We start from the raw sequence: 288358 nt of genomic DNA, 5'->3' as shown, positions 1-288358 counted from the left end.
GAAAATATCATATTATAATATCTACTATAATTGTATGCACCGTTCAGCTGGGTGGAGAAAGTATTTTTATGTACAGGGCAGGAAATCATTCATTCATTCAGGCAATTAATAAATACTCACCAGTAACTACAATGCAAAATGCTGAGCCCTGGGGATTCAGAGATGATAAAACACCGTTTCTACCTTACCGTATGGTGGAGATGCAGATATGACAATAAATGCCCATGATAAGGAATTTCTGGTGTCTGATAAAAGTCCACCTGGGCCTGTGGGGCTGTGAGCTGCTGAGGGCTCGGAGGGGCTGGGAAATGCTCACCAAGGAGGTGAGCTGTGAGGCAGATGCAGGCAGGCATGAGCACACGTCACCCCGGAGGCCTCTTCAAGGCTCCCCCTGAGCTCATTGCTTGGTCTAACTTATTGGGTGGTGGGTCAATACCCAGGAAGCTCCAAGAGCCTTTATGAGATACAGTGTAAATGATTCAGAGGAAGCCAGTGGTGTTTCATGTGAGTTTTGGAAGGTGGGGATCAGTGTGATGGAAAAAGGGGAGGTGGAGGCTGCAGATGGGAGACAATTAGAGACCAGAGTGTTACCAGAGATGGGTCCTTGGCTCCTGTGAGGAAGAACTCAAGAACAGACACAAAAGGCAGCTGAGCACTAGGAGTTTAGAGAAAGGAGAACATACAGACCTGTGAGGTGGTGAGGGCGGATCAGAGGAAGTAGCACTGAGGAAACAATAAGGGCCTTTGTTATGTAAAGGGAGATGAACATTCACTAAGTGGAATCAGGTTTCAGAGGGAACAGGTAAGGTCTTCTTGGGGTTTGGACTTGCTCTACCCTCACATCCAGGGGAGTTTTGGTTTTATTTGGTTCATACTGGGATTGTCATGGTACAGGTAGGTGCAGTTTTTACCGTTAATGAGGGCCTGATTTGGGGGTGAGGTTTAGGTCAACTTCTCCATGTTGGAACCAGACATTTTCAGCTGGTCTGTTATCGATACCCTCACTGCCCTCATCCCACAAGAACAGCTCACACGGAAATGTGCAGAATGTAAGCACTGGACAGACATCCCCTACCCCTGCCTGCTTACGTGTGCTATCAACCTACTCTAATGGGAGGAGTAGTGGGTGTAAGGTAATAAACCCCCTGGGAGTGTGGAAGTCCGAAATTGGGTGGGACAATGACAGGAAAAGACCCATCTGACTGTGATTATGGGCAACACATCGGATTAGTCTAGACTCTGCCACCACTATCTGGAGGCAGAGGATGAGTCACAATCTTTTGAGGCCTATTTTCTCAGCTGACTTCCACTGGTTGACTTCCATGGTCCTCTCTCAAAATTCCCATGTTGAAGTACTAACCCTCAAATCCATAGAGTTAGGATCTCCAGAATGTGACCATATTTGGAGATAGGATCTCTAAAGAGATGATTAACTTTATGTAAGCTCATTAGGATGGGCCTTAGGTAATGGGACTGGTGTCTTATAAGAGGTAAATGTGAACACAGGCATGGACAGTGGAAGCTGGTACGAACACACAGGGGGAAGATGGCATCTACAAGCCAAGGAAAGGGGCCTGGGGTGGCGCCTCCCTCACAGCCCTCAGGAAGAGCCAACCATCATTGTCAACACCTTGATCTGGGCATTTGACCCCAGAACTGTGAAAGAACAAGCCTGCTGCTCGAGCTGCCCAGTCTGTGGTACTTGGTTATGGCAGCCCTAGGGAACTGGCCCACAGTGTCATTGTGAGGACTGAATAGTTTACACAATGACCAAAGCATGTGATAATATTCAAAGTGTAGTGGCTCATATGGTCAGTAACAATACAATTGGCTTTACTTCAAATGAAAACAAACTCCAACTTATTTGCATAATTGAATTATAAGGCTATCAAGACTGATTTCTCTAGTTAACTCAATGCCAGAGGACCCTTTGTTTCCATTCTGATGCTGAAATCTTTTAAACATGACTCATCCATCCTTATACTATTAAAACTGAACATTTTTTTTATTTACAGGCCCAAGTGCCTCTTTAATTCTAAGAGATTAAAGCTGAATGTGTACTGCTTCAAAAAAGAAGTTTTGTTTGGGTTTTAATAAGTCAGTTGTCAATGTTTTCTAATGATTTCCTTTTTTTTCCACAATGAAGTGTTGACAACTCCAGCTACCTTCAGGGTTCTAGACAATTGAACAAATCTAATGTGGCAACATTCTTTACTTTCCATGAACACATTAAGCAAAATAGAGTGTTACATAACTGCCCTACATTGTAAGGACTCAAACTTGTTACTGTAACTTTAATTATAATAAAAAATACAAATTACTATCATTTTCTCCATTTACTTTGGACCAGCTGCCTCTGAACAATTAACAAACAGATCATGTTAAAGTAATTAGTTACAAGAAATACCAGGCTCCAAACAGAAAACAGAATAAATTGAATTCTGTTTACAATCATCCAGACTGTACTTCTCAGTTGTGTTTATGAGAGCTGGCACCAAACAGTAAACTGTGCTTTACCATCGCCCTGATCTGAAATTTCCAATTAACTTCTAAGAGTGAAATTTATTTAGCTTCTTTCTCTCCCTTGGGAAGAAGGTTATAAAACACAGAACAAATGAACTATCTCCATTGGTAGAGGACCCTTACTGGTGTGTGGATTAAAATGCCATTCCTCCCAAAATAATCAAACAGATCACAGAAACACACAGAACTCCTAACAGAAAGAACCCAAGAAAGACAACACCAAGACACATAATAATTAAAATGGCAAAGATCAAGGACAAGGAAAGAGTTTTAAAGGCAGCTAGAGAGAAAAAGGTCACCTATAAAGGAAAACACATCAGGCTATCATCAGACTTCTTGACAGAAACCTTACAGGCCAGAAGAGAATGACATGATATATTTAATGCAATGAAACAGAAGGGCCTTGAACCAAGGATACTGTATCCAGCATGATTATCATTTAAATATGATGGAGGGATTAAACAATTTTAAGACAAGCAAAAGTTGAGGGAATTTGCGTCCCACAAACCACCTCTACAGGGCATCTTACAGGGACTGCTCTAGATGGGAGCACTCCTAAAAAGAGCACAGGACAAAACACCCAACATATGAGGAATGGAGGAGGAGGAATAAGAAGGGAGAGAAGAAAAGAATCTCCAGACAGTGTATAAAACAGCTCAATAAGAGAGCTAAGTTAGGCAGTAAGATACTAAAGAGGCTAACCTTGAACCTTTGGTAACCACAAATCTAAAGCCTGCAATGGCAATAAGTTCATATCTTTCAATAGTCACCATAAATGTAAACGGACTGAAGGCACCAATCAAAAGACACAGAGTAATAGAATGGATAAAAAAGCAAGACCCATCTATATTCTGCTTACAAGAAACTCACCTGAAACCCAAAGACATGCACAGACTAAAAGTCAAGAGATGGAAACACATATTTCAGGCAAACAACAGAGAGAAGAAAGCAGGGATTGCAGTGCTAATATCAGACAAAATAGACTTCAAAACTAACAAAGTAACAAGAGATAAAGAAGGGCACTACATAATGATAAAGAGCTCAGTCCAACAAGAGGATATAACCATTCTAAATATATATGCACCCAACACAGGAGCACCAGCATATGTGAAACAAATACTAACAGAACTAAAGGGGGAAATAGACTGCAGTGCATTCATTTTAGGAGACTTCAACACGCCACTCACCCCAAAGGATAGATCCACCAGGCAGAAAATAAGTAAGGACATGGAGGCACTGAACACCACAATAGAACAGATGGACTTAATAGACATCTATAGAACTCTACATCTAAAAGCAACAGGATATACATTCTTCTCAAGTGCACATGGAACATTCTCCAGAATAGACCACATACTAGCCCACAAAAAGAGCCTCAGTAAATTCCAAACTATTGAAATTCTACCAACCAACTTTTCAGACCACAAAGGTATAAAACTAGAAATAAATTCTACAAAGAAAACAAAAAGGCTCACAAACACATGTAGGCTTAACAACATGCTCCTAAATAATCAATGGATCAATGAACAAATTAAAACAGAGATCAAGGAATATATAGAAACAAATAACAACAACAACACTAAGCCCTAACTTCCGTGGGACACAGCGAAAGCAGTCTTAAGAGAAAAGTATATAGTGATCCAGGCACACTTGAAGAAGGAAGAACAATCCCAAATGAATAGTCTAACATCACAATTATCAAAACTGGAAAAAGAAGAACAAATGAGGCCTAAAGTCAGCAGAAGGAGGGACATAATAAAGATCAGAGAAGAAATAAACAAAATTGAGAAGATTAAAACAATAGCAAAAATCAATAAAAACAAGAGCTGGTTCTTTGAGAAAATAAACAAAATAAATAAGCCTCTAGCCAAACTTATTAAGAGAAAAAGAGAATCAACACAAATCAACAGAATCAGAAATGAGAATGGAAAAATCACGACAGACTCCACAGAAATACAAAGAATTATTAAAGACTACTATGAAAACCTATATGCCAATAAGCTGGAAAACCTAGAAGAAATGGACAACTTCCTAGAAAAATACAACCTCCCAAGACTGACCAAGGAAGAAACACAAAAGTTAAACAAACCAATTACGAACAAAGAAATTGAAACGGTAATCAAAAAAACTACCCAAGAACAAAACCCCCGGGCCGGACAGATTTACCTCGGAATTTTATCAGACGCACAGAGAAGACATAATACCCATTCTCCTTAAAGTTTTCCAAAAAATAGAAGAGGAGGGAATACTCCCAAACTCATTCTATGAAGCCAACATCACCCTAATACCAAACCAGGCAAAGACCCCGCCAAAAATGAAAATTACAGACCGGTATCACTGATGAATGTACATGCAAAAATACTCAATAAAATATTAGCAAACCAAATTCAAATATATATCAAAAGGATCATACACCATGACCAAGTGGGATTCATCCCAGGGATTCAAGGATGGTACAACATTCAAAAATCCATCAACATCATCCACCACATCAACAAAAAGGACAAAAACCACATGATCATCTCCATAGATGCTGAAAAAGCATTTGACAAAATTCAACATTCATTCATGATAAAAACTCTCAGCAATATGGGTATAGAGGGCAAGTACCACAACATAATAAAGGCCATATATGATAAACGCACAGCCAACATTATACTGAAGAGCGAGAAGTTGAAAGCTTTTCCTCTGAGATCGGGAACCAGACAGGGATTCCCACTCTCCCCACTGCTATTTAACATAGTACTGGAGGTCCTAGCCATGGAAATCAGACAAAACAAAGAAATACAAGGAATCCAGATTGGTAAAGAAGAAGTTAAACTCTCACTATTTGCAGATGACATGATATTGTACATAAGAAACCCTAAAGAGTTCACCCCAAAACTAGTAGAACTGATATTGGAATTCAGCAAAGTTGCAGGATACAAAATTAGCACACAGAAATCTGTAGCTTTCCTACACACTAACAATGAGCCAATAGAAAGAGAAATCAGGAAAACAATTCCATTCACAACTGCATCAAAAAGAATAAAATATCTAGGAATAAACCTAACCAAAGATGTGAAAGACCTATACCCTGAAAACTACAAGTCACTCTTAAGAGAAATTAAAGGGGACACTAACAAATGGAAACTCATCCCATGTTCGTGGCTAGGAAGAATTAATATCGTCAAAATGGCCATCCTGCCCAAAGCAATATACAGATTTGATGCAATCCCTATCAAATTATCATCAACATTCTTCAACGAACTGGAACAAATAGTTCAAAAATTCATATGGAAACACCAAAGACCCCAAATAACCAAAGCAATCCTGAGAAAGAAGAATAAAGTAGGGGGGATCTCACTCTCCAACTTCAAGCTCTACTACAAAGCCATAGTCATCAAGACAATTTGGTACTGGCACAAGAACAGAGCCACAGACCAGTGGAACAGATTAGAGACTCCAGACATTAACCCAAACATATATGGTCAATTAATATTTGATATAGGAGCCATGGATATATAATGGTGAAATGACAGTCTCTTCAACAGATGGTGCTGGCAAAACTGGACAGCTACATGTAGGAGAATGAAACTGGACCACTGTCTAACCCCATACACAAAAGTAAATTCAAAATGGATCAAAGACCTGAATGTAAGTCATGAAACCATAAAACTCTTAGAAAAAAACATAGGCAAAAACCTCTTAGACATAAACATTAGTGACCTCTTCTTGAACATATCTCCCCAGGCAAGAAAACAAAATCAAAAATGAACAAGTGGGACTATATCAAGCTGAAAAGCTTCTGTACAGCAAAGGACACCATCAATAGAACAAAAAGGTACCCTACAGTATGGGAGAATATATTTGTAAATGACAGATCTGATAAAGGCTTGACATGCAAAATATATAAAGAACTCACCCACCTCAACAAACAAAAAACAAATAATCCAATTTAAAAATGGGCAGAGGAACTGAACAGACGGTTCTCCAAAAAAGAGATACAGATGGCCAACAGACACATGAAAAGATGCTCCACATCGCTAATTATCAGAGAAATGCAAATTTAAACCACAATGAGGTATCACCTCACACCATCCAAAAGACAAACAACAACAAATGTTGGCGAGGTTGTGAAGAAAGGGGAAGCCTCCTACACTGCTGGTGGGAATGTAAATTAGTTCAACCATTGTGGAAAGCAGTATGGAGGTTTCTCAAAATGCTCAAAATAGACTTACCATTCAACCCAGGAATTCCACTCCTAGGAATTTACCCTAAGAATGCAGCACTAAAGCTTGAAAAAGACAGATGCACCCCTATGTTTATCGCAGCACTATTTACAATAGCCAAGAATTGGAAGCAACCTAAGTGTCCATCAGTAGATGAATGGATAAAGAAGAGGTGGTACATATACACAATGGAATATTATTCAGCCATCAGAAGAAAACAAATCCTACCATTTGCAACAACTTGGATGGAGCTAGAGGGTATTATGCTCAGTGAAATAAGCAAAGCGGAGAAAGAGAAATACCAAATGATTTCACTCATCTGTGGAGTATAAGAACAAAGGAAAAACTGAAGGAACAAAACAGCAGCAGAATCACAGAACCGAAAAATGGACTAACAGGTAACGAAGGGAAAGGGACTGGGGAGGATGGGTGGATAGGGAGGGATAAGGGGGGGGGAAGGGGGATATTATGATTAGCATGCATAGTGGGGGGGTGGGGGAAAGGGGAGGGAGGGCTGTACAACACAGAGAAGACAAGTAGTGATTACACAACATTTTGCTATGCTGATGGACAGTGACTGTAAGGGGGTTTGTGGGGGGGACCTGGTATAGGGGAGAGCCTAGTAAACATAATATTCTTCATGTAATTGTAGATTGATGATAAAAAATGAAAGAAAGGGGGGATTACTCCCTGATAGGATAAAACTAACTGCAAATCACCAATTAATGCATGCTTTACATATCCTTAATTTTTATCATTTAAAGGGTGTCAGATGATCAGCTATGGAAGTACATTTTTCTGATAATATTCCTTTTTCTTAAAAAAAATAAAAAAAGGCAGTTCCTGTGTGGTGATCTCCAATAGGTTCTTCACAATGGTATAAAGGGCATATCAAAGTGTGGGCAGGGGGTTTGTTTGTTTTTATACAGAGGATCAAAGCCTACTTCGGCTACCCAGAAAATGAATTAAGATACGATATGAAGAACTTCCAACATCAACATTCTCTGGAAGAGTCATTCCAGAAGATGATCATCAAAAAACTTCAACAAAGATCCTGGTCCTGTTGCAGTTGTAGCTGCATTCATCCCACCGGTTCCTGGACTTGCCATTGGAATGAACAAGGAGATATCTAAGCTGGCCTGTGCATACAGTAAAACAACTAATTTGACTGGATCTATACTATTGGAACTCAACCAAGAATTAGGAGAAGTGCAAGTTGCAGCGCCCCAAAATCGTGCGACTATAGACTATCTAGTGTTAAAAGAACATATGAGATGTGAACAGTTCCCAGGAATGTGTTGTTTTAATGTCTGATTTTTCTAAAACTATTCAAATTCAGTTAGACAATATCCATCATATCATTGATAAGTTTTCACAAATGCCTAGGGTGCCTAACTGGTTTTTTTGGTTTCACTGGATATGGCTGGTAATTGTAGGCCTGCTTTTGTTATGTAGCTATATTCCTATTATGTTAATGTGTGTATGCAATTTAATTAGTAGTTTAAAACCTATACATGCTTATGTTACTCTACAAGAAGATATGACAAAGAAATAATCAATCTTCCCATGTTTCCTTCCATCTGCTACTTCTATAGCTTTTCTTCTTCCTTCCTAATTACAACCGTTTAGTAGAATTCGTGCCTCATATCGAAATTACCGAGTATCATAATTCTTCCAAGTGGTAAAGATACCTCAAGACAAATGCTGGGCATAGAAGCCACAGGGAATAAATCTGCAAAGAAGTAAAAAGCTAACCTTTTCAAAGAATATTTCTTCTCTCTCAGTTACCAACTTTACATTTCCCTGTATGGCTCCAAAAGATGACTGATTAGCCAGAGACGGGTAAGATTCCTCAAGGGAGGAACAACCTAAGACAGGCACAGTCGCACGGGGGCCATCAGGTGAGAAATTGGGGATCAACAGAGGTGAGGCTTAGAACCTCACCACTACCACCCTGTTTTGAGAGAAATCTGCATCCGTGGATGTTTTGTTGCCCTTGTCTAGCTTGGAGTAATACTTAGTCTATAGGCACACACCTGATCATCTACATTTGCCCTCTTACAGCTCTAAATTATGTTTTCTACCTTTATCTTGCATCTACCTACCACTTCAGCATTTTATTAATAACAATAATAATAATAATAATGATGATGATAATAAGGGAGAAATGTGGGATTCACATTTAAATCAAGTATAAAAATCAAACGAATAATCATATTTGACCTGATTGTTTATAGTTCATGATGCGTGATCAAAACTGAGAGTTTCTGTGATATGACTGCCCTTGCATTGTTCACCATGTAAGAACTTATTCACTATGTATGAACTTGTTCACCATGTAAGAATTTGTTCATTATGCTTCAGAAGATTGGAGACTGTTGAGAATTAGGCTTGGGGTTGATTAATGATTGTGCATTGAGTCCCCTATACAGAATTTAGTTGTTGTTAACAACCATTTGATCAATAAATATGAGAGATGCCCTCTCAAAAAAAAATTATAATAAATAAAAAATAAAATAAATTAAATAATATATTACAATTTTTAAAAAAGTCTCACCTTAACATCCAAGAATTACATCAACAGTATTTAGACAACTGCTTTGAAAAACTATGCCCCAACAAAAACCACCATGGAATTTTACACAATAGCTCTACTCATAAAGGCTAAAAACTTAACAAAATCAGGATGTGTTTCAGCAGATGAATGCTTTGGCAAATTGGGGTACATCCATTACATTTCACTACAACTTGTACAGTGAAATGTACAGTGATTTGCCCAGTGAAGCTGGTGCCTTGATCACTGGAGGTTACAAGTCTACCCCACGTGAGAAGTGGTTTCCAACAGCTTCTTTGGGATTATGAAGGCATCGGCCTTGGGCCAGCAGAAGGCTTCATTCTTCCCTGTGGGGTTGGAATGCATCGCCCTCCCAGTACACAACATGGAGGGTTCACCAACCTGGAAGCTCTCCAAAATCCATATTTTGAGACACTGGTATGATGTATTATTAACTCCCTTTTTATCCCCTCCCCTTTCTCTGGAGAATGGAGGGGTGAGACTGAAAATCTCAACTCTCTAATCATTGCTTGGGCTTTCTGCCTGTCAGACACCCAGCAGAACCCACCCACAACCACCTACTTAGAACAAAAGATGCCTCTATTACTCAGGAAATCCCCAGAGCTTTAGGAGCCCAGTGTCAGGATTGAGGCACAGACCAACATACGTGTTTTCTACTGTACTTCCATGTTCATGGTAGCATATCCCAGGGAGAGGGTTGGAAAGTTGTGTTTCCACTATCCCAGGAGGAGGATTTAAAACAGAAACTAAATTGAGTTATACAAAAAATATAACGTATAACGTGTGACCCCAAGATGTACAGACTGAGATTCCAAATAAAAGGCCGATTTAGCTATAATGACAAGTATCAGCTTCCACGGCTATTTGAGGGTCTGACAGGCTGTGTCTCTAACTGTCCGTTTGCAGCTCTGGGTGGGGAGTGAAGGCCCCTCCCCCAGGGTGATGGAAAGAGCCTTGTGCTCAGAGGAGAAGCCTGTCTTTTTTAAAATTCCACATTAAATAATGTGAACATTAATAAAATACTAAGAATAGACTTAGGTGCAATACTTGTGCATTGAAAATTATAAAATTGATAATTTAAAAACTAAGAAACATTTAATACATGTAAAGTCTACTCATGTTGATGGAAAGACTTAAATACTGTTAAGGTGGCAATGACACAAATGCAACCTACAGAGTCAACGGGATTTCTTTGAAAATTCACAGGCTTTACTGTACCAGCTGAGCCTGACATGTGGAATTTCAAGAGAACCCAAAGAGCACTTGCAAAGATTCTTGAAAAAGAAAATCAAAGCTGAAAGCTCATGGCCCCCAAGATCTAATCTTAGTACAAAGTAACAGTAAATAAAACACTGACACGGGCATAAACATACACAGCTGGCCCGTGGACAGCAGGGGTGTGAACTGCCCAGGTCCACTTGAGGGGATTTTTTTCCACAAGTATATAGAAGAAATGTTTAAAGGCTTACCACAATTTGAAACATTTGCTTTTTTCTAGCTTACCTTACTGTTAGAATACAGCACAAAACATGTATAATGTACAAAATATGTGATAATGGACTTTATATTATTGGTAAGTCTTTCAGTCAAAATAGGCAATCAGAATTAGGGTAATACTTAAGTTTGGGGGAGTGAGATATTTTATGTGGATTCTGACTCTGTGGGATGTCAGCTACACAAAACCCCATGTTGTCAAAGGTCAACTGTATGTATAGATCAACAAAACTGAGTGGAAAGCCCAGAAGTGACCCCAACCATCTACAGTCAATTGCTTTCTAACAATAGTGGACAACATTAAATTAGGGAAAGAATGGTCTTTTCAGCAAACGGTGCTGTGAAAATGACTGTCCATGTATGGAGGAATGAAACTGAACTCTTAACTCTTGTCACATACAAAAATTGACTAAAAAAAAAGGGCTTACATAATAGGTAAAAGTATAGACTCTAGAAGAAAACATGAGGATAAACGTTCAGGACCTTGGATTTAGCCATGGTTTCTCAGATCTGACACCAAAGGACAAGCAACGGAAGAAAGCATTAATTAGAGTTCCCCCAAATTAAAAACTTTTCTGCATCAAAAGTCACCAACCAGAACTGAAAAACAGCCACAGAATGGAAGAAAATATCTCCACATTGTACATCTGACAAGAGCCTGTAACCCAGAAAACACCACAAACTTGTACAAGGCAACAAGACAACACCCAAATGTTTACAGCGGATGAAAAATTCCAAGCAAGACATACAAACGTTCAACAAGCACATGAACACAGCAGTACTTGCTATGGAAATGCAAATTAAACCACAGTGACCACCCCCTGCAAGCACACAGCAATGCCGTCCTCAGGAAAATTCAAAATCACATGTTGCCAAGGATGCAGAGGAATTGGAGCCCCTAACCTTTACTTGTGGAAATATAAAACATGCAGCTTGTGTACAACAGCTTGGCATTTCCTCATAATATATAATACAATTATCTAATTGTGGGTGAACACCCACTCCTAGATAAATACCCCAAAGAAATGAAAAAACTGTTCAAACAGAAACTGGCCCATGAGTTCTTGGCAGCACTGCTCACCGCAGCAAAAAGGTAGAAACAACTCAAATGCACTTAACGGGGTGAACGGATGAACAAAACAGGGTTGACCCATAAACTGCATTATTCTGCCAAATATAGAAATAAAGAAAAATGGTCCAAGGCTGCTTTGAAAATGGTGTGTGGGTACCATTTGCAACAACATGGATGGAGCTGGAGGACATTATGCTCAGTGAAATAAGTCAGTCTGAGAAAGACAAATGCCAAATGATTTCCCTCATTTACGGAGTATAACAATGAAGCAAAACTGAAGGGACAAAATAGCAGCAGACTCGGAGACTCCGAGAATGACCTAGTGGTTACCAAAGGGGAGGGGTGTGGGAGGGCGGGTGGGGAGGGAGGGAGAATGGGATTGAGGGGTATTATGTTTAGTACACATGGTGTGGGGGTCACGGGGAGAACAATGTAGCACAGAGAAGGCACATAGTGGATCTGTGGCGTCTTACTACACTGATGGACAGTGACTACATTGGGGTGTGGGTGGGAACTTGATAATATGGGTAAATGTAGTAACCACATTGGTTTTTCATGCCTTCATAAGAGTGTATAACAATCATGCCTTAATAAAAATTAATTGATTAATTAATTAAAACAGTGTGGGGAGGCATCCCCAGAAACTCGAGCACAGAATTAACATATGATTAGCAATTCCATTTCTGGGCATTTGCTCAAATGACATGAAAGCAGGGACTTAGATATTTGCACACCCATGTTCACAGCTGCATGATTCACAACAGCCAAAAGGTGGACACGACCTGGGTGTCCAGAGACACATGAAAAAAATGTGGTCTCTACACAACAAAGTAAACAAGGAGTCCTAGGACATGCTACACAGATGGACCCTAAAACCATTATGCTCAGTGAAATGCACCCCTCAAAGAAGAACAAATATTATGTGATCCCACTTATGTGAGGTCCTGGAAAGCCCAACTGAGGTAAAGTCTCGGGAACAGTTCCAGAAAAAGGAAACTGCCTCAGGATAGAAAGATATGTACACACAGCTGGGGCGCGTGGTGACAGCTGCGGTGGGTCTGTGCACTGGATTATCATGTGGAGACCCTAAAACTTCCCTCACTTGGGGTCAGGTGGTGGTTCCCTGGGAATGTGTCCCTGTTTGGGGTAGGCGCTCCAGCATTTTGTGTGAAGTGGCAACTGTGGTAAAGTGAGGCGCTGGGGAATTCAGTATAAAGAGAATTTGTACTGACATTGCAAGTTTTCTGTATGCTTGAAATTGCTGGAAATTAACTTACTTTGCAGAACAACCGTGAGAAAAGCATCACACCGCATCAACAGGGGCCAAGCCCTCCCCATCCAGTTCACCCAAAGGGGCTGCTACTCACCTTACAGGGGTCCAGGGGTCATTAGAGGATCCCCTGTAGCCACTGGGCGTTGGGCACTGGGATGACCTGCTGTACAAACAGTGGGATTTTAGAATTCCAGTTTCCCACACCACTCCACCAAAGACCTTATTAAAACTAAAAATGAATTCAATAAACTTCTAAGATACGAAACCAACATAAAAAAAGTCGGTTGCTTGTATTCACTAATAACCAACCATCAGAGAGATTAAGAAAGCAATGCCCTTTAAAACTGCATCATAAAGTATAAAGTGTTGTGGGTAAAATTGCAGTATTTCCAGAATCTCTTGCCTGGCCTCAGAGCATCTCCTTATCAGTAGGTGTTTCCAAGGGGTGGAGAGAAGTAGTCCGTCTCTATATCAACAGGTAATTACAAGGGTGAGGGAGGGCACATCTGGACTGGAGAAGTTGGGTGGGGCCGCTTCTTCTGCAGCCAGGTTGTGAGAGACACTGGCGAGCAGAAGTGTATGGCTGCTAGTAAGTAATGAACTGGTTTCTCCCACTTTATTTCTCCCTTTGACTGATTTCAGTTCAAAGGTACTTTGCCCCAGAAATTTCCCCTGGAGTTACAAGTACCTAAAAAGAAACTTAACCAAGGACGAGGGAGGCCTGAGCTCTGAAAACTGTGGACGCTGCGGACGTGGACGGGAAGAGTTAGATTATGACAAGTCTCCTCCGCTCACAGCAACGTGCAGAATCCGTGCCACCCCCACCGAAATTCCATCGCACTTCTCACAGAGGCAGACACCTTACAGGCTGGATGGAACCCCACAGGACCCCATCCCCACAACCATCCTTGGAAAGCAGAGCTGGGGCGTCGCACCCAGACTTCCCACTACACTGCGGTGCCGCAGCAACTGAGACCCCGCGTGGCGCCGAAGCAGACACGGGTGTGGAAACAGGCACCGGGCGCCCTCAGCACCCCCAAACCCGCTCTGCCCGAGGAGCCGACCACGAAGCCCCGGTCCCAGGCCGTGGGTAGGGGCCGCCCTTGGGGAGCCAGGCTGGGTCAGTGCCTCAATGCGCCCTGGGGGTCTTCCAGGCGGCCCCTTCCCCGGGAACCCTTCCCAGGAAACCGCTTGATGTGCTCGGCGCACAGCAAGAGCTGCGCCCCCGGTAAGGGGGCCGCCTCAGCAGCCAAGTTCCCTGACCCCACTCCCGTCTCAGAGCCTCGTTAGGAAGGACGCCTGGAGCCGGAGGGCGTCCCGCAGGTGCGGCCAATCCACCCGCCGCACGGGGCCCGGGGCGCGCGGCGCGGAGACACAGGCTCCCGGGGACGCGCTCTGTGCCGCGCACCCGCCTCGGCCCCGCGGTGCCCCGGCCCGAACTCACCCGCGCCCCGAACTCGTCCCGAGCACCGCCCGCCACGCCTGCAGCCCGAAATCACCCGCGCCCGCCGCAGCCCTAAACTCCGCGAAGACCCCGTTCCCCGCTGCCGACCTTTCCTCCCCCGGCCCCTGTAGGGGAGCGCTTGGCAGGCAGTGCACGGGGAGCCTCTCCTCACCTTTCTGTCCCGCGGCTCCCAAGGAAACCGAGCTGTCACTGCGGACGCGGCCGGCGGGGTCCCGGGGCCGCAGCGAAGCCCAAGGAATCCCGGTTCCCGTTAGGAGAGCGGCAAAGTCCCGGGGCCTGACCGCGCGTGCGCTGCGCGTTTCCAAACTAGGGGCAGAGGCGCCGCCTCGTGGTTAAACGGATGAACCACAAATCTTTGTTCAAACTCCCGATGGGCAGGACTGTTCGGTGTCTTCTCCAATTCGTTGGAGACCATACGGAATGAAAGGAAGGTAGACACAGGCTGTACAGCTTACACCAAAACTCACTCAGAACCGTCCATAGACAAATTTTAGAGGTAAAATTATAAAAATTTCTGTTAAAAGCTAGAAAACCTACACAATCTTGCTGATGACTTTTAACAGTCAACACCAAAAGTCTATCCACAAAAGAAAAATAACTAATCACGTGGGCTTTATATAATTAAAATTTTCTACTCTAACAGACCTTGTTCGGAGAACCCAAAGACAAGACTGAAACTGGGAGAAAATATTTACAAAATACGTATTTGATAAAGGATTTGTACTCAAGATATACAGAAATCCATAAAACAAAAAAGAACCATTAAAAAACATTTTACCTTTAGAAAAAGATTTTCACCTTAGGATCCAAGAAGTGCACCTCCCATATTTAGACAACTGCTTTGAAACACTATCCCAACCACAACCATCATGCAATTTTATGCAGCAGCACAATGGCTAAAAACTTAGAGATGTCAGAATGTTCTCCGGTAGATGAATGGATACGCAAACTGTGGTACACCCACGGGAAGGGGAGCAGACTATGCCTCTTTGGCACAGGATTATGTTCTGCTGATTAACTATTTTTAAAAGCAGAGGATAATCTCTGAAAATTAAAAAGCTGCCCTGTTATGAGGAGCATTTGCTTTTATGCAGTAAATCCACATGTGTAAGGGTGCCTCCCTCTGTACTGGGAATGGAAGGATAACCAAATCTCTAGAAACTTTCATCAGTGGAGTTTGGCCTCGGCTCAAATTTGCATGACAACCATGCACTTGTGTTTATCCTATTTTGCCTGATAACCTCCCAGTGACCTAACTTCCCTCCTTCCCTAACACCTTTCTGGTTTTTAGCTGAAGATAGCTTTTAAGGTGGTAACGGGTCATTTTGGGGAGCTACTCAGTGTTCCTGGGTATCCCCCATGCACACGGGAAGTATACATATCATTACATTTCTGTCTGCTTTTCTCCTGTTGAGCATTCTTTATTGTGGGCAGGCGGAGGAGCTGCTCAGGGAGGAACAGAGAAGGGCAGGGGGGATATTCTGCCTCCCTTACACAGGAATGGGAACTATTCAGCAACAGAAAGGAAGGAACTGCCAACCCGTGCAGAGACGTGGGTGAATCTGCTTGCATGATGCTAAGTGACAGGAGCCAACCTGAAGAGGCCACACACTGTGGGACCCTGTGTACATGACGCTCTGGACAAGGCACAGCTACGGAGGTGGTAAACGGGTCATGGTGGGGAGTCTGGAGTGTCCCATGGGACCCTCCAGTGAGGGACACTGGCCACTATGTGTTTGTCTAAACCCATAGATCCTTAGAGCCCAACAATTAAATCATAATCTATTCAAATTAAGTCAGTTAGGATGTGAGAGTGTCCAAGGGTGGAATACAAAATTTAACAAAGAATCTAACTGTATTAGAAATGTCTGGGGGAAAGCTCACTGTTGGTGGTGAGACCTAAGGAAACTGGGAAATGAACAGAATCTGTAGACTAAAGGGAAAATGTACTGTACACAGATAGCGGACTGTGTTTTATCAGCTATTTCGATGCAGGTCCTTGCTGACGACCCTGAAAACACTACATCTGTAATCTGGGATGAGCAGTGGATTAAGTAAGTGACAGATAGTCGGAGCCAGGTTTCTCCCTGTTGGAGGCGGAAGTTACAGGTAAGCAAGGGGAGAAGGTTACAAGATCTATGCGATCATGGATCAGGCTGGAGACCTGCAGCTTGGTGTGGATGTGGGAAGCTCCACACACAAATCTTTATAGCTAGGCGCGTGAACATTGTGAAAGACGGACACTGCTGGAGCCGTGTCAGAACGTAGGTGGAGCGGCAGCTGGCGAGAAGCCGCCTCACCCACCTTTGTCTGAACTGGGCCAAAACGTTTGGAATGCACAAAACAGCCATCGTTTGAGTGGCCAGCAGGAGGACAGGCATCTGATGACAAGTGTGATGGATGTGGACTTCCACAAGATAGGCTCAGTGGCCAATATTTAACACAGAGTAGATCGGCTTGTTAAGAAACCTATAGAAAGTTATTTTCTGTTTTTAGTTCATTTAACTGCCCGCCTTCCTTTTTCTGATAGAACCCCTTGCTTTCACCCTACAACTGGGAACACTATTTGGGTACCTACCTGAATCTGTGCTCTCCAAACTGAAATTATGTAATCCCAACTAAACTCTAGGTTGCCTCTCTGCAGGTGTTTCTTTTCAGATTGGCAACACAGACTGTGACTCAAACACACACACACACACACATTCCCCTGCGTCATCCACTGAGCACATGCAGCTCCCACAGATACCCTAACCCGTACCCTGACCCTACCACCCCTCCCAAACCCGCACCCTAACCCTGACCCCTAGAATTCCCTCCCCGCCGCCCTGGTGACGGTAGCTCCGCCGGCGCCCGCAGTCCAGGAGCCCGGCGAAGAGCACGGGGCTGAGGGTGAGGGAGCCGCAGGAGGAAGGCAGGAGTTGTCCTGAGTCCAGGCGCTGTGGGCGGGGAGGCGGCACAGCGACAGGACGGGGAATGGCCCGCCGGCGACCGGCGGGCGACGGGGGCTGGGAGCGAGCCGAGCCCCTCCCGGGGGGCCGGCAGGTAACGGAGCCCCGCGCGGCGCGGGGACGGACCGGAAGGGAGCCCCCGGGGGGAGGCTGCAGGGCACAAGGGACAGACATGCAGACAGCAACGGGCGGCTGACCCGGCTACGAGCTGCTGCGCCTCAGCACAGAGGCAGGACGCGCCAGGAGCAGAGCGAACCGTGCGCCTGTGAACACAGGAATCTACGGAGAGCCACGGCCACCGGCGAACCTGCGCGGGCAGAGACGGACAGAGGCGGGGAATCACGGACAGAGGCGGAAATTGACGGAGACGGAGATTGGCGAGGAGAGGCGGGGGATGACGAAGACTGACGGAAAGACACGGAGAAGGGCGGAGAGAGATGGGGAATGACGGACAGGGGCGAAAATTGACGGAGAGAGGCGGAGATTGACGGGGAGAGGCGAGGGACGACGAAGACTGACGGAAAGACACGGAGAATGGCGGAGAGAGACGGGGAATGACGGACAGGGGCGAAAATTGACGGAGAGAGGCGGAGATTGACGGGGAGAGCCGAGGAGTGACGAAGACTGACGGAAAGAGACGGAGAATAGCGAAGAAAGACGGGGAATGACGGACAGGGACGGAAACTGCCGGAGAGAGGCGGAGATTGACGGGGAGAGGCGAGGGACGACGAAGACTGACGGAAAGACACGGAGAATGGCGGAGAGAGACGGGGAATGACGGACAGGGGCGAAAATTGACGGAGAGAAATGGAGATTGACAGGGAGAGCCGAGGAATGACGAAGACTGACGGAAAGAGACGGAGAATAGCGAAGAGACTGGGAATGACGGACAGGGACGGAAACTGACGGAAAGAGGCGGAGATTGACGGGGAGAGGCGAGGGACGACGAAGACTGACGGAAAAAGACGGAGAATGGCGGAGAGAAATGGGAAGTAACGGAAAAAGATGGAGAAGGGTTGGCGGCTCACTAGAGACCTGACGTGCAGGTTCGCGCTCGTCCACTCACAGGCCCGCAAGCGCATCTCGACCCCACAGGCGTGGCTCCGGGGACCTGATGCCTCCCGAGCGTGGGTCGGGGCGCCATGTCCTCGCCCCTCAAACTTTGCGCCCGAGCCTGACATTAGGGTACCGTCATTCTCCAGAGCGAGCAAGGAGCAATTTCTGCTTATGGTGCTGCTGACATTTAACCGTCTAACCTGCTGACCGTGTCTAGTGGCTCCGTTTAGCGGCATGAGCACTTTCCGTGTTTTGCACCCACCGCCAGCCCCGCACTCTCCATCCCCCAAACCCGACTCTGCAAGATCATGCCCCGCCCCGCCCCGCCAAACCCTCCGTGTTCTGCAAGGCAGCCCCAGGTGCGCAGTCCCTGCAGCGGCTGCACAAACGGTGTGCACACGCTCTGCAGTGAGGACCAAGCAGAAGAGGAGCAGGCGGAGGCGGCCCGGTGCCCCAGCTGGTGCCCCCAGCTCCAGGCATAGATTGGCCCTTCCTTTCGGCTCTGCATGGTTCCCTGCTTCTCCAAGTGTCCGTGGCCCCTCCAGCACATTCACGCCTTGCTTAAGCTACTCGAGAGCCCTGTCTTTGCAGTTACACCACAACACCGGAGGGTGCACCCCAGTGTGCTCTTACCGGTCCTCCAGGGAATGGCAACAAAGTGCTCGGAGCCTGGGTGCTCTAGTCCCAGCCTTGCCGGAGTCTGGCCTCCACCCATCACACACGGGCAAATATAGAGGGAGGATAATGGGGGGACTCAATGAGATGACCCTCTGTAGGCCCAGGAACACCCGAGGGTCCCACAGGGAGCACAGAGGCACCCACACTTCTCCCTGCAAGCCCTTAGAAAGCCCCATCCTGCCAATGCCTCCAGTTCACGCTTTAGTGAGGCACTGATTTCCTATGTTTGTGGTACTTTGTAACACCAACTCCTAGATGCTAATGCAGGCTTTATCTGTCAGTCCTGTTAGGGAGGAATTCAGATGCAAGGAAGTCAGAGTATGAGGTGAGGAAGGAATTCATTAAAACCTGAGTATCAGGGAATGACAGCTGCCTTGCAGGCAGCAGAGAGTAAGAAAGAACGGAGACATAAAGGGGAGCTCATTGAACTGCTGCTCAGCATATGGAACATCCCCTGCTAACTCCTGAAGCCTGTGCCACCTGGCATCCAGTGTCTGCTTGGATCTGCATGGACCCAAAAAATCATGACTCCTGTTTTGCCAGTGTCCTGGAAAACTGGATTTCCAGAGTAATGAACATTGGAGTCCATAGTAGTATGTAGCTCACAGGGCCCAAGACTGCACATGCATCCAGGTGATCCCGTTGTGGAGGAGCCTTGCAGCTGCTGGCCAGAGCCTGTTTCCATTTTTCTGCTGGTGTCTACACTGCACTTCCCAGCCCATCCCCACCAACAGGGTGGGCACCATGTCTCTAGGTTTCCTATGAGGAAGTGGGTGGGCTTGATGAGGGCCTCTGCCAGCCCAGGTCTTAGGATGAAGGATGCAGTTCTCACATGGTCACGCTGGCAGCCCTATACCCCCTGCTGGCCGGAACCCTCCAGCCTGGAGGAAGAAGGAAAAACAAGATGGATGCAGCGGGACTCTGAGACCCACCTGCACCAGGCGCTCGTCTGGAGGGAGTGGTCCTTGACCTCTCAGCCCCTCCTGTGCTGGCACGCTCTGTTGCAGTAGCAGCCTTTGGCCCTAAAAAGAAAGGTGCTTTGCAACCTGTCTCCAACTGTAACAGAAAATAAGGCTTGATTGAACCTGCAGTTCTGAAACCAGAGCCCACACTGAAAATGACTCTCAGATGATCATCAGATAATGTTGCTTAAAAACAGCGATAACTTTAGGAGGACCTCAAGGAGTTCAGCTCCCCAATTCCTGCCTTCTGCTCTGAGAAGTTTCCTTGACAACCGTAACAGGCCTGGGCTCCCTTTCCTTGACAACCATCTTTATCAATTGTTCAAGCTTTCCGGCTTCAAACACTCCTGCTTCGGCCTTGCTGAGCCTAAAGTGACAGTGCTGTCATTTTGTCCAGCGACTGATTCTTCTATACCTGTAATTATTGATGCCATAATGCCATTAATGACAAGATTCCATAAGATACTTTCTGAGGTAACTACTCTGGACTCAGCGCTAGGTCCCTTTTGCTGAAAGGGTGGCCTAAGTGCTTTCATGAGCCTCAAGGTAGAAAGTCAGTTTCTGACTGAGCCAGCCTTGATCCCTCCCATCAAAGGTGCTGCCAGGGTCTTCATTCTGCCCCCACCCCCATCCCACACAGTTGCTGGCAGTGCCAGTCAATATAGGGCCCTGGTCATCTCCTAAAATAAAGGGTGATTTTCTGGACCCCAAAAAGATATTCACCCAGAACATGTGAATGGGATCTTATTTGCGAAAAGGGTGTTTGCAGATGGGATTAACTGCAAAATCTGAGGTGAGGTCATCCTAGGTGAGGGTGGCCAGTAATCTAGTGACTGGTACCCTTATAGGAGTCAGAAAAGGAGAGACCCAGAGAGGAGAAACCATGTGGACACAGAGGCAGAGACGAGAGGGATGTGGCCACACTCACAGGACCACCTGGAGCCCCCCAGGAGCTGGAAGCCAGAAGGAGCCTCCCCTGGAGCCGGCAGAGGGAGCGTGGCCCTGCCCACACCTCGAGTTAGGACGTGTGGTCTCTAGAACTGAAAGAAGATAAATCCCTGCTGTTAGAAGCCATCTGGTTTATGTAATGTGTTATTGCAGACATGAAAACATAGCCAGGGAAACAGCATGCCCTCCTCTGTGCTCTGATGCAGCAAAAAGATAACATAAAATGCTGAGACTTGAGGACTGTGAATGGACGATGCCTAAGATCTGTTGGTGACCTATTGTTGCCCTTCTAAAAGGCTATCATTATGTCAAAATAAACATCAACAAAAATTCTCAGCAAACATTGTATGTTCATGCTTGATAAGGGATTCTTAGCTAACTAATGGTGTTGATTCCTTCGGGATGAATGTGATGAAGTTGGTGCAGTCACACATGCCTTTATCTCAGGTGATAAAAAGGACATTTAAGCACAAGCAACACTAGACAAAGGAGGTCACAGTGAACTGAGAAGCTCTGCACATTGGAAACAAGCCGCTCAGTGGGAAGTAGACCCGCAGGAGACGCGGGGAGCCCAGGCAGCCTACCTGTAATGTGGACAAAGGATCAGAGAGACATTTCTCCAATGAGAAGCACAGTTGGCCAACAGACGTATGAAAAGGTGCTAACACCTGTCATCATGACAGAAAAGCAAACCAAAACCATGTGAGATGCTGTCTTCCACCCAGTAGGATAACCACTATCAAAAACCAAAAGACAAGTGTAGGTTGAAAAACTGGAGGCCGTGTGCACTGCTGGCAGGAATGTAAAATGGTGCAGCTGCTGTGGAAGACAGTACGGGAAATCCTCAAAACACTGAACATACATACAATTACCATCATCGCCCAGCAATGAGACTTCTGGGTACATGTCCAAAAGAACTGGAAGCGGGATCTCAGAGACATCTACACAGCCGTGTTCACTGCAGCATTATTCACAGTGGTGGCCAAGCGGTGCAAGCAACACAAGTGCCCGCTGGCAAATGGGCAAAGGAAACACGGCCCAACCACAGTGGAACACTGTTCAGCCTTAAAGAAAGAAATTCCGTCACATGTCAGAACATGAGGACATGATGCTGAGTGTAACAAGCTGGACACAGAGAGACAAGTCCTGTATGATTCCAGTCATAGGGGATACCTGCCATCATCAAAATCATGGAAACAAAAGCAGGGGCCGGTTGCCAGGGTCTGGGGAGGGGAGTGGGGAGTCGTTCCATAGGGGCAGAGTTCAGCTCTACAACATGACAATGCTCTGGAGATCTGTTCCCCAACAGTGGGATACAGTCATTGGTCCTAAAATGTGCTTAAATACTGTTGGGAGGGTACATTTTGTGTTCCATGCTTTTTACCACAATTAAAAATACTCTTTCTTTATGGCCAAATTCACACTGTACTTTTTCTTCCTAGTAAATGTGGAAACAAACCTTACTGTAAAGTGGCTTTACTGTCTGGGGCAGAAGCTCTAAGGATTTCAGAGGAAAGGTCTGTGGATTTTGCTGAACACCAGCACCTGGAGTGGGGAGAGCAGGACACGTGGAAGGTGTACCCAGAGAGTGTCTTTGCCAGGAGCCCACTGCCATGTGTGATCCAGCCCCAAATCAAGGCAAATGCAGGAGAGGGGCTTGGCTGAGTTGGAGGGAACCCGACCTGGAAGAGATGCTAAAAACCCTGAAATGAACCAGCTGCTTGACATGGGTGACCCCCGGCTCTGCACACCAGCAGGCCCCCACCAGGCTCTGATGAGCCTGCAATGGCCCCAACTCGCACAGAGGTGTACCAACGGCCCAGAGCTCTTCCCACTGTTCACCGCACCAGAGTTGCTCCCCAAATCAAGGCCTCAGACCTGGGACAGAGGGACAACGCGGGGATGTGGGGCTGCAGATGGGGACTGGAGTGGGACACATGCCTCCCCAACCCCAGGTCAGGCAACCAGGGGGATTAAAGCCTGACCAAAAGACAAAGCCACACTCCCCAAACAAGCTGCTGAGGCACATGAGCCCCCCATGAAAACACGGCCTGTGAGCACAGGGCCCCATGAGCAGAGGGTCCCCCATAAGAACAGAGGCCCATAGGCAGGACTCCCCATGAGCACAGGACCCCCATGGGCACGGGGGGAACAGAGGGTGAATGGAGGGAAGGGGGAGGGGAGGGAAAGGGGACTAGGTGGGGTGAAGGTGGGAGCTGATGGGCCTAAGTGGAGGGGGCAGAGAAGCAGGTGGTGGTTGGGCAGGAGTGGTTGACCTCAGCTGACCCCAGAACTCCTGCAGCCACAGTGAGACAAGGCCCCAGAGAGGTGTGGAGACCTCAACCCACTGGCAACCCCAAAGACCTGTCTGGTCTGGGGGGCTCAGCAGGCATGGGGGGCACAGTGACAGGGCTAGTTGTCCCACGGACATCCCAGGGAGCAGACTGGGATGGGGGCGGGAAACAGCCAGCCTGGCTCCTGGTGCCCTGGGTCAGTGCGCTCCTACCCTGAGAATCCACGCCCACCCACTGTGGGGCCACCACCAGGGCAGGTCCAGGGCCACTCAGCACTAGGAGGACCGGACACCTGAGGAAAGGCCTGGCCACAAGGGGTCCGTCCTGCTCAGAGACATTCCTCCTAAAACATTCCTTGTATTTTAAAGATTTAAAGCAATTTTCTAGTTCCTCCTTTTCACAGAAAACGAAGATTCTTAATGTGGTTTAATCATGAATAATTCATAAAATTAAATACATTCACTAAAAAATAAACTACAAAATAAAAAAAGGAAAAGTAGATATTTATTGAGAGGGAAAGGAGAACCATCTCCCACGTTAGAGTTCTGGTGTTGAATATTCAGTGCGATTTGATTTAATTGCTGTTACTCTGTAACACCCTTACCTTTGAAAATTCTTTGGGTGTGCTTCCCTGTTCTACCTAAATTAGCTGATAAATCACACAAACCAATAACCAAGGGCCTTGGTTGTTTTAGGAGTAAAGCCTTTAAAAATGGTAAAATTCTTCTGATACTGTTTTTGTGTGTGATACTTTTACTAAGAAAAAAAGTCATTATGCGTGTGCCTTGCACATTTATGTAAAATATAGTTGACATTGCTGGTCTTATTCATCCTTATTGAAAAGGAAAAAAGAGATTATTGTAGCTTCGGCTCACTTTGAGAGTATCTGTCCACTTTTTCTCAAAATACTTCCTCATACTGTGGCCACCTCTGCCTGTATCAGAATCATCTTGATTAAATGCTTCACAGTTGTCAAAAACAAGCCTGACATCGACAGCAAAGGCTTCCAGGTTTGGATACCTGAAAGAAAACACATGATTTAGAGGTTCTTTCGTAGGGTGGCTTTGTTTTGTAAACACATGAAATGAGAATAAAAGGTAAAATAAAAAGTAAAACTTAAAAGGTAAGAGAAAAAAAAGATAATTGCATTTAAGCAGAAATAAAACACCTTATATCCTCTTACAAATGGAACATTTTAAAACTTCCATGTGTTCTGGACTATAAAGGATATAGACAGGTTAAATGGAAAAAACAGATTTCTCAGAAGATCAAGATATATTTCAACTAACTAGCATTTCTCCCCCCATCCAATTTCCGGTTTGACTTGAATCACAATTCCATCCCAGGACTCATCCCACTTGACTAGTTTAACTTTTCTGACCAACTGTAGCACTTGTAGTACCCTATGACCCACATTCAAAACAACTTAGTTTCATTAGAAATGTCAATGCCTCCTATGCACGATACACCTTACAGCTGCCCTGGAGCCTTCACGTAGATCCCAGGACAGGCCACTCTGTGTTAAATCTTCCCCATTTCCTCTTTCTCTTCTCTTTTCAACCGTGCTCTTTTCTCAAGCAATGGATTATGATGATCCCAACAACAAAAACAGAGAAACACTACGAGGATCTGCCCTTCCATTGGAAGCATTGTGGCGTCTGTGCTTTTTTGGGGTGATAAACCTGATTCTCTTTCTCTGTAAGAGCACAGAGAAGACAGATTGGTGAATGCACCTGCCTAAGCTTTTTGGTAAAAAAGGACTGCCTTGTTTCAAGCCAACTCAAGCCAAATCAATACATTTTGAAGGAGGCCTTTTGGATATCCAAATTTAAATTAATTCTAATCTATGATGTATGATAAGCTGAACACTAATTTACCTTTTAGAAATACCCATGAAATACACACTGGAGCTCTGAGACCTGGTAAAAGTGGAACTATTTCTTTCATCAAATACCTTGTATAGTCTTTTTCACTCTCTCATTATGATATATGCAATAATAAGAGAATTAAGTCAGTACTTACGTAACCTCACCCGTTTTCCTATTCTTCTGGGAATTATTTTTATTCAGGTGACATTCACATAACATAAAAGTGGCCATTTTAAGGTAGATAATTCAGTGGCACTTAGTATATTCCACACATTCTACTACCACCACCTCTATTTAGTTTCAAAACATTGCCATTACCCTAAAGTGAAACCTCATGCCCAATCCATTAAACAGTTACTCTCCATTCCTCCCTATCCTAGTCCCTGGAAACAACTAATCTGTTTTTCTGTCTCTATGGATTAACTTATTCTGGGTATTTCATAAAAATAGAATCATACAACATATGAGAATAGTTTTTATAAAATATTTTAATGTTGCTTTGAGAAATATTTCGCTCTTTAGTCTTCCTTACTACAAGAAATGGTTAATGATTAATGTCAGGGAGACTGGAATCCAGGAAAGGATTCTCGGTGAGATTCTTGGTGCGGTGAGTGCGGTGCTCACGCCTCTGCCATCCCTTCACAGGACAGGGTAGCTGATGGAACCCAGACTCATTAAACTAGGCACCTCCTCCCCTCTGTTCTATAAGTTTCTGATTTAAATATTTGAGATACTGTAGTGAGTTCTGTTTCCAGCTCATTAGTTTGGGCTTACTCGAACAACCTGAAGTTAGAGGAGCTTGAATCCACTGAATTTTGCCTCCGACACAGCTGGCGTCATGAACGGGATCATACAGAACTGCTCCCCTCCGCCTGCCTCCCTCTGCTATGTTCCTCCTCCATTCACCAGGACTCATTCTCAAAAGGGAGCTCCAATTTTTGATAATGTCTAAGCTCTGTTTTAATGTTTGAACCTGTGTGTTTTGGGGATTCTGAGGCTGAAGTTCATCCTCCACCAGGGACTGGAGAATCGCAGAAGATAAAGTCAAGAGTTGATTTAAACACTGGTAAAGTCTTCCTGAGTAAGTCTGTCCTGGCCCTGTGCTGCCCACCTAAACATCTGAGTAAAAGAACTAGTTCCTATCCAGACACCAGCCTCTGCTGTTTGGTTCACATTAGAAACAATATTTTAACAGTCTTAGATGTTTTCTGAATTTTAATTTTTTAAAAAGTAAATAGAATCTTTTGAAAGACTGGCATTTCAGCCTACAAACAAATAACTTAGTCATTTGGTCAATTTATTGAATCCTTTGATACATAGGAGAAGAATATTGGTCATCAATGAATTAAATTCTACTCAACACTTCTAAATTGAATATAGATTATAGAACACGGTCATTTTCTCCCAAGGAATACCCAGGAGGGATCAAATAATACAATGTTAAATAATGCTTTTAAAAAACACAGTAAGAATGTACTCAAAATACATTTTATGGTTATTTTTCATGTAAATTTCCTTTTTTCTCCAGAATTACTGGTGAATTTGCCTGCACTTATGGGCACAAGCTACATTAACCAAAAGCAGTATATAGGAATAAGGGGAGCGGGGAGAGTGGAGCAGAGGCCCATGCAGCTCCACGGCTCCTGGCCATTCTCCCGTGAAATGCTTCATGTGGGTTTGTTCTGTAAACAAACAGCCTCATTCCTTCCTGTGGTTCCACATGAGTCCAGTATCCAGAACCAACTAAAGCCCACTGACAGTGGTCACTCCCTGGCAGGAGTCTGAAGTGGTTTTAACAAAAATTATTAACTGTGACCAGGAAGCCATTTTACCCTTCAGATAGGATCACAAAGACGATATGGTAGGGACAGGGGCAAATAATAGTTTTCTTCTACTTTTAACAAATGCCTTTTTTGTAATCTATGATTCATTGTAAAGCTTTCATTATTTAAAATTTCCAACGATCTATAATAATCTGAAAATATTATGAAATCCATTTTTGTGAAATGCACATGAAATGGTATTGATATCCCAACGATGCACAATATAAGCCCCAGCTTACATGTCACTTAGTCACTTTGGGAGGGTTCCCTGATACTTTTCCTTAACTCCCAGGCTAGGTTTGGTGGCCTTCCAATGCCACAACAGCTTTATTACACTATTTCTAATTACTGATATAATCTTAATTGACTCATCTTCCATATCATACTACCTTTACCACACATATATATCCTGTCTAAAGGCAGGGCTTGTAATTAATGTATCCTTGGCTCACTGTAAGAGTACTGAGCACATAACAAACATTCAATAAACACTGAACAGAAATGATGTACTTAGTGTCCACTAATTAATTTCTCTCTAATTGTGGAAAAATCCATAGGCTTCTTAATAACTTTGGTATAACCAGGAACAAAGTTCAAATTTACAGGAAGATGAAAAGGCCATGCATCCTCATGATTTTCTATTTTGGTAAGGATCATACTAGAGAAAATAATGTTTGAAATCAGTATCGATGCTTTAGAGTTATCTCTCTTTAGTAAAAGTTTAGCTTTTATTCTCTTTCAAGTAAATAATGCAAATTTAATTCATAAAAAGACAAAAGAATACATTTACTTACAGTACAGAGTTTACATTACAGAGGAGAATTCTTATTTACACAAACTGTCAAAACGTCACCTGTAATATGGTGAAAGGTTTCTAAACAAATATAGTGGGATGTTATAAACATACAGGACAGGGGAACAGAAATAATACCTGCACAGGTCCTTAAAGTCATCTCATTTCGCTTTCTTAGCACAAGTAAAGCTTGGTTCTGATGAGTTACCAGAAGTGTTTTCCTCTATTTTTCTTTTTGTCTGGTCTTTGCTTAGATGAGTTTCCATTTCATTAAGGTTGGTACTAGAGAAAATAATGTTTCAGATCAACATCCATGCTTCAGAGTTATCCATCCTTTGAAAAAGTTTAGCTTTCATTCTCTTTCAAGTAAAGACAATGCAAAGTAATTCATGGAAAAGATGAAAGAATACATTTACTTATAGCACAGAGTTGACATTACATAAGAAAATTCCTATTTACACAAACGGTCAAAAAGTCACCTCTAGTACAGTGGAACCTTTCTAAACAAATACAAGGGGATGTTGTGAACATATAGGACAGGGGAACAGAAATAATACCGGCAAAAAGTCACGTACTCAGCCTCCTCTTGTTTCGGTTCCTTAACAGAGGTACAACTGGGTTGTTTTGACAAATGACCCAAATTGTTTTCCTCCGTTGTTCCTTTTCTCTGCTCTTTGCTTAGATGTGGTTCATATACCAATACCAATGAAACGGGATACTCCTATTTACTGATGTCTGCCACTTGATGCACTACTTAAAGCCATAAAAGCTACACCACTGGCCATAAGGACATCTAAAAGGCACAGTATGAAAATAAGATAAGCACTACCAGTAGCTTAGTTTGATCATCTCATTTCATTTCAAAATTCAAAAATCAAAGTTGTAACGTCTAATCAATTCTTTTTAGTACCCACAAAGGGATATTTCTAATATCACTTCTAAAATTTAGCTATAAAACACGAACCTATTTCATATTCTCTCATCAACCTAACTGAAAATTCCTATTTTATTCAATGGCAGTTTGGCATCAGGAAAGATGGGAGAATATGGGTCATAATTGTACCTGATTGTACAGTTATCCAACTTTCATTTTGACATCAGTAACACAAATTTTCGGACAGCAGCCTTCAATAAGGCTTACACAATTCAATTAAAAACCCTGGGGATAGATCATACTTATAGACAGACAAGCAGATGTATGCAATGCACTGTGCTGTAAAGCCATGCAGCAGTATGTAATATGACAGGAGCAGTGCTACACTTTATGCATTGCTATGACAACCACATCACAACCAAATCACAATGCGGTGTTAGATGTACAAAAATAAACATACCCATACCATATCTAGTCTATGCCTCTCCACCTCCTGGTAGAAAGAGTTGGCACAACATTATGAAACAGAAATCACATAGTCATGAAACCAATTTTTAACCCCCAAAAGACACCAATACCAAAGCAAGGCAATAACTGCAAGATGAAGGGAAAACTTAAGGGGGAATCATAATGGAAATTTTTAAGAATATATTTTCAAGATTCTCCCCAAATTAAGATTTAATAAAAATCATAAAATGTACATTCAACAACTGTTTAACTTTATGTCTACAGACCTGATGCTTCAGAAGAACAGCTTGTTGTCTTCTGATTTCTTTCTCCTAAAAAATAAAAAGCTTTTAATATATAATTTCAGGGAAGATTTAGAACATGTTACAAGTATTGCAAGTTCCTTTTCTGAGGTTCTATAGTTGTCCATTAGGTCGAACTATATAAAGTTGCTTTCATGCAGTTCTACCTAACACATAAAAACTGTATGACAATATCAAGGATCTTTATTCAGCAGCCATTTAAACTTAAAATTCAAGGACCTCATGCCACATTTCAATAGCACATTTACTGAACCAACTGACCTAGATTGTCAGAGCATGTCAGATACAAATGTTGAATAAACTGGGTAGGAAATTCTACAAATTACCCAGTTTATTCAACAAATATATTTCAAGAAGTGAAAACACTGTGAGAAGACTAAAGGGGCCTTAAAGGATGTATCAAACATGCCCAATGTTTGGATCTTACCTAGATTTTGATTCAAATAGACAAACTGTTCAGGAAATTCTGAGACTTAAGAATTTAAACAATGAAAATTTTCAACAATGTCTGATATGATGATATCAATAAATTATCATTTTAAAGTATGATAATGGCATTGTGATACTTTTATAGAAAACAAGAATTCTTATCTTTTAGATATATTTACAGATGAAGTACCATGTCTAAGATTTGCTTCAACAAATTATAAAAGGAGTAGTAGATGGGAATATATGTAAAACAGTATTGTTCATATGATAATTTCTAAAGCTGATGATAGGTACATGATGTACATTATTTTGCCTACTTTTGTGATATTTCAGATTTCCCACTATAAGTCTCCTCATGGAAACACATACACCAGGCATAACGCTAGTGTACTACAGGAATAAGCCTGCTTAGTACATAGGTAATAATCAAGAGCTGGTTGTCCTCCATAAGGAAATCAAAACAAATATACTGTTATGTGACCTTATTTAGAGTCCCAAGTAGTATGTCCAGACATAGGAAAAGCATTCTTTCAAAATAACCTTTCTAAAACAATTTTTAAATTACCTTATACTTCTTTTTTGAGAGAGAATTCCTTTGGTGTGAAGGTTAAGAAAAAAATTTTAATGTCTTTTTCCTTAAAAGAACCTTAGAGCAGGATTCAGCCTGAACCACTCTGTGCACTTCTGCAGCCAGAGCCAGCAGTCCTGACCGCCCTTTATGCTGTGGAGCCAGGCTCGGAATCATGGCATACGATGACCTCACACAATGGGTGCCATGGACACAAGCACTACTCCTGCCCCCATCACGGATGACAGTTACACCCCACAGTCCAAGCACCGTGCTCTGTCCGAGGCATTTTGAATGTATTGTTTACTTTAATCTTCATAATCATTTGAACTAGTAAGGTGGGTTTCACTGTCCCTATACTACCATTGAGGGAACCACAGGCCCACTGAGGTTAAATCATTTCCTGAGGTGCACTGGCAATAAGGAACAGCAATGTGTGATTTGAACACAGGACTGTCTCTCTCTAAAACCTGGGGTCTTCGCCACTACATGTACTTCACTGCTATTACAAAGACATTTTTATACTTGATACTGATCATGACATTCAGGATGAAAGCATAGTCAAGATGATGTTACGACAGGGTAATGGAAAAAACCAATGCACATAACTCAGTGTCTACATGTCAAAAAAAAATATCTATACTAAATCATTTCAGTGATTCCCATTTTAAATATTAATCCTGAGGAGAATTTTGGCTGAGATTTCAAATGAAGTCAGTAGGAACAGCAATTGTACTAACTGCACTTTTACACCATAAAATACTAAGAAGGAATCCGGCAAAACAGTTTTATGTTCACCAGCATGGGGAGCTTTTGATTGAATTTCAAGGGTTCAATCAATTAAGCTTTTTTTAATCCAGTTATGATTTTTGCATAGCTATATTTTACTCAGCTGGGAAAATATACCTGTGTCAAAAAAGGAACAGATTATCTTGGGGTCCAAAATTCACCTGACAAATGACATCATTTACATTTTGGCTTTAGGCATTTATAAATAAATACTTTCTAAGGGCGATTCATGTTTCAGGCTATCTTCTGACTCCAGGATTTCATAAAATGAGAAATGGATTGTTAGGAAAATCTGAAGCTGGTATTAAAAGTTTCATTCACTGAACAGTCAAAACAATTTGGGTGAGGAAAAAAAGAAGAATTTTTCTCAATAAACTTTTCCTTAGAAAAAGCAAATACAATTTATATCATTTGATTCCTATGCTTTTTTGTCATTCAGAAATTATGCATAAAAAGGAGTTTATTCTTTTTTCTTAATTTCCAAGACTAAGATAGTAAATGGTTCCTGAAAATAATCTTTCTTAAGATTTAAAAGAAACAGAGAAAAAAGATCACTAAGAAGACTGAGACGGTGACAGATCAAGCCTTTTATACCATTATAATTCTCCTTTCTACAGCTACTAATTTAAATCTTTAGCAGTAACACATTCATTTCTATACATACTGTGGTGAGAGAGAAGGAAAAAAAGGTTTATGGAAACACATACATCAGTGTAAAGCTAGTGTATTACAGGCATAAGCCTACTTAGTGCATAGGTAATAATCAGGAGCTGGTTGTCCTCCATAAGGAAATCAAAACAAATACACTGTTATGTGACCTTACAGTCCTAAGTAGTATGTCCGGACATAGGAAAAGCAGCCTTTCAAAATAATCTTTCTAAAACAATTTTTAAATTACCTTATTTTTTGAGAGAGAATTCCTTTGGTGTGAAGGTTAAGAAAAAAATTTTAATGTCTTTTTCCTTAAAAGAAACTTAGAGCAGGATTCAGCCTGAACCACTCTGTGCACTTCTGCAGCCAGAGCCAGCAGTCCTGACCGCCCTTTATGCTGTGGAGCCAGGCTTGGAATCATGGCATACGATGACCTCACACAATGGGTGCCATGGACACAAGCACTGCTCTTGCCCCCATCACGGATGACAGTCACACCCCACAGTCCAAGCACCGTGCTCTGTCCGAGGCATTTTGAATGTGTTGTTTACTTTAATCTTCATAATCATTTGAACTAGTAAGGTGGGTTTCACTGTCCCTATACTACCATTGAGGGAACCACAGGCCCACTGAGGTTAAATCATTTCCTGAGGTGCACTGGCAATAAGGAGCAGAAATGTGTGATTTGAACACAGGACTGTTTCTCTCTAAAACCTGGGGTCTTAGCCACTACATGTACTTCACTGCTATTGCAAAGACACTTTTATACTTGATACTGATCACAATATTCAGGATGAAAGCATAGTCAAGATGATGTTATGATAGGGTTATGGAAAAAACCAATGCACATACTCAGTGTCTACATGTCAAAAAAATATCTATACTAAATCATTTCAGTGATTCCCATTTTAAATATTAATCCTGAGGAGAGAATTCTGGCTGAGATTTCAAATGAAGTCAGTAGGAACAGCAGTTTTACTAACTGCATTTTTATACCATAAAACAGTAAGAAGGGGAGGGTGGATGGGAAGGGAGGAATAAGGGTGGGGGAAAAAAAGGGGGCCTTACGATTAGCATGTATACTGTGGGGGGGTGGCATGGGGAGGGCTGTGCAAAACAGAAGATACGTAGTGATTCTACACCATCTTACTATGCTGATGGACAGTGACTGCAATGGGGTGGAGGGGGGCCTTGGTGAATGGGGGTGCCTGGTAAACATAATGTTTTTCATGTAATTGTAGATTAATGACAACAAAATTTTTAAAAAGTGTAAAAGGGAGGCAGAGGAGGAGGTCAGGGAGCTCTGTGACTTGAGGAGAACTTGTCCAGCCTTCTTTAGTGGTGTTGGGAAAGGGCCATAAGCTAAGGAATGCAGGCAGCCTCTAGAAGCTGGAAAAGATAAGAAAATGGATTTTCTCTTAAAGTTTCCAGAAAATAGGACAGTCTCTTGACACCTTACTTTTTTTTCTGAGTACGACTTGCGTTGGACTTCTAACCTACAGAACTGTAAGATAATAAATTTGTGTTGATGTAAGTAAAAAAACATTGCAATTAATTAATTTGGGGTGCACCATAAAGTGTCTTTCATATTACTAATTAACTAACTGAACCAACCACTGTTAGTGAGCTTCTACTATGTGCCAGCAGAGCAACCACACAGATCCATTCCCAGCCTTCCAGAAGCTTGCAGGCAGGCAGGCAGGTGGACACCAAACACACAGTCCAATAACTAACTGTTCAGAGTTACGGCACATCATGACAAGAGCTGTGAAGGAAGTATGCTAGAAAAGCCTGCAGCAGCAGGGGAGATGGTAAGAGCCCTAGAACATTCTGAGTACCAACAGATTCCTGGGAAGTCCAGATTCCTAACAATGCTCTGGAGGCAGCCTCCTGAAGTGAGGTGTCAGTTATCACGCTTTTAAAGTTAAGTTATTGTCACCCTTGGTTTGTCTAAGGAGAACATTGTTTCCACAAGTCTAGGAAGGCTAGGTATGGATTTTTATACTGGGGACCAGACAGGGTGATATTTGGCAATTTTCAGGGAGGTGATGGACTTGGGGGAAGTGCTCTTTACCTTAGATGTATGATGTGGGAGGTGGGAACGTAGGCCTGAGGGGCATTAGAGGTGCCTCCTTTCTCTTCCTGTTTTTCTTCCCTAGTGAGCGTGTATGCACTTTGCAAACTTGACAAGGAGTCAGTTAACAGGTGAGAATTGCTCTACAGATCACAGTCTTAGTGCCCGAAGAGCCAGCCAGAAGCCCTGTCCATTTCCTGCCTGCCCTTCCAGGCCCTGAGAGGAGGAGGTGTCTGCAGTATGTTGTTGGAATGGGGTGGGTGGAGACGTTGTCTCCTTCACATTGGACTGGAAGCCAGGGGTTCCCTACAGAACTCCTTCCACCTGGCTTTGCCTGTACTAGGAGTGCAGGGGAGCTTATGCCAAAACCTGCTCATGTGCTCATCCCTGCCACCAGCCCTCCTGTAGAGGCAGATGGAAGAAAGGTGTAAATTGTAGGGAGGGGAGGGACTTTCACAACAGCAACAACGTTTCAGTAATGTTGGCACAGCACTCAACCACTCACAAGTACATTCACACCTGCTATCTGTCTGGCTCTCAGCTGATCCCCAGCCTTAGATTCTGCTTTCCATTTCTTTAGACACATGCCCTTTGAGATGTCCAGGCCTTTTCTAGACCACGGTCCCCGAGGAAGGCTGAACTCTTTACGCATGTAAATTCCAATCTCTGCAAGCCCTCCCACTTCTGTGAAACTTCTATCAAACACACTTCTGAAAGAGTCGAGGCAGGCAGGGGCTGCAGAGAACATCCAGTCCAACTTAGTCACTAGCCCAAAGAAGAAAAGGGACTGACCGAAGGCCACACAGCCTGTCAGGAACCTAGCAGGGCTCAGGCACCTGAGGGCCGACACGCACGCGTACACTGCCCCCATGCTCCCAATGCCTTACAGAGCTGCGCACTTCGCCCTCCTGGGGCTTCTCACAGGCACACCGTGGGTGCTCGAAGTCGGGGTGTTTGGGAGTGTAACCTGTCACCCTTACTGAGGGGAATGGGGTGGGAGGAGCTCGCCATTCTCAGGGATCCTGTAGGGGATTCTTTTACAAAATAAAGACTCTAGTATGAACAATGGTTTTGCACACAGGAGGTGACTCAGTCCTGGGACTGAGGGACTGGCACACGCGCGGGCTTCCCTAGCAGCAGGCACCTGTAAACACAGCACCCAGCCTTCCAAACCCTGATCGCGCGACCCCCTCTGAACACTGCTCAGCCCCCACCGCACCTACCCCTCTCCCCCTCCTCCTCCACCCCTCCGGATGGTTCTCCAAAGGTGGGCTGAGGTCTTGTCTGTTTGCTAAAGAGTTAAGATTCTTACTTCTTAACGTCCTGGGTGTTAAAACGCAATCTTATCTTTAAGATGGGATCCTTCCTGCCTTTTACTATATTGTTCATGGCTTACTTGCCATACTAATTGCCCAGGTTGTACATTACTTGATTAGGGGCTGGAGGAGGAAAAGCAGCATCTGGGCAAAGTTAAACATAAACGGAGCCTTCTAGCACACACTAAAGTAAATTTCACAATAGCCTCATTTAATTGACACAATGAAGACAATGGGCTGTGCTGAGGTATTTTCTTATCTGGGGGATATCCTTCAAACATTCCAGGTCAGGTTACTCTTGGCTTTTTAGTTTTAACTAATCTTCACTGAAGAATGCTTAGACTCCCACTTTAATATCCTACTTTAGAGAATTCATGTGACTCTGACTTTGCTTAATTGTTTAATACGGAGTTCTGGCGGGGGTCTTTTTCCAGAGGCCCCCACCCTACTCTGACTACCCACGGTCCCTGTCTCAGAATCTCTGTAGCTAATCATAAATTACTCAGCTGCAGATTACAAACCGAAAAGACACAAAGATGAATTGCTAAATACAAGAAATTGCACTGTCAGTCCCCAAATCAAAGTAAAGAAACTTGATTCACAAATTAAAAATACGGGAGGTACGTCATGAAAAAAATTTTAATTCTAAAGGCGCTGCCTCCGGGCAGCCTCTCCCCGGCCGCCCCGCCGCAGGTCACACTTGAACCTCAGCCCGCCCGGCCCTCGCCCTCGAGGCCCCCGCCGAGAAAATCCACTCACGGCAAAACGCCCACCGGCCGCCCTGTCTGCGCGGCCCGGCGCGGCCCCTCCGCCTGCGGCCCCAGGTCGGCGGCGTGGCCCCGGGCCGGGCGGACGCGCGTCGCGAAGCGGAGAGCAGCCGCCCTCACCACCCGGGCACGGACGGGGGAGCAGCGGCTCCGGCGGGCCCCCATCCCCCCTCCACGGCGAACTTCGCCGGCCGCTCGGACGTCCGCCCCGGGCGCACCCGCTCCGCTCCCTCCCTTCCCGGGCGGCCCCTCCAACGGAGCGCGCCGACTTCCGGCCCCCAGCCGGGCCCCGCGCTGCCCGCCGAGCCACTCGAACGGCCGCTCCCTCAGGAGGAGGCAGGGGTCCCCACGCCCCGTCCGGGTCCGGCCGTGCCCCGCGGCCACGTACCTTCCGCCCGCAGAGCCGTCGCTGTCGCCTTCACCCCTGAAGCGGGGCCCGCTCCGGTCCCTCCACCGCAGATCCGTGGGAGCGGGAGCCGCTTCTCGGCCGAGGTCTCTGAAGTCCGAGTGGGCCAGCGGCTCCCAGTCCGGGCCGATCGCCGCCCTCCGCGGGAGCGCCGAGAAGGGGCGAGTGCGGAGCCGGGAGCCCAGCCGGCGCGGGGAGGCGACCCGAGGCTGGGGGCGAGGTCGGTGCCGCCCCCGCAGGCGCGCCGGGAGGAAGGTGCAGCCAAGCAGAGCGCGGGCCCAGAACTTCGCGGGTCCATCCACATCTGGTCTCCGCTGCCCGCTGCGCGGACGGGACGCCGGCCCGAAGCACGGAGAGCGTAGCAGATGACGGTTCTCCTGGCGGCACTCAAGATACTACTGACGTGAGTAAGGCGGCGGCAGCGCCTGCAGCTACTACGCAGCCGCAGGACTTACGCACTCTGCGCCCAGTGGCTGCCCGCCCCCGACTGACGGCCCTCGCGGCCAATGAGCATGCGGTGCAGCGGCGCAGGCCTCCAGGTGTGTCTTTCCCCTCCTGCTACCCTGGCCACCCCTGCCCTCCAGGACCCACCGGGACCTGGGGACCCCTGTGCATCAGGCGCTCAGATGCCTCCTGCCAGGGGCTGCGTGTCCCTATTTGGGGTAGAGGCCAAGAGCATTTTGTGTGAAGTATTAGATATGGTAAAGTGGGACGCTGGAGAATTTGGTGTAAAGAGTATTTGTACTGACACTGCAAGTTTTCTGTATGCTTGAAATTACTGGAAAGTAAATTACTTTGCAAAACAACCATGTCAGTTATGCACCAGAAAAGCAGAGCAGCCATCACACCGGCTCACAGAGGCCAAGCCCACCCTGGTCTAGTTGACCCGAAGTGGGGCACTACTCACCTTGCAGGAGTTTAGGTGTGACTAGGAGGCACCTGAGAGGATTCCTCTGTAGCCACTGGGCCTTAGGCGTTGGGACGACCTGGAGTAGAAACTGGGATTTTTTAATTCCAATTTCCACACCACTCCACCAAACACCTGTTAGAACTAAAAATGAATTCAATAAACTTGCAACATAGCCAAAAGCCTATCCACAAAAGAAAAATAATCATGTGGGCTTTATAGGATTAAAATTTCTATTCTGAAAGACCTTGTTCAGAGAACCCAAACACAAGAAAAACTGGGAGAAAATATTTTCAAAATGCATATTTGATAAAGGATTTGTATTCCAAACATACAAAAATCCATAAAACAAAAAGGAACTGGCCTCAGAGCTATTGGCGTGGGGCTTGGAGGTTCTTCTCTGGACCCCACTCCTGACACCAAGTAAGGTTAACCTTAAAATAAAGCTGTCTGTTATTTTAGCAGTAAAATGGTTTTTTTCAGAAGCACATAAGTACAACCCAGGACATGCAAGCTATGGCAAAACCACAGGCACTTTCAGAGAACAGAGCAGAGGAGGCTCTCTTATAGAGGAAGGGGAAATGTTCTAAGCAAAAAACCCTTGGAGGAAACTGTCATGGCTGCTCATTGGCTGAGTTGCAACCATCTCTTAAGGGCTGAGCTGTTGTGGGGGAGGCAGAAAATCTTCCCTCTTCCTACTTGGTAATAAATGAGCCAAAATACTATGAGTTGTAAGGTGTCCTTCTCTTCCTTCCGGTGAGGTCTGCATTGACCAGAAGGGGTGGGCGGAGAGGTCTTCCTGCAAACCTCCCCTCTGCTTGTCAGTGAGGCTTCCCATTATCAGTTTTCACAATGGACAAATTTTAAATGAAAAGCTATAAAAATTCTACAGGAAAATAGGAAAATCTATAAACCACCTTGGGTTTGGTGATGAGTTTTAACATAAACACCGGAATCCTAGCCACAAAAGAAAAATATTAATGTGGATTTTATAAAATTAAATTTTTCTACTCCATCAACAACTACCTTCTTCAGAGAACCTGAGAGAAAATATTTGGAAAACATGTATCTAATAAAGGATTTGTACTCAAAATATATAAAGACCTTTAATACAAACAATTAAAAATGGCTAAAGATCTACACAGACACCTCCTGCAAGATATACTGATAGTGAATAAACATATAAACATATGCTTAACATCAGATATCACTATGGAAAATACAAATTAAAACAATGACATAACACTGCACTTATTAGAACTGCTGAAATCCAAAAACATGGTAACAACAATTGCTGGGGGCTGAAGAATAACAAGAACCTTCCTTCATTGCTGGTGGAATGCATGTACAGCCACTTTAGGAAACAGCCTGGCTGGGTCTTTCCAAGCGAGTCTCACCTTAGGACCCAACAATCAATCGCACATCCAGCATTTAGCGAACTGCTTTAAAAAACTGTATCTAAACAAAATTCAGGATGCCATTATGCACAGAAGCTCTATTCACAATGGCTAAAAATGTAAAGAAATCAGAATGAATAGATAAGCAAATTGGGGTACATCCAGGTGAAGAATTCACTGTGTGATTATTTTCATTGGTGTGTTCCCAGAACCTAGCCTAATATCAAGCACATAGAAGACTGTCAACAAATACTTAGGGAGTGAATGAGCAAATGTCCACATGGTTCCAAGGACCAAGGAAAAGGTGATCACCAAGTCTCTCTGCAGGGGGTCCTTAACATGCCAAGGACCCTTTGGCAGTCTGTTGAAGCTGGCAGACCCCTTCTCAAGAGTATTTTTAAATATATAGTATGACAGGGGGAACTAATTATATCGAATACAGACAGAAGATACTAGTTATATTAAAATATATTGAGATCAAACATGCCTCTATGGCATAAGCTGGGCTTGTCAAGTCACAGGCATCGCTGTATGGCCTGGCTGGGCCAGTTCACTGGCAACACCCCCAAGTGACAACATCTGCAGGCTTTTTGTTCAGTTTCTCAGACAGGAATCCTCCAAATTCCTGTCTAGGATGCCACCGTTCTCAGAGGGAAGTGGCAGAAAGAGGCCAGAGAAGTTCCCAGGGCAGTGAGTCAGTTTTCACATCACCCACTAGTTCCCATGTGGTGTCATCACCCTTAGCCATGCCCACTGTCCCCCAAGTCATGGGCTTTCTGTTCAGCCCCTTTGGTCTGCACCAGGGTAAGAAGGGCACAGTTGTCCAAGTGAACACACACATGGGCTGTGGGGCCCACCTGTTTCTTAAAAAGATTTCCAACCTGGGTGCTGTATCACCTGCACTCCTACTGTGAAAGATATTTGTGCCTCAGTCCCCGAGCCTTTCTGGGGGCCAGAGGTACAAATCAGCCCGCTTTCAGACTTCTCACTTCACTACTCTGGCTTAGAATTCAGCCTGACATACTCATTAGTAGTGCCTCTGTTCACTGTCTCAAACATCCCGAATAGAGCCCAAAAATGAGGCATTTTTGGTATCTACTATAGTGCCTGGTACATAGTTCCTTGAGATGGTAACTTCTGCTGTTACTAATAATGATTTGAAGTGATGCTCCCACCAGATCTCAGTGGATTACCTGATGTGGTGAGCTGGACGTGAGCTTAGAACTGAAAAGTCCATTTCTTTTTTACACTCTGGAATCCATTTAGGTTTTATGCTTTGTTTTAGAAACAAAATTAACTCCCATCTAGTTTTTTTAGGATCTCAACAGAATGTAGGGCTCCCTGGAATAAAGTCACCAAAGTCAGTGGCAGTACTGACCAGTTTAGGCTGGAAAGCAGAAGAGAAATTAGGCACAATTTCATTTTGAACAGGAAAAAAGTGATATTTAAAGCAAAAACAAAACAAAGCATTTCAGAGCAAGGTAGAATAAATCTCAGGCATAGATGGCTTTTTCCATTCCTCAGTGAGCTCTGGGTGGAGCCTGAGCTGAGCAGCCTGCCAACACAGGGCCTTGGGAAGATGGGTGAGGCATCTCAGCAGAGAGGAGGGGGCCCCAGTGATGCTCAAGGTAAAACATCCTATGTGAGAAATCCTCTATAGTGGAAACAGCACACAAATTCACAGGAAAACCTTTGTTAGGGAGAAAACCAAGAATGGGCCTTGTGTTAGTTTTTCTGAGTCATTAACCCACTGCCAGACAGAAGAATGGCTCACAGTTATGTGCCAGACCCTGGGCTACACCCTGGTCATGTGGGATGTGACACGCAGTCCCTGCTCCAAGTAGCTCAGACTACAGACAAGGAGAGACACATGGCGGTGACAGCACTCCGTACTGTGGAAAGGCATGCTGTGTAAGTTGGGAAGGGTAACCTCAGTACAAAGGGCCCCAAGCCCTGTCGCTAGCCACAATAGACAGCATTTCCCGTATTGCAGAATAGTGCAGGAGTTTGCAAGGCAGTCCTCTTGTGGCTCTAACTATTCCCATGGCCTTTGGGATCCTTTACATCCAGTCAACAGGTAGAAGGAAGAGGAAACTGGAGGGTGGCACAGGGAGATTTTTTGGGCCAGGTTTGGAAGTGGTGCCCACAAGCCATTTGTCAGTTAGTCACATTGGACCCACATAATGCAGTACCTGGGCAGCCACTTCCGGGTAACAATTCTACAGGGTGAAGGGGGAGAATTAGTCTTTTCTGAACAGCCAGGTGTTCATGGGACTTATACATGGAGGAGGCATGTGAGGGGAGCTCAGAAGAGAGAGATAACCCAATTGTGCATGTGTGTGTATGTGTGTGTGTGTGTGTGTGTGTGTGTGTGTGTGTGTGTGTTTCTGGGGTGAGGGATAGATCTTAGCAACAGCACCATGGAATAATTGATATTTTAACCAAGTTTTACAAGAGAAATAGTATTTAAGTCATGAAGGGCATTTGGAGAAGACAGTTTAAATAGAAGGAACAGTATGTGCAAAGGTACTGGAGAATTCATTCCATCATCTATACAACAAATCCTATAAAAGTGTCCTTGAAGTACCAGAAATCATTCAAATGCTAGGAATGCTGCTGTCCACGGAACAAACAAGGTCAACTCTCCTCACCCCATATTCTAGTGGGAAGAGCAAACCACACAGAAGCAACTAAGTACACAACTCCAAACATTAAGTACCATGTTGTGTGGGAGAACCACATGTCTGTAAGTAGGGCTGGAGCAAAGGGTGTAAGTTGAAAGTGTGGAAAAAGGAAGCTAGAAATTGTCTTGCCAATGGGTTTCAGACCCAGGCACAAGTTTGCTGTGGATTCAATGTGACCAAAGAAATTGATAGCAAACGTTCTTGGGGTGAAAGGGTTATACCAAACTTACTTTCAGGTGGCAGGTCAGTCACTAAAATCCCATTCACTTAGAGTGAGTCTGCATGCAGCAAGCCACTCTCTGCCTCTGGGACCCTCTGTCCACCCAGCCATCATCTGGGCCTCTCTGCACAGTTGTCCCACACAGCCATCCTCTGGGCCTCTGTCCTCAGCGCTGCCACGACTCCAGCCGCTGTCCTGCTCTCCTGCAGCCTTGCAGCCCTGCCACCATGTCATGCCCAGAGCACTAGGCGGAGCTCTTTTTATAGAGTCAACAGCAATATATTGCCCACAGGTGTGCAGTGAGCTAGTCAGCCAGGGCCCAGTGAGAATCCTGGCCACAGGAACTCTTATTTTATCCACAGAAATGATGAGGCTGGAGAGGATGGAGATGGCCAGCCAGGAGGCAGCCTTCATGCATTAACGGGCACCAGCAAGAGGAGATGGGTGGAGCTGTGAGTTGTGGAAAGGTCCCTGGCTTGTGACTGAGATTCCAGGTGTGGCTGCAGGGAACCTGATTAAAGCCTGTCTCAGTAGCCTGGGTATAAAATAGGAACCTTGGCTGGAGGGGTGGAAATGTTGAGCAGGTGAAGTGCACGCTGGGGTCAGGCCACAGGAACTAAGGTGACCCTGCCCCTCCTTCCAGGTTTCAGGCAGAAAATGGGCAGAATGTGTTTCCCTGAGCCAGTCCAGTCCTTTTACTTTGTGTACATTTTTACTTTTAAAATTATGTATATATATTCTCACAGAAAAATCTAAAAAATTAAAATTTTACCCTGTGTTATTAGACAGTAGTGGGTGCAGAAGAGCATATGTATGTGTCTGTGTGTATGTAGATTTACATCTATATTTCTTTCTATGTGCACAGATATATTTTGAAAACTGAGTTCAACTTGTATGTAACCAAGCTTCCCCCACTGCCTCTGTGCCATTCCCCACTGCAGATGCTCTCCTCTCTCCACCTGTACCCCGATCCTTGCAGCAGGTGGAAACTCTGTGTGGAAGGAATACTGATGTAAGGAATACTGATCCCCTGATTGACTAGTTCCTTTTGGCAAAATGAATTTTCCTGGCCTACACTTATCAGATGCTACTTACGTAGGTCAGCGGCTAAAAATACAAAATGCTTACTGGAGATGTAAGTTAGGAGAGGGACTCTGCCTCAGAGCAGCTGCCAACGCCACATGTTTGAAATGACAGGCTCTGGACTGAGCCCAGCCGGAGTGGTTCTGTGGGGAAGGAGCAGAGCCACTGTGGGCCTTTCGCACACCCACTCCCCAAACAAGGCCTGTGCTCAACGGGAGCTGCTCCGTAACTTGCAGCTGGGGCCACCCATCTGCTAATGCCCTGCGGCCAAGTAGAACTGGTGACTTTTGAGTGAACCCGCGAAAGTGCAGACAGGGTGCTTGCTGGCTCCCCAATGAGAGCACAGGGGTATGAGTCATGCTGCAGGTGGAGACCCACCGTGATACACAGCCTACACCTTCCTATGAATTTTATCAGTGTTTTCCCCCCGTGATTTTTAAGTCCTCTACTCCATTTCTGGCTCTGTTCAGTGTCCAGGTGCAGCTGCTGACGTTTTCCTCAGCCAGTTCCCATGTTTCCTTACCAGATGCTTGGTGAGGATGAGGGGCCGCAGCCACAGAGGAGCTGGCTGCTTTTCTGCTCACACGCTCGGTGGGCCTGTTTCCAGGGCTATGAAGTGCAGCCCTTGTTATTGGCTTTAAGCTCTAACCTTCTATAATGTTTCTGTGCACACTCTCCCACACCTAAGTCGTTCTCTGCTTTATTAATGTAAGGTTGCCCCCCAGTGTCCAAAAAGGTTATGTGCATATTGGCGAAAAGGTTTCCTTTAGAAATTCAGGAAGTCTGGCAGAAAATGTGTCTATCACCAAAAGGAAGATCGTTTAGAGCAGTGCTTCTCAAACTTCACCGTGTGTGTGAATAAACCTTGTGGTCTTAAAATGCAGACATGGATTGAGTAGGTAAGGAGTGCAGCCCACTCAGGAGAGAGTATTTCACGTAAGTTCCCAGGTGACTCCAATACTGCTGACTCGGGAATAATGTGAGGATATGATGCCTGGAGTCACAGCAGTCCCTCATGAACATGAGAGGGTCTCACTTGGGAACATGCAGAGATTGGTGGAGTGAAGAGGTGCAAAGGACCTGGACTCCTGATGGCATTGCTGAGCTGCTGAATTGACTAGCCCTGTACCCTGGACTTACAGTTGTACAAGACAACATGGGTTCTCATTGTTTAAGCCCATAGTCAAGAAGATGCTGTTTTTTTGAGGCTGAAAGCATCCTGACTGATAACAGTGGATAAACTGGTGTCTCAATCAGGCTGGAATTGGTCCTTGACTCCACCACGGTTATTGTGTCTTCTTCAAGGCTGTTTCCTCATCTATGACATGGAGATAAGGAGAATGGCTATCTCTTGGGTTGTCATGAGACTTACACGAGCTGATGGGTATAATGTCCAGCACAGAGCTTGGCATGTAATAATGAGGAACTATTATTATTATTAATTTTTTAAATCAAATGTACATCACAGTAGTTCAACAGTCCCCTGCCTCCTTCCCCTGTCTCTGCCTACTCTCCTACCGCTTGGTAACCACTAGTCACTTCTCAGTGTCTATGAGTCTAGTGCTGTTTTGTTCCTTCTGTTTTGCATTGTTTTTATATTCCACAAATAAGTGAAATCATATGGTATTTGTCTTTCTCCACCTGGCTTATTTCATCAAGCATAATGCCCTCTAGACCCATCCATGTTGTTGCAAATGGCAGGATTTCTTTTCTTTTTATGGCTGAATAATATTACATTGTGTATATGTACCACCTCTTCTGTATCCATTCATCTATTGATGGCCACATATATTGCTTCCATATCTTGGCTATTGCAAAACAGTGCCATGATAAACATAGGGATTATATCTTCTTGAATCAGGGATTTTGTTTTCTTTGGGTAAATTCCTAGTAGTGGAATTACTGGGTCGAATGATATTTATATTTTTAGATTTTTGAGGAACCTCCATATTTCTGGCCACAGTAGTTGCACCAATTTTCAGTCCCACCAACAGTGTAGCAGGACTCCTATTCCTCAACACCCTTTCCAGCATCTGTTATTTCTTGTCTTTTGGATAGTGGCCATTCTAACTGGTGTGAGGTGATATCTTACTGAAGTTTCAATTTGCATTTCCCTGATGATTAGCTATGTGTCTGCTGGCCATTTGTATTTCTTCTTTGGAGAAGTATCTATTGTTGTAGTTTGAAAGGGATTGCATTGAATATATAAATTGCTTTGTGCAAGATAGTCATTCTGACAATATTAATTCTTCCTATCCATGAGCATGGGATAGATTTCCATTTTTTGGTGCCTTATTTAATTTCTCTCATGAGTGTCCTGTAGTTTCAGAGAATAGGTCTTTTATCTCCTTGGTTAGGTTTGTTCCTAGGTATTTTATTCTTCTTGATGCAATTGTAAATGGAGTTGTTCTCCTGATTTCTTCCTGCTAGTTCATTGTTAGTATATAGGAGTGCAACAGATTTCTGTGTATTAATTTTGTATCCTGTGACTTTGTTGAATTCAGTTATTAGTTCTAGTAGTTTTGGATTTCTTAGGATTTTCTATGAATTACATCATGTCATCTACAAATATTGAGAGTTTAACTTCTTCTTTACCAGTATGGATGCATTTTATCTCTTTATGTTATCTGATTGTCATGGCTAGGACCTCCAGTACTACGTTGAATAAAAATGGTGAGAGTGGGCATCCTTATCTGTTCCTGATCTTAGAGAAGAAGCTTTCAGCTTTTCGCTATTTGCCTGTGTATCTGTCACACATGGCCTTTATTATGTTGAGGTACGTATCCTCTATATCCATTTTATTGAGTTTTTATTATGAATAGATGTTTAATTTTGTCAAATGCTTTTTCAGCATCTATTGAAGTGATCATGTGATTTTAATCCTTCTTTTTTTTTATGTGTATGATACTGATAGATTTACAAATATTTTACCATCCTTGCATCCCTGGAATAAATTCCACTTTTTCATGATGGATGACCTTTCTCATGTATTCTTGTATTCAATTTGCTAATATTTTGTGGGGTATTTTTGCATCTATGTTCATCAGGGATATTGGTTTGTAATTTTCTTTTTTTGTGGTGTCTTTGGTTTTGGTATTAGAGTGATACTGACCTTATAGAATTACTTCAGAAGTATTCACTCCTCTTCTACTTTTTGGGATGATTTAAGGATGGGAACTAGTTCTTCTTTAAATGTTCTTGAATTCAGCTATGAAGCTGCATGGACTTGGAATTTTGTTTTGGGGGAGTTTTTTGATTACCAGTTCAATTTTGTCAATGGTAACTGGTCTATTCAGATTTTTGTTTCTTCAGGGGTCAGTCTTGGAAGGTTGTATTTTTCTAGGAAGTTGTCCATTTCTTCTAAGTCATCCAATTTATTGGCATATAATCTTTGATAATATTCTCTAAAAATTTGTGTCCTGTGCTATCCACTGTGATTATTCCTTCTTCATTTCTGATTCTGTTTATGTGTGTACATTCTTTTCTTGATAAATCTGGCTAGGGGTTTATTTATTGTTTATTTTCTCAAAGAACCAGCTCCTGATTTCATTGATATCTTCCTATTGTTTTATTCTTCTCTATTTTATTTATTTCTTCTCTGTTCTTTATTATGTCCTTCCTTCTACTGACTCTGGGTTTCATTTGTTTTCTTTTTCTAGTTTCTTTAATTTTGATTTTAGACTGTTTATTTGGAATTGTTCTTGTTTCTTAAGGTAAGCCTATAGTGCTGTGTACTTTCCTCTTAGAACTGCCTTTGCCACATCCCACAGATTCTGAGTTGTTCTGGTTTTTTTGTTTTTTTATTTTTTCATTTGTCTCCATGTATTGCTTGATTTCTGTTTTGATTTGTTCATTGATCTATTGATTATGTAAAAGCATACTGTTTAGCCTCCATGTGTTTGTAAATCTTTGTTTTCTTTGTGTAATTTATTTCTAGTTTCATACCATTGTGGTCTGAGAAGTTGCTTGATACAATTTCAATCTTTCTGATTATTGAGACCCTTTTTGTGGCTTAGTATGTGATCTATTCTGGAGAGTGTTCCATGTACATGGGAGAAAACTGTGTATCCTGCTGCTTTTGGGTGGAGTGTTCTACAGATATCTGTGAAGTCCATTTGATCTACTGAATTGTTCAATGCCTCTGTTTCCTTATTTATTTTCTGTCCGTTTGATCTGTCTGTTGATGTGTTAAAGTTTCCTAAAATGAATGTGTTGCAATCTACTTCCTCCTTTAATTCTGTTAGTATTTGTTTTACATATTTAGGTGCTCCTATGTTGGGTGCATAGATATTTATAATGGTTATATCCTCTTGTTGGACTGCCATAATTATCATTATGTAATGTTACCTTCTTTGTTTGAAATCGATTTTGTCTGATATAAGTGATGCTAAGGTTCTTGTTCACAGAGTTGAAGACTGAACTTCGTGAACAAGCAAGGTAGGGGATTTACAAAGAAAGTTTTATTCAAGATAAGAGAACTCCCCATAGGTGCAGGGAGGGGGGCAAGACTCGGTATCTAGGGTTTTATGCTTGTTGCAGTGGGAGTTTCCTATAGGTCCAGCCAGAATGCTAGTTATGTTTTGACCTACTTCTATTGTAAACTAATGGACCTACGTGTCTGTGGTCAGTAAGTTGTTCCATATCACTGGGTCCCTGTGGGGGGTACATTGTTACATTGTTTAAATCCCAAGTACCCTGTTCTTTCTGTTTATTCCTGAAGCCTCAGTAAGACTTTGTCATTTTCCAGGGCCAACACTGTATTCTAACTGGGCAGGAGTTACTCCCTGCTGCCTCCCTATCTCATAAGTACTTTTTTATCCCTATTATTTGCATGTAATATCTTTTTCCATCTCTTCACTTTTAGTCTGTGTATGTCTTTAGGTCTGAAATGAGTCTCTTGTAGGCAGCATATGGATGAGTCTTGTTTCCTTATCCATTCTGCCATTCTATGTCCTTTAATTGGTGCATTTAGTCCATTTCTATTTAAGGTGATTATTGATAGATATGTACTTATTGCCATTTTATTGAATGTTTTCTGCTGTCTTTTAATATATCCTCTCTGTTCCTTTTTTTCCTCTCTTATATTCTTCTCTTGTTATTGATAGTTTTCTTTAGTGTTGTAATTGGACTTCTCTCTCTTTTTAAAATTTATTTATTTCTGTGTATATTTATCATAGTTTTGTGATTAACAAAGGTTCAAGGGTAGCTTCTCTACTATATAATAGTCTTAGATTGCTGATTACTCCATTTCAAACACAATCTAAAGGTAATTTTTTTCCTTTCTTCTTCCTTCTCCACATTTTTCATATTAGACATCACAATCTCTGTTTTTTTGTGTATCCCTTGATGGATTTTGTGTATAGTTGATTTTGCTTCTTTTGTTTGTTTTAATTTTGTATTTGTTTGGCAATGAGTCATTTTACTACCTTTACTTTGGGTTTATTTTCAGGTGAAAGCTATTTAGCTTTAGGGTTATTTTCATTTACAGCAATTTCTTTAACATATTGTGTAAGACTGGCTAAGTGGTGGCAAATTCCTTCAACTTTTGTTTATCTGGAAATTGTTTAATCCCTGCTTCAAATTTAAATGATAATCTCTCCAGGTAGAGGATTCTTGGTTGGAGGTCCTTCTGTTTCAGCACATTAAATATGTCATGCCACTCCCTTCTGGCCTGTAGAGTTTCTGTTGAGAAGTCTGCTGATAGACTGATGGGATTTCCTTTATAAGTAATCTTTTTTCTCTCTCTGGGTGCTTTGAACACATTCTCCTGTTCTTGATCTTTGCCATTTTAATTATTATGTGTCTTGGTGTTGTCTTGCTGGGGTTCCTTTTGTTAGGTGATCTCTGTGCTTCCATGACATGAGTGTGTCTATTTCCTTCCCCAGACTGGGAAAGTTTTCAAAAATTATTTTCTAAAAGAGACTTTCTATCCCTTTGTCTTTCTCTTCTCATTCTGGTGCCCCTATTATGTGAATATTGTTTCATTTGGATTGGTCACATAGCTCTCTTATCATTCTTTCATTCCTAGAGATCTTTTTTTCTCTCTGTTCCTCAGCTTTTGCTTTCCTTTTCTCTAATTTCTATGTCATTTACCATCTCCTCTACATGATCTAATCTACTTTTAAATCCCTCCATTGTATGTTTAATTTCAGATACCATATTTCTCAGCTCTGAGTGGCTCTTTTTCAGGTTTTTTAAATCTCATTGTTGAAGTCCTCCCTGAGATCTTGAATACTTTTCTGTAAATCTGTGAGCATGTTTATGACTTTAATTTTGAAATCTTTATCAACAAGATTGATGATCTCTGTTTCATTTAGAACCTCTTTCTGGGGTTCTGTCTTGTGGATTTTTTGGATCAAATTCCTCTGCCTGCTCATTTTGTCAGGGATTCTGTGTTTCTTCCTTTGTATTAGATGTCTCTGCTACGCTTTCTGGACTAAAGAATAATAGCTTTATAAAGAAGTTGTGCTATGGTGCCCAGAAGCTCAAGATTCTTTACTCTCAGGTGCCTGGTTCTATTTCTTGGGGTACTCAGTTGTTGGCATGCCATGGGTGGGGTGCCTTTCTATCTGGCTTCTGTAATGGTCTAAGACTGGTTGGGAAGTTTGCTTGAGCTGCTGCCTTTGTGATTAATTTAGGAATCTCTGTTGAGTTCACTGTGGTGGGGTCACCCCCTGCCTGGCCTTCAGCAACAGAGGGGCTGCAGGGTTAATAGATAGGTGGACCAATGTGCCCCAGCCAGATACATAGCATCATGTTTGGACACCCACAGCGGGGAAGGAGCTCTTGGGGCTAGTTCCTGCAGGCACCTCTCTGGGTGGGCTGAAATGGAGTCAAGTAAGACTCTCCCTGGTTTGAAGAGTCTCCCTCTGCCTGCCAGGCAGCTAAGTCTGGTGCTGCCGTTGGGCTAAGTGGGCTGGTTCCCTGTAGTGCACACAAGGAGGTGCCTCAGGGCTGCATTGCCGGCAAGGCGGATGGAGAAGCTGGAGCTCCAGAGACCTCAATTTGTTGGGTTGAGGAAGGGCTAGGGAGGCATCCTCCACCTGCCCTTTCTCCTGAAGAGGGCTCCATCCAACCCTCATCCCTTCTGGTACCTGTCCCACTGCCAGCAAGTCTTTCAAACTGCCACCTCTGCTTTGGGTCTCAGGACTGGCAGAGCCTGCTTGCCCTCCACACTGGCTGGAGTCTCAGCCTCCCAGAGAGTTCTGTCTGCCCCTGGTGTCCAGCCCCAATAATCACCAGAACCCAATGTGATGTGGGGTCATGCACCCAGAGCAGACTTCCAGGGCCAGGTGTGCAGTGCCCCTGGGCTCCCAGCCCTTCCCATTCTGTTTCTCTTTCTCCTGTCTGTAGGCTGGTGTGGGCACAGAGCTTGGGTTCCTCTCAATCTTGGCTTTGCTACCTCACCCTTTTCTGTGTGGTCCTCTCTTCTTCCTCAGGTGTAGGGGGTCTGTTCTGCAGCCTTCAAGTCATTTTCAGGTCTAGTTGCATTTTCTGTATTTTCCTCTTTTATGTGTTTTTGAGAGGAGGTTTCTGTCTTGCCTTCCTATTCTACCATGTTTAATCCAATAATCTATTGTTATTAATTTTTTATCACAGAACCTTATTTACTGCTGGAACACCCTCTACTATCTTGCAGGACCCCAGGTTCCACAGGAAACAATCTGTAAAGCTTACCTCATCAAACTTATTTTACAGTAGGAGAAACTGAGGTCAGTGGAGCTGCTCTCCAGTCTCTTATTCTGAAAAATGTGCATGGTTCAGCCTCTTCCCATGTAACATGTTTCCACTCACACTAGAAACAACAGGAGGACACAGGTCTGGGTTGAAATTATGTGCTTTTATGGGAAACAAAAATATCCAACAACAACAAAACCCTTTGATCTTGCCAAGTTCTCAACCAGTGATAATGGGGCAGTTTCAGTGATTACATCTGGCCAGGTACATTTATAAAGGGTCAGGACAGCTGAAAGACATTGGCCAAAGAGAGAAGTTGCAGAGCGGTTGGCATTTTAAATAAGAGTATATTAGACCTCCCTTCTAGCCTCTCATCCTCTCACCCTTTCAAGTTACAGTCTTCTCCCAGTTTACAAAGATCCTTCCTGAGCTTTGCTGAAGTGCAGTCTCTTTCAGAGCTTTCCTTGGTCTGTACCAACTATATTTATGCCTTTCAATAGTCATACTTTCTCATGCTGTCTCCTATCATTTTCTGCTTTACCTCCACCATGTTTGAATACATGCCTTACCATACCCATTGTTAGTAGGCCTGCCCCCCAGACCAGGCCCCATGTTGATCACCCAGTACTCCCATCAGGCCCCCCTCCATTCAGTGCTCACTATCCAGAAGGTGCTCAGCAACAGCAGGTACTTAGTGAGGGTTTGTTGAATTGAAGTCAGTTCTACATCTGCCATGCACATCACCAGCCTTCTGAGAGTCATAATGATCATCTCCACTTCATCCTTCCTCCATGACTTCAAAATGGGCTGATGAAAGGCACCTCCAAGAAGGAACAGGCCCCACCAAACATCACCAACTCATAGTTGAGGGATGGGGGATGGGTGGAGAGAAGGTTAAGCTTTTACCCCTGTTCCAGAAGGCAAGGAGGCGGGAAAGGTAGCCTTTAGGGAAATCTAGGGTGATCATGAGTGTGCTGGTCAATGCTGTATTTTGGAATTTTATAAGCAGTCATTCTCCCAAAAGTTTCCCCCATGAAATGTGGCCAACTTTGCAGTGGGAATTGATTGCTGGGGGGTCTGGTTGTTTATCCCAGCCAGCCCTGGGACCAGCAGGCATGGCCCAAGAACCTTTCTTTGGGATGTGGCCTATGTTTAGAGGGGTGTTAGAGGTTGTCTATCTCGTTGTTCAGTTGGAACTGTGGTAGGAGCGTTAGCCCTGTGGCGTGTTGAGTAGTCAGGCACATAGATTGTAGTAAGGCTGAAGAGTACAGGCTGAATGGGCCTCTCCTTTGAAGGGGGAAGGGTCAGGAGGTGCTGGGAGCAGTGAGGGAAAGGGAGGGTCCCAAGACATCCTGCAGCTCTGACTCTGACAGGTGTGCTGCTGTCTCCTGCTCCCAGCTCCCACTCCTTCCCTGGTCCTCCAGGCGGGGCCAGGCAAAGAGGCCATTTGGAGGTGTGGTGGGGGAAGGGAAGTGCCTTTTCTTTTCCCACCATGAGGCCTGGTTAAAGGAGAGGTTAGGATCAAGGGCAGAAGGAGGAGGCCTGAGAGCTGAGGAGAGGCCAAGGCTCTGTCCCCTTCTGTTTGCTGCTGTCAGGAACAGACCCAAGGCCCACACTGCTGACGGTGTCACCAATCAGAAGCACTGAACTCCTAACTGGGGATGGTGAGAAAATTTTTCTTGGGCTCTCAGAGGTGTTCAGTGCTCACTGTGATCCTCCTGTGGGGGGGCATCTGGGGCCAGTAAGATGTGAAACTGCATGGTCAGCATGTGCCCCAGAGACTGGGGGAAATGCCAGGAAGCAGAGAGGAGAGAAACGTCTTCAGGCACCTCCTTTAGCAAAGAGAGTCGGACCCTGGGGGACCAAGTTAGGACAGATGTTTAAGTATAAAAAGGATCCCCAGCAAAAGGATGGGAGTCCCCTCAAATCCCTTCCCAAACCCCACAGCACTTAGAAAAGAGAAGGAAAGGAGCATAAAAACATCTTGACGATGAGGCTGGCCTGACCGTGCAGAACAGCAAGTCTCATGGTGGGCAGTGTGTCCCATTACACAGAGAGGATTATACCAAGCTTCATATAGAGATTTACATATATCTTTATATAAATGGATATATATTTATAAAGCCTCTGCCTAGAACAGCCGGGCTTGCTTCTTCAGTTCATTCCTCTTCCAGAGGGCCAGCCGGTCAAACTCAGAGATGGTCATGCCGAAGACTTGGTAGAACTCCTCCTGGGACAGGTGGCGCTGAAAGGTGGGAGGAGACAGAGGAACAGCTTAAGGATGTGAGGGGTAGGTGGGGCCAGGTGGAGACAGGAGCAGCCCTGTGTATTTCCCTTGGGTGCTCTGTGTCTGACCCATGGATGGATTATCTGTTGAATGGATGAACGTCTGAATGTAAGTTTCCCCGGAGAGGTGTCTGCAGCTGGTCTGGCTGGAGAGGCCTCCCCCTCCCGGGGCTCAGGTGGGACTTCTGCTTTATCTAAGTGCCTGGAGATGCGTCCTGGTGGACCTCACCTTTCGGCATCCCTGCTCCATGCATTCTGTGTCCAGGAGTGTGTATGGGTCATTGCTGTTCCTCTCTACTTTTGGAGAAAAAGGAGGCATTGCCAAGATTTTGGGGTGTATTTCCTCTTAATATTTCTACAAATTATCTGCAGGGTTACTTATTGCTCAGGTCAAAGAAAAAAATTACTGCTCGCATTTCTGAAATGTCCTTTCATCTCTTTCTTACATGAAAACAAACAGGCCATGTGATAAAACTGTTCCGCACTCAGTGTCAGGTTCCCCCCCCTTCTGCCCGTCCTTCCTTCTGCCCGTCCCCCCTTCTGCCCATCCCCCCTTCTGCCCGTCCCCCCTTCTGCCCATCCCCCCTTCTGCCTGTCCCCCCTTCTGCCCATCCCCCCTTCTGCCCATCCTCCCTCTGTCCCTTTCAAGCAGCCTTGAAAATGGACACATTGTCAAAAGCTTTTAGAGTTAGAAATACATGGCACTTAAAATGTAGTACATTTACGTGAAGAGTAAATGGATATTCATTTTACTATTTTTGCAACTTTTATGGAGTTGCACAATTCTTGAAAATTTTCAAAATAAAATAAAAATTATGTTTAAGGAGAGAAATATATGGCATATTTTCTACCTGAAAGTTTACTGGAATCACTGAGATGACGTATTGGTAGCGATTACATTAGCTGACTGAGTACTGACGGAGATGTGATGAGAATTATGTATATAGCCACACAATAATCAGCCAATGCTCTGACTTATTTCACTGTGAACTAGTATTTTGGTCACATTTCCAAAACCTCAAGCAAAGGTAACTTTGATATCTTGATAGACATCAATGGCTGCTGGTTACTTTGAGTTGGTATTTCAATACTTAACAGTGTTCAATTGCACTGCATTTATGTCATGTTCAGTAGTTCATAACTATATGTTTACCCTCACTTTTCTCACTTAATCCTTCCAACTACCCTGAGAACCAGAATTGTTTTTATCTACTTGAAAGATGAGAGAACCCAGTCACAGACTGCTAATGACTTACTTGACCAGGAGGGAGGGAGGGAGGGAGGATGGAAGGTGGTGCGTGAGTAACAGAAAGTCCAGGCCTTCTGACTGCAAGCACAGTGCACTCTCACTACCCCCTTGGTCAACCATTAAAAATTCATAATCTTCCTACTATGAAAAATGTCAAAACTACACAAAAGAGAAAAAATAGCACAATGCACACCCGTGGCCATTACCCAGATGCAATGATTATCAGTTCGCCACATTGGGTCACCTATTTCCTTTGCTGACATATTTCCAAGCACACCCTGGACACCATGTCGATTCATTCCTACATAATGCAATATGCAGCTCAAAACATGTGGCTACTTTCTTATGCAACCACAAGAGCATGAGCAAAGGTAAGAAAAATGGACAATAATTCCTCAGAATTACTTAATACCTATTCAAAGTGAAATTCCCCTAACTGTCTCAAAAATGACTTTTTACAGTTGGGTTGTTGGAATAAGGATTCAAAGAGCATTCACACACCGTATTTGGCTGTTAGTTGCCTTAGTCCCTGCCAGCCTCGAGGGTGCCCTGTTCTCCCATTTCTGTTATTTATTTGTCCATATTTGCTTTACTTTCACTCAAGTGAGTGCTGAAGAATAGTTTGGATATGCGGAGTCCTCTCTGCTCCACCCTCAGCAAAGACTGACGGGAACTACAGTTTCACTTAATTTGTTCTTTTGTTATTGGAGGACAGTAACTCTTGACTCTCTAGCTGGTTTCTTTGTTGTGTACAAAACTCTTTTTCGTGAGGCTCCATGTGAAGGCATGGCACACTCAGCTCAAGGAAAATGTGTCTGCAGTAGGACACATTGAAAGAGACAGGCTTGTCTCCTCTCCCTCTATTAAGGGCCAGCTGGAGCTTCCTTTCCCCTGTGAGCGCCCAGTGCCAGCCCTGTCCATTTGACATTCACCACAGACTTTAAAGTTTAAAGGTTAAGTGCACAGGCTTTAAGGCCAGGCAAATATGGGTGTATGACCTTGGTACATTGCCTCACTAAGCCTCCATTTCCTCTTCTAGAAAGTGGGAGCATCCTAGTGCCTGCCCCTGGATACTGTGAGGGTGAATGAAATGATACAGGGCATGTGCTTGGCACAGTGGCCGCTATGTAGGAAGCACTCAACCGGTCACTCTTGCTGTTGCAATGATCTCTCCACGTGTCTGTCACATAACACAATCTGGTGCCCATTTCCTGACTTCATCTCCTGCTGTCCTCAGGCACAGCACATTCACGCCGGCATGAGGAACTTGCAGTGGCTGTGCCCCCTGCCCGGGATGCTCTTCCTCCTTATCTAGGCATGCCTCACCTACTTCAAGTCTTTGGTATCACATTTTCAGTGAGGTCTACGCTGACCACCCTATTAAAACTGCAGCTCGCCCCTCCTCCAACCCCCAACTGCTCTCCCGCTGCTCTCGGCTACTACTCCCTTTAGCCCTGTCACCTTTCAGTGTGTTAGGTCATTTATCACTGGCGTCATTTAGTGTCTATCTCCTTACATGAGAACGCCAGCTCCAAGAGGGCAGGGGTCCCTATTTCATTCACTGATACACTACAAGCACCTGGTATATAATAGGCTTTCAATACTTACTAGATGACTATCTAAACTCTGAGTTCCTTGAGGACAGGCTCAGGGCTTTCCTTCTTCAGGCCCTCCTTAAACTGGTGCAGGGAGCTAGGGAAGTGTCTCTAGCCTAACGGCTTCAGTTCAGGCTACACATTAAGTACCCTTGGAAGCATCTGAAAAATACTGATGCCTGAACTCCTCTCCAGGTTGCAATTTTATTGGGCTAGGGTGGGACCCTATATTGGTATTTTTAAGAAACTCGCTGGGTGATTCTAATGCTTAGGGAAGGTTGAGCTCACTGGTCTTAGCTTCTCGTTGTTCCGGACAATGTAGAGGGGCAATCGGTCCTCCATGATGAACTAGGTTCCCTGACACTTCCATCCCCAGTGCTGGCTACATGGAACTGCAGTAGGAGCTGTCCCCTTCAGCACCAGCAGACACCTGCTGCTAGACAGTAAAGGAGGCCCTTTTATAAATGTATGGAGAATCATTGCTTTACAGTATGCCAGAGGTGGGACTGGCAGAGCTTCCCGGCACATCTGCACCCCCTCCTGCCCCCACACTCCACTCAGGGAAGACGCTTCAGCAGTCAGGTCAGGAGTAGCTGATGGGCTCATCCCAAGGAGTGTAGAGTCTCCTTTCTTAGGAGACTGCATTCAATTCTGAAAATATTTCCTGACACCTGCCCTAGTCCAGGCCCCGGGGTAGATGACAGGCAGAGGGATACACGGCCTGATGATCTGAACCAAAGGGGAGAGAGAGCTGCTTGGTCTCTGCTCTGGATGCAGGACTGGGGAAGGCTGGAGGGGACAGCGAGCAACACAACCTGGGGAAGGCTTGGAGTATGTCAGGACACAGGCATCACTAGAATGGAGCCCTGAGGGGTGAAGAGGCTGGCGAGATGGAAAGGGCATTCTGTGAGAGGGAGTGGCAGGGAGTGGCGCTGGGGTGGTAAGGGCAGAACGCGACAGGGATTGGAACTCCAGGCCAAGTGGACTGAACTGCTGGACAGCCAATGCCACACTCAGGCCTGCCTCTGTGCCTTTGTTTATGCCATTCCCCCTGCTCATGAGGCTCACCTCCCTCTCTCCATCCATCTGAACCCACCCACAGTCAAAGGCCATCCGAATCCTTCCTCTTCCCGGCACCAGTGCAGCCTTAACGGGTCTTCTCTGAGTAACAGCAACAGAACATGCACTGAATACTTACTGCTCAGTGTGCTGCCAGAGTCTGCACCAAGGGCTCTGTGTGCATCGCCTCATTTACTTCACTTGGCAGCTTGCAGGAAGCAGGACAATCACCCCACTTTAAAGAGGAGAAAACTAAGGCCTGGAGAGGTTGCCCCTAAGCTGCCTGCCAAGGGAGGGCAGGAAAGGAGGCCCTTGTTATAAACGTATGGAGCTGGAACCTAGGGAGCTGGCTCAGGACTTCCTTCCCGAGGCCCCTTCCATGCAGTGCTGACTCCCCTGTCCTCCCCATCACAAGCACTGGTTTTCTGTACAATCGTGCATAAAGTCAGAGCTGCATTTCGGTTTGTCCACCAGACTGCAGGCCCCTTGATGGCAGGGACAAAATCTAGCTCTCCTCTCACATCTGCAGAAGCATCGGCGCCTGGCGGGGACACACTGCAGCTGCGCACCACAGAGGCTAACTGAAGCGAGAAGGCAGCCCGGAACCGCTGGAGCAGTCATGGGCTGAGGAGGCCAGGCTGGGGTCTCTGCCTGTTCAGTAAGCTGTGTGACCTTAAAGCCATTCATTCTGCCTGCTCCTCCCAAGCTGGGTTAGGCCCGGCAACTTCTGGAATCCCTTCCAACACAGAGGCTCCTGTCTGGTTTTCCATACTCGCCTCTAACCGCGTCCGGTCCACATCCTTGGGCAGACGGCTTCTTCCTCTTGTGGTCACCAGCAGCAGTTCATAAGGGTAGATCTAAGGAGGAAGTGTGGGCGTGGGGCAGTTCCAGGTTGGCTTAGGGTGGTGGGCTTGTCTCTTCAGCCACATTTTGTGCCTGGGCTCCCCCATCCCCATCTACCCAGAGAGGGCCAGAGATGAAAATCTGGAGGAAAGGCTGGGTCTGCCCAACTTGGGTTTGCCTGGCAGCCTCAAGGCACCTGCTCCCAAAAGACAAGCCTCAGCATCCCCTAATGCTGCAAGGGATAAGCTTGGTAGCATTTGGAAAATGTGGCACAGGGCCTCCTCAACGTAAATATCTAATATCTGGGGAAGGCAAGCCTCCAGAAAGTCTCTGAGGTCCCTGGGCAACTGTCTTGATTTCAGTGGGCAAGAGATGTAGGGCAGGATGCAGAGAATGTGGGCCACGACAGAGCGGAAATGCTGGTCTTAAGAAGATCACTGAGTTATTTATTGGTGTCCCCTTCCCTGAATGGATAGTGCTGTCATCTTCCTGCCGGTTCCCTGCAGCTCCCAGGGTCCCAGAGACTCCCAGGGTGTATCTCCTTTACCTTGTACTCTGTGGAGAAAAAACAGACAAACACACAATGGAAACCCATTGGTCTTTGCTTTGCATCACTACACTGGCCTCTGCCTTAGAGACCCTGTCCTTGCTGAACTGACCCCAAGTCAAGGCTGGTAGGAGCACAATGGATGGCTGGAGATAAGAGTTGGGCTGATACAGAGACATGGATCTTGGGGGAAAATGACTCTTGAGATATTTAGAATAGAAATGAGAAGAATTTGAGATCGTGAAGCACATGGGAGAGATCCTCCCTGTTCTGGGGGGCTCCCTCCAGGGTTCTGATGTGGGCCCTTCCTCCTGCCTGAGCCTGCTCATGGGAGCTGGTGGGGGCATGTGGGAGAGCATCCCTGGCAGAGAGCAAAAATCCGGTGGAATTTTTGCTGGGAACAATGTGCATTTGGCTCCCCTGCCCCCGGGGCTAGCAGGTGGCTCTAGCTCAGCCGCAGCGGGACAATGGCAGTCTGTGGTAGCTCTGGGGGCCCAGCTGGGACAGATGGCCTGGAGATCCCCCAAGGCCAGCAGCCTGAGAGGAGGAGAGAGGAGGAGGTGAAAAGGGAGGGAATGGGAAGGGACAGGGAGTGGAAACTTGGGGTTTGGACAGAGCCCAGAGTGGGGCCAGAGTCTGCAGCGATCTTTTGACAAAGTTCAGCCCACAGCTTTGACCAATGCATCCGAAGCCCACGAGCATGACGGCGTTTATGCTGTCATAGTGGAAGAGGTCTGCGCTGGGTGTCTGCAGGAGAGACAGCCGGGGCTGGCCTGAGGTAAGTACACCTCTGCCACCCTGGGGTGCTCACCCAGCTCCAGGAAAGGGGCTGGGGCTGGTGGGACATGACGCTCTCTCACAAGCATCAGTCTCAAGTCGGGGGATTTCTCTCACTGCCATATCCCTAGCAGCATTAGGGGATGCTGAGGCTTGTCTTTTGGGAGCAGGTGCCTTGACGCTGCCAGGCAAACCCAAGTTGGGCAGACCCAGCCTTTCCTCCAGATTTTCATCTCTGGCCCTCTCTGGGTAGATGGGGATGGGGGAGCCCAGGCACAAACTCCACTCACCTCGCATGCCCCAGTTGACGGCGTTCATGCTGTCATAGTGGAAGAGGTCTGCGCTGGGTGTCTGCAGGAGAGACAGCCGGGGCTGGCCTGAGGCAAGCACACCTCTGCCACCCTGGGGTGCTCACCCAGCTCCAGGAAAGGGGCTGGGGCTGGTGGGAAATGGCGCTCTCTCACAAGCATCAGTCTCAAGTCGGGGGATTTCTCTCACTGCCATATGCCTAGTGCCTGGACGAGGCTTTCAACAAATGTTCATTTATTGGTGAATTACTTCTCATGCTTGCTTTCATTGCTCAAATGCCACTTTTTCTATGATATCTGTCCTGGCAGGCCTATTTAAAACTGCAAGTCGCTACCTCCCCAAAAACTCCCAATCCCCTCATCCTGCTCAACTTTTCCTTTTTTTTTTCTGTAGCAACTATTACCTTCTCTATTCTATATAATTTAACTTCTTTACTGTTTACTACTTGCTTTCTGTTTCTCCCTACAAAAATATAAGCTTCCAGGGGCAGGGGTCTTTGTCTTATTTGGTCACTGACGTATTCCAAGCTCCTGGAGTAGTACCTGGCACACATACCAGGTTTTCAATAGATGTCTGCTGCGTGAACACGTTTCAACTCTGAGCACATGGAGAGCAGGGTCTGTGTGCTCCTCAGCACGCGAGGGCTTGTTAACACCAGCCATGGCTCGACTGTGAAGCTCTGACCCCTTCTGTGTGCTCAACACTGAAATAGTCTCCTAACGGGCCTACAGTCTCCACTTCTGTCCCTCTGCGGTCTCTATTCCATTCAGCAGCTGGAGGGATCTCATTAAAAATCGCAGTCGGATCACACAGCACACCTCTGAAAATGCTCTGAAGTCTTTACCCAGCCTGTGGGGCCCTGTAACATCCCTGTCTGGCTTCGTGTCCATGCTCACTCTGTCCCAGCCCCCTGTTCTCCTGACCAGCAGCTGGGGCACTGCACTTCCCTCTATCTGGTGGCTCCTGCTGGTCTTTGCACTGTGAGTTCCTCTGTGTATTCAGGCTTTTGTTTAGGGCCACTGCTCTCTGACCTCCTTCCGTCTCTGCCCCATTGCTTGGTCTGCCATCCTAGCACCTGCCACTACCTGACACCACGGCACATATTCACTAGTTAGCTGTCTTGCCGGCTTGAATGCAAACTCCACGGGATCAGTGACTCTGCCCACTGCAGGAGCTCCAGCCCTGAGAGCAGTGCCCAGCACATAGCAGGCACTCTGTGAATAAATGTGTCTGAATGGCTCTGCTTTCCCCTGCCACTTGTCCAGCTGCACAGCTTCTCTCTGTGCTAACAAGACATACTGTTCTTTCTCTTTCAGTTCTTAAACCAATTCATTGCTTCCTTGAAGCAGGCCCTCAAAGAGCTCAGAAGGCTACAAGCCATGTCAGGTGAGTGGAGCACGGCAGTCAGGGAGGGCTTGGGGGCAGGTGGCCTGGACTCGGATCCTGGCTCTACGCTTACTAGGTGTGAGGGATTGAGGAAGCCACACCTCTCCGTGCTCCAATTCTTCATCTACAAAACAGGGTTATTACTAGAAACTACCTTGCAAATAGCAAAGCATGAGGGAGTTAAGTACTTATAAAATGCTTAGTTAGTGCTTATGAAGTGTCCTGCATGGAGTAATTGCCATCAGGCACACTAGGTGTTCCCAGGCCCTCCCTTGGGGCCTCTTCCACTCAGGGAGGAGACGGTCACTGCCTTTGGGCTCCTTCAGTACACACACACCTCTAACTCCAAGGTCTTTGTCCCAGTTTCACCCATAAGTAATCACTTAACCAAAAGAACTAATGCTGGAATTGTTCACATCTTGGGGACCATGTTCCAGGCACAGCCTCTCTTACCCTGTGCAGCCCATTTCTTCTGTAGGCAGGCAGGGAGGCAGATTTGGAGATGAGTGGATCTAAAAAGAAAAACAAATGACCAGGAGTCCAAGCCAGGGTTCCTCCTCCATGAAGCCATCTGGCTGCAAATGGCCAATATTAATCCCCAGCCCTGTGGGAAGGAGTGGGACACCAGCTCCTCCCACTGTTCTCCAGACACGCAACCGACTGGCTCAGGGATGCCTCGCCCTGGAAGAATTCTAAGCCCTTCCTATGCACACACTCACCGTCTTCTGACCTTACCGCCCCCCCACCAACATCTACCCTCCCCTGTGGACCTCTGTGTCCTGACCACAGGGTGGCTCTGGACAAAGGCCCTGGAACTGGAGTCCAGCTCAGAACCCAGACAGGCAGGCTGCCATGTGCGTGGAAGAGCTGAGAGCTCTTTGTTGTTCTCTGGGAGCTGTGGGGCATGGCAACCCTGGTTCCTGAATCAAAAACTGAGTCCTACTATCTCACAAACAATAGGGTGGACTATTTGAGATCAGGACTCTGCTGGGATATCCATGTTGCATGGTCATCACAGCTACAGGGAACCTGAGGCCGACTTAGCTCTGACCCTCACAGGACATCAGAGGCTGAAAGTAGGGCAGGTAGAACATACCGCTGTCAGCCAGGTAGTGGGACCGAGGGGCTGCAAGAGAGAAAAGTCAGTGTTCATGGGGCCAGAAAGACACGGTGGACAGTTCATGGGGACAGACAGACACGGCTCCAATACAGGCCATGCTGGCTGGTGGGGAGGACAGACCTCATCACTATCTCTTTTCCCACTGGCCATTTTCCAGCTGTTGGACTCCCACCCCGCCCTCTATTCCTTGCCCAGCTCCTAGCCCAGCACTGACTCTGTGATATTCACTGCATGGATGCCATTGAATGGAGTTGTATTTTGAACAGCACGGGTGTAATGCACAGAGCCAGAGCCAGCGGTTGGCAACAGCGCCCCTCAGTGGTCAAACAGAGAAACAGACTCATCAGTTTATCCTGGCTCTGCCATTAGCAGGTAACTAACTTCTGTGAGTTATTTAATCATGCTTCAGTTTTCTCATCTGTAAAATGGAGAGGGATAGTGTCTCCTTTATAGGGTTACTGTGAAGAATATATGACATAATGCAATAAAGTGTTAGCACAGTGCCTGACCCATAAAAAACACCCAATAAAATTGGCTTTATCACTACCACCCCCACCACCATCTTCTTCAGTTTCATCTAGAGCCCAGATGCAGTTTGGCAAAGAGGGAAAAGCTTATGGCCTCGGAGTCCCTTTGACTTGGGTAAGATCCTGGCTTTGTCACCGACTGGCTTTCTGACCTTGGGCAAGCAGTTTAAGCTCAGGTCTCTCATCTACAAAGTGAGTGATAATAATTCCTCTACATTGCCAGTCTTCATGAGGACCAAGAGTGATGATGTATCTGTGAATACCTGGTGCACAGGATTATAATAAATATTACGTTTTATTATCCATCAAGTATTGACTCGAAATAGGATGGTTAAGAAAGAGAGGAAGCAGACAGAGCATGTGTATGTCTGGGAGAAGTTTACAATGAGACTTTTAGGTTCAAGTGCTTGAACCAAGCCTCTGCTTGTATACCTACAGTGATAGGAGGCTCACTACCAAAAGAGGCAGTTCCTTATATCTTTGCGGCATTAGGCTACGTAAAGATATTTTTCTTTACCTTGAACCTGATTGGAAATCACAGCTTCAGATGATCCAAAGAAGTAGAAGTAATGGCTCAGGGCAGAGCATGGTCTTATTTAGTGATGCATACAGCCCCTCACCGAGTCTGCATTCTAGACCTGGGGTGAGGCTGTACTGAAGATTCATGGATGGAGTGGGGACAAAAGCCTCAGTTAGCCTCCAGGGGCAGTGCTTACAGCCATTGAGGGACATCTCATAGCCAGTGTGTAGGGCCTCCCGGCTGCTGGTGGAGCTCCGGGGAGGGGTCCAGGGATCTGCGTATGAGCTGGACCGGGCTTTCATCTCCTCCTTCAGAATCAGCCGGCCAATCCCACTCTGGAGCTGGAGGTTTGGGCAGAGTGAGGTGAAGTCAGAGGGGAGCAAAGAACACATCAATAGGACATTCCTGGGAAAGGGTCAGGCAGCAGACTCTGAGACAGGACAAGCCTCTGTCATTTTTGCCTTCCCAGTGTCCCTGCCTCCTACAGCCCCACATTTTCCTGTGGAACTTCACCCCTCTTTTACCAGTAGTCCTGTGGTCTGGGTGGGGCTCTGGTGGGCACAAAAAGGAGGCCTGGCCAATGACAGGATCGTGCCGCCCTGGCCACAGGGCCTCACGATGGGCAGGTGGCTCCAGCTGGGCCAGTGGCAGTCTTTGCAGGACTCTTTTTGGAGTTGCTGGCACCACCTTTAGTTTTCTTAAAATTTTTTTATTATTGAATAACATAAACTCAACTATTTTAAAGTGAACAATTCCATGGCATTTAGTACAACTATCACTTCTAGTTCCAAAACATTTTCATCACTACAAAGGAAGGCCCTACATCCAGTAGGCAGCCACTCCCCGTTTCCCTATTTTCCTTGTCCCTGGTGACCACCAGTCTGGTTCCGTCTCTATGGATTAACATTCTGGACATTTCATAAAAATGGAATCATGCAGTATGTGGGCTCTTGTGTCTGACGGCTTTCACTCAGCATGATGTTTTCAAGGCTCACCCTCATTGGGGCATGTATCAGTACATCAGTCCTTTTATGGCTGAATAATATTCTATTGTATGGATATACATTTTTGAGTTGATGGGTATTTGGGCTGCTTCCAATTTTTGGCTATTAATATGCATGTACATGTACTTGTTTGAGTACCAGTTTTATTTCTTCTGGGTATATAAGCATCTCCTTTGGTGTGTGGCCTGCTCACCTTGTGCATGCTGCGGTCAAAATCATCTTCCTCCCCTCCAGATGAGAACCTCCTGGCTCGGGGCACTGGCAACAGAGAGGCAGGGTCAGCTCCCTGTGTGCTCCCCACTCGGCCCACCCCAGGGAGGGGGTGCAAAGGGGCAGAAGAGCGTGGAAAGGCAAGGGTTTCCTTCTGGCTCCACAGCTTTCCAGCCAAGTGGCCCTGCACAGTGCGTCTGGGTGAGCTGCCCCCCACTGTGGGCCCTCTGTGCGGAGAGGTCCCGCACCCCTCCCACTTCTTTGGCCACGAGGGGCAGGTGAGGCTGGCTGCCCAGAGCTAACAGGCCTCAGCGTCGGGCTTTTCCTGCCGCTGATGGGAGAGAGAAGCCCTCTTTCTGCCACAGGCAGGAATTAAGCCTGCACCTCCTGGGCCCCCTCCTCCTGCCATGCGGGAGCAGAGCCGCTCCAGGGGACAGGAAAGTCCTGATGACGTTCTTCCACCTCTAGATCCAGCCATGCCTCAAAATGTTCAGTCACATGACCTAGAAAACCCATGTTTTGGCTTAAGCTACCTGTAGTTAGTTATCTTTTTTTTTTTTTTTTTTGGTGATAGAATAGGTCTCATCTAAGATCCCGCCTTTCCCCTCATGCTTGTGGAAGAGGTCTCTCCTGCCCGCACTGCCTCCAAACATTTCTCTCTCATGGGCACTGACCACTGTCCACTTTGGGTTATATTTGTGCTTGTGTTTTATCACCTTTCCTAAATAGAGAACTTTTGAGGGTAAGGAAGGGGTTACCTCTGAGCTCCTGTGAAACTTTGCTCAGAATGAACATTCAGGCAGTAGTGGTGTGTGTTGGATAAAAGAGGGACTCGATGAAAATTCCTCCCACCCTGGAAAGCAGCAGCTTGGGAGGTCTGGCTGGATGGGATGGTGCCTTCCTACTGTTCAGGACAGAGAGTAAGATCCCAGCCTCACTCCACAAGGCCCTGTGGGGTCTGGCCGCTCACCCCCCAGTGTCCTTCCCTGTCTGAGCTCAGGTCAAGCTGGCAGCCTTTCCTTTCCCCACAGCGGAACCTGCCCGCCCATCTTGGGTCTTTGCAGACACCTTCCTACACTTTGCGGGCTTAGCTCCCCCTCATCCACCTCACGGCAGTCGAGTCTCTGTGCCTGAGACATCGTCATCGTCGGGGCTGGACAGTGTGCTCTTGCCGTCAGCTCTCCTACCCCTGTGCATCGCTTCCCTTTCCAGCGGTGACCTGTGTCTCCTCCACGGGGGCATGGACCTGCTCTGTCTGACTTCCCAGGACCTCCCTAAGGCCTGTGGCTGGCCCTCAGTACATGTTTGCTAAATAAGTAAATGAAAGATCATGTGAAGAAGTGGGTGACTGTCCTGGCCCTGTGTGTCCCTAGCACAGGTGATAGGGCCCGGGTCCCCTTGGGGTGCGTTACCTTTGGGGGACCCATGGTAGGTCCAGTAATCAGACTCTGCAGCATAGTAGGGGTCTGGTGAGTAGGCTGGACTGTACTTGGAGGCCTGGCTGATGTCTTCACTTGTTTTGCTCTTGGTTGCTGTTGACAGATCGCCTACAAAGGACCCGAGGAGAGAGATTCATAAAGCAGAGCGTCCTGTGCACTCATTCCCCCGTCTCAGCCAGCTTCCAGCCCAGGGTAGTGAGGCCATGGGTCTGGACCATGGAGAATCGGTGCTGGAAAAACAGGCCAAGCCCCTCATTTTACAGTTGGGGATCTGAAACTAGAGAAGGAGAGGGCTAGCTCAAGACCACCCAGCAAGTCAGACCAGAACTGGACAAGACCCCAGCTCGGGACTCTTTCTACCCCATGCTAGGACGCCCCAGTCTGCTCCTGAATGAACGTAAAACCATGGTCCCTCCAGGAAGATCAGGTCGGTCCCCAGGGAGTCCTTGCCCTCGCCTTCCTCATCCTCTAGGAGCCAGCCTGCCTATTGCGGATTTGAGCCGCTTCTGTGGGAATCACTAGATGAGCAGGACTATTCCACACATCGAGTCAGGTCAACCTTCTTAGACTGAAATGCCAAATCCTGTTTGGGGAGACTGTATGGCCTGAAGGAAGGAGCACTGGACAGGGAGTCAGCAGCACCGGGTTCTGGTCCCAGCTCTGCCACTTACAACTTAGTCGTGACACTGGGCAGATCCTGCCCCTCTCCACCCCACTTTCCTCATCTGTGAGTATCAGAACTGGTCTGCTGGCTCAGGTGCCGGCGAGCTTCAAGTTTTCACCTAGAGCCCACAACATGGACCATCAAACCCAGCGCTGGCACAAAACCTTCCGGGGCAGTGACTTCAGCACAGCCCAAAGACCGGTGAGAGGCTGACTAGGGCAGAGAGAGGGCTGGGAAATGAGCAGGCCCCTGACCCTTCCTCAGGAGAGAAGCTATAGGAGTAAGACCTATGCTCCGTGTAGCCAGAGCAGCTGAGGGTCCCGGGACCAGCCCTCAGACAGCCCCAGCCTGTGCACCCTCCCCTACAGCCCTTGTTTCCAAAGCTCGCAAATCCTCTTTGGCTTGGGTCCTGGGTAGTCCTCCCACCCCAGCCAGTGTTGTTCAGCCTGTCCATACGTCTTCTTGTCCACGCAATCCACCTCCAGCCTGAACTGCTTTGGCACTGCCCTGAGAGGACACCTGGAAAATCCCATGCAGTCCTTGAGGCATTTGAGACCCAGTGCCTTTTCTGGACCAACTACCTTTTTCATGGTTAGTGCATTCTGCGGCCACTCAGGGCACATGGCATGTCCTCCACAGCCATACGCAGACACACATGTGCTCACAGACTCACCTGGACCCCAGTTTGTCTAAATTGTCAAAGGTATCAAGCACCCAGAGCTACTGTTTATACCTGTACTGTCCCCTCCACCAGCTCAGTGAGTACAGATCCTGGTACAGGCTGTTTGCTCCCATCTCCGTGCTCCTCCAGTTCTGTGCCCCCCTCTGTTAGCTGATGTGAGGGTGGTGCAGGGTGACAGCTAGGTTGCCACATCCTTAGTGGAAGGAATGCGTTTAGCCATCTGAAGCTTAATAAGTGCTTTTGCAAGGAACAGGTGGTCCAGTGATGAATGACCTGGTGGTTCTCATGTGGAGTGCAGGTAGGAATCATGGGTGAAGCTGGTTAGGGTGCAGATCCCCAGGCCACATCCTCGGTGTTTCTGACTGGGGAAGTCTGGGGCAGTGGAGTGGCTGGGGCATCTGCTCCTTTGATAAGGCTCTCAGCTGCAGGGTTTCCACAGACTATTCTTTAAGAAACACTAAATAAATAAATGAATGAAGGTACCTGCATTGGGGCCCCGATCCTTTTTTTTAACCTACCGCCTTCCCCTCAAGCCTCCATTCCCTCTTAGGACACTGTGACTGAGAATAGCTTAAAGTAGTGGTTTCCAAGCAGGACTGGGCCTTGGAATCCCCTGGAGAAACTGTTACAAATAAATAATTGTGATTCAGTTTAAGTCTGGGGTGGGGCCCAGGAATCTGGATGCATCCCATGTGATTCTAAGGACCTCAAAGTGTGCATATCAGTGCCTTGGAGTGCGACTCTCCCAGGGGTATGTGAATATGACAAGGTCGCTCTGACCACAGAATTCAGGACACCAGGCAGCAGGAAGGAGGCTGGGAGGGAGGTGGGAAGGAATTTAGGGGACATGAAGTCTTCCTTGCTGTTTTCAAATGACACAAAGCTCCTCCCCTAATTCATCTTGAGTGATCAGGGGTTGAACAACAAGCAGACAGAGGTGCAGCCTTGCGTGGGTCCCTCCTGGTGGCCCATGTACAGCCATCTGCACAGGTGATCCACCGCCCCCTCCCCTTGCCTGGCTGGGCCCTCCCTACCCCTCACCGTACCATGCCGTTTGTAGATCGGGGGCTTCCGGTAGATGTTACTTTCTCCAGCTGCCAGATGGACCGGGGAGGGGCAGACAGAGGGAGGAAGGAGAGCGAGAGAGAAAAGGAGACGGCAGTCAGTCAGTTGATCTCAGAGGAGAGAGAGAGCGTTTCCCAAAGACCCACCACCTTTCTCCAGGTGAACCTTCTCTTCCAAAGTTGAACTTCCAACCTCAACCCATTAGGTTCTAAGAACGGTGACGGGAGAGGAATGGACAGTGCTGAGGAAGGGGCTTGGGGCTTGAATGGCAGGCACAAGGCAGGTGTGAGCTTGGCATGCAGGAAGATGTCCCCTGCCCCCACCCAGCGACCACACCTCCGTCCACGTGAAAGTCCCCCAAAGGCTGCAGCCACAGTTCAGCACCACTGCCCTCCCAGCCCCTCAGAAACAGACAGGATAGGATCTTTTCTGGGCCACTGAAAAAGGTATAGAAGGAACAGCAGGGGGAGCTCCTGGGGAGAAGTGAGCAGAACCTGAGCTCGGAGCTGGGAGGCTGGGTTCTGGACCCGGTGCCGCCGTGACACAGGGCAGAGCCTCACCCAGACCCCACCTACATAGGGCCCTCGCCCCTGCCTCCTCTCCTCTGCTGCCACTCTTCCTCAAGCTCACCACCTCCAGACATGCTGGCTTGCTGCCCCTTCGGGGTCTCAGGCCCTTTGCGGCTGCTGTTCCTCCCGCCCAGGATGTTCTTCCTCGGACCTTAGAGCGGCTGGCTCCTTCTCCTCTTTTAGCTTCAATGTTACTTCCTCCCAGAAGCCCTTTCTGAGCCTCCTGCCGCCATCACTTGATCACATGCCCTGTTTTATTATGGTCACCGCACGTACCATTGCCTGAGATTATCCTTTTAAGTCATTGTTTACTCTTTCCCCACATTGCAGATAAACAGCAGAAAGGCAGGATCTGGGCTGGTTTGAGCACATTTGCAACCTCAGGACCCAGAGCAGAACCTGGCTTTACAGGGAGAACAGTAGAAGCTGCGGGAAGCTGAGTAACTGGCCTGAGGTCACGCGCTCATAAGCAGTGGAACTGAGATTCGGTCCTACGAGTTTCGACCCAAAAGCCCATGACTTTTGGCATGGTTCCTGCCACGTCAATTCTGTCCCTCCAACATTCATGGCACATCCCTAGGCTGCTCCCTGGTGGTCCTGTCAAGGCTGGTTCTCTTGGGGGTGGACTAAGGTTCATGGGCCTGTCAGGACTGCAGGGTGGGTCAGTGCATGTGACTGGTTAGGGAGCGTTCCCCAGGAACTGGCTTCTCCTCGGTGCTGGTGCAGGATGCCCACGACCCCCCAGAGCATGCACCCATGCTGGCATCCTGGGCTGGCAGCCTACCTGGGATGTGAAAGTGCTTGGGAGCCTGGTAAGAGGTCGGAGTGGAGGACCTCACATCTAACTGGCTATGGTATGGAGAGCTCCAGCCACTCTCGGGCCCTGGAGCACGCAGGCATGGTCCCCAGAGAGAACAGAGGCACAGAGAAAACAGGCATTAGCGTGCTGGCATTGGCGGCTGAGGCAGCAGCGAGGGACCGACAGCAGGGATGGTGGGGAGGGGCTGTGCTCTCATGCACCAGGTCTCAGCAACAGGCGCCAGCCTCTTTCCTTGCTTCAGCCCAGAGTCGGACTAGGTAGGTTCTAATAATCAACCCCACCAAGCTTCAGCAAGGCGTCTGCGCCCCTCAGCCTCCCACCTTTCCTAGCCTTGGGGCAGCTGAAGATGATCTGGCTGGACTGGGTCGGGCTGGCCCTTGGGTGAAGGCCACAGTCTCCTCCCAGCCAGGCCTTCTGGTTGCCTGCCCCTCTCCTCTTCTGGCAGCTCACCACCCACCTTCCCGCTGCGTCTCAGCACCACATACCCCTGCTGTGCCCCTGCCAGGGGCATCTGCAGAGCTTCAGTGAGGCCCAGCTCATCATCTGGGTGCCCACAGGCCTCCAGAGGAGGGCCATGCTGTGACACAGATCTTGGGGAAGCCCTGTGCTGTCTCTGCAGCTGGGACATCGAGCCACTGTGCGGTCCCCTGGCTCTCCCCTTTCCTTACCAGAGCGGTAGTAGTGGTGGGGCGAGCGGGAAAGTGTGGGAGACATGCCCTGACGGCTGTAGGTCGGGGAGTCGATGTATCCGGGGCTGGAGGCCCGTCTCTGCCGGAGGTCCAGGTTCTCGTAGATGTCCTGTGGGAGGAAGCAGGGCTGTGAGCGAGGCCAGTGATTAGTGGGCCTGTGGACTGAGGGCCCAGTGGGCACGTGGGGGACTGGCACCAAATCCAGAAGTCTAGGGGCTGGGGCATGGCGCTGCCCCTCTGAATACAGAGACCCCCCCACCCCTCCCGGGGTTACATGCAGAGCCTGAGAAAACCCACAAGAATTTCCAGGGCTTTCGCCCATCCCTCACGGGCCCTTGAATGGAACCTGCGGGGCAGGTCCCTGGATTCCTGGCCCAGGATCAGAGAAGCAGCAGGGAAGCCGTCTCTGGGTAGAAGGGTACATCAGGGTCTCCCCTGGCCATGTCTGCCCTTTATGCCACAGCCAATTCCTCCAGGTCACAGTCCTAAGGTCCCCGTTTCTGCCCTGGCTGGGGAGCACCTTGGTCAAGGGCTCAGGCTCCTGCACAGCTGGGGAGGGGTGAAACTGGGGGTCTCTTGGTCAGCCTAAAAGGGCACGATTATATAAAACGTTTCCCCAAATCAGCTTAATTACCTGGGAGTAGGGAGATAACGTTCCGAGCGACTTAGAAGTGAAGAGTGTGAAGGCAGTCGTGGCAGGAGCGAAGGAAAGAGAGGAGGGAGAGAGCGCAGGACAGCGTGTGGTTAGACGCGCCAGCAGAGGGAGGGCCTGCAGCTGCTCCTCTCCAGGGGACAGCCTCGCTCAGAGCTCCAAAATGATGGCACCATTGACAGGTGGTAGGAAACCTTGAGATTCTGCTTTCCTTTCGTAATGGGAAACCAAGGCCCAGAGAGGGACTGGGATGGCTTGGGGCCCCTCAGGAACAAGGGGTAGGCTCTTCACCTGGACCAGGCCTGTCCACTGCAAGCTCAGCAACGTGTCATGACCCTTCCCTGTCCCTCTACCAGTTCATGACCCCACTGTGGTTCATGAGCACCCAGGGTAAGGGAGCAAATGTAAGGCCAAGCAAGGGCTAGGCTAGTGCCATCCACGTGGGAGCGAGTGGGCGGGGCAAGGAGATGGAGAAGGAACAGCCCATCTACAGGAGGCAGCGGCCACTCAGCTCCAGCACAAGGCCCGGCTGCAACACCCCTCCAGCGTTAACGCAGTTTCTTATGTTTCCAAGCCAAGCCAGAAATGCAGATTCTTATGTCAGCTCTCCCAGTGTTTAGCACTGACAACTAACTTACATTTTTAAAAGACAGTTTGCGAGTGAAACAGAACAAATTCGGGGCTGGCGATGGGCCCGTTTACCATCTCTGGCTTCAGGGGAATTAGCTTCTACCAAACTCTCGGTCTCTTTTTCTGGCCCATTTCAGGGGCCAGAACCTAGTCTCAGCATTGAGCTCTCAAGCCAAATGCAGCCCCGATCCCCTCAGAGAGGAAGGGGACAGCAGTGAAGCAGGACAAGGGCCTGGGTCCTGTCCCCCACGCCATAGGACTCCTCCTAAGCTCCATACGATCTCAGCTCAAGGGCCTGGGACAGGATCAGAAACCTCCCGGGACGCAGACCGCCAAGGTCACAGCCACCCTGCCTTCAGAGGACACTTCCTAATGTCCACCAACCATTTAATTATTTCAAATGTCATCTCATACTGAAGTTATAAAATTGTCTCTTGCTCTGAGCACAGGGAATTTAGCCCATGTGAAAAAAACAGAAAAATTGATTACAGACATTAAAAACCTACATGGCCATTGAGCCAGGCAGGGGGTGAGAGGCACATCTCCACATAGTAGAAATTTTGGTATCGTGTCACCAGCTCTGATTTTTTCAAGAAAAGTCAGACTTAGATGAGGCTCCTTGATTTTTACACACGGCTGTAAATTCCAGTTTACAAGAGTTTGGGTGTCAACAGTGTAGAGGCCAAGGTGTCTCTGACAGAGTGGACCGGGGACCCCTGGCCCCTCCTCTCCTCCAACAGCCTCCAAGGGAGGGCCAAGACACCATACCTCTCCATAACCACACCTCTCCAGCATCTCGTCGGACGTGTATCTGGAATGGGGCTCGTAGGAAATGAGGTCGGGGCGTTGCACCTCATAGATGGACTTGACCTTGGGGAGAGCGGCCAGGTCTTTGTAATTAAGGATCTCATTATCCACTTTAGCCTAGGGCAGAGGGAAATGGACAGGAAAGAAGCAGAAAGGTAAGAGGGAAAGGAGAGAGGAAACAAAAGCCAGGCACAGGAGGAATAAGCTTCTCCAGTTTCCAACGAACACCAAGTATTAGGACGGAAGACTCGCAGAATGTTAGAACAAGGCAGGCCAAGGAGGACATCCATTCCCACAGGGCTAACGACTACACTGTGTGGGAGGCCCTGTGCTTTACAGGAAATATCTCCTCTGAACACCATGATGCCTCTGTGAGGTAGGTTTCAGTGTTAATACTGCTTTCCTATGAGGAAACTGAGGCCCCAAAAGATCCCCAGCTGGCACCCCTCAGCCAGTAGGTTTGAACCCAGTCTGGGTTACACAACCTGGGTGCTGACTGCCTCCACCCAGGGAGGGTAGCCTCATTCACAGCCTCCTTGAAGATGATGAAGAAGTGAAGAAAATTAATCACGATAGTAAAACAGTAACATTTGGTGAGCACTTATTATGAATCAGACTCCATCTGAAGTCCGTTGTGTGGATTATCTGCATGAATCCATGCAACTCTCAATTTTAATAGGTACTGATTATCACCCTTGTTTTTGAAGAAGGAAACAGGCACAGAGAAATCAATTATCTCACCCAAGGTTGCACAACTAATAAGTAGCAAAACCAGAATTCAAACCTAGGCAGCCTAACCTGACAGCCTGCCCTTCCCAGCGGCCTCTCCTCACTTAACAGGTCGGGGAGTTCACTGCCTGACAGCTGCCGGAGGACGGCACTGAGAAGACCACTCCTTACCCTGAGTTCAGTCCTGTGGAACCGCATGGATGAAGAGACAGCTTTGCCCCATACAGGACAGTCCACGTCTTGTGGCTTCTGAAGCCTTTCCATGTCAGCGGCCTCCAGCTGTCCCCTCTGTGGCCCTTTCTGCTGTGGCCAATCAGCATCTGTTCCCCCCAACTACTCTGACTTGCAAGGTCCTAAGGTGGGGTGAATTAAGAGAGGCCACTAGACAGAATCCAAGGGACTGGGTCTTATAATGTTCTGCCAGTGCCTCGGGGGACAGGTAAGTTTCAGGGCCAAGACTACTGCAGAGAGCAGCTTTCAGAAAGACCTTATAAGCGCTGATATTCTAAACACGTCCTATAACCTTTCCACTGTTCTGCCCCTGTCCCGTCCCGCTGCCACGTAGGCACCGTGCTGCTCCTTCTCCATCGCTCCGTGCCCTGGGTACCACTCCGTGCCCTGATCTGGGCTCTGAGGCCCCAGGGAGAGTCTCAGAGGCTCCCTGGCTTCCAGGTGGGCCAATGGGGGTCACCCTCAGACTAGGGACTGAATGGAGATAGGTGGGTACTTGTGCCCCCTGCACCTGCCCTACCTTGGCCATGGCAGGCACAGCTCTGGTCTGGGGCTGCCTTCCATGGCTCCGGCTCTCCCCAACCCTTCCCTTCAGGCCTGAGGTGGTGGCTACTTCCTGCTGTTGTAGTCCCTGGATGCCACTGTGTTGTGTGGGTCCCCTAATGTTCCCCACATCTCTGGAAGGGGTTCCCTCATAAACCCTCCTCAGTTAAACCCTTGGAGGTGTGCCATGTCATTTCTGCCATGGCCAGCCTGGGTCAGACATCCCTGTCTGTACCAATTTTGGGGTGTGTGGATAAAGGGAACCTTATTAGGAGATTCCCCTTGCTGAAGTAACTGCTCCCTTTTGTCCTGGGATGGTACATCTTGACCTCGAGAGCTCTTGGCATCTTACAGACTTGTCTCGGCCCATCGGGATCCATCCTGGCACTTTACTCCAAACCTCAAAAATACTAAGCTTGTATTTCTTCCTATAGCTGCCTTGACTACAGGGTGAAAAATGAGCCTTCCATCTGGAGGCATGGTCATCGAGCAGAGGCACCCTAGCGTAATCAGGAAGGAAGGAACAGAACACATGCGCCGGTCAAAATCAAACCTCCTAACGATGATTTTAACAGCGGGGGGGGGGGAGCAAAGTCTGAAAGGACCCGCCCCCTTCCAGGGGCACTGGTGATTCTATTTTAGTACTGAGCCTCAGTGTCAGTGAAAATTAAACCAACACTCTGTCTCTGCCTGTTATTGCATGTCTGAAAGTGACTGGATGGATCCTTCTCTGAATTTGGAAGCCGTGTTTGGAATGGCCTGACTTAAAACACAGCTCGTGTGACATGTGCAGTCACTCCCAGAGCAGCTGAAGGGAGGCACCAAAAAACAAGGACAGCGAAGCACAAAGGGGGGATGCTTGCCCACCCTGGGGTAACTGTCTCAGTGCAGAAGCTCCCAGCTCAAGGCCACGACGGCAGGTGTCCCAGCTGCTGCTGTTCATCTGCAGTTGAGCTGCCCTCTCACTGGGGCAACTCTGCAAGCTTTCTCCAGACTTCAGGGTGAACACCATCAGGGCCTGATTCAGTTCACAAAAGTCAGAGAGGCTCCTCAGTAGCAGGGGAGACCAGCCAGGGATTAAAGGCATTGTGGCACAGCTATACAGATCCTCACCTTGAATACCCTAGAAACTCTCTTCTGGAGACGTGCTCACTTTTGTTGATGACACTCTTATGGTGTGGGCCCTGAAGCTAAGCTTATTGATCCTGCTGTGGTCTGGCCCTCTTCAGAGCACCGAGGGGATGATCATTTCTCCTGTTCTGGACAGGAATCTTCAATGAGTACAGCCTGTGATCAAAGTCACTTGTCTTTTATGGAAGCCACATGGCAGTACTGATCCGTGTGCAGTCAATGACAGCTCTTAAGAATTTTTTTTCTCATTTGAAAAGAGGAAGAAAGGAAAGGAAACAGTCCCATCCATGGGCATTATCCAGGGATCAAGGAGGAAACTGGATTTGGGGTAAAATAATGATACAGTAATGGTGGGCAGGGCACAGCCAGGGCTGGCTGGTTAGGGGGCTGTATCTAGACTTCTTATTAAAAGAATGGGTTTCCTGCTGCAGACCATTTCTGCCCCATTTCTGGAGTTCCTGGCTACTTTGCCTTGAGGAAGGCTGAACAGTCTGGAGTCAGACTGAAGCTGCTGGCCATCGGCCCCTCCTCTGCTGCTCTCAGGCTCTGTCTCCCCGCCTCCTTGAGCTGATTTCTGTTCATCTCTCAGGTTTGCCCTTTTATTTCTTCCTCGGGGCTCTTCTGCCAGTTGGTCCGAAATCACCAGGCCCCTCTGGTCACCTGTAGCATCATCAGAACACCCTGCACTTTTTCTTCCTAGAACTTGCCAGAACTGCGACTGACTGTCTGTGGAATTAGGTGCTCAGGCTGCCGCCGTTCACCAATGTTTTCCAGTGCAGAGCCCAGAACTTACCACACAACAGACTCTCGGCACACATTTGTGGAATGAATGTATGAATCCAAGGGACTTCGGAGATCATCTACTCACCTGTGGCCCTTTTTGCCATATCCCCGCAAATAATGAGTTGTCTGTCTGAATGCCTCTGGGATGGGCGCTCAGACACACACATGGGGCTCCTCCATCCCGGGACTTCTTATGTAATGAGAAAGTGCTTCTTTATCTGTGCAAATCCACTGTGGCCATGTCTCTATATGCATATGGCTTCCTCCCCCTTTCTGCCTCATTACCACACACACTATCTCCACACTGACTTCCCACCCAATACCTACTCTGATCTTCCCTTGTCTCAGTTAAGTAATGGGGAAGGAGGCACCTTGCACTGGTTTGAGAGCCTTTCATGGGCCACTGCTGTCTTTGCACTTTCTTTTTCTTGCTCCCACTGAACTGTTTATCAGGCTGCGTGCTCCATGAGGACAGAATCCAGGCTCTCTGCACCCCACTGTATTCTCAGCACCTAGCACAGAGCCCAGCACATGACAGGCATACACTAGATGTCAGCTGGATAAAAACCAAACGGCTGTCTCCAGCTGTCCTTAGAAACCCTTTAGATGCCAGGTCTGGGACTAAAAAAAGGCATTTCAGGGGCTGAAAAGTGATACATACACAGATGACTCGGTTGGGCGACCCAATGCTGGACCCAGGCGGTGAGATGGAAGTTTCTGACGTCCGCCTGTGCTGTGGGAGAGAGGGAGAGACAAGTGAGAAGCTGCACCTTCCATTTGGTGGGGAGGGCGCGGCGGGGGCCCAGGAACACAGCTCTCCAGGAACACTACCAATTCTGGTAGAAGTACTCTCTGGCTATTCATCCACTTTCTCTTTATTTTATGCCTTTTTAATCAGTTTCCGAGTGTGAATGAAAGAGAAACACTGTTGGATTTGGCTGTTGGACAGGATGTGGATTTGTGCTTCACATATTTTTAACTGTCTTCTTAGATAAGAAGCTACTCATAGAGCTTTTCATTTTGGGTTATCCCAGTCAGTAATATATTTAGTGTAAATGAATAAAGTAGGTTAATACTCATTCCTTAGCAGTTTGTTTATGTAAAATGTAGAAGTATGTTAAACTTGACATAATTGCATAATATACTAATTCTTTATAGTATATGCATTGCAAATCAACAGCGACTTAAGTGATAAACTTAAAAAAATTTTCTCTGAACAATAGTAATGATGAATAAATGGCACCCTTAACAGAAAACACTATATCAGTGTTAGTGCATTTAACAGAGTGGCAGCATGTTGTGATTAAAAAGTAAACAGACTGGGAAGCAAGGACCACTAATGAACTATGTGATTTTGGGGACCTTAGATTCCTGATGAAAACGAAGGGGCTGGTCATAGGGATTGCTAAATTCCCTTCCAGATCTCTCATCCTACAATCATGCTAAGTGAGGCTATATAGAAATGTTTCCCAAACTGTGGATCATGGACTAGTGGTGGCTCTCAGGAGATGCATTTAGGTGGAACATTTGATAATACTGAGTCATAGAGTGGGAGAGTATAATGTAAGATTCTATTTCAATCCTCTTGTTTAGATCAAGGAAGAAGTCTTAATTTGATGCTCATATACTTCAACAACTTTCTCAGTAATTGCTAATTTCCTCCTTTTTTGAACAGAGAGCAGGCAATATGATTTAGCTGGAATTTTTAAGATGTATTCTTAAGAATTATTTCTTCTATGGATAAAAAAGATGTGGTCCATATACACAATGGAAATTATTCAGCCATAAAAAAGAAAGAAATCCTGCCCTTTTGGACAACATGGATGGACCTAGAGGATATTATGTTAAGTGAAATAAGCCAGGCACAGAAAGACAATCACCATATGATTTCATTTATATGTGGAATCTAAAACCAAAACAGAACAAAATGGGCAAAATAGCAATAAACTTACAGACACTGAGAAGTGATTGGTGGTTACAATAGGGGAGGTGTTAGGGTGGGTGGGTGAAGAGGTGAAGGGGATAAAGAGGCATAAGATCTCAATCATAATATAAAGTAGTCAAGGGGATCAAAGTACAGCATAGAGAACATAGTCATAGTTCTGTAACATCTTTCTATGTTGACAGATAGTTGGGATAAGCATTTAATAATGGTATATACAAAACCAGTATGATATTGTTTATCAACTATATATAATATATTTATGTATACAAAATTTTATTTTAAAAACGGGATTCACTTCACTTTAATTGAATATATTTTATGATTACCTTCTACTTGTGGGAAATAATATAGATTTTTGACTTGGTGATATAAAGTTTTATTTGAAAATTAATTTTAAGTAAAAAGTGTTAAGTAAAAAATAGTGAGTTGATTTAAAGAAAAATATTAAACATATAGCGATATAGGTAGTATACAAATACAGCAAAAAAACATCAAGGTTGGAGATGGAGAACTGAAACTTGAGAAATGACATCAAAAAGGAAGTTGAATGAGAAAAGGAAAATTAGGTCTTCTTACAACTTACATGGGAGAGGCCTTGGAAGAAACAGGGAAAAAAACTCATGGCTCAAAAAAAAATTATGTATCAAAAGGCCAGCTCTTTTGCAAAACTTAGATTAGGTGGATGAGATGGCAAAGGAGACCAGGTTTAAGCACCTGGTCAGAAATTGTACACCTACATTTTTAGTTGAGACTCTTACAGGTAACTTCTAATAGAGCCCCAGGGGCCCAAGTTGATCCCCAGGGGCTGGGGTGTACAGGACCATGGACATCATCAAGTGTTCCCTCAGCGCACATTTTAGGTTTCCCCCCCACACCAGGAGCTGGGCCCCTTCCTGCAGTGTGTGGATCAAGATCCCAGAGTCACAGGACTTCCTGGTACTTGTCAGAGCACAGCAGTGCAGAGGGACACAGGACTGCAGTTGGTCGAGCGTGTGCCTGGGGACACTGGCTCTGGTCATGCCTGGTTGTGTTATTGTGGACAAATTACTGCCCATTTTAGACCTTGGTTTTCTCACAAACAAAGGGAAGATAAAATTCCTTGCCCCATCTGCCCCAATAAATCAAATCAGACAGTGGCTGTGAAGATGTTTGCAAACTGTCAATTCCTATGACAATATAAACTATTATTAGTAACCTTAGGCTGGAGAGAAACATCAGCATGCACAGCTCAGAGAGGCTGCCGTCTTGGTAAATACTGGTAAAGCCTGACTCAGAGACCCTATGAACTCACATTAATACAGTGCTTTACAGTTTTCAAAGTGCTGTCATATCCAATGTCTTTCTCCTGTCAAAAGCCCCATGACGGAGGTGTTACTATTAAGGAAATGTAAGGACACTGGCACACACCTGGGAGTGTGCACACTAAGGAATGACTCTCTACTGAAGCACAGTAGCCCCTAACCTGGGTCAAAAAGTAGCTGGTCTGTTACCACTACCAGCTTGCTTACCTTCAACTTCTTCTCTGCCCGGGCTGCATGTTTGCAGATGGGGTGCCAAACCTCAGAACCTAAGGGTCAGGAAAATAACAATGGCTCAGACCCTTCACACCCACCACCTTTTGGAGTTTCTCCTTGTCCCCCACCTCCCATAGCGGCATATGCACCCTACACAGTAGCCAGGAGTTTCTCTGCAGTATGGGTTCTCTGCAGTACGGGTTTCAGCCATCCACACACTCTTTCCTCCTGTCCAAATCCTACCCATCCATAAGGTCCAGGTCTCACATGGCATCTTCTTACAAAGTTCCTTACCTGCCAGCTGGGAGTGACTTCTCTCTCCTTTGTAATCCATAATTCTTTGTATTTCTCTCAACATATACAATCTTATATCACAGTAGCTTGTGGATTTATTGCCCCAACTAACTTAGGAGCTCCTCTGGGCAGGAGCTGAGCTTTATTCATTGCTACAGCATCCAGCATGGGACTTGGCTGTTGGAGGAGGCCCCGTACACATTTGTGGGGTCAACAGATAAGTGGATGATTGGCAGTGAGTGACACATAGCAGGTGGTCAATAAATATTTGTTGCATGAATGAATGGTAGTGGAGGTGAAATAAAGTGGCAGGCTGTGGCAAACTTCAACCTTCCTTTCTCTTCAAAGACTTGTGGCAGTCTACCAGAGCTATCACATTGAAGGGGAGAGGGTGTCGTGGCGTACATTCTGCTTCAGAGCACTGTCTCAATGTGCTCATTCCTCCAGACTCTTCAAATTTAGTATAATGCAAATGCTCACATTTTATTGCGGGTTGGGGGGTCCAGTTGGTTGGCCCCAAATTCAAGAGGCCAATTTGGAAAGGCATGAGCAGCAGGTGGCTGGTCACATGTTGAGAAGCAGCCCCAAATACTACACATTCTTCAAAGAAGGGACAGGTGTCCTGGATTAGAGGGAAAAATAGGAACATATTATCCCTCTGGTGCCAGTCCTCTTGTAACCAGCCTTAAAAGGAAAGGAGCCAGCAAATGGCTGGATTCCTGAGCACCCAGATGGCATTTGTTTGTCTGACTTTGTTTTTAGGATATGCCTTCCATTATTGTTTGTTGCCTGGAACCCCGAGGGCTGCAATGCTGGCTGGGCGGCAGGGGGATGGTGTGAGATTGAACAACTAGACTTGAGAGTGTGGCGGGCAGAAGAGGGGCCCAGCACGAAGAGCCCTGGGTGCTCAGCTCAGCGTGGTCCTTAACACACCCTCCATACGGGATCCAGTTCCCGCATCCGATAACGATTAGGTGGGAACCGGATGGTCTTGAAGATGATTTCTATCTCCAAAATTCTAATTCTAGGGCCAGTTTTGTCATTTGTGGGACAGAGATCTTTGATTCTTGTTTGCTGATGTTCTCGGATGTTCCCAGTAATTCAACACGAATTTAGGTCCTTGTAATGGGAAGTGCAGTAGCTCTGAGAGCCCAGTAGAGGGACTCTGGGTCTGTGGCTTGATCCTCGCAATCCTAGGGTGTGTCCACTACCAAGTGGTGGGTGGGGGGCTCTGCTTTGGGGAGTGATTAGAGAGAGCATTTCCGGGTCCTCCCGGGCCGCTGCTGCGTCCACCAGGAGCTGTTTACCACTGTGGCTCTGGCAGGAAGCACATGGTACAGGTCACTGCAGGACATGGATGTAGTGGACACAGATGCCTGACAAGGACATGAGATGGAGTGAAAGAGGCACAGGAAAGGTAAAAGGTCAGGCAGAAGTTCTCACGGGAGGAAATGATGTGTAAAGTGATGGGCTCAGTCAGACCAGTCTCTTCGTGCCGTCACATGCCTGCTCTGAAGTAAAGCTTAGCCACAAACGGCTTCAGCACTGTGCATACGGGAAAGCAGTTTACATGAGAAGTGAGGAGGGAGAACAGAAAGGGAGAAAGAAATAAGACTTGAAAAAAATCAGAAATTTGGGAGTTGGTGGTATATAATCTAAATTCAAGAGGGAAAAATTGGTGGTTGGTGGTTAGCAATAAATTTAGGTAAATAAAGGTAGCAAAGGTGACTGCTCACAAAGCCCCCTATGAAATCATGGTTGGATGAGCTTCTGCCATTAGTCAGGATCTCGACGTGACACCAACAGAAAGAAGACGTCCACAGTGAAGGGCATTATTCTCTTCTAAGGACTTTAACCCCAGAGTCTAAAATAGTACCTGGCTCACGTGTTTAAAAAGAAATGAATGAATGACAGGGTGGATCCCACCTTTGAATTTAAAAAAAGGAAGACACAGGGTGGAATTCACGCAGAGGAGGAAGTCATCGGGACGGAGAAGGGACCCAGAATTAGGCCGAAAGGCAGAGTCTTCACCAGGAGAAGACAAAACTTAATGGAGGGGTGGAAATGGCCTTTGGATATTTTAGCACCTCTCTGTGGGAAGAAGGGGTTCACTTGTTGGGGTGTCTTATAAAGTAGAACAAGGACTAAGGGCAGAAGCTCCAGGGAAGGAAAATCCCGACGACCGAGGACTGAATGGGCTCGTGTTCAGAGTGCGCCTCCCGTCCCTGGGAGTATTTATGAACACACTGAGGGGGTCCATGCTCAGCAGAGACACTGCTGAGGAGACGCAGAGTGTGGCAGTCACTCTAACGCACGCTCACGATCCCTCTCAACCCCTAGAGAATCTGTTTCCATATGTATTACTATTTGCCCCATCCAATGATCTTGACTAGAATGTAAGTTCTATAAGCAACAGGATTCATATCTGTCTTACCTACGATTCTCCATAAATACTCATTGAGTGCATGAGCAAACAAAAGAGACATGATATTCTATGAATTCCCTAATCTGGGCTCAGAGGTTTAGACAACTGGTATAATCTAGACTCTGATTCAACAGCTATAATTCCAGGTTGACTGTTTATAAGTATATTCACTAGATTGGGGTTTGTCAAAGTGTGGCCCATGGGCCACCTGTTAGCCTGGTAAAATGCAGATTCCTAAGCCCCAGAGACCCCCCCCTGAAGTCAACCTCCTGGTGAGGACTGAGAATCTGATTTGAACAATCTCCCCAAGTGATCTGTGACTCTATACACTGGAGAACCACAGGGCTGAATACCAGTAAATGTCCCAAATCTGTTGCTTTGGAATGTAATGGGATAAAGAAAACAATTTTATAAAACAGAACTCTTTAACTTAGAAGAATTCAACCTTTTGTGCTTGCTAGGCTCCTGGTTCCACAGGTGATACTCCTGTCCTCTGAGACTGTCACCCATTCTCCAGATTCTGCAGTTAAAACCTCCAGGGAAAGGTACGGACAGGAAGGATTAGCTGTTTCTGTATCAGCAGACTCGGAGGTAGAGATCTAATTCTCCAAAACTGTCTGGAGCCGGGTATTAAGGCTGCTTTTAATCCCTAGTAGAGTCAGCATTCATCTTCTCTCTGTCTGGGTACAGCACACATGGAACATTTTGGGCTTATTCAGTGTTTGGGAGTCCACCAATCTCTCTGCTAGACCTTGAAATTCAACTTGCCAGGACTTTTGTTTTTGTATTAGTGGAGATTTTAATGCCAAAGTGAGAGCTGGTGCCATAGTCTCCCCAAAGAATGCCAAGCCAGGGTTACAAACACAGCAGAGATTGAAAGTGACCCACCCTAAGGTTCTACTTGGCCAGCACAGCGTTTTTTTTTAAGGATCTTTGAATTTAAATGCTTTTAGACCCTGCAGGTGCCCAGTGACCCTCCCTGCTGCTTGCCTCACAGCCCTTTTCACTCATTAAGCAGCCCTTTGAGTTTTAACCTAGCCAGGGTGCTCCCTTAGAGCAGGCTGCTTCTCCAGATTCCCTTTGACTGTAGCAGGGTGAGGTTTCTCAAAGCTGTGCCTTTATGTCAGCAGCATGACCTCTGTGATGTGAACTTGTTAGGATCTTGGAAGGACTCTTTTTAAAACCCAGCAAGGATAAACAAATGCAGTGCGTCCACACAATGGAATATCATTCAGCCATAAAAAGGAATGATGTTACATGTTACAATGTGGACAAATCTAGAAAACATGTCAAGTGAAAGAAGCTAGATACAAATGCCTACATATTGCATGATTCCCTCTGTATGAAATATCAAAAATAGGTAAATCTATAGAGACAGAAAGCAGACTGATGCTTTCTAGGGGTTAGAGGCAGGGGGAGGCTGAACAAATGTTGCGTGGATATGGGTTCCCTTTGGGAGGGATGATGATGTTTTGGAACTAGATAGAGGTGGTGGGTGCACAATATTGTGAATGTATGGAAAGCTACTGAATCGTACACTTTAAAGTGGTGACTTGGATGATACATGGATTTGACCTCAGTAAGCCTGGCCCACAGCAGCTGGACCGCTCTGTAGAGCGCAGGACCCTCTGCTCCTTGCTGGTCACTAGGGTTCCGATGCTGGAGAAGAGAGAAGAGCGAGCCCCTCTGCTGACTCTGACAGGCGGTGACAACAGGATCTTCATCACTATGACCCTGGACATCGGTGAATCCTCACCAGGCTTCAGGCCGCCTGTGTCTTTGGTGGACTATTCTTAGGGGCTTTGGACCTCAGTTCATTGCTTACTAGTTAAAATGTCTGGAGAAACTCTGTGCCTTGGTTTTCTCACCTATAAAATGGGGATGATAACAGTATCTGCTTTTTAGGTTTGTTGTGGGGACTAAGGAGTCAATATATGTAGAGCACACGGAACAGGCTGTGCCTAGCATAGGCGCTCAGTAACTGTCAGGCGGTGCTATTGTTATCCCCCCTCCCCTACCAAAAAAATCTACTTGCCGGGATCTCGTTCTAGTAAGGGGAAAGGAGCGATGGAGAAACCTGAGGACAAGTGGATGGTTGTTTTCTCTCCTACTCCGGGGAGCCGGGCTTGAGTGGGCAGGAGCTGTGCAGCATGTGGAGGGCTGGCCAGGCAGCTGGAGCCACTGAGCAGAAGCCTGGCTTGGCTGCCAGTGTGCCCTTCTGGGATGTTGGGCTTGTGCCCAGGGACGAGGGCAATGCAGGAGAAGTGGAAAAGACCAGTTTGTCTGGACCTGACGTGATCAAGGGGGCTTGAAGCTTAACAAAGAGGTTACTGAAGAAAAGTGTTTAGCTGCCACGAAGCTGGTTACCATGCAGGATATCAGGCAGGGTGAGGAAAGGAGAATGGCGGGCCTGAGCGAGGTGCTGGCTGACGCACGGGGGCTGATGGCTGTGGCTGCTGACAGGACAGTAACTAAGAGTGCTGAGGGCTCAGTCTGCATCAGGAACTAATGATCTTACTGTTATTGTAATATAAGAGAGTGCCTCTGCCAGGCCTAATGCTATACACTTCGTAACATTTATATACTTTATATACTTAAGTAAAAACTAATAATGAAACCAACATTTGCTGACTACGTGTGGAAAGCCCTATGCTAAGCGTTGTTAATAATGATGATAATATTGAAAGTAGCTGGCATTTAGCAGTGCATGGCTGCGCTAAGCCTCTACCATGCGTTCATGGTAATCCTCACACCAGCCTGGTGAGGAGGGCCTATTGTTATCCCTGTTTTCAGGTGGGAAAATCGAGGGATGTCTAGGGAGCCTAGATGCCTTGCCTGCCGAGCAGAGCTGCCTCCCTGCCCTGGCCTGGATGTGGTCAGCAGACCAGGCTCCTCGGAGTCTCTCCAGCCCTTCTCTGCTGACCCTTGCAGGAATGCTGCCCTTCTGTCCTGTGAGGGGCGGGGGCTGGCCGTGCGCTCCTTCCCCAAACATGGACGCAGCCAGTCTGGGGCAGAAGTGGTGGAGCCACACACAGAAAGAAGCAAGGAGCAGAACCACCTGCTGCCCTCCACGGGCCCCTTCAACCCAGCAGTGCTGCTGCCCGACGCTCCTCAGTTCTGAGAGCGGATGAATCCTCTTCTGCCTAATGTTGTTTCAACTGGGGTTCTGCCACCTAAAAAAGTCTAGACTAATAAAATATCTCACTGAACTAAAACTTGAGTATCTGACAAGTTCCTGGCTTGCCTGGCAGGCAATTTTGTTTCCCAGAAAATAGAGGAAGCAACCAGGGAGATTGCTACTCCGGACCTAATTCTGACCAACATGGACAAATTGGCTGGTGAAATGGATGTGACATGTAACTGGTGAGAAAATGGCACATCATCTTGAATTCGAGGTGGCCTGAGAAGAGGAAGTTGGAAACAGACTTTTAAATACAGACTTCAAGCTACTCTGCTATGATATTCTCTATTGGATTCAAGATGTTTGGTAACCCTAAAAATCTAAAAAAAGAGAAAAATTACAGCTCATCAAAAATTAAAATGTACTCTATTTAAAATGAAATATGCTTAGTAGAATCAGATGTTAGGAAATAACCAGTTTAGTACAGCAACAGGCTATGTTTGAAGAGTCTAAAATTATGTAGCAGGATTGGGAAAACATGAGATCTAAAGTTTTTACGCATTACTCCTACAACCTAAGCTGTCAGTAGGTAGATACAAATTAAAATAACAATGCTAAACTACTAAATTACAGCAGCCAGCATTATGCTAGAGCTTCTTAAAGTGTGGTTTGTTGAGATGCGGCGATCACAAGTAATGGCTGGCATTCCCGGCTCTGTGACCTGGGCTGGTCCCTCTCTAATATCTCAGCTCGGTGCACCTCTTAGAAGGTACTCTTCAGAGGAGATGAAGCTCTAGCTGAATCCCACCAGCATTCCCAGCTGTTTCACAAAGACACACGTCGTCCCAGTAGCAGGACCCAGTATCCTTTGAACTAAAAACACTGTGATTTGAAATAGACTAAATTCTGTAAGAGAAGTGTTTGGTGTAATTATCGAAGCAGGCTTTCAGGGCTCCATTTGGGATTTGCATTAACAGAACGAAGGCTCTTCACTGTATTTAGGGGCACAGATACCTATGAAAATGTGATGGAAGCTGCAGATGCTCTCCTTGGAGAAACACACCTACTTGCACACTTTGGCAAGCGTTTTCTGGGTATTCATTGAATTCAGAAGGACAACGATAAACCACAGAGTAAGAATGCTGAGAATAAATGGAAGAAAACTGCCTTAAACAAAGCCCAGCAAGACAGAGCAGCCAGCACTGGCCCAGGGACATAACCTCTCTAAACCTTCTTGTTCTCTGAAATGGAGATATTAAAGGCTTTTAGCGCACAGGGTTGTTCTGAGGATAAAATGGGATACTGCTTTTAATAGTTTAGTCCAAACCCCCGTCCCCACCGAAAAAATACCCTTAGCACTACTGCTTGACACATACATAGTATGTGCCCAATATTAGCTGATGGCATTGCATTATTATTGCTATTATTACTATTATTATTGGTAAGTCCTGTAATTTATTAAAATACTTTCCTTAGCAGAGCAAGGTTTGTCCTAGGATTTCATAATTGATTTTCTGTCTGGTGGATTTTAGTTAAATATACAAATGATAGCCGAGATCTCTTAAAAAACGTACAGCTGAATTTCTGGATTTCCAGTGTTATTCTCTGTCTCCGGTTCTTGGAATAGGGAAGTGCTTAGTGTAGACAGAAGGAGAAGAAGAAAAAAGGTATCTTTCCTTTTTCCTGAATATGGGCATATTTAGAGCAAGAGCAAACTCTATCTTATGAACCACATTTTGGGTTTAGAAAAACTCCCACCAATCTAACAACTGTAACCTTTGTAATTTCAGTGTAAGTTTAGCCCCAAACCTGCAGCATTTTGGCTATTATTTTGCTGCATGAAATCAATGACCTGATTTCCCGGTGAAGACCAGATGAAGGGTTTGGACAACAAACAGATTAGAAATCTGGCATCTTTACAAAAACAGTCAACAGACTGACAGAAAACTTGCTCTTGTCCCCAGGAGCCCTAGAAGTTCTCGAGCAGACAGACGTTGGACTTCTCCCAGTTACAGCCCATTGGAAAACCAGCCCATAGTAATTAAAACACAAGCAAACTAACTAAAAGGACTTCCCAAGGCCAGCTCGCAGTCCCTTGCTGTGTCCTGCCATAAGCTGAGTAGGTGGGGTTTGCAGGCTCTCTAACAGTCTCTTTCCTTACGTTGCTTTATGGGGCACTTCACACCTTCACATTCATTCTCTCCTCTAATATTGGGGAGTTCACTTGCTCTCTGTATATATGGCGGCCTGCCTCAGTTTCTCTGCCATGTAATGCCTCCACCCACGGGGGGACTGTGCACCTGCTGTTTTCTCTGTCTCCATACTTGTCTTTCCCCTCTTCACCCCTCACTCCCTACTCACTTTCAAGATCCTGGCTTGACATTTTCCTTCTTCAGCAGAGTCTCCCTGGCCTCCCAGACGAGATCAGGAGCCTTGTAACCCACTCCCGCTGCCCCCAGACTCCCCCGCACGGCACTCGGCACGGCTCGTCGCTGAATGTTTACACGTCTGTTTGATTAAAGTGGGTCTGCCCCTCCTGACAGCAAATTCCACCACAGAGGCAAGCACCCCGGCTGGGTTCCTCTCTGAGTACCTGGCACATCACAGAGAGCATGGCCTCAGTTTGAGTCCATGAGTGAGAGACAGTGTAATTACCCTCCTCTGACAGGTGGAGGAAGAGACCCAGAGAACGACACTCACTTCTCAAGGTCGCAGCCCATTAGTGGAAGTTCTGGCACTTGAATCTAGGGGTCCTGCCTCTCAGCCAGTTCTTCCCAGTCCTGTGCATGGGAGGAGAGTTTTCCTACATTTCTGCGGAATGTCACCTCATGTCCTGGTTCCCCTGCCCAGGGAAGGCCATCCCAGGCCCAGCTCTCAGTGGCAGCAGTCCTCTCTGGTGGCTGCCACCCCCAAGTCACCCACACGCCGGGTCAGCACGACTCCAGCATGGGTCCCTTTACTCCAGGATCACTCAGCAGCCTCTGAGGCAGGTCCCCGAAGGCCCTGCAATGACTCCCACTCTCCCAGGAGCCGGGAGAGCAGGGATGCGGATAATTAAGGAGGAGGGTGACAGGCCCTTCTTCATCACCAAAAATATCTCCCACCTCCTGGAGGCATTTCTGCTGTGCATTTCGTTTGATTTTGCACTCTAGCTCATGATCACAAAGCTACTCACTTCACTGCTTAGCTCTCTCAATATTCTGTAAAGTTCTGGTCAAAAGCAGGGCGTGGAAGACACAGGAGAATGCAAGCTCTGCAAGGCCAGGAAACTTGCTGGACCTGCTCACTGCTACACCTCGAGCTGTTAGGACAGCACCAGGCCCACAGGCGGTGCCCGATGGGTACTTGTTCAGTGAATGAACTACAAGCTTCCCAGGAGTTCTGCTGGAGGGCTGAACACTGCCTTGCCCCAAGGCCTGGCCTGCTCTGCCCCTGCCTACCTCCCAGCCTGACCTCTGCACGGGGCCATCCCTGTTCCTCCCTGTCTCCCGCTCTTGCCATTTCTTTGTCCACCTGATCCCAGCAGATTCTGTCCCCTCGGGCTGGTGCACCACAACCGTCCTGTGTTTGCCCAGTTACGCCCACTCACTCCTGGATCTCCACTCCCACCCCTCCTCAGGGAGCCTCCCCTGACACCCCCCCCCCTACCCAGTGTGCTCGCACAGCCCCGTGCCTTCCCAGCGTCAGGCTTATCGCATGACAGTCATTTGTGTCCTTACCGACCATGTCCGCCTCCCACTGGGCTGTGTGGCAGGGCCCAGGCTGTGGCTGGACTCACTGTGGACACCTGGGGAGAGCCTGCACATGGTAGGGGCTCAAGAAATAATTGCTGAATGAATGAAAAGGTGATTGGAGGCTAGCTTTGGCAGCTGAACTGCTGGGTTTGTTCAAGCCTGGAAACACAGGTTGAGCCTTCAGTAAGAAGGTCGTAACTGCTGGGCTGAAGTGCTCCTACTTAAACGGGCGAGCGGGAGGGGGCCCTGAAGACCCCTCAGCAGGGCTCTGCCAAGAACACTGGGATGGCCCAGAGGGCTGCCTGGGCAGAGGACTGGGCACAGCACCGAGACTGGTCAGGACACTGGTGCAAGAATCCTGGGGCCAGAGGGCTGGTCCCCAGGAAGCGGCAGAGGAAAAACAGTGCTGATCTGCTTCTCAGAGACTGTCGGCTCCTTCCTGTCCCTTTCGGTGCGTCCTGGGAGCTGTGAGAGGACCCAGGCAGCAGCCTGGTGTGATGCTCTGAGATGTGGGGGAGGGGTGGGAGAGGGAGGTGGCGCAGAGGCTGCTGGGCTACGGCCCAGGCACCCCTCTGAGGCCCTCTGACCATCTGGTCTCGTTCAGCTCGGCTCCCACCCCCAGGCAGAGCCCGGGGAGTCTTGCCAGAGCACCGCCAGGGAAGCAGGCCAGCCAAGCAGCGGGTGGAGGCGCACAGGGACGGAAGGCACATTACATGTCACTTCATATTAGCTACGCCAGCAACTTTCCCGAACCACCCAGAGAGGGCAAAGTAATTGCAGTGTTGAGGACAAGCCAAAAGCAAAGAAAAGCTGAAGTGGAAGGAGACGGTCTCTCCTTCACAGTCATGACCACACAGGACCGCCTTACAGACGCTCAGACTTGCTGACCTGTGAGGTACATCTCCTCCCCTTCGGTGAACATCTGGTGGCAGCGCACACACCTGGCACAGGTTGGGTGGTAGTGCTTCCCTCCTGCCTATGGAAATAAAAAGAAGACATGAGAGATCAGAGACGGGGCTGCTGTCCAGTGGGGGCGGGCTGGGTTTGAACATCTCCTGGGCACAAAGTGCTGCTGGTGTCTTCATGGCCTTTAGGTAGGTTGGGAGTCTACCTGGAGGGGGGAGGCCAGAACTATCTAAAAGTCTGCCCAGGGCACTTGGTGCCTCCACACTGTGGGTCCCTGACGCGAGTTCAGGGCACTTCCTTGGACATCTGCACTTAATTCTGGTGTCAGAAGGGCCTGGAGGCCGCTGGCTCCACTGCATTTCCTGATGAGGAAACAATCCCAGCGTGTTGCCAAGAACGAGGCCCTTTCCACTCGTGGCACATGGGCCTGGGACTTAATAACATTGGATCAATGAAAAAAATGATCTCCTTTCAATCCTCTATCAATTCTTCTGATTTTTTTAAAGGAGAAAGCACCAGATTGATGTCAGTGTGTCTTTAATATCTAAAACTTACTACTCAATCGTTTCAAGAATGAGAACAGGTCTGAGGCATGGAGCCTCCATGAGCAGTGGAACCTAGCTAGAACTGTTCTTATCTTTTGTTCCTGGCAATATGGCAACTGATCTTGGTTTTCCTGTTATGTTATATAAATGTTCTTACATGTGGGAACTTAAAGACAAATTTAAAGTATTAGGTAAGAGTGCTACACAAGGTCACAGACATGACAGAACTTGTGAGAGTGGCACGTGAAGGACACACTTTTAGGGCTCAGTGGACAAGTAATGGGACCCACAAAACCAGGTCCTGAGCCTCTGCTCCACACCAGTGCCAGGACTGCATCACCTGGGCGCCTGCACCCCATCTCCAGCTCACTCCAGTCTGGCTTGGGTGAGCCCCCTTCACTATTCCCATGTTCCTTCCCTACAACTATTTCCAGTAAAAATGGAAATGATTTGCAGCTGCAAGTACTTTTATAGGGGCAGAAACAGCCCCAGTGAAGGTCAGGCCTCACAGTCTCCCGGGAAGCCAGGAGCAGTGCTGGAGCTGGACCCGTGAGGGCTGGTCACCAGCCCAGCACTCACTCCTGTGCCCACAATCCTGGCCCTACAGTCCCAGCCAAGAGGGGCTGGCCCTTCAGTGGTGGTGCCTGAATTTCTATGTGGGAGGAGCTTGGCACAGTCACTGGGCTGGAAGGAAGGGATTATTTTGAAGGTATGTCTATAGGTGATGGCAGGGCTTTTGAGGGGATATGCCTGGAGGGAACTGATGGACACTGGTGACTGTAAAAGGTCCCTTCCCAAACCTTCACTTCCATGCTAATGAGTTCCTTCTAAATAAAAAATTATAACTGCATAATGCTGAAGGTCTATTTCAGAATCTTTTTGGAAGGTGGCAAGAATGGGCTCGCCTATTCTGAGGATAGTTGATAGATTATAAAAACTTAGCAAGAATGTGGAAAGGACAGATTTTTAAAAAAGAAAAAAATTCCAATATCCTTTTTTCTGTCTTGGTTGTGTGGCTCCACCAATGATAAAATGTCCTTATCGTCATCAAAGCAAAACTGTGCAAACTTTGGAAGAAGCCTGCTATTTTCCCAAGCTGAGATAGTGTGGGACTGATTCGCTCATACCCTGAAAGGATAATCGGTTTAATTAGTAGCCTCTTCTTACTTTGTGTCTCTTTATTATTTCAATTATAGACCTGTTTTCCAGAATGGCAATAGCACCCTGGCAAACTGAAGCTTGGTGTCTTCCCCCATGTCCCGCCCTACCGCCCCGCTCCAGCTGAACGAGGCCACGCACCCATCTCAGCAACGACTTGAAAACGACCTGAGGCAGGGAGGCTGCCAGAGCAGCTGGCACCCGCCGGCGGACACTGAGTCAGCAAGGAACGGTGAGACACTCATCTGTTAACAGACCTAACTCAAGAAAGTTGAGAAGAAAAATGGGGCCTTATTGTTGGGGCCTGAGACCACAGTGAGGTTAGGAAAGGTGGCCCTGGGACACAGGGCCTGGGGCTGTCCTCGGTGAGGACACAGACTGAGGAGGAGGGAGGAGGGCCGCTGGCCCTTGGTGTGCTGAGCTTGATCACAGGGAAGGGTGGCCAGGCGGCCTGGGGAGGCAATGAGGAGGGGAAACAGCACTTAATTAAGTGTCAACTCTGCACCAAGAAATGCACTGGGAGCTGTAGTGGGTGACTGTTATTTTGGCCTGGCCAACGTCCTTCCCCCTCCTTCTAGAAACAGCATCTGGCCTCCCCTGGGTGGGCATACATATGCCCCTCATCAGTGCCTGTGGTTACATAGGGCTCACCCCACCAACAAGCCACCCCAGCTCTGTGGTCACGGTTCTTGGTCTGGAGATTATCTGGTGAGAGCCGGTCCCAGGAAGTTCGGTGAGCTAGCAGAGAAGAGAGACTCTTCTTCCATTTGGGATGCTGGCTAATAGGATGTAAGCTAGGGGTGTCCAACTTCCCCTCATGCAGGACAGTCTTCCTGAGAATAATGGCCCACAGAGAAGAAAGTGGAGACGCCCCCAGTGCGTTTGTTTGGGTGCTGGATCCAACGATGCCTGAAGCCAGACCTACTCCTGGGCTTTGTATTATGGGAGCTGATAAATTTCCCTTTTTGTTCAGACCCACTTAAGTATAGTTTCTGCACCAAAAAAGGCCTGAATAACTGCAAAGGAGAACACACTCCTGTGTGTGTCCTCTGCTCCCTCAAACGACTAACACACTCATAGCACTTGTGACACCAGATGTGTGGGGGTCTTCGTCACACCAAGCAGTTCTCTGGGACCACAGCTGGTGTCTTACAATTTAACTCAATTCTGACACTACCTACTTGGAGATAGCACCAGACCCCACAAGTTAAGGGTTCAGTCCCACAAGACTGTCCCCCTTTCCCCTCTTCAGATGTCGATTGTCAGTCCCAGGTTGTCATGTCACCTTACTTGGGATCAACTGGCTATAAATTGGGGTTCCCACAACCCCTGAATTGCGTTCAGTGATTTGGTAGAACGGCTCACAGGACTTGAGGAAACACTTAAATTACCAGTTTATTATAAAAGGATATGATAAAGGGTACAGAATATCCTGTCACCCAGGAAATTCCAAGGGATTTAGGAGCGCTGTGTCAGGAACTGGGGTGAAAGATCAAATAATAGAACAACGCTCCTACCTCTTTTATCACTTAGAAAGTTACCAAGATTTTAGAAGCTCTGTGCCAGGAACTGGGGACAGAGACCAATATATATGTTTTCTATTATTTCACACTAACATATCCATCAAGAGTTAAATAACAGTAGAATTCTCCATTGATAGAGAAAGACACTAAGACTGCAAGAAAGTGACAGGCTTAAGGTTTCACAGACAGAAGCAGTAAAACTGGAATCCAAGTCTGTCCCTGAGTGGCCCCACACTCTAGGCAGCCATGAGGGAATGCAGGAGCCTGGACTCCCAGGCTATGGCTCCGTCCCTACCAGATGCCGCGTGTGACCCTGGAGAAGCAGCACATGCCTTGGGCTCACTTTTCTCATCTGTGAAATGGGGAGGGTCAACCAGCTGACTGCTAAAGGTCTTTTCTGGCTCTAAGAAAAAAAAATCAATACATCCATGATGCTAATGGAGCCTCGTAGAAATGGACTCAATAGAAACCCTCTCCCAACAGCAGCCAGGAGGAAGAGGCACCCACAATGCTGAAGGAAAGTAACATACGAGGAAAAGACATCCACAGGTGACACAATCTCAGAGCAGCTCTAACATGCTGGGCAGCTTCCCGTCTGCAGCTCTGTGTGTGATCCAAGGTTTACCTTCTGGAAAGAAAAGCCTGCTGTGATGACCTCTCATCCTGCTCACCTTTACCCCCACTACAGTGGGGACACCTCTCCCCAACATTCCTGCAAACTCCACAAACTTCTCCTGAAGGTGACCTTCCCACACACCCCACAGCTTTTTCTCAGTCAACACAGTCCCTGACTGCCCTGCAGGACCTCTCCAGCGCTCTGATCTCGCCTCTTCCCTGGAGCTGCCCCTTCCTGCGCCACCCCAGCCCTGGACCCAAGCTCCTCCCTCGACTGGTCTTGCTCTTTGCGGCACCTCCTCAGCCCGCCAGCAGCCCAGGGCCGCCTCCGGCCCGCTTCCTCTCTCTGTCTCTCCCTGAGGTCCTGATGGCCTCCACGGTGCTGGTATTCACATCCTAGCATTTTTTTGAGATTGGTCCCTCCAGGCCGGAGCTCTGTTCCTGAACTCTGTTCTACATTTCAGGCTGCCTTCTTGAGACTTTCCTGGATTTTTTTTCCCCTGGAACTTCAATTCCAACCTGTCCCAAAATGAACTCGCGGAGTTTCTGCCGGGATGACCTTCTTCTCCTGCCCCCTCAGCTCTGCAGATGGCGCCGCCGTCTCCTTCCTCTCACCCAAGCTAGACACTTCGGCACGACTGTCGGCCTCTTCTCCGTCTGTCCTCATGTCCGTAGGTTGTCCCACAGATGCAAGGCATTGGGATCCGACTCCCATGACCTTGGAGATGGGGTGGTTGCCTCCCTACTCAGGCCTCCCAGGGGGATCACGGCCTCCTCACTGGGCTCCTGCTCCCAGTGTCTCCTTCACACTGAGCCTGTGTACATGATGCTATCCCCTCCGAGGTGCAGCGCTAAGCACGCCACGTCCGCTCGGTCTTGCATGGTCCCCTATGGCCCAGTGAATCACACACGTTCAAACTCCTCTCCCTGGTGTCAGGCCCTTGGGAACCTGGGCCCAACATCCTACCTGGGTTCCTGTTTCATTGCTTATCCTCCACACTGCACTCCAACTGCTTCCTGGAAATGCTAAATAGTTTATCAATTCTATGCATTTTTCTTATTCTCTTTGATTTCCTACAATTTTTAAAAACATAACCTTATGTTGCTCCTAGGTTTAAAATCTCCAATGACTTCCCATGGCACTTACTATAAAATCCACAGTCCCAAACAGATCCACAAAGCCCTATATGATATGCCATATGTGATACACTCCATCATCTCCTAGCTCCAAATTATATACTTCAGTTACACTGGCCTTTCCCTCTGTTCTCTGCATGGGTCAAGGTCATTCTTACATTAGCTCTTCACATGACAGCCTCTTTCCCATCCTCAGGGCTCAGCTTCAAAGGACTCCTCAGAAAGTGCTTTCCTGGTTGCTACCCTCTCTCTGCTGAGCCTGGATGCGGCTGTAGAATTCTCAGCAAAGTGCAGACTCCAGGTATATGATCAACTAGCCAGATTTGTCAGAATGATTCTCCTCACAAAAGCTGACCCAGTCTGCTGTACCCCAGTCAGATGGGAAAACAAGCCGAGAGGCGAAGATACTCACCCAGTATCTGAGCATGAGTTAGCAGTTAATATTACAGCCCAGTTGTTCTACTCTTAGGCTATTGTTTTTCCTTTGCACCAAACTCTTTCCTGTTTCTATTTCAACAAGGTGGGTGGTCCCAAAGCCTAGGAAGACAGTTTCCTGGGCCTACAGGGTGTGGGTAGGAAGTCCTGGAAGGCCAACAGATAAGGTCTTAGGCAGGGGCCCAGCCAGGGTGCTGCTGGCTGTCTGTCCCTGGCGGAGTGAGCTGTGAGGGAGGTGGCGAGAGTGTTGCCATGGCGATGGACTAGCCAAAGAAGGGCTCAGGGAGCAAGCTGCTAGACAAGCTCATCCTTAAATCAGCACATTACCAAGTGCTTAAGAAATTAAAAAAAGGTTTCCATCCTCCAGTAGCATTAGGAAGAAAATCATAATTGTCATTCTCCAGTAATCTATCTGGATCTGAATCTGGAGAAGAAACTGATATTCCCAGCACCCAGCACTTCCTGAGCCAGGAATAATTTTGCCCAGCTTCTCACTTTGGGGGTGTCCAGAGAGCCAAGGCTGGAGTCATGCAGCAGGCTGAGCTGGGGCAAAGGGTGCAGGGGAGGTGGTGGCTGCAGAAGAAGGGCTACGGGGTGACTATCTCCTTTCTCAGTGACTTTCTGGGGTCGTAGGCCATCCTGCTAAAACATCTTCACAGTCACATGAACCCACTCACCTCCAAGACCCTGCCGCTGATGTATCGGTCACAAGTCTCGCATTTAATGCCAAATTGGGAGTGGTAGTCAGCCTCGCAGTATGGAACGCCGTCCCTGCAAGAGGAAATCCACACAGAAGAGGAAGTTGGGGGGAGTCCATGGCGTGTCTCATGGGGGCTCTAGGACCTGCAGCCCGCAGTGGCTGGGCCAAGATGAGAAGACCTCAGGGAGCTCATTAACAATGCAAACTCCCCAGAGAATCCTTAGATCTAGGGAATCAGAGACTCCCTGGGAGGGGCCCAGGCATCTGCATCTTGACAAACTTCCCAGGTGTCTCTGGGAACCAGTGGTCTGGGCTGCTGGCCGTGGGTGCCCCTTCCCCGCTCTCCTTCTTCCCCCTCCCTACACGTTCTCTAGAGCCACTCTCTTCCCTTTAACCCAAAGGGCTCTTTTAAATCTTTTCTGAAAAGATTGATTAGGTTTTATTTTATTTACAATAGGTAATATTTGCATTTGTTGCATTCGAAGGGCATGGAGAAGCCTCCACCCTCCTTCCAGCCCCAGCTGGTTTCCCTTCTGGGAGGTGATCAATGTAATCAATTTTTGTACACCCTTATGGGCGCCTCTTCTAATAAAACGTTTCACCCGTAGTGAAAGAATCACGAGTGCGCCCCTGAATCAGTAGGTGGCATGACCTACCCTGACCTCCTCCTATGTGCTCAGTTTTGCCTAGTGCTTATCACTTACTGGGCAGCAACAAGATTAGCTGATTATTCTGTCCTCTGCCGCTTACTAACAGCCACTGACATGTGCTGCTTGGTGTGTGCCAGGCCCTCCTGATGGTGTTTTACATAGATTATTTCATTCCGTCTTTATGGCAGCCCTGTGAGGTCAGAAGTACCAGCTTCCCCTTCAAGGAGCAAGCCCACCTCAGAGGACCTAGAGCTGGGTGCAAGCCTGGGAAGTCTGGGTTCTCACACGGGCGGCCCCCAGGGTCAGACGACATGGCGCCAGTGTGTCCCAGGGCTCAGCACTGTGCCTGGCCTGCAGTGGGCACTCGGCAGTGTGGCAGCTGAGCAAATCCCTATGACTGTGGGTCGGGGGAGGCCCTTAAGGAGGAAGCCCTGGGGCTCAGCTCTCAAGGGTCAGCGTGGAGACAGCTGGGGGTGTCAGAGAGCTCAGCCCAGCTCTGGGCCCTGCACAGCTCCAAGGGCGAGATCTGATGATGTTTCTGTGAAGCACTGATGACACCCTTGAGGAGAGGAGGACATTTCCCCACTTTTGAGTGTAATGGGACTCACACACAGGGAGGCCTAAAGGACAGGCACGTCACTGTTCCCTCGCCCAGTTGCTGCCATGTTGGGATTGCTCGGCGTCCACCCCAGCAGCAGGGCAGTCAGTGTTTCTCTGAAGGAGACGCAGCAGCGGGACCAATGCCCAGCAAAATCTGGGGTGAGACTGTTGTCTGAAGGCCCATGAGACAGGCCTCCCCCAGCCCTCCTGCACTCCGTAGGTGTGGGAGGGTGACTCTGCAGGGGGTAAGTCATTTGTCAGGAGGAGGGTACAATGAGCCACAGACTTGGGGCATATAAGCCAATATCACCTCATTTGGACCCCTGGGTTGGTGAGGCTGAGAGAACTGAAATATACATGATTCTAAAAAGAGGCAGATGGTGAAATAAATATTCCTAGGCACTTATTTTGTTTAAAGAATGGATCTCTGAGCTTTTACACAACCCAATGAGGTAGGTTTTCTCCATTTTTAGAAATGAGGAAACTGAGACTCAGAGAAGTCCCTTGCCAAGGTCATGCAGGCTGGGCGTCCAACCCGGGCATCGATGCCAGAGCCAGTGCCTCTATGCTCCTGCCACCCTGCCAGCAGGCAGAGGAAGAGCCTGGAGCCAGGCTGCAGAGGCCAAAGGTGTGGTGGGCAGTCTGGGCTGGGCCTCCTTGCGAGGCACTCCGAGCAAATCTAACTCCCCCAGAGAATTCTGAGTTAGGCTTACAGACTCAAGGAGTCCTGGCTGGCGACTCCCTCGGGCACTCCTTACTTGGCAGGCACAGAGAGGAATACCCAACTCCTACTAACATGGCACTCAAATCTGTCAGTGATGTGACCGCGGCTCACCTCTGCACATGAGCCTTGGACCCTCGTCAGCTGCGCCCATGCCTGCTCTCCAGTAAGCAGGATGGATGTGCCGGCGCCTCTCTGCCCTGTCCTAGCCTGGGCATTCTGCCTAGAAGCTTCCTTCCTTTGCATTTTCAAATCTTACCCCCGCTTTGCCTGGTCCAGCTCAAATACCACCATCTTCCAATGAAGCGCCCAGATTCCAGATCTACTTCCTGCTGGTTAGAAGTGACCCTTCCTTTCTCTGACTATCCACAGCCCTCCACTTGACCTCCGACAGACAGCACTGGCTGGCGAGCACCTACCTCCTCTTCTGCTGGTAGCAGTAGCTCGCCCGGGTTTTCTGTTGGGAGCCCCCCCTTCCCACTGTAGTTACTGTGGGTCACACAGGGCTGCCCTCTGGCTCTAGGGTTCACATCCTCCCGGATAGGAGCTAGTCCAGAATGAGTGTGTGACCCAAGGGTGGACAAACGAGAGGAAGCTATGGGACTTTGGCTGGAGTTCTTGGGAAAGAAGCTTCTCTCTCTGCCAGGCTTGCTAGGCTGATAGAATGACAGCCTGGAGTTGCTTGTGATCATCTTTGAGGAGGGCCCACTTGAGAATGATTCTAACACAGAGGAAAGTAGAGCTGAGAGAGAGGCATTCTGAAATGCTGCTGACATCTTCAAGACCCTGAATTCAGCTACGCCGGAAGCCAGTATGCTTCTGGCTTTCCCATTTCTATGAATCAATAAATTTCCATTTTTGCTTTTCAGTGTGTCTGAGCTAGTTTTTTTGTCACTTATTATTGAAAAGGTCTTACAGAATGAAACTTTTTTTGGGGTGATAAAGTGTCAAAGCTGTGAGGGTCTGTGGTGACGATTTCTTTTAGGTACTTGTGTGTAAATGTGGACTAGGGCCTGCAGCAAGCAGGCCTGTTAGTGCCATGCTGAGCAGGTCATCCACTCTCTCCTGAAAACGGTATGTGTCCGTCATCCCTCATCTTAGTTAAACTCTTTCAGCAACTATAGTAACTATGGGTCGGGCACCATGCTAAAGGCAGTAGTGAATAAAACCGAGTCCCCACCCTGGTGAGGACGCACGTTAAATGTAGTCACTGGAGCAGTTACTTTCTCCCCCAAACCTCAGTTTCCACAGCTCTTAAAGTGGGGATAAATTGCCTCATGGGTGTTGTTAGGGGGGTTAATGTAATGATCCATACAAGGCAGTTAGAGCGTTCCATATATGTGATAAAAACTCAATCAATGGTAGCTGTATTATCATTATTATAAAGTCATCATGGACAAATATGTAAATGCAAGTGGTATTAGTTGGTATGAAGGAAACAAATGCACTGTGAGGGCCAGTGCTGGGGGACCAGAGGCAGTAAGAGGTGGTATGAGGCTGCCTCTGGGGGGGCATGTGGGACCCAGGACCAGAGGGGAGGGAGGGGACAAGCACACGCAGAAGGGAGAAAAAAGTTCAGGCCCAGGTAACCCCAAGGGGGTCCTGAGGCTGTCTGTGGCCGAACTAGAGTAGCCAGTAGCTGGTAGCCGGTAGAAATTATAGAAGTAAGGGTGGTGCTACTGGAGATTGAGGTGAGGGCTGGAGAGGGCAGGCCTGGTAGAATGCAGTGGCCGGGAGGCTGGGGCGAGGACAGGGAGAGACCCACTTGCTGATGTACTCCCCGGTCAGGACGACACTGCAGGTCTGGCATTTGAAGCAGCTGACGTGCCACTGCTTGTCCAGCGCCAGGAGTGACTGACCATGCTTGATCTCCTCCTTGCACCCAGCGCAGTCTGCAAAGACAGGGGGACGCTGCTGAGCACAACACCGGGGCCCCGACTGCCACCAGCATGTGCCCAAGCGAAGGAAACTGCACCCTGAGCACCAGTTTCTCCACAGCTGCTCCCACTCTGGCCCTGGCACCTGATCAGAGTTCTACCAGTGATAGAAAAGGGCACCAGAGTCCGGTCCTTTTGACAAGGGGTCTTGGTGAGAGGGAGAAAGACAGACTCCCAGGATTCCTCCAGAAAGTTCCCTGCTTGTCCTCCTGAGCACTGTTCATCCAAAGCAGACCTCACACTGTTCCTGGCCAGCCCCCAAGCAGCTCAGCTGCACTCCTCTCCATGGCCAAGGGGTCCCACAGCATCAGTGTCACCTGGCAGCTGGCAGACGTAGGTGTCACGAGGCTCCCAACCTACCGAATTTTATCAAGGTCTCTAGCTCAGCCAAGTCTGAGACGCTGCTCCAGCAGATATGTTTAGTGTCTAGTTTTTCCCACCCTTGGGCTGTATGCTCAATAGCAAAGGCTGTGACTGTATTTCATTGTTAAATCTGCTTTCGTGCCTACTCTGTGCTCATATTAGGAATGCAGGCAGCACAGAGAAGGAACTCCAAGCATATTTGCTGACTGAGCATGAGCAGACCTTAGAATTTACACCGGTATGCTTATGCACTAAACATTTGCCTCCCCGGGGAGCAAGGATTAATGAGTCTGCTGAGACTGTCCCAAACCAGAAAGGTGCTCTCGCTCTCCATTCCTGTCACCCTGGAATGTGCACCAGGGCCACAGGAGGTGGAGGGCCGGCGTCTGCCTGTTGCTCAATCAGTGTCTGGGAAGCGGCAGGAAATGGAGCCAGCATCCAAGGTACTTGGGAGATGCTGGGAATTCAGGCCTAGCCAACCGGATGGCTCACTCTGGAGGAGGAAAGGGTCATGGGGCAAAGTTTACCAGAGGACAAGCCTCCTTCTTGGCACTGCAATACAGATGCACGCTTTGGGGCAGTTGGGAGAAGCTGGCTGGATGCCCTCACATCCAGCTGGGAGCTAGTCCTCAGGGAGAAGATGATGTGTCTGTGTGTTTAGGAAAGGGGGTGTGCCCTGTAGGCTGTGGGGAGGGTCTGCGCCTGCTGAAGTGCTTGGATAAAGCAGCTCCATGGTAGCCTCCTCCTGCTGGCTTGGTGCCTTTCTGACATTGGGAAGCAAGGCTGGGGACAGATCTCCAATTGCAAAATGCGTCAAGCCCCAGGCCGTCAGATGGGGCTGGGTGAATTATTTGGGATTTTTTTCTTTTTCTTCCTTTTCTCCTGGAATAAATCTACTGGCCTACCCCCAAGCCCCCATCTCACACCCACCCCAATACTAACAGGCTTCAGAATATAATAGTTTAGAAAGGCTAGGTAGTCCCTCCCCTTTTATAGGCAGGTGTCTAAAGTAACTTCCCCATTCTCAGCATAGGAAAACCTGAGGTGTCGGGGGTCTTGTCTACTTTCTATGCCACAAATACTGAATTCGGGACTTTGTGGGCCTCCCTGATAGGCTTAAATGATTCCACAGGGGTTCAGGGTTCACAAAGCATTTGGTCACAGTCCCACCCAATGTAGGAATCCATAGCATTCTTGACACTTGGGCACCATCCTCTGCTTAACTGCCTCCAGGGGTGGGCAGCTTACCCCCTTTTGAGGAAGTCTTCTTTGCCTTTGGACAGACAAGACTATCATGACTGCCTTCTTTATGTGGAGCTAAGACTTGAGTCCTTGTGATGCCCCCTATTTTATGCAACCAGGTAGCATAAAATCTACCTCTTCTCACATGACATTTCCTTCAGATATTTAAAGACAACTACAGCTTCTCTCTTTTCCTTCACTCCCTACACTGCCATTTTCCTTGCTTGATACGGCCTTCCCCTGCTCAGTTTCACTTGTGGATTCCATGGGGTAGATAAGTCATAGGCCAAAAACACAATTCTCTACCTTTGCAATAAAACTGATTTGAAGAGCTGGACACATTCTAGTATTGAATCCCATCTCTTTGAGTTACAGTGATGTATCTGAGAAGAAACGACCACCTCAAGTTAAAATGGAGGAAAAGGTGCGGCTGCAGCGTAGAGACTGGACTGACAGGTCGGGGTGGGTGGTGAGAGAGGCTAGCTGAGGGGAGAACCCCAGCTAAGCCCCCGCTTCCCTATCTGAGTATCTTCCTGGGGTGAAGACAAACTGAAATCAGGCCTGTAAGGACATAGCATAGTGCTTGGCACATATGTGCCCAATAGGTGGTTGCTGTCATTACTGTTTCATGTTCTTGTGTTTTTAACCCGTACTCTGTACATTATCTGATCTCTGATCTGAGGCCAGAAGCAATATTCCTGATGTAGGGAAGGCCTGCTGATTTCTCCCGAGGATTCTGAGACTCCTTCTCCATGTGGTTTTCTCTTCATGTGTTACTGTTAGTTTTCCATCACACTGCTTTATGTTTATTTGGACCTTTTTCCCCCACTCTTCCTCCTCCCAGTCTTGACCACCAGTGGAGCCTCAGGCACCCCAACCAGGAGCCATGAGTCGGATGTAATAAGCAGGGTCAGGAGAACTACACCCTGTCTCAGATTTCAGCAGAGCCAGCTGCCCACCCCTCATATGTTCCTGCCTATTCCAAAATCACACCCTTCAGCTGGCAGAAAGCACGACGCCACCACCTGTTCCTCCCAAATCCTGCAGTCTACTGATGTCTCCAACGACCCCAGACAACCATTTTTAGTTTTCTTGACTATGTTATATGTTCCACTTAGATCAGCAAAAATGAATGTCTTTTGTGAGTCAGAGCAAGCTCCCCACCTTGTTTTAGGCAATTAACTCAGGAAGACAAGACCATCCCCAATCAGCAAGTCATGTCTCTGGTATGGGTGTTAGGGGAATAGGCTCCAGGGTCAGACCACCTGAGCCCATTTCCCAGTCCCATTACTCGCATTTATGTGACTTTGGGCAAGTCGTTTATGCTCTTTGAGTTTCAGTTTTCTCATCTATAAAGCAATTATTTTATCTCCTTCACAGAGATGTGATGATTAAATGATATATTATATACAGAAAACTTAGCGCCTTGTCTGGCAGTAGTACCAGTCAATCAGCATTAGCAGTAGTGACGCTGGTATTGACGGCGGTGGTGCTGGTAGTTTGGTTTGTTAGTAGTTGCTTTCCTTTGTATAATGGTGGTGATGATGGTGGTGCTGGCAGTGATGCTGATGGCAGCGGTGGTGGCACTGATGGTGGCGACTGTGGTAGTGACAGTGATGGTGCTGGGGCTGGCGGTGACTGCAGTTTGTTTTGCTGGCACTTGGCTTCCTTTAGGTGATGATGGTGGCGGTGGTGGTTGTGCTGATGGTGATGCTGTGACTACTGCTGACACTTCTCAGTGAGGTCTGTGAGGAAACATTTCTCCTTCCTGTGGAAAGGAACATGATTCTTTTCTCCGGATAGTTCCTGAGTATTCTTCTTGATCTCTCTTGAGTAGATCAGCTCTTGCTTTTCCGAATGCCCTTTTTTAGCCCCCAGGGAGGAACATCACACTCCTCTGAATCACAATCCACCCCCTGCCCCTCCTCTCCCTTTCTGTGATGTGTTCTTCATCTTAGCCCTCTCTTGAGTCTGGGTCTGGTTTCCTCTATCATTTAGGAACTCGGCAGACTTTGCAATATCCCCTCTAGTCATTTGCTTCAAGAACTGGGACCACCTCCAGGGGAAAACCTTTCTACGGAACATGTGCCTTGTAGATGCACAAATTGATGCCTTTACCTCATGCATAACAAGAGAGCCATAGCCCTGAATACTGTCCCTGGAGACTCGCATGTGCTCACTCACTTCTCATTCACTCTTCTTCACTTTCCTCTACCTTCGGGTTTGCACAGCTGGCAGAGAGAGTAGCCTCTCTTTGAGGACATGCTCATGTGCTGAGGAAATCTCCCACCGGTCTGAGATCTCTGATGCACAGAGTAACACGCAACACAAGCTGAGAAGTAAAATGTTCTCAGGAATCTTACTCTCTGTCCTCCCTTGATGGGCTTTCTAGATTAAAGCTCCAAGTCGTCAACATCCCTCACTTTATATTTAGACAGCATTTTACACACTGTGATATATGTCATTCTGATTCCAGGATACTAACACATGTGCTTCCCGCAAAGCTGGCTAAGCTGAGCCTCAGGGAGGCCACGTAACTGCTTTGCACCATACAGAACGCTGGCAGCTCCTGCTCCCAGCTTGCCTCTCTCTACTGCCTCACGCGTGATCCTGCTGGTCTCTGGGCACCTCAGCAGCAGCAGCTGCAGGGCCATGGCCCTGCAGTCCAGCATCCCACGTTGCTGGCATTCCGCATGGTGCTTTCAAGGAGTCATGAAGGATAACGGTGCTTGCACCCAGACACCTCGGGATGAAAACCTGCTCAGGGCGCAAACTGTTCCTGAGCATCCCCAGGGACCCTGGAGGACGTGCTCTGTACATGCCTCCAGCAGACCCGGCCTGGCTGGATGGAGAGAAGGTGAGGGGGGGCCCCACTGTCTTTCTCCCCAGCTCAGTGTGCCGGGCAGACTTTTCTGCGGCCCCTGGTTGCTGAGCCCTGCTGACTCGGGGCTCCATGCTCACGCCCCTTGGGCAGATGCGGCCTCAGCGTGCTGACTCTGCTGGTGGCCTACAGCCCGTGCAGTGAGGCAGGACTGGAGGCTGATGGGTTTTCATGGGTTCTGCTGACAAGGCACTGAGAGTGTCGTGTAACAGGGAAGAACACTAGAGCCTAGCGTGGTTCACTGAGGCCCGGGGGCCGGGGCTCTGCGTGCAGGCATGTACGGTCAGCAGCCTGACAAGGGTATCTGGGAACGGTGACTCGGACATCTTACCAGGGCACAGGCTTGAGTGGAATGGACATTCCATGGATTAAAATAACTATCCCAAGGTACATTCTTGATCTGTAGTTTTCCACAAATCTATGATTTGGTGATAAAATAATACATATACTATGGTGTGGCAGGTGTTTCCCACATTTCTAGATGGTGGTTCTCAATACTAGGACCAGCAAACGAATCAGCCAGGAAGCTTATTAAGAACGTAGATTTCTAGGTTCCATTCCTAGAAGTCCAAAGTGGGCCTAGAAATCTGCATATTTACCAGTTCTGCGGTTGCCCACGGAAAACAGTCTCGCAGACACCGGCACAGCCCTGTGGTTTGCTCCCGTACCTCTCCTTTTGTAAGACATGACTGTGCATTCTATTTTCATGGAGTTTGTAAAAATTGCAAACCACTCGTGGCAAAACTCTCACTCTGCTGTTGTGGTGCCCTTAGGAGCATGGATCCAGAGGGATGAAGACAAGATCAGGAGCTCAGCTCAGCCCAGAAGAGCCGCACCCGAGTGGCTGGTGCATGGCACAGGCCGTCACTGTCTACAGTCAGGCAGCCTGTCTTCCCTGCATTTGTGCTTAGGGAAGCTTGTGAGTCTGGGCCATCTGCCAAGTGGGTCATACGTCAGAAGTCCTCCAGGGTGGGAACCTCCCCCTCTTCCCTCCAGGCTAGTAGGAGCAGTTAACAGAGCTGGGACAGGATCTCTGGAAGGCAATGCCCAGTGGGGGGGACTCACGGCTTGGTCCACGGATCTTGATGGGTTTACTGCTGGTCATGGACTGGGAGCACGTCTGACACACGCATTCCTTCCCACTGAAGGTCACCTTGTCTCCAATGGGGAAAGGCTTCCTGTAAGGGGGGTAAGGGAGAAATTCAACACTCCTTTCCTGAGGTATTCTGTGTCTATTGGTGGCCTGATAACAGGTGCTCAACACTCTTTGGTAACACACACAGCTCGCCTTCCAGAGCAGCAGGCAAATTCAAGCGCTGTTCACAGGGCCAGGCTAACTAACCCACTCAGTGAGGGCCAGGACTGGACCAGGGGGCCCACTTGACCATTTAAGTGGTTTTAACACTGGGCAAATCATGACACTTGGTTGAGCTTACATTTCTCATCTGTAGAATGAAGTAGAACAAAGAGGTTAATAAGTCCTCCTGAACTTGTTCCTTCTTCCTAGGACTGTTTCCATTCCAACTCGATCTCTTCCCTGTATGTCAAGAAGAACTCATGCAACTCCCAAAATTACCAAAATGTCTTCCTTTCACTATCCAGGAAGTTCAGAAGTCCACCAGTACCCTCTCCTCATCTGCATTTGCCTGGTTGGAGTCCCACAGCTCAGAGGTCTCAAGCTCATGCAGGTCCTGTCTCCCTAACTAAATATAAACCGTATACAGAATCCTGGCACTGTTGATCCCATTGTTCATCTGCTTTTGTGTACACAGTTTGAGACACATGCTAAACAGACTCTGAGCATGACCCCCGACACAGGCTTCTGGTGCCCCTCCTGCCTCGTGCATCGGCAATGTGGGACATGCACAGAGTGCTAGGAAGAGTCAGGGGTCCTCCCGGGTGGGAACCTCATCACGGCTCAGCACTGAGTCGTGATGAAGCACATGGTGTGACCTCGGATAGGCACCTCATCTCTGTGGGGCATGACAAAGACCTCACTTTATATCTTTCACTACACGTGGACCCTCCTGTGCTAAGCTGCAATGGGTGTTGGATTCCAGAATCCAGAGCCCAGGTTTTAAGATACAGACGAATGAATGAATTCCACTGGGTGGTTATATTTTTTTACATTATGCATTGTTATGAGTCTCAATCAGAAACTAATTGGTTAGTTGCTCTAACTGGTAACTAACAGGTGGTTATTTTATGGGGAAAATAATTAATCTATAAGTTCCTAATTTAAAAAATGCATATATATGTCAATCATGCTTTATTTATGACTTAGTCAGAGCAGCCGATTAAATTTTAACATATTTGTGGGCAGGGTTGAGGTTTTCTTTATTTTTTCATCTCTTTAATAGGGTGCTTGGCAGACAGCAGACCCTTAATGTACATTTGCTAAGTTAACAAGGGATTGGGATGCTGGGGCTCGGCAGGAGGGAAGGGGTGAGACTTCTGTCACATATCATTCATTTGTCCTGAGAGGCCGGATGATTATCACTATGCTAATGAAAAGAATAATAAAAGCAGACACAGTTGTGCTCTAGCCCCTGAGCTAAGGTCTTTGCATTTATCATCTCATTTATCTTCCTGAAAACCCAATCAGGTCAGAATGGCCTCAGTGCTCGTTTGACTAATGAAGAAGCTGAGGCTTACAGAAGTGGGGTCCCTTGCCAGGATCACGGGGGGGACGTTCTGTCCAGACCACTGTACCATGTGAGGCTGAGGGTGTGGGAGCCTGGGCCAGATCTGGGGTTTTCAAACTGAGTGGAGAGACCAGGGTACTCGGTGGTTCCTCTGGGGACTTTTGATGGGAAATGGGAGGCTGACTATGAGGGTTCAGATCCCTTTTCTGTGTTCATAGCAAGGAAAAGTAGTGTTTTTCCATTAGATCACATTTGACAATGTGGATTCAGCTGCTAAAGGCTTGAAACCCACGGGCTCGTCAGGTTCTTTCACTGCGGAGATTCTAGAGATCCACGTGTCCAGCATAAAGCCCTGTGAGCCCCAGAACTGCCCGGGAAAGGCCATTCCCTCCCTTGCCCGGCAGCTCGGGCAGAGGGTCCTGGCCTCTGCTGGCTCCTCCTCACCTGCACAGGCTGCACACGAAGCACTTAGGGTGGTAGGTGCGGCCCAGGGCCGAGATGACCTCGCCTGTGATGAAGTCCCGGCAGCTGTCGCAGCGGGTGCCATAGAGCTGCTGGTAGTCCTGGGTGCAGATGTACTCCTGGTTTTTGAAGAAGAAGCCCGACTGGGCCAGGCCACAGCCACACACTTGGGAAAACAAGGAGGGAAACAAGGGCAGGTTGAGTCCAGGGAGCACCTGCAAGCACGAGGTTTTTGTTGGGGATAACGCTGGTGTCTGACTTGGTCATGAGTGGCCAGAGAATGGAGGCACATCAGGCCTCGTGTGCCTTTGGGGCCAGGGTTCCTTCAAGTATGGCCGGAAGGCCGCTTGCACCGGAATCATCTGGCAGCCTTCTCAACAAGCAGAGGGGCTGGGGCTAGGGCTGAACCAGATACCCTGGAACTGGGGCCAAGGCATCTGCATTTTAATACCCTCCCAGCTGACTCTGATTCACACCTGAGACTGCTGATAGTGTACAATCCTCTCAATACCTGGATGAAAAGTCTAAGGCCGCATAGCTCACACGATGCTGCACTGATGGTACCATACATTTGATCAAAGAATCACTCAGTTAAAAGTTTCCTGCACTTTCCATATGCTCGGCTGAGCTAGATGAAGACAACTGAGGATGGCAATGGAAAGGATGATCTGAAGACTATAACCTGTCCTGGCTGTGGCCATAAAGAGTGGGTCTGCTTCTGGGCAAGAATGACAGAGCAAATCCCCGAACCCTCAAGAGCTAACAATGTAAGCAGAAAGAAGACCGTATAGAATGTACATCACTGGTGACAGGCCATGGGCTGAGGTGGGCAGCAAGTGCTGTTGGGAGTGCAGAGGAAAAGGGAGCACTGCTCAGGGCGGGGAGGATCAGGGGAGGCTTCTTGGAGGAGGCAGCACTTGAGCTGAGCTTTGAAGGGACATAATGAGGTAAAGCACAGAGACAAGAAGTTTCGGAATTGTGGAGGGGGGCCTGAGGTTGAGGTGGTGTGTTTAGGGAGTGGAGGAAAGTAATACAGGAAAATATTGACAGGGCAGTTGGGGCAGGGCCCACGTCCAGTTTAAGAAGTTTAGGTTTTGTGGAATACTGAGAAGCCAAGGATGACTTTCCCCATAGTTTTCAAACACTTTCATGAAATTATTTGGAGAGTCTCAGACATATACAGAAGTAGAAAAATTATGACTCCCCATTGCCCAGCTGCAAAAAAGATCAATTGCATCAATAGCTTTTTAGAGAGGCACCATGACTTTCTAAGGTTTTTCATAAGGTCTTTTGAGATATCCTTGTGGGCAATGTGAAGATATATAGGACAGATAATAGAAGAGCAGGTGAATATAATTATAGGTGTCTGGACAACTGAAGCATGTGGGACCCCTCTTTCCCAAAGGACACAGAAATGTGGGAATGAGATTTCCTCCGGGAGCTACGTTACGAAATCCACGCACAACGGGCAGAGCAGAAAGTGGCCTAGTTTCTTCCGAGAGATGGAGTGGCTTTGAGCTGCTGAGTGTGTTGATCCAGCTAAATCAAGGCTGGGCCAGCCACGAAGGAGCTGGTCATCAATCAAAGGGAGGCCACTGGGGAGTCCACTAAGGCCCTATGACAAGCTTCCCTGGCTCTGCGTCCACACCGACACACTGGGGGACAGCTAGCCTTCTGCAGAGACTGCCTGGGGGCAGGAGGCCACTGGTTAGGGCACTGTGAGCAAATGCAGTGGAGAGTTACAGCTCTTGTTTGTATTAATAAGCAAGCACTCCAATTTTATATGCTGGTTTCCCAAGGACTTGCTTAGCATGAGTCAACTTCCTTAAGCTCTCGCTGGTGGGGACACCAATGAGATAGAGTTTCCAGACCTGTCAGTGTGAAGACCTGGCCTGACCAGGTGATATCACCCCAGGTAAATATTACCCCATCTGTAACAGGGAAGGTTGTTTCCCAAAAGCAGCCAGGTTAAAAAATAAGAGGGACTTCCAGGTGAATGCCAGACATTTTTCGCATGTTTGTTTACCTTCCAGGCCAAAGGCAGGCTTAAAGGGCCAGCATGAGTGAGGCAGAGGGCAGCCCCAGACCTCCCAGCCTGAGTGGGAACATGCAGCACAGCAGAAGGCATAGTGGTCTGGTAGTCAGACCTCCTGGGCTCTGGTCTCATCACTGCCACTAACTCTATGGGTGACAATGAACTTGGCCTTCTGTTGTCTGGGGTCTCTGTTCACTTACATGGTAAATGAAGAAGCTGGACAAGAAATGACCCAAGCTTTTCTTCTGACACTGACATCCTATGAGTCTAGGAAAGGGAAAGCTTCGTTCAGGGCTTACCATGTGCCTAAACATTTTAGACTCAGGGTGAGGTAGAGCTGGGGGCCCCTGCGGATCACCCACAGTGAGGCAGGGCCTAAGAGAGGAGGTCAGGGTGGTAGCAGTTGATGGGGAAGGGTTCATTGTCCATTAGGCTTCATCAGAATCCATCATATCAAACAATGCTGCGTCTGGAGAGCAGGCGAGGCCAGAGTACAGGCTGTGCTGGGCTGTACACGCGGCAGATCGACTGGCTTCCTGACTGTGGAATTAGTTAGGTCACGGCCTACGACCTCACTGGAAACAGCTCCTGTTTTTTCCCTTCTTCTCTCCCTTTTGTTTCCCCTACCAGCTCCACCCCCAGAGCCGCCTCTCCCAGTGGAGAAAACCAAGAGGCCCGAAGAGAACTGGAACAATCAGTTCCTCCATATCCTCCAAGGAGCTGAAGGAGGAAGCTTTTGGTAGAAAGGATGTAAAGGCTGATAAGAATCTCAGGGGTTCCTGGAATACAGTGGGGAATACAGGGATAGAAGGCAGGCTGGACCAGCAGGACAGACATATTTGAGGCTGAACAGAGCCCAACATTCAAATAACAGGAAAGGCCATGGAGAGGGTTTGCAGTATGGAATGGATGGAAATAATACACATGGGGCAGTCATTATTCTGTGAATCAAAAAGATAAAGTCTGTTAATTTTTTAAAAGCATATTATAGGGTTTGATGAAGGGACAGAATATTGTTAGAACTGCTTTGAGAAAATCTGAATGAATGCTCACTGTAAATATGAAGCCTACAAGGAGGCCTTGAACATAGCTGCAGTATATTTCAGTGGAAAATGTGCTATTTCTCAAATTACTGGGCCTTTGTTCATGATCCGATTCTACCATTCAGGTGCTGTGTGATTCTGGAAAAGTTTCCTCCCCTCTCTGGAGCACTGTTGCACCATCTGTAACCCCATCTGTAAAATGAGAGGCTATGTGGTAACAGGACACTCCAGATCCAGGAGTCTGTCATCTAATTCTGTCAATTTTCAACTTTGCAAATGAGACTGAATTTTGTGGAATTTCAAAAGCAAAGTGTTAGAAGGGCCTCTGAGGGTGACCTAATTAATTACTTTAAATATTTAAATTGTGAAATAAATTATAATACAGAAAATGTAGTAAGTACATATGTATACTTTAAAGAAGAAGATTAAAATATGTTCCCCCTTGGAAGCCTATTTGTTTGCAGCCCCCTAAAGTATTCCCCGCCCACATTGTCTCAAATTGTGTATTCTCTTGCTTTTCATTATAGTTTCACCACCTATGCTGTATCCACAAACAAAATATTTTTTAGTTTTGCCTGTTTTTGAACTTTATATTGATGGAATCATACTTCATTCATTCTGTGCTTGCTTCATTCTCTCAGTATTATATTTTTGAGATTCATCTATGCTGATGCTTGTAACTGCACTTCATTCATTTTTACTGCTGTGCTGTATTCCATTATCTGCCTACATTGCAATTGATTTACTCCACTGGTGAAGAACATTTGAGCTGTTGGCGATTTTTTTCTTTTACGGAAATGCTGCTTTGAACATTATTTGTGAGGCAATGCGTCGCTGTTTTCCAGTTGCTCCCATTTACATTCCCCGATGCTCATCATCACCAATACCGGGTAATGTGTGTACTACCCGGTATTGTGATGATCACGTCTTATATTAGTCAACACGGTGGATGTGAAGTGATATTTTATTTTGCTTTTGAATTTACTTCCCTGATTATTAATGAAATTGAGAAATTTATGATATGTTTATGGGCCATTTGTGTTTTCAAGATTCATCCACATGGAGCCTGTATCAGTATTGCATTCTTTTCTATTGCTCAATAATATTCTACCATATGGATGTACCACCTTTTGTTGATTCATTCATTGGTTGATGGATATTTGAATTGTTTTCAATTTTTGACTTTATGAAGAATACTGCCAAGAACATTCATATACAAGTTTTTGTGTGGACATTTGTTTTCATTTCTTCTGAGCATATATCCAGGAATGAAATTTTGAATTGTTGGGTCATATGGTAACTCTACCCTTAATCCCTAGAGGAACTGCAAGATTGTTTCCAAAGCAACTACACATTTTGCACTTCCACCAGTCATGTATGAGGACTTCAATTTCTCCACATTCTTGACAATACTTGCATTATTTGTTTTTTATTATAGCCATCCTAGTGGGTATGAAGTGTATCTCATTGTGGCTTGATTTGTATTTCTTTGATGGCTACTGATGTTGAGCATTTTCTCATGTGTTTATTGAATATTTGTATAACTTCTTTGGAGAAAGGTCTACTCAGATCTTTTGCCCATTTTGAAATTATACTTTTTTTATTAAGTTGTAAGAATCCTGTATATAGATAGTCTAGCTACAAGTCCTTCACCATACACATGATTTGCAAATTTTATCCCCCATTCCATGGGCTGACTTTCTACATTCTTCATGGTATGTTTTGAGGCATAAAAGTTATGAATTTTGATGATGCCCAGCTCACCTATTTTTCTTTTGTCATCTGTGCTTTTGGTATCATACCCAAGAAGGCTCTGCCTAACTGAAGGTCACAAAGATTTAACCCCATATATTCTCCTAAGCATTTTATAGTTTTAGCTCTTAAGTTTAGGTTTTGACTTGAGTTAATGTTTTTGGGTATGAGAAAGGAATCAAGCTTCATTTCTTTTGCATATATAGGTTCAGTTTTCTGAGCACCACTAGTTGAAGACTATCTTTTTCCCTATTGAATTATCTTGGTAGCCTTGTTGAAAAGCAGCTGACCATAAATCTAAGGGTTTATTTCTGTACTGCCAATTCTATTCTATTGATCTCTGTCTATGCTTGGGCTATTACTGCACTGTCTTGTTTATTGTAGCTTTGTAATAAGGTTTGAAAGTGGGAAGTTTGAGCCCTCAAACTTTGTTCTTCTTTTTCAAGATTGCTTTGGCTATTCTACATTCCTTCCAATTCCATAAGAATTTTAGAACCAGCTTGTCAATTTTTGCAAAGAAGCCAGCTGGAATTTTTGTTGTTGTTGTTGTTAATTATAATGAATTTTGCATGTTTCATTTTTTTTAATGTTGGTATCATTAATATACAATCACATGAGCAACACTCTGGTTACTAGATTCCCCCTATAATCAAGTCCCCACCACACAGCCCATTACAGTCGCTGTCCATCAGCGTAGTAAGATACTATAGAGTCACTACTTGTCTTCTCTGTGCTGTACTGCCTTCCCCATGCCCCCCGCTATGTTATGTGTGCTAATTGTAATGCCCCTTATTCCCCTTCTCCCTCCCTTCCCACCCATCCTTCCCAGTCCCTTTCCCTTTGGTAACTGTTAGTCCATTCTTGGGTTCTGCAAGTCTGCTGCTGTTTTGTTCCTTAATTTTTGTTTTGTTCTTATACTCCGCAGATGAGTGAAATCATTTGGTACTTGTTTTTCTCCACCTGGCTTATTTCACTGAGCATAATACCCTCTAGCTCCATCCATGTTGTTGCAAATGGTAGGATTTGTTTTCTTCTATGGCTGAATAATATTCCATTGTGTGTATGTACCACATCTTCTTTATCCATTCATCTAATGATGGACACTTAGGTTGCTTCCATTTCTTGGCTATAGTGCTGCGATAAACATAGGGGTGCATCTGTCTTTTTCAAACTGGGCTGCTGCATTCTTAGGGTAAATTCCTAGGAGTGGAATTCCTGGGTCAAATGGTATTTCTATTTTGAGTTTTTTGAGGAACTTCCATATTGCTTTCCACAATGGTTGAACTAGTTCACATTCCCCTCAGCAGGGTAGGAGGGTTCCCCTTTCTCCGCATCCTTGCCAGCACTTGTTGTTCCTACTCTTTTCTATGTTGGCCATCCTAACTGGTGTGAGGTGATATCTCACTGTGATTTTAATCTGCATTTCCCTGATGATTAGCGATGTGGAGCATCTTTTCATATGCCTGTTGGCCATCTGAATTTCTTCTTTGGAGAAGTGTCTGTTCATAACCTCCCAGCTGGAATTTTATAGGGATTATATTTTCTATGAACTGAACAATGTCTTCCCCCAAAATTATATGCTGAAACCCTAACCCCCAGTGTGATGGCATCTGAATAGAAGGCCTCTAGGAGTTAGTTGGGGTTAGATGAGGTCACAGAGGTGGGGTCCTCATTACAGGATGAGGGCCCTTGTCAGAGGACACACCAGCAAGTGTGCCATCTCTCTCAGTCTCTGGCAGGTGAGACACGCTGAGAAGGTGGGGCTGTCTCTAAGCCAGAAGAGAGCTCTTACCAGAACCTGGCCATAGAGGAACTGATCTTGGCCTTCTAGCCTCCGGAACTGTGAGAAAATGAACTTCTGTTGTTTAAGCCACCCAGCTGACGACACTTTGTACAGCAGCCTGAGTTGACTAAACTAGCATTACATACGTACAGCGATCTCAAGAATATTGCCATCTTAACAACATTAAGACTTCTGATCCACAAAGGTGGGATATCTTCATTTACTTAGATTTTTAATATTTTGTACTTTTTATGGTATAAATTTTACACTTTTGTTGAATTTATTCCTACATATTTTATTTTTGATGCCATTATAAATTGAACCATTTTCTCCAATTTGTTTTCAGATTGCTCATTGCAAATATATGGTGATACAACTGATTTTGGTATATGGATCTTAGACCCTGATACCCTGATTAACTTATTTGTTAGTTCTAACAGTTTCTTAGTGCATTTCTTGGGGTTTTCTATATACAGTATCATGTCATGTGTAAATAGAGATAGTCTTACTTCTTCTTTATCAATTTGGATGACTTTTAATTAATTTCCTTCCCTAAACGACCTAACATGGACCTGTAGTAAAATGTTGAACAGCAGTGGTGAGAGAAGACATCCTTTTCTCATTTTTGATCTTACAGGGAGGTAGTCAGTCTTTTACTATTAAACATGATGTTATCTGTGTGTCTGTGTTGTTGTTGAAAGACAATTATGTGGAATACATAATCCTAATTTACACTTATTTCTTTTAGTACATAAAGGTATTATTCCACTGTCTTCTGGTTTCTGTGTTGCTACTAAAATTTCAGCTGTCAGTCTATTTACCATTTGTATGCAGGTGATCTCTATTCTCTGACTACTTGTAAGATAGTCTTTTAGTCTTTGGTGATCTGCAGTTTCACTCTGATGTGTGTAGGTAGACTTCTTTTACATTTTTTCTTCTGATTTTTATTATGTTTCCTGAATCAAGGATTTGTGTCTTTCAACAGTACTAGAAAATTCACAGCTGTTATTTCTTCAGATGCTGTCCTCCCACTCACTGATTAGATACATGTCAAACCTTCTCAGAATATTCTCCATGTGTAAATTTTTCTTTTATTTTTACTGCATTCTTATATTTCTGGGATATATATATATATATATACACACACCACTTTCTTGGGTAAATCTTACAATTTATTAATTCTCTCTTCAGCAACATCTAATCTGCTATGAATCTACACATTGAGTTTTTAATTTCAAATATAATATATTTTTATTCTTAGTTTTGTTCCTTTTTCAAATCTGCGCTATTCATTATAACGTGTTGTTTCTTGCTCATTGTTCTGGGCTTTCCTTATTTGTTTAAATGTCTTGAATGTAGTTATGCTATATTGTCAGAAAATTCCAATTTATGAAGTCTTTGAGGCTTTGATTCAGCTCTCCATCGTTTCTGCTGGCCCTTCCTCCATTCCGATTTGTGTGTTTTTGACTGTGAGTTACTCATTTTGCTGATAATGTTATCTACGGAAATTCTTTGAGGTCTGGAGGAAAGCTGCATCCCTTCAAAGAGGATTATCATTTGCTCCTGACATGTGCCAAGTGTGGGACCATTTTCTTTTAAATTCTCTGTTTCACTTTTATTTTTTAAATTTACACCAAACATATGACATGGATAAAGACCATGAACCATGTAAAGGATGGATTATGGATAGACATTCAGATACAAGTTTTATTCTCTTCTACCCGGTGCCAAAGTTGGTACAGGCAAGTTTCGGTGCCGCCTCCCTCTCCAGAGACAGTTTATTTTTCCTCCATCTGTACAATGACAGTGAGGTTTCTGTAGGGGGAAATCTCAGCTTTACACAGAAGTCCCTATTAGATTCCTAACTTGACCAGGCTTTGGGCTTCACTCCCTGCTCTCCATGATCCATGCAGCCGTCAAGGTGAAAGCTCAAGGTCTCCAAGGCTTAGTGTGAGCGACAGGGTCAAATCTTCCACCGGCAATCGCCAGGACTTCTGCTTATGGTTTTGGTTTTGCTTTGTCACCTCTGTAGATTCCTTCATTTCAGCACAGTACTAAATGTTGAAAGAGTTATGAAAGAAATTCATAGAGATTTTAAATTTTTCAAAAAAGAAGGCTATTCAGGGTAACTCATCCCTACTTTGGTTATTGCTGGAAACAAACGTCCTCTCATTTGTTTCACCTCTAAGCAAGCTGATATTGAAAGGCAGAATAATAAAAATCTTTTTTTTTCTTAAAATCTCCATTAAAAGAAATTCTACAACCTCTCTGTGGTACTGTCAAGATGGCTACGGTCTTCCATTCTTTGCTTTCACACCCTGAGATGTGATGCTGCAAATCCTCCCACAAAAGGCAAAGTTTATTTCGCTATGATCCTGAATCTGTGTTTGTCATCTGACCTGTCTTAGCTAAGGGGACATAAACAAGTAGGACAGAGGATGAGGCCTGAAAGGGTCTTGCTCGCTTGTTGCACTCGGCACTGAGACCACCATGCACACACGTCCGAGCCAGTCTGCCGGAGGATGCCAAGCTGTGCGCAGGCACTCAGGTAGAGAGCCTGCCAGCCACTCCAGATGACCTGCCATGTCATCTTGACGAGGCAAGCAGAGATGGGTAGGGCCAGCACGGACTGGAGAACTGCCCAGCCAGCCCAGAGAATCATGAGCTAAATAAAAGGTTGTTTTAAACCTCTTAAATTTTGATATAATCAAAAGGTAATAAATAAATACACTCTTTTAATAATATAATTACAAAGCCATAGCTCAAACCTCCTTATGACAATTTTATTCTCTTTACCCTTTGTCCTACCTCAATTTTTGGGATGTAAAAATGGTCACTCTTTGCAATACTCTTTCCAATACTCTTGCAGATCAACTTGCACTAAAAGGGTTTATCAATTCTCAATGGAAAATTGAAATCACATTAAAATATATCCCATACATGTTTCCATAAACAAATTAGGGAATGTGAATATGTAATTTATTTGCTTAATGCAGAATCCCATAGATCCTGAGGAAAGAAATCCAAGATTTTGATCAATGGCTGGGGAAGCCAATCTTAGACTGGCTGGGGAAGACTCAACTTCAGACGTATGAGACTGAGGTTGCAAACAATTACTAAAATGAAAGGATCTGAGGGTTTCAACTGACCTTAAATTCAGTGTATGTCAATGGTGTGACGCGGCTCCTCGGGAAGTCATTTCAACATCAGTCACATTAACAGAAACACACGTAGTCTTTGTTCTATTTGCCAGACCTTGAAAACTGTGATTTGTTCTGGGCCTTATGCTTTACGAATGGTAATGACAAACCAGAATGGATCCGTGAAGAAGATTACAGGGTGATGATGTAAGTTGGAATCATTTCAGATGAGGCCCAATCTAAGGACCTGCAATATCACTGATATAGGGAAGATCTGGCTATAAGGATGGGAAATGCAGCCACAGGGAAAGCACACACAAAGTGCCCATCAGACTTCACGAGGACAAGGCTAGGAGCAACAGGTGGAAGTTACAGGCTTTGCGTCAAACATGTTCTCAAGCCCCAGGGCGATTCCGCCTCTGAACGGGCGCTCTGTGGAACAGGAAGCCTGGAAGAGTTCGAGAAGGGGAGGCCGCAGAGGTATCTGCCAGGGACAGTGGGGAGGGAGGGCTGTCCGTGTGGCCAGAGCGCTGGCTGGGCTCTCTCAGCTGAGTGCCTCTTCCTTCCTGCTGCTAGTTATCCTCCTTCTTTAGGAAGTCTCAGCTCCTAAGAGTTAGGAGGTAACCCAACATCCTTTGGCTCCCAAACTACAGCCTTACTAAAGTCATTGTGTACCCTCTCCTGTGCTAAACTTGAACTCTGTGCAATGTCTTACTGTAACAGAGTAGGTGCTCACCTCAGAGGCATGCTGAAGTTTAGCCAGGAGAGTTGCTCTGTCATTTGCTCTCAAATTCATTTCTAGGCATAAGCCAGGAGTCTTTTTAGATGTGTAAGTTAAGCTTGCAAAACTGCCTTTTTCCTCCTGGGTCAGCACTGCCACTCTGGGGTCACCAAGCTCCCTCTCTGAGCCACACCCCAACATCTCCTTCCCTCACACTTCCCTCTTCACTACACACCTCATAAAAGACAATTCTCGTAACAGACTTAAGGACACTCTTCAGGACTTCAGAGCTTTCTCGACTGCCTATGTCTGCTCTGCCCGCCCTTGTGGCATGTCCTAGGGCGAAAACGTGGCCAACAATCTGACAAGGGAGTGAGGGAATTCAGCCTCCTACCTTGACAGGTGAAGCATCTGATGTGGAAGTGGTTATTGTGGACCCGAACCACTTCCCCTTTGCAGGTATCTCCACATCGGTAGCACTGGATGACAGCAGAGCTGCCCCGCGGATTGTAAGGATTCTGCTGATAAGGAACTGTAGAAAGAAACACAGAGATCACCATCCAGAAAGTCCTTATTCTTTAAAAAAGTCTGCTTTCTTAACTGGAATAAAAAGCAGAAAGGGTGGGATTAGCAAAGTTCCTTCGATATATCATTGGGCAAAATATGACAACCTGAGGCATCATTAGAAGGTGAGCACGTGAAGATGCGAGTCCGTAATCTTCTTAAGCAGCAGTGACTTATGAGTGAGCACAACCTTTTCTTGTAATAATAGAGCCTAATTCATGAATGATGAAGAATAAAAGAGGAAGAAGAGTATTTCAAGGTAAGTGATACAGAAATACCACTTCTTGGGTGATTTCTGGGCTCATTTAAGATCCCAAACTTCTCAAAGGAATTTTGGGTCTTGAAATTGACATGGATCTCAAAGAAATGGGTGGCTGACCCTTCCTCCACTGGCTTTTTTATTATCTCTTAGCCTCAGTTTTCAATCTTTAAAAGGAGGGTGGTCAACAGTAGCACAGACTTTCTAGAAAAGAGACACAGGGACCGGCTCGCTGGAAGGGGGGTTGGTAGGAGGACCATCTTAAGCTGTCTTTCAATAGCACTTTCCATAATACTGGAAAATGTCAAAAGTGTATAATTAAGAAAAAAGAGCGGGTAGTGATCATGAAGGGGCGAAGTCCTTGGGGGCTGGAGCGCAGAGGTCAGTTTGGCCTCGCTGTGGAGCTCTGCCGGCCTACTGAGTCTGTTGCTCTCCTGCTCAGCCTTTCCCATGGCTACTTTTCCAGATCTCCTTTCCCTGATACACTTTCCCCATTCTAAAATCTGGCCATCTGGGATTTAATAGTACTAGGCACCTGCATAGAACACAAAATTTCAGGGTTGGAAGGGATACTAACTGCTGCCTGGCTCAACCTCATTGTGTGTGAGCTGTTGGAACGACTTTTCCAGTGAGGAACTGAATCTTCTCCCTTATAGGAAGCCCCGAGGAACACCAGAGAAAGAATCACCTGATACTTCAACTCTAACTCAAAATTACAGCAATAGTCAAAAACATCTGCCCATACCCTATTAGAAGAAGGCCCACTCCTGTCCTGGCTATAAAGAGGACCACCTGACTAGAGAGGGATTGATGGAAAGCATTTAGACAGGTAGACCTACTGGCTAAACTCTGAATAAGCATATTGTAAATTGATCTGGACTCACAATCTGGAACCTTGAACTACAAAGGAACTTAGAGGTCACTTATTTCAGAGGTTTCTGACATAGTGTAGGAGTTGTTACCTGTTTGTAGAAATTGGAATTTTTATTCTAAGCACATGAAGGATTGCATGTGGTATCACGCTTGATGATGAAATGTGAATGGAAATTGTGTGTCACTTCTAACGGGAAGCTCCAGCAGCCCATATGTGATCTTTCATATTGCCTCCTCCACAGCCCAGAAATCAGAGATACCCCCGATGGTGTGCAGGGTGTGTCAGCGTGGGTCCCTGACTGAGGCGTCTCGGAGCCGAGAGCAAAGTTGACCCACCATGAGTATGTGTCACAGGCAAGGAGGAATCTCTGTTGTCACAGCCTATAAGACTCTGCACTACTGCAGCATATCCTGACTGATTCACCTGGGATCTAATATTCCTTTCTAATTAAATAGAAAGTTTAGTGTTATGTATATTGCCTTACAGCTTTTTCAGATTCTTAAGGATGATCTCCATAGCCGATCTCATCCACTGTTCTCCTTTTAAAGACAAGGAATGGAGAAGTGGGACTTTGGATTGTCTTCCACTTAACGGGTGTCCCCAATCATAAGTGTGATGCAAAGCAAAAGGCTGGTTGCTTAGCCCCAAAACTGTTGCTTCTGACGACTTTGCTATTGGAGGTGGGAAAATAAAATCCCTCTCACAGTTGTTCTCTCATGGCGTTCTCGCCCCTTATTCAACTCTCCCCAACCCCCATCTTCAGTTTAAGACAAAAGTTAAATGACTTAGCTAGTTAAATCATTAGCTAACTACTAAATGGGTTAACACATATGAAGCATTTCAGAGAATGCATGAAGTGCTCCACAGAGTTCACTGGCATTGTGACCATCGTATTCCCCCCACAGCTGAGAACGACCCTTCCACACCCTCCAGAGGGCCCACATTCTCCTTAGTCCCATCTCCTTTTCTTCTTTTTTTTTTTTCTGATTCCTGCTCAACATCCCTGGAAAATAGTTCACTCCCCTCTCTCTCACCAATTTGTGAGAAAAATATAGATCCTGTTTATATGAGCAGTGCAGTGATCCACCGTTGTTGAGGGAAACAAAGCTGTGAGTGAAAATGAAAGAACTAATACAATAATCATGACCATCAATGATGAGAGTTCTCAAAGTTATCCAACAGTCCCTCCAAAACCATGGCACAGCTTTTCATCTGCCTCTTTTACCTCAACCCGCCTTGTGGCTCAAGAACCAACTTCCCAGATCAACTAGATTTTTCCCTGATTTGATTTCTGGGAAAATGGATTTATGATCATGGTTTATGGTCAAAACTTAGACTTTGACCACTCTGATAAAAAGGCATAAAATCAGAATGAGGGGATGGGTCAGGAAAATGAGCCTTCTGGGGTAAATTACTGATGGGGCCCCCAGCCCTACTGCTGCTGCTCCGGTAATGCCGACTATGGCCAGAAATCCCCAAATGTCTGAGAATGTAAATAGTCCCATAAGCAGAAATGCATGCAGTGCTAGTGCAAGTTGTTCTAGGTTGCTGATGTAAGTTGTGATTTTAAAAAGGTAAAGATGTGGCAAGATTTAAGACAGTAGATGTGTGAAGACCTTTCGTCATACAGACAGTGCCAATAGAAACTCTGGGGTCAAGGGAAGCTGTGCTGAGATACGTCACATCTGCTCCTGCCTCGGAAGCCACTGATTTCCGAAAAGATTTTGTGTACTTGGCTAATTAAATCAGCAACTTAATCTAATCTCATTCTGTGTCTGAGTAGGTGTGTATGGAAGGTGTTATTTCTTTTCACCGATCTAGAACCCCTCTGAAACACTAAAATTTTATTGTTGATTTTCTGCCAGTTATTATTTCCGCTTATTTGCATCTCAGAAAGTACTAAGTTTCAATCATGGGATTTATAACATTTGTCTTAAGGGCAAATGTCTTTTGAATTCCAAACGGACTCACACATGAATTTCTGAACTGCCTCGTATGTGAGGAACTGCCTCTTCGAGAGCAGTATGTGAGGGCGGCCAAAAGATGCAAAGGACATCAGCTCCGCTTACCTGTGAAATGATACCAGTTTAGACACATGGATCATGTGATATGTTTCTAAAATGCGTGCAGAGAATCTTCGGCTTCTGTTTAATGTTATTTGGCCAATAAAGGGTACCCAGGAGAGATATTCCCAGTGACTAGTCCTTAAGCAGCGCTGTCCAATAGAATTTTCTGTGATATGCAAATGTTCTCTATCTATGCTGTCCAATATAATGATCACTAGCCATATGTAGCTACCAGGCACTTAGGAATGTGGCCAGTGTGACTGAGGTAGTGAATTTTTTATTTTATTTTATTTTAATTAATATGAACTTACATTTCAATGGCCACATGTGGCTAGTGGCTGCCATACTGTCGGACAGTACAGCTTTATAGCTCCACAAATCGAATACTGGGGATTGAGAATGGGGAAAAACAAATCAAATCTGGTTGAATCCCATTTATATAAAAATAACATGTACAAATTAATTCAGAAATATCACCTCAGACTTAAATTATTCCTGTTTATCCCAGAACAATTTTAAAGTGGTGATTAAAAAACAGTTTGCAATAGGAACCAACTACATCCACATTCACCCATCCTGAATTTGATCTGGAAACAAGTTTCTGGGCAATTAAATAAATACTGATTTTTGAAAAAAATCACATTTCTTTAGGCACTGCAAGACTAAGCAATCTTAATCATTCCAAGTATAAAGGCAAGAAAACCAGGTGGCAGTGGCTGTCAGTATAATTTTTAAGAGAGAAAATCAACTGGTCTATGTGTTTGAGGTTAAAAATTAAGGGTCAGAAACATTAAGACTTCTTTTATACACATACCAAAATCTTTACAGAGTTCTACAGGAAAACACATCTTAATTCCATAACTAAGTTTGCAAGTAAAGCTCTTCTCGAACTCTGTACAGATCATTTAAAATTGTTGGAGGGCAGGTACATTTTGGAAGGGAGGGGTGACTGGCCTTCTGGGAAGTCCACAGAGGCAGGCACAGAACCCAGCTCCTCCTGGGCTCTTCCTCCCTCCCTGTCCGCGGTTCTTCTGGCACACGTCTCTCTGGCAGACCGTCCTGGGGCCATACTGGGGTCTCCTTCCTACCCTGCTGCTACCCTGCTTTATAATCTGGGGCAAACCCCTAACTTCTCTGGCACCATTCCCCTCCTTAGCCACTGAAGAGACCTGTCAAAATGATTTATAAAATTCCCTCCAAGGAAAAGTGGATTCTGGCTCTGTGTCCTTTCCTGTGCTTCTTTTTCTCCCTGCACTAACTTATCTCCACCCACTCTTTTTTTAAACCAAACTGTGTTGTATGCTATCAGATTCGTCGGTCTCTTTCAAAAGCAGATAATGGCACGATTCCCTGCTCCTGAGCAGCATGAACCCAGTCACTGTCTCATTCCTAATGTGGTGGCTGCACACGTTTTCTTCCTCCCCTCAGGGTCACTTGACCTTGTAGATAAAAATGTCCTCACATCCTAATGGAGTGGTCTTTATATTAGTCTTTAAAAAGTAGAAGCCAGGCTACTCTGGGGTGTAATTAGAAGTGACAAAACTTGGAGACAGTGTAACAACTGTGAATAATTGGCTCACAGTGTAATAAAAACAGTGGAGCCTCTGGCCCAATGGGGAAACATCAAAGAGGGAATCACCCTGCTCAGCAAGAGGCCCGGAACACACCCAGGTGCCGGGTGCTGCAGTGTCGCCTGTTGGCTCCCCAAGGCTTCATTAGAGTCCAAAGTACCCTGAGTGTGTTCACAGGTACTGGCTAAATGCTGAGGAGACCCACGTGGATGCAGGCATTTCACAGGTGGAAAGCCGTCTGCCTGAAAGGTTTGGGTGGGTTTTGCCTGTCAGAGGATCTGGTAGCTCATGACAGGCCCTTGGGGTTGACTTTGGAGTGGAATCAGGGCCCAGCACGGATCCTGTTCCCTGTGGTGAGGCCAGAGACATGGGATCCGTGCCTGGGAAGGCGTGAGGAGCCCGGGGTGCAGGGGCCACAGTGTGGATGCTGGAGTCAGGAGGGCAGGGCCTGCATCCTAGCCCTGCTGCTACCTGGCCATGAGGCCTGGGGCAAGCGTTTGACACCTGGCTCATGTCTACAGTGGGAGTACCTCAGGCCACTTGTGAGTATTAAGTTACTTAAGTAATATAAAAGTGTTTACTTAGTACTCTGCTTGACATGTAACCTGGGCTTAATAAACATAAATAGTAACTAACATTAAAGGATCTCTGAAGCCATGTGTCCCCACCTCCAACTCAATGTAGGGATTCTTTCTAAATTACCTTGCTTCTTGCCAGTAAGCTTTGACTGAACATTGTCAAATCCATTTTTGGAACAGTCCAGCCTGGGCAAATGTTTTCTGCTTTTCCCTCCCTGCTGACTGTGAAGAAAACACCCCTTGGTTGCAGCCCATCCCACCACCTTAAGCAGCCTCTTCTTCCTCCCCCCATCTCTGAGCTCTCTCTGTTTGCGTGTTTCCCTGGGCTGCAGAGGTGGGTGGCTGACATGTTTTTGATATATCCTGCAGAGGAATGTGTGAATTGGGTGTTTCCTGTTGTGAAAGGCTATGATCTATGTTATCCTGGGGCGCCGTATTTTGGGCACATCAGCTGTTTCCAGGAGGACGTGTTATTGTGTTTGTTGTGTGTGCATGCTCAGAGCACGTGAGTGTTTTGTTTTCTGAAAACTCTGATGGGGGACTGGGAGAGCTGCTTTTGGTAACCCCTAAGGGTTGTCATATTGTGCCATGACATCTGTGTCGCTCATGCGAATTCCTGGAACCAGAATTTCAGAGCAGAAAGAGCCTGGGGGGTCATTTACACACACTTGACTGTGAGCACCCTGAGGTCAAGGACCGTGTCTACCCTCTTGGACACTGTGCCCTCAGGGCCAGGTACGGAGTGCTTAGTAACTACGTGACGAACAACTAAAAGAATAAATAAAACAAGTCCAGTGGTTTCACTTAACAAATGAGAGAGGTGGAGCCCAGAGGGGACAAGGGGTTCCCCGAAGTTCACACGACAGTTTATGCTCATGTGGGTGCGCGAGGGCGTGTGTTCTGGCATAACAGGACAAAGGGGCAGACCTGGAGGTGGGCAGGCTGGCACAGAGCCCCAGGGTTAAGGAGAGGCGGGAGAGAGCTCATGAAAGCCTAAATGACCATCAGTCTGGAGTTATGCTGAGGTTTAGCGTTGGAATAGGTGGGCTGGGCATCCATCTTCCAAGATGAGGAAGCGTTGAAGGGGGTTTGGAATGAAGCCATTGAAGAAGTTGAAGGGGTAAATGCATAAGGAAAGATATGGGAGAATAATAGTATTTAGAGAGTGATTACCCGGTCAAGAACTGTGCTCAGCAATTTACGTATGTCATTTTCATCACCCAGGAGGAGTTATTATCATTATCTTTACTTTATAGATGAGGACACTGAGGCCAATCCAGTCACTTGTCCAAGGTCATAGTAAGTAAATGACAGAGGTGGGATCTGGCTCCACAGTCTGAGTCTAGCACACCTGTGTTCTCATCACCAAGCTCTACTGCTGGCCACGCACACGTGCCACCAACAGTGGTTCCCTCTGGGGAGGCCTAGACTTGGGAGAGGCCACAAAGAGTATCTAATTCTCCCCCCAACAGTAATCACTCATCCATTATCCATGTGATTTAAAATATGTGTGTGTGTGCGTGTATTTCACAAAGATTTAAGAATCATGATTGGTGGGTACTGGAGCACAACCAATAAACTGGGAACAGTAATTCAGCCTCTGGGGCAGCTGATGGAGAAGCCGTGACTGCCACCCGCAGGCCAGCAGGTGTCAGCCTTGAGCAGCTCCCCTGGCGTGGGCAGGTCGTGCCTGTGGGAGAGGCAGGCACTGCTGGTGCCGGCAGCTGCAGCCCAGCGGACGTGGGAGACTGGGCTTGCTGGGTCCCCGTGCAGACGGCCCCAGCCTGGCTGCAGCTTCCCATGTCGACAGGTCAGCCACACAGTCTGTCACTCCAAGGCGATATTATAAATGCTCAGCTGCAGCAGGAACTCCCCCGCACCTTGCTGCCAGTCTGGTCAGCGTGTTCCACAGTCACAGTGTAGCTGGTAACACAGCTCACGCGGCCTTCTTCAGAAACAGGGTGTCAGGACATGTGTCAGAACGGCACGCGTTTGGCCAGACCGTCTGCTCCTGCCTGACAGCCAGCTGCCATGCTGCAGCCACGGCAGGAAGGGTCTGGGTTAGACCTAGATGGGCCTCCACTATGCTGGGCATCGTGGGCAGGGGGGCCCGGCTCGCAGCCCCCAAAAGGGGCGATGTCCCCTTCACCTGCCAGTGCGGTCACTAAGGAACTGGGCCCTGCATTCTGTTATTCATTTTTGCAAAAGCTCAGAAAGCTGGTCCAGATATAATGTCACACAATTATGACAGAGAATTAGTTCACTTATTTCTGTATTAATCTTATGATTATAAAAGAAAAAATACTGTATGCTTCGGATTGAATTCAACAAAAGACTTAAAGGTTTTTTTAAAAAAGTCATTTCTTTCTTTTAGCTCAACTTTCCTATTTCAAGATAAGCAGAAACTAAGTTTCAGCTGGTCTGCCCCCCCATCCTCTCCCCACCTCTGCTGTTCACATGGGCTCAGCCCAGAGGGCCACACAGGCCGCTTTCTAAGGACTCAAATAGATCTGTGTGTTCACTTCTTTCTCTGAGATTCTCCTCCCCATCTCTGGGCCAGAGAATCATTTTTGTTAGCTGGGGGTAAAGGAGCCCTTTCTGTCTGCTCTAATTGTACTTTCTCTAGAATACTTAGCTTTGTAATAAGCCCTTCCTGTTTTAAGGGCACAGACTTTTGATCAAAAACCAGGAAGAGGCCCCTCTTGTCTCTGCCTTCTGCTGCCCATCCAGGCCCTGGGGCCATGCTCACTGAATAGAAGGCCGGTGCCATTGGGGTGGATGAAGGAAATACCAGTCAATATTTCAAAAATACCATCTTGTCATACTTGGTCATGGGGTTTTAAGAAAATGATATACAGAATTGTATAGGACAGGCTGGGGAATAGACAAGATCTGATGGAGACGGGGAAAGTCCCTAGGGACCGGCCAGCCTTGGCATTTCTCACTTTGGAGCAGCTCCTGTTGGTCAACATCAACTCCCTTGTCGCCTCTGACTCTGTCCCTCACCACCTTTACAAAATTCCCAGTCAGGGACACTGAGGAGCTATAAAAACAGCTGACACCAGCAAACATTAATCGGGCAATTCCTATGTGCCAGCACCTATGCTAAGTGCTTCATAACTTTCACTTTATTTAATTCTTACGACTCCACAAGGCAGACACCAGATGATCCCCGCTGCACACTTGGGCAATCTGAGGCACAGAGAGGTTGACTCCTTTGCCCGAGGCCCCACCACGTTTAGACATCAGAGTTAGGGTTCAGGCAGGTAGCAGTAGGCCTGGGAGAGGCTCAATTTTCTCTCCTGGGGGCATCCCAGCAAGGCTTCCTCCTGCCCAGCGTACCCTGAGGGCAACAAGAGGACCTGCCCGAGGATCCCCAACAGGGAGAACGGGGCTGCCTTGCACTGGGGCCCGGTAGCACCCTTCCCAGCATCTCTACAGCTTATCTGAAAAACACTATTTGGGTTCCGTCTGGGGCCCTGGAAACCATATTGGAAATAGAGGAACTTCAGGAAACCAGCAATTGTTTTGTGCTCTGAGTGACTCAGTCCCTGGGTCTCTGAGCCAGAGGCTTTAATACTTGTACAATGTTTGCTTCCTGGCAGACCTTCAGGCTCTGATACACTGTTGGGATATCAAGGAAAGGCAGCTTTCACCTGGGCTCCCCTTGACTTAAATGCTCTCAGTACAGAGTGGAGGGCACAGAGAAAACATCTTGTCTAGAGGTTTCCATTCAGGGAAATGCCCCAGGCCGGGGGCTGCTTACACCGGATATGGCTCCCAGACATGCTTTACTGGGGGGCCCGGCTTTGTTTAGAAGCCCTTCCAGGCCACAGACCACTATGGCTCCTCCCTCTTCCTTTTGCCTCAGGCCTGGTGCTTGAAGGTGAGGGGGCTGTGATTCTGCCTGGGGCCCTCAGAGCCCCTGCTGAGGTGGGGTAGGGCCTGGCTCGCCCACTACCTGTGGTCCCCTCTCCCCCCAAGGCAGTCCCAGGGCCCCTTCTGCTCCATCTCATAACCATTCCCACCTTTACAGGCACAGCCCTAAGGCTCAGAGAGGGGAGGAACTCCCACAGGTGTCCCACACCAGGACTAGCAGGACCACACCTCCAGGTCAGGTCAGGGGCAGTGGCCTGAGGGCCTACACGAGGTGCTGGTGACACCAGCAGGGAGTTCTGGGGCCACCCCAGGCAGCCTCAGTGCACAGAGGGCAGACGTCTACCAGATGTCACTCTTTGGTCCCTGAAGTGCTTGTCCCATTGCTCGAAGTTCTGTAGGGCTCACCTTCAGGGCCTCCGTTGTCACCCACTCCCTGGGGGCTCCTACAGCAGGTCACACCACAGCAGGCGCTCCCCTCCCGCAGGCCGGAAGGCGGAGACCGGGTCCTCCCTGTCCTGGCTCCCCGGCACCTTTCTGTGGGGCCTCTAGCAGGGCAGCCTCATTTCCGGTCACCGTGTCCTCAGGTACAGAGGAAAAGGCCTGCATGCTGCGACCCTTCCGTCTCGCTTCGGAGCCAATCTTCTCTGCCTGTTAGACAGGGTCGCAGTACAGCGCCTTCCGGGGCCAGGCAGGTAACGTCAGTGAGAAATTGACGCGAGCCAGGCAAAGAAAAATACCGTATGATTTCACTTATTTGTGGAACACAAAAGCAAAGCAAAACAGAAGGAACAAAACAGCATTAGATCTGCACTGATGGACAGTGACTGCAATGGGGTGTGGGTCGGGACTTGATAGTATGGGCGAATGTAGTGACCACACTGTTTTTCATGTGAAACATTCATAGGAGTGTATATCAATAATACCTTAATAAAAAAAACAGCATTAGACTCACAGACACTGAGAAGTGACTAGTGGTTACCAAGTGGGAGGGGGAGGGGTACTGTTAAACCACTGTGATGTACATTTGATTAAAAAACAAAAAAAATTGACTGGAGGGGCTGAACCTGGAGAAACTGGCCCACCTATAGGGTATGAAGCTACCGGCATCAGTGGGCTATTGTCCTGCAAAAATAGGGGAAGAGGTCTATCTGTGGGGGATGGATTCTGCCTTTGGGCCCCCAGAGAGATTGATAACCGCAAGGTCACTTCCAATCACCATCTGAGGGAAGCCACATGCCCACCACATGCCTGCAAGATCTGGAAGAACAGAATACTCCTAAAACGAGGTCTTGCGGGGCCCTAGGCTGGGTAAAGGAGCACCACACAAGCGTGTCACTCTCAAGGTCTCAGTGACATTACTCAGGGTCAGGTGGAGGTTTTCAAACTTTTTTGGATCTTGGCCCACTGGAAAAAATTGATTTGCAAAATGACCCAGTTCACAAATATGTGAAACAAAAGATCCATAAACAAAACTTATTCTTACACATGGTATGTACTGATTTTCTTCTATCCCATTCCATTTTAACACTTTATGTCATTTCATTAAAAAATGTTTGCAACCCAATAATATGTGTAAGATCAGAAGTGAAAAGAATAACGAAGATTATTCCAGGTTTGCACCATCCAATATAAAATTACATAAAATTAGAAATTTAGTTTCTCAGTCACACTAGCCACATTTCAAGTACTCAGCAGCCACATGTGGCTCTAGTGGCAACTGCATTAGATAGCACAGAAATAGAACATGTCTATCATTGTAGAAAGTTTGATTCAACACCCTCATCTACAAGCCTCACAGGTTTGCCAGTGAAGAAATCAAAGCCCAAGGTCCTTCCAGGGATGTATTTGAAATTGTGGATGTGTGGGTTGGGCACAAATGTATGTAGCCTCAGAGATGTCTGCCAGCGGTCGGTCACAAGGGGAATTAGGATGAAAAGTGGGCCCTTGTATATTTATCCTCACCACAGAACTCGTAACTCAAAGTCCACATCCTGCATTCCACATGCAAGGAAGTGGATCAGAACCATAATCTCCACCAAAAAAAGGAAGCAGATTTTCATTGCTCCGTAGAGAATGGAGCCCGTCAGATCCGGGCTTGAATCCAGGCTCTCCCTCTCAGTCTGTATGAGACTGAGCAGGGCACTGCTCCACTGAGCCTTAGTTTCTCCATTTGTAAAATGGGGATCATTGTATTTACCTTTCAGGATTTTCAAAAGGAGAGAAGTAATATACATAAAGCCCCTAGTACACTGTCTGGTATGTGGTAAGTACTAACCCAAAGCTCGATATGATAACGCTCATGACAACAGCAATAGGAAGATAAATAGTACAGAGAGGCGAAGATAAACGCATCTCCTACTCCCAAGGCAATTCCAGGGTGGCACAGGGAAGACTGGTTTTTTTTATTGTGCTTCTAATGGTAAATCCAGTACCTGGTACTGGCAGGCACTCAATTCATATTTCCCGAATGAATGAAAGATGCAAATATACCCCTAAATGCCACAGTCTAAGGTGGAGTTTGGTAAAGGAATTTTTTAGTAGGTCATTAATACATGGTATCAATATGAAGAAGTATGTGGAATGAAGCAGTCAAGACATAATAAGTAACCAAGAAGAAGAAGAAAGAAATTAAAAGAAATAGCAGGGAGGATAAAGAATACACTTCTTTTTGAGAAAAAAGGTTTTATAAAAGCAAAGTTCCTCCCCAAAAAATCAATGAACAGAAGTTGCTTTCTTTATATTGTGGAAACAAAGCTTCATTCAAAGTCCCAAACTGAATGTGCAGAGTAGGGGAAAATGTTCGCTGCCTGTGTGTATCAGCGAGCAGCTGTCAGTGGCTGCTTGGCCCATGCAAAACGCCCTGCAAACAGCTTTTTGCATCCATAAGTGTGGTGGACAGCTGCTGTTGTGCCTGCTCAGCATCTGCTCTCTGCCGCTTCTGGCAACAGACCCTCTCTCTGCCCTGGGGGAAGCTACTCCGTGGGACTGGGTGGGCTGACCCTGTTCCAGCACAGGACTGTCAAGTAGCCCAGGCCTGGCCAGGCAGAAAACACCACTGCTCTTCCCACGTGGATGGCAGGCCTGCGACCTAGTCCTCTCTGGGGTTTTTCTGCAGGTGCTCTTGGAGAAGCCATCTGTGCTAGGCCAGGAGGAGGTGGTCTGGGGCATCTGGTGCCATCTAGCCCCCAACATTGAGAGAGAATGAACAGGTCCCTGCATGCACTTCTTGGATCTGTGGATCCAGATGGGCCTGCAGTCACTGCACTTCTGAGCTTTCCAAACACACAAACCAATACAGTACAGTCCCTTTCTAGAAAAATACGAATTAGTTTGAGTTGGGGTTTTGCCATTTGCAACGAGCTACTTTATGTCCTAATTAATCACAGGTTACCATCTAAGTCATAATCTGCTATTAGTTTAAGTCAGGCAAGTAGTCCAGGACCACTGGACCCACAGCCTCTGGCTGAGGACGTAATGATGGGTGAGGGAGACGTGGCCCCTGCCCTCATGTGACTCGCCCAGCAGGGACGACGGTGGGCGGGGCGCTCTGAGAGAGGAAGAGGAGGGCGGGGTGCAGCAGACATCCCACGGCCTTTCATCCCTCATGTGCCAACAGAACCCCTCTCTCCTAGGGGAGCCCGTGTTTGTCCTCCCTGCGCAGCCACGTCTTTCAGGAAGGCTGTGGCTTTTCCCGGACTCGAGGAGGTGATCTTGGCTGGTAGAACTGATTCTCATCTTCTCATTCCTTTGCCAACTGATCGACTTAGGCAAAGGCACTGCTGGCCAAGGAGACACAGGGTGGTTGGATTGCGGGTGGGCAGTTTTCTTCAGCCTCTGGAGGTGGTGTCCGCCTGGGAAGCCGGGACTGCAGCCCTGCAGTCCACGGTGACTCCGTGGGAATCCACCAGACCTGGAATGGCTCTGGGTGCTTAAGGATGATGCTGAGCCTCCGAATTAACCTGCCTGGCATCTGCTCCCCTTTAGACTTTCTATTTTGTAACACAGACATGTCTAGATGATCTAAGCCACTTTCAGTTGGGGGTGTCACTTGTTGCTGCAGACACTCAATGGAACGAAGGGTGCTATGCTATGGGAGAATCCAGGCGGTCAGGGAAACTTACTTCCGGGGGTCACTCTGGAGACGGACAAGGTCAGCCAAGCAGGGGCGGGGGTGGGGGGTGTTGAAGTGGTGGTGTAGCAGGAGGCAGAGGTGGAAATGAGACCGGAACAAATTCCTTCATGGTGGTACTTTTTGCTGCATGAGTGTTTCTCAAAGTGATCAGCTAACAATCTGCTTCAGAATCACAGGGGGCTTGGGGCAAGGTGGATTGTCAAATTCATATGCCTGGGCCCTGCCCCAGACCTACTGATCAGACTTTAAATTTTAAATAAGTCCCTCAGGAGAGTCTTTTGTTCACTAAAGACTGAGAACCCTTGGGTCAGTGACTAGAAGACTCACACAATTTTTGGCACCAAGATGAGAATTTTAGGAATCTTAACATCTGATATGAACATGCATCGAAAGTGCATCATTGATAAAGTACCGATATTCTTCTGAGAATTACAAAGTGCATTTTCTCCAATGTGTTTGCCAACCTTCACAAAAGTTTTAAGTCTACTGACAGCAAAAGAATATCCTAATGCAGGTAGCTTAAACATACAATTTAATTAGCCCTGCGAGATGGATTTTCATTTCAGAAGTTTTCTTTCTTTTAGGAAGAGTGTTTCTGGTCCATTATTAGAGCCACCCCCCACCAGGCAGAGATGAGCAACACAGGTGACTGTGCAGGTGGAGGGATAACCGACGGTGTTTTCTCTCTCTTTCTGGTGTATGCTGGGGAATGCACCTTGATGTCTCAGAGCCAACTTGTGGTGGTGTCACACGTCCAAACCTGAAATTCTTCAGTGGTCCTTTCACACCTACTTGCATGGTCTCTCTGTTACCAGGCCAAGCAGACAGATCCCTTACCCAGCTCTCCAGCTCTGCCTCTCTCCATCGCCACCAGCCCTGTCCCGGCCACAGCATCTCTCACCTGGACTACCGCAGTGGCCTTCCTACTGTGTATCTCTTCTAGATCAGCAGTTCTCAGCTAGGGGGAGCGATTCCCTGATTCCCTGACTACCAACCTGGGGTCACTTGACAAGGCCTGGAGATGTTTTTGGTTGTCACAGCTGAGGGAGAGGGGTGTGTGTGTGTGTGTGTGTGCGCATGTGTGTGTGAGTGGCATCTAGTAGGCAGAGGACAGGGATCCTGTTAAACACATTACAATCTATAAAACAGCACCTCCCCACTCCTGACAAAGAATCACCTGCTCCAGGGTGTCCGTAGTACCAAGGCTGAGAAATCCTGCTTTAGATGGATCCCCTGCAGGCCACAGATATTAGGCCAAAGGCCCTTCGCTGCCTTCCCTCAACTGTATAAACCCTGTTGTCACTGGGTCTCACAGTGCCGGGTACTCTCCTCAAGTGCATTTTCCAGCAAGTACTGGTATAATTAGTTGTGATATTTCACCTAATCTCTGCTTCCTACAATAGATTCTAAGCAGGGATGGTACCTATAGAGCTCACTTCTCTAGTCTTAATGCCAAGCACGACATCCGGCCCTTAGCAGGTTTACAAAAACATTTTTTTAAAAATGAACCTACTTTATGCAAATAACACATGCAATCATGAAACATAATTGTAAGCATAGCCTCCTGTGTACAAGACAATTACATTCTCATAGCGACGATCTGAAAAATCCATACCACAAGATCAGAGGTTTTGCACCCTAAGAAAAGCATGATGGCAGAGTTCTGAGACTTTCTGATCTCAGGGGTTCTCTACACACTTACAATTTATTATGAACCTCAAAGAGCTTTTGTTTAGGACAGTTATATCTACTGGTATTTATCATATTAGAGCTCATATCTGAGAATTTTTAAAAAACAGACTATCGTTCTTTCACGAGGGGAACAAGGCAGGAAACTTCTTAGGATTGTTATGAAAATAGTGTTGATGCTGTGGACTGCTTAAGGGGTCTCAGAGTCGTGGGTATCCCTGGAGCAACTTTGAAAACTCTTGTACTATGGGAATTCTGATGTTATAGAGATGACTTGCAGTGGAATCAGAGCAAGCTACTTGGAAATGCCACTTGTGACCTGGCCCTTGCGAGGAGGGTAGCACTGGGACACTCAGGAGGGACACACCTCTTCTGCTGGCTCCCTGCATGGCTCTACAGCAAAAGTGTGCAAACTATGGCTCAAGAATCGAGTCTGTTCCACTGCGGATCTTTGTAAATAAAATTTTACAGGAAAACAGCTCTGCCCATTCATTTATGTATTGTCTATGGCTACTTTTGCGCTAAAATAGCAGAGCTGTGAAGTTATAACAGAGCCCTGCACGACCTGCCAAGCTCAAGAGATTCACTATTTAGCCCTTTTCAAAAAAAGTTTGCCAACTCTTTTCTTTACAATATTTATAAAAAGACAAATATTTCAGTCAAAAATAAACTTGAAGTTGAACAACTTCTTAAAAAATGCACCTCCCCACCCCTACACTGACTGGGGGTTAATGAATGGGTAAGGAAGTTGGGAAAAAACATACCTCCATCAGGGGCTGGTAAAAAGGCCATTAGTTTGCTAAGCCATACTGAGACCACCAGGAGGGTTGAGGCAAGCCACTTACCCATTAGCAGACACTGTGGAGCATATGGACCTATACAGGGAAATGTTTTTTGACAGTCAGTGCTGCCCAAAGATGAAATTGGGCTCGACAGACAGGAGTCAGATCTTTGGGAATCAGACGGATAACTATTAAATTACGGAGCACAAACTTGGTGCTTAAGGCGGTAGGCAGGTCATGCACATGAGTGAGTGGGCTGGGGAGAGATGAGGTAGTGGCAGATGAAGCCAAACAGGTATGGCCTCTACCTGGTTTCAACTGATCACTGCCATGTGGCTGGAGAACATGGACTCAGTGAAACCAGAAATCTGGATTCCAAAGCAAAATCTCCTAGTTTTTATAGCTTGGTGCAAATAACAACAACAACAAAAAAAAACCCCACAAACACTATATAAGTCAAGTAAAATACATTTATGGGTCATTTTGTCACTCAGGTCCACCAGGATAAGTTGAACTTTAGTGCCTTTGTCAGCCTAGATATGCTTTGAATCTAAGAGAACAAAAGCAACCCCTTATATTGAGGACTTTTTGATTTTCAGGGACATCTAATCTCGTGCTTTTGTGTTCAACCGCCCGCCCAGTCAGGACTCAGAAGCCAGGGCTTCTTACGCCGAATCCTGTTCGTGCTATGGCTACAGGATCCACTCCACCAGAACAAAAATCTGAATACAGGAGATACACTGGGTGGAACGAAATGCAAATGGGCAGTGGAGGCAGAAGACTTCCCCAGACTGGGCGAGCAGGGAGAGGGCCCCGAGGGGCAGGGGTGCCGTGGTTGGGGCGAGAGCAGCATACACAGAGAAGGCAGTCCATCGGATCTCAGGAGGGGCTGCTCAGCCCAGACCTTCTCTTGGCTTCAAAGGTCCAGAAGCCAGTGGATTCCTGTTCAACCTAAGCTGGCTTGAATGGGGTTTTGGTCATTTGCCAATCTAAGAGTCCTGACAAATAGAAAGTCTTAAGAAGGGGGTTAAAATTTTTAACACTGTAGTGCAAAAGCAGCCACAGACAATATGTAAATGAATGAGCATCGCTGTGTTCCAGTAAAACATTATTCACAAAGACAGGTAGTGGGCCAGAACCGACCTTCCAGCCAGAGTTTGCCTATCCCTGCTACAGAACCATTTAGCGGGCTGGTGGAAGGAGTGTCACCTGCTCAGAGGCTGTTTGGCTGGGTTATTAGCCTACAGGATCCTGAAGATCCCCACCCACTAGGATATTCACAGATGCTTTGGCCTGACTTCTGTGTCAAGCATGCAGAGGTAGAATGTCCATCTCTAATTAAGCTATGTTTGGAATGGAAAGTATCCTCTTACAAAATGCCTCCAACCATAATTACCAGTTCTGTAACTGAGCATATGTCGGTGGAAGCCTCAATTCATAGGAAGCCAGTTAAAATGCAAGGAAGGGACAGCTAGCAGATCTTTTGAGTTAGAGTCCAGGCTGCTAATTACTTTTGTTAAAGAAATATATAAACATGCAGATGGCATTTGTAGTAAATATGATCATCTACATATAAATATCAAAATCCAACCCACTCCTCAAGGCCTATCTCATATGCAACATACTTCTAGAAATATTTCCAGATTCTCCCCTCATTCTCCACTAAATATGAGCTTTCTTTAAAACCTCAGGGCATGTATTTCTTATGACTAAGCTGTGGTTCTAAACTAGAGCACACACATCAGAATTCTGGGATGTCTCATCAGATTCTGGGCCCCACTCCCAGGATTTTCTATTCAGTAGGTCTGGTGAAGGGCCTGAGAATGTGTATTTCAGATAAGTCCCCAGGTGATGCTCATACTGCTGGTCTGGGACAAGGTGGTGAGGGCCACTGACTTAGAGCACAGTCTCCCTTATAATAATATTCCCTCTGTACTTGTGTCATTTCCTCAGCAGATTGTAAACTGCTTGAGGAGGGGTCCTACGTATGTCCGTATGCCCTTGACTTTTCTCGTGGGCTCTCAACCAACATCTAGACACACCGATGGGATGAGATGAGGAGTCAAGATTTTAGTCAGAATGAACCTGACAGCTGTTTCCTACAACAGGTCTTTCTTGAGCCCACAAGGAAGCAGATGTAACAGACATGTTCCCAAGAGGTAACCAGTAACTGGCGCTGGAGATGTCTGTGGCCAGACCACGCTGTAACAGAAATCACAACATGGTCAAGTTCAACATTCTGATGGAGACCAAAACCCAAATGAAATCCATCAAGTGTTTATGCAACTTCTCCTCTATATAATTTGGTTATTGGGTGTGGATGGGTGTGTGGGGTGGGAGGGGAGTGGACAATGACAACAATAGAAACACTAAGGTTATCTAGATACCCTTTATAGGGACTCCAAGAAAAAAAGTATGTTATGAATCAGAATGTGACTGTATTTGGAGACAGGGTCTTTAAAGACAGGATTACATTAAAATGAGGTCTAATTTGATATTACAGGTGTCCTTATAAGAAGAGAAGATCAGGACACTGACATGCACAGAAACCATGCCTGTATGAAGATACAGAAGATGGCCATCTACTAGCCCAAGAGTGAGGCTTCAGAAAAAATCAACCCTGCTGACACCTTGATCCCGACCTTTCAGCCTCCAGAAATATAATAAATTAATTGCTGTTGTTTAAGACATCCATGTATGGTATTTTGTTATGGTAGTCCTAGAAAACTAATATATACTCCAAATCATTATTTTAAATAATGCAAAGGGTCTAAAAGCTTTCAGGGAAACAAGCTGATGCGATGCCCCTAGAGGGAAGACACCCTGCACACCTGCTCTAGGCTCAGCCCTATCATCTCCTGCCTGGAGGCTTCTGACGAGTCCTAATTGGACTCCTTTTCCCGTTCATTCTCCACACGGTAGACAGGGTGCAGCATTCAAAGTGCAAATCTGATGAAGCTTGACTCCCACCACTTCCAGCAGCATTTAGCACCATTCCACAGCTTTACTTTGCTCTTGGGACACGGCCAGACTCCTTGCAGAGGTCTATAAGTTCTGCGCAGCCTGGCCCCTTACCGGCCCCCACCTCCTCTCAGACCTTCCTCCCCTCTGGCAGTAGATGGCAGCCACCCTGGCTTGCTTTCCTTTCCCTCAAATGCATCCTGATCCCTCTCAGTACCGGGAGGTTCCCACGCCAAGACAGACATACCCAAGGAGCTTCCATTCACATGGGTTTCCCATCCTGGACAATGGCTCCTGAGGCAGAAGGCCTTGGGCAGGGAGAGGTCCTGCTCACTGCCTCTGCCAGGTTAGCCACCAGCAGAAACTGTGCAAGGAGTAGATGGAAGTGTCTGAGGAGCGAGAAGGGAGGGACACTGAGATGTTCTTCCCAAACTAGGCTCGGGCAAATCCTGGTGCCAGCACCATTCACCTGGGAATTGTAAAAGGAGCCGAAGGGTGAAATTCTGGGCTTGTCGGCCAAAACGAGTCACCTGCTCTGATGGGCATGATCAAAGCATTCTTTCTTTTTAGTCTGTCTTGCTCACTGCCCTCCCAGACACAAAGAGAAGAGCGGAGCTTCTCTCCTATGGTCGCTGTCCTACATCTCTTTTATCACCATTTAATTAAAGAGACAGAGCTTTCTGAATAGTATACTGAAATGCACGGTTGGACGTATGACCTAACGATGGGATGACATATTTGAAATCAGGACATCATACATAAGGACACTAGACCCACAATGAACTGACTCTTTTTACCTTGCCCCATTTACCTATAAGCCAAATAAAGCTGCATTTGCCTTGTGCTCAATTTCTGTACAGAAATGTATTCAATTTTAAGGATCAAGAAAAATATAGCCAGCAACCAAGTGTAGCAGGAAACAATTCAAATACGTGCGGGCTTCCCTTTCAAAGAACAGTCAAGGGAAGAAGGCATCTACTTAATAACTAGCAAAACTGAGGCAAAATTCAAGTCCTCATTCACAGTCTCATTTGATGGTCACCAGACTTGTGGGTCAGGCGAGGCGAGGGTCACTCTGCCTGCGTTAAGGATGGGAAAACTGAGGCTCAGGGAACCGAGGCAGTGAATCCAGCTTCCCACGCACTTCTTCTGACCCCTAGTCCAGCAAGCTGTCTTTTCTATGCCTGTGCACCCGCACATAGACTGCTAGATTCCTTCTCCATCACTCTCCATCCTAAAATACTGTTTTTTAAAATTTCCTGGTGCTATTGCCAGCAAAAAATGATTATTGCAAATATAGGTTCAAGAAATCCCAAGAGATCCATTAACATTTGTTTCCTAAATGTCAGTTAAGTGTGGTGCTCAGACATGAAGGAGCAAATATCAATGAGACACATAAGCATTTTCACTTTCTCAGCCTAAGCTAGATTAATGCTTCAAAACAACAACAACAAAAAAGTCCTACCAGAATACCTCTCTTCTAGCCAGAGAGGCATTCTGTCCCTAAACCACTACAGGAACCCGGGTACAATAATTAACATGTGGGCCAGAGGCCCAAACTCCTTGGCACAGGACATTCTCAGATGAGAAACAGAGAAGCCCCGACTCCTACTCACATAAAGGGCTTATTGACATTGTCTGGTGAAAGGAATACGGGTGTCAAGGGACAGAGCAACCAGACAGGAAGCAGAGTTTTGGCTGTGGAGGCTGTATGGTTATGGCGGGGAGGGGTGGGTTTCTTCCCTATTTTAAAGCCCCTTACATTTTCACCAGAGCGTTCTCTAAGTTCATACCCTCAAGTGGGCTTTGCCACTGGCTAAGGGGCATTTCCCTACAGCACCGATGTCACAGAAGCCAAAATAATCCAGGTTAGCAAACACATTCTAGTTGTAAAACAGAAGGCTTCAGAGAGCCCCCGTGGTCAGATTACTCTGGGTGGCACCCGGGGCTCCAGGATTGGGGGCAGCTGCTCGTCTTGGAGCTAACAACAAGGAGAAACACAGCCTCAGTGAGGGCAACTGCATTCAGATCCAGAAGACACCCCAGAAAGATAGTGGTTTGATTATAAGAGGGAGGGAGTGGGAGAGGATCAGGGCTAAAAGGCTCCAGGATGGGCCAGAGGTCTGAAAGGTGCCAAATAAGAAGACGGAGGTGGACGCAGGCACTCATCCCATTTGTTCTTGGCCTCTGCACAGGGTGTGGGATGCAGAGGGCCCTGGAGCTGAAAAACAATTACTGCACATTTAGTTAGCCTGTCTGTACTTCAGACTCTCCTCAACCTGGAGGTACGTGCAGAACCCCTGTGTTACAGTCCAACAGAGGGGCCGCAAAGCATAGCCATGACTAGAAAGTGCCCTTCCAAGGACAAGATGTCCTGACGTTTCCTTGAGTACCTTGACACAAAAAGCTTTCCTGAGCAAGCATGCTACAGTGACACTAGCATTATCCTGGTGTCACTTTTCTGGCACCCACCAAGCCCCAGGGAAGAAATGGCTCAAAGCAGAGAGTCCTGAGTCAGCACAGGCAGGTTCTACAGTCCACACGCTAAAGTTCCTGTTTGTTGGGGCAGTTATTCACCTGGCAATATTTATTGGGTAATTTCTATGTGCTGAGGGCTGGGGATACACAGATTAATAAAACCAGCATGTTTCCCACCCTTTGGGAGTTCACAATTCCATTGGAAAGACACACAGGAAATAAATTGAATGAATGAATGAATGAATCAATCAATCAATCAATCATTATAAAATGTGACAAGTGGAATGAAGGAAACGAATAAGGGGTGGGGACAGGCACTGAAGACAAACATTTCGGCCGAGATTGCGAGGGTGAGAGGAAGCTAGCCATGGAAGATGAGGAGAAGAACAATGAGGTAGGTGTAGAAACAGCCTGTGCAAGGACCCTGGGGTTGAAGGCACGTGGTGAGCTCAAGGTCCCCAGTGTAGCTGCAACGTCAGGGTCAGGGACAGACCTGCACAAAATGAGTTGGAGAGAAGGCTCTCAAAATGTTAAAGTTCTACCAAGCCCTTTTCCAGGTCCAGGTGTTATTATAGTTGAAACAGCTCTTTGAGGCGAGGAAGGCTCATAGGATGGGCCCCTTGAATTGATGAGGGCACTAGAGGGTGTCAGAGTTTTTAGGAGAGCTGAGATTTGGACTCAGTTCTTCTATTTCCAAGCCTAGGAATCAGTTAAATGGTTTCTCTTTTTCTTATATATACATGCACGCACGCGCACACACACACACACACACACATATATTTCATATATACATATGTGGTATAATTTATATAGTATAACTTACAAATAATGAAGTATACATATCTTAAACACTATGCATTTTGGCAAATATATAAACCCATGTAAACAACATCTCAACAATCAAGATAACGGTACATGCCCATCACGCCAGAAAATTCACGGCAACCTGTTGCAATCAATCACTCCTTCCCCCAAGCAGAGGTAAGCTCTGCTATGATTTCCATCAATACAGATTAATTTGCCAGTTCTTGAACTTCCTATAATGGAATCATACAGCATGTTCTCTTTGATGTCTGGCTTCTTCAGCTCAGCATTCTTTTGTGATTCATTCATGCTACAGCATGTGTCAATAGTTGGGTTTTTTTTTTGCTGAGTAGTATTCCACTGCATTAAGTATAACTGGCTTAACAAATTACGTTTGTTAAATGTTTAAACAACTGGTTTATCCTTTTGTCCACAGATGAACATCTGGGTTGTTTCCAGTTTGGAGATACTGTGAACTAAGCTGCCAGGAGCATTCTCGTACAAACCTTTTTTTGTGTTTTCATCTCTCACGGGTACATATCTAGGAGTGGAGTTGCTGGGTCATAGGTAGCTGTATGTTGAGTCTTGATGAACCTTACAGTTCTCCCAAGTTGTACCATTTTACATTCCCACCAACAGAGCATGAGGAATTTTAGCTGTTTTGGTGGGTGTACTTGGGTGGTTTTAATTTGCATTTCCCTGATGACTAACGATGTTGAGCACTTTTTGTGTGTTTATAGACCATCTGTATATGTTTTTTGTGAAGGGTCTGTCAGAATTTTCTTGCCCGTTTTTGCTGCTTTTAGCATTCTAAGAAGTCACTGCCTTCCTCAATGTCATGAGACACTCTCCTGCACTTTCTTCTAGAAGCTGTACAGCTTCAGCTTCTGGTCTACTTAGGTCTAGGATTTCTGTGTCTGTCTTTCCAATGCATCTTTTCTATCATATTTGAAGTGAATACCACCCCACTATCATTAGAAAGATGAATTAAATAAGAAAGATAAGGTGTTTCTGTGTCATCATTTTGGACTTGAATGTCAAGTTGAAAGAGATCTTCGAGGTCATTTGCTCTATCTCAAATTAAATTTTGTGTATTGATCAGTGATGGACAGGCTTGCCAAGTATGAGGAGTCCTTTATTTTTTGGTTTTTACTTTTTATTGTGGCTTAACTTGCATAGAGTCAAATGCACAAATCTTGAGCGCAGAGCTCAAATTTTTTTACATATGTATATATCTATGTAACCACAGATATATACAGATCTGTATATATACATTTGAGAACTCCTTTTTAATGTCAGAAATACTTGTTAGCCTCTCTTTATTAGTATTACATTCAGTAATAGTTGTGGTGGCTTTGTGCCATATAGAATTTTCTCTAATACATTTGACAGAATATCACGTAGGCATTTGAGGTGCACACAAGGATTTGTAAGCTCTAGCAATAATTCTCTGACTCCCCAGTGGCCTGTGGCTTGCACTAGACCATGCTGACACACGGCTCGGCCCTCGAGGTGCTGGTAATCTAAGAGGAGTGTCAGGAAATGCACATGAGCAAACACGTTGACTTATAGCAGATGGCCCATAACCATAAGAATGCTTTGAACCAAGGGCTGGGGACTTCAGAAGACAGAATAAAATCACTTGTCTTTTTGGTCTGAAGATAGCTAGGATTTTGATAAATGGGGGTAATTTTAGAGGTAGCTGTCAATGAGAAGAATGGTTTAAAAAAAGGCTTAGTTAGGATCCTTTCCCTTGTAATTTACAGAAACCCAACTGAAACTAGTTTAAGCAAAAAGAGAACTTGTCGGATCTTACAATTAGGAGGTCTGAGGCTAGGGTGTGGCAGGTGGGCTCTGGTGTGGGGTCCGGCCAGATTCAGGGGCTTTACTATATGGTCAGAGCTATGACTTTGTCTAATTTTTAGACAAGAACAGCCACTGGTATCCCCAGACTCTCATCTCCTCAGCTCAGCCAACTCAATGGAATGACTACTTCTCCTCCCCAGTATCTTCTTATCCAATTTCAGGGAATACTCTAATTGGCTTCTTTTGGGTCTAATGTTCACTGATAAATCCTTGTGGCGAAGGCAGATGGGAAACTCTGGTTGGCTAGTTTAGTGCCACCCCCTGGAGATGCAATCCCCGCCCACAACTGACACCCCATCAGGACTGCATAGAATTGGCATAAATTTCTTGCAAATCAGCAGAAGGAGGGATGAGAAAACACGCAGGACAGACCATTTGTCTGCTGCAGTTCATTACCAGAGAGTGTGGGCTTTGTGCAGGCAATGGGAATGGGAAGCAAGGCAGGAGGGGACTTTGCTCTGGACACTGAAGCACTGGCATGGAATACTGCTCTGGCTTGAGTATCGCCCTCTGCAGCTAAAGAGCTGTCTGCCGAACAGATCCCAGGGCAGCCTGTGCAGCCTGGTGTTTAGTGGCCACTTGAGAAGAGTCATATAATATCAGAGAGTGAATTATGGGATGTGCTGAATATGAGGGCAACACAAGGAACAGAGATTTGTACAATCCTTTCTGAGTCTATCTTCCCAATGCATCTTTTCTATTATATATGATGTGAACCACCCTTGTCATTAGAAAGATGAAGTAAGAAAGATTAGGTGTTTCTGTGTCATCATTTTGGATTGCAGTGTCAAGTTGGAAGAGACCTCCAAAGCCATTTAGCATAGGAGCCAACAAACCGTAGCCCATGGGCCAAATCACGCTCTACTTTTACCTTTAAAAGAAATTTGGACAGGCCCACAGCCTCATCCATTTGATTAGACACTGTCTAGGGCTGCTTTCATACAGCCATAGAGGATGAAATCTATACAACCCAAACCCAACCTATAAGCCTATACAACCTAAAAAACCCCAGGTAGTTACTACCTGGTATTTCACAGAAAAAGTTTGCCAAGCCCTGGTCTTGTATGACATGTTCCCTGCTCAATAGGATTGTTTACTAAATCATTAATTTCACCTCTGACTCATGCCTAGGATCAAAAAAGACAACACATGGGAAGTTTAGACTAAAGTCTGTCATATAACAAAACACTCCTTAAACATGAGCTGAACCAAAGTCCTGGGTTATCAATACATACCTCTGTGCTCCCCTTCCAGTGGAATGATCAAAACGTGACTGTATCTTAACAATACCATGTGTTGATGAATTAGCGTATTTAAAGGGGGTTTTCCCAACACACTCAAATATATTTCATTACTTTAGCACTACTAATCATTATTGAGTGTTTTCCATGTGCCAGGCACTATGCTAGGGCTCTTACATCTGTTCCCTCACCAAATGCTCCCCTAATATTCCCAAGTTGAGAGGAAACTGCAGGTTTGGGATAAAGTAAGTCATGAAAGGCTGCACAGCCAACAAGTGGCAGAGCTGGAACGGGAGCCCAGGCAGCCTGGCTCCACAGCTCAAGTGCCTATCAAACACACTATCAAGGTGTCTTGATTCGGTCTGTAACCTAGTTTTCAAAGTATCAGCGTGCACATAGCTCCAGAAATCAGAATCAGATGATAGGTCCACCTGTCCCATGAACAGTAATGCTGACAGCAACCCCTGTCAGTCCACCGGAGCACCACCATCCTCTGCCCGCTGCACCTTCCCCTCTCACCCACTCACACCAGCACTGCCGTGCTCAGCCTGCCCCCACTGCCCCTGGGCACTCCAATCCACCAAGTATGTGCTGCCAGGGAGACGGTCCTAAATAATGCACAGCTCTGGTCTGGTCACTGCTCGGTTCAAAACCTCTGTGGCTCCTCGTTGGTCATCGACTATAACAGATACTAGCGAGCCTAGCATTTCAAACTCTCAAAGATATGATCCTCACCAACTTGCCAGCCTTTTTTCCTCACTGTCCACCTACTCATACTCTATGAAGACAAACTGGACTTCCTGGCATTTCCAGAAGCCCTCTGTTTATTTCACCCTCCACCCAAGGCAAAGGACCAGGAGGCAGAAGTTGTGCCAACAAGGGATTTGGAATGCCTGCCTGAGAGAATGAATGAAAAAGCCCACGTGGGACACCCCTTCCTTCCCTTCTCCTTCACATAAGTGTTACCCACTTCTCAAGGTCTTCTCCACAGCGTTCCCCAGGACTCCCCAAAGAATGAGGCCCGGCTTCCTCCCCACCCCTTCCTCTTCTCTCAACACCAGTGATGATTTCCTTTGTATTTCGGTCACACATACTCACGTTCACCTATCTCTGTTCCATGCGTCTCTGATCCCACAGCACCTGGCATGTCACCACACCCAGTGAATAGGACAGCAGTTCTGGGACATCCAAGAGGAGAGCACAACCAGCCACGCCAACCCTCACTGTCCCTGTGACCGTCATCACAGTACAATGGGGGGGACAGTGAAGAAGGGAGGCAGGAGGGAGTACGAGGAGGCCTCAGGGTCAGACGGACATGGCTTCAAACCCCGGCTCCACCGCGTCCGAACTCCTGCCACTTCACCTCTGAACCTCATTTCCCTTTTATGCAAAATGGGGGCATCAAATATTCCTCCTTAAACTCATCTATTTGACTCTCCATTCAAGGCTTCATGGCCTATTAACTGTGAGATTTGGGGGCAATGACCTCTTTGCTTAGCCTCAGTTGCTTCCTCCGTAAAATGAGGTTAATAGTAGTAGCTACCTTGTGATACTCCATGAGGGTTAAGTGACTTTATGTTTGTGGAGGGCTCAGCACTGTGCCTGGCACACACTAAATGCTCAGCAAACATGAACTGTCAGCTATCCATCACTGTCAAGTGCTGCAATGAGTTCAGAGGACTTGGCAGTGAGCAAAACAGGTAGGTCTGTCACATAGCCATCCTGTGACTTACAGCCAGAAGGGGACAAGAGACTGAAACAAAGTAAACCTGCTAATGGATAAAACAATTCCTGGCTGTGGTAAGTTGTGGGGAGGATGGCGAGAGCCAGCAAAATGTGGGGGACCTTCCTCAGATACAGAAGGCAGAAGGCCCTGCTGGCATTGTCGCAAGGACTAAATAAATTATCTGTGTAAGACACTACACTCAGAAGGCTATAGTTGAAAAAGAATGTCTCTTGATTAGGAGGAGAAGGAAAAGAATTGGTCAGAGGCTATAAAGTCTCCGATGGGGGCTGGGTTTCTCTCTGCTCCTGAAATGCCCAGGTCCCTCTTCCCTACATGTGATGGGCCAGGCTCTGTCTCTGCCCTTTGAAAGAGGGATTCATGATCACTGGAAGTTCCTGTGCCATGTAATCCCAGCATCTCACGCAGTTCTCCTTCCAGAACAGTTCATGCTGACTGTGAAAATACCTGATTTTTCGGTTGCCTTAGATAGTCCTTGGACAGGCAGATCCAGATCCCTGGGCTGTTTCCCCAGATCGCAAAAGCAGGAACAGACCGCGGGTTGCCCCTGCTCCTGCACGCTGAGAGCAGCCTGCTGCAGGAAGATTGGCACTTGGGAGAGTGTGCCTCAGGTGCTAAAAATAGATCAACTGTGTCATTAGACTATTGCAAAGCAGTCGTTTCATTGGCCCTGCTGGTGCTGGTGAGGGCAAGAGATAACAGCCCATGGAGAAAGACCTGTGCTTTGCACAAAATTAAGCAGATGGGAGGAAGAAGCTTTGGAAAAGATACAGGCAGCGGAGTGGAATTCTGCCAGGAGTGGGGGTGGGGCTGATGCAGGAACAACCACAGCAGTAGCCACTGCCTGGGAGAAACGGGACAGTGAAGAGCAGCCTGGCCGGGCTCCTTGTCTGGCTGGGGAAACACTTAGGAAAGACGCTAGAGGCTTCTGGGGTGTGGGGCACAAACGAGCCTATTGTGTGACATCATCAGGGGTTGTCCACACTCTCTGGGGTACAAAGAACCAACATGTAGGGCTGACTCTAATGTCTCCCGACTGCTCCTTCCGTGGCCTCTTCCCAGCAAGTTTCAAGCCCTTCCTCCTCTGTGGCCACTCTTTCTGAGCAGGCTCCAGTTGGTCACTGTCCACGCTGAATGCAGTGCTTTAGACACGGCCTAATCAGGGCTCTGCAGAGGGATGCTACGACCTCCTGTCCGTGCAGCCTGGAGTCACGTTGTCCAGCAGCCCACTTTGCTCCCTGCCTCCTACTGAGCTTGAAATCAACTCGCCCCTGCCCCACCTTTTACTCCAGAACTGCCATGCCTGGTATCACAGACATTGGGAAGTGAAGGTGGTTGAGGAGAGGGTTCAAGTCATGCTTGGGAGGTAGGGGTGAGCAGGTGTGTGCATGGACTGAACATAGGGGAGTCAAGTCAAGGGAAATGTGGGCGAGGGCTACTTTCTAAGTACTAACTCTCCTAAATGGGTAGATGTAGGCTCTGGCAATCAACTGCAATCATAGAATTGAAGCAGTTTCTTTTTCTTTCAAAGAGAATAAGTTTATTAAATTTCAGATTGAATTTGATGTGACTTGGAATGTCCACATGGAGGACTTAGAAGATGGTCAGAAAGATAATGTAGGGCTTAGGAGAGAGATCTTTATCATAAAGAAAAAGAGAGCAGGTGTGTCATTAATGAAATAATTCATCAAATATGTTTTGAGTACTTACTGTGTGCCAGGCACTGTGCTTTACTTTCCATGAATGATTTGCTACCCATATTTCTTCCAGAGGAATGAAGAAAAATCTGCTCTCGACTGTGGAGATATTATGTTGGCATTATCCACTTTCTCACCTTCCTTTCTCAAGCAGAAGAACTCCATAATGATGACGAGAGTTCTTGAGTAGCTATATGTGGTCACTGTGTGGCCTTTTGGCAATCACACCTTAGCTGGGTAGGTATAATAACTGACATTATTACAGAGCACATGCCATTGACAAGATGTCTTCAAATGCACCAGGCATGTCCCATATGTCAGAACAATCTCTGAAACAGTTCAGTATCCCACAGGACCTTTCTTTGGGCTGGAAAAGGTACCCAGAGCTGGGATTGGTTATCTGGAATTGCCTCCCTTTGGTCTGTGCCCCACTGCCTTCTACTAGATTTCCCTGGAAACAAAGTTGACCTCCAGGAGATGGGGGGCAGGACATGTTTGCCCAACTCTATCCAACAGGATATGATATCACTCTTCTGGGAATGGGTCAGCTTGGGAAATAGTGAGTAGGGTTTTGCTTACTCAAGACGACTTTAAAAGCATGGCAGTGTTAATCAGTGGTTAACTGAACAGGACTTGCTTCCATAATAGCAGATACGCTGCAGTTTCCACATCTCTGGGTGAAAATACACTTCCCCAAGTTTGATGTCAGACGGATCATCTTCTAGACTGGGATTTACAAATTAAAATGCCTATGGTGGGGGTAATAAAAAGATTAAGCTTTCTCGTGCAATTTACTAGGAAGTAGTGGCCACTGTGGCATACCAGGGATCAGTGAAAGCAGACCCACTGCAATCAGGCAATTCTACTGACTTTTGCCAGTAGGGATGTAGAAGCAGGGATGCAAGATCTACCCATTTATTAATTTTTTTTTTAAAGAGAAGCTTGAAATCCCAGTTTTGATTTCCCAGTTTCCCAATGTTGGCACATAATTTTAACTCACTGAAAACATGGTATAGGGCAAATGAAACACGTTGCATCATGCTGGACTCCAGCTGGCCCACTGGCCAGGCCTGTATGACCCACAGTGGCAAGGGCCACGTCTGTTCTATTTACTGCTATGTCCCCAGCATCACACCTGGTGCAGAGTTGGTGATCTGTAAATATTTGCTGAGTGAACAAAAGAGCAGTCCCACTCTTATTCCCCACGTTGGACATTCCTGGGAACCAGGCAGAATGAAAACCGATGCCAGGTCTGTAAATTCTGTTGCACCACTGAAATGCTACAGTTGTGCATAATGACCTGATAGGGGGTGGCTGGGAGGTGTGTTTTCTGCAGACAGACAGACTGTGGAATAATAAGCCACCACAGTCCCCCGTTCAGGGACCTTTAGGTTCTCAGGAAGAGGCTCCATCTCCGTTGGTCAGAGATGGTAAATTACGGTTTAAACATTAAGACTAGGCAGATAACCTTGGTGACGCTCATGTTTAATAATCAACTATGAGCACCCTACACTGGCCCTGGGATGTGCCTAATATTCAGGGGAAACCAACCCACAGAGAAATCTTCTCCTTGAGGAGTCATTTACTCAAAAAATACTGTTACTGGATGAATTCATGTGTCAGAGTCCTGATCCCCCAGGACCCCAGAATGTGACCTTATTTGGAGACACGGTCTTCCAAGAGGTAGGCAAGTTCAGATGAGGTCATTAGGGTGGGTCCTGATCCAGCATGCCTGGCATCTTAGCCAAAGGGGAAATTCGGACACAGACATACACAGAAAGGGAAGACAGTACGAAGAGAATCCAGGGAGAAGACGGGAGAAGACGGCCATCCACAGCCAAGGAGAGAGGACGGAGCAGAGTTTCCCCACAGCCTCAGAAGGAACCAATCCTGCTGACACCCTGTTTTGGACTTTAGCCCCCAGAACTGTGAGACAACACATTCCTGTTGTTTAAAGCACCCACTTTGAGGTACTTGGTTATAGCAGCTCTAGCAAACTAATACATACTACTATTATTTGTTTTATAAATGCTTGCTATATGCCAGGCACTGTTTTAAGAAACTCTTGACTATTAACTTATTTATTCTTTATAACAAGTCTATGAGAGAAGAAGTATTATTATACCTGCTGTGATTATTAGAAGGGGAACTGAGGGATAGAGAAGGCAAGTGACTTGCCCAAGGACACACAGCAAGTAAGGACAGGCCTGGAATTTGAATTCAGCTATGTAGTTCCAGTCTGTATCCTTAAGGAGGACTGGAGAACTTAACTGGTGAAACACTCAAAAAGTCAAAGGTGCTTACACATTTCTGGTTGTTTTCTGTCCTTTTACAATGGTATCTGACCAGTGCTGGTACCAGCCAGTGGTTGACCATTCACCATAGCAGATGTTACCACAGTAAGATAAAGCTTTTTGCCGGATAGGAAAGTTCGAGTTTAAAATTGATATCACTTCCTTTATGCAATACAAGGGCTCTTGAAATCACATTGTGATTTTCCAAGATGTACTATATTCATTTTGGATGGCTTTAAAATTGTTCCTTACTTTATGCCTCTAACACCCCTTAGCCTCAAGCAATCATTTGTCAACAACTGCTTCATTCACTTGGAAAGTACTGTTTTTTAAAAAATCTCTATCCTTATGAAGTATAAAATCATCTGTTTTGCAAATCTGGATTTCTTTAGAAGGTATCCCACTGTGTTTGTGTTTGTCAAGGATCCTTTTTTTTGAGAATTCTTAAGAGTTCCTGACCTGGGCAGTGACATTAGCAGAGGAAAGCCATATTGCTCCTGGTGCTGGTTGCCTTCCATTCTGAACTCCCCTGCTTTCTAGACCCACTTTGCTGCCTTCTCTACCCTGACTGTACCCTGAAAGGCTGAATATTAAGGGCCCCCGACTACCTCTCTGGCTCCCTGGCCCCTGGTTGGATAGGGCCAATGGGGAGCGTGGTATGAGGCCCCAGGGAGGGAAGGGGGAGGGAAGGGTTTGGTGGCCCTGGTGGCCACAGCTCCTGCGAGGCAGCCCTCATCCACAGCCCCATGGGTCTCTGGGTCCTTTTCCTTTGCCCCCCCGCCCCCATGACTGGGGGCAGTTGTGGTGGCAGTGGGCTGCTGCTGCCTCCCATTACTGGGCTGTTCTTACGTGTGTGTTTCTCTGTGCTCTTCACACACACTTGTGATGTCTCCTCCTGCTTAGCTCCCCTCCAACGGCCCATCTGTTCCCAGCCAGGACCTTGACTGGGAGACTCCCCTTCTCCTCACTCTATAACCCATCAGGTGCTAGGCCATGCAGATTTCATTTTCTAAAGAGTATCTCCCCTCATTTATGTTCCTAAGCCACCAAAATCCTGGCCCTCAGGCCTTTGCTGAACCAGGGTACCGGCCTCTCGCCCAGGAGCCTGGCTTCCTGTCCCGTCCGCTCGTGGTATGCACAGGACCCCGCGCCGGCTGCTGTACAGCTTTCAACCAGAGGGTCTGGCTCTTATGACACCATCATTCCAAAACTTTGCTCCTCGGAGGCCAGCTCAACCTCAGATTCAACTCCGTTCCCTGTGACCCAATGCCAGAGAGTTTCTCACAGAATCCTCACAACAGCCCTGAACACTGGCATTACTACTCACACTCTATACATGACACAATTCAGGCTCACAGATGTGATCGATGCTGTCCAAGGTCGCAGAGAGAGTACACCACAGACTTGCATTTGGCCTTGGGAATGCATACCCCAGAGCTCAGGTTCTCATTGCCCCAGGATGGCATCTGCTTATCTTGTGACACCTGGCAGGAGTTATAGGATCCCTCATGCTCTATTCAGCAAAGCAAAGTCCACTCTAAAAAAGGAACTTGCTGGCATGCCGATCCACAATAGAGTCCAAGGAAGGGGAACGAGGCGGGTAGAAGCTGATGAAATGAGGGAGAATGGCTCTTGGCAATGATATGTGTGTGCCCAACCTGGAGGATGAGGCTGTGTTATGTTCTGTGCCCAGGAAAGCCGGAGCTTTCAGGAACTCTGGGCGTTCTGACCCAAGCGAGAAGCGCAGCATCTCATGTTTGGGGCCTCTCGCACCCTGGGGTCAACTCAGTCTCTCTGGACTTTGGACCTGGGGGCTTGGGAACTCCTGGGGTCCACATGGAAATGGGAGACAGGGGACAGATGGCTGGGAACATATGCAGGGAGAAGGAAAGGCTGGACAGCAGACCCACCCCGCAGAAGTCCTTCCTTTCCGCAGAACCCTGAGGTCCAGGTGTGTGAGCTCAGCGTCGGCTCAGGGGGCCTTGGCGTCCAGTCCACACCTCTGGTCACGCTCTCGCCTCGAGTGCCCCTCCCCGTCCCTTACTGGCCCCGAGGGCCACACCCCACCTGTTGCATTCTGCCCAGCTCTGTACCACCAGGCACTCCATCATCTCCAAAATTACTCCTTTCCCTCAAATTCCTGCTTTGTGGTATATCAAAGCTCAGCTGGATTTCAAAAGAAAGGATTCTGATGACATTAAAATGCACACTTATGAGTCGCTGATTGAACATTCCCATTTTTGCCATCTGAGACATGTGTTTCCAGTTAACACAATTTACAATATGCTTACAGTTTTCTTATAATCTCATTTAATCCTCAAAATCACACTTCTGCTATTCTCCATTTATGACGAAAATGTGACATCCAAAAGGGTGAGTGACTTACTCGTTCATATCATAAAGTCAACAATGACAAAGCCACAGAGACCACTGCAGTGACCACGGCAGCCGGAGCACCTCCCCCGACCCAGGTGCAGCCCAGGTGCCCCACTCTGCACTTCCCACGCTCATTAGCACTGATTCCATCCCACACCGAGCTGGGTCTCATCACTCCCATCTTGCAGAGGGGCAAGGACGCTGAAGAGCACAGAGCTGGTGAGGGTAAAAGAAGGGTGAGAGGCCTGGGCCACATGCTCGGGGAGCCCGAGCCCATCAGCTCCCACGCAGCCCCCAGACCACAGCCTGCGCTCCTCTCCAGGTGAAGCAGTCAGCACTTCCTAACAAGCTCCTGCTTGGCCCCCACTCAACAATGACACCTGAACCACTGGTTAGGCATGGTACACTGTCAAAAATGCTACCCATGCAGGTGCTTTTCCTGATCCAGCCACTGACTGCATGACTTGAAGGAGTGAACATCAGCTACAACGCTGCACCTGAAACACTGGAGTGGTGATGCCATCTTACAGGTTGGATGTGAGGACTCGGGGAGATCCCAGGGTGGCTGGTGGGGACAGAGGACCCAGTAAATGGAAGTGAAAGGAAAAATGAGTAAGAGTTTCTCTTAGGTCCACTTTCGGGCCTGAGGATTAAGTTAGGAATCTCACATCTTAAAGAGGAGAGCGCATTTGCCTAGATCAGGTCACCCCATGGGTCTCCTGCGAACACCCTGTCCTTGTGACCTTATGCCCAGGAACGCCTTCACTCGTGTGAGGTCTGATTTCCACTCTCTCCGCTTGCAGCCTCTCAGAGTTGGGAGGCACCTCAATGGTGATTGAGCCCAGCCCCTGAGCCCTGAGCCTGGGTTTCTCCAGTGTTCTCCAGGGCAGTCCGCAGAGAAGCAGTTTCTCTTATGGGGACCCCAAGGCTGTCCACATCATCCTACTCTGTTTATTTTCCACCACTCCTGGAAGGTAAGCACACTCTCCCTAATTAGACAAAGCATATGCAGCTGGGATGGCATTTTTGCGTGTCTTTGTCTTCTGCAGTATTCACCCCTATTGGTTGTTATTAATTTAAAAAGAAAAAAAAAGTAAAATCTCTGTTTTTCTCTCAGGAATACTCAGTGCTACTAATGGCACAAGAGTTCCTTATGATTCCAGACAGAAAAGGCAGGGTTCACTGCTTGTTACCTTATTCCTCAGAGCTTTTACAGAATAAATGAGCCATCTTTCTCTTCTATCATTTAGCGGGAATATATATATTTTTTTATCTAAATACATCCCCCCCCCATAAAGATAGTGAGAAATAACAGGTAGTTCACATCTTTGCTTGTCTGAAAGCAGGCAGATGCAAACATGTGGCTCACTAGGTGATCAGGTCTACAGAATTTTGCTCTTTTTCTGAGCCTGGTGTGAAGCCAAAGCACCGTTCCCGACTGTCAAAACCAAGAGACGAAATTCTCGAGCTACAAGGAGAGGGACTTCGGCCACAGTCCCTAGCTCAGCACAGCTATGTAATATACGAAGGAAGGCAGCAGAGAGAGGAGTCCTGCAAACATATGGTAGATAAAGATATCCCGCTTCCATCTCAGGGCCTTTGGCTTTGTTTTCCTCCCCTCCATGCCCACAGCCTTGAAATGGAGTGGGGGGGTCAGGACACAGCCTCAGAAGGTACTGGTTTTTCTGGCGTTGCTGCTCAGTGCTAGCTTTTTTAGAAGAACTTGCAGATTCTTAGATAAGAAAAGTCTCTAATTCAACCTCTCTCATTTTACAGATGTGCAATCTGGGGTCCAGAGAGGAGACTCCTGGAGAAGTCACAGACCCAGAGAAGTGACTGTTCTTGAGGGTCCTCTGGTTCAACAACCCTGCCTGGGGCTAGAATGACCTAGACAAGCTAAGCCGAGGAGGGGGCAGGAGGGAGGACTTGAACGCAGACCCCACCCTCCAGGAGGATACCCAGGCTGCGTGCCCCAGCGGGTACCCGTGGTCAAAGGGACCATATTGAGGGATTGGGCCTCCTTGTGCTTCTGAGTGCATTTTTTAACATCTGAGGCCCAGCCCAGCCGCAGAATGTCTGGTCCTGGCTCTGCAAAGCAGCTGTTGCCTCTGGCATGTTAGAGACCTTGGCAAAAGCGCTTGTCCATTTTCTCTCCTTCCTGGGATGGCTCAACAGCCTGCAGGTGTGTAGAGAAACCAACCCCAGGCCCATGGGGCTGCAGGCACACGAGAGCGGGATGTCTCACGATCTCTAGACCCGAAGGCAGCTTCTCGATGGTGATCTGTTTATCAGACCGCTCATTCCCGTCCCACCGCCTGCCCACATCCATTCACCCACCGGCGGCGGGCCAGCCTCGCTGCTCCTCCCAGCCCTGAGACAGGTCAGGCCGTCCAAGGCTGCCAGCCTCGTGCGGGAGGGCTCCTTAGAGCCCCCCCAGTTAGACAATGGCCACGTTCCTGCTTCCTAGGCCTTCGGAGGCATCGTACAAGGAGAGAGCAGCCTTCCTTGCAGAGGCAAGTGTCGCTGCTGATGAAACACTAGCAAAATTATCATTAAAAACCGGACCCATCGCCCTCTTCCAGGGAGCAGGGAAAGGACCGGAGTCTGAGGTTCATGCGTCCGCCCCAGCGCAGGCTCCTCCGCCCCCCGCCCCCGCCCTGCTCCCGCGGCGAAGGAGAGGGCGACCCACTTACTGCTTGCGCTCATGGTGACGCCTGTGCCCCGAGCCTTTCATGCAGGACGCAGGACCCGGCGGCTTTTTAAATCTTCGGATATTTCGACCTCACTCATCACCTGCGGGGTGAAAACGCAGTCCAGTGCCGGCTGTCTCCCCGCAAGCGCTCGCCCCCTCTGCTGTCGCCCCCCGGTCTGGGCTGTAGCTACCGGCCTAGAAGGCGAGTGGGCCGGCCGGCAGGCGCAGGTGAGAGCAGCACGGAGGAGGGGGCGGCGGCACGCGGGCCCCGCTGCCCCTGGGCCCCGAGTGCCGGGCGGGAGCGGGGCTGGCAGCGCTGCTCGCGCACACCCCGGACTATCCAGCCCGGCGGCTCGGCGCCCGAAGGGGGTGTGGACCTCGGGGAGGCAGGGCGGGGCGGCGTGTCCCCGCCCGGCCTCCGCGAGCCGCGACCCGCCCCGGGACCCACCTCTCGGCCAGCGTCGGGAGCCAGCGGGCCCCGCCCGGGCCCCTGCGTCCAGTTCATGAGTCCCGGTGCCCGCCTGGGGTCCCGAATGGCAGGGCGAGCAACGCGAAACAGGAGAGGTCGCCACCCATGATGCGGGCTCGCGGGCGGCAGCCGGGGGGCGCGGCCGCTCGCTGCTGCCGCCTGCTGGACGCGCCGGCGCGTGTCCGGGCCCCGCCCCGCCCGGGCTCGCGGGAGGCTCCTGGGCTCCGCTGGGGCCGAGGGAGGGACCCCTGAGGCCCGGGACCGACACAGGGTGCTTGAGTGCTAGTCTTCCCTCCACGCGTGCTGGGGTCTAAGCGCCAGACGGTGACAGGAAGATGAACGCATCGTTAGGAAGGACAGAATAAGGGGTGGCTGCAGGAATCTTGAAACCAGCGGGGTGTCCGCAGGTCTTGAGCAGGTCACGCTGTCTGTGCCGAGCCAGTAGGAGTTCCCCCAGCCACGTAACTTACGTGCTTACCTCCCCCTGTGTACCTTCTATCACTGACCATTTACTACAGTTGTTTCTCTCTTCCCCACTAGAATGTCAGCTCCATGAAAGCCCCCAGCACATGGTCGCTGTCATCAAATACTTGACAGGATGTCCTAGGTCTTTCTGCACGTAATACTGTGCAGCCCTCGCAGTAGGTCTGGGAACCTCCACCTTGAAACACTTCCTGGTCTGAGGCAAACAGCAGGTGTGTGGCCTCATGACTCAACCACTCTCGTTCACCCAGTTTTGTGTGGCCAACTAACCTGTCCAAAAGTATTTTTGTAATTAGTTCACGTAGGTGTGTGCTATAGAAACCTATATTCTGATTTTTTGGTCATGATTACTTGAGTGGGGTGGGATCCTTTACATTCCCCTCCTTACCCTGTCACCTTCTGAACCTGATTCATGGTCACAGAAGCATGACTTGTGAGTGTAGAAAAAGAAGGCTGAGAGGCCACCTGACCCATCTCTATGGAATGACTCTGGTTATACCATGTGTAGAATCAAAAAGCCATGAACGCTACACCCCAACTTAGAGCCAAGGAAACAGTGTGTCAGAGAGGCTGAACTACCTGCCCTCAGACACACAGAATCTCAGGCAGACCTGGACCACATCTTCTCACTTCCAGCTTGGTCCCTGTGAGAGGGACTCAGCGCACCAGGGTCTGGGATGTCAGGCTAAGGATGATAGCCACCCTCTTAAAACTGGGGAAATAACATCTTTTAGATACATATAATGCCCTGCCTTACATGGGGTGAAATAAATTGATATGGATTATGACCCCAAGATGTGATAATGATTTAAAAATCATTAAATTGAAGGGTCAAAGGATTTGAAACATATTTTGATGGCTTATTAGGGTTTGTTTCCAATGGAGGGAGAGTGACCCTGACATCCTCACAGTGGGCCTCAAGGTTTCATCTGTATATCAATAACCTGAGCTATCGGCAAAATGCAGATCACCAGGCTCCTGATTCCTTTGCTCTGCATTTCACACAAGTACCCTAGGTGATTCACAGACCACTCTGCTACTGAAAAGGCAGAGGCCTACAACAGTTTGAAAACAGAGCAAGTAATTAATAAGCATTAAAATGATCCCAAGACATGTCTTCAGAGATCCCCTACGTTTTCAGATTGGGATTCAGTTCCCAAGTCGCAGGTAATTTGCTAGGCTCCAATGCTTGGAAAAAAATTTTTTTTTTCCCTGAAAGTTCAGGTAAGTTAAATATGTACAATTAACAGGACTGTTTAATGAACATAGTTATCACCCGAAGCCTCATTGTTCAGAAGTTTTCAGGTTATAGGACAACAGTCAAATAAAACACCACATTCGTTCATTCATTCATTCATTCAGCAGTTATTTATTGAGTGTCTACTTTGTGTTAGGCCCTTTTCTGTCTGCAGGAGATATGACAGAACAGGCAAGGACCCTGCTCTCCGGGATCATAAATCTTATTTGGGGAGAGGGTTAGACAGTAATTAACTAAGCAAAGCATGAAGTAGGCAAGCCCAGTGGTGGTTTGGTTAAGAGCCCAGGAACTGTTTCCGGTTTCTAGTCCGGCTGCTTTTTCAGTCCCAGCTCTGTCACTCATTAGCTGCAGGACCTTGGGCAAGGCACTCAGCCTCTGTGAGCCTCAAATTCTTCATCTATAAAATGAGCACAATATGGTGCCTCCCTCATGGATCACTGTGCGTACTGAAATAGTGCAAAGCCTGGCAAATGAAGCCTTGATGTATGCTAATTATTAGTACCATCCCTCACTTAACAGCTACCCTCAGACAGTTCTGTCATTTCTACCTATGGTAGACCTGTTGGGCTTTTCTGTACAGTGGTGGCCATGAAAATATGCCTCAGAATTTTTCAGCCACAGATCATTTAACTGACCAGTTCTTCCTATCTAGGGTTCTTTCTGATAATACATCCAGCTAGATACTAATGAATTCAGCTCTTTGGAGAATCCACTGGGCCCCTCTAAAAGCCCCAAATAGCTTCTGTTGGAGAAACAATCTTATTTTCCCTACATAGTTATAAAGATAGGAAGAAAGGGGTTAAGAGAAGCTTAAAAAGCTTTCCCCATGAGGATGTCCACAACAATTGGAGGCAGCCGGGAAAGACGCAGAAGGAAGCTGGGGGTGGGATGCTCGGTGGAGTTGGCTGTGAAAGTCATCAGGAAAGTAGAATCTTGGCTCTGTCCTTGTAGGAGAATGAGGCTGAAGACCACAGAGCAGAGGGTCCCTTTGTTTGGAAGTTTGTTTTGAATTTTAAGGCTCCAGAATGGAGATAAACAAGTCTCACTCGGAAACAGGCAAATGCTCCTGGTAGTTGGAAAACCAGGTGGGAAACCCTTGGGACACAGATTTTCCACTTTCTTCAGGGGTAAAGAGGAAACCTGCGGGGACAGCTTAGCCCCGGCTGCTGCCTGAGCAGCCCGCATGGTGCCTCTCTTCTCGAAGCGCCCCCATCTCTCCTGACTTCCTGTCCTGGGCAGGTCCCGTCTGCAGCTCCCCTCCCAGCTCTCCGCCCTCCTCATTGCTGTCAGTTACTGACGCGGCCCTGGACCCCCAGCTTTTCCTCCTGGTTGCCTTCCTCTCACTCCCGCTGGCTGCATCCTGCTCCTCCAGCCTCCGCATCAGCCTTCACCCCGCCACTCCTGTCCACCCACGAACATGCTCTTTCGTCCTCATCTCGAATGCAAAGCCTGTCTGGCCGATGAGGTTCTCATGATCCACCAGTTTCTACTGGTCCTGCCTAGGTTATTTGAATATCCCATCATGTCCCATAAGAAAAGAGCAAGTACTTTCATTTTTATTTTGAAAAATAATATGTAGTTGTTAACAAAATGAGCCAGATCTACAGGCAATAGTGGGGGGAGACTTTCATGGTGTGTGGCTTAACAAGAAAAGAAATTGCACAAAAACATATACAACATATTCTTCTTTGGGATAATACACACATGTGGCACAGGTATTATATGCAACATAATATATACTCTCTGGGAGATACCTTACATATATCGTATCGTGTCATATAAAACAGTTAACATTTTCCCACAAAGGGGACTTCCATAGGTACTTTGTGTATGTACAGCTATAATACATAGAAAAAGACCTGAAAGACGCACCCCTAATTACCTGGAATGAAGGTTAACTGTTGGATGATGTAGTTTTAACAAAATCACTCAGGCAAGTGTAAGACATGAGAGATTTTGGCAGACATTCATTTGAAGAAAAACTAAGGTGTTCTTTCCTTTTTCAGTTCATTCACTCACTGGCTCATTTATTCAACAACTTCTAATTGATTGTCTATTCCCTGCCAGGCACTGTGACTGCCAGAAACATGGGGGGAGTAGACACCATACAAATAAACACACACACAGGATTACAGTCTGTAACTGAGAGCAGAGGGCGCAGTAAGAGACTAAGAGATGGGCGCGTCCTCAGCAGGTGACTTAGCTGAGGCTGAGAAAGGAGGAACAGCCATCCATCGATCTGGTGTAGGGAGGGGTGGGGAGAGAAGGAGTGGCTGCAGAGCTGAAAAGCCAAAGAGAAAATTCTAAGTGGGAGGGAAGATGGGACTAGATGCAGGAGGTCGGTCTAATGGCTTCTTAGCAGAAATGCTGAGTGCGGTGCAGGTGGTCAAGATCACGTTCAGGATGAACAGGACTGGGATGGAAGTAGCTCTCCTGGGCTAGGAGGTCAGAGGTCCTGCTTACAGTCCTGAAGTGCCAGGATATGAAGAGCCTGGAGGCAGTGGGGTAAAATGGTTTGGCTTAGAGTCCTGGCTCTATTCTCCACCACTGTGTGACCTTCAGAAAATGACTTAACCTCTCTAGGCCTAGCTTATTTGCATGTAAAGCAGGGACCCCAGCAACACTGATGCTGGGGTTCTTGTTCACAAAGCTGAAGAATGAGCTTCACGAACACTCAAGGTAGGAGAGCAAGGTATAGGCTTTTACTGAGAGATAAAGTGACAGGACAGAGCTCCTGGCTCATGACAGAGGGGACAAGAGAGTCTGGGCTGGTGTGTTGTCTAGGGGTTTTATAGGCAGATGAGGATTTTTCAAGAACATGGAAAAAAGCTTAAGGGTGTGGACTTATTAAGTGGTCCCAGGATATTTAGAATTAACACAAGTAACTTCCTGCTCTGTTGATTTCTCCCTGAGATACCAGCATCTTGGCCTGGGGGCATATGAAACAAGGCCACCTGCTCAGCCCCCAAGGTGGGCTGAGGTATTGTTTGCTGAAGAGTAAGTTAACAATTTCTAACATTTTAACTTCTTGGGTGTTAAAATGCAATCTTATCTTTAAGGTGGAATCCTTCTTGCCTTTTACTGTGTTGTTTATGCCTGGCCTTACTTGCTAAATTAGTTGCCCAGTTTGCAAAATAACCTCATCAGATCTGAAGGAGGAAAGACAGCACATAGGCCTGGGCCTTTTAGCCTGCTAAGGTGAATCTTACACATGATTAGAAATGATTAGCATAATAACATGTGCTACTCTTCTTTATCTGGGGAATATTAACTGATCTCACTGAAGAATGACTGTAGAGCTGAATGTTTGACACAGAGTTTTAGAAGGGGGTTTCCTTGCATGTAGTTACACTGCTCTGACTGCAAATATCCTGCCTTGCTTTTCCCAGAGGCCCTCACCCTACTCTGACTGCACCCACGGTCTCAACACCTTCCTCACTGTGAGTGTCAACGGCGACGACAGGCACAGCAGCACCATGGCAGGCACCTAGTAAATGCTCATGCACTGCAGTGCTTGCCTTGGGAGAACCTGACTGGCAGCCCCCTCTCTGCACCTGAGTTTCTGCATTTATAATTGGAGGACTGGATCAGATGAGTCCATTCTGCTCGGATGTCCTCGGTTCCAAGCCTCTGGCTGTCCTGGCTTGGAATTTGGCAGAAGACTGACACGTTCTAGGCTGGGGTGGGGATCTTTGATGCCCCAAGGGCACCACTGGCTTGTGCTGAGACACAGGCCCTGAGCAGAGGGTGGCTCCCCCCAGGAGACGGTGCTTTGTGTGGTGCTCCCCACCTCCATGTCTGTGCTCCATTCCTCCCTGGGGGAGCCCCAAAGCCCACGGTAGAACTGGCAGGGCATGGGCTCGCTTTCCAGGCTGGAACAGGTTTGTGATGGGGTCACGTCTCCCTCTTGTTCCTCACAGTTTTCATGGAGAAACGTTTAAAAAAAATTCAGAGGGTCCCAAGGTCTTCGGGAAGCTTCTGGGGGGGAACAAGGGAACAGGCTTGGCTATCAGCGTGTCAGGGCCCTTGGTGCTGGCAGCAGGCGGTCCCACCACGGGGCTCTGCTGGGGTCTCGCTCACATCCAACTGTGGCTGGGGCCGCCTTCCTGACGGCCACTCTGCCAGCAGAAGCGAGGAACTGGGGCACAGCCAGTTCCGGATGGGAACCCAGGAGATCTGAGAGCCGGACTGAGGCCTGCCAGCTTGGGCTCAGCTTCTTCACGGGTGTCCACCAGGATGCACTGAACCCTCTATCCTACTTCTCCATTTTACAGATTAACAGACTGAATCTTACTCTTTAGTCACCAGTAATGTCTCTTTTGCCTCCAGTCCTACCTGGAGTGCCGTGCTTCGCTGTGCTTGCCTTGTATAAAGTCAGTCGCTTCCTCAAGAGTCCCTCAAATCCCCTCTCATCCTGGAAGCCAGCCTCGGAGCTCTCCTAGGACGGACTGTCATTAAGAGGCCCGCCTCTTATGGCTCCCCATACGGAGGGTTTCTCTGGCCTTCCAGTGAGTTTGTCCATCTGGAGAACTTTGCACATACTGTTCCCTATACCTGGTTTGCTCTTCATGTTTCTTTGCAAAGCCGGAATCCCCTCATCCTCTGCGTCTTAGCTTCATTGCCACCTCCCTAGAGAGGTCATCCATGACCTGCCCATGAAGTACCCCCGGGAGTGTCTTTAAGTAATGGGTGGAGGAAAAGCCTCTCAGACAGCGTGCGCATATCCACCTCTTCTTAGAGTGCAGCTAAATCACCTCCATGCCCTCTTCCCATGACTGGGCTCTCTTTCCTCTATTCGTTTGGCTGTTTGGGATCTAAATTCTACCTCTGAATATGGTCCTCCACTGAATCCGTTACATTCTGCTGAGAATGCATGTCTCTCCTCATTACAAACGGGTCTTCACAGCTGCACAGCCGGGATGTTCAGGGTTGTCCTGTGCAAGAGAAAAAGGAGTAGGAATCCAAAGAGCTGGGATCAGGTTTGTCTTCCCTTCCTAGCTATGTGACCTTGGGCCATCACGTGATTCTTGTTGTCCCAGTCTATTCAGCTGTAATGAATAACAGTGTTCATTAAACATTATTACAATATATATTATAATTACCCATTTCCTGTGCAAATCTCAGGGTTGTTTCACAAATGAAATGAGAAACAGTGTGCTTTGTAAACTCAAGTCTATGCACAGTAGGTGGTGATTATTTTTCCTTCATCTTGAATTAACATTTACACAGAATTTGCAGAAGGTGACATCATATCCCCTGATATCCAGGAAGGCCATGGAAAAGGGCAGGCAGCGGTCAGCATAGGTGTGTGCTTGTCATTTTCCCAGGAACACCATTACAGTGTGTCCCACTGTTCGGAGTGACACACTGCAATCCACAGGCCGCCAAGTGCCTGACGAAGGCACTTGGGAATTGGACCTCTAGTTGTGAAAGAAACCCACAGTTCATGACCCAGAATCAGTGTTGGATCGCAACTGCTGTGGGAGTTCTTAGAGTTCATCAAAAATAAGTTCCTGCTTCTACAGAGTCCCCAAGGTGTGGGGGATTGGCTGACGTCCCGCACTGAGTCAACGGTGACAGCAGTAATGATAAGGAAGGCTCGCTGGGATCTGGATGGCCACTGGGTAGTTAGAAGGTCCCACACTTGAGTGCTTCATTTTGAGAGTTGCATCTAAGAGCAAAGACCTCCGTCCGCCACAGAGGACTTCTCACAAAGCAGACAGAAAGGTGATCACATTGCAGCAGCATTTTGTTTGCACTTCAGGGAGGATGGCAAACACCAAATCACAATTCATAGTGAGATCAACTGTGGCATATCGTGCCAAGGGATATTACACAGCAATTAGCAAAACGAGGTGCAAGTTTATATAAAAACATGGAGAGCTACTCAATGTTTTTGGGAATTGAACAGTCTGGGGGAGGCAAAGGGTTGCTGCAGAGCCATGACCTACAATAAGCTACAACTTATTAAAAGGAACTCAAAAGAACCACACTGTCTTTTCTAGGCATATACACGCATGCACTTTAAGGCATGAGAAATGGCCTGGACGTTTTCCCACTTAACTGGTAGTAATAGTACGTGGCTGTAAGTGGGATGAGGGGCTGAAATGTGACCAGGATTGGAGAAGTCTAAGGAAACATCAGCCTTAGGCACCACGTTTCATTTCATTTCTTTCTTTTTTTTAATAAGGAAAATATATTCATGATTTTTCATGTGATTAACAATTAATAAGAATGATTTTAGCCGTCAGCCTTAGACTCTCACTAGAGCCCTCTGCCGGGCAGGCACGGCTAACTCCTGACTGACTGACCGTGTGTGAGTCACAGTGCCCGAAGGGGGAGGTTCCACTTCCCATCTCCATGCTGTCCGGACACTCTGCTTCTGGGGGCCCCCATGGCTTCTGCAGGCCTGTCCCACGCCAGGCCCTGAGTGTGAGCACAGAGTGACCAGGGGCCAGTGTGGCAGAGTCCTCCTGTAATGGACCTGGAGGCTCAACAAGATGGGTCTGCAGGGCACAGCTGACAGAACCCCAAAACCTGTAAGCCTGGAGGCTCCGGTTCAAATCTCAGTCCTGCTTCCACCTTCTGGGGAAGCCCTGGGCAAGTGCCAGCCTAACTCTGCCCTCCTCCCCTCGCCTCTCCCCTTGCTCCCTCTGCTGCAGTCACTCGGGCTTCCTTTCTACTCATCGCACCTTCTGTGCCTGCCTCGGGCACATGCTTGCTGTTCCTTCGGACCTGAGCCCTCTCGCTCTGACTTCCACGGGACCAGCTCCTTCTCACGGCTCAGTGCTCAGTTCTCACCTCTGGTGAACACTGCCTCTTGGACGGACTTTCCAAGTCTCCCTTCTGCTGTATGTCCCTCTTTGCCACAACATGCTGTTATTTCCCTCAGAGAATAGAACACTGATGGAAGTTATACTGTGCAATTTATTTGTGCACTTTTATCAATGGTGTTGCCCATGGGAAGGTAGGTGCATCAGGAGCGGGCACTGATCCTGTCCTCTGTAGCACAAGTGCCCAGAGCGGCATGTGGCACATAGTAAGTGCTCCATGAAGACTATGTAAACGAATGTGTGACCATCACAAGCTCAGTGAGAAGAGTGCAGTTGGAGAAGAAGGGTGCTAAGTTTCTTCTAGTCCCTTACAGTCAGGAGTTGAATCCTTGAGCCAGGCAGGACCGGACAGAGGGGCAAGCCCCTTGATGCTGAAGGTGCGGGGCCTGTTCCTTAATGCCCGCATGCTTCAGTTTGCTCATCTGGAAGACGAAAAGATTGGACTAGATGCTTTTCTTCAGCTCCAAGCTTTTACTAGGCTATAAAATAGAAATGACTTGGGCCCATGTGCTCAAATCAAGATATATGCTTGAATACACTTCCTTTAATATGCCTCTAATACCAGTTTTGGTTAGCTGTTTTTCCATTGTCCTCTTTCTCATAAAAAATGGACTGCAGAGTGTGTGGCAGTCTGGCCTCTGGTGGGCTGTTATACGGAGCCCTTTATGCAAAATTCATTATTGAATCAAAGGCTGCAGGCTTCTCTCATTTGTTTCTTTGCTCTCCAAACAATTTTTGGCTTTGACATCTTTATTAGTGTCCTCTGGCCTTTTAGCAGAATGAAAGGCTGGTATCTAGTCACTTGGGCTGTATTCTGAATATGACTAATGAGCATGCAGAGGAAGATGAAGTATTTCTGAATACTTCTGAAGTAGTTCCGAAGCCCCTTGTTCAGGCGTGGGGGGTTGAGCAGGGGGAGCCCCTGACTCTCCACGCCTCAGAAAAGATCGAGCTCAGCTTGGTCTCAGGAGCCAGGCTCCGGATTCAGTGCTGTGTCCCTGCCTCCCTTTGGAGAGGTAACTGAGCAGAGGCTGCAGGCCAAAAGTAGAGCAAAGCCTCCTTTTACCAAAAGCTTGCTGTGAGCCAGGCATGGTTCCAAGGGCTTTGCATACATTATCTTATTTAATTTTTCCTAGAGCCCTGTGAGATAGGAATTGTTATTACCCCCTATTTTTCAAATGGAGAAACTGAGGCTTAGAGAGGATAAATCAAATGTTGAAACTCATTGGGGGTGGAGCTGAGATTTGAACCCAGGCTGCCTGATGTCAGAGCCTAAGGTCTTCCCCACTGCCAGGACTGGTCGCCTAGTGAAGGACACTATGCATATCCCGGAGTATAAGTCTGGCTCTGCCAGGACAAGGTGCAGTTAATAATGATCCCAAGTATTCAAGTCTCTAATCAGGATTTCTAAAAATCACTGGGCTATAAGCAAGTCAGCTACCATTCATTCCTTTGACAAACACACAAGCATTTAGGTGCCAGGAGAATGTATACACCTGACTGCCCCAAATAGAGGCAGTCCTTGCCCTTGGGGGACTTAAGAGTCATTTGATGTCTGAGGAAATGAAAATTGAGAGATTGTATGTAACCTGTTCATTTCCATCCAGCTTCTCAGTGACAGAATTGACATTCAAGTCCAACCACTGGACTGTCGAGCCACTAAACTTTCCTGCTCAATGGAAAGTGAGATCTTGAAGGTGTACAGTTTGAGTGGCTGCCTGTAACCTTTTAGTTCCCCATGATCTGTGGAAATAGTCAAGTAATCATTCAATAAGTTGCCAAAGAGATGGATCAGTATCCAGATGTGGATGACTGGGTAGGACAGGGTAGGTTTTCTCAACAGCGGCATAACTGAGATTTGGGGCTGGGTCGTTCTTTGTTGTGGGAAGTGTCCTGTATGCTGCAGCATGTCTAGAAGCATCCTGGCCTCTACCCACTACAAGGCAGTGTCCAGCTGTGACAACCAAAAATGTCTCCACATATTAATAATGCCCACAAGAAACCAAAATTGCCCCTGGCTGAAAAGCACTGTAATTCAGTAATGAAAAACAAAATAGAATTCCTCCTTTCCTCACAAAAATTCCACCTTTGCTTCAAGCCAATGGTAGTGTTGCATACATGAGGCTTGTATCATATCAGAGGTTTGGACCTCAAAATCTCATTTAATCAAATAATCCTTGGAACAACCTAGAATCCTGGGGTTACGGTATGATCATAGTTTCTTTGGGAGAGTTTGAGGTTAATTGATAGGCTTGGTTCAGGGGCCATGTATGAATAAAATGCATCTTTAAACACAAGAGTTACTCTCAGTGGGGGGAGATGCTCACACAGTGAGAGGCAGGGAATGGAGCAGTGTCAGTTCTGTCACCCCTGCCTTGTTCTGACTGGAGACCCCCATCAGTGGAAAGGACCAGCAGAGTGTGGCAAGGGCTGTGGCCTTACTAGTCAGACTGATCCATGAACCAGCAGCTTTCACGTTACCGGGGAACTTGCTGGAAAATGCAGAAAGCTGGGCCTTGCCTCAGTCCTAGGGAATCAGAATCTGCATTTTAGTAAGATTCCCAGGTGGCTTGTTTGCACTTTAATATTTGAGAAGTAGTAGTCTGTGGCATTACAACTCACTTTAGAAAAAGGATTAAAGATGAAAGGCGTGAGAGGAGAGACAGAGGCTTCCTCCTAAAACTGGATACAATTAGAAAATATAGTTGGCGCAATTAATCCTGAGACAGCAAAAGGAAAAAGGACGGCACCAGACTGCACACACCTGGAAAAAAGAGCAGACCTCACCGAATGGGTTAACGTACCAGAGCTGTGGCTCCGTGGGACCTGAGCCCTTCCCCCACCCCAGCTCACTGGCGGGAGGAAGAGAAAAGGGGCAGGGAGGGAGTGGGAAGGCCTGGGCCTGCTGAATACCCAGCTCGGGAGATATGCGCTGGGAGCACAGACCTACATCTCATGGTGCTTTCATGATACTCTTCTGATTATGGGGTTGGAAAGCTGGGACAGGCGGAGTTCCTGGGGTGACTGGAATTCTGGCGGCTTGTGGAAAGCAGGGATCCATACCCGGCTGCTCTGGGACAAAAGCTTATATCAGTGTGCTCGGCCCACTGGTTCAGGCAGTGGAGACAGGCACAGCAGCCGGGAGGAAGGGAACAGCTCTTTCCTATCCCGAGGAGAAGATAAATGAAATAGAAACTAGAGAAGAGGAATACAAAGAAGCTGAGGTACAGAGAGAGAAAAGGATCTCTAAGAATGAAAGAATATTGAGAGAACTGTGCAACCAATCCAAACAGAACAATATTTGCATTATAGGGATACCAGAAGAAGAAGAGAGAATGGGATAGAAAGTGTCTTTGAGGAGGTAGTTGCTGAAAACTTCCCCCATCTGGGAATTTCCATACAGCTTCATTCAAGCCCAACCAGAGGACCCTCGAGCAACTAAACTTTCCTGCTCAGTGGAAAGTGAGATCCAGACAGGTGTAAGACGTGAGAGACTTTGGCAGACATTCATTTGAATATTGACCTGTCTCTATGGAATGACTCTGGTTACACCATGTGTAGAATCAAAAAGCCGTGCACACTCACACCCCAACTTAGAGCCAAGGAAACAGTGTGTCAGAGAGGCTGAACTACCTGCCCTCAGACACACAGAATCTCAGGCAGACCTGGACCACATCTTCTCACTTCCAGCTTGGTCCCTGTCAGAGGGACTCAGCGCACCAGGGTCTGGGATGTCAGGCTAAGGATGATAGCCACCCCCTTAAAACTGGGGAAATAACATCTTTTAGATACATATAATGCCCTGCCCTGCCTCCCTGAGGTCCACACCCCCTTCGGGCGCTGAGCCGCCGGGCTGGATCGTCCGGGGTGTGCGCGAGCAGGCGCTGCCAGCCCTGCTCCCGCCTGGCACTCGGGGCCCAGGGGCAGCGGGGCCCGCATGCTGCCGCCCCCTCCTCCATGCTGCTCTTACCTGTGCCTGCCGGCTGGCCCACTCACCTTCAAGGCCGGTAGCTACAGCCCAGACCGGGGGGCGACAGCAGAGGGGGCGAGCGCTTGCGGGGAGACAGCCGGCACTGGACTGCCTTTTCACCCCCCAGGTGATGAGTGAGGTCGAAATATCCAAAGATTTAAAAAGCTGCCGGGTCCTGCGTCCTGCATGAAAGGCTCGGGGCACAGGCGTCACCATGAGCGCAAGCAGTAAGTGGGTTGCCCTCTCCTTCGCCGTGGGAGCAGGGCGGGGGTGGGGGTGGGAGGCGGAGGAGCCTGCGCTGGGGCTGTCTGGTAGGCGGAGGGGAGCCTGGCGTTGGGGCGGAAGCATGAACCTCACACTCCGGTCCTTTACCTGCTCCCTGGAAGAGGGCGATGGGTCCGGTTTTTAATAATTTTGCTAGTCTCTCAGGCCATGGAGATCCACAGATCTTCCAACACAAGGGACCCAAGGAAGACAATACCAAGACACATAGTAATTAAAATGGAAAAGATCAAGGATAAGGACAGACTGTTAAAAGCAGCCAGACAGAGAAATAAGATCACATACAAAGGAAAGCCATCATGCTAACATCAGACTTCTCAGCAGAAACCTTACAGGCCAGAAGGGAGGGGCATGATGTATGGAATGCCATGAAGCAGAAGGGCCTGGAACCAAGATTACTTTATCCAGCAAGATTATCATTTAAATTTGAAGGAAGGCTTAAACAATTTCCAGATAAGCAAAAACTGGGAGAATTTACCTCCCACAAACCATCTCTACAGCCTATTTTGGAGGAGCTGCTAGATGGAAGTGTTCCTAAGGTTGAATAGCTGTCACCAGAGGTAATAAAACCACAGTAAAGAAAGTAGAACAGCTTAAGCAAATGCAAAATTAAACTAACTATCCCCAAAGTCAGTCAAGGGATAGACAAAAAGTACAGAATATGATACCTAATATATAAAGAATGGAGGAGGAAGAAAAAGGAGAAGAAACAGAAAAGAATCTTTAGATTGTGTTTGTAACAGCATACCAAGTGAGTTAAGTTAGACTCTTAGACAGTAAGGAAATTAAACCTGAGCCTTTGGTAACCACGAATCTAAAGCCTGCAATGGCAATAAGTACATACCTATCGATAATCACCCTAAATGTAAATGGACTGAATGCACCAATCAAAAGACAGAGAGTCACTGAATGGATAAAAAAACAAGACCCATCTATATGATGCTTACAAGAGACTCGCCTCAAACCCAAAGACATGCACAGACTAAAAGCCAAGGGATGGAAAAAGATATTTCATGCAAACAAGGAGAAAAAAGCAGGTGTTGCAGTACTAGTATCAGACAAAATAGACTTCAAAACAAAGAAATTAACAAGAGATAAAGAAGGACATTACATAATGATAAAGGGTTCAGTCCAACGAGAGGATATAACCATTATAAATATATATGCACCCAACACAGGAGCACCAGCATATGTGAAACAAATAGTAACAGAACTAAAGGAGGAAATAGACTGCAATGCATTCATTTTAGGAGATTTCAACACACCATTCACTCCAAAGCACAGATCCACCAGACAGAAAATAAGTAAGGACACAGAAGCACTGAAAAACACACTAGAACAGATGGACCTAATAGACATCTATAGAACTCTACATCCAAAAGCAACAGGATACACATTCTTCTCAAGTGCACATGGAACGTTCTCCAGAATAGACCACATACTAGGCCACAAAAAGAGCCTCAGTAAATTCAAAAAGACTGAAATTCTACCAACCAACTTTTCAGACCACAAAGGTATAAAACTAGAACTAAATTGTACAAAGAAAGCAAAAAGGCCCACAAACACATGGAGGCTTAACAACATGCTCCTAAATAATCAATGGATCAATGACCAAATTAAAATGGAAATCCAGCAATATATGGAAACAAATGACAACAACACAAAGCCCCAACTTCTGTGGGACGCAGCAAAAGCAGTCTTAAGAAGAAAGTATATAGCAATCCAGGCATATTTAAAGAAGGAAGAACAATCCCAAATGAATAGTCTAATGTCACAATTAACGAAATTGGAAAAACAAGAATGAATGAGGCCTAAAGTCAGCAGAAGGAGGGACATAATAAAGATCAGAGAAGAAATAAATAAAACTGAGAAGAATAAAACAATAGAAAAAAATCAATGAAACCAAGAGCTGGTTCTTTGAGAAAATAAACAAAATAGATAAGCCTCTAGCCAGACTTATTAAGAGAAAAAGAGAATCAACACACATCAACAGATTCAGAAATGAGAAAGGAAACATCACGACGGACCCCACAGAAATACAAAGAATTATTAGAGACTACTATGAAAACCTATATACTAACAAGCTGGAAAACCTAGAAGAAATGGACAACTTCCTAGAAAAATACAACCTTCCAAGACTGACCAAGGAAGAAATACAAAATCTAAACAAACCAATTACCAGCAAAGAAATTGAAGCGGTAATCAAAAAACTACCCAAGAACAAAACCCCAGGCCAGATGGATTTACCTTGGAATTTTATCAGACATACAGAGAAGATATAATACTCATTCTCCTTAAAGTTTTCCAAAAAATAGAAGAGAAGGGAATACTCCCAAGCTCATTCTATGAAGCCAACATCACCCTAATACCAAAACGAGGCAAAGACCCCAACAAAAAAGAAAACTACAGACCAATATTCTCATGAACGTAGATGCAAAAATACTCAACAAAATATTAGCAAACCGAATTCAAAAATACATCAAGAGGATCATACACCATGACCAAGTGGGATTCATCCCAGGGATGCAAGGATGGTACAACATTCAAAAATCCATCAATATCATCCACCACATCAACAAAAAGGACAAAAACCACATGATCATTTCCATAGATGCTGAAAAAGCATTCGACAAAATTCAACATCCATTCCTGATAAAAACTCTCAACAAAATGGGTATAGAGGGCAAGTACCTCAACATAATAAAGGCCATATATGATAAACCCACAGCCAACATCATACTAAACAGCGAGAAGCTGAAAGCTTTTCTTCTGAGATCGGGAACAAGACAGGGATGCCCACTCTCCCCACTGTTATTCAACATAGTACTGGAGTCCTAGCCATGGCATTTAGACAAAACAAAGAAATACAAGGAATCCAGATTGGTAAAGAAGTTAAACTGTCACTATTTGCAGGTGACATGATATTGTACATAAAAAACCCTAAAGACTCCACTCTGAAACTACTAGAACTGATATCGGAATACAGCAAAGTTGCCGGATACAAAATCAACACACAGAAATCTGTGGCTTTCCTATACACTAACAATGAACTAACAGAAAGAGAAATCAGAAAAACAATTCCATTCACATTTGCATCAAAAAGAATAAAATACTTAGGAATAAACCTAACCAAGGAAGTGAAAGACCTATACCCTGAAAACTATAAGACACTCTTAAGAGAAATTAAAGAGGACACTAACAAATGGAAACTCATCCCATGCTCTTCTTGGCTTGGAAGAATTAATAACGTCAAAATGGCCATCCTGCCCAAAGCAATATACAGATTTGATGCAATCCCTATCAAATTACCAACAGCATTCTTCAACAGACTGGAACAAATAGTTCAAAAATTCATATGGAAACACTAAAGACCCCAAATAGCCAAAGCAATCCCGAGAAGGAAGAATAAAGTGGGAGGGATCTCACTCCCCAACTTCAAGCTCTACTACAAAGCCACAGTAATCAAGACAGTTTGGTACTGGTACAAGAACAGAGCCACAGACCAGTGGAACAGATTAGAGACTCCAGACATTAACCCAAACATATATGGTCAATTAATGTATGATAAAGGAGCCATGGACATATAATGGGGAAATGACAGTCTCTTCAACAGATGGTGCTGGCAAAACAGGACAGCTACATGTAAGAGAATAAAACTGGATCACTGTCTAACCCCATACACAAAAGTAAATTCGAAATGGATCAAAGACCTGAATGTAAGTCATGAAACCATAAAACTCTTAGAAAAAAACATAGGCAAAAATCTCCTGGACATAAACATGAGTGACATCTTCATGAACATATCTCCCCAGGCAAGGGAAACAAAAGCAAAAATGAACAGGTGGGACTATATCAAGCTGAATAGCTTCTGTACAGCAAAGGACACCATCAATAGAACAAAAAAGTACCCTACGGTATGGGAGAATATATTCATAAACGACAGATCCAAAAAAGGGTTGACATCCAAAATATATAAAGAACTCACGCAACTCAACAAACAAAAAGCAAATAATCCAATTAAAAAATGGGCAGAGGAGCTGAACAGACAGTTCTCTAAAGAAGAAATTCAGATGGCCAACAGAAACTTGAGAAGATGCTCCACATCGCTAGTCATCAGAGAAATGCAAATTAAAACCACAATGAGTTCACCTCACAACAGTAAGGACTGCCACCATCCAAAAGACAAACAACAAATGTTGGCGAGTTTGTGTGGAGAAAGGGGAACCCTTCTACACTGCTGGTGGGAATGTAAATTAGTTCAACCATTGTTGAAAGCAGTATGGAGGTTTCTCAAAATGCTCAAAATAAGACTTACCATTTGACCCAGGAATTCCATTTCTAGGAATTTACCCTAAGAATGGAGCAGCCCAGTTTGAAAAAGACAGATGCACCCCTATGTTTATTGCAGCACTATATTTACAATAGCCAAGAAATGGAAGCAACCTAAGTGTCCATCAGTAGATGAATGGATAAAGAAGCAGCCTTAAGAAGAAAACAAATCCTGCCACTTGCAACAACATGGATGGAGCTAGAGGGTATTATGCTCAGTGAAATAAGTCAGGTGGAGAAAGACAAGTACCAAATGATTTCACTCTTATGTGGAGTATAAGAGCAAAGAAAAACTGAAGGAACAAAACAGCAGCAGAATCACAGAACCCACGAATGGACTAACAGTTACCAAAGGGAAAGGGACTGGGGAGGATGGGTGGGAAGGGAGGGATAAGGGCTAGGAAAAAGAAAGGGGGCCTTACGATTAGCATGTATAATGTGGGGGGGGACATAGGGAGGGCTGTGCAACACAGAGAAGACAAGTAGTGATTCTACAGCATCTTACTATGCTGATGGACAGTGAGGGGGTATGTGGAGGGTACGTGATGAAGGGGGGAGTCTAGTAAACATACTGTTCTTCATGTAATTATAGATTGATAACAAAATGAAAAAACTCACTTTAAAAATTAAGAACTAGTTTATCTATTTAAATGGTTCTCTCTCTATCTCACTTTTTCTAATTCCATGTGAGTGTATGGATGGTAAGTTTTCTTAACCTCTATAGGAATATGGCTCTGTGCAGGCTAGAGGCACCTGGACTTTATTACTAGACAGAATTGCTGAAGACAGTAGTGAGGTGGGAGTGGAGGTTTTGCTGGGGTGTGTGTGTGTGTTCACACTTCTGGCTCATGTTCCAAGCTCTAGGTGATGAAGCTCTTGTGTGTGATTCCTCCCCTGTCACTCTCCCCACTGCTCCCAGAACATGTGGAAAAACCCATCTCTGCCCATTATTAGAAATAAGGCCTTAGAAAAATCACCTGGCTTCTCTCTCCCAGACATGTCCTCACTCACACAAAAATCTATTTCACAGGCATGATGCAAAGACGTAGGGCGTCAGTGACGTCGGAGGAGCTTCATAAACAGGGATGTCCTGTACAATTTTTACGTTGCTATTGTGGTCTTTGTACTTATGAAGAATAAAAAGGTCACCCGAATGATTTTCTCTGTAACGCAAATACCCTGCCTGTGCTGCCCCCTGCTGGTTAAGGCTTTAAATTAATTTTAGTATGATAAGCTTAAGGAGAGCTGGGCATTGAAGACCTCGAGGTCTATACCCCTGCCCCTCGTCCCTGTGAAAGAAATCCCTGAGGCATCATTAGCCACACCGACAGCTAGTCAGAATCACGTAGGAAGTAGTGTTGCACAAGTGACTTAGTTTTTAGGGGCCTCGGTTTCCTTGTCTTTAAAATGGGTGGGCAGGAGAGTGAGTAGAGACCATTACTGTGTAGGGTCACTTCTACTGCTAACCTTGCAGGGTGAGGCTTGTCTGCCCTGGACCCCAGGTCGGCTGTGGGAGTCAAGCAGCAGGAGGCCGACGTTCTGGAAAGAGCGGTCTGCTGTCCCGGGTGAGGTCAGGGCCGGCAGCTTGGTGACCTCTGCCTGGGTCAGCAGGTCAGCAGCCCCGCCAACCCCTGGAGCTGCTGCTGCCAGTTCCTGGGCTGACCCTTGTCGGCGAGAGCACGGTGGGCATCCCCCGTAGGGGAAGTCTGCAGAACACATGGCCAGTGGCGTGGTGACCTGCACTTTCTGACGGCTGCGGGGCCACCCCGACGCAGAGTGGGTTCATCTTCCCGGCAGGGCGACAGGCACTAACCGGGGGTGAGGACCGGAGGTCTGGAGTCACACGGCCGGGGCTTGAACCCGGACTCTGCTGCGCCCGTCAGTGGGGTGGGCCGGGGCAGGTCACTCAGGCTCCTGGTTTCCTTATCTTCAAGTAGGTGGGCTGAAGATTCAGTGTGGACTATTCACGTGTTCACATAATAAGAATTTAGTAAACATGTATGGTGATGGTTATTATTAATGTCCACAACAAATACAGAAATCAACAGGTGATGAATGAACTGCAGGTTAAGAGACTTACATTTCTGCCCGGGGCCCCCCACCCCCGCAGTGCCAGTTCCCCTGAACTCGTCACCAGTGCCCAAAGGTGGGGAGCCACCCTTCGTGCCTCCTCCTCTCACACCCTCCCTCTCGTCAGTCAGATAATTCTGCCTCTGCCTTCAGAAGAAACCAGAATCTCGCCAGACTCGTTACGTCCCCTGCCACCCACCACCCTGGGGCAAGCTACACTCCTGCTCGGGCCACTGCAATAGCCGCCTACTCCTGTGATTCTTCGGTCCCATAAATCACACCATTCTTCTGCTCAACACCCTGCAATCACTGCCATTCACTCAGAGCGAAAGCCGACATCCTTACCAGGGTCCGGTGAGCTCGGCACATTCGGCCCCGCCCCCGCCCCCCTTCTCTCCCTCGGCCTGGGCCCGGGACGCTGCCCGGTTTCCAGGAACTCAGCTGCTGGGCGGGGCGGGGGTGGGAGGATGGCGACCCGGGCCCTCCAGCCCCTGCCCACCTGCGGCCCCGCCTGGGTCAGGCCCCGTCCCGCTGTCAGGGACCCTGCTCCCGCCATCAGCCCTGCCTGCCACCGGCTCCTGCGGGGCCGCTTCTCGGGCTCTGCCCAGTCTGTGCACAGCTCCTCCTTTGGGCCCCGCTGCGCCCCCGAAGGAGCCCCCGCTCCCTGCCCCTTCCTCGCCCTGCTCTGGTCACGGTCTCCCGGTCCCCCCCCTGCTTCGCCGGGCCCACTGCGGCCCAGGCCTTCCCCGGAGGACTCCCCCCGGACGCCGGGACCGCCGGCCCCTCAACGGCTCGGCTCTCACCCTCTCGGGCGACTCCTCTCTGCCCCTCAGAGAACGGCCGCCCTCCGCTCCGGGAGCCCCGCTCCCCCTCCTGCTTCTCCCCGACGCTCCCACCGGCCAACACAGCGCGTCGGTCACTTACCCGTCCGTTTCCGGTCTTCCTTCCTCCACCAGCCCGGGGGCCGCAGGAGGGAGGGCCTCCCTGCTCTTCTCCGCGGAGCCTCGCGGCCTACAGCGCCGCCTAGAGGTCGTGGGCGGTCGCACAGAGTAGTTCGTCGAATGTGATTGGGTAAGTGACGTGCTGTCCTTCCCTCTGGTCGCGTCTGCGTTTGTTTCCCAGCGCTGCCCTAACAGAGTCCTACAAACTGGGTAGCTTAAAACCACGGAAATATATCGCCTCATAATTCTGGAGGCTGGAAGGTGTCTGTATGGCTGCGCTCCCTCTGAAACCTACAGGGGGATCTTCCTCGCCGCTTGGCGTTCCCGGGCTTGGGGACACCTCGCTCTGCTCTCTCCCTTCGCTGGTACAGGGGCCTCTCCTTGCGTGGCTCTGTCTTTTCCCAGGGATCTTTTATTTGTTAGAGGTCACCGGTCATATTGGATCAGGGGCCTACTCCGCTCCCGCAAGAACTCAAATAACTATTCCTACAGCAATCCTATTCCCCAGTAAAGTCACATTCCAAGGTACTGGGAGAATGCATTCAACATATCATATTCTGGGGGCCACAATTTCACCCATAACATGGACTTTCAGTTTTTCCCCTTAATTATAGTACCCAAGGGCTTATTTTATAATCCCAACTAGACGGTACATTTTCCAAGAAGAAACCCTCGGTCTTACATGGGAAGGGGCAAGCTGCCTGCTCCGGGACTGGATTTGGCTTGCAGGCGTGTTTGGAGGTCTGGAGCATTTGGCCCATACGGTGCTCTGGAAGACATTCTCAATCAGTTTGTGAAATTTTAAAAGTTTGGAAACTTTACCTGAAAATCTGGGTGCCTGTTTTCCAGAGTCAGAATGTCGGGTCGCACGCCAGAGGGATATCTTCACACCATGTTCCTCTTTGCCTCTAGCCTGGCGGGGGCTTCTCCATAGGCTGGGCCGCACCTTCCTTGCATCACAGACACATCCTATTGGTTCTGTTCCTCTGGGGAGCCTTGGCTAATATAGTCTTCATTCAAAAATGCACCTGATACTGCCTAGGCCCTTCTCACCCCGCCAGTGCTATCACTCTGGCGTAGGCCATCATCCTCTCTCTGGGATGTTACAGTTGCTGCATACCTGGAATTCCAGCCGCAGCCTATTTTCCACGGAGCAGCCAGGGTGTTCCTTTAAAAGCATAAGTCAATTATGTGAGCCCTCTGCTCAGTGTCGTCCATTGGCTCCCCTCTCGCTTGGAGTAAAAGCTGAATCCTTCAAGATCCTGCCACTGCCACTTTCTCTGACTTTGTCTATATGCCCTGCCTCACCAGACTCCAGGCACACGTGCCTTTTCTTTAACATGCTTGGCCCAGCCTCAGAGCCTTTGCACCTGCTGCTCTCTGAAAGCTCTTTGTTTTGGCTAATTCATCTGAGCTGCCCACAGGCAGAATAGCACTGGTTTCTTTGCATTGCAAAAGAAGCGGTGACTTTAGCCAGAACAGATTTGCGAAAGTGTGCGTCTCCTTCAACGGCTTTGGGGTGTCTTCTAGGACAGATGGCTTTCCATTGGTGGGTCTCCATTATGTACAAGTTCCGATCTCTGTTGCTGCACTTAGGTAAGAATGGTGTGGAGGTGAGTCAAGGAGAAGTAAGTTCATGCATTTGTCATCTCGTGCAGGCTACACCATAGTTTCTCTTCACTGTCTGATTCTCACATACCTCCCAAAGTTTTGAATAGTTGCTCTCCAAAGAGATCCTTGCCCTTTTATCTGAGGCCCAAGAAAACATCCTATTTCATACTTAAGATGCTGTGCTTCACTGAGGTAAAAGGAACATGGAACACATTATGGGAAGTGGCTACTTTAAACGGATGTGCACAGAGATGACATCCTCCATGGTGGTGCTGTGATCACAGAGCCCCCTGCCCTCCCAGCCCCAGCCTCCCCTCCTGGGCCTCCCCTAAGGGGTCAACTAGCTCCAGAGAGCTCAGCAACAGATCACCAAATCCTTCCTCACCGGAGTCGTGGAAAGAGCCTGTATATCAGAAAAGTGAAGCTGCTGGGCTGTGCAGTCAGCTAGACCTGCCTCAGGTCCTAAACGTGAGATTCATACATGGTGGGGCTGTGGACAAGTTATACAGCCCTCTTCACTAGTTCCTCACTTGCAGATAGAGATGAGAATGCCTACATTATGGGGCTGTTCGAAGGTTTAAATGAAGTAATGTGTAACGAGTGCCTGGTTAGTGGTAAATATTCAGTAACTTGGAGTCAAGATGAGTCAGCACTGAAACTCAAGCTGGACTTGAGGTGTGGCTGAGACTCCGACACCTGGGGCTGAGCTGCCCTGTGCGGGGGACACCACCGACCACTCCCAGGGCTCTCCTCCTCCGCCACAGTCTCCCCATGCTCCTCCCAGAAAATAAGGTTCACCTGGCCACCTCCCTCCTACAGGGCTTGTGAGGCTGACCTCAAGTCCAGACTGCGAGGAGGCCTCCAGGACGTGCCTTCCTTCAGCCTACACCTCCTCACCCTAGGGGCACCCAGTGCTGACCTTCGTCTGGGCATTCAGGAAATGGGCAGTAATGAGTGACCCTTGAGCTCGGCTGTCAGATTGGCCCTGTCTTTGTTGAACCTTGTTGGCATTCAGCCATGTTTTTCTGTTTTCTCTGGGAGATATCATGGGAAATTAAAAAAAAAAATTCAGCCACACTGTGTCAACTGCATTCCCCTGCTCCGCTATTAAAAAAGCAGATGAGGTCTCTTTGCACAACTAGATTTTGTGCATACTTGCAGCCTTACCATACTTGGTCCCTATCCTCTCACCTGTTGGATGCAGGGCTCCGTCAGGCAATTGCCCAGATTCCTTCCCACCAAGACTCTGGAGCCAGACCTGGGGGTTTGCACATCACCAGCGAGGAGTCAGCTCACGGATGCGTCTGAGGCTGAGGTGCGAGGCCATGCCCACAGCTCCAGCTTCGCCCGAATAGCCAAGGGAGGTGTGCGCAGAGAGAGGCTGGGCGGAGCACTTTCCCAGGGGCAGGCCAGGGGGTGTGGGCCACAGCAGTCAGAGAGGGAGCAACAACAGCGGCCTTGATGCCCTGTGCCCTCCTTCCCCACCCAGGCCGCCCCCACAGGAACCAAACTGTGCATCTCAATCTAGAATTCAAGGAATGCGCCACAGCCTGAGAGGCAGGCAGTGACCTTCAGAGAGGCAGGGAGAAGCACTGCTTCCAGTCAGAGGCCTGCAGTGCAAGGACTGTGGTCCTGAGGGCCGGGCAGCCCCTCCCACCCCCCCTGGGCCTCCTGCGGCAGCCGGATATCAAAGGCTGCATTGTGCAGAGCAGGCCTTGGTCAGTCGTGTGCCAGGGAGGAGGCGGGAGGGAGGACGCATTGGGAGGCTGTCCCCTCCCAGGGCTCTTCTGGCTGGTGTTCCCAGGGGCCTCAGCCTGGGGAGGATGGTGCACACATGGGTGGCTGCTTCTGCATCCCGGGGGAGCCAAGTCTGTCCTGGGGCCCAGGTGAGTTGCCTGGGGCAGTGTGGGGGGAGGGCTCTGGCCTATGGCTTGGCCGACATGATTGGTTCAGGGACGACTCAGGGGTCTGCTGGGTTGGGGAAGCTGCTCCTCCAAAGGCAGGGAGGTGTCTGTGCCTTCTGGCTCCCTGGCCCCCTCCTGTGCATCTGTTATTCTGGCTTGGTAGAAAGGGAGTGAAGCCTGGGAAGCATGGGCTTCTCCTGAAGAGAGAGGCTTTGAGCAGCTGTGGAAGGAGTGGTGCCCTTGGCTGCAGCTCCCAGGGTGTGACTACGCCCTTCCACCCTTTCCTCCCAAGATCCCCTAGGCCAGGAAGAAAGCTCAGGCTGCGAGTTCCTCTGGGGCCCACGGTGGGCATAACCTCGGCCATAAACTAGTCACTCCACCCTATTTTCATCAGGGTTGCTATTACTGGAGAAAAACAGGCAGTTTCTTGCCTCCTACCTGTTATAGTGTGATTTTGCAGGGTGAAGGTGGGGGTGGGCTGTGTATCAAGTTGAGGCCACAGAGAGTTGTTGCTCTAAGAAATTCTTAAGTCATCTGAGACTTAACATTGGGTAACCAACCATCCTGATTTGCCTGGAACGGTTTTCCCAGAATGCCGTCAGTGCCGAACCCAAGACAGTCCCAGGCAACCGGAGTGGGTGGTCACCCTGCTGCAAGCTCCTTGCTTCTTTCAGAGCAGGGCCAAGGGGAGGTCCTGTGGTCTTGCTATGGCACTTGTCAGGACGAATGGAGGCTTGTGGGAGGGGTTGGCGTGGTGGAGGACCTGCTTGGGAAATAGGTGAGCATGACGCCAAGGAATCATCCCCAGCCCTCCTTAGGATCCTGCCTCTTCCTGGAGCACCCCCGTGATTCCTTGGGGGCAGAGACCAGGAGAACCCTTGCCAAGGCTTTCTACTCTTTGACAGATGACATCCTGCTATAGTCCTGTGACCTGGGCTGGATAATGTAGAAGGCCCCAGAGGTCCGTAAACCAAACCTGAGGCAGCCATGTTCTGCTTCATCTGCTGAAAGCCCCAGTCTAGGCACCTTGCACCTTCACAGGGAGAGGTCCCCAGACTAAGGCCACCCTGAACTTGAAACTATAAGCAAACACCTCCCCTCCCCAGACACACACACAAATAATGCCCTTGACACAAAAGGCATGACCTGCAGGTTTGAAATTATTTTGCTTCTCTAGATTTCTAAGATTTATAAACTTTCCAGACCCTCCCCCTAAATCTCCATGTACCCCATGGGGACAGACCTTGCATGGAAGTGGGGGGATCTGAAAGTCTGTGAGTCAGGGACCTGGGCTCTGGATCTGGCAGTCTGCCTCCGGGTAGACCAGGCAGACATCACGGGTGAATGCCTTCGATGCCACAGTGTCTGGGTTCAAATTTGGTTCTTTGACTTGCCTGGAGCAATTTATTCAATCTTTGCATGCTTCAGTTTCCTCATCTGTGGATTTTTTTTAATCAAGGTATCACTGATACATAATCTTATGAAGGTTTCACAAGAGCAGCATGGTGGTTACTACATTCACCCATATTATCAAGTCCCCACCCTCACCACATTACAGTCCCTGTCCATCAGTGTAAGAAGCCACAGAGTCACTGCTTATCTTCTCTGTGCTGTACTGCCTTCCCTGTGACCTACCTATATTGTAATTGCAAATTACAGTCCCCCTCAATCCCCTTCTCCCTCCCTCCCCACCCACTCTCCTCACTCCCTCCCCTTTGGTAACTGCTAGTCCCTTCTTGGAGTCTGTGAGCCTGCTACCTTTTTGTTCCTTCAGTTTTGCTTTATTGTTATGCTCCACATATGAGTGAAATGATTTGGTACTTGTCTTTTTCCACCTGGCTTATTTCACTGAGTATAATTCCCTCTAGCTCCATCCATGTTGTTGCAAATGGTAGGATTCATTTTCTTTTTATGGCTGAATAATATTTCACTGTGTATATGTACCACATCTTTATCCATTCATCTACTGATGAACAGTTAGGTTGCTTCCATATCTTGGCTATTGTAAATAGTCTCATTGCGGATTTATAATATAATTATGCCTTCCTCACAGGGTTGTGGGGGGGATTAAGTCTACATGTGAAACACTTAAAAAACCATGGCACACGGTCAACCATATTAATTAAGCCCAATAAATGATAACCATATTAGTTATATTTCTATGACCCCAGCATATCATGCTTTCTCTCTAGGTCTCTGTTTGCTCATCTATAAAACGAGGGGGGTGTAAACTAGGCCTACAGGGGTGTCTTAGGGAGCTCTGTTCCTGTTCCCTGACCCCAGCTTCAGTTGTAGCAGCTCTGTTTCTATTTGACATCCTGTTCTTCAGTCAAGATACCATGTAAAAGAGTTGTGCAGCTCAAAACACACAAACAAGTGAACCAACATTACAGAAATGCTCAGAGTTATGATGGCACTGAAATTCAAGAGTTTCATTGTTTCCCCTGATTTTTGCCACTGGTAATTGGTTGGCATCCTGGATACACTTTTTCACCAAGAGTCAGCCTGCCATTTTTTTATATTGAGGCTTTTCATGCCATCTCCCCAAGCTATTGGTCAGGGCGTTTCCCTCAGGAGGATGCACGGGTGGTATAGGTCTGAGGCCGGCTGATATAAACATCCCCTTTGAGGTTCTCCTACTTGTCTTAGAGAAATGGAGCAAAGTATGAGACACATCCTGGAGTGACTTAATAGTTATCGAGTTTGGGTAAGTCTCTTAAATTCTTCGAACCTCAGTTTTCCTGTCTGTGAACTGGATCTGATAGTGGTCTCCTTTACAGGAGGCTTTTGTGAGGTCAGCAGATAATTCGTCTCATGGATTTAGCAGAGGGCCTGGCTGCCGAGGAGTCACCCTCAGCAGTTGCAGGTTGTTTTGCTGTCAGCTAAAAAGGACCGCTCCCACACCCCTTCTCCTGACCCCCCTGGAGCAGGACTCCGCTCTTGTTGCTTTGGCTGCATCTGCCATTGTGTCTTCCTCAGTGGGAATAAACAGAGAGGACCAACAGCCCTTAGGGGTAAGGGAGGCGGGAAAGGAGAAGGCTCTTGATAGCGCTGAGCCCTGACCAGCTGCCCGCTGGTTTGCTGCTGTCTGACACAATGAAGCGTGTTGCCTTGGACACCACCAGGCATGCTGCATTCCCACACATGGGCCCTGCTGTCGCCTCTGTTCCCCCTGATGTGTTTCATTTGCTCGCATGAATCTCCTGATTGCACATGGTGAGGAGGTGGCTTTCTAGTCATTGCTGTCATCTCCCACTTCCTGAGCACTTGGAGGTTCTTGCCACCGTTTGATAAACTACAGCTGCTCACTTGGGATTACAGAGCAAGTAATGTCAAAGTGTATTGGTCTAAAAGCTTCTAGCACTGCCCCCTTATCCTCAACACCTCCCTGAAGAAACTTGGCAGAGTTAACACCCTTAGACAGAGGGTGTGGGTGAGGCACATTTGCTTGTATTGATTGCTGGTATTTGTAACTTCCCTTTCAACCTTTTTGGCAAATATGAATTATCAGTATAATAATAGGAGATCAAGGGTGAATACCAACAATAGTAAATAGTGCTTCACATTTGAACTTTAAAAGCTTGTGAGGCATTTTGAACTGGCTGATAAAGAAAAATATTAGAACAATAAGCCATAGTCTAGGTTTAGCAAATTTCCACATTATGCTGATTTAGCTTCAGAACTGCCTTACTGCTTTCTTATTTTTGGGAAAAACAAAACATTGCAGATACAATTAGGGTCTCTTGGGAGTTCTTCCCAATCTCATTCATCTCTCCCTCCCCAAAGTTCCTCAATTTCATGAATTCAGTGGTTTTGTGGTTTTATTACATATTAGTGTACTTGATAATCATTGAAAAGAATTCATTTTGAAGATTTTTAAACTTAAACAAAATGATATTATCATGCAACTTGCTTTTTGTTTTTTGGTTTTTTTGGCTCAACAATATGATCTGTGATACATTCATCCATCCATCTATACATCCATCCATCCAGTAGCTGTAGTTCTAATCTGAGATTTGTCCCAACAAGAACAATGTGGTTTTATATCATAAAAACTGCTAGTGGTATGCTTATCTGGTCAAAGAAGGAAAAAAATGTGGGGGTGGAGAAATAAAGCCTACAGGGGAACACCTCTGCTTAGTTTTCTCCTTAAGGTTGGGGTGGTAATGGGTGTGTTAGGAGCAAGGAGAGACGGTGAGAGGAGAAAGGGGAGTGACTTCTCATTTCCAGCAAATTTTTTTGAGCGAGGTGCTACCCCAATCAGAGACCTGAGACCTCAGTTGTATCGGTGGGTGGGTCAATGTAGGGAGACAGCAATGTCTACATTCAGTGATCTGCATGGCCTCTGACTCTGTTACTAGCTGGGCTGTGTGACTTTGGTAAAATCACTACTCCTCTCTGGGCCTTAGTTTCTCAACAGTAAAATTAAGAGTGGAACTAAATAATCTCTTAAATCCTTCTATCTTTCATTTTTCTGTAATTATTGTGTCTTTATTTTTATCCTTAATATTCAATATATTGAGATGCTTTCTCTTTTCTTAATTTAAAATTCGGCATCATTCATTCTATTCCCTCACTTCTCATTGGAGGTTCTTGCCACTGTTTAATAAACTACAGCTGCTCACTTGGGATTACAGAGCAAGTAATGTCAAAGTGTATTGGTCTAAAAGCCTCTAGCACTGCCCCCTTATCCTCAGCACCTCCCTGAAGAAACTTGGCAGAGTTAACACCCTTAGACAGAGGGTGTAACCCTGACCAATAGTTTGGGGAGACCAATAGTTTGGCTATTGTAAATAGTCTCTGTCCTCATTGTCACAAGATCACAGTCCTCATCGTCACACGCACGTCCCTGGATTGCCATACAGCTTTTTAACTGTCCCCTCCCTCTTGTCCTTCCCCATCCCTGTCCTTCCTATGCCTATGCCACCCCAGGTAGAATTTCTGCTTTTATTATGCCGCACCCGTGCTCCAGAGTGCTTCACGGCTCCCTGTTTGCTTGCTGTATCCGTTCTTAATCCATCTGCTGGCATTACAATGCTCTCCTTGCCCTGACTCTACCTTATTGCAGCCCTAGGACTAGCTGGCTTCTGATGCCTGATGAGCCGGCAAAGCTCACCCCCTCTGCCCCGATGCGGCTGATTTCTTTTATTGGTAATCCTGCTTTCCTCCCATCCATATAAATCTGCCAAGAAAATTAAAAGGAAACCATAGACTAGGGGATAATATTTGCAAACCGCATATCTGATACTTTTATCCAGAACATAAAAAAAAGAACTCTTATAACTCAGTAATGAAAAGGTAAACAACCCCGTTAAAATGGGGCAAAATGTTTGTACAAATATTTTCATTCATAACAATGCATGGATGGCAAATAAGCGCATAAAAATGTTAACATCATTAGTTATTAAGGAAATATAAATTGAAACAATGAGATAAAGTGGCTAAATTATGAAGACTGATAATATCAAGTGTTGGTGATGACGTGCAGTAACGGGGGCTCTCTTACATTGCTGATGGGAATGCAGAATGGTGCAGCCATTTCGGAAATTTTTTAACACAACTGAATGTTTTTTGAATTGAGTGTTAGTAACTTTTCCTGACTACTACTACTACTACTACTACTACTAATGAAACTAGCTTACACCAAAAGTAAATTATTGATTCATAAATGAAAAGTCTAGGGGTTGTTTGCTTTAGGCATGGCTGGGCCAAGGAATTCGAAGGATGTTCTCAGGAAGTTATCTTTCCTAAGTTTCTACTGTGTTGGCTTCAGCCTCAGTCAGGGTTTCTTCCTGTGGTAGCCCCGCAGTTTCAGGGTATTATATTCATATATTCAAGTGCAGTGGAAAGAAACCTCTCCCTGAAGATTGCTGATGAGGGCCCTAGACTAATTCTCCCTGGCTTAACTTTGGTTCCATGGCCACGGCATAGCATAATCAGACTGGCTTGTGCTTAAGTCATGTGTCCGCTCTCGGAGCTAGGCATGGAGTCAGCTCCACCTGAACACATGGGCTGGTTTGGCATGGGTCCCATGGCTGATAAAGAAGTCAGGGGTTGAATCCAGGACTAGCTGATTGCAGAGTATTTGTTCCTAGCCATTCTCTATCCTTGTTCAGTGTTAAAAAACAAAAGCATGCCCATTGCATAATATTTGGAAAGTGAACATAAGTGTCTCAAAGCTGATTTAAAATGACTCAGCAATAGCCACCATGGGCCTTTTGGGTTATTTCCCTTCAGCCATTTAAAAACATATCTTTCTTCCAACCTACTTTATTCTATATGATAGTTTTCTGTTACCTTAAATTTTCTCTGGTTCTCTTTTAAGGCCCAGCTTAAGTCTTCAAATTCCCTTGTGTTGAAATGCAATTCCACATGCAAAAAAGCTCTGTAGACTGTAAATACCTGTGCAGCTATTAACTGTTCTTTCCATTATAGAACTCACTTTAATTTTTCATATTCCTTACTGTTTCTTCAGGAGTTGCCCTCTAGTTTATGGGTCTGAAGGCGTCTGGGGAATTGGCTCTTTCTCCTCCAGAGTCACATAGTCTAGAGGACATCAGAATCCCCAAGACGTTAGTCAAAAATGTGTGTGTCCAGACGCCTATATATTCTGAGGCAGAGTAGGTAGAGAAGGGCTCCAGGGATATTTTTAAATTCATTTTTTAATAAAATTTACCATTCATACAGAATTGTGCATGGAATTGTATATGTGTTCAGCTTGGTGAATTTTTACAAGGTGAATATATCCATCTATGCTGCTTCCTGTGATTGTAATTCATTTATTCCCACTGCTCTATTGTATTTAATTGCATATAGTGCTATTTACTATCCAGTCCAGTGTAGGTGGACATTTGGGTGGTTTCCAGGCTTTGGCCGTTACATATACTGCTGCTCTGAATATTTTAGCAGATATTTTCTGGTGAACATATGTATGTATTCTTTTTTATTTATCTAGGAATGGAATTGCTGAATCTTAGTATATGTGTATGTTCACCTTGAATTGATACTAAGAGTTTTCCAGAGTAAGAATTTCCAAACCATATTCTCATAATTTCTGTGTATGGGAGTTCTAGTTACGGTGTATCCTTGTAAACATGTGGCTTTATCTGTCTCTCTCAGTCTCTGTGTGGTGTGCCACTGCAACTTTAATTTTCATTTCTGATAAGCTTGTGAAATTTTTCATAAATTTATTGGACACTTGAATGTTGTCTTTGATGAAAAGCCTACCCCAGCCTTTTGCCGACTTTTCTAGGAGGTTGCCCACCTCTTTCTTAAAGATTTTTAGCAATCTTTATACAACTGGACTCAAATTCTTGCATGAATATCCATATTCTTTTTCTTCTACTTTGTCACCTTTCACTCTCCTAAATGCATCTGTTGATTAACAAAAGTTCCTTATTTTAATGTATTCCAATTTATCCAGTATTTCTTTTGTGGGTAGTGGTCTTTCCATTCTGTTTAGGAAATAACTGGCTACTTCAAGTCACACAGATATTCTTCTATATTTTTCTACAAGATTTTTTTCTTGTACAGGCAACTTTTTGAAAACAAACATCTAAGTGATTCTGATGCAGACAGTCTATAAATCACATTCTGTGAAACTGAAATTTTCTGGTCTAAACCTCACACATCCTTTATGAGCCGCATGCCCCGGCCTGTCCCCACACCAGGTCTGCCCTCCTGGACTTCCTTCTCCAAGATGGCCTGTCCTCATGGGCCCTCACCAGCCTCAGGCCATTGTCTCTCCTGCAGTCTTACAGTGTGGACACACTCTCGAAGCTTGCTGGAGCCAGGTGTCACTGAGTGGCCGACAGGCAGTGTGGGGACTGTGGTGGCCAAAGAACAAATGCTCCATGGAGGGGCCGCAGCCACCCAGCCCCAGCTGACCGCTGCCACACGAGGGCCCCGGGCTACAGATCTTCTAGTTTCCAGAGCCAAGCCAAGCATTGGGTTGTGTAAAGTGCTCTGATTTCTCAGTGATGCCAAGCAACTCAAACTGTGAAAATTCACTGTGTGGGGAAAGACAGAAAGAAAAGGGGAAGGAAGGGAGGGAGGGAGAGAGGATCTTGTGGATTTGCTGTGGCTTATAGGTGGGCAGGCTGCCACTGCAGGCACCATCTTGGGACCAGCAGCAGTGCCACCTGGGTGAACATTAAAAATGCAGAGCCTCAGGCTTTCAACTACTGAGGCAGAATCTGTACTTTACCGATATCCCCAAGGGATTCATATGCACCCTGAAGATTGAGAAGCACCAATACAGACATGTGGTTCTCAACACTGGCTCAAATTAGAATCGTTTGCGGAACTGAAAAAAAACATTCCTGTGTCTGGGAGGCACTACAAACCACATGAATCAGCATTTTCAGAGATGGAGCCTAGCTAGGCACTGGCATTTGTAAAAAGCAGCCTGGGTGACTCAAATAGGCAGCCAGGGCTGAGAAGTATTAACTTAGAGCAGTCCCTCATTTATGAGTGGAGAAAGTGAAATCTCAAAAAGTGGACACATGAAATGTCTTGTCCAAGATCACGTAACTAATGTATGGGAGAATCTGATCTGTGTTTAACCTTGAATCTCATGATTCCCAACTCAGTGCCTTTTTGCTACAGTTACTTTGAGTTCCTGGGGGCAGAACTTCAAAATGACCCTGTTTAGGTTCAGGGATAGCTCATTACTGCCAGCTTTCCAGCTGAACTGCTTAGCTTTCTGCACTGAACCCCTAACAGGCTTGACTGATGAAGAGCGGTGAGCTGATGGACCCCGCCTTCTGCCTCTTCAAGCCAAATCCATCTTATTCTCCCTATCTGTCACCCAAAAGAGTGCTACCTGCTTCTACTGTAAAGAAATAGAAGGTCCTCTGCTTGGGTCTCAATCTTGCTGCACAGGCCCAGGATGGAGGCAAAGATTCTGGCAGCTAGATGAGGATTTGGGTTCAGCCTTAATCAGCAGTGAGTGGATGGGGTGTGATGACCCTGTCCCTTACCACTCTCAGGCTGTGTCAACAGAAGCACAAGTCGGAATGCAGAATCAGTACACCGGCTTGGCTCTCACCAGCATGATTTCACCATCAAAGAAACTGGGAGAATTAGATGAGTGACTCACCAATACTGGCTGAGCCAAGATTCCTAGCCTCTCTTTCTAGGACCAGGTAATGCTCATAATGCGGTGAAGTCTTTGAGCAGTTTCATGGTAAAAAAGACAGAGTACGAGACAAGTGCTGGGCATAGAAGCCACAGGGCATAAATCTGCAAAGAAGTAAAAAGCTAACCTTTTCAAACAATATGGCCTCTCTCTCACTTACCAACTTTACATCTCCCTGTAAGGCCCCGGAAGATGACTGGTTAGCCAGAGACGGGTAAGATTCCTCAAGGGAGGAACAACCTAAGACAGGCACAGTCGCAGGGGGACCATCAGGTGAGAAATTGGGGATCAACAGTGGTGAGGCTTAGAACCTCACCCCCCCCTGTTTTGAGAGAAATCTGCATCCGTGGATGTTTTATTGCCCTTGTCTAGCTCGGATTAGCACATAGTCTACAGGCACACACCTGATCATCTACAATTGCTCTCTTACAACACTAAACCATGTTTTCTACCTTTATCTTGCATCTACTTACCACGTCAGCATTTTATTAAAAATAAAAAAAATAATAATAATAAAGGGAGAAATGTGGGATCCACATATAAATCAAGTATAAAAATCAAACAAATATTCATATTTGACCTGATTGTTTATAATTCATAATGCGTGATCAAAACCGAAAGTTTCTGTGACGACTGCCCTTGTACTGTTCACCATGTAAGAACTTATTCACTATGTAAGAATTCATTCACCATGTAAGAACTTGTTCGTTATGCTTCAGAAGATTGGAGACTGACAAGAATTAGGCTTGGGGTGGATTAATGACTGTGCATTGAGCATTGACTCCCCTATACAGAATTTTATTGTTGTTAACAACCATTTGATCAATAAATATGAGAGATGCCCTCTCAAAAAACAAACAAACAAAAAAAAAGACAGAGTAACCTTGAGTTCTCTTATATTTTGGGAATACCACAAAGGAGGCAGACATTCCTTCACAATATTTGTGAAATTCCCTTCTATTCCGTTATATCCACCACCTCACACTTAATAGCTGCCCTTCCTTCTCTTTTCAACTCTCAGCCATCATAAGAACCTCCCTCACCCTAGCCTGTGCCATGAGCATCTTTCTTCTCTGTTTCACTCCAATTCTACAGCTGCAAAGACAGGAACTGCATAGAGATCTGGGGAGGACAGAAGTCCCATATAGGACTCTAGTGGGGAGACAGAAGGGTAGTTTAGGGACAATCACACACTTCAGGGCACTGATAACCATGCCCCGGCTACCCCCCTAGTGATGCCAGTCTCCCTTGCTCTGCTCCAGCACGGCCGCCGCTCACCCATCGGCCTTAAACCTTGCTGCAGTCAGATGTAATGACCTTGTAAGCTGAACATATAGCTGAGTACCTTCAAGGTACTTAGCCACGGGACTCAGTCTGACCTGGAGTAGGAACCTGTATTTTTTAAAAATAAAATGGGGGCACCCAGGCTGCTCTAGGATTGAGATACCATGTATGGCAGTTCTTTGATAACAGTTGAGTACCAAACAATGATAAGATAATATTGATAACAATTAGAATCCTCCATGTCACCAGCCCTGGAAAAAAACAATATCACTTGCCAGAAACTTGTAGTGTACACTTACCACTTGCTTACACTCTTACAAATGAATCTTTCATTTGATCTCCTCCAGGTAAAGAAACTCCTTCCAAGGATCTGACCATATCAAGTGAATTTATATCCTCATCTGAAGATAAGGAAAAATGTTTCGTGCCACAGAACATGACCCCAGGTATCTAAAGCTCAAAGGCAAACCCTGTTTTTTAAAAAAGATATTTTCCATGTAGGATATTGTATTACTCCTTTATCTCTCTTATCTGCAGGCTCCGTCCCTCTAATTCTTTCTAGGCATCACCACCAAATGCATTTTTGTGGGTATGACCTTGACTGTGATATTGATTTGTTCATAAATCTTCCAGTGCTTTCTGTTGCCAGCAAGATTAAGTTAAACCTTCTCAGGCTGACACTCAAAGCTTTTCACAATCTGGCACATATTGGGAGTGCCATCATATTTGCTATGTTGAAGAGAGTACATTGTTATTTCAATTTTTAAGGTGCTGAAAAGCAGGGGAATTTTTAAAAATAATTTTGTGTTCTACATAGTACCTAAAAGAGTCCTTTGTACATAACTGGTGTCCAGAAAATGTTTGGTAGATAAATACATAAATAGTTAAATAAATATGTGGAAGTCACATTTGTGTTCTATACAGTGCCTAATAGAGTACATTGTATACAGCTCGTTCTCAATAAGTACTTGTTAAGCAAATGAGTAAGTGAATAAAGGGTCAAGTATGTGAGCTAACATTGGTTGAGGAGAAGAGCATCTGTATGAATCTTTCAGAAGCAGAAAAAGATTTGGAAACTGGTGTGAAAAAAACTCTTACTCTCAATACACATTTCTTGCAAGGTTTCCCTTAAGAGACCTCAGTGAAGCTGACAGAGAGAGCTGTCCTCAGAGGGAGCTGTACCTGGGCTGCCCCTTGTACCAGGCACTGGGGATGCACCTGTATATGGCTCAGTGTCTGTGGTACAGCAACAGGGGCGGTTTTTTGAGAGCAAATCATGTGCCAAGCAAGTGCTGTGTGATCCCTACAAGGTTCTTCTCCGCTCCAGGAGGTGTCACCAAACTCTCCATTTCGAAGGTGACAAATGGCATTTCAGAGAGGGTGGCCGTTTCTGCACACAGTCACTGGGTGATGACAAAGGGACTCAAACCCCAGTTCTTGTTCATGACCACCGTGCTCCACTGCCCCTCCAGACATGTGCTTCTCTCTGGCACACAAAATACAGATGTGTGAAAAACGTTGTAAAGGGCATAAATCATGTAAATAAATATCGTTTAAATGTCTTACCAGATACTTTTTTTCCCAATTTTAAATTCTGTCAAACTGCTTGGCTGACAATGAGGAAAACCTTGCCCTCTGTTTCATGCTATTATGTCAATCTGCTTATCTGTCTGTCAGCTTGGGCCCCCCTTGAAAAAAGCTGAAAAAGCTGAATCACCATCTGTTGTTCCATGAATGCAATGGACTCAGCATTTGCCTTATCAATGCATGAAGGCCAATGAACAATGGGTACGTGTAGGTGGGACTTAACCCACCGAGTCTGAACTTGTCCGTCTTTCAGCATTTTCTGCCATGATGCTCTTTCCAGGAAGGTCATGGGACGAGAAGGGGAAACTCGGTTCCAGCTGCCAGCCTCTCCTTTATGTGGAAGGATAGCAGACAGAATCAATCAGATTCGTTATCTGTGATTAAATGGCTGGTTATCAGAAGGATTAAACAAATGACAAAATGCACCTCACATTAAAACTAGAGCAAACTGGATTTATTCCCCCCTTCTGTTGATGCAGAGGGCACTGTAGGATTCCACGGAGGCCCAAGGTGTGGCTCTGAGTGTCAACTCTCACTGGTTGAGATCTCAAAAGCATTTTGCTTATTTAAATCCAGGTCTTTTGAGTTGCATATCCATGGATTCACCTGCTTGGCAAAGAGTTTCACACTGAAGGGTCTGTCCTTCATCAGGGGCTAGAAAGAGGTTCTAGAGGGGAGTTTGGAGCAGTCTTTGGAAGGACAGGTGAGATAGGCTTGGTGATGAGGAATCACAGGATCAGGGTCAAGGTTAATTACAAGTGTCACTGCATGAGGGCAGAGAGCAGGGATTGGAGTACTGGGTGGGGATAGGGAGTCTGGGAGGGGCAACACCTGACACTCATTGGATTTATTGAACATGTATGTACCAGGCACTGGACACAAGGCTTATGTGCATAATCTTGTTTAATAAGCCTCTTAAAACTCCCGTGGGACAGGTACTCTAAAGGCCATCTTGCTAACGAGAAACGTCAAGAGCAGAGAGGTAATTAACTGTTGAGGGTGGTGCAGTGAGTGAGGGAGGAGCTCAGCCTTAAGCCTGGGTTTGTGTGACTCCTCCTCCCTGGGCTTCGCCTCCTCCTGCAGACCAGAGCTGACCAGTGAGGCTGCCGGAGGGCCAGATGGGACTGACGAAGACAGAGGGCTTGGCTGAGGTCAGAACACCGGCCCCGGAGGAACGGACTCGGGCCAGGAGCGGAACAGACAGCTCCCCGAGGCTCACACAAACGTCAGGTCAGTTGGGTGTGCCGCGCTGGAGCTGGTCTGCAGCCATAGCGCTTGAGGACTTACAGGTCAAAGCCAGGCCTTTGAAAGCTAGGAGTCCAGGCTGCCTTGTGGGCCCAGGCCAGCTCGAGAGGGGCCGTCTCTCATGTGCTCAGGAATTTGCAAAGGCCCTGGCAAGTTAAGGCTAGAAGAGAGACCTCCGCCGGGTTGTTCCCTCCGGTACCTTCTTGGTGCCTTGTGCTTGCTACTGATTAACGGAGTTGCTACTTACTAATTAAACAAGACATGGCAAAGTGCAATCATGAGATGAATCTCCTCAGTGTGGTCTTTTCACCACCTCTGTCCAAAGGTGTTTCCCACCCTCCAGCTGCTCCATCACTCTGTTACATTTTTGTAAAAAATTTTACATTTTTTTTTTTAGATAAGTATTTTTTATTGAAGGGTAGTTGAGACACAGTATTACATTAGTTTCAGGTGTACAACACAGTGATTCAACATTTATATATATGATAATTCTAGGTACCAGCTATCACCATACCAAGTTGTTACAATAAAAAATTTCACATTTTTTAATAACACTTCTCTCCATCTGAAATTATCGTATCCATGGAACTGGTTACTTGTCAAGAAGAGAAGCTCCGTGAGAACAGGGACCATGTCTATTTGGCTTTCTGCTGTATCCCGGCATCTAAAACAGCTTCTGCTTGCCACTGCTGGTTAAAGGAATGTGTGCTTCGATGAAATGAAAGATAGACTTTAACACACTAACCGACTTCCCTGACAGACACTAATAAACGCACTATCAGGAAGAGGTTAGAGAAAGGTATGTGTGTATGTACAATGCGTAATATAGAATATTACATATTCTAAATCTGACATATAAATACATTTCCAATAAACATAGATATGTCAGTATTAATTCAAATCTTCATAGACCATTCACAGGAGGAAATACATGTCCTAGCTGGTTCCGTGTTGCCACTGTGACCTCGCTGCTAGGCAGTGTAGGAATAAACCTCTTCCGAAGAAGAAATAACCAACCTGAATGCAGCAGCTTCTGGGATTGCAAAGACTGTCCCCAACTCCCTCTAGAATCTCCCTCCAAATGGCCCCTGATGAAGGACAGCCCTTCCATATGCACCTCCTTGCCATGCATGTGAACCCATGGATGTCCTGGATTCCTCTAATTAATGAGGATGCACCAATTTAGGGTTCAGGTGTGGGAACCAGGGGGGATTCACCTAATTCTTTCTGCTCCTTACTTGCCTCTCCAGCCGACCCTTTCCCTCTGTTCTCTCTAAGATCTGGCGCTCCCCTTCACTGTGAGGAGCCGCTCCAGGAGGTGTGTGAATGGCCGCTTGCAGGAAGCGGCCAGGAGGCGGCTCTGGGCACTGGAGAATGAGGACCAGGAGGTGCGTGCGCTGTTTAAGGTGAGCGTGGCCTGAGCGGGGCGGACTCTGAGCTGCCTCCTGTCTGTCCACCGTGGGCTCGCAGCGTCTAGGGCGGCGACAGGAATAAAGCAGGCCCCCAAGAAAACCTCTGACTGAACCAATCAGTGGATGAAAATGCACACATTCTCTGCTCAACGAGAATGTGCAGGAACTCAGAATGCGACGATCCCTGGAGTTGCAGCGTCAGAGAAAACTGTCAAATTTGTCCTTACTAGTTGTGTGACCTTTGGCAAGTTACTTAACCTCTGTAGAATGGAAATGGTACTACCTAGCTCAATAAGCCTACTTTCTTTAATATGGAAAATTCGGACTTCATTGTTTTATTATTGTTATAAAACATACATAATATAAAATTTCAATATAAATAACCTTAAGTACAATTCAGTGGCATTAAGTGCATTCACAGTGTTGTGTAATCATTACCACTATCCTTCCCGGAACTTTTTTATCATCTCAAACTGGAGCTCAGGACCCACTAAGCAATAACTCTCCTCTATCCCTAACCCTCAGCCACTGGCAATCACTAAGCATACCTTATTTTAAATGCCCAAATTACCAATCAGCGTTTAATGACTATAAATATTAGAATGAGAGGAGGAAAAGACAATAAAGTAAATAAACCAGTTTCTCATCTTTCATGGTGGGTAGATGGGATCTTGTCAAACTGCTTACAGGTTAGGAGGGCTCCCTAGGAGAACTGAACTCAGAAATGGTTGCAAGTTGTTAGAACTAGAGGGGGAAGAAGGAGACCATTACTTAATATGATAAACTAATGTTCTAGTTATTTTTACAGTCTCTGTATTAATTGGATATAAATGAAAGAGAGAAACAGGCTCTACTCACCTGTCATGTAACAAAAATGGTCGTGTCTGCTTTGATGGGTGGAGCAAACAAGAGGGTCACACAGAGAGCTTGGCTCCGTGCTCAGGTGGGGGCTGGCGCCCCCTAAGAAGTAGATGAAGTATAAACAGTAGTTTGCATTTTTAAATTTCCAGAATTCAGAAGCTTGGAGGCGGTAGATGCTAATTGGCACCGTGGAGTTTCTTCTGATGTGAGTCACTGTTGGCACGCCCGAGGGCTGGGTGTGGCTGAGTGTCCCTGCCCGCTGGGCTGCGGGGTGAGCTGGAAGCTTCGGTCCGAGGCCGGGAGTGCGCCGGACCGCATGTCCAGTCAGGGCGCCACACCCTCCTCGCCGCGTCCCCTGCCTGGGCGCCACACTCCTTGGTCACGGCACAAAGGTGGTGCCACATTCTAGGAAACCCGAGGTGCCGTTTGATTAGAAACTGCACCGCTCTGTTATGTATCTCCAAGAAAGCAAGTGAATACTGCCAACCAAGTATGATACCAGGCTTCCTTACCTTGTATTTCCATAACGGTTAAATGTGGTAAAAGCGCATGTAAGAATGGATTAAGTATCATGATTATCTTTTTTTCACAGGGATATGGTGCGAGTTGAACGAGGCATTGCTCACAAAGCTCTTGGCTAAGCGCCTGGCAGTTAGTCAATTCCCTGTGAATCAGTTTTCGCCCTGAACCTCTTCCCTGACTCCCAGGACCTACATCCTGCAGGGATCCAGGGCCTCCCGGGGCCTGGCCTGAGAAAGCCGCGGGCTCGGCTCTGCTGACCTCAGGGGCTCCGCCTCCGGGTCCTCATCTCTTGTCCCGGCAAGCTCACCCGAGAACAGGGCTCCGGGATTGACCTCGGGTGGCCATATCTGGCCTGGGGGAGAGGGATGTCCCGCCCACCACATGTTACAGTTCACCCAGAAGCTTGGACAGCAGTGGAGAAAGGGTTTAGGGGAAAACCAAGTATGGGCAGTGATTTCGGCCAGCTTTGTCAGGGATTTCAAAGAGGGGAGGGGCTTGCAGGCCGCGCACATGGATTGGCACAGCCTTTCTGGGGCGCTTTGCCTTCCTGCATTTTAGGTCTGAAAATGTGAATATCCTTGCATTTCTAACCACACTTCTCAGAACTACTTGGGTAAACAATCAAAGATGTGTACAAAGATTTAGCAACGGGATGTTTATTACAGTACCGTTGAGGATATTAAAAAATTAAAACAACTCAAATATCTGACCATAAAAGAATTTTAAGAATTAACTATGTTAATGCAGCAGTGACATATGTAACCATTTGAAATGATGTTGATGATTTAATGATACGGGAGATGGTTTATACAATATTGTTTAGTAACAAAATAAGATTACAGAACAATTTGTGTAACAGGATTCTACTTATACATAAAAAGTTACATAGAAACTCACGTATAGGAAAAAAGATTCCTAGTTAATACAGCAAAGTATTAATATTGGTGATTTCTAGAAGGGATTGTGGATGATTTTTATTTTTGTGTGCTTTGATTTTTCTGTTTGCCAGCTTTATAAAAATAATTAGACTTGGAAGCAGCATCAAATGTGTTTCCAAGGTGCCTTCTATGATTTACCCTCCACCTTTCCTGATAAGCCTTTTCTTTTTCTTGTTACACAAAAGGTAGTAGAACTATACACAGTAGAACTGCACACAGTTCTATAGCCCAGTTTATTTTTGTTGTTGCTGTTGTTCCACTTAGCAGAGTATATTTGGAGGCTATATCAGTACACAAAGAGTTTCTTCATTTTTTTATAATACCATACAATATAATACCATAATATTCCATTAAATGGATGAACCATGATTCATTTTAACTAGTCTCCTACTGATGGACATTTAAGTTGCTTTCCTTTTTTATTTTAGGTGATGTGAAAACCAACACCACAATCCAGAAACTCATGCAGAACATTTTGTGCTTGTGTGAGTGTGTTAGGACACTGTCAACCCAGGCTGACGCGTTGTTCTCTCTATTCAGGACCTCTCAGCCAGGTTGGTGGGTATCCAGTCCCAGAAGGCCCAGTTCCTCATCACCTTCAAAACCATGGAGGAAATTTGGAAGTTCTCCACTTACTTGAACTTAGGTAAGACGAGGGGCAGGTAGATGGAGGAGCAACTATGTATGTCACAGCTCAGCCAATTTGTAGGGCTTGACATTAAGGAATGGGTCTGGTAATTGAAAGAGGTCAAGCCTTAACATGGATGGTCAACTTTTTTTTTTTTTTTTAGATATCACAAACTGCCTGGAACTAAATCTATCAAATACTAATTCTTACTCTAAAATGCCACCATGTGCAATACTTCTTTGTTTTCAGGGCAAGACTTCTTTCTTAGGTAATCAACCAATCAGCAAACAGTGATTGGTCACCTACTAAATTCAAAGGACTGAGGCAGGTGCAAAGGTGATGGGTTTTTTTTTAAAAAAAGAGAGGAACCCGTCTTGAATAAGATCAAAGTAGCTGCTCGAAATAGTAAAGTTCCCTGATACTTTATCCCATGCTTCTGGAAAAGAGTAAAAGAAAGAGATGAGAGAGTTACCTGCTGGAGGGGCCTCACATCGCAGGGTTTCCTAGAGGGTAAAGGAGTCACCTTAGAGCGCAGCACCAGGCCTGCTGGGATGGGAAACGGCTCGCTTCTCCACTCCACGGAGAATGACTCCTGACAGGGAGATGTCAAATCCAAAGCAAACGCATCTCCCAGGAAATGCTGGGTTCCATGTGACTCACACAGGAAGCGACCTTGTGCAGGGGAGGGTCAAGATGGCTCCCAGCCAGAAGGTGTGACTTCTCCTCTCGCAGTGGTGATGATTCCACTTTTCACGTCACACGTCTTTTGTGACCATCAGAGGCTCTCACTATTCCAGGTGTGCTCCAGGGACCTGCGGCACTGGCCTCATGTGGGGCTTGTTAGAAAAGTAGAATCCCAGGCCCCACCCACACCTAGTGAACCAGCATCTGTGTTTTAATAAGGTTCCCATGTGACTTGTGTGCACATTAAAGTACAAGAAGTACAATTACAAAAGATAAACGAGGCCCTAACTAGGTACAATGGAAAGTCAGAAAGGAAAGAGATGGGTTTTTGCATCTTAAGAAAGAAAGTTTAAAAAGAAGCAAAATTGTCATACAAATAATTCACATTTACAGGTATGTTTAAAATGCTAAACAGAACTGCAGTTTCCATAGTTTCTAGTCTGGTTTAACAGGGAGAGCTTACTGGGCGTGGGTGAGGGAGAGGGTCAGAGTAGGGATGTAAAGTGAATCCTGATTCCCTTGCGGCCATGGACAACCCCTAGCCACTGTGTCCTCAGCTACGAGAATGTAAGCCTCAAATCAGGAGAATTGTAAGGGAAAACCAAGAATTCACAGAGGCAAAATTGTCATCTTGGAGATTCCTCCATGGATATACTTGAAAGAGGTAACTAGGCTTAGTCACTCATTACTCATTTATGAAGACCCGATAAATGTTAAAAATGGTGAGTATCATTTTTAAATGACTTACATTTCCCAAATGACTTCTCAGGCTATGTATCTGTGTGTCTGGAGCATCTCCTCTTTGACCACAAGTACTGGCTCAACTGGAGACTGGTGGAGGATACAGAGATCCACGTGTCTGTAGATGATACACACCTGGAAACGATATACCTGGGACTTCTGATTCAGGAAGGTGAGCATGGAGTAGGGGTCTTATGTGGACATTTATTATCAGAGTACTTGAAATAATTAGGGTACAAAGGGAAGCAAAACCAGTGAAACATGAAAATATTCATGAATGAACCCACCTGTTACAATATTACTCCAAATATCTTTCTCAGTGACATCTCACTGACATCACATGAACAGCTGTGTTGGCTGGTCTCACTGATGACGTTAGAACCACAGGGGGAGTTGTAAAGAGACACCCGTACCAAGGCTCCACCCAAGCCAATGAGATCTCCAGAGGTGGGGGCCAGGCTTTGGGATTTTTTGAAAGTTGCCCAGGTAATTCTAATGTGCATCCAAGACTGAGAATCACTTTTCTAAACATATGATATCATTTGATTGTAAAATAAAATGGCAAATCTTACAAAACTGAAAGATTTTATGAAATGAAGGAAAATGATGTTGGGGAACCGTGTGAAGCACCCACCAATCTATTTACAAGGAAGGATCCAATTGGGGCTACAGCCGACCAGTTAACAACTGGTGGCATCACAGACCCACTGAAAGAGTCAGATTTGTATAGAATATTGTGCAAAATGAGTCTCTTTAGGAAAACATCGTACAATTCACAAGTGAAGGAAAGAATTTCATACTGTTCTACTATAAAATTTAGTTGGAGAAATTATATTCACCCAAGTCAACTTTATTTACTGTTTTTGGTCCTAAGATTAAACATGAGGTTGCAATTTCAACTGAAGTCCAACTGAATGTCCTTTCCTAAGAGTTCCTTTCATTTTTTTTCAAGGGGAAGTCCCAATTAGACCTTACTCTCACAAATTATTCAGACTTCAGGTGTCTCTTTTAAGTGAGTTCCTCGTCTGTGGCTTTTTTACCTGGTACCTGTATTCCTGGGAATACAAGCACTTCCTGTCCTCTGTGTACTTTACTCCCAGGAAGGAAAGTGTCTGGGCTCTGCCTAGAAAGGTTCCATTGTGTGATAATTCCCTGTTCATTTCCTGCTACTCCTTGCAAGGGCTTTTCTCATTGCCTCCAGGCCACTTCTTCTGCAGAGCCACGTGCTCTGTGGCTCAGCCAGCTGAAAAGGAAGGAGAGTGCTTGACACTTTGCAAGAATGAGTTAATCTCAGTGAAGATAGTCGAAGGTGGATCCGAGTGGGAAGGCGTGTCCTTGGTGACGGGTCAAAGGGGCCTGGTGCCCGTGTCGGTCCTGGAACCCCTGCCACTCCCTTTCCACCAGTGAGTAGCTGCCTGCATCGCGGGAGAAGTTCTGCACAAAACAGAGTAGGCATGCTTGCACATATGGGCATCCACAGTGCCCGGGAGGGGACAGGATCTGGGTGGCTTTTTGTCTTGTTATTTTTTCCACCAATCAAGGTTTGCACGGTTTGGTGACACTGGAGACGACTCAGAATTTCAGAAGAACCTTGTCCCTAAGAGGGAATGAACTGCCTGGTCTCTGAGGCAGGGTCTGTCGTGTAGGGCCTGGGGACCATTTGTATCTGAATTACCTGGGGATTTTACTACAAGTTCAGACCCCCTGGCCCTCCTCAGACTTTCTTGGGGTTGCATCCAGGAATTTGCATTTTATGTAAGCTCCCCTTAAACATCAAGGGATGTCTTTCACACTAAATTTTGGGAATCCCTGCTGGGAGGTACTGCACACTCCAGTGGCGATAAGCATGCTCCTGGGCAATGGAACCTGTGTGTGGCTGTGGGGGAGACTCTGGACTCTGACAGTGAGAATGGAGAGGAATCCCTTGCTAGTTATTTAACTGACAAACTAATTGCAGAGCCAGAAAACATCCCAGGCCTATTGAGCTCCTCTCCTTCTGACAGTGCCCAATAAAGAGTTAAAAAAAAATAAACATTTGCCACCATTACGGTGAGAGTAATAACAACAATACTTATCATCCTCACCATCATTATTTTAACAGACTATTCTGCTAACTGTTCTAATTTTTGGAAATCCATGTTTGCAAACCCCGTGTTTCCACTGGCAGATGGTTCCTAAAGAATTATCCAGGAAGCTGTGGCCTCTCCAGGAAGAGGGATTGGACGGGCTCCTATCAGATCGGTATGGCTGAGTTCAAGAATAGTCTTGTTAGCAAGGTACTATTGCCCTGCCGACTTGCTTTTTCTGCGTGTTTGGAGTTAGGATGTGAATTCCTGTCTAGCCTCCGCCACTGGATTTGGAGAAGCCAGGTATAGTCTGGACCCGTGGGGTTCCTTGCCTGTGAAATGAAAAGCCTCAATCCGAGGCCATAGGTACAAATGCCTATGAGATGAGCAGAACACACAGATGCATGAGGGCAGGGATGGGCGATGTTCAGCAATGGTAGGGACCACAGAGGCCACATACACATGCAAAAAAAACCCCAGTGTGTGTCAAATGTGGCTTGCAGCCTGCTTGTTTTCAATCTCTGGTGAAAACCTTTTCTGACTTCCCTTAGGGTTTTGTGAAATAAATCTTGAATTTAAGAAGAGTAGAAATGCCTGGCACATAATACTCAGTAAATATTTATTGAATAAATGAATGATATATATGTATACACACACACACACTTTTTAGGTACTCTCTATATGTATGTACGTATGTGTGTGTGTGTACACATACACAAACAACTGCAAGTATAGTTGTGTCTACCTGATAGTGAACTTGAATGTTTTCTGGGTATCTAGAATACACATTCTTTTCACCTTCATTCTTAGAGTCCCCCCACCACACCTGGCACAAAGTACAATTCTGTAAGCTCCAAATCCAAATAACACTTAAAAAAAATTTTAAAAAAAGGGAATTAATGGAACCCAGGCATTGGGTCTAATCAGTACTTCACCATAAACAAAATTTTTTAGCTGTGTGAGGCAGTATGGCCTTGTGGTTAGGAACATGGGGCTGTGAAGTCTGTTCTGGGTTCAAATTCTGGCTCCACAACTTAAAAGTGGTGTGACCTCAGCCACTTCCTTCGCCTGCCCTGTGCCACAACTTCCTCACTGGTACAACGTCACCATAAAAGTCAACTCCAAATGCTATGGAACTGACCTAATGGCATCTGGAAGTCACTCAGTACAGGTTTCCTACATTGTAGATCCTGTTTGCCCACAAAGCAGTGGGAATTGCTGATCCTGAAGACACCATCAATAGAAACGTGACCAAATATGCCAGAGAAAAAAAAAGGTAGTAGCTCTAGCAGAGGAGCTAAAACAAGTATAGAAGCCAAGGTGCATAAGGGCCACCCAGCACAGGGTCAGCAGACAGAAGGGCCAACCGGCGCAGGGTCAGGGGACAGAAGGGCTGACCAGCAGAGAGAGACTTAAGTTCTAGACCCAGCTGTGCCACATAAACTCTTTGGACAAATCACATACTGTCTCTGTGCCTCCACCTTCTAATCTATAAAAGCAGGGGATTCTAAGAGTCGCTCTACCTACCCTCTGGGGTTCCTGGGAAGATCTAAGAAAGCCAACTTAAATCTATTTTGTATTCTGGATAGTACAATGCTCATGCGTATGTCATTTCTAGATCCTGCTGGGCGACTTACCAAGCTGGGTGATGACTCGTCCGAAGGGGGGTCTCCCGGACGGACCCTTAGCAGTTTCGTGTGCACCAGGGATAGGAGGCTAATGTTTGCTGAGGTTGATTAGGTTCCATGCTTTGTACACTTTATCCCTTTGACTTTTCCTAACATTCACGAGACAGGTATTCGTATTATCCCCATTTTACATTTGGGGAGACTGAGGGTCACGGTAGCCGAAGGAGCCAGACGGAAACGGAGATCCCCCCTCTGGTTCTCGTCCTGGTCGGAAGGTCTGCGGACCATGACAAAGCGTCTGGCAAACCAAGCAAACTGGGAAAGCAAGTGGGATTTCCGGTGTTCCCCCTGCTCACTTTGCTCAGCGCGAAGGCATATCCAGCATTCTGAGGTCCTCTCTGCTGCATTCGTTAAAAAGCCTCTTTTCTTTTATAAGATGATGGTGAGAGCGGATGGTAGTTCCAATCTTTGAATGTCCTTGTTTGGCAAAATTAAAAGCCAATTACCTGTATCATTCCTACCAATTTCTTCTTTGGGGGAGGATTTTACTGGTCCTTGAAGCCCTGAAGTCTGGGAACCTCGCGTTTGCCGTCGCCCTGGACGTTCCTGGAAAGCTCGGCTGTCTCTGCCTTACACGTGCCTGCTCTGTGCGCTCTCTCCCAACAGGCAGAGGGAAGTGTAAAGCCTTAAGGGGACACGAGAGGGAGGAAAAGGATGAACTGAATTTCCGCCAGGGGGAAAGCATCGAGATCATCGGCTTCGTCGTGCCCGGGCTTCAGTGGTTCATCGGGAAGTCCGTGCACTCGGGGGAAGTGGGCTTCGTCCCCACCAGGAGCGTGGACCCTGACTCTTACTCCCCAGTGTAAGTGTGACGGGGAGGCCGCTGGAATGCCCTGGAGAGGGTCCCGCCCCATCCGTGCCGGTTTGCAGAGGAGCTGCAGGGATGCACTTAGGGGAAGCGGGCTGCGGCCCCACCAGGAGCGCAGACCCTGACTCTTACTCCCCAGTGTAAGTGTGACGGGGAGGCCGCTGGGAGGCAGCGTGGCTCAGCGTGCGGAAGGCCTGGAGTCATCCCCGTGTGCTATGCAGGCGGTCTGGCCACTGGGTGTCACTCTGAGTCTGTGCTCTTCGGTGTCAGGTTTCTGAAGAAGGTTCAGCCTCTTCCAACAGGTTCCCTCCCTGGACAGGTATACCCTCCCTAAGGCGTGTTCATTCCTTCCTCCAACCATCCTCATCCGTCCCCACCCATCATCCACGCATCCTGTTTAATTAAGCCAGCAGAATATGGAGAGTGATTTCTCAGAAACCATTTGCTGAGTCAGATTTAGTCTGTGCCTTTGAAACCCGGGAAAGGGATCCTGCTTATCCGTGGGAGCACAGGTGTGGGTTTCCTTTTTCACAGCACAGATTTCAACACTAGCTACTTATTTTCACAGCAGCAGCAGCTAGAAAACCAGTTCTTAAAAGTTGTGAGAGGCATTCTCTCTGAATAGACTTTGTATTTACACGTTTGGCCAGAGTGATGTCAGGGACCTCAGAGCTCCTTGTGCTGACAGAAGGCCACATTCTTCCGGATTTTTATGCTTTTAAAAAATACTTGGGGTGTGTGTTTGTGTATGTATGTGTATTTTAATCGAAAAGCCTTTAGATATATCTGAAGACACCTTTTTATGCTTTTCTGCTTTCATCCTCTGGTTCTGATTCCCACCCCAGAAGCAAACTCTATTTGAAGTGTGTGTATCTTTCCAGTCCTTCTTCTGATACATTTTAAAAATAGGTATTTGTTCATGAACAAAAAATTACTATGGTTTTCTGTATTTTAAAATGTGTATAAATGTTTTTCTGCCACTGGCCTTTTTTTCAATTGACATTGTAAACTTAGGATTTATTCATATTTTAACAGGTAATGTTCATTTCAATAAAGTGTTACTTAAAGAAAATTTATATACTTAAATGCCTAAATTAAAAAATAAGCAAGATTGAAAAGTTAATGTGCTTAAACTAGAATAAAGAACATAGGAAGGTAGCCAGCATTTCATAGTAATAACATTAAAACAATTTGTTTCTTACATCCCTTCCTTCAGTCTTCATGTTGTTGATTGGTGTCTTCTTTATAATTCTATTTTTTGTGGCATCCATTTGGCTGATGAGAAGTTTACTTTTAGTCTCACAACCATTTATTTGTGAGTAGGCAGCTTTTTTTCTCTGTTTTTTTTTAGGTTTTGAAACTGACATTTTGCAATTGTACTATGACATGTCTAAATGTGATGTATTCTGTTACATATTTATAATAAGCTGCCCACTTCCTTCTTAATAATATATATCTGTTAGTAGTTATTGTAGCAAAGATTAGTGAGTTGTAAATACTCTCAATCTCTTGTCCTTGTTTGCCTTGAATATACTTAAAAATATACTCATAAATGATAATTTAGCTCGGTTTAGGATAACCTGCAAAGGAAGTCAGAGGAGAAAAATAACTACAAATATAAAATTTCTTATATTTTGCCAAGGTTATGTCCATTTTGTTTGTCTTTTGAGAGAATTAGTTTCTCTTTTGTTGATCATCTTCATTGTTTCTTTGTTTCCTATTTCATTAGTTTCACATTTGACTTTATTTTCTTTTACTTTGTTTTTATTTCATTAACTTATGTTCTTATCCTTTATTTTTAACTAATGTCATGAGTTGAACAGTCAAGTAATAGATAATTGAGCCCAGAAAGAAGGATTAGGAGCAATAGAAAACCTGAAAAGACCTATAACTCAAAGAAATGGAAAACATGCTAAAATTATATTATTTTTATTTATTTTGTTCAGGACTGGGTGTACTTCTTCAATGGAAGACTCAGGTCTTTCTTCAATTCTGGAAAATTCTGTCATTCTCCCTTTGAACATTGCCTCTCTCTTATTCTTTTTAGTCTCTCTCCTGGAATTCCTATTAGAGGTATGTTGGACTTGTCATTCCATCCTCAATCCTGCTTAATCAGTTCTTTTATATTTTTCATCTTTTGTTACTCTAGGCTACATTCTTTGTGATTTCCTAGGAACAATCTTCAGTTTCGCTAATTCTCTCTTCTGCTGTGACTACACCTGTTTAACTCCCTTATGTAGTCCTAATGTCCATGCTTTAATTTTCATTTCTAAAATTTATATTTTGCTTTTTTTCATATGTGCTTATTTCTGCTCACAATGTTCCATGTTTTCATTTTAAATTCTGATCATTCTTTTTATTTCATCATTTTAACCATGCTTACTATAAATTAATCTTCAAATTGTTTTTATTTCTAGTTTTTGTAGTGTTAATTTTCCTATTAGTACATCTGCAGGCTCTTTTTGTCAGTAGTTCATTTTCTTGTGTGATTTGTAGTTCTCTTAATTGAGCAACTTTTCAAAGGTTTAAAAGATTGTCTTTGCATGCATCCTGAACTGGAGAAAGCATCCCAGAGGGGCAGTTTGGGCATTTGCTTCCCCTGGAAGCTTAGGAACTCAGTGATCTAGGGCTGGTTTTTATTTTTAAGTTCTCTGACTGCAGTACCTACATTGTGCAGTGCAGATTCAGATCCCACACGTTCTAATGGTTTGAGTTCAGGTGTTTGATTTTTTTTCCAGGTGCTCAGTCACATAGAAAGTACGATCTTGACAGGCAAGTTTTCTAATCCCCCTCTTTAGGAAGTTGCAGGCCTTCCAGACTTCAGGCCACAGGGAGCGCAAAGCTCTGTGTGAGCTCATTTCAGCTTCCCTGCCTCACACAGGTCCAAAGTCGCATCTCTGTCCCTGGGTGTGTTCACGAGGTGAGCCCCAGCCTGAGGGCCAGTGCTTCTGTGGGAATGTCCTGCCGCCTGCCCAGGGTCTCTGGGCCGGCTGCTCTCACTTACCAACTTGGCTTAGTTTCTCCCTATGTTTCTGGCTCCAAGGAATTTCCCTTTCTTTCTTTAAAGTTTTAATTATACATTAAAATGTTTATCTTTGTCACATTTCAACCAGGACTTGTCTGTGTATACAGGGAAGAGTAGCCCTGTATGCAGCACTTCATATTTCTGCCGTATGCCATACCACATTCCATCTGACCCCATTTCCTTGCAAGGAAAGCCCTGCTGTAATCTGTCAAGCTTCTTGGACTCTAAATGCCTGGACTCAGGACATCAGCAGGTCAGTTGTGAGGCAACTGATGCCGAGGCAGAAAACCTCAGCTTTACCACTTTCAAGCTGAGTCATTCTGAGCATGTCACTGAATCGTGCTGAATCTTCATCTACAAATATGGATAAAAATATCTACATCACAGGGTTATCATAAAGAGAAAGTGAAGTAATAAATTTAGGAATGCTTTGTAAATTGTGAGCGTTCTATAGAAATTTGGGGTCATATAATTCTTTTTCTCTCCGATGAGTTTCATTGTAGATTTCAGTTAGATGTCCTTCTGAGGATGGACACTCTCATGGTGCTGGGGAGAATCTGGAGGTCAGACCAGAGAGACAGGGGTTCAGTAGGTGTTGTGGAGGAAAGAGCCCTGGGCCAGATGTCAGGATGCAGCTTCGGTGCCAGTTCTGCCACTAACTAGTGGTGTGACCTTGAGCAGCTCATATTAGCTGCCAGTTTTCTCATCACTAGCTTTATCTGAGCTCTGGGGACAAAGGGTAAGTGGCAGACCACAGCATTCCCATCCCCATCTTCCCCTCAACCCTGCTTTAACTAGAGAAGCCCCTCTTACATCCTGCTCTGTCGCCTCCCAACCACTGACTTCATTTTCTTGTGCCTTTGTTTCTTCCTCTGTAAAGAAGGGATCAGAATAGTAGCTCCATCATAGGGCAATTGTGTGGATTGAATGGGATAACAGTGTCTGATTCATAATAGGCCCCTGGAAGTGTTAGCTGTTGTTAACTCTTGGGCTTCTAAGTTACTTTTATTTGAAAAATTGATCTTGAGGTTAAAAAAAACACACTTTATTTGGAGCTGAGAGAAATCTTAAGAATCATTCAGATACTGGACTGAATACTTTCTAAGGCACTTCTGATTTTCAAATTCTTTGATTCTGTAACGATCTCTAGTGGAGCTAATTAGTCTGTACAATAGAGCTACTGCAAAGGTTTCTATTACTTACAGTCATTTCTTCAAGCCCTGGCCCAGCCTCTATCCACTTGCCACCCTCTAGCCTGCCATTTCTCTCTTAGTAATGCTCCATAATGCTGTTATTCTGTGTCATAGAACCAGATGTCAACAATTGTGAAATGTCCCCTCTGACCCACAGTCAAACTTTCTTCGTTGTTCCTCTAGATTGTGTCACCTGTTCCTAGTGTTTTCTTGAAATGACCTGACAAAAAACTTTTTTAATGGTCTCTTTCCAACCCTTACATTTAGGGCTGCCAATTCTTATTTCTCCCATTAAAAATGGGCACCACGGAGTCTAAAAGAAAGGGTTGAGAGAAGGGGCTTTGTTTTTCTTGGGAGATGGAGTTTTAACAGGAGGGGCGTTTTCATTCCCATTTGACCTCTTCAGCAACTACATAGCTTGCTTCTCCATGGACAGGACACTAACAGCTCTCCTTCCCTGGAAGTATAAATAAATGCATCATACGACAGTGAGATGAGGAGTCTGAGGTCAGCTATGGCAAATGGGTTGATGGCTTCTCTATGTCCTTCACCATGTACAAGGGTGGAGAGGGGACGGCCTGTGTCTGGAGCCTTGCACTGATCCATGTCCATGTCTTTGCCTCAATGCAGGAGCAAGAACTCAGCCTTTTTCAGTGATGAGGAAAGATGTTCTCTGTGGGTCCTGGGAAGTGACAGGAGATCTGAGTGTGCCAGCTTCCTCCACACGCTTGCTCGCACTGACATAGCATCTGTCTACCGGCTTAGTGAGTGTTTGTCCCTCAGTCCCTTGGAAAGCCCACGTTCCTCAAGATTAAGAGAGTGTTTCTAACTAGGAGTAGAATACCTCTAAAATCTAATCCCATGCATGAATTTGGGGCTATGATCACTATTCAGCAGATGACCGGGATCATATTGAATTAGCAGCATTTTCACTTTAGATTTCAGACAGTTCTGAGGTTGCGTGGGCCTTTTTGCCTAGAAACAATGAGATCAAATGAAACCAACTCAGCTATAGAGCATGGAAGGTCAGCCGTATTGAAGATACAACATAATCTCGGAGATGAAAATGTCCTGATTTGTGTTAGGCCCCAAAACTTCCTTCAAGGGCTGAAGTAGGGCTAGGTCCCCAAAAGATAAAGGTGGGGCTGTAGAATGTTACAGCAGAAAGGACCCTAAGTGATGATTTCTCCTCTTATTTTACCGATTGGGGAACTGAGGCCTGGGCCAGGATAAGAACTGCCCTTCCCCATTTTATAGGCAGGACAATCCCTACTTTACCACACTGCCCGGGTGCAGAATGACATTGAGCTGTTGGGTGGGTCAGCCTTGGGTGGGTGAGGGGCCTCTGAGCCTAGCAGTTTGCAGCAGCATCTGACTGAGGGAATGAATGACACTCTTTTCTTTTATTCTGGGAAGGAAGCATTTTCACCCACTGACAGTGGTTTGAGGAAGGATTCTTGTTTCTACCATTTCTTCAGTGATGGTATCCACTCCTGTGTGGCCAGATTTGATGGGGCACATTTCCTGGGCATAACCAGAGATTCTGCAGAAGGCCCCCTCGGGCCAGCTCTCAGGAGCAGCGGTGGGAGTTGAAGTCTTTCTCCGCGCACACGGAGCATTGTGGAGAGCACCTAGCCCACGAGTCAGCTCCGGCGCTGCAGAGCCTTCTCGCCCCAAGCAGATCACACTCCCCCTCCCCTGCCCCTGCCAGGCTGAAACAGGAAGCTGTAGCTGAGGGTACTGCCTGGTAGGCAGGGGCTGAGGTCTGAAAATCAAGGACTATCGGGTTGTGCCCTGGGGTAGCGTGGCCCACAGACGTGGATCCCAGGCATCTGCTACCTGCAGATCCAATTGTTGGGAGAGATTAAGGAGCAGGTCCCAGGGAGCCTGTTGCTTCTTACCTGGAGACCAGGAGGGCAGCTCTGCTGGATGCAGGGATGCACCTCCTGGTTGCACAGGCTGAAGAGGCATCCCATTGGCAAGTTCCAGCTCCCCCAAGGCCTGGGGAAAGAGCACCTATCTCTGATTCCTCCTTCTGAGGGAGCACTGTCTTGACGCTCATGCACCATTTGTGCTCTCAGAAGTGCTGACCCAGAGGAACTGGCTGCAGTTAGACTGGTGCTTGTCCTCAATGTCAGTGGGGGCCGGGGTGCGTGGACAGCTCTCCAGAGCCCAGATCTCTAGTTCTCCTGGGTTTGGTGGTGGGCCTGTCTCCCTTTAGCAGGGGTACAGGTCTCAAGGGTCTGTAGTGCCACTCACAGAAAAAGCCGTCCCCAGATAATAGCAGACAGAGGCTGGACTTGGTGAGATGCCTGCTGTTCTCCAAGTTCACTAGAGAACTTAGGGTGAGGACACAAGGGGTGGCTGCTTCTTGGCCAGGAAGAGATGGCGTCTTCTCTCCCGCAGCCCCTGTCCTGTGGAGCAAGAATGTGGCGCCCAAATCAAACGAATATTCATATTTGACCTGATTGTTTATAGTTCATAATGCGTGATCAAAACCGAAAGTTTCTGTGATGACTGCCCTTGTACTGTTCACCATGTAAGAACTTATTCACTATGTAAGAATTCGTTTACAATGTAAGAACTTGTTCGTTATGCTTCAGAAGATTAGAGACTGTTGAGAATTAGGCTTGGGGTTGATTAATGACTGTGCATTGAGTCCTCTATACAGAATTTTATTGTTGTTAACAACCATTTGATCAATAAATATGGAGATGCCCTCTCAAAAAAAAAAAAAGAATGTGGCCCCCACCTCCACTGGTCCACTTCAGCCAAGAGGGTTCACTTGCTGGCAAACCTCCAGCAGGGCTGGTTCCACCTTTGCGACATCAGGTGGCTGTACCTGGGCACCCTGGTGTCTGTGAACCCTCTTTTACCTCTGACGGTGCCTTTTCGGTCTCCTTCGCTGGCCCCTATCTGCCAGCGAATGTTGATGCTCTTTGAGTCATTCATAGCTGCCCCCCGTTGTCCCCCCAGATGCTTTGCTTTCCCCCCCAAACGCTTCTCCTGGGACTTCGACACTTCCTCATGACTTGCTGTGGGTCACAATCTGTATTCGCAAGTCTACACATTTTTCCTAAGCTCCAGATCTATTCCATTCTCTGCCTAGAGCTCCTGCAAGTACCTCAAACTCAAGATGCCTAGAACTGTGTGCAAGACTGTCTCTTCTTCCACCTCATCCCACTAAGTCACTTCAGGGAACAAAACTAGGACCCTTGCCCAGACGCTTCTTTCCTTTCTTCGTGATTCACATTTGGTGCCCTAGTCCTGCCGAAGCACAGTGTGTGCACTAATGCCATGTCTGTTGAGTGGGCAGGTGATGAATGAACAAGAAAGGAAGAAGGAATCCCATACATACAGAACCGGGCCATGGCGCCACGTGCCACAGAGAGCGCTGATGTGGCAGTCTGCTCGCTGCTCTGTAGTAAACTTGCTGGGGGACTTGGGTTCCCGACTCCATCACCCCCACATCCCCCGCATCCCCCGGCCTCTGGGCACAGAGCCCGTGTTCCCAGCTGTCCTTCTCCGACTCCGGCTCCCATGTCATCTCGGTTCCTGACCATACAGGGAGTGGGTCACCAGGTCATCTCCAAGTCCCTGCGGCTCTGAGACTGATGGTGAGGGGAGGATTCTTAGGGACGCCTGAAGGGCTGAAACAGTCTCCGAAGGGCCCACTGGTTGGGTGTACACCTGCAGGCATGGGCAGGGTGGCCCATTCTGACTTAACACCAGGTCTGTCCTTCATCTCCATCCAGGTGGGTTTGAATCCATCCAGAATCTTCCAAATGATCTGAGCGGTGAGTAGCAATCCTGCCGAACATGGCTCCGGTGCTTCGGGGCAGCATCCTGTCCTCTGCCAAGAGCTGGCCAGCAGAGCTGCCGGAGCTTGAGGTCACTCAGTTCTGCCTATCCCTTACAGTGCCCCGACCCGACGGCCTCCAGGAGGCCAGGCCTCGTGGAGCCTGGGAGGAGCAGCAGGCTGTGGGCCCCAGACAGTCCAGCAGCTCCGAGGAGTCCAACCCGGAGGAGGAGCTCCTCTCCGCCGCCTCAGACAGCTACCATCTGCCAGAGCCCGATGGCCTTGATGACCCAGAGCTGCTCATGGACCTGAACACTGGCCTGGAGGAGGAGGAGGCTGAGAACTTCACCCCCATACTGGTTTTTCTGGATCACGAGGGTTATGCCAACCACCTTAAGAGCCTCTACGATTTCTCCTTCTCTTTCCTCACATCTTCATTTTACAGCTTCTCTGAGGAGGATGAGCTTGTGGCCTACCTGGAGGCCTCGAGGAAGTGGGCCAAGCGCAGCCACATGACCTGGGCCCATGCCCGGCTCTGCTTCCTCCTGGGTCGGCTGAGTGTCAGGAAGGTCAAGCTCTCTCAGGCCAGGGTGTACTTTGAGGAGGCCATCCACATTCTCAACGGGGCATTTGAGGACCTGCCGTTGGTGGCTGCTCTGTACATCAACGTGGCTGCCATCTACCTGAGGCAGAGGCTGAGGCATCAAAGCTCTGCCCTGCTGGAAAAGGCAGGTGCCCTGCTGGCCTGTCTGCCAGACCGTGAGTCTAGCGCCAAGAATGAGCTGGACGTGGTGGCCTATGTGCTGCGCCGGGGCATTGCGGCTGGCAGCTGCCCCCTGGAGGCCAGGGCCTGCTTTCTGGCCACCCAGCTGCTCCTGCGCCTGGGCCGGCATGAGGAGGTTCTGCCATTTGTGGAGCGCCTGCACCTCCTCTGCGGACACCCTCCTGCCTCCGATGCCGCAGCCACCCTCTTGAGCTTTCTATATGATAAGAAATATCTTCCACACCTTGCAGTGGCCTCTGTCCGGCAGCGTGGTATACAGAGTGTCCAAGGGACGTCCCTTCCGATTTGGCAGCTCCGCCTGCTTCTCCAGAACACCACCAAGCTCCTTGGAGTTCCCTCCCCAAGCCAGGGTGAAGTTTCTGCCCTGGCCTGCCCCGCGCTCAGGCAGGCGCTGGCTGCCTGTGAAGAGTGGGCTGACAGGAGAACCCAGAGGGCCGTGTGTCTCATCCTCTCCAGAGTGTACCTGCAGCATAGGTCTCCTGATGGTGCCATCCACTTCCTGAGCCAAGGCTTGGTGCTGGGGCAGCTGCTGGGTGCACAGGAAGCCTTTGAGTCTTCCCTATGCCTGGCATGGGCCTATCTCTTAGCCAACCAGGCGAAGAAGGCTTTGGACCTCCTTGAGCCACTCCTAACCTCCCTGAAGGAGACGGAGAGTATTACCCAAAAGGGGGTGGTCCATAACCTCCTGGGACTTGCACTTCAAGGTGAAGGCCACGTGAACAGGGCAGCCAAGAGCTATCTTTGGGCCTTGAGCAGAGCCCAGGAGATGGGGAATTTGCGTAACCAGGCCGTGGCTTTGGCCAATCTTGGCCACCTGACCCTTAAGTCCTGGGCTCAGCAGCCGGCCAGGGACTATCTTCTGCAGTCTGTCCGACTCTATTCTGAACTCCAGGCCAGCATGGAGACAGAAATGGAATTAGTACAGGTGCTTCTCTGGTTGGCCCAGGTTCTCGTGTATGGACGCCAGCTGGCCAGTAGCCGCCTTTGTTATGAAATGGCGTTGCTGTTTGGCTTGAGGCACGGACACCTAAAGAGTGAGTATGCCCTGCGCTGCAGGAGGCTTCGGGGAAGTGTTAGAGCGTGCTTTGCCCTTGTCCTGTCTCAGGTGATCTCATTCATGTCCCTGCTTTATGTTCAGGTCAGCTTCAGGTCACCAAATCCCTCTGCCATTTCTACAGCTCTGTGTCCCCGAACCCCGAGGCATGCATCACCTACCACGAGCACTGGCTGGCCCTGGCTCAGCAACTCAGGGACAGGGAGATGGAGGGAAGGCTGCTGGAGTCCCTCGGGCAGCTCTACCGGAACCTGAACACAGCCCGGTGAGTCCAGGCTCAGGAACAGTCCTAGAAACAGCTTTCTGCCTTAAGGAGAAGCGGTATCCTTTCTCTCAGGACACCAAGTCCAGATGCTCATGTTATATTTATGGCATCACTGAAAAGAACATGGGTTTTGCAGTGTAAACCCAGTGCCATCTATCACTTACTAGCTGGGTGACTTTGGGCAAGTTATTTAATTTTTCCACCCCTCAGCTTCCTCATCAAAGGAGATTCATGTTGGCATCTATCACATAGTATCATTATGAGGAGTAAATGCATTAATGCCCACAGAACACTTGGAACAGTGCCTGATATGCAGAAAGGGCTCAGTAATGTTGGCTTTGTTACAATTACTTGGGTGTTGCCATAACAACCCACCAGTGACCATGGCTGAGGAGGGTGCGTGATTCAGAGAGGTGGCAGTTTATTCCAAGAACTGGAACCCGCAGTTGGTCTTTGGCACCTGAGGACGTTTGGAATTAGAGAAATGACATGAGAGAAAATCACTCCCCTGAATGCAGGGGTGTAAAATTTCACTATAAAAAAAGTTTGATTGGAAATTCACCTTTAAAATAAAATTGGAAATGATGAAACTAAGTTTATTTTCACCTTTTAGTTAAGAGACTTAGGTTACAACTTCAACTATGCACTGAGGCCTAGAATAAACAAAAAAGTGGTGATGAATGTTTAGCCTGTGCTGACAAAGTTGTGTAAGAGCACAATGAACCGGCTTTTGTTTTGTGAGGAACTTCATCAGTCTCTTAAAAAGGCTGATTTTTTTTGCAAAAGTATACCAGAATTTAACTGTTTTACCCAAGGCATCTTTTAACCCTTTGATATTTAAATCATTCTAACCAGGGATGTATCCGGCCATCCCCAATTGATTCTTTCTTCCCTGATCTAATCTGTTTAACCTGAATTTGTCAGTGGCCAGTCTGCAGTCCTGCTTTCTAATAAGCCTCTCGTTGATTGCATTAAATTCTGCATTGTTTGCAAGATACTCAATTTTGTTTTGCAGCAGATTAGCCTCGTAGCATTGTATCCATAATTATAAATGACCTCTAGAATAGGGCAGGGATAATTGGTGGTGTTGAGCAGAGAGAGGTGGTTGAGGAGAAGCTAATTAAATGATGATTTTTGCTTCTCTAGGCAACATGATAACCTTGGGCACTTGGACTAGCAGATCATTAGTAATCCGATAACGAATTCCCTCTCTCTCTCTCTCCACCACTGTCTCCCTCTCTCTCACCCTTTAACTCCTAGAAGAATCGGATGTCCTCTAAACCTCCCATTGTCTGCCTTCCATCCCAGGGAGGAATTTCGGATCCTTGCAGAATGTGAAGGGACAGGAGTCCTGGTCCTTGCCCTGCACTGCTTCCTTTCCAGGACCCTGTAGGAATGTCCTTTCATTGAGGAACGTATTTTTGGAGGTCCTTACTCCATTGTTCTGAAAGGTGACCTACATTAGGATGTTTTAATCCCAGTATTCTGTAAATCTAAACTCTGAGATTTTGGTTTGCATAATTGGAAGGAAATAAATATTCACTTCTCCTGCTTTACTACCAACAGGAGTGACACAAAGGGGAAGATTGGGAAGTGCCTTGGGTGTCAGAGGAAACTCCTGCAAGCATCAGATCATGATTTCTGCAGAAAGCTTAGTTCATCCAGAACAGGTTATAATGCAGTGTTCAGTCAGCATACATAAATCATCTTCTCGTACAGAGCACTGAGGGGAAAAAAAGAACAAAGAGCAGCTCACAGACACAGGTAAACGGGTGTTTCCCCACACCTGGAGCTAGTTACTGTAATTGAAGTGTAAGCTTCCTGGTAGCTGAGGTAAAAAGGTGATAGCATATGAGGTTCTCACTGTCTGATAAAAGAACATAAGTCACTGTATTTGTTGGAGTGAATCTTTTCCTGGCAGGAATTTCTAGGAGGAATTTATTAAATGGGTCTTGATGGAATGGACAGATTTCTTCAACTAAACTCCCCCCAGGGGCTTTCCATTCTCACAAAGCTCAAAGCCATAGCAGGAAGGCAGAAAGTGCTCGCGGGTGCTCGCGGGTGCCCTGACAGGCGTCTGTGGGGGCAGATTCAGAGGGAAAAGAGAAAAACACTCTCTGCTAAGGGCTGAGGGAATCCGTCAGGAAGGTTTCTTGGAGGTGGTGGGTAGCCTGTGAGAAGGAGGCCCTTGAGGGATGAGTGAGGTTTTGAAAAGTGAAGACGACTTAGAGAATAGCCGCCTTGCCAATGGGTTTCAGCCCCCGGCAAGTTTCCTATGGATTCAGGGAGACCGGAAAATGACAGCGGTGGCAGGCCAGTCACTAGAATGCCAACAGCTCAGAGCAAGTCTGCAGGCAGCAAGCCCGTCCCTGCCTCTGGGCCTTTCTGCCCACAGCCATCTCAGTCTCTGTCCTCTGCTCTGCTCTCCTGCAGCCCTGCAGCCCTGCAGCTCAGACTGAGTGCAGCAGCCCAGAGCACTGGGCAGAACTCTTTATATAGAGTCTGTAACAATGCGTTGCCCACACGTGTGTAGTGAGCAAGCCATCCAGGGCCAGGTGAGAATCCTGGCCACAAGAACGTTCACTTTATCCACAATAGCCCTTCAGGCAGAGGGCACAGCAGAGCTGTGGAGAGGTGGGGACGCATTTGAAAGATATTCAGTAGGTTTAACAGGCTGAGTTTGATGTTCAGCTGCATATGGGTAGTGACTCCGACCTGCTCCCTAGGAGAGGATGTGAAGTTTGGGTGGGGGCAGGGGGAGGCTGCAGGGAGCCTTCTGGACGTGTACAGGGAGCTCTCACAGTGAAAATGGGAGTCGCAGTAGTGACTGAAGGTGTCCAGTGAGCACACACTGCCTACCCAGCCGTGTATAAACTGTACAAGGTGGGAAGTGTCGTAGAAAGTGAGTGCTAGCGAGGCCAAGGGACTGCATGAGGCCAGACAGAAGGACTGTCACCCAGTCTGAGTGTAGAACAGGAGTCGGCAAACTTTTTAGTAAAACTTCAGCTAGAAAATGTTTTAGGCTTTGTGGGCCATGTGGTCTCTGTCACAGATACTCCACTCTGCACTTGTGGCTTGAAAACAGCCATAGACAATATGTAAATGAATGAGTGTGGCTGTGTTCCAGTAAGATTTTATTTATAAAAGCAAGTGGAAGGCTGTACTGGGAACAGGGCCGTAATGTACCAACCCCTGGGTAGAGTGCCTAATCTCAACTGCTTTGCATGTATTGTACCTGTTCAGCGAATAATTTCACCCTAAGTAGGTATATAGGTGTGGATGACGGCCGTGTAGTGAAACCTCCGGGAACTGCATGGCTGAGAATGGCCTCGTTTTCCGCCTGGTCTGACTCCCGCCTGCTCCAGAGAGTGCGGACTGCTTTGTTTCACTGCTATTAGGCCAGATCTCCGACTCCTCAATTTAAGGTGTTTTTCACTGTCTTTTGCTGCTTTTCTACTCATTTTAATTCCTCCTTTTTGAAAGATTTTCTCTAGGATTTAGAGGTGGAGAATAGTTGGAGAGGACAAGTAGAGGGTGAAAACTTTGGCCCAGTCTTAGGGTTTTTGCCCTCTGACCCTTGTCTGACCTCCCTTCCCCTCCCTTCAGTCTTGCTGCTACCTGGCAGCTCGTCTGGGGGTCTCTCCCTGCTCACTAGGGGAAACCTCAGCCTGGACGGGGGAGGGTCCTTGACTCTGGGCAAGAAAGAACTCTGTAAACAGGTCAGAGGAGTGCAGGTAAGGAAGGAATTCATTAAAGCAAGAGCAGCAGGGAATGGCAGCTGCCGTGCAGACAGCAGAGAGCAGGAGAGTGCAGAGGGGAAGAGGGAAAGTCCTCCTTCTAGGGCAGATCCCTTGCCAGCTCTGAAAGCCAGGGTCACATGGTGTCCTGTGTCCTCATGGATCTGCACAGCGTGGGGACTGGCCCCTACGACCCCAGGAACTGGGGGAGCCATGGAGCATGGGATGGAGGGAGATTATGTCCTGAGAACTTTCCAAAGAAAGGAGATTTTCATGTAGGCTATGAAGAGCAGATTGTACAGCTGCGGTTCCGTCCATGTCACCCAGGCAGTGGGAACTTGCAGGCCCAAATTTGAGCTCTTAGTAGCCCCTTCCTACTTACAGGGAGTAAAGCAGAGACAGAATGGAGACTTGGAAATAAAAGGAAACAACAAAGACACAAAATGCAATGATATGAGCAGTGAGAAGGCTTTATTTGGAAGTACACACTTAAAGAAAGGAAAGTGCAGGCGTCCTCAGAGAGGAGGTGCGCTGAAAGGTTGGGAATTCTGTTTTTTACGGCTTCCAAGCATGGGCAGAGGGCAGCGGGGGGTCGTTGGGCATGGGTTTGACTTGTGGTCTCAAGGTGCTTATCTCTGGTGAGAGACACCATGCCTCCTCTCCTCCGTTATCAGTCCTCCCACTGATTCTGCTAAATAAGCCCAACAGGAGGGGTTTATTTACCTTGTTCTTCCCAAAGATAGTGGTTACCCTCAAGCAGTGAGGACAGGTCAGTTAAGACTGCTTGCTCTGCCTTAAGGTAGGCTGTCGGCTGATACTAAAGAGTATGTTAGGAATCTTACTTCTGAACACTCTGCTTTTTAAAGTGGACTCTTAGTGTTAGGATGGAGTTCCTCCTGTTCTTACTACACTGTTTATACCTCAGCATTTTTCATCATAGGCAGGAAAAGTTAATCATGGTGCTTGTCCCCTGTCCCTGCGCCACCTCATTGCTATCTCTGCCTCCAGGGTGACAGACAGCTGCAGAATCTAGTTTGATGAAGCTCTTCAACTCCTCGAGGGTTGGGGCCTTTGGGGAGTCTCGTCTTCTGTCTTTAGGTGACATAGTACAGCCTGTCCCCTTGCTCTAGGGCTGATCTGAGGTGGGGCAGTGTCCATGAGAACTCCGTGACTCTTCTGAACCCACTCAACAAATATTTACTGAGCATTTACTATGGCTACAAAACTGGACAAGGAGATCGGTTCAGGAAACAGGCCTTACACACAATCACCAAAGGTACCATATAAATTATGGTAATTGTCACAAAAGATGCACATCCTATTTTTAGGAAGAAGAAATGCCTTGCACACCTACGTCCTGACAAAATAATGATTCTTTGCACATGAATACAATAGTAGTCCAGAAGTTATTACTCCTGGCTTTTATTCTTATTCTTGTTTCTTATTCCTGTGGAACTTAAAATACAAATGCTTCAATGTTTGGTTTTCAAAATAGCTGATAGGACTAATCCCTAACATTTCTGTAATCCTAAACAAGGAAATAATTGTTTTGACGACTTGCAGTCATTTGATCGCAAGGCTAGGATGTACTTCACTACTCCACTTTTGCAGGTGAGGAAACTTTGTTCAAGATTTGAGATAGCTTATGTCCTTCAAAACTTGCAGTTGTTAAAGGGGTACATGAAGTCAAAGTCGTCCCCTCTGCTGATTGCTGGGCTGGAGATTGAGTGCTGCCTGAGGCTGTGTGTGGAGGCTCTGGAATTAGATTTTCAGGCTTCCATCCTGCTTTGAACACGGTTTACTGCGCTGTTCCCATCACTTACCCTTTTTGAGCCTTATTTCTCCCATTTGTAAAATGGGTTTCATAATCTCTTCCTTAGTGCTGCTGTGATGATTAAATGAGAGCATGCGTGTGAAGTCCCTAACCCACGCTAAGTGCTCGATAAACGTCAGATAACGATTACTGACACTATTACTACAAGAGAAACAGCAGGAAGCTCAACATAAAGCCGTAGAAACAAACAGCGCACGCTTGGATAAGCTTAAAAGAACCCACTGGGTTTCTTTACTTGCAAGTGGTCTAAGAATCCTCATGGCTTAGGATTTTGGAGGATTAAATGAGAGAATATATACTGAAAATTTCTACCCCATCACTTGGCACAGGGTCAGCCTTCAGTGAGTGGCAGTTCTTATTATAGAAACAGGACAGAACTGTTTCCCAGAGGCTGGGCTCTGGCCAGAGGTCAGACACTCCTCCAGGCAGGGCAGGGGTCTGGAAAGCCCCAGAGGGGGTTGGGAGGAAGAAGTCTGGGAATGCAGGTGTATCAGGGTCACCTGGCCGCAGGCTCATGGCTCATGTTCAGGCAAGAAGTGAAAAATAAGGACTCAGCTGCAGAGACTAAACTTAGGGGACGGGAAAACGGAGAAAAAGGGAGTTGGAGAGGACACGAGACACCACAGCAGGCTCAGGTGTAGGTGGTCCAGGAATGCACAAGATTTGAGGTGAAGGCTGAACGGACACAGCTCACCAGCCATGCCCCGTGCTTCCTGTGATCTGGGAGCTGAGCCGCACCTGGAGCTCCCTGCCGGTGCCTGGAGCAGCTGGGATGCTGGGCCGGTCCAGGCCGAGCCAGGGGCTCATCTGGGGGCAATGCAGCACAGTCACTGGCAAATGTGAACAAATGGGGCGGTGAAGGGTGATAGGGAAGACCCGAGGGAGCTGGAGACCACCTCCCTTTAGAACACAAGGCACTTGTTTTTACTGGAGGTCATGGATCAGGTGTCAGTCTTGGTGGGAGGCAGTGGTCTTCGGAAAACCATCCCCGGGCAAGGAGTCTGGGTGGGTAGCAAGTAGCTGGGACTCCGCAAGTCCTACCTTTCCTCCATGGGATGCTTTCTGGAAAGAAATACTGATCTCATCCTGTCAGTGAGCTCAGCACGAAAAGCTCCAAGAGGAAGATGCCTCAGGTGGCTTCTCTGTAGTGACCTGACTCTTGTTCCTGGGGTTCGGGAGAAAACAACCATAGCCTAAGGGTCTTCTAGGGTCACCCGGGCATGGGGGCTGAGTTGCCCTTGAGATGGTAACCATTTGCTAAGACCTCCGAACTGCTTGTAGACTTGTCTGATGGTGATCAATGCTTCTAGAAAGATTTTCATAGTTTGGTGAGCTGGTTCTCAAGCACTGGTGTGCATAAGTGTAATCTGGACTTCTCTTAGAAATCCAGATTCCTGGCTTGCAGCTGTAATGGTGCTGATAAGTCAGGCCGAGGCAGCCCCAGGAATCCGTGTTTAATAAGCTCCCAGGTAATGAGGATGCAGGCGAGCCGTGACCCACACTGAGAGGACTGTGGGTGTTGAGGGATGAGTCCTGGGCTGGGGCTCGGGAGAAGGCAGTTCTAGCCTCGGATCCTCCCCTAGGTGCTGTGCAACCTTGTGTGAGTTACTTCCCACCCTGTTTCTTCTATAAAAGAAGGGAGTTGGACTAGGTCAGCAAGTCTCAACCAAGCTGTATAACAGAGTCACAGTTGATGAGCTTTGACAAAATGCTGGTGCCTGAGCCACCCCCACCAGAGTGTTCCAGACCAGCACACCATGTCAGTGTTGGTGTCACGTTGCCTGGGTACGTATGTATAAAAAGCTTTTGGGTGGCTGGTCACTGCTGGAGCTGAGAGCTGCTGTCTAGAGGGTGCCCAGGGCTCCTTATCTAGAATTCCTAATCTGCACAGTGCTGCATTTCCCGTGCCTCACCTCCCATTGTTCTGTCATGGGCACAGAGTTTTCTACATAAAACAACACTCCAGATGATTATAGTATTCCATTTAGCACCAACCTTTTAAAATTTAGTTGCCCTTCTTTGATTTTTCTTCTTAAAACATCAAAATATTTCTGATGACTTAAAGTTAGCACTGTGGTCATTCATTTGTGCATTTATTCAATAAATGTGTATTTGTTATTCAATCTGTGTTAGGTGCTTATGAAAAAACTGTTATAGTGCAGTAGAAAGATGGCTGGACCATGGGCCAGTAATAAGAGTAACGATAACTTACATTTGAGCATTCACTTACTCTATGGTGGGCACTGTTCCAAGAATTCTAGCTTTATTATCTTACTTAATCCTCACAATGATCCTCTGAGGCTGGTACAATTGTATTACATGTGGGGAAACTAAGGCACAGAGAGGTTCTGTGCTTTCTCCAGGTTGCACAGCTGATCAAAGTCCTGGACCTCGTGCGATCTGGGGCAATGTCGTTCCCTCCCAGAGCCTCGGTCCACGCCTCTGCTGAGTGGCTCTGATGCCCCTTCAAGCTCTCACACCTTGGGGGCCATGCTTGCCCTCCAGGTCGCTCAGGAGGTCCCTCACCTGCATCAAGGAGAGCCTGCGAATCTTCATCGACCTTGGGGAACAAGACAAGGCTGCCGAGGCCTGGCTCGCGGCTGGGCGACTCCACTACCTCATGCAGGAGGACGAGCCGGTGGAGCTGTACCTGCAGGTAGGCCTCCCACAGTGCCTTGGGCCTCCCGGGAGGCCACTGTACCCACCAAAGTGACCAGCTGCAACAAGGGAGAGGGGGTGTCTATGCCAGGGCCCTGGAGGGAGGGCTGATACCGGGACGCTCCGGACACAAGATGGAGACTGGTGGCTTGGAAGGCTGAGTGCAGGTGGCAAACGGTCAGTCCCTGAGTCCCATATACAACTGTGAGTTTCAAGGAATGTGGTGAAGACCCCCTCACCTGTCATGTCACGTATTTCTGCCTTTCCAAAGCTCGACACACACCTTGACTTCAGTGTTGTGCTGCAATTTGAGGTAAGATGGATGTGTGCAGGGTGTTTACATTATTGTTCTCTTATGATTTTTTCATTTACATACCTTTAATTCTGAGATACAGGGTAGTGTACATTAAAGGCCTCAGTTTTGGAGTGAGACAGGCCTGGAGTCAAATTACAGGGCCATTAATTATGGGCTGTGTGATCCTGGGCTCTCTACGAGTTTCTCCTGGGGAACTCTATCTCTTAGGGTAAGGATTAGATACATCACTTGCATAGTAAATGCACATGCAAAGTAAGCCTTTACTAAGTGCTGGGGACTCAGTACATGCTTAATAAATAACATCTCCTTGGGGATGGCCGTCGTCATTACTATTATCTGCACAGAGCTGACACTCTGGTGCTAATGAGAAGCTTTGTTCCATCAAATATATGCTTGCTATCTTTTCTTCCTTCCCACTTCTTATCTTCTCCCTTTTTACTTCTCCTAACTCTATTATTATTATTATTATCCTCATTACATGCAGCAAGAGTTTCTACTGAAATTCCCATTTTACAGATGTGGCTCAGTGAGGCTTGCCCAAGGCTGTACAGCTAATATGTGGTGAAAGTTTGACTTACAGCCTGACTCTCAGCCTCTGCACTGTTCTGCCCTGGGGTTTTAGGGTTTTCAGAGAGCAGACATTTTGGTCTTGCCTTTCTTTCTCCAGGAACAGAGGCCCAGAGGGGCCTTTTTGGGTTGTTCCTTGATTGGCAGCAGAGCCTCCCAACTACAGGACCCCATCTCGCCACCTCTCTCTCTGTAGGTGTTTTTGCAATAGCAGTAACTGTGGGGGCTCCAGCAACTCGCTGGCCAGACCTGGTCCCAGGCCCATCCATCCATAGACTGCCACCTAACTCGATGTTCCGCCTGGTCATTCTCTCCCTAAGGCTATTTGAGGTCCTGTAGCTGGACTGCAGGTACTACGCTGCATTTTCTACCTTTGACCTCTGCACATTTTGTTTAGATGCACTGTGCAGTGACTTGCAGAGATGAAGAGGCCATGGGGGCTTGGGAGGGTATTGGGCTGGAAAACTCTTAGCATTTGCTTATCAGAGGCGAGCACATTGATGTGAACTTGGAGAAGTTCCTTACACTTTCTGAGCCTCAGTTTCAACATCTGGGAAGTGTAGGTGCTGGATGAGATCAGTTTTCCAAACGTCAGTTATTTATACAGCAAATGCATGCTTTTGCCATGTCCATGTACCTTCTGAACCATGATTGACTTATTTTTCTTTGACTCAACTTCAAGTCAGTTTAACTTTTTATACTAGGTAATGCTATCTGAAATCACAGGTTTTGAGGTATTTTTAATCTTTTTTTCCTAAACACACTAACATAAATTCATAACTATTAAAATATAAAGTGGTTTTCTAAGTATACAGCTAAAAATCATTTCTAAGGCCACCAAAGTAATCTTTCATATTACAGTGGGGATATACCAGACTAGAGAATCTCAAAGGTTTCTTCCCAGACATGTGAACGTGGAAGGTGGTTTAGAGTTCAAGGGACATCAGCAGAGTTAAACTCGGTGGTCGGGGTCTCAGTCTTGCCAGTCCTGGGCATTTGGAAGCCCTTCTCTTCACCCTGACGGCCATCTCTGTCCCGCCCAGGCAGCCATCCAGAAAGCCCTGAAGTTAGAAGAGCCCAGCCTGGCTCTCAAACTCTATGAAGAAGCAGGTGACGTGTTCTTCAACGGGACCCGCCACAGGCATCGCGCAGTGGAGTATTACCGAGTGAGTCCTGGCCTGGGTGGCGTGCCCACCCAGGTCCTGGCACAAATGTGGGCAGGGCCACACGGCCAGGGCCCCTTTCATTCTCTCGCTGGTGTTTCTTTTTCTTCCTTTCCTCATCCAGTGCCCACATGCTCTCCGTCTCTTCAGTCTTTTGGGCTGTCAAAGATAAACTGTCATTCTCAGGCTTGATAAATTATCCTTCCTGGGAGAATGCACCATAATAATTATACCTCTTGAGTGTATGGTACTTTACTTTACAGTTTGTAGCATACTTCCATGTCTGCCAGAATGTTCCTATGGGCCACTAGCAGCAGGCTGGAAGGTGGCTGGCCCGTGAATGAGCGCTTGTTTTACGCTGGTTTTATTAAGTATACATAAACATCTATTTTAAAAAATTTAAAATGTGTAATACCAGCTCATCAAATCCATGCTTTCACAGATATTATGGCAAAAGATGAGGCAAGATAATAAAAGACAGTTAACTTAAGAAATAATACCAATTAAATAATTGTCCAGGTGTTAATTTGGCATGTCAAAATCATAGTTGTTGTTCATCACTGACTGAAGTTGGGGAAATCTTACTATCTTTTTTGACCCTAAAATTTCACTTATTCAAATGTTCATTCATTTGCTTGTTTGGTTGTTCGTTAAATCATCAACCATTTATCAAGGAACCTGATATGCGCCAGCACCAAGGTAGGGGCAGAGAGAACAGGAGGCCCGGCACTGACTATTAAGGCATCGCCATGTGCACTTTACAGAAGGGGAAACACAAGGCTCAGGGAGGTGAAGTGACTTGCCTACAATTCAGTCATAAAGAGTAATAGAAATGACCATTTATTGGGCAATCTCAGACATTACGCACGTACTCCGTGGATGTGCTTTGTAGATAGCTCTGTGCGCGCTAAGGGAGCACATGGCGGGTGGTGAATGACTCGCCCTGTGCCCTTGGGAAAAGTCATGCTTCCTTTCCCGCTCTCAGTCGTAGGAGGCCTGGTGACCTTTGGTTCTTCCACTCCTAAGATCTGGGCAGAGAAGGCAAGAGCGAGGGCCAGGAGAGTGGACCGAGGGAAGCCATGCATGGGAACACAGCCGTCCCGCTGACCCCTGCCCGGGGCTGTCAGGCTCCCGGAGTGTGGTCTGCACCGATGACTCCTAGCTAGGCTGAGCATGCCGGTGCCTCTCTTCCCAGGGTGGGGCTGTTCCTTTGGCAAGGAGGGTGAAGGCTGTGAGAACCGAGCTCCGGGTTTTCAACAAGCTGACGGAGCTGCAAATCAGCCTGGGAGGCTATGAGAAGGCTTTGGAATCTGCCATCCTGGCGGCCAGACTCAGCACAGTCACAGGTAGGTGGTCCCAGCGGCCTGGCCTGTTGATGGGAGGGATAAACTCCTCCAAGCAGGGACAACAAAGCAGTAGCCACACAGGTTCCGGGATCGTACTGAGCGGGTTACAATCCCGGGTCCAACTGCCAGGGTGATCTCACTTAAGTAAGCTGCTTCACATCTGTAAGCCTCAGGATTGCCCCTGGCAAATGAGGATTACAGATAGCACCCACCTCGTGCAGTTGTTCGGAAGACCAAAATGATCGCCCATGCACAACTAGCACAGCGCTTGGCACACGTCAGTTCTTGATAAGGGTCACCTGTGCCACACTAACAATTACAGAACAGTTGACATTATTCCCGAGTATAGGGTAACTGTTATTTTATCCTATGCACAGACAATGCCCCTGTTACCAAAGGACTATGCCCTAAATTTTTAATTGGCTGAGTATTAGTCAAAAGTTTTCCCCATGGAAATGAAATGTAAATGAAGGTCAGAAGCCCACAAACTTAACTCACTATGTAGCTGAAATAGCTTACATTTACCACAAAATCTAGAGGGAAACAATATAAGTCATTAGAATAAAAGGCAGAATAAAAAAAGATTAAAAAATAGTCAATCATGGATGTTGGTGGTTGAAGAAAAGCAGGCTTGATTAGAGAAGGCTTGATCAGATGCAGGGAAAATGGAGTCTTCTGCAGTGATTCAGGAAGGGACTTCTGGGCATTCTCAAGGGTGTGAGAGGTGGATGGCACTGGACTTTATTGTATCTAATTGCCTTTCAGAGCTCTCTCTCTCCCCTCTTCCTACCTTTCTCTTTACTGCAGAAAACCTTATCTGAGCTCCTGTCTGCTGTCTCAGGAAGGGCCCTGGGAGCCCCAGGCAGCTCCCTCTCAGAACTCTCTCGCCTCCCCTGGACGGAAGCTGAAAGGAGGCGAAATCCGCCGTCTCAGGCATTTCCCTGTGACTGGATTGTTCTATATCAGAGAGCTTTTTCCCTTGGATTTTCTTTTCAATTTTGACTTTTGGCCCTTTGAAGCTTAAAAATGATGCTTTTAGATAGCATCAAACAGCCACCTTACAAATATTCCAGAAACACAATTAGAAGCCTTTGTTCCCTTCAAAAGGCCACTTTGTATTAAAGGAGTTGGCTATAAAAACAGCAAGCTAAGGAAAAATGAAAACAACAAACCGCAGAACATTAGACACCAAGTTTCCAAAGCTAAGCATGGGTTCAAGGTGACTGGGTCTCTGGTTATCTGAGACTGCAAGCGGGTAAGGAAGGCGGAGGGTGAGGGCTGCTGCTGGCAGCCCCGAGAACTCTCTGGGGAGAGAACCTTTGATGTGGAGGGGACGTTTGTTGCGCATAGTTACTCATAAAAAATTCTGCGCTACTCCATCAAGCTAGTCTTACCACCCTGGGATTTGGAAATGGTTATTTCCCAGAACCTTGAGTTACAGTGACATCTGTAATGAAAAGCTCTCGCCAGCAGTCATCCCAGAAAACCTTGGCCAGCACACCTCCTCGAAGCAGGCTCTCTCCAGGAGCCTGTTTTCTTTTGGGGCACTTACCATAGGCGTAATTTTACATTTGTGGGATTGTTTAGAGAGTGTCCAGGCCCTTTGGGACAGCAAAGCCTCACGAGGGCAGGGACCTCTTCTGCTCTGCTCCCTGTGTCCCAAGCACAGGGTCTGACACCTAGGAGACCTCCATTTGCAGAGAATGAATGAGTGACAGGGTGCTGTGAATGGCTGGCCTCAGGATCTCCCTCTCGGTCTTCCTATCCCTAGGAGATCAGAGGCAGGAGCGGGTGGCCTTCCACCGTCTGGCCACGGTGTACTACTCCCTGCATATGTACGAGATGGCTGAGGACTGCTATCTGAAGACCCTGTCCCTCTGTCCGCCCTGGCTGCAGAGTCCCCAGGAGGCCCTGTACTACGCGAAGGTGTACCACCGCCTGGGCCGGCTCACTTTCTACCAGCTGAAGGTGAGTCTTGACTGTTGCAGGGAGTCTCCTGGCACAGGGTGGGGAGTGGCTCTGCTGGGAACACAATCTCTTTCTGCTCGGCCACATGAGAGACCTCAGAGAGGCTTCCATCTCTGCTGCAGAGACAGAGCATGGCTCCTCTTTTTCTCGCCCTTCTACGATTTCTGCAGCCACTTTATCTGCCAGGTACTTCTGGCATATTTCCTGGTGCCTGTGAGCTTCTCAAGGGCCTGTGAAAATACACGAGACCCAAAACAAAAGAACTGTAAGCTCCAAAATTAAAATAAAAATGAATGCTTAACTGTAATCTACAAAATGTTATAGATTAACTAGTCAGTTGCAAGTCACTTCTTACACAGTTACATAAAACTCCATTTTAGGAGAAATCTGGATGCATGTTCATATGTTGCAGATGATGAGGTGTGGAGTGTTGGAACGTAAGCCTGCCTAGGACCCAGGAAGGCCTCAGCCCTGATTCTCCGGTTTGCTCTGCTGGAGTTGAAGCCAGAACTTTTTGTTTTTCCAGCCACTTGTAGGGCTGTTGGTGGTCTGAGCTTTTGTTACGATCCTGGCCCTTTCAGTCCGTCCCTGGGCATCGGCCCCAGGTCCCTGCTCCAGCATGATCCTTAATCTCTTAATGCTCGTCTCAGTCATGCCTGTTTGGCCTCCAGGGGTTCCTTGGGGCGGCTCTGCTGTCTTTTTCTTACTTGCCAGACATTGTTTCTGGCCTGAATTAATTATTGGCTTATGAGGGTTAATGGGAACCAGACATTCCTTTTGGAGTCTCACCCAAAGAAGCATCTGTTCTTTAACCCTGCAGTGTGGGGGGATGCAGTGGGGACGGCAGGGTAGTGGAGTGCTTCCCGGCCATCTTCCTCTGTCCCATGGCTCCCTGGACGTGGGTTAGGGCCAAAGTGGACATGATCTGATTGAATCAACCAAGGGCTCTAGAGATTGCAAGGGAATAGCTCAGCTCAAAGTAGCTTAAGCGAAAAAGGCAATTTATTGGGTCAAGTAACTGGGAAGTTCAGGTATAAATTTAGTTTCAGGGAGTTCTGGAGGTTGGTACTCAACTGTTACCATGGATTTCCCCACCTCTCTTTGTATTTCTCGGCTCTGTTTGTTTCCACTTGTCTCTGTTTCTTGGTCTCCTTCCCCCCCAGCGACTGGGGGCTCAAGCCCATACCTAGAAGGGTGAGGGACCAGAATCCTTGCTAGGTTGCCCTGAAAGGTCCCCGGGAATGACTGTCATAGGCCAGCCTGCGTGTTGACACATCCTCGAAGCACTGCCTGTGCCTGGGAGGAGGGCCCTGTGGTCAGCAGCTTCCTGGACTGGAGTGGGAACCAGAGTCCCTTCAATGCCAGGGAACTGGGAGAAGGGGTGGCACAGCATGCTGGGTAGACATAAGCTGGAGGTCCCAGACTTCCCGGTGCTGCCTCCAGTCTCTCCTGGAAGCTCGCTAATTCTGTCTCTTCTTTGCCCCCACGCCATGGGGTTAGGATGCCCACGATGCCACCAAGTACTTGTGGCTGGCCCTGGCAGCAGCGGCTTTGCTGGGGGACGAGGAGCTGCAGGGCACCATCAGGAGCAGGCTGGACAGCATCTGCCGGAGTCCCCTGTGGTGCAGCAGCCCACCTGGCTGCTCCTCAGAGAGGGCGCGATGGCTGAGTGGTGGGGGCCTGGCCCTCTGAGGACCGCGGGCCATATCAGACTGGCTGCCATGACAGAAGCTGCCGCCCTGCCCCAGGCTCCTAGACACTGATGTGGAGGGTCCGAGCCTGGTCCGTCTCCCCACCTTCCACTGGGAAGAACATGGCCCAGAGGCAGAGGCACGTATTCTGGGGAAGCCACACAAAAAGTGGTGACAGAGCAGCGCTGAGAAGTCCTGCCTGCGTGTCTAGAGCCTCTCCAGTAGACTGCAGCCCTCCTCTATATACAGCCTCTGGAATGCGCTTCCTTGACATGCAATTCTCCATGAGAACATGAGGAACCCGGCCCCTGGGAAACCCACCTCCTAACCCCAGTGAGAAATCAGACACTGCACTGGAGAGAAGTGGGCAGATTGGACTTTTTCCCTCACTGACTTTTCTCAGGGAAAGACCCCTCCCCTTGCCAGCAGAGAAACTTCTCTCTCTTCTGCCAAAGGAGGTGCCACACCTGCCTATAAGGACAGGCAGGCAGAATTCACCATGTTCTTAGTTCAAAAGACACAGCTCCGCAAGACCAGCTGGAACGTGCAGGGCATGGGGTCTGACCAGATTCGCCGTCTCCCTCCTCCCCTGAGGCTCTGCTTCCCCTAACCTCCCAGAAACCCCAGGGAAGCTTCCCAAGGGCCAAGGCTTAAAAACTGAGCAGTAAGAAATTATGATGTAAATTACATGTAAAGAGTGTATATTATTAAACATTGACACACATTTGTCTCCTTGATAATAGGGAGAGATGAGACTTGAAGGGCGGGCTAAACACCAAGGTGTCATCCTGATCTCAGGGCAGCACCTCAACGAAGCATCTCTATTCGCTGTCTTTCCCTGCAAAACACGTGTAATGGCTTGGCTGGCTCACTTGTTATCTCACAGTTTCTGTAGGAGGGTGGGAAACCAGGAGTGACTTAGCTGGGTTCTCTGGCTCCTCAAGGCTGTGGCTGCAGTCTTCTCAAGATCAGCAACCGAAGCGTCTACGTCCAAAGTCACATCGTTGTTGGCAGGATCCATTTCCTTGCTTGCTGCTGGCCAGAGGCTGCTCTCAGTCCCTGCCCTGTGGGCCTCTCCAGAGGGCAGCCTCCAACACCGCAGCCTGCTGCATCGGAGCCGGCAGTGAGAAGCACAGAGCAAGGGGAGGGGGTTGTGATCTTCCATTACTGACTCTCAGGAGGGACATCCGATCAGTTCTGCCTGTTCTCTTTGTCACAAGTGAGTCATGAGGTCCGATCCACATGGAAGCGGAGGAAACTACCAAGGGGGTGAATACCAGGGAGTCACTGGGGTCCATTTCTGCAGCTGCCTACCACAGTATCTGAGTGCTTTGATGATGGAATCGGGAGTTCTCTAGGGATGGGAACTCCAAGAAAGGTCCGACTGACTGAGCCAGCAGCATCGGTGTCGCTTGTAAGATTGTCTGAAATGCACATTTGGGAACCGCACCTAAGATATCTGGACCTGAACCTCTGGAGTCCAGAGCCCTGGCTTTACCTGCTCCCCAGGTAATGTTAATGCAAACAGAAGTGCAAGGAGCGTGGCTCTGGAACCCAGATTCTCAGGCTGTGTGCAAACCTGGGGAGCTGGCTGAAAATGAACGTTCTGGTTCTTACCCCAAACATTCTGATTCCGTAGGTCTGGGGGATGTCCCAGGAACATGCATTTTTAATGAGCACCTCAAGTGATCCTGACACTGGTGATTCACCCCTGCTCTGAAATGTGGCAACATACAAGAGATTCTAGCCAGATGGGTCACCACCTGAGGCCCAGCAGCTTGGATTTTACTGTCAAACTCTCTGCCCTGAATTTCTAGCTTCTTGGACCAACCAGACTGTTGGGGGTGGGGTGGGGTGGGATGAAAATGTTGAGTGAACACTGCATCTTCCAGTCACCAAGATATACACATCAGTGTATCTTATTTTCTCCTAAGAGCTTGGTAGTTATCAAAAAGCTTTCTATTCTAGAGTATTCTCCAGGAAGGAAGTGAAGTGACTAATCTACTACCATGGAAAATAGATGTGGTTTTTGCTTCCATCATAAACCGTAACATCTCTGAGCAGGGAGGGCTGCTGTGGATGAGTCGAACCTCGCATGCAGAGTCCTTTCAACAACATTCCTGTGAGGCAGGGAGGGCACATGCGTTCCAGAATCGTTACACATGTTATATTTGAAGGCTTGCTCGGCCCTGAGCCCGTGCCACAAATCGCTCTCCATTTGTCTCCTCGTTTGAACCATTCCCTCCCCTTCTCCGCACTGACCTCTTGCTCTCCTCTGGACAGACGCCAGTGTCTGTCCGTCGGAAAGTGTGCTTTCCATAACTGCACTAGGCTTTGGTGTTGGCTGGTGGGCAGAGAGCGCAGAGGGACGCAACTGTACTTGACATAATCTCATGTTGCATATGGTTTTTCTTCTTCCCAGCAAGCACATCTTACCTGTGACCCAGATTGAGTTTCTGATCAACTAAAACTTCTCATGCAAGCTTCTATGTGGCCAAATCTTCCTAAATCACTACATTTATGTATATTTAAGTGAAGGGCATTATATTTACTTATTTTACATTCCATTGGGAATTTTGGTTTACAATTTCTGATTCTGTACCTTTGGTTCACCTGTATATCTGGTAAATTTGTCTCTAACCAGATCAGTTATAAAAATGTTCAACACATTTCCAAAGACAAGGGTAGGATTATTTTTTAAATGAGAAAAACATTATGCTGTTATCATTGAAATCACTACATCCTTTAAGCAAATTGATCTGCTAAAATAGTCTTTAAAAGTGTTTAAAAATCTCATTTAAAAAATGGGGTTAACTATTCCCCTTGGTATTGTGCCAAAGCTGTTTTTTCATGATCCGCAGAGACTGAATCCGTGATTGGATCTGGTCTCTGTTTAAGTAGGTGTTGCTATACCTACACAGTAGCCAAAGATGGATTCGTTCTCTCTTTATCTTAATCCTCCCCTGAAATTTGCATGGTCTGTCTGGCTCCTGGTTCCTTGTACCCAATTGGAACAAAGAACAAGGAAGGAATTACAACATCGTGGAAAACCCTGTTAAGTGTTCTCTGAGTTTTCAGGTACTTAATTTACTTCTCTGCCCAACAGTGTTATTGCTCTGAAATCCAATATTGCTTTTATCTTTTTCTTGTTTGCTTTTCTAATATTTTAGGATGCCTTTATATTGTAAATGGGCATGGCTTACGTGCATAGGTACCTGTGTGCCTGTTGACTTGTGTTTTGTAAGTAAAATGTAACTCTTTTGACAGAACTGTGTCTGAAGAAGGGAGTATACAGGAATGGAAAGTGTCAGAACTGGGGGAAAACACAGATCACTAGGGGGTGGCAAGACCAAATTTTGGTCTTGAATTTGACATTAAGTTGCAATGTGACCTTGGATAAGCCACTTAACTTCTATACACCTCAGATCTCTGGTCTCATATAAAAAGTATGATCACTTCTGGGTTCCTTCTCAGCAATGTTATTCCCATACTATATAAGCAGGAAGAGAGACTTGTATTTGGGAGATGAAACCAAATTATGGTCCAATTTTATTCCTTTCTTTTTACAGGTGAGTAAATGGAGAAACAAATATAATTTTCTCTCACACAGGTGGTTAGTGGCAAAGACGGCAGGATTCTGGATCTCGTGACCCACGGACTGGTTTGTGTAGAAGACAAACTTACTGTATTGCTTTCCATCAATAGAATTTCATTAATAAAAACAAATACAATGAAAACAAAACAAGGCACTAAATTCAAGTTAGATCCTACTGCCTATATGGCAAGTGCCCAGTTTAGGCTGGATCTGGCATTATTTGAAAGGAGAGAGATTCACAAACGGCAGGTGTCGAAGACAAACACGGTTCTGCCTGTGCGATCAGAGCAACGGAGGAAGTGACTTAAAGGGCTGATGCCTCACAATGCGAGTCATTGCCAGGCAGTCCCCTGTCTTGGCGTGCACTTCCCTCTTGGGGAAGTGGAGACTCAGGTGTGAAAGGGGTAAAAAGAACCTGACCCATGTTGGGCAGCCCTGTGACGGGAGCTGATTACAGAGTCACGGAACTCAGGGGAGGGGGCTTCACCCCGCTCGGGAGCAAGGGCACGGGAGGGTTTCCTGGAGGCTGAGTCCTGGGAGAGGGAGACCTACATGATTCTAACTGCTGGCTGGGGGTGCGGGGAGTCAACCGACAGGGCACGTGTCAAGGAGCCGTCCAGAGAGTGTAGGGGGCCTGGCATTTTCTGAGAATAGTAGTGAGTTCAGCAAAGTTGGAGCGGTCAGGGAGATGGAGAGGGGAGGCGAGAGAAGAGGCTGGAGAAGGGAACTGCGCCCAGCCCCTGAGGGTTTGGTTGTCTTCACCCTGAAGGTGAGGGGGAACCACAAGGAACGGTGCTGGAAGCAGCTGGGAATGGATTATGGGGCAGCGGAAGGAGGGTGGGGGACCCGTCAGGACCTGGCTATTGCAACAACATGCTTCAGCCTTTATTTAGAGTTCACCGGTTTCCCCACTGAAGTCGTTTTGTGATCCAGGACAGCACGCCACATCGCATTTAGCTGCCATGTTTTCCTAGTCATCTCTAATCTCTGATAGCTTCTCAGTCTCTCCTAGTTTTCATGACCTTGACCACTTTGACCTCCTTCCCTTTTGTTAATTTCTCCCATTGAGCTGTGGGGCGGGGGTGGGCAGTGAGGTGGGGGGTAGAGAGAGGAAGGAGGAGTTCAAGGGAAGGGTCCTGCCTTTGCCCAGGCAGTAATTCCAGGTAGGAGCGAGGGAGTCAAGCATGCTTAGGTCAGAATCTCTCTTACTAGCTCTGTGCCTTTCAGCAAGTTAATTAACTTCTCTGAACCCGATGTTGTCAGAATCGTATCAGACAGCACATGTAAAAGCACCGAGCACACACAGCGCCGGGTGCACAGTGTGAATGCAGGACGATCTGATAGATTTGTTTACCTTCTTTATTTCATAGATTAGGAAACGGCTGAAGCACATCTATCTTTGGGGACAGGCAAGAAAGCAGCCTGATTCAAGACTCAAAGAAATGAGGCTATTTTCAAAGGGAGCTATAGTTTGTGTCATTAAAAATGCTGGCTTTGACCCCACCCATCAGTTTATTTATTTTAAAGTTAAGATTTAAACTTTCTCATACTAGGTTTCATTTGCCACTTTGCAATTCAGTCATGTTTTGTTTCTTCCTTGATGTGAGCTTTGAAGTTTCCCTGGAGAAGCAGAGACAGGTGGCTGTTTAGGGTCTGGGAGGCTCTGCCCAGCTGAGATGTGTGACGGGGTAGAGGTGGGACCAGAGACAACACGTATGGCTGAAACTCAGTCATGGGGCCGCTCTAATCAGTTTTCCAGAGACCCTCGGGGAGGCAGGTGGGAGGGAAGGACGCTGTGCTTTCAAAATGATTTTAGAGGGCGTAACTCCCCCTCCCACTTCTAGTGCTGCCTTTGACCCATTGCCCAGGGCATCAGGATAACGCAAGTCCCCTCCAGAGGTGCTTCCAGACCAGAGGACGGCTAAGGTCACCTGGGCAATAAGCACACGGGGGCCTCTGCTGACCTACGGTTACCCTCTCTGTGAGAACCCAGGAGTTCCAGTAGGGGGCAGTAATGTTTCTCCTAAATAGAATGTCAATGCCAAAGAACGCATTTAATAGGCCTGAATCAGCCTACAGCAGGTGATTGCATTTTTTTTACTGTGACACACAGTAAGAAATGCATTTTACATTATATCCCAGTATGCATATGCACTAACATACCTGTATGCTTGATAAGACACCATTTAGTCCTTACAACATGGAATGCACTTTGATCTATCCTACTCAATTAAAAAAATATTCTATTCTAATTTAAAAGCATGCAGCTGATAACACATAAAATGAATTTCTAGATTCACTAACCTTCAGTTTTAAAAGCACTGACCTGGAGGGATGTCTCTCGAGAAGTACAGGAGGGCCATCGCCTTTGTCCAGACCGGAGATCACTGGCACCAGATGATGTGTACGTGTCAAAATAAAAATAATGGTCGACATTTTTCAATGAATATGATATACTCGCGCCTATGCAAAACCTTTCTGAGAACTCTCTCATGTAATCCAACAATGTTTGGAAGAAGATCCTATTGTTTTGGCCTCCACTGAGGTTTAGAGAATGGAAGAAACCCCTGCTGACGTTGAGATGCTTCAACTCTTAGGCATAAGCAGTGTTGGAAATGGTTTTTCACTGGCACCCAGTATTTAGGAATGCTCATCTGTTCTCTTAGCCTTTTCTTTTTGTTCGGGACTACACATTTGTTACCTATGCATTTTCTTTCCAATTGAAAATTCTGAAAAAATTCTTCTTATCTACCAACCTCATTTTGAAAATAGGGATTTTCTTCTGTCTTTGATTCTAACCTTTCAGATCTAGGGTATGATATTTAGCCATGATGTATGACTCTCACCTACTTTACTTTTCTTCCCACGGACCAGATATTATATGTGAAGGTGACAGTTTTGTTCTTGAACATTGTTGTAAATTGAGATCTTTGGCTGTGTATTCATCTGGGGACGTACTGGACATCTGCCTCACAGACATGGTTGTAAGGATGCCCCTGACTTCTCTGCACACTGGACCAGACGGCAGTGTTGCTAGCCGGATCTGGGGAGCGGCCACGGGCTGGGCTGCAGTAACAGCTGCGTGGTAATCCTGGTGACCAAACAGCTCCTTGTTCTCGAAACAAACAAAATGAACTTTTGTCTGTCCTGGAACATGCAGCTTTGGGACTCTAGTGGGTGGAGGGAAGGATACCTAAGCAGAGAAATGACTTGCAGGATTTGCATTTTCGGTTGTTTTAAAGTCCCAAGGGATTCCGCAGCTTGACATGCTGACCCTCCCCCAGGTCCTGTGGCACGCCTTTCTTTTCTCTCCAGTTGCATAAAGTCTGTGCCTCACTTTCTTTCTTCTCGTATCCGTAGAGTAGGTTTTCCCTTTTGCATGTGCTCGTAGATCGCTGTAGTTTTCCTTCAGGGACCTTGCTACAGTTTATAGTAATACCATCTGTGTGGCTTAAAAAAAAATCCTTGGGCGCCATCTCGACTGGAAGCTCCACGAGAGCAGGGACGTGCTGGGACTTGTCACTCACCTCTGTACTTCCAGAGCCATGCCCAGTGTCTGCCCATGGGAATATCTCAGTAAAGGTCTGGTGAATGAGTTAATAAAAAAATGAATGGATGGAACTTTGGATTCAGGTTGCAGTCCCTTCTTAGGACTCTGAGAGGGAGAAAGCAGAACCACAGTTGACCTGCTTATTGTTCATGAGTGTCTGGGGAATGGGGTGATAGGGCTGCTTACACTCACAGCAGGTGGTCAGTTAAAAGTTATCGGGGATAATAAGTGTGATTTTCACTTGCTCACGAAAAGCGGCTGTAGGTGGGCTGCTCTCTTCCCCGTTTTCAGAGAGGTATCAGGAGGGACCGGGGATAGTCTTGGCCTTCTGTCGAGCACTTGGTCTGTATGTTGTGGAAGTGACTGTCCTACAGTTTACTTGCTCCTCTGAATGATCCTGCAAAGAAGCTATTGTCCCTACTTTCCAGATGAGGGGCTCTAGTCTCAAAGTAATTAAGACACCTGCAGAAATTCAAAACCAGGTCTATTTGACCTGAAAAATCAGTGCTTTTAATATCGATGTGATGCTAGTTTTGCATTTTCTCTAAAAACTTAGGATCTAGAAGAAAAATATTTCCCCTGTGCACCTCTGATGGTTTTCCTTTGTTTAAGGAGGAGGGATGACCAGGAAATCTAAGGGCAGGAACTTTGGTTTATACAAGCATTATTCCACCAAGCATCACAGGACATTTCTTCAGTGCTTGAAGGTTCTATAGAATAAAGGGCACCAGCGGAGGTGACACCCTTAGAGTATTTTGGGGCCTAAGTGGGCAGAGTATTTCAGAACCCCAAGGCTCCTTCCTTGGGGAAGCCATAAATTGGGGATGTAGTGATTTGCAGGCAAAAGACCTGGTCCCTGCTTCTGAGTATCTGTTGATCTGCTCAGAGGAGGCTGGATATGCATGTGAGAAGCTCTAGGAGGGGGCGCCGTGTCGCTGTGGGACACTCACTGGCAGAGAGCCATCCATTCATGCGTCATTAAGCTTCCCACCTTCCCTCCAACCAACCAGCATTGAACACCTCTTCTGTGCTAGGCTCGCACTCCAGTGAGCAAGGTGGTCGCAGGCTGTGACCCAGTGGAGGCTCCGGGCTTCTGGGTGGGCCAGGGCCCCCTGGTGAGCCTCTCCATTATTCTCAGCAGCACAGCTGAGGTGTGAGCGCTTGTACTGCAGACCCTGTGCTAAGTGTGTGCCCCCACTCTCTCTCTGACTTCACCTAACACTCTCTCCCCACCCGGCAAATAATTGCATCGTGTAATTGTTCACATAGCATGGTTGGGAAAACAGGTTCAGAGAGGTTAAATAAGAGATTGATTCTTGCCTAAAACCCCACAGATAGAAACTGGCAGAGTCAGGATACCAAAGTAAGCCTTGTCCATATTGGAAGTATTACATAAAACTGAAGCTAGACACTTGTTAAATTTCATGGAACTTCAAACTAAATCCATCTTATTCCCCTGCACCTCCTACCCAGTACGAATGGTAATACCACCGAACAACTCTTCGCGTCACGTGTGTGACCTCAGACAAGTTCTGAGCTCTTGGTGCCTCATTTTCATCATTGGTAAAATGAGGGTGACATTTATCTCATGCAGTTGTTGTGAGGATTAAATGAGTTAATACGCATTGTGCCTAGACTAGTTCTAGGCACCTGTTATGTGAGTGGAGGCTATGATTATTGCTATTCTCTTGGCAGACATTTCAGAAGAGTACTTGTTTGGGTGAAGAAGATAATGAATTCAACTTGGCACATATGGAGTCAGCACTTAGAGGTTGCATCCATCTAGACATGAAGCCAGTTTAATGTCTATATTGTTCGCTTGACCTTAGAGGTGACTCAGAGGCTGTTTGGGTCACCACTGCACCCCCAGCATGAGAACAGAGCCTGACCCATGGGAGGTGCTCTATAGTGATTCGTTGGATAAATTCAAACTAAAAACTATTATGTGTTTTTAGGGTATAAATTATACATGGATAAAGTAAAGTGAATAAAAATGACCCCGGAGGACACTAGCAGACCTGAAACCGAGAGGCGAGTGAGTGAGTATAGGCTTCCTGCAGACTCCACACATGTGTGGCCCTCAGGAAGTGGGGTTGTTCTCGTCCCAGGTCTGCTGTGAGCTGTCATTCCAGGGCTCTGGGATGTCCTGGGCTTTTGCAGCCTCCCAGCCAAACTCTGTGGCCAATCCCCATGAAAGAAAAGGACATTTCTTCCTGTCCTTTGACTTCAAACTGGGGTCAAAGGCCTTAGGCTGGTGTGAAAATAAATAAAGGCCTTGAGCAGACAAAGGCCATTCTGACGCCAGCCCTCACTGTAAACACTGGCCTTCCTTTCCTCTGGCCTGAAGTTTCCAGGTACTTCCCTGGGCCCACCAGGACCTCACTTGGCCAAAAGGCTTGGAGGCTCGCAGTGAGTTCTGGTGGTTTTGTAGGAAAAGCCAGAGGGGTTTCTCAGGGAAGCCAGAGGTAAGTGTGGGACAACTGGCTCTGAAAAAGAAAATGTATGCATGTAGGTGCATACTTAAGTTCATCATAAATTTTACCTTTAGAAGGGATGTAGAGCATACAATTCACTCATAACAATAAATATAAACACTTTCACTGTAAATTTCCAAAGAGCCAATTGTTTCTCAGACAATGCATTCATTAATTTGTGTGGAACACTTGTATTTAGAGTCAACTATGGTTGCAGCTGGATAACAAGCATAGCTTTGACATGAACTCTGGATGTTGCTTTCATTAACAAGTAGGATGAACATGAAACAACAAAGAGATTGGAAATCACTCATTTGTCAATGGTGTGAGTGACTCTTTTTGCTGAATTTGAAAGAATATAGCCTGTTTTTTTCTGCTTATCACAGTGGAAAAGCTGTAGATGTGACACAGTTTTAAATATTATCTGCATTATTTGCATTACTTTATCTAGTGTAGACAATCAACAAAGCCATAAATTAAGTCCTGATTTGAAATAGTCGCAAATTTCTGTGGTATAAATACTCCCACCTTGGCTGATTCCAAGCTACTAACGCGTCATCACTGAAAATGGGGTTGGGTAAGGTGTACTTCACCGTATTTCTACTATAGAGATATGATTGGTATGAACAACCTCAAGAGCATAGACAATAGCAAAATCTACTAAGCTAGCTAAAAAGTGATACGTTTTCAGTATTTATTACCCATTTTTCATGTGATTATTTAATCATAAATCTATTTTCTTTATCTAATTTGGCTTTTCAGAAAATATACTTTTTAAATTATAGTTGATATACAATGTTATACAGGTTTCAGGTGTACGACAAAGGTTTAATTTAATGTTTAATAATGCCTATGTCTAACAACCAGCTCTGAAATTTAACAATTGACTCTCAGGAGTAAGTTGAAGTCAACTGTAGTATATTGCTGACCGCAGCCCCATTAAAGAGGATGCGGTCGAGGGAGTGAGTGGGCACAAGGCCGGGGTCTCCTGGATGAGCCAGCACCCAGCATGGAGGTGACATGGGGCGAGTAACTCCCGGGATCACGCGGAAGGAAGGCCAAGAGGAAAGAGACCCTTCTTGTTCAGGAAGTAAAGGGAATTCTCCGGGGACTCTCCTGTGGGTTTGGGAAATTCTTCACTTAGCGAACCCATAATTCATTCCTTGTGTTTCATTTCTTCCTTGACCTCGTAGGGTTAGAGCATGCCCGGGAGAATGTGGTCTGTTCTAGCTGCTGGGCTGTTCAACTGAGCCTTGCAAAGGCAAGCGACATGTCACTGTGCCTGCCTTGCCCGGAGCACTGTCTGCGGAGGATCGCATCCTCACTCACCAAACGCGGCTGTGGAAGGGTTCCGCCTCCATGTATTGGCGCTTCCCCTTTCATCCTTCTGTTTAGCATGGCAGACATTTTGACCTCTGTGATTCCGCACCAAGGATGCTGTGAGTCCATACGTATAATTACAGACACTTAAACTAGTAGCATGGCCAATTTTTTATCAAGAAAGCATTTTCCTCAATTAACTCATTAAGCCATTTAATTTCAAGATCAAATTTCAATATAGTGCTCTGAAAGCATTTCTATTTTTGAATGTTTCTCTTATTTTATCAAAATCATTCTAGAAATGAATTCTTTTGCATATGAATTTTTGCAAGGAAGGCTTAAATTTACTGATTGTGATTCATCTGTATCAAATTGTATCACATTTTAGTCTCTACTAAGTCTAAATTTCCTGATTCATACTTGGCTGACCTGAACTTTGCCAGGACAATTTGATTTCGTCATCAATGGTAGTTACTAACACCTTCTGCTTGGTGTAGTTCAGCTGTTAATTTTATTTTGGATGGATTATCTCAACCAAAGCAATGAGATGCAAATGCCCAACCATCCTAGGCATCTGTGGAGGCCAGGAGTGGGACCAAGTAACAGCAGACTGGATCAGACGTGAGTGAAACGCTGTGAGCTAAGTTTTCAGCCATAGTAGACAAGTGGTAATTATCAATGATAAGAACTTCAGGGAAATGGTGCGATGCAGCTGCCTATAGCTAAACTCAAAGATATACATCAAGCACAGTTATTTTTCTAAACACACCCAGCACCTGTGAGCCGCGTGAGGAAGCCCCGCTAAGGCATCCGGCCCTGGCTGACCCGCAGTGCATGCTGGAGGACTCTGTGTGATGCAGTCGAAGAGCTCTGTGTTCTGCTCGGGGGCTCGGGGTCTGAGCCCAGCCCCATCACTCCTTGCTCCCTGTACTGGGCAAGTGCCTCCCCCCTTAGGTCTCAGTTTTACCAACTGTCAAAAGATGGGTTGGTCACTAAAAGTTTATAGGCCCCTTTGAAAACCTGAAGAAATCTTTGAGGCTTGCCCTCAGAAATACATACACACCCACATTTTGTACATAACTTCAGAAACTTCATGGACCCTTTAAGTGCATGTCTAAGGATGACGAGTTAAGAACACCCAGTTTAGGTGATGTGTCAGTACCTGTCTGGGGTTGACATGCTAGGACTTAGGTAGGTGATCTATGTGCATCTGCCAGGTGATGCCTGAGAGCTGACACACACACTGTTTAAGGAAAATGGAGAAATCCAGAAAAGAAGGATCTGGAGCCCTATGTATGCATGTCTGGTTCATTAGTATTTTCACTAATATTATTAAGGGTTAAGAGTATAGTCCTTGGGGTTATGCTGCCTGGGTTAAAATCTCAGCTCTGTGTATGATCTTGGGCAAGACTCTTAGCCAATCTGGACCTTGATTTCTGCATCATTAACATGGGAATAGTAATGGTGCCAACTTTATATGGGTGTTTATGAAACAGCTGGATTGTCAACTAAGTCACCTATTAACTTCTTAAATGAACAAATGCCAGTGAATTTTATGTGATACAAGTGGTAACTGTTATACCCGGCAGGCTCTGGAGACGATCTAGTTCAACTTTTTCATGTTAGGAGGGGACAACCAGATAACAGCCCTACCTGAGGTTGCCCTACTCACCATTTTAGGGGGCTCTCTGATGCTCCCCTTAGACCCCGGGAAAATGTGGAAATTAGCATGACGGCGTTGGCATCCCACTTTCTAATGCAGGAGGAGGCTGGCCCTTTGGGACCAGTCCTCATGTGATGATGTGCCATATTTGTAGAGTTCTCTGACACTGGCTGCTTCTACATGTGAGTATAGAGTGATTCAGGGCAGGTTGGACACCAGTGGGTATGATTTCTATAAAAGCAGTTAGCAAGAGCCTCTGCTTCCACCTGGAAATTAGTCACCCAAATTCTAATGACAAGGCTTCCATGACTGGCTGCCCCTCCCAGAGCAGACATTTCCACCACCCAGCCGCAGTGTCTGGGGGCTGCCTAATGTCACCACCACTAACAGACCTGGAGCCTCTGGGGGAAACCCTTCTGACACAGTCGCCTTATCATCTGACTCAAGGCAAAAACTAAGGTGGAAACTGGTTTGAGAAATCTCTGAATTCTACCAGGTACTGCGCAATACGGGTGACCCCACAAAGACTGGGGTTGGCTTTGCTGTTGAAGGAACTACGGGCCATGGAGCTGGTGGAGCAGCTGGCATTGCCATTCTCTAAAAAGAAGTGGACTCCTTCCTCAGAGCCCAGAGAGGGGTGCGCATCACCCACCTGTAGTCACCCCGTGCCTGTGATTTCAGTAGCAGGTAGGAGGGTGTGAGCAGAGCCTGGGCCTGCAGCCCGCCTGTGGGGTCCTGAGCAAGACGCTCAGACGCTCTGAGCCTTAGAATCCTCGTCTCTAAGGTACAACTGTTCGGAGAATTGACTATTAATAATGATTACAGATAATATGTTTGAACACTTAATAATTGTAGTTTATTAATATGAGTCTTATCAAGGGCTTCCTCTGCTCCTAAGGGCAGTGTGTCCTGGGCTTCACAGGGATGGCCTCATTCAATCTTCAGAACCATGCTGGGGGGAGCTGTGCCTTTGTCCCTGTAGGTGAGGAGGCCGAGGCTCCGTGAGGGTAACGACATGCCCCCAGCTAAGGAGGGACAGCCACGGGGCTGGAGTCCAGGGTAGCCTGACTCTAAATTCTGAGCACGTGTCTGTCACACTCTCCTGCTGCCTGGCCTGCTCTTTGCTGTATTTCCTCCTCCTCGGGCCTTGCAAGCATCTTATAAGTACTTAACACACTCATCCTCGCACCAGATGTGGTGATGTGTGTAAAAGCTCACAGAGAAGAAAAGTCCTCTAAACATGGTGAATCTTACCCCACATGGGTTATGGCTTTCACAGTGAATGCCCCTGTTGTTTTAAGGGCCATATTCAAGATTTGGGGGCCTTAGAAGGATTGGGGTCCTGAAAGGCCTGTGGAGACTATTAACAGATATTCAATAAAAAACTGTAATTCTAAGTTTAAAGAATTAAATGTGCTTGAGATTGGCTAGGACCTCAGGGCCTGACACAAACTCTAACCAGACAAACTGCCAGTGCAGTCTGAACAGTCCAGAATTATGCCAGCAAATGTGCTAATATAAATAAGCACTCTGAAAATGTCAGCGTTTGCAGTCTCCCAAACTGAGATGAGGTCCTTGCCTCAAGGTGACCCCCAAGGATGCACAGTTCCATCAGCCAAGCTGTGGCCCCTCCCAACGATCCAATAACTGAGCTGCGATTCCCGGATGTGCCGGGATGCAGAGATGCTCCCACTCAATTCCCTCTACTTGACAGGTGCACCTAGGTTCAGGTCTTAGCTCAGGCTACTGAGTGTCTGTGAGGTGTTAACAGATCATGTCCCTATTCTCAGCCATGGTTCTTCTAACTGCAAAGTGGGATAATAAGTACCTATATCACCAGGTGGTAAAATTAACAAGTTTTTGTGGCTAAAGCACTTAGCATGTTTCCTGGAATACGGAAGGGAGATACTTCACTATGGCGATGTTTAAGCCTATAACTTTATCTGGGAAAAAAGGCTCATAAAGAGAAGTCAACAACTCCAAAAGGAGCCCAGAAATATGTAAAGAAAGTAAATTACAAGATAATGACAAGAATAAATCCCCCCACGATGCAAGGCATTGTGCAGTGTGTGTTGTGTGTGTTTATATGAGTGTGTGTTTGGGGCTTTTCATTTCCCTCCTGTTTGGGTTCAGTAGGGCCCATGTAGGCCAGATAAATAGCACCCAAAATCCAAGGAGGAAAACAAAGTGACAATCCTCAAAAATTAGAGTTATGGAGATTAGGTTTTTTTGAATCATAAGAGAGAACATGTGACCTAGCCTAGGGCCTCTGTGCTCCACTTTGGTTGGGGAGGCAGCTTGCAAGATGCAGATTGGATGCAGAATTGTAACTTCCAAAAAATTCCTGTGATTTATGGGAAATATTACTTGGAATCAGGATAATTTTGAAAAACACAATTGCAAAAGCGATAGACCCATAATCACAGACATGTATTTGAAGCCAAGTTTATAAAACTAGTTTTATAATATACTTTCAAAAACTCAACTTCATTGTTTCATATCCAGTGCAAACCTTTCCAAATTCAATAGGAAAAATATTCTAACTTCAAAATTTAATTTTGAGATGTTTAAAATAGAACCAGCTATTTGTGAACTTCTGCTAAGAAAGGGCAAAATCTTGCATAAGTGAGTACAAGTGACTTGTGAGAACAGAAACTTGTGAAGGAATTAGAGGCACTGTTCCAGTTATTTACTGTTGCATAACAACCACACAAAACGTCTTGACTTAAAACAACACCTTATTATCTCTCAGGGTAGGAGGGGTTGGCTGGTCTCACCAGGCAGTGTTTGGTTGGGGTGTCTCAGGTGGTTGTCGTCAGATGGTGGTTGGGGCTGGAGCAACACTGGGAATGTTCAGGAACATTCTACTGGAGTGTGTGTTCTGGCAGGTCAGGGACTTTGTGGGCTTTGTTTGTCTATCTCTAGAGCCTCTGTTGGTCACACAGGTCCAGCCTAGGTCTGGTGTGGGGACGACTACTCAGCAGCTTGAAAACTGGGGTGTGTGGGTCATTGGATGTCATATTTGAAGACTAGATATCTAAGGGGCTTTATGAGACCAGACAACATTCCTATCAGGGTAGGATTTTTGAAAATTATTTTCATCTCAATGGAAAAGGAGTAAAGGTGCTTTGTTACCTACTTTTCATAAAACCCAGCTGTTGCTCTCAAACCTTGTGCGTGCAATTCCTAGCATGCATGCATAGGTTTTTATTACCTAGTGAGGCCAAAAGAAACCAGCCTTCTGTCTAAGAGTTGCAGGAAATATATTGGCAAGTCACCTTCTCTGTCCCCAGGTGGGCAGGCTCAGCTCTGTCTCTGCCAGGGACCAGCAGACCTCGCAGGCCTTTCTTATGGGCAGCTGGAGGAGGACAGAGGTGCAGGAGGCTCAGCTTTGGGTGCACTCAGTGCATAAACCTACTCTAGGATGAGAAAAAACCCCTCAGTGTTTGGAGGAGGTCTAGAGAGAGGACGTGAGTTGGCGAGCTTCACACACTAGTTAAGCGGTGTGGGAGTGACCAGAATTTTGTTCTCCTAATTCTCAGTCTGGTGAGCCCCTTCCTTGCGAGGTGTCCCTTTGTTTCTGCGGTGGGTCCTCGCACCTGGTTATTTCAGGGCAGGTACATGCGGAGGCTTTCAGAAAAAAAAAAGTACCATGAATTAGCTTGAGTGGAAAACCCAAACAAATACAAAGGGTTCACAAGGAATGCGCCTGAGACCACGGATGTAAAGAGCACACAGCTCCCCTGGGGAGGGGCTGGGAGCTGGAGGTCCAGCCTGTTCTCTCTCACTAAGCCAGGAAGGGTTCCCACTTGGGTAAATCATCCTAAATTTATGTATGCCCTTGGCAAGTTATTAGATTCTTTCTATGAGTCTAGCATTGCTCCAAGTTTGTAAAATTATTTGAAAATAATTTTCAAAAATCCTACCCTGATGGTAATGTTCTCTGGTCTCATAAAGCCCCTTAGGTATCTAGTCTTCAAATATGACATCCAATGACCCACACACCCCAGTTTTCAAGCTGCTGAGTAGTCGTCCCCACACCAGACCTAGGCTGGACCTGTGTGACCAACAGAGGCTCTAGAGATAGACAAACAAAGCCCACAAAGTCCTTGACCTGCTCGAGCACACACTCCAGTAGAATATTCCAGAACATTCCCAATGAGGGCAAATAGAACCAGTCTTGTTCATAACAAAGATGTTTGCCATCATGTGTTTTTTCTCCACACAGATGGGTTACAATGGTTAAAATCTAATTTCAATTTAATTTAAAATTTTGTAACCCATTTGTGGGGGTTATTATAGTTAATATATAATTTGAATTAAATTTAGCCACATTTGCTTTACATCTTTCTTCTAAAAAGTGAGACCAATCAGATAATTATGGGATGGATCTGAAATAAAGAACTTCACAGTAGAGAATGAAATACAATGAATTCCCATGAAAGAGATTAGTTACTGCGTTAATTCTTCATTTTCCAAAAAATCATTTCATAAACAATAGCTCCCTGGCATGGAACCAGAGTCTTTGAAAATGCTGCCTCTCCTCAGGATTCTTGATATGACCTCATTTTATTGCATTGTTTAATAATTTCAACCCTTTTGGGTGTGACTGATTTAGCAAGTCAACACTTGCTGCTGTTCTCAGACATCACGTCCCTTGGAGGAGCAAGACGGAGCAGGACCGGGTGATCATGGCATGGGGATGGGCGCCGGGCCCCCAGATCTGGCTGCCTGGGCAGTTCTCGAGCTCCGATTTGGCCTGTGATGCCTTCAAGCCACTCAAACAAATAGCTAAAAAATTTGTGCAAGAAGATATCTGTCTTTTAGTCAAGCTTGCTGTGAGCAAGAATAATTATTAAAGTCCATTTTTTCAATCATCATTCGACAAACTTCTACTGAGGGCCTCTTGCATTCCAGACAATAGAGTCAGTAGAGATCTGTACCCTGGCGGAGCTTAACTTCACTGGGGCAGAGACAGTACAGCAAATGAGTGAAGTGGGGAGTAATGCTGCAGGGGGAGTCAGGCAGGGACATGTGATGTGGGGCGACTGGGGTCACTTTAAGTGGGGTGGTTGTTCCCTTGAGGTGGGGACTGGCCTGAAGCTGGTTCTGGCTGCTCACCCTTCAAACCAGCCCGTAGAACGAGTTTGTGCAGGATACTGACAACAGTGGCAGCAGGTCAGAGGCTCTGAAGCCTCTATCTGGCTTGGCAACCAATACCTTTGTGTGGCCTTGGCCTTTCTGGGCCTCTGCTTCTGCGCCAAGACTGTCATTAACAGCTAGGACTTGGTGGAAGACCTCGGAGGTTCTTGCAGTTCCAGCATTTAATGATCACATCATCTGTTTAGGCTTTAAGAACACCCGGGCTTGGTAAGGTTGCCCGTAGAAAACTGGACTCATTGACAATGCTTTTCTCATTTATGCTTAATGTTTAATTACTTTCTGATTCCAGAGCTCCTTCCCATACATTTTTCTCTTGGTCCTCACGAAAAGCCTGTACAGATGAAGAAACTGAGGTTTAAAGCAACTAAGTAACAGACTCGATTTCACATGGGCGGTGCACGTAGAGGTGTCGAGCAGGGCCTTAATGAGGGGTGGTCGAGAGGATTGGATCAAAACAGCGCTACTCAGATGACAAAACTTCCTTCTTTTTTAAGGCTGAATAATATTGCATTGTATATATATATATATATATGTATTATATTACAAATATATATATTTATGTATATACATATAATGTATATATATACACACATATACAAATGTTTTATATATATATACATAATGTATATATATACATGTATACATACATACATAAATATGATACAATATATAATATAATATATCACATTTCTTTATCCATTCATCTGTCAATATGTTATTGTGAATAACACTGCAGTGAACACAAAGGACATCCTGCCACTTGTGAAAACATGGATCGTCAGGGAGGGCATTACGCTGAGTGAAATAAGCCAGACACAGAGAGACAAATGCTGCATGGTATCACTTACACGTGGAATCCATATAAGCCGAACTCTTAGAAGCAGAGACAGCAATGGTTAGCAGGGGCTGGAGGTGTGGGAAATGGGAAAATGTTGGTCAAAGGGTACAAAGCTTCAGAAATGCAGGCTGAGTAAGTTCAGGAGATGTAATATGCAGTATGGTGACTATAGTTAACAAAACTGTGTTGTATACTTGAAATTTGCTAAGAGCACATCTTAATTGCTCTCACTAAAAAATAAAAAAGATAATTATGTGAGGTGGTGGATATGTTAATTAGCTTGATTGTGGTGAACAATTCACAATGCATACATCTTTCGAAGGTCACATGTACATCTGAAATATAAACGTTTTGTCAGTTATACTTCAATTAATGGGAAAAAATCCCTCAAAACAACCTTATTTCAGGATATTGAACCAGTGACCCTTAATTTCCTTTCAAGCACCAAAGTTCTGCATTTGTATCTTTTTCAAAAAACCACTCTAGACCGAGGACTCTATGAGTCTCATGCCACAGAAACGGTTAAGTGATCCCTACGGGTTACTTTGTTCCTTCCACAGGGAGTGATGTCCCTTAAGCCTTGATGGAGATATGGTAACTTACATAAAACAACATTCCACCCATTTGAAAATGAAGGTGGTTACATTGCTGCTGGGAATAATGCAAAATAGAGCAGCCACTTTGGGAGACAGTTTGATAGTTTCCTACAAATTACACATACACTTACCAAATGATCCAGCAAGCACACTCCTAGGTGTTTATATTAGAGAAATGAAAACCTGTGAACACAAAAGCCTGTACACAAATGTTTATAGTGGCTTTTCTTCGTAGTTGTCCAAAACAGGAACACCCAAATGTCCCTCAACTGGTGAATGGATAAATAAATATGGGTATGTATGCATGCACATACAATGGAACACCACTCAGTAATTAGCAGGAACAGATTCCTGATGCACACAACAAGCTGGATGAATCCCAAATGCAACATGCTAACTGACGGACTCTGACTCAAAAGGCTACTTACCGTATGATTCCATTGATAGGGCATTTTGGAAACTTTAAGTTCAGAAAACAGATCTGTGGTTGGCTGGAAGTGCGGGAAGGGATTGATTATCAAGGGACAACGGGGAACTGTCTGAAGTGCTGGGGTTAGTCTAGATCTCCAATGGGGTGGTGGTCACACCACTGAATGCATCTGTCCCGACTCATGGAACTCTGCAACTAACAAGGATGAACTTTATTGTATGTAAATTACACCTGAATAACCTGATTGCCTTAAAAAAGTAGTAATATATATTTTTATGTTTTGATTTTGAAATGTTTTGAGTGAATAACTTTGTTAGAAAAGCACCCTATTCTTATGCAGTGTCCCTTTTCTGAGGATGTCAAATGGGGTTAGCATTAAAAGATTCGTCACAAAGAATCTCAGTCAATCAAATCAGTTCTCCCAAGTTGGGGAAACCATGAAAACTAGTGTAAAGATAATCATAAAGTTTACAATGAAATAACGTTTCATTGACTCAATCCCTAGGACTCACTTCTTACCTTCCGTTTTGTAAACTCTCGAAATGCTACCTCTATAAACCTCATTTTGGCCATATATACATTGCAAACTGTTTCGAGGTCAGAAAAGCGAGTGGGGCACCAAGCACACAAGAAGCAGAGTGCAAGTTCTTTGAGGGACGTTCTAGAAATGAATTATGGCCACACAGGCCTTTGAGGGAGGCGATACCCACTGACCTCTGAGCAAGTGTGGGCATTTGCTCTCTGGGACACATACTGACCAATTTCTTCCCGTATTCCGACCTGAATGACCAAGCCTTGGAAAACGTGAAACACTGCCCAGGTCCGAGTGAGGCAGAGGACTGAGTCAGGGCTTGCATCTTAGTCAAAGGGAACCAGCATTTCCCCTGTCTTCTCTGCTCTCGCCTGGCATCCCCTCCCCATGAGTCAGGAGGCCAGATCAGAACCCCCGGGGTTCTTCACCAGGCAGCCGCCCGCCATCAGCCTGCTCCACTGGGCATTTGTAGTCAGGTTCTTTTGACTGGAAGAAACAGAAGGTGCAACCTAAACTGCCTTAAACATAAAAAAAAAAAAAAGGAAGAAATGCATTGGTGTATGTGACTTAAACCAAGCCTGTTCAGTAGTAGGTTAACAGTACCTCCCAGATGTTGCCGTCTCTTGTCTCTGCTTCTCTCCATTCCCTCTCCATTCCGAAGCTTCATGCAGTTCCAAGCCGATGACCGGCAGCATCTCCCATCTCCCTCCCCCAGGTTTGACTGTAGGAGCAGAGAGCATCTTCTTTCCCATCACTTGACACAAAAGCCCTGGGCCTGAAGATCATGGTGCCAGGGAGGTAGAATGGCACTACTGGGCCGGCCTGGGACACCTGGACCCAAGGTAGAGCACGTGGACTGGGGTCAGCGTGAAAGGGCAGGGACCCTCCCAAATAGAACACGACCGTGTTGTTACTGGAAGGGGAATGCTCACTTCTGCAAGATGAAACGCGTGTGTCTCACCTCATCTAAAATCTGCTTACTCAGAGCAATTCAGCTCCCAGGCATGCGCACACGGGAAGAAAGGAGCTGCGTGGGGTTTCCTGGAACAGCCAACCGGGCAAACTGAGTCCAGGGCTTCCGCGTGCCCCTGAGAGGCTGCGAGCGCCTGGTGGGTCTAGTTCCTGGTGCTCCGCATGCCCTGTCTCCCTTCCGGCCGTCCTGCGCTCAGGACTCCGGCCTGTCTGCTCCATCACCGTATCTCAGGCCGGAGTCGTCTTTACGACCCAGGTGGCCTTCCTCAGCAGAGACAAGGCGAGAGTTTCTCAGAAGGAACTATTACTCAAAAAGGTAAGTGGTAATTAAAGAGAAACAAACGAAGCAAAGTAAAAGAAATACAGAACTCAAAATGCCTTAACAGGGCATATTTAAAAAAGCATGTGGTTTAATTAAAATGAAGTGTAGTCATAGATTAGATCTCAGAATATCAGGGCAGTACGGGACCTTTAAAAAGTCCCCTATTTCAACCTCATTATCCTATAGATGGGGGCACAAAGCCCTGGGAAGGAAATGACTTGCCCAAACTTAACATCAGCATCAATGTCAATGTCAAGGTCAATGTCAGAGCTGGCTCAGGACCAACATTTTTTCCTGGTCCATCTCTATTTCCAGACACAGTGTTTCTGCCACTCCAGCCTTCTAACATGATCTTCCATAGGGTCCACACATGTTGAAACAGCTCATTTTTATTTTAAAAAATTCTTCATTCACATATGAACAGATAAAGCATTCTCATGGCTCCCAAATCAACAATTAAACAGGGAGTGGCAAATAAAGCCTCTCTTTTCTCCCCTGTCCCAATTTCCCTTATCTGTAGGCAACACTATTATTGGTTTCTTGTGCATTCTTCCAGGAATATTTTGGGCATACACAAACAGTTCAATGACATAATCACTTCCCACTTGTCAAACACAAGTTACAGCATGCTATACACTCTGTTTTGTATTTTGTTTTTTTCACTCAAGTATCTATCTTGGGAAACTTTCCATATGAGTATATAAAAAGCATTCTCAATCATTTTTACAGCTGCAAAGGTTTCCATTGAATGATGGGGACAATGGTCCAGTCATGGTGGTGCTTTGATGGTTTCCAGCATCTCTATTATAAACAACTCTGCAACAAAGAATTGTACACAGACATCATTTTATGTGTTTGTGATTAGATATGTAGCATAAACCCCACAATAGCAGAATCCTAAGGCAACGTGCATTTGTTGTTTTGATTGATGTTGCCCAGTTGCCTCCACAGTAGTTGTGTCCTGTGGACTCCTACAACCTTCGAAAGCCTCTTTCTTCAGGGTCTCTCCAACACAGCTTGTTCCCAAATTTTATATCTTCACATAGTTGAGAGTAGTGAGCTGTTATTTCATTGTTTTTCAATTCACATTACAGAAACATAAATATTAATAACTAAATTTCCCTTCCTCATCTCTTCCAAAGCCCATTTCCAGGATAATTTCTAATATTACTCTGATGATAGCAATCTCACCAGGTAGATATGCAACCTTTTTTCACTCAAACTACATCACTGACATTAGTCAGAACATACAGATCTGCCTCATTTATTCATACAACAGGTATTTCCTGAGCGTTTATCAGGTTTTAGGCCCCGAAGGTAAAGCCTTAAAGAGGACAGACACATTCCCTGTCTCATGCGACTTACATTCTAGTTGTGAAGACATTTAAAAATGGATAAACAACTGGACTATCATTTAAGGACATGGCAAGTGGCCCAAAGACACATGCTGGGTGATGGTGCAGAAGACGCTGAGGTGGGCAGAGCAACCTGCAGACCAGAGGCCTGGGAAGGAACAGAGTGATCTCACAAACCTACTATTGATAGTGGGGTTTTTTTTTTATTTATTAGTTTTGGCCTGACCTGACCTGTTGCTTTGTATTATGTAGATAGGACTTTAAGATCACCACTAAGACTGCTCCAGAGGCCCTGAGCTAGCTGCAGAAAGAGCCATTCCTGTTCTGCCAATGAGCTCCTGCTAAAAACACAGACATCAGTCCAATTCCCAAGGACACGAGCCAGAACTCAGTCAAGAGAAAGCTATGTCCTCCGTTTCACCACGTACCCAATAAGCAGCTCATTGTTCACTGCAGGGTTGGAAAATCCTCTTTGGATTTGGAATCTCGCCCCAGCTGCCACACACGGACCAGGCACAGGGTGAGGTAAGAGGCTGTGTGTCTGATTCCTAGCCCTTGCTGTCCCTGTGCCTTCAGACAGGCCTTAGTGGGAGGCCGAAAGGCTTTTCGATGGGTAGCTTGATGGAAAGCATAAAGCCAGCTTGCTGCACGTCTAACTCTGACCTTATTCGCTGTGGGTAATTCAGAAACCAAGCAGATCTCCACCCTGGGCTTCGGTGCTGGGATACATCTTGTCTCTCAGAACTGCCAGAAAATTCGCTGCCAGGTGTGCAGCTGCGCGTTCCCCAGACCTGGATCGTGCCCACCTCCACCTCCTCTTGGTGGATCTCCGTCAGGCGCCTTCTCCCTCTGGCTGGCACCCTCATCGCCCCCTTCCCTTGTTGCCCAGTGTTCTGCCACCACCTCCAGCTGGCCTGGGCTCTCTGCCTCCAGGTTGGAGGCACGTGTACTTTCCACCTCCTTCCTCTCTGGCGCACAGCAGGGCCAGAGGAGCTCGGACGAGGGGTGGCGGCCTCCGACCAACTTCTTCTTCTGCACGTGAACTTATAAGTGAAGCTCTAAAACAGAAAACAGAAAAAAAAAAAAGCTTATTTAGGCTAATTAAATCTTCCTAAAGGGAAACACATCATTGTTTTGCTGAACCCAGTAAGCACAAGAGAACTCTAGAATTTGTCAAAATCTAGTTCAAAACTCTCAACTAAGTGATCTAACTAGGCAGCCTAGAAATTTAAGGGGCTTGCTAAGGTCACTGAAAGGGACAAGCAGAACCCAGTCTCTAGAATGTGCTACCCCAATAGAATGAAAATTCTACTCTTTACTGCTGTGTGCCACCCCCAAATCCTCACCAAAAAATTGACTTTTTGTAGTGCAGTGTCTGGCACAACATAGGCACCCGATCAGTTGGTGAATAAATGGACAATTCTTGTTGAGGAGCTTTTATGCGCCAGGCTCCCTGGAACAGAGCCTAGAATAAAGCAGGCCAATGTAGCTCCTTCTCGCAGGAGCTTAGAGATAAACCAGGACTTGGACGTGAGACAGATGATCACAGCAGGTTAATGCAATAACTAAAAGATCTGGCCCTTCACAGACAAGAGTTCAGGAGCCAGGAGGCCTCAGAGCTGCCCCCCTGGGAGAGGTAAGGAAGGGGGTGCACGTGGGCTGACACCCCAGGCCTACCTGTCCCCTCTTGTTTCAGAGAGCTGGGCTCTATCACCTTGGCTAAGGGTGTGGCGGAGGCCTGCCTGAAGGAAGGCAGTGACCTCGGCTGCTCGGCTGAAGGAGCCCTGCAGGCTCAGTCACCCGCACAGCCGCGGCTGTGTCGCTTGAGGCCCTGGGCTGGGCAGGCTACGGAGTCTCCACCCACCCATTGGCTGGTGTGCTGTGTTCCCTGAGCCCTCCGCCGCTTCTCGTTGCTTGACAAAATCCTTCCTGTGCTTCGGGGTGATGTTTAAATGCCACCCCCTTCAGGGAGCCTGTCCTGATGGTCACGTCCATGACACTGGCCCACTTCCTCATCTGGGAGGAAATAAGTGAACCTGGCCTCACGTAGTGCTCAGTCTCCTGCTCCCTTTTCGCAGCCACAGAAGCAAATTATGGGTTTGTTGAGGTGTTAGATCATTCACCCATTCATTCCGTGGCTTTTTACTGAGCGCCTATTATGAACTAGGGGGTTGTCAACAAGGTCCTGGCTTTCATGGTGTTTGCTTTCTGATGGAAGAATCAGAAAAAAAAAGCAAATAAACAAGGTAAATTATTTTCAGGTTGAGAAGGGTTAAGGAAAAAGTGTATGCTAGAGGGTTTTGGGGTGGGGTGTGTGTACACCAGCTTAGACAGGTCAGTTGGGGACGGCCTTGCTGAGGAGGTGAAATTTGAGCTGAGGTATGAATGACAAGAAGAAGCCAGCTATGGAAAGCGCTGGAGGAAGGGCATTCCAGGTCGAGGAGAGAGCAGGTATCAAGACTCTGAGGCAGGGAAAAGCTTGGTGTAGAAAGAGACTAGTGCAGAAATGAGTGGGAAGAGGGGGAGTGAGAAGGGGTCCGGGGGCCGGTAGGACCCAGGTCAGGTAGGGCCCGGGGCCTGGGGCGGCCCCATGGGGATGGGAGGGCGTAGGAAGCTGCTGGACAGCATTGAGCAGAGGCCGGTGAGAAATGACTTCTGTGCACTCACTTGCTCAGCAATGACACAGGCCTCCTTTGTGACAGGGCAGAGCCAGGTGCTGCCAACAGGGGCAGGGAGCAGAGGAGCTGCCTGCCCTCCAGTGTGTGTGCGTCGCGGAGCTGCCTCCGCCGAGTGAGTCACCCCAGGTGCGAGGTCTGGTTTTTGCTTTGCTGATTCAGATAGTCAGTCTGTCAGCTTCCTCCAGTCCCTTGTTACTGAAAGTACGTACCATCCAGGACACCCTGCTGCATTACCTGTGGGCGCGTTAGAAATGCAGAATCTGAGTGCCTCCCCCCACCACCCACCACCTGAATAAGAATTTGTATCTCCAGTTAATTTGAATTCAAGTTAAAGTTTGAGAAGCAATGGCCTAGAAGTGGCCAAGGTATGGAGTCACAGACTCCTACTAACCCAACTGAGGGACTGTAAGGAGTCAGATGCCAGCTTGACAATTGACAGCTGGGACAAATGACCTCTGACATTAGTACTCTGCAAAACTTTAAAGTGCATAGACCTCAGCTGGGAATGCTGTTAAAATGAAGATCCTGACTTGGTATGCTGGGAATGGGACCCCAACTTTTGTGTTTCTAACATGCTTTGAGTTGGTGTTGACGCCAAGGTAGCACAGTCCTGCATGACACTGGCCCACTTGATTTTCATGATGGCCCTGTTGTGAGAAGTTTATTCACATCATATGGGTCAGCAAACAGACTTACAGAGCTTAAAACTGAGTGGTGTGGTCTCGGGCAGGCATCTAGACTTGTTTTCCTAAAACAAGGCTGATGAGCTTCTGCCTGCATGAGAGGATTTATGGGAAGAGAAAGTGTCACATGCTCAGCGTGACGGTGGGTGCACAGCAAGGGCTCGATATTTGGCATCTTTTTTCTTTTCTGGGATTTCAGTTCAGGTTTTCTGACTCCAAAGCTGGGGTTCCCTCCATCAGGTTAGCAGAAACCAGGGGTTGGCTCAGCTAGAAGATGAGCTTAAGAATGAAAATATTTAGCAATACTTGAATATGGATGGAGCTGGCTGGTGCACTTCCCAGGGACGTGTGACCCGTTCCCTTCTCCACCCTGAGGACGTTTGTGCACTTGGAGCCGGTGACCCACCAGAACTTCCCCTCCCTTAGCCTACGCTGACTCGTCTTTGGTGCCCTCTTTTCCGCCAGTAGGCCACATGCTCACAGCTTGACTGTCCTGACAAGAACCATGACCTCAGCCCTGGCACAGCTCAGTTGCAAAGATCCACCTTATTCCAGGCTTGCTTCTCAAAGAGATGTCCTGGTCCCCAGCTGGCCTCAAGCTGGTCTCTGTGGCCACTGCCACTGAAACGAAGAGGCCTCTCTGAGGGCAGGCTGTGGCTTCCTTCACTGCCCGCTTGGCTTCAGGTTCAGGCGTTGGCGTTTCTCAAAGTGCTCCAGACCCTGGGGGTGCACTGTCAGCGGTTCCTTTATAAAAGTGATCTCTCTGTACATCACCCAATCTTTTCTGAAGCACTTCATTTTATGTCTTTGCTTTGAAGAGGACAAAGAACTGATATTATCCAGTTTGCAGGACAAAGAACTGATATTATCCAGTTTGCAAATGAGAACATTCAGGAGGGTGAGTAGTTTGCCTGTCATCGCTTGTGCACCGACTGCCTTCCAATCCTGAGTTCATTCATTCAACCGTGTATTTATTGAAGAGCCAGTATGAAGAGGCCCTGTGCTGGGCCATGGGAATATAATACGGAGGAAAACAGACATTCTGGCCTTCATGGGCTCACGTTCAAGTGAGGAAGACTGACGTCAGACAAATTATCGGGCGGACGAAGGCAACCTGCCGGGCAGGGGCTGTGAAGGCGACGTCCCTGCGCAGGGAGAGCTCCTTGTGGTCGGATGTACAACGGAGGGCTTCCCCGCAGACGTGGCCTCCCCGGAGCTGAGACTGAGGATTGCCGAGCAGGGCCCCGGTGGGAACCTCTGACTTGTGCTGACAGCACTGTCCAGCCACCCCAGGTTGGAGGGGGAGTGTAGATCAGATGTGTGTTTTCCAAGAAACTCCCTTGGCCTTGACCCCAGCCCACTTTCTTAACCTTACCTTATTCTCTTCCTTTTCTAGGACATCTTTGGAGACAGAGTCAGGTCTTCAGGGGAGTGAGACCCCACGAGATTACATCTGGTGACTTGGTCAAGACCATTGCCATGCGGGCCACCCTCAGCGAACGCCTCAGAGTGCAGGCAGCAGAGGTCAGAGGCAAAACGCCAGCATTCTCAACAAACAGGTCAGTGGATTATGTTCTGGGTTCCTGAGCAGATGCTTGAAAATGGGGACAGCAAAGAATCTGGAACACCCCATCTTAGCCACCCTTTCCTGCAACAGCAGGAAGGCCTCTTTGGTCCCAGAGAACAGAAGTGGGACCGGGCCTGGGCCCATCAGACACTCTGGATTCAAATCCCAGCTCTGACACTTAGCAGAGTCTAGACAGTCCCTTCTCATCTCATCTCATCCCCATTTCTTCATCTGCCAAGTGGGGAAGGTAACTTCTTTCTGAAGGTTGTTGTGAGGACCAAACTGTGAAGGGCTCACCCCAGTGCCTGGCACACAGTGAGTTTAGAAGTGGAACAACAGCAGCGCTGAGGGCTCTGGCACAGCCTGGGCCACCTCCTGGAGCAAATCCTGATTCTCTGACTTTTCCAGACGGAAGACCTCTTGTGCACACGATTAGCTGCCTCCTCAGGTTTAGCTGATACATGGCCTTATCACTGCCCTGGAGCGAAAGGAAAGAAAACTCTCGAGGTCGGCATCCAAACATTATCACCACTGGGTCCCTGCCTCCATCTGCATCCCTCTGCCCAGTCTTCCCACTGCCTGCTCGCCATTCCCTTAATGCTTTGTGGAAGATGATCAACTGCATAACTGCCCACCTGACTACCTCCCAGTCACATCTTTCTGGTGTCTTTCCTAATTATCCATTAAATCAAGTATTTATTGTTGGCACCTCTAATCTGTGCCAAGTCCATTCTAGGCGCTGAGGACACAGTGATGAGCATGAGGTTCAAAGTCCCCACCCTGCCCTTGCAGGGCTCCCTTTTTATTTGGGGGAAACAGGCAATGTGCAAAAACAGACAGTGTGCAACTAAATAAACAAGGTAATGTCAGATGGTAAGAAATGCATCCAGGGTGTAAAGGGCTATGTGACAGAGACTGCGGAGGTGTCTTGGGAGGGTCGGGAGATGCTAAGGTGACTGGGAAGACCTTTCAGGAGGGTGTGAAGCCAAGGCTGACTGATGAGGAGCTGGCCCAGTGCAGAGGCGGGGACAATCACACCAGGCACAGGAGGAGAAAGGCAACCAGGGACAGAACAAGAGCAGCGAGGCCCAAGCTGAACAGGGGTGAGGGTGCTGCGATCCGAGCAGAGAGGTAGGCAGGGGCTCAGTCGTGCCGCCTCTCCCCGTGACGCCCACAGGGCTGGGAACTCTATGAAACCCTGTCCAGGTTGGAGTGTGATCGGGGCAGCAGGCCCCAGGCCTTTGCATGTCTGTAGGCCTGGCACAGTGTCTGGGTCATAGTCAAGACTCACCAAATGTCGGCTTGGTGAGCACCAACTTGAGACCGTGATGGAAGGCCTGGGAGCCGAGTCCAGGAGACGCAGCAGGTCGGGGGCAGTCTGCCGAGTCAGCGCCCAGCGCGCCTTTTCCCCAGTGAAAGTTGGTAGGAAATAGGCATAAGCGCAAAGTTTGAAAATGGTTTCCGAAGAAGCCCTGCCTCTGGCTGAGATAAAAAAAACCCCACCATCTCTCCCCGATGATGGTGGAGCTGGACAGAAGGCGATCTGGAAACAAACATGAGTGGTTGGTCAAGAACCAATCAATTTCAAAATAGAAACTGGATCTGAGTGTAAACGGCATGAGAGGGAGGCCAGAGGCGTGGCCTTCCCAGGTCAATAGGCAGGCAGGATGGTGAGCCCTGCAGGGAGGGGATCTGCCGGCTGAGCGCCATGACAGGGACTAAGTCAGACGCAACCAGGGTGAGCGAGCGCCCAGGAGCGAGGGTCTAAGTCGCCACTAATGGGACCAGGAGCCACACTCACCTTTTCCTGTCTGTCTGGCGAAAGCCGTTTGCTCAAATCCTGCTCTATTTCAGGAACACCAGCTGCATCCTAAGTCTGGGTCTTTCCACATGAGGAACAAGAGTCCCTTCTCTTTGCTTCTGGGCGCTCACAGCTCGCATGCACCAGCCCTGGGGGACACGGGGCTATCTTCTGCTCAAACAAGCTAATTGGTACACTCTGCCCTCGGGAGATAAGCAGGCTTCCTTTCCACAGGCAGGGAAAGGCTGAACTTGAGAGTTGTGCCCTTAAATCATGGATTTCAGCTCCTCTGAGGAACCATATAATGCTCCTGTGCCAGCTTCGTAGGAAAGAGGAAAATGTGGCCAGATTCTATCAACTGTCATATCCCCCTTTCCCTCCCTCCTGTTCTGCAAGAGGAACCGTGAAAGCCGGGCCTCGCCGTCCCAGAGGAGCAGCATGTGCAGGGGTGATGGAGCTCGTCTTCCTTCACGAGGCTGGTGGCCTCGGTGTGCTCTGACACCCATCATTTCCCTGGTGCCATTGCTGAGAGCTGCTCTTGGAGGTGGACTGTGTGCAGGCAAAGTGCAGGCGACCTTCCCAGTGAGTGAGGGAGGGTTTTTCCCTCTTCTGTCTCCTAGGTCTGGTTTTAAAGCGTCAGTCAAGATGTGGTGAGGGCCTCTGAGTACAGGCTACGCACGTGGAGAGTTTATGGGACAGAGTCCTTGTGGGGTGGGGCTGGATATTTTTTTTCTGCTGAATTCCTTTTCACAGCAGGTTATCAAAGGATACCATTTAAACATGAACTTCTATAACACAAGAAAATGAGTGGGTAGATGGAGAAACAAATGAAAAAATTTCCATTTTTACTAATGAGAGGGATTACCATGCCTGTCCGCTTGAGATGGATTTTGTTTTCTTCTATCTAAAAGTAAGCTGGGTTGGTACTGGTCTTCAGTCATAGTGAAAAACAAATATAAGAATTTATTTAGATGTTAGTTTGGTGAGCAGCTGTCCCCTGGAGCAGAGCTCACCTGTCTGCGTGGACACTGGGACGTGGGGTTTGGTGTCAGGTCTGCCATTCCGTCGCTGTTTGCCCTTGCTCAAGACGCCACCTGTCTCTGGGCCCCAGCTTCCTGTGGAAAATGAGAGTGCTGGGTTAGATCATGATTCCCTGCATCCTGTGACTGATTATCACAACATGAAAACAATTAAATCACATAGGAAATTGTGTACCATTTAATCCCCTTGATTCAGAAAAGGGGAGTGTTGATTATCTTTAACTCCTTTTTTACGCCTCCGTTCTGAATTTTTTTCCAAGGTGAGAGCGCACTTCAGGCGCAGAGCCTTCCTCGAGTGTGTGTATCTATCCAGATGAGAATTCAATCACATTGCTTTGTTTTTATTTATGTTTATGGTTTCCTTTTCTCAAAAATGACAAATGATCCTGGTTTTCCATTCACAGAAGGCATGTAGAATTTTCTTTTAAAATAGAAATATTTATGGAGATGAGAACATTTGAACAAATAAATGAAGGTGGTATTGGTGTATGGCAAAAACTGTGGGGTTGGTGCCTGAGTGGCTGCTCTCTGGAGAACGCCGGGCTAGAGGGCCTCCCAGTGCCTTCCCGACTCTGAGGCCTGCGGATGTGAATGGTTTCGGCAAAGGGTGCACATTGCCTTAAATGTAAGCTGTGTGCGCGCAGTGATTGCATGTGGCTATTTGGCTACAGTATCTGAAACATCTGGTTCAGTGGGTGGCACATAGTTATATTTCAATAAATGATTTTGAAGGAATGAATGAATGACTCAGGTGGAAAATGTTGGGTTGTGACATATTTTTATGTTTGGGAGCAAAAGAGAAGGAAACCCCTACATTTCAGACCCTCTGGAATAGTGAATAGGCCCAGGTGGTCTCACACACACACACACACACACACACACACACACACACACACACACACACACGTGTGTAAAGACACTTCATTTTGAATGTTAACCCAAGTTGAATTTTTGTGATGTCATTGAAATTTGCAGATCATATGCACTACCGTTTCTTAAAAAAATCATTTGGCTCTTGGTATGTTAGATTCTCTCTGCAGAAAAGCAAGGTTTAAGTAATGAATGAGTAAATAAATGTATTTACCTTTTATTTTCAGTTTTCCTTGTTTCCAAACCTCATTGGCTCTCTGCTTGGAGTATTTTTAAATTGACTGGCTGTTTGGTTTAAATTACGTTTTAAAAAGTTTTGGCGCAAGCTGCAGACCCGGTGTATCTGCTGGGTTGGAGAGTTCGGGCGTGCCACCAAACCGCTTTGGCTGGGTGACAGTTCAAACACAGCCACACAGCTGGTCCCGCCTGGAAAGCCTTGGTGGGAAGATTCCACAGAAACAATGCCCTGCCCCAGGCCTCCCGCCCCTGCAGGGGAATCTCGGGAGCCAGGTGGTCCCCTCGGGTCCCAGGGAGGCCACCGGACCCAGGGCAGCCAGTGCTCACGCTGAGACGTCTTCTCTCTCCTTCTCCACCCAGAGCCGTAGTTGGCTGTGGCTTCAGGTAGATGTTGGGAACTGCTGCTTCTGGAAAATATACAGGTGAAAGCGTGCCCCTGTGCGGGGGAAGGAGAGAGGCTTTGAGACCATCTTTCAGATAAGGCCATCCTGCCCCCTCAGCCAAACTCCAGCCGTTCAGTTTCATTTATTAACCTTTTATGAGGGCAAAGAAACATCAAGGGCAAGGTAAATGAGGCAGAATTGTTGCAATGTACTGAAAACTTTCTACTTTGTCAAGCAGCACAGATGGTTATTATAAAAAGAATAAAGCAATGTACTCCACACAGCTGTCATGCTGATGAATTGATACAATGAGGCTAAAGCATGGAGTCCATGTCCCCCCAGTCTGAGCCACGGCATAAATATTAGCTGTGGTTATCATTTCCCTCTGCACACATTCACTGAAGGAGCAAATGATGGAACAGGTGGCCAGGCGGGGAGGAAGCTAGAGGTGACCAAGCTGAAGGGGTGTGTTGTTGACTTGTGGTATTGATACTCTCACCAATTATCAAAGCAAAAGTGAAAGTGAGCTCAGAGACAGTGCTTTAAATGGACGATGCTGCCATCCATCAGCCCAGGTGATGTCCTTCAGGGGAGGGTGCTTTTGCCTGACCAGAACTGCAGAATGATTTTCCAGTTACCCTCCCCTTTCTGCATAATTGATTCTGCATTTAGAATATGCCTCAAATTAAGCCAACATGCCTTCAGACATGAGAGTTTGTAGTAGCTCTTGAACAGGGAAATTGTTGGGACCAGTGAAGCCGGTGGGCACCACCATCTGCCACATGATTTTAGAGGTTTTGAAGTTTAGCATGAGGGCCCAAGGAGTCTGCTCCTGACTTAGTGAAATTTAGGATGAAGACAAGGTCCTCTGAGGCTGTGCCTTCTGGTGAGGGTCTCTGTGGCCCCTTTCCTGGCCACAGGGTGTGTGAAGCTGAGCCGCTAGTGCCAAGAAGTCCACTCAGACCAGTGCGTTGGTGGGCGGGGGACAGTCCCCAGACCATCACTGGAATAATGAAGAGAATAAAATCCTCCTGAAGGCCTCTTTCTGAGCCGCTGTTGCCTCCACCCCATATCCTGTTGGGTTCCTAGTGGCACGGGCTGGGCTTGGGGTCTGTAGAATCTCCTGTAGTTCCTCAGCCACATAGTCTCTACATTCGAGGTAGCAGAGAGCCTTGGTTCCTCAGGGGAAGGGGATCAGTCAGAGGTGCTGACAGGTGCGTCGTCATCCAGTACGGGGGTTAAGCCCCACATGTGAGGGTAAATTATGATGAGAGGCACTGATGTTTGACGGGGGGCTTACTCTGTGCCAGGCAGTACGCCCAGCCCTCTGTGTGATTGCCTCTGCCAACCCTCTGAGCAGCCCGGGTCAGGTGCGCGGGTGTAGATGCTCATTGTTTACGGTCCCAGGCAGCGGTCCCACTTTCGGGAGCCCTGAGTTCCCTCTGGGAGTTGTCTCCTGCAGTGTTTATGGGCTCACTGGAATGGTAAATCAGATGTCTCTCACTATGGTGCCTGAAGATTTCTTCACATCACATGGTTAAGCAAGGGAAAGTCCAGCTGGAATTTTTCTCTTCCAGGACTTGGGTTCTGAGCTTATCACGATGGTGCAGAAGAAATCTTTAAGACCTGTTGTTCCTGGGCCAGACTGCCAGGTAACTGTCAGTGCATCCTTCAAAGCTGAGGCTCCATGCAGACAGCAGGGCTGAATGCGGGAAGATGGAGAGCTGAGCTGGTCAAGAGAGGAAGTCAGGATGCAGCAGATTTAGAGGAACTGGTGGGAAGGCCAGTAGGAGAGGACGGCGGCTATAAGACGGCCAAGGAGCAGGTGTCCGTGCTGAGCTGTCTGTAGCCAGGAGCATTTATTTAGTTGGTGCCTGGGTTTCTTCAGAGCAATGTCAGACACAGCTTGAGGGCCTTTGTGCCAACTGGTGATCTGGTTAAGGCCTTTTGCTTTGCATCTGTCCTGCTGCTAGAGTTTGTTGACCTATCACTAAAAATATGCTCATTATCAGAGCCTTCGAGTTAGTGTTTGGGGCTCTGGAGGCCAGAAACCCATCAAGCTGATGTATATGGAGTTTTATGGCTTGCAAAGGGCCTTTCTGCTCATGACCTCACTGCTCCCCTGAGGTACATGAGGAAGGCCTGTGTGATGTCACAGAACTGCCTAAGCCACCACCGTGTACAGAAAGTAGAGCATTAATGAGGTAGAGAGACACAGTACAGACAGGCTAATTGCTCTCTTTTCTTTGTGCAGCCCTGCACATAGGCTGGGCCACCCGGAACACGGTAGCTGCTATGCATTCCATTCACAATAGATCAGACTGGCTTTGTGTAAAGTTTCCTGGATTGTGTCACTCAAATGTGTGATGTATACTTGGTTGTCATAGCACGTTGCTCAGAAAGGATGATCTAGGCCAGAGGTCACATGCTGGCTGCCCACAAGCTAGACTAGTCCCCAGATGGGTTTTGTTCAGTCAGCATCAGGTTCAAAACTTTGAATTGGTGGCCAACAGTTAAAAATTAAAAGATACAAATATCTGCATTTCTGGTTTTCTTGAAAAAATTGGAAGATCTGATGCCATTGGTTTTTTGCAAGTGTCCCCTTTCCATGAGTCATGTTCCCCACATTGCCACAGACTCTACCCAGCCTGCTTTACATTCACAACATTACATTCCTGTGTAGACCCTGTGTATCTGAGTTGAGATGGTAACTTACCGTTTAGAGCAAGGGGTTGGCAATGTATGGCCTGTGAACCAAATCTGGCTCCCCATTCATTTATACAAATAAAATTTTATTGAAACACTCATTTGTTGACATACTGTCCATGGCTGCTTTTGCATTACTCAGAGTGCAGTAGTTGCAAGAAAAAACATATTGTCAGCAAATCCTTAAGTATTTACTGTCTGGCCCCCTTTCTGTTCTTAAAAGAATTTCATTTTCTTTCCCTCCAGGCCTTACTTATAAACTACCAGACTGCCGGGGAAGCTGGGGAGTTCCCTGGCGCTGGGTTACTATGGGGTGGTGCACCATGAGCTTTAGCGGTTAGGACCTTTTCGTTTCCCCACGCCTGCCATGTCCCTGGGGAAGACCAGGACTGCGGAGAATTACCAGCACCCTGCCTTTCTGTAGACCCCACGTCTAACCCACAGGGATGGGCACTGCTGTTGGCTGAGATGACCCCTAAGAGGCTTTTCCAGCTCAGCCAGGCCACACTGTGAGGAGCAAACACTCAGGCCTGCGGTCTTTCTAGGGCTCCACACAGCCCAGGAGCAGTTACCATCCTGAGGGCCCTGACTCAGTTTTCTCCAAAAATCTGTCAAGGCTACCCACAGGTTTCATCCTACCAGCCACCAACATGCCCAGTGCCCAGTGCCCGGTGTGAGGCGTATGGTCAATGATTCTGAACTGGGTGAAAGAACGAACTCCACTGAGTGAGTGGCACTTGTGACCCCTGAAAGCTGGGCAGGTTTGGCTTATTACAGCATAAATATTTAGAATATGGCCATGATTATGGTTTTTGGCACGGGTGAGTCTCTTACTCATGGTCACAGCCTTGAACCTAACCTTTCTGTGAGCCAGCATCAGAATAAATTGCACTGAACTTCCAGCCTCAGAGTCAAAGGGAAACTGAATTCCCACTGACCCATGAACCAGGTCTGCTTTTTAAAAAAACGTTTACACAGAATTCAGTATCTAGCAAATCTAGTCACACCAGAAACTTTCTTGCATTTTCTTCTAAAACCCTGAACTGAAACATAATTAGATCCCAAATAATCCTTCCTTCTAATATCGTACTATGTATGCAAATGATCATGTTAGCCAACATTGGCAGGGCAATCACTTTGTTATTGCATTTTTTCCTCAGACAACCCTGTGAAGTAGGTACCATTTTTATTCCCATTTTAAAAGTGAGGAAAGTTTGACAGCCAAGTAACTTTGGTCAAGGGCACGTGGCCACTAGAAGGCAGAGCAGATGTTTGGACCCAGGTCCACTGGATCCCTCAGCATCAGTGACAGTTTCCGGAGTGTGCGTTACGAGGCAGTCACCAGGCTGAGCGTTTTGCCTGCATGAGCTCAGTTAATCCTTGTAACAGTACTTTCCGGAATGCACATTATTGGCTGCATTTTAGGGGTAGGACACAGGGATTTTAAGAGATTAGGTAACCTGCCTGCCACTGATGGGAGGTGGAGCCAGGCTGTCCCCCAGAGCTCAGGAAACGCTCAAGGGCCACAAGGAGGAGGGACTTCCCAAAGGTCGCACAGTGACTTGGTGATTGAACTGGGACAGGACTGGTGGAAAGCTTTTTCCAACACTGAGGGTGTTGTTGCAGAAACAGTGGTGGTGGTGGGGCTGCCATATGGCTGATGCACTGTGTCCCTCAACAGGAAGGAGCTTGGCGGATTAAAGCATATGCTTTGAAGTCAAACGGACCTGCGTTCAAATCACAGCTCCAAAATAACTTGTTGGGCGACCTTGGCTAAAGCCCTTCCTCTCCCGGAGTCTCTGTTTCCTCTTCTGCAAAATGAGACAACACTCCTGCGTGCCTCCTGGGGCTGCTGGAGGAGGAGAGAACACACGTAGAGTGTCTGGCACAGTGACTGCCACACAGTTAGCATGGAGCAGCTGTTTTTGTCATTGTTGTGGAAATGATCTGTGAGCTGAAACGATTCTGAGAGTCAGGGCTCCACAGAGAGAAGCCTTGACACCTGCTTTGCAATGGTGACTTACTGGGGTGGGAAGGAGGCCCAAAGGCTGAAGAGCGACTCTGTGAGAGAGACACTCACATCCACACAGGCACTTGCACACCTGGACACACATATGCTTGTGGCACACACGTGCATACACATGTGCATCCATGCACTCCCACACATATGTGGCATGTAAATGCTCACACACATACAGGTGCACACCTGCATAGACACATCCACTGTACACCTATGGCTACACCTGCTCACATGTTTGTGCGCACTCACACATATGTGCACGCACACACATCCCACACACTTCTTTCCCTTGTTGGCTAGTTAACGCCTACCCAGGCTTCAGCTCTCATTGCAAAGGTTCCAGCCTCAGGGCAGCTGTCCTGACCTCCCAGATGAGGCCAGGCCACTCCGGCTGTGCTCTCTGGGCACCTCGCACTTCTCTTCCTCAGTTTGAATCTCAATTGTCATTGAGTAATTGTGTAATAAGTTGCTTAACTCTGTATTTCCTGCTAGAAGGTGAGCTGTGCAGAGCAAGGACAAAGCTGAGGATTCTCCACTGACTGAATGCACCTAACACAGCCTCGCACATAATAGGCCTTCAACAGCCATCGACTGAACAGACCACCAGTATCCCTTTTGTATGCAAGCTGGGGAATAAGCTGATTCATTGTGCGGCTATTTTGTACAGAGTTTTGGCCTTGAGGTTTCTGATGGTTTATGGGTTCTCCAAGAGAAATGCCAGCCTCAGAATGCTGTGGAATTTGGTAAGAAAGAGAGCTCAACTTTCAAATGCATTCCTAGTCACCATGAAAACAGGCTTGGTGATGGATAGAAAGTCTAATAAGTCTGAAATGCAGACAGCTTCTTATTGCTTCTCGCTCCACTTTCCCTGGGGAGATTAGGGGACACCAGCAGCTGCCACAAGTAATAAGGTTGATGAATCACTGCCTGGACTGCAGCAGGACTGTTCTTTGCCTTGGGCCATATTGAAGCGGCAAGGAGGCCCCTCTAGACGTAAAGAGGGCAGAGGGCAATGGATCGATGGAAATGAGAAATGCCATGCAGGGTGGGGAAAAGAAGGTGATTCAGGTTAGAGTTTCTATTTTCCTTCATTTATTTATTTAAGGAATAGTTCTGAGCACCTTCTAGGTGCCAGGTACTGTGCTAACAGTGAGGATACAGGAGAAAATGAGATCATCGTAGCCCTTGACCTCCAAGTGCTCAAGTCCGCTTGAAAGATGGCCAAGGAAATGCACTGAAGATGCAGTGTGACCCCTGCTCTGATGGGCAGGTTCAGAGGAGGGGCTCCAGGGAGAATGGGGCTGGCCTCCAGAGAGGAGGAGGTCTGAGCTAGGGCTGGAGAATGAGCGGCAGTCGGCCTGGCTAGAAGAAGGGGAAAGAGAGGTCTGAGGGGAAAGAAGTGTTTGTGGGCAGGCCCCAAAGGGACAGAGGGCACGGCGCACCTAGACACACGGTAGCAGCTGGGGGGGGGGGGCAGGGGTAGTGCGGCATGGAGGGCAGTCCAGCGGGAGGCACAGCTCGTCCTTGTCACTCTGAAGCCCACTTCCCCAGGGTGGTGGCAGACGGATCCTTGGACGGATGTACCCACAGACTGGGAGAGGGCCATTCTGAGGAGGGCAGCTGGAGCTTTGTCTGAGACCCGAGCGTCTAGGGATCTCTTCCGCGCGCGGGCATGGGATGTGGGAGAGAAACGGTGCCACTCACTGGCTACACGACCCTCCATTCTCTGGGCCCTATTTCTCACCTGCCAAGGGAACAGGGTGGTCTAGGTGACCTTTCAGGTCCCTGCTGGAAGCCGCCTCCTGAGCTGTCCCCGGGCCTCCCTCTCTTCCACAGGTCACTTTGTTCCTCCCCCTGGCTGTCCCCACGGCTCTTCCTGTCCTGTGGTGTTCCCCCTGGCCACGCACCTTGACCCTTCTCCCCACAGGCCAACTGGCCCTCTCTCTACCTCAAGGTCACAGGGCTCTTTCCTGCCTACAATTCTCTACCTCCTGGCCCCTCCTAACTTTTGCCTTGCTAATTCTTTTTTTGTCTTTCAAATCCAAGCTTACACATGATTTCTTCAGAGAAACCTTCCTGAAGAGGGTCCATTGCTGGTTACCTTCTATGTTAGCACTCTGTCTAGTTCCTTCTCACTCATATCCTGGCAGTGTTTGACCCGGTTTGTCTGAGTTCTGAATGCCCCACTCCCCTCTTAAGATGTGTGCAGGGGCCAGGGATATATCTGACATGCTCATCGTGTATCCTTCACACGGTACTGTCCCGGGCATATATTCAGCACAGGGTGAGTAGTTGTTGAATGCATAAATGACTAATTCAATGGATCTCATATATTTCATGCATATGTATATAGGCCTGTAAACTCACTTGAGACGTTTTTCAAGCATCACAGACCATAGTGACATACCCTTCCCACTAGAGGGCGATGTGAAATCATAAAGCTGGGTGGCCTATGACACTGACCCCTTTCTGAGACATGGAAGCCTCTTGTTCAGTCACCTTCTATTCTATCTATACCCTAGACTCCTTGGATAAAACTGTGTAGACTGATATGGTCTCTCAGCCACGGGCAGATGTGTCAGGAGACCAGGCCTTCTGCCCACACACCCATCTGGGCTGCCAGCTGCTGGTGGGCAAGTCCTTTCCCCTTGTTCTCCCTTCTGTAACTGTAGAAGCATTTCAGGCCTGAGCTTCTGACCAGGAAGTGCAGCTCTCCGGGGTGCTCGTGTGCGGGCGATCAGTCACGGAACCCGGCTTGGGTGAATGCAGGCAGCTGCACCGACGGCCACCCACTGAGCAGTGGGGCCAGGGGCGGAGCCGCCAAGCTTTTCAAGCTCTGGGGACCTTTCCTCAAGCACAGGAGGACTGCCGCCTCCAGACCTGGCATGACGAGGGGCCTCCCACACCGTGGCTCCAACTGCCCGCCTTCCCTTAGGGGAGCTGCTTACGGCTGCAGGCCCTTGGGCCTCACCCCCAGAGATAATGAGATGGTGGTCTGGAAAAAGCTCCCGGAGCCTGCGCGTGGATGAGCCGTCCGGGTGTTTCTGAAAGATGTAAAAGTCCGGGAATCATTGTCCTGGGTCTTTCTGTAGGAAGGATTTATAACACACAGGCTTCAGTTGGCCTTGATTTATGTTCTATTATGTGTATTCCAGAAAAGTTGCTGCTAAACTACATTTTTGTAATTCAAATGACATTCTCAATGAAGGTGGGGATCTCCCTTTAAAGAGTCAACCATGTGTGATATGAATTCTCACTCCAATGGAATTAATTTTCCTAAAAGAGACCCAGGCCTATTTGTACTTTCAGACTGATTAATCAATTAAAACACCTAGCATTCAGCTTTGTGTAAGATGAGAAGTCTTCATTTCCACAAACCGGGGAGGTAGGGAAAATTTGTGGCAGGAGACTCAAAGAATTAAATTTCAAAACCTAGTGTTAAGCTTCTGCAGGTAAAAAGCATTTATTTATTGTCAGATTTATAATCGCTGCCCAGCTGGGGCAGGTGAGCCCTGGCCTAGTGTCACCTGCATGCCGCCAAAACCCTGATGCCCTTGAATTTGGTGTTGCTGGGGAGGCCACAGCCTTGCCGCTGCTACCCAGGACAGCCATCTAAGGGGCTAAGGGATGCCCTGACTGCCCCGTTCTGGGCCAAAAAAGGGCTCAAGTAGAGACGTCTTGCATCATGCAAATGTCTTGGCTCTTGATAGGGAATATTTCAATTAGAACCCTTATCTCCTTGACCTGTGGCTCCAGTGCCTGGCTTGCTCATGATTTTTCCACTGGTGGGGCAGTTGCAGCAGGTAGCAGGGCTGACCTGGAGCAGAGCCGAGGGCAGTGGTCCTCAGAGCTGTGGCCACCTCCTGTGGCCGCCTTGTCTGAGAGCTTGTGAGCAAGAAGACTAGTGGCGGTGACACTGAGCCAGTCAGCCTTTGCCTGTCCCAGCATGGCTAGACATCTCTGGGGAAGAGAGAGGGGGGCCATGAGGGCCACAACAAGCTAGACAAGCACGTAGGTGGCAGGCGTGTATGTGCCGGTGGCTCTTCCAGGTCGTGCGGAATCAGTGGCCCAGGCTCTTGGATCAGAGACCCAGAGACCTCCTATAATTTGCACTGATGGAGAGGAAGGAGATGGCTTCCATGAGGGCTGGAAAGCCCGAATGAAGACAGCATGAATGGAAGATCAGCATCAATGGAAACCAGGCACCATGCAAGGGAAGAAGGGAGAAGAGGTTGTTCCAAACGCTTAGAAGAATCCTGATTCTTCACATGGGCTTGTCGACATGTGCACTTCATGTATAATGTATACATCATTTGTGCACCTGAGTATTGTCCTCTGTCTCTCCTTAGATCTCCCACCAGCGCTGTAAGACTGGCTGGTCATTTCCACATTACCAGTGAGGAGAATGAGGCCCAGAGACAGCTACTTAGTGGCATGGCCAGGAAAGAGCCTGGTCTCCAAACCCTGTCCTGATGCCATTCCGTTAGTGAGTTTGCCAAGTGTAGCATCATCCAAATGACACTTTATACAGGGAGCAATTGGGGAATAAAGATGAGCCGGCCCTCCCTCTCAGATGCTCTCTCCTTGAGGACCCACTGCAGAGCTCCATTCAGGAGCCACCAGGTTGGCTGGCTTTGGTGGATTGGAACACCCAAGGCCATCACTCGGCAGGGGAGAGGCGCTGGCGTCTTGCAGCATATGAAGGCTGTGCTCAGGTGCTCTGACCCGGTGGTGTGTGCGGGAGCGGTCAGAAAGCAGGAGAGAGGGCGACTCCAAAAGAGGCTGACAGTTACCGAAGAGATAAGGCGCGTGCTGCAGTGTCTTAACTGACATCATAAGCAGGCGGTCGCAGGACCAGCGACACAGCCTGTGGAGGGCAGTGGGGGTTAATGCCAGGCCTGGAGGCGCTGCGAACGACCAGGAAGCCCTGCCGCTGGGGATGAGGGATGGGCCCCGGAACCAGGCAGACTTGAGGTCAGTACCTGCTCTGCCCCTTTCTGGGGTGTCCTTGGACCAGACAAGTAATCTCACTGTGGATAAAGAAACTGATCTTGGAGATGTGAAGTGACATTGTTAAGTGAGGCGACCAAGCTGACACACGCAGCAGTGCCAGAGCAGCCCCCTGACCCTAGGTCATCTGGCAGCACAGCCATGCCTTGTAGCAGGGTGCACAGACTTTGCTGTGATGGCAGAAAAGTACAACGAACACCTCCACGGGGACACGCGGAGGGAGTCAGCCTGACAGTGAGGTCAGGAGGGGTTTCCTGGGAGTCAGCACTGACACAAGGGATCGAGGATTCTCATTGGTGGAAAGCCCGCGCAGGGGCCCAGTGATTCCCAAAGACTGCATGAGAATGCTCTCAGGGGTCTCTGGCACGTGAGAATTGGAAAGATCTTAATAATTTTGTATTCATTATAAATTAGAAGTGCAAGAGGCTCTGTTTTTACATTTATGAGGTGATAGAGAATTTCCTTTTTCAATGTATACATGTGTATAAAGAACAGTATTAGGTTAACAGTTGTAGCTGGGAGCTATATGTATGACAAAAATCGTATCTCCAGAAGCTTCATGCCCAAAGCCCGGGAACCTGATTTCCTACCGCTTTATTTTTTTATAGAAGAGAAAACTGAGAACTCAGGTTACTAAATGACATGCTCAGTGCCACAGCATGAGTTGGTGACTGAGTTTAGTTGAATGAAAATGTATTTCATTTCCCCCAAATCCTAAGATAACAGGAACAGTGATATATCAAGTTTGAGTTCCAGGAGACATTTGACAAATGATTCTGTTTTGCTGGTGGCCCGATTCTCTGATTAGCATCTTGCTGATGTTTTCCCCGTTTTTTTTTTTTTTTTTCCAAATTAGATTCTCTTTCCAGCCTTGCTGTCTCCCAGATTCTCAGCGGCGGTGGGTGGCGAGAGGGTTTGAGAACAAGGGTTTGTGACTGAGTCACGTGGCTCTTCTGGCTGCTGGATCACAGGGTCAAGTTCTGACTGTCTGCTGACCCTGCCTGGTGAAGGGGACGGACAGGCACCCTTAAGAGGAGGGAAAAGGGACTGGGCGTTCAGAGCTGACGTGCCGCTGCCTCTGAAGGCCCCTGTTGGCGCCTCCCCACCAGCAGCACCGAGGCACCTGTGCGGTGGCCGTCACCCAGCCTGGCTGCCTCCGGGGCACTGCCCAGGGCTGACCCTGCTCTGACACGGAGCCTACAAACTGCTCACGTTCACTCCACAGCCAGATTGGTCTTTCTGAGGGTGAAAAACTGCCGCTCAGACAGTAATACTGCACACAGGATTTCATGAGGATTTTTGTAATAACCCATCGAGTGATGGTTCTCGTCGCTGTTTCGGTAAGGAGGACACCAAAGCTGGGACCTGGGAAAGAGGGCTGCTCTGGGTCACGTGGCTGGGGACCAGCCTGTGAGATTTCTGGCTGCCAGGGGGGCGGGGGGCTCTTCCTGAGCAGATGGCGGCTCTACCACCCGCAGAGCTGCAGGACCCGCCTGTCAGTGGACTTGCCTCTCTGATTCCTGTGTTTGTCGTGGAAATGTCAGGCAGAGGAGAACGGACAGGACTAGGATGGATCTCCAACCAAACTAGGAAAACCGGCTGTTTTCATACAAGTAGCGATGGTTGTGATAGTTCCAGCCTGTGTTCTTCATTAGGAGCTGGCTAGGGTTCTGGAAGAACTCGGGCTGTCTGCACTCTTGGCCTCTATCTAGACCTTTCCAGCAGGTAGTCAGAAGTAATCAGGCATCTGCAAGAGACCGTGCATGTGTGTATAATATAGATGAGATGTGCATATAGATGTGCCTAGAGGATGTGCGTGTGCGTGTGTGTGTGTGTGTGTGTGTGTGTATACAGAGAGAGAGAGAGAGAGAGAGAAGGATGTATGTGGAGAAAGAGAGAGAGAGAGAAACTGATCTATTCGAAGCAGCCCGTATCGTCGTGGAGGCTGCTGGGTCCGCAGTCCGCAGGGCAGGCCAGCAGGATGGTGGCCCAGGAAGAGCTGAGGTGGCTTGAGTCTGCAGGCTGTCCAGAGGCAGAATGCTTCTCCCTGGGAGAGGTCAGTCTTTTTCTACCAAAGCCTCAAATAGGATGAGGCTCGCCCACATTACGGAGGGTAACTGGCTTTATTCAAAATCTAATGATTTAAATGTTAATCTAATCTTAAAACAGAAAAAAACCTTCACACCAATATCCAGATGTGTCTGACCAAATATCTGGGAATATGTGGGAATTAACCATCACAATATATAAGCATATAATATGCAGAATAACAAGCTAATATTGGCTAACTATTTAACTGACGTAATATTTTCTGGCCATTTATTAAGGGCCAGGCAACATCATCTCATTGAGGAATTCCTAATAATGATTATAGTACAGTGCCTGACATTGATAGAACTAAGTGGTGATTTCAAATTTGGAAGGCAATTCAGAGCAGAAGTAAAGAAGGAGGGCTTTGACGTCAGGCAGACCTGAGTTCAGGTTCTAACACTGCCAACACCTAACTTGGGCAAATTATTTAATTTTTCCAAGTCTCTTTTTTCTCACCTGTAAAACAGAATTAAAAATAGTACTTATCTCATCAACCTGGCAGGAGCCTGATAAATATTAATCAACAAAATGAACACTGAAGAACCTCCAGGGTGGCTATGAGATTAAAGGAGGGAATTCATCTGAAGCACCCCCTCTCACAGTTCCTGGCCATGATGGAGTGTGGTGCCCTGAGCTCCCTAACACTGGGATCATCGTGGTGAATTGAGCTGCTTTATACTGGGATTATTTTTCCTCTTTACATCTGCATACACAGAGTCAGGGCTGGCAGCTGTTGGCAACCCCTTAACAGGACTCGGTAAGGTGTGGCTTCCAGGAAGGGCTTGCCTCTAAAGGCCAGGACAGGACAGGAACCTCCCTGGCCTAACTCAGAGGCGGGTTTCTCTTCCTCCCTTGGCATCATCCTCAGGGAGGCCAGTTCTCCGCTCTCCCAGGCTCCTTTCTCAGGGCTCTGGCTATGCCCAGGCTTGCCAGGGGGCATTCTCTGAAGAACCCAGTAATACGGTCTGGAGCCCGGGGAGCTTCCCGCATCTCGGCCAGCACACCGTGCCTCCGTCTACAGCCCTGCTGTCAGCCCTGTCACACAGCTTAATACACTGCCTCTCAGTGGAAAATAGCTGCCTTCTGCTGCAAAGGGCATGACCTGCCTATTGACACTCTGTGGATTAGGCTAGTCATTCTCATTTATTCTAAAACAAATTGCACGATTTATACTTGGAGGATAAGGACATCAGGAATACACTAGGCAGCACAGTATTAATTAATTAATTCATCATTCAATAAAATCTTGTGATGTACTGAGGGGTAGAATCCCAGCTCTGGTACTTACCAGCTGTGTGAATAGCCGGTCAAGTATCTTAATCTATTTCATGCCTCAGTTTCCTCATCTGTAAAATGGGGACCATATTAATACCTACTCGAAAGAGTTGTTAAGATGTGTGAATGAGTTCATGTATGTAGAGCAGGAAGAAGCATGCCTCACACACAGTAAGAGCTCAGCAAATAGTAGCTGTTAATACTGCTATTGTCACTTCTACTCTGTGCCAGGAGCTCTACTGGGCATTGGAGAAGCTACAGTGAAACAACACTCTCTGCCCCTGCCTTGATGAAATTTTCATATTTGTGAGCAGGGGACACAAATAAAGAACAGGTAGTAATTTACAAAACCCACAGATGCGATTACAAATTGTGACAAGTGTTCTGAACAGGACCAACAGGATGCCCTGGCAGAGATGGTCTCCAGGGCAGCTTCCTAGAAGGGCAGCTGGTGGAAGGCGTCCCTGAGCGGCCGATGTTTAGGCTGAGCTCTGAGGGGTGAGAAGGAGAGGGGAGAGAGGAACGCAGCACCTACGGAGACCTGGTGGCAGAAAGAACTTGGCATGCTCTTGAGAAGGGGAAAGGCCACGTAGCCAGGGTGGAAAGGGGGAAAAGAGCATCAGCGAACACTTGTGAAGCGCCCACCCTGTGTCGGACGGTCTCCGGGCTCACAATGAGTGTTTGTTCGTCCAGTCCCATGCCCGTCCCAGGAGGAGGTGCTGGCACAGGGTACAGACTGCTCGGGACTGTCCACACATCTCAGCTTCTTGTTGCCTAAAACATTAAGCACAAACTCTCAGCCTGCTATTTCAGATGCTTCAAAACAGATCCAACATAGCTTTCTAGTTTTATCTCCTTTTTGTAGATTACTGTTCACCTCCAAATTAATGTTTACCTATAGAAGTCATACATAATTTCCTTAAACAAAAACCTTAAAGCAATACGGGTCAATTTAAAGGTTTTTGGACTATTGTCCCCCTTCGTCCTCACTATCTTAGGTGCCTCCCCAGAGGTAGTACTGCAGTCAATTTGCTGTAAATTCTTCCAGACATCTCTAAATGTATCAGTTTATTGATACATCTAACGAGTATATAAAATTGTAGAAAATATGTGGAATTTTTCTTTTTTAAAAAAATATAAACACATATCACTTCTCCACAATCAACGCAAGGCCACAGCCAATTCAAGACAGTGCGTGTGTGGAGGAGGCGGGGTGCCAGGATTATAATTGCTCCATTGCCTGGGAAGAGAAGAGGATTGACAAGAGTCATCTCTAGAAATTTCTCCCACAGATAGTGATAAAAATGTCCTTTAAAAATAAATTTCCTGAAGGAAAACTAGAATCATTTAAAGAAAAAATTCTTGTAAGGAATGGCATAGAGGGTAAATGCTCATGGCAAAAACAGAGAAGGAAGTACGTGAGTGGACTTCCCAGCCGGACAGGTCAGTCGCTGTGTGCTCCTATTGGATTATCAGTTTAGTGACAGTGACAGACATCTTCCTGCAGAGATGCCCAAGCCCACTGGCATGGCAGATGCCCCCACCCAAGCTTTCCAGGAGGCCTAGCCGGGAGGCATGCTGGCTTGTGTGCCCTCCCCTCTCTGTTCAGAAACCTTAGTTACCCACCCTCTCCCTGCGGTCCTCTTCTACGTGCTCATCCTTGGGTACTCCCTGCCCCAAACGCTTGAACACCTTAGCACCAGGCAATGGCCTCTTGCTAGTCCCCAGCAGCCTCCGCACCTGGCTGGCTCCTGAAAATATGATGTGGGACCATGCTTTGGACTGAAGCTCGTGTGCTGTTTTGGCAGGGTTCTCTCTCAAGAAGTTTTGGAATTCAGCCAGAATGTGGAGCAGCCGCAGAGGGAGGGAGGAAAGAGAGGGGGCAGGTGGAATCCCGGCTTCTCGCTCTTAATTCTTTATATTTCTTTGCATCCCTCATATTTTAAATAAATGGTTGCTTTTGATCGATGTCTATCAAGCAGCATGAACAAGGCAGCCTTGCAGAAACTAAAGGTGTGAGGATGAAAGCATGGCTGCTGCATCTCGCTGTTGGCTCCAGACCCACGGGGCCGCCCAGCAGCCTGAGGAGGGGGCCGAGAGGGGCCTCTGCTGGCTGGGGGCACAGCGGGTGACGGTGGGGAGGATGGGCCTGAGCTGAGACTCTGGCCCTGGGCTAGTTCGTGGTTATGTTCCAGGGACAGATGTCTCCTTTCCACTTATTTCCCTCCTCCTTCCCATGTTTTAGAAAGAAATGCCCATTAGTTTAGAACACAGACTTAGAAGATGTCAGAGGTAGAAAAGCCTGAGGAATCAGCCTCAAGCCTAAGGCCTCCATTAAAAAAATTTTTTTAATGTCATCAAATGTACATCACAGTGGGTAAAGAGCCCCCCTCTCCCGACCCCTGCCCACTCTCATTCCCCCTGGCAACCACTAGTCACTTCGCAGTGTCGGAGACTAATGCCGTTTTGTTCCTTCTGTTCTAAGCCCTCCATTTTTTAAACAGATGCTGGCATATTCATTTTCTATTGCTGCCATAACACATTACCACATACCTAGTGGCATGAAAAACCACAGATTTATTATCTTACAGCTCTGTAAGTTAGCGGTTCAGCATGGGCCTCGTCGGACTAAAATTGAGATGCCAGCAAGACTGCGTCCTTTGCAGAGGCTGACTGCATTCCTGGGCTCGTGCCCCCACTTCCGTTTTCAAAGTCAGCAATATGGGTTGAGTTCTTCTCTGTCTCGGCTTCTCTTTTCCATTAAAAAAAAATTAAACAACTAATTTGTTGATCACTTACCATATACGTGGTATTGGCGTTGTTGCTGTACATAATTTACTTAAGCCTCAGATTGGCACTGAAGGAGATCGGGATGTGCCATCCCAAAATATGCCCTTGGACATAAGGATCATTTTGAACTGAAGTCAATTAAGGCTCAACAGATAAAGGAGAAGTTCTCTGCTCTCCCTTTGTGTGCCTAAAACAGGGCATAGATTCCCCACCTATCCTGTCCTAGGATATCTCTTCCAGGTGAGGACCCTGGGGTCTTTAAGGACCCTGGTGGTTAGACTGGATCGGGCAGGATAATCCAGGATACTATTCCTACTTAAGGTCAGATGATTAGCAAACTTCATTCCATCTGCAACCTTAATTTCTTTCTCGTGTATCATAATGTATCTACAATTTCCAGGAATTAGGATGTAGACATCTCTGGGAGTCATTACTCTACCCACACTGAGAGGGTTAATGGCTCAGTTGAGGGAGAGTTAAGAATATATCTAATTTCAGTATTTTTCCATTTCACACTGTTTTCAGCATGTAAGGCATGTGGCAGAGTGTTTAAAAGCATGGGCTTTGGGATTGGATATCTCTGGGATCTGGGCTCAAAGTCTAGCTCTGCTTTTATTACCTATGAGAACCTGGGAAAATCACTAAGTCTCTTTATCTCAGTTTTCCCATCTGTTAAATGGGGATAATAGTAGCAGTCTCACAGGGAGATGATTGTGTAAAAATCCATGAAAAGTACTAGGCATCATTTTTAGTACACAGCACCCAATAAATGGTATCCCTTATGATTTATAATAAAACGTCTTGATCCTCATAAGATACCTTGTAAGGAAAACATCATATTATCATAACCATTTTGTAGGTATGGAACTGGAGCTCACAGAGTTAAAATGCCTAGCATGAGATTATTCAGCAAGTCTGTGAGGTTAAGTGAGGTCAGGAACAAGGTCCGTGGACTTCTGACCCTCTGTTCTATAAACCGACAGACAGCCGACATCCTTCTGCTTTGTTTAACTTCTAGTAAATGATCTGGAGATGCTTGTCTGATTTTTCTTTGTAACCTGCACTATAGGAAAAGGTCCTTTAACCTTTTTAGAAATGTCCTATAGTCCTCACAGTCGAAATATTCAGCTGAATTCCTGATGCAAAATACCCCGAGGTTAAGATCACTGGCTTGTCCCTTGTGTAAAAATGCTGTGGCTCACCACTAAGGCAATATTATGCAGTTTGAGCTGTAATTAAATTGAGGCTTCTGTCCATCATCCCTGGTGAGTGCAGATGGAGCCTTCCACTGAATTACCGAGCCACAGTTTCTGTTGGTGGGACTGTATCTTTTTGATAGAGCAACACACATTTATTTAACAACTATTTCTTCCAATTATTGATACTCTTTGAGAGTTGAGAAATTGGTACATCAAGACATTTTAAGCTTTTTGATTGTGAGTGTTTCAGACAGCTTGGAAAATAACATCCCTTTTCCCTGTCCAAGTTCAGGATTAACAAAAAGTCAGATGAAGATGAAAATGTCATCATTACTACTGATGAAAGCTGGGTTGGGGGACGCACCTTAGCTGCAGAGCTGAGTGGGATGCAGGCACTTCTCACCTGTCCCTGGCAAGGCAGGTCCCCCAAAGGCTTCCCGGGAGGCCCAGAATTGGCTCCGCCAAGCTTCCTGCATGGCCTCAAGAAAAGACCAGATAGTGGTCTCCTTTCTGCCTGAGCCCATCCCTAGAGAAGAGACAGTGAGCCTAACCCTCACGTCTGTGCCGTGCTGATTTGCGACTTCGACCCCGCTTCCTCCTGTGTGGAGGGCTGCTGGAAGCAAGACGTCGGGAGTGTTTTTGAGATGAAGTCTTCCACATGGAAATAAAAGTGATGAGGAAGATTTCCCCCTCACGGTGAGAAAGGAGTGAAAGAATATGTAACTAGATACAGCCAGTTCTCTGGGAATTGTTCACCACTCATGGACCAGGCAGCCTATGGGCACGGACGGATGTCAGGATACGGGCAAATGCTCTGGAGTGACTGTGTTGCCATGGAAAGATGATTGAACTCTGCTGGCAACAGAGCAGAGCCCACCTTCCAGCTTGCAGCCAAGACTGGAGCAGGCTGGGCTCACTGGAAGCAGACGTGGGGTTGGAGTCTGAGGTGCCAGATGTTTATATAGAATCACATCTGTGAAAGGAAAGGGGCAGCGGCAGGATTGGGCAGAGGAAGGTCAAAGCCTCGGACAACCTGGTGGGAGCTTGGAAGTATTTCCTTCAAGGTTGCCCCACTGTGGGCCAAAATGGCCAGGCCTTGGGGACCATGCCTCCTTCAGTCTCTGGAGGGGACTCAGGCTGTGTGGCTCTTCAGCTGAGACAAACCTTGCAGGAGCCAACGGCTGGGCACCTGGGTCCGGGGACCACCTCTGTGAGCCTGCCACCAAGATCCTCCTTTCCCAGCCCCTGACTACACCTGCTGATTCATCGTTAACCACGTCCCACCTTTTTCTTGATATTTTAGTCATGCCCAGTTACTTTAGTTCCCACAGATCTCATGCCTTGTTGTGCCTCTGGCCATTGTCTAGAATATCCTTTCTGCTCATTCATTCTCACTTCTCATGACTCACCTCGGGCATCATCTCCTTTAAGAAGGTTTCCTGACCACCCCTTGGTATACACATAGCATTCTCTTCCCAGTTAACAAATGACACTATGTTTTCTGTCGCCGCCAGTTCTAAGTCTGCGTATAGGACCATGACCTGTTCACCTAGTACAGAGAATGCCTCATAAAGCCCTGGTCCACGGCAGGTGTTCAGCGGACACGTGTCCTCTCACTACCCCAGTCCGAGTCACATCCTCGTTACACAAAGGTCCACCGAGCACTTCTGTGCAGGTGCGGCGGGACCCTCACCAGAGGGTGGGCCTCTTCATTAGCATGGCCACCACAGTGCCGACAATGAAATCTTGCGCATTTTAGTTTTTTGGGAAATACTGTTTTTTAGGTCAGGCCCTATCTTCTCTTGCCAAAATTGCATCAACGCAGGCCCTGGAAGCGGTGAGGGACTTGAGCAGTGTTGCCAGGGACAGGGACAAGCAAGGTTTCAGAGGGCATCTGAGATGATGTCTTAGGAAAGGAAACTGCTGAGGGGGATGCCCTCTTGTTTCGCTTCTCTCTCGTGCAAGAATTGCCCAGGGCTTTATGAAGATAAATGACTCCTAGCCGATCAGCTCTCAGGAGTTTCAGGGTGGCGAGGTGGGCATGGCATGGAGTTTGCACGGGCTCAGGATCACACCTTTCCTGAGAAAGAAGACAGGAAAAGGCACTGAAGAAACTGTGTCGCTGTCATTCCCCTCATGGCGACTTCTGGGGGGCAGAGCCAGTCCCTTGGGGTGCTCAGGGAGGCCGGGAGAGGCGTGAAGATGCTCACCCAGCCTGGGGACCCAAAAACAGACGTCCCTGGCCTGCTGACTGGGCCGCAAAGCCTGGGCAGAGGCAAGAGACAACGCGCTCACTCCAACCAGGGGCTCCGAACCAGCCAACGGGAAAGGGAAAGGCCCCTTCGATTGTTTAAGGGGGGAGAGGAAGACCGAGGGCTGTGTCATCTTTCATCAGCCACTCCCTTTGGAGGGCTGAGCTTTCCAAAGAGTGTGGCCTTCTACCCAGCAGGGAGGAGTGCCTCATTCTTCAGCAAAAAAGCTTATTTCTGATCAGATACCAAGCCAGTGAGCACTGGGACTACCCAGGCTAAGACCAGACCAGAGCCCTGACTGGGCAGCGCCTGCCCCCTCGTCCTGTGGGTGGGTGGAGCTTGCTCAGACTCAGGGCTGCGGGACCCCAGGTTTGGGCGGCCTCCTGCTTCTGGGCTGAGGCCTGGGAGCGTGGACAGGTTTGCCAGCTGGCTCCTTTCCCCAGGGGGGCCAGAGGCCAGTTGGAGAGACGAGTTTGCCACGACGATGGCATCAGCAGCAACCACTGCCTCACTGAGGGCTTCCTGCGGCCCACTGTCATCTCACTTACTCCTCGTGACAACACGACTCCCCGCTTCACACACGAGGGAATGGGGGCTCAGAGAGCTTAGTTAGCTTTTCAAAGTCAGCAGGGCAAGTAAATGGGTGGAGGGAGAGCTGTGCTCCCAGCCCGAGGCTGTCCGCGGGGCTGACTGTGGCCCCTGAGCCGCCGCAGGGGACACTGGCAGTGTCTCGGAGGCATTCTGGGCTGTCACTGTGTGGGAGGGGGACTGGCTTCTGTGATGCTGAGGTCTCTGTGCCATCTCTGTCCTCTGGGTTGAAACAGGTCTCCACACCTCGACCCCCGGTTGTTGGGCTCGGTCCCTCGGTGTTTCAGTTACAGTCCTCATCACCGTGAATCGTTTTGTACTGTTTGTTGGTGATTTTGGTTGTTACCCATCTCCCCCACTCGAGGCTGCTTGAGGGCAAAGCACCTGCTCTCCTCATGGCTCTACCTGCAGCACCTGGCCCAGGGCCTGTTTGCTGGATGAGTAAATGGGCAAACAAACATAGAGAAATTATACAATCTGTGCAAGGTCACAAGAACAAAATGGCAAAGAGAGTATTTTTTTTTATACTTTTCTAATTGAAATATTGAATCTGAGGTCTGTCTGGATCCCAGCTGCATGCTCCCGACCCCCATGGCACAGGGCAGAGACGACTCCGTGTGATGGGGCAGGGGACTGTCCTCCAGGTGCTCGGAGTCCAGCAGATGAGAGAACAAGCCGGTGGTGTCAGGAGTCAGGGTCTGAGGCCAAATGCGAGCTGGGAACAGAGTTAGGGATGGAGGAGGAGACGTGAAGAACCTCGGGGCTCAGCCAGCAGCCTCGGCACTCGCAGATGGAGAGAGGGCTTCATGGAGAGTTTCCCAGATATTAAAAGAACAGCTTAAAAATGACCAGAATCAATTTTTCTCCCTTTTTTAGCAAAGATGGGCAACCCAACATTTATCTTCTCCCAGTCCTCAGGGACTTCGGGTCTCTCACAGTTCCCCAAAATAAGGCCTGGTGATTCAAGTCCTAGGAGTACTGCCCAGAAGTCAAGGACCAGGCTGGCTTCATCGGGCAGATCCTGGCCCTGGCAGCGGCTGCCTCCTGCCCCAGGCCTCTCTCTGCCTTGCAGCATGCGGCCTGCCCGCCAGAGCCTTCGGGAGCAGATTCCCATGACTCATGGCTGGGGTGGCTGTCGTGGTGACCGGTCGCAGGGGCACATGAGGGCAAGGCTGGGAAGCGGGCAAGGCCGCCAGGAGGGGCCGTGGAAGGGAGGGAGGGACCAGGGCCAGGGACAGAGTAGGGAAGAAGGAAGCAACAAGGGAAGGTGGGGAAGGGAGAAAGAAGCGAAGGGGGAGGAGGCAAGGAAGGACATGTGGGCAACAGTAGCAACAGTGACTACTTTCCAAGGGTTGGCAATTGCCTCAAATTGTGGGGGGCCCTTAAAGTGTGTAAGCACCTTGGATCTGAAAACAGTTCTATGGGTTAGATTCTTTCATCATGTTCTTTCTGTGGATCAAAAAACCCCGTGAGGCACAGAGATCTAACCAATCCAAGAATACCCAGGCAGTAGGTGTGGATTCTGACGTGGAAAAGGTGCAAGCGCTGGTGTGCGGGCTGCAGTGGAGGCGGAGGGCCCGTGGGAGGGGCGGAAACGGGTGACAGCGGGACCTTCGGGGCTCTGTGGGGACAGCGGGGCCCTGGCGGCTGGGCCCTGGCTCGCAGCGGTGGTCTCTGAGCCGCTCAGACCTGAGGGTCGGCCGGGGAGGCTCCTGCTTGGACGGGCTTCCCCGGCGCCTTGCACCGGAGGCTGCCTGCTGGCGGGGGCCGAGAGAGGACCAACGTTGTTAGATATTGATCCTTTCTTCTCAGCACAAAATTAACGGGATCAACCAAAGTGATCCAATTTCACTGCACTTGGGGGCAAGGAAGTTACTAAGACATGTACAAATGGCTTCTATACGCTTTAATGTCTGCAGGTCCCTTTCACATCTGTTATCTCAAATGATATTCCCTTTTTTTTTGATAGCTGCCAGTCTCCACATGTTACCGGAGAGGAAACGGGGTCAAGGAGAGGAAGTTGTCAGGGTCTGGGAGCCAGTCCGAGGTCGCCTTTGAACCCTCAGCTTTTCCCTGGGCACAGCGTCGACAGGCAGGCGCTGTTTCCCTTACATGAAATTAGCTTTTTTCAGACTAATATCCCAGAATGAGAAGATCTGTGGAGAAGACTGGCCTGTTACTCATAAAGAGAAGATTAATGCTAGGAAGAGTTTAAAATCATATTGCTTATGTCAAATGTCCCTTCAATAATTGTTTACAAAAGAGCTTATTTAGAACATAAAAAGTTGGTTCCCAAGAAAGTCATATGTGTTCTCCTAGGAGCAAATTAATAGAAGCAAACAGTCGTGTTCTTGGAAATCCCTTGGATAAATAATTTTGTACACGCTGTTCCCTCTGACCCTGCCTCACATGGGCTCCCTGTCTGTCCCTCCCTGGCACCGAGCCTGGCTGAAGTCTCACCTTGTTCTCTACTCTCAGGCGCCTCTGCTCCCTTAGACTCCACCTCCCACACCCTTGGCTTCTGTGGCTCCTTCTTTCCTGCAGCTCTTCCTGTCCATACCCCTTAGAAAGCAAGCTCTGCAGGCCTGGGCCGGGTGTTTCTTTATTGCTGCTGTGTCCTTGGTGTGCTGCCTGGCTCATAGTAGTTGCACAATAAATATTTGCTGGGCAAACGACTGCATGGGTCACCAACCACCAAGCATAAACTAGCTGGCGTGGTTAACACGTGTTCTGTCTTTCTCTACTAGCTTGTCTCGTCTATTTTTATTCCTAGCACCAACCCGGCACCCAGAATGGGAGCTCTGTAAATGTTTGTCAAATGAATCAAGGACTGAAAGAAATACTGAAACATTGTTACAGAAGTGCTTTCAATAGCCACAGATTTTACCCATCTTGTGAAATAATACCACATCTCCTCCCGTGTCCATAAAGACAGAGGAGATGGGATGGTGAGTGGTGGAGGGTAATTTACAATCTCTATACAGGGGCACATTTTCATGATGCATCTGACTGATCATACATTCCTAATACTTCTGGTTGACAGACACCTCAACAAGCCAGTGGCACCAGTCATACTAGTCATATTTAACAGTTATCAGGTATGTTAGTCCCAGCACTGTGCTAAGGGCTTTATCTGTGTGAACTCATTGAGCTCCTACGACCAGCCTCATGAGGGAGGGCTAGTTCTCTCCATTCAGCAGCAGAGGAAACTGAGGCACAGAGCGTTACATGAGCAGGACTCTATAAAGCCTCACAGGTGCGTGCGGGGCTTCTAGGCTGCCCTGAGGAGGAGAGGAAGGGGCAGGGCCTGTGCAGGCAGGGAGCACCACTGGGCACGAACCTGACTCCCTCCTAGATCCAGAGCTGTTACGCTGTTAACTATTTTATATGCTGGGCTTCTGCAAAAGATTTCTTAGCAGGGTTTTGTCTAGCTAGAAGAACAGGCTTATGAAAACAAACAAAAACTTAGATGTTTCATAGTTTTACAGAAAGGAGAACTAAGATTTCAAGCATGTCAAATCCCTTGGCCATTGTTACCATGGCCGAGCCAGTTCTAAGCATCTCGACCCCGACCAGTACAGGAGCCTGTTCCCTGTGCCACGTCGCCCGATGTCTCCATAACGGCACTTGAATTTGGCACCCTCATTGATCAAGAGACTTGTTTGTCTAAAACTTTCATTTCCAGAGGTATGTCATGAGCAATATTGAATAAAATGAGGTAAATTATAAATTAAATTTAGAAATGTTTGTCTCGCGGAGTTGTTAGAGGAAAACAGGAAGGACAAGGTAAGGCTAGACGAGGCAGGAAGTGGGAAGGGCACTCGGGATCTGGGACTGACCAAGGTGAGTGTGCGTGTGAGTGTGAGTGTGTGTGTGTGTGTGTGTGTGAGGGGTGGGGACATTGCGAAGAGGACGGCTTCGTGTCCTGGAATAAAAATGACAACAGTCATAACAATAACATTATTTTTTGAATGCCTAACATGTGACAAGTTCACAAAGCCGAATACTTTGCATGCATCATCACTTCTAATATTGAGGTCAGTCGACTCTCCCCATCTCCTTGAAGAGGGAGCAGAAGCAGTGAGCCGAAAGGGGCAGAGAGAGACTCAGCCAAAGCATTAAAGTGCACGCTCCGAGCGCCTCAGCTGCGTCCCCACTTCAAAGCGCGCAGATTCAGGGACTCAGGTGTCCTTGCATCCAGCAAGATGGGACAGGGCCTGGCTTAGAGCTAAGGCCCCCCACCCCGACTCAGGGACACTATGGAAGGGTTGCACTAGACCTCCCTCTAGGTCGAGCTGAGCCAGGCTAGGTAATTCAACCACCTGCTGCTCGGATGCCTGAGATTCTTTGACCTGGGGACCAAGCCTTCCATTCCCATTAGAGCTGGCATGCGGAGACTCCAGGCCGCATTTCAGCCTGCAAACCAGTCAGAAACAATGACTGAAAGTAAGCCCTGCATTTGCACAGCTCTTTACAATTTTCAAAATATTTGTGCTTTTTCAAGGTCATTAGGGCAGGTGTTATAACCCCTACTTGACAGAGCCAAGAGCTTGGATCAGAACAAAGGGAAACTTCACAGAGGGTCACACACATGCCAGAGGGAACCGACCTAGAACCCAGCCCGTATCTTCACAGGCTGTTCCCTCTTTGCAGGGCAGCAGAGTGCAGGCAGCGCCGGGAGGGGTCAGGGCTCTGAAGGGCAGGAGGAAAGTCTCCAGCATGACTGGGGGCCAGTGTGGAAGGAAAACTGTGTGTTCAGAGGGCACAGTGCCGGCGCCTGGCTCCTCCTCTGTGGGGCGGGGCCTGGAGGAGCTGTGCCCAGAGGTATTTTTGTCTTGTCGCTTCAACCCAGGCAGCTCCACTTGGAAGGATTTATGATTTCTTGGGTTTGTTTTGTAAACAGAGCCCAAACCACAGGAGGGAACGACATTCCCAGGGTCTTCCTTCGTGCTGATGTTGCTCTAAAATGATGTTGCTTCGGGCTAGTGTTACACTGTAAGTGTTCTCAAGTTGCTGAACCTAGAACGTTACAATGGCGAGAGGCCTCGCTAGGTACCCAGCCTATTTGCCTCATTTTAGTGAGTGAAACTGAGGCCTAGAGATGCAGAGAGAGCTGCCTGAGGCCTGTGGCCAACTAGGGCACAGGGCTGCACTTGAACACCTCAAACACCCTAGTGCCGCTTCCCCGACCTTGTGGCCCCAGAGCGGTGACACAACAGATGGAGTCCATAGCTTCATGGAGCTTTGACTCTATAGGGGTGATCGCCTTTAAACAAATAATTAAAGGTGAGCAGTGAAGGCATAGAGGGCTTTGAAGGCTTCTAACAAGGGGCATAACTTGGCCTGGAGTTCAGGGATGGCTGCCTTATAGGCACGGGGCTTCCAGGGGGAGAAGGGGTGGTCCCTGGAGCAACAGGAGAGGCCTTGTCTGCACAGAGCGGCAGACAAGGCCTTGTCTGTCTTCAAGGCGGGTGGTGGCACACGTGCAGGCGCTGAGGGGCCTGAGGAGGGGCTGGGGCAGGGTGGGAGTTCAGTTCACATTCTAAACACAGTGGAAAGTTTACAGCAGAAGAACAGGAAAGTGATGGGGTTTGGTTTGCTTTATATGTAAATCTCTCTGGCTGCACTGAAGGCAATGAGCTGGGGAGACCCGTCTCCTTATACGGAGACTGGCCTCAGTGACTCAGCACACCCTCAGTGTAGGCACAGCTGGGAGAGGGGATTCCAGCTATGATTTCTCTTAGGGCAGGTGTTAAGCATAAAGCTAGGCCCAGGACACATGCCCTCTAAAACTCTGTGGCCTGAATTGGGGCAAAAGCCAAACAGTGGTGTTCTTGCTGGTGCCCCAAGAACACAGTGGAAGCTGGCAGGGCCTGGAAGAAATGTCTGGGTAGAGGAGGGGATGCCACAGGGTCAGGGTGCAACTTGGTGGACCTTGGAGGACAGGCTGGCCTTGGGTTGGTGGCCAGGTCTGTTGACTTGGATGGGGGCAAAACTGAGCCTGCCAACCTGCAGTTAGAGAAAGAGAAACATGTCTTCAAGTGCCTGTGAATATGCCCTGAACTTTGGAGCTATGAAAACCCCAACCTCAGACTATCTCTGCATACCAACTGGGACATTGGAAATCTGGAATTTTCTACCACTGACTTCTGGTGTGGAGTACCTGGACATAACTGGTCTGGGAGGGCTCTGCCCTCACACTGGTCCCTGTGCTTTCTTCAGTTCAAAAAGCTGTTTTAATATTCTTTCTCCCTTCTCTTTGTCTTTCTATCTGCCCACTTGTCTGTTTGTCTTTCCTTTTTTCCTTTAGGAGGCAGTATGGGATTTAGAGATAGGCAAGTCTGGGTTTGAAATAGGGCTTTTCTATGTACTGGTTAAGTCATTTTTCCTAGCCTCTTGGATTCTCAGTTTCCTAATCTGTAAAATGGGTATGTTATTATTTTAACCATAGAGTTGTAAGGTTTGAATTAGGCAATATGTGTAATACATGTAAAAACCTGGCACATAGTAGGTGCACAATAAGGTAATATGGCTCATTCATTTGATTAGTGTTTATCTGGTAGCTACTGTGGGCCAGACCCTAGCTAGGGTCTGGGGTCATAATGCTGAGCTCCAAAATGCCCCTTTCGAGTCTCAGGTAGGGATTAGGGTCCCCACAGCCCAATGGCAGCATGTGGGGAAAATGACTCCTCCCAGGGGGCGTCTGGAAAGAGGCTCACGCACTAGGGACAGAACTAGATGCAGTCTAAAGGCTGCTGTCAAAGCGCCCAGATGCTCACTTTTTTGCCATTTTTTTCTTGTAGTTCCTTTGTTCAGTTCCATTCAAATTATCAACTATATTGTGCCTGCTACCATGTGGCAGGCCCTGGGCGAGGTCCCCCAAAGGACACCGAGGCCGGTCAGCTGTGGGCCTTGGCTAAGCTGATTATGCAGAGGTACGGTGACTGAGACGGTGACAGGACAAGCCCTTCCCATGAGGGCTGTCCACAGGAACCAGTTTCTTGGGCTTGTGGTAGAAGACTCAGTGGGTCTCCTGATTTCTGAAGCTTATCACAGGAAAGGATGTCAGATGTCATTTCTGGGTCCCATGGACGCAGAGCCAGAGCCCGTGGTAGAAATCTCCATAAGGCCCATTTTATTTCGTTAACAGGAACAGAGCTTTCTTGTATTTTTGGGTGTCCAGCAAGAGAAAAGGCTGTCTGGCAAGCAGAGTGGACATGCTATCTCTGCAAGTGCTCAGGGAAGGCTGGATCAACCCCCACCTGGGTGTTGGGAAGGGAATGCCTGCTTTGGGTGGGAGGTTTAATGGGGTGACCTCTAGATGTCCAAGTGACTCAGAGAGGCAAAAGTTCTAAGTTTCCATTGTCACCACCTTCTCTTGGATGCTTGCCAGCTTCCTCCCCCTGGGGCTCACCCTGCGGCTTACCTCACTCCTTCCTGAACCCAGCTCTGAACCTTCCCGCGGCAGCCTACCAACCTGGTCCCAGTGCGTCAGGCTGCTGGGGCATGTGGGAAAGAGATTCCAGTTGGAGTTCTGGCTGGACAATTTAGTTTTGTTATCTCATCAGGTCCTCTTAGAAATCTTCCCCTCTTGAAGTATTTGTGATTTCTTTCCTAGATTTAAATTTCACACACATTTCATTTGATAAAAAGATACATACACCAGCATCTGTTACTACACTTTCAAGCCTGATATTTTGAAAAATCAGTAGCATAGTAGACCTAGACTCAGGCTGCTGGATTCAACTCCCAGCCTCCCTACTTACTACCAATGTTGCCCCAGCCAAGCTACTTACTCTCTCCAAGAGATTAATTTCTTAGTATCTGTAAAACAAGGTACTAATAACATCTAGCTTACAGAGCTGCTGTGAGACTAAATGGATAATAACATGCAAAGAATTTAGAACAATGCCTGGAACATTGCTTCCAATAAATGTTAATGGTAAACAGATAATCATCAGATAATTATTTTGTTCACGATCCTTCATTTACTTTCATGTATTAATTTTAGAACTATTTCTTGCACTTTTTAGATATCAGAATATCAGCATTGAAAGGATTCTGGAAGTTTCCAAATCCAACCCATCTTTTTATTGCTAAAACTGAGCCTCAGAGGGGTGTAATCACCTGCTCATCTAGTGGCAGAGCCAGGAAGAGAATGCACGGGCCTCCTTTCATCTGATGCCCTTTCACAAATCATCATTTCCTTTACGAGGATTAATTAAGGGTTCTGTTTCTCTGGTAGGTTGCTTATAAAAACAAACAAATCACAGGCATGTAATTAAATAAGTAATCAAACCCTTTCAATGAAATGTTTTGTTTAAATAATTGGAAAGAGAAAAATGAGATTTGCCTGAAACTTTCTGTTTCGATGCTTCAGAGGACTTCGGACGTTGGCTTCTGGGGGTCAGCAGCCCTGCACCACTCCCTCCCTTAGGCCTCCGTGCATCTTGAGCAGCAAGGGCAGCCCCAGGATAACCTTGTATGAATGCCTCTTCTCAACAGTCCTCCTAGTTTACTTCTTGGAATACCAGTTCCAGGGCCCATGCTCTCATCCCGTGTGGTTTAAATCATTTACAGATGTGCTGCCAAGCTTCTTCATTGTGTGTAGAATTTGTTTTTGCTTCAGTTGCACACCATACTGTTGGGTAGAACTCTGAGCTAAGTGAATGGTGTGATGTCCTGCAGAGTGGGGCCAACTGGCTGCAAAGAGGTGTGATGTGATGTCAAGGCACTTCAAGGAAGACTTTCCTGGAATAGGTGCAACTTGGTTTTGGGAGTTTATAAGAAAGCAGGATCAGGGTAGAGACAAGTTTAAGTCAACCTTCAGCTTGACTGAGCAACACTGAGTGAGCCATGCATTTCTGACTGTCCTATGGAGAGACCTTGTTACCACTAGACCTGCCTATGCACATTGCCTATATTATTGATTTCAAGTGCTGCCCCAAATTCCAGAATTTGAAAGTGAATGAAAATGTCCAAGAGCCATAGTCCTAAGCAGGACATGGAAAAAGTGTTCCTTGGTGACATAATTTTGTGTAATACTGGGTTGAACAAAGTTCAAACTGATTCCTCACTGCAGGATTTCTCAGTGCCTTAATGTGTTAATATGTATACTGTATATGTATATATGTGTATTATACAAATATGTATATATATGATGTACTAAT

General features: G+C 47.1%; 2 protein-coding genes and 4 long non-coding RNA genes across 25 annotated transcripts in view; 3 read left to right on the top strand and 3 right to left on the bottom strand.

Annotated features, from left to right (window-relative positions):
- Positions 1 to 23985: 23985 nt before the first annotated feature.
- On the bottom strand, positions 23986 to 37032 carry LOC140846248 (uncharacterized). The gene is made up of 4 exons (XR_012125254.1): positions 36610 to 37032; positions 29592 to 29636; positions 28122 to 28265; positions 23986 to 24519 (listed from the first exon to the last, which is right to left on the bottom strand). It is a non-coding gene; the product is annotated as an uncharacterized lncRNA (long non-coding RNA).
- Positions 37033 to 52672: 15640 nt separating this feature from the next.
- On the bottom strand, positions 52673 to 154443 carry ABLIM3 (actin binding LIM protein family member 3). Of its 11 annotated transcripts, none has more exons than XR_012125246.1 (23): positions 154227 to 154443; positions 154037 to 154136; positions 117883 to 118020; positions 106997 to 107180; positions 104973 to 105085; positions 95491 to 95584; positions 89383 to 89470; positions 79695 to 79836; positions 78915 to 78973; positions 76123 to 76194; positions 72006 to 72161; positions 70590 to 70619; positions 69935 to 70064; positions 69231 to 69329; positions 67859 to 67906; positions 65440 to 65574; positions 64011 to 64075; positions 63010 to 63154; positions 61743 to 61772; positions 61100 to 61158; positions 59242 to 59302; positions 57561 to 58182; positions 52673 to 52840 (listed from the first exon to the last, which is right to left on the bottom strand). XR_012125246.1 is itself a non-coding variant. In XM_073222003.1 (23 exons), exons 1-23 carry the CDS (start codon positions 121594 to 121596, stop codon positions 52727 to 52729), a joined length of 2070 nt encoding a protein of 689 aa, XP_073078104.1. In that variant the 5' UTR covers positions 121597 to 121611; the 3' UTR covers positions 52673 to 52726. The 11 variants fall into 11 exon arrangements, 1 of the variants encoding a protein (XP_073078104.1); XR_012125245.1 differs by lacking the exons at positions 154037 to 154136; positions 154227 to 154443 and adding exons at positions 53111 to 53175; positions 121563 to 121629; XR_012125249.1 differs by lacking the exons at positions 154037 to 154136; positions 154227 to 154443 and adding exons at positions 53111 to 53175; positions 121563 to 121628 and having other exon boundaries at positions 57561 to 57641.
- LOC118970214 (uncharacterized) lies at positions 60310 to 66176 on the top strand. The gene is made up of 3 exons (XR_005057990.2): positions 60310 to 60646; positions 62033 to 62138; positions 65570 to 66176. It is a non-coding gene; the product is annotated as an uncharacterized lncRNA (long non-coding RNA).
- Positions 154444 to 157770: 3327 nt separating the features above from the next.
- LOC140846249 (uncharacterized) lies at positions 157771 to 173120 on the bottom strand. Its single transcript, XR_012125255.1, has 2 exons — positions 167075 to 173120; positions 157771 to 166844 (listed from the first exon to the last, which is right to left on the bottom strand). It is a non-coding gene; the product is annotated as an uncharacterized lncRNA (long non-coding RNA).
- Positions 173121 to 173912: 792 nt separating this feature from the next.
- On the top strand, positions 173913 to 227912 carry SH3TC2 (SH3 domain and tetratricopeptide repeats 2). 10 transcript variants are annotated; one of them, XM_073221998.1, is made up of 19 exons: positions 173913 to 174083; positions 174686 to 174800; positions 188956 to 189054; positions 191279 to 191425; positions 192719 to 192846; positions 195714 to 195819; positions 197255 to 197398; positions 198428 to 198629; positions 199394 to 199467; positions 201587 to 201782; positions 206637 to 206770; positions 209762 to 209803; positions 209926 to 211623; positions 211728 to 211908; positions 219985 to 220135; positions 222064 to 222186; positions 223379 to 223529; positions 225301 to 225497; positions 226998 to 227912. In XM_073221998.1, exons 4-19 carry the CDS (start codon positions 191314 to 191316, stop codon positions 227187 to 227189), a joined length of 3831 nt encoding a protein of 1276 aa, XP_073078099.1. In that variant the 5' UTR covers positions 173913 to 174083; positions 174686 to 174800; positions 188956 to 189054; positions 191279 to 191313; the 3' UTR covers positions 227190 to 227912. The 10 variants fall into 10 exon arrangements, 7 of the variants coding, with proteins under 7 accessions (XP_073078099.1, XP_073078101.1, XP_073078100.1 ...); XM_073222000.1 differs by lacking the exon at positions 191279 to 191425; XM_073221999.1 differs by lacking the exon at positions 173913 to 174083 and having other exon boundaries at positions 174680 to 174800.
- A 60441-nt stretch (positions 227913 to 288353) lies between these two features.
- The window catches only part of LOC140846246 (uncharacterized), a 3196-nt gene continuing 3191 nt past the window's right edge, over positions 288354 to 288358 (top strand). Inside the window, exon 1 of the long non-coding RNA XR_012125236.1 lies at positions 288354 to 288358. This exon is cut by the window's right edge and continues 420 nt beyond it. This is a non-coding gene — a long non-coding RNA (uncharacterized lncRNA).

This window comes from Manis javanica, chromosome 14, assembly GCF_040802235.1.
Source record: "Manis javanica isolate MJ-LG chromosome 14, MJ_LKY, whole genome shotgun sequence".
Taxonomy (NCBI): domain Eukaryota; kingdom Metazoa; phylum Chordata; class Mammalia; order Pholidota; family Manidae; genus Manis; species Manis javanica.
Note: the sequence above shows the minus strand (reverse complement) of the source record. Positions and strands in the feature narration are given on the sequence as shown.

Coding starts and splice junctions, on each gene's coding strand:
- SH3TC2 (XM_037006197.2), top strand. CDS start 178,116: ATGGGTGGCTGCTTCTGCATCCCGGGGGAGCCAAGTCTGTCCTGGGGC. Junction 189,055..192,718: donor GCCACAGAACATGACCCCAG/GTATCTAAAGCT, acceptor GTTCTCTCTAAG/ATCTGGCGCTCCCCTTCACT. Junction 201,783..206,636: donor CCTGACTCTTACTCCCCAGT/GTAAGTGTGACG, acceptor GCCTCAATGCAG/GAGCAAGAACTCAGCCTTTT.
- ABLIM3 (XM_073222003.1), bottom strand. CDS start 121,596: ATGGCAGCCACTAGCCACATGTGGCCATTGAAAT. Junction 105,086..106,996: donor TTCGTGTGCAGCCTGTGCAG/GTGAGGAGGAGC, acceptor CCCCCCTTACAG/GAAGCCTTTCCCCATTGGAG. Junction 52,841..57,560: donor TGGACCGGACGCGGTTAGAG/GCGAGTATGGAA, acceptor CCCACCTTTCAG/CGCCACCTGTCCCAGGAGGA.